This window comes from Callorhinchus milii, unplaced genomic scaffold (assembly GCF_018977255.1).
Source record: "Callorhinchus milii isolate IMCB2004 unplaced genomic scaffold, IMCB_Cmil_1.0 Scaffold3, whole genome shotgun sequence".
Taxonomy (NCBI): domain Eukaryota; kingdom Metazoa; phylum Chordata; class Chondrichthyes; order Chimaeriformes; family Callorhinchidae; genus Callorhinchus; species Callorhinchus milii.
The window spans coordinates 57,954,740-58,170,418 of record NW_024704744.1 but is presented as its reverse complement, the minus strand read 5'-3'; the positions used below and the strand labels follow the sequence as shown (position 1 = coordinate 58,170,418).

The 215,679-nt window shown below is 41.6% G+C and overlaps 4 protein-coding genes across 6 annotated transcripts; 1 reads left to right on the top strand and 3 right to left on the bottom strand.

The window, feature by feature from the left end:
• Positions 1–968: 968 nt before the first annotated feature.
• Positions 969–49,852, bottom strand: nid1a (nidogen 1a). The gene is made up of 20 exons (XM_007893846.2): positions 49,565–49,852; positions 48,287–48,586; positions 46,651–46,892; positions 43,734–44,152; positions 42,823–42,972; positions 41,398–41,649; positions 39,839–40,039; positions 37,312–37,545; positions 27,940–28,083; positions 25,005–25,133; positions 22,111–22,254; positions 18,796–18,912; positions 15,700–15,918; positions 13,431–13,603; positions 9,150–9,276; positions 8,473–8,644; positions 5,512–5,669; positions 4,635–4,758; positions 2,385–2,497; positions 969–1,424 (listed from the first exon to the last, which is right to left on the bottom strand). The coding sequence occupies exons 1-20, from the start codon at positions 49,787–49,789 to the stop codon at positions 1,303–1,305; spliced, it is 3,765 nt and encodes a 1,254-aa protein (XP_007892037.1). The 5' UTR covers positions 49,790–49,852; the 3' UTR covers positions 969–1,302.
• Positions 49,853–68,208: 18,356 nt separating this feature from the next.
• Positions 68,209–91,698, top strand: gpr137ba (G protein-coupled receptor 137Ba). Its single transcript, XM_007893847.2, has 7 exons — positions 68,209–68,608; positions 79,279–79,328; positions 80,287–80,509; positions 83,058–83,207; positions 85,557–85,685; positions 89,005–89,120; positions 89,676–91,698. The coding sequence occupies exons 1-7, from the start codon at positions 68,255–68,257 to the stop codon at positions 89,824–89,826; spliced, it is 1,173 nt and encodes a 390-aa protein (XP_007892038.1). The 5' UTR covers positions 68,209–68,254; the 3' UTR covers positions 89,827–91,698.
• Positions 91,699–98,569: 6,871 nt separating this feature from the next.
• On the bottom strand, positions 98,570–133,975 carry ero1b (endoplasmic reticulum oxidoreductase 1 beta). Of its 2 annotated transcripts, none has more exons than XM_007893849.2 (16): positions 133,666–133,975; positions 121,219–121,338; positions 119,015–119,098; positions 117,574–117,615; positions 117,188–117,270; positions 113,641–113,714; positions 113,189–113,309; positions 112,808–112,854; positions 111,349–111,360; positions 110,224–110,250; positions 108,389–108,481; positions 107,410–107,656; positions 105,895–105,964; positions 104,014–104,100; positions 100,708–100,841; positions 98,570–100,183 (listed from the first exon to the last, which is right to left on the bottom strand). In XM_007893849.2, exons 1-16 carry the CDS (start codon positions 133,816–133,818, stop codon positions 100,123–100,125), a joined length of 1,455 nt encoding a protein of 484 aa, XP_007892040.2. In that variant the 5' UTR covers positions 133,819–133,975; the 3' UTR covers positions 98,570–100,122. The 2 variants fall into 2 exon arrangements, with proteins under 2 accessions (XP_007892040.2, XP_007892042.1); XM_007893851.2 differs by lacking the exon at positions 133,666–133,975 and adding an exon at positions 127,091–127,469.
• Positions 133,976–150,938: 16,963 nt separating this feature from the next.
• egln1a (egl-9 family hypoxia-inducible factor 1a) lies at positions 150,939–199,337 on the bottom strand. Of its 2 annotated transcripts, XR_487907.2 has the most exons (6): positions 198,240–199,337; positions 167,516–167,635; positions 156,550–156,686; positions 154,927–154,994; positions 153,658–153,769; positions 152,033–152,090 (listed from the first exon to the last, which is right to left on the bottom strand). XR_487907.2 is itself a non-coding variant. In XM_007893853.2 (5 exons), the coding sequence occupies exons 1-5, from the start codon at positions 199,035–199,037 to the stop codon at positions 152,029–152,031; spliced, it is 1,185 nt and encodes a 394-aa protein (XP_007892044.2). In that variant the 5' UTR covers positions 199,038–199,337; the 3' UTR covers positions 150,939–152,028. The 2 variants fall into 2 exon arrangements, 1 of the variants encoding a protein (XP_007892044.2); XM_007893853.2 differs by lacking the exon at positions 153,658–153,769 and having other exon boundaries at positions 150,939–152,090.
• Positions 199,338–215,679: the final 16,342 nt, after the last annotated feature.

Here is a 215,679-nt window from a genome sequence, read left to right as displayed (position 1 = left end):
CGCCTTAGAGCAGGTGTAGTGTAGGATCACTAGGTTGGTTCCTGGGATGAGGGGTTGACCTATGAGGATAGGTTGAGTAAACTATGGCTATATTCTCTAGAATATAGAAGAATTAGAGGTGATCTTATAGAAACCTATAAGATTCTTAAGAGTCTTGACAGGGTAGATGCCGTGAGACTGTTTCCCCTGGTTGTAGAATCTAAAACTAGGGGTCATAGTCTCAAGATTAAGGGTCAGCCTTTTCAAACTGAGTTGAGGAAACATTTCTTTACTCAGAGGGTAGTGAATTTGTGGAATTCTCTAGCCCAGAAGGCTGTGAATGCTCAGTCCTTGAACATATTCAAGACTGAGGCTGATAAATTTCTAAAGGATAGAGGGATTAAGGGATATGGTGATAGGGCGGGTAAATGGAATTAGGTTAGAAGATCAGCCATGATCTAATTACATGGAAGAGCAGGCTTCAGGGGTTGAATGGCCTACTCCTGCATCTTATGGTGATGAAGGTGGAAAAAAGCGGTCCTGGTCATGGGAACGGATGTGGGGTAGTAAGGAAAGTTGGGGATTGAACCCGACGTCTAAATTGCTCAGTTAGCCTGATGGAGAGCCCGGGGAGGTTGAGGAGTTCAGACCCTCAAGAGAGAAGAAGCTGATGGCTTCCGCCTTGCCTACATTCAGCTGCAGGAAATTTGCACTCACCCTGGCCTTGATGTCCGTCAAACAACCTGACAGGACATCAGTGGATTGGGAGTCGCAGCTGTAGAAGTAGATTTGGGTATCACCGCATACCCATTTTGACAAGATAGCAGATGCAGTTCCAGAAAGTGGGGGCAGAAAAGCATCAAGGCTGAAAGCCCAACTGCTGTTGGTGAGGTAGCCAGGAAAGGAAGAGAGGATTTTGCAAAACAAAATACCAGTTTATGTTATTTCATGTAGGATTGCAACTTCCCAGACAGTATATATGAAGCCTGTACAAAAAAATTCTATTTTATTTGATATATTTTGAAGAGCTGTACAGAGCATAATACCTGGTGTGCTGGTTTTATTCACGATGAAGTACAGTACAGTTAAGCACCATTAAAATGTTAGAACTAAAACACCAATCGCAGTACAGTTTAGTGAACTGTAAGAAAACATATTTACAGTTTAACAATTATAAAAAGTGAATAAAACCATTAAAAAAACATTCTATACTGAAAATGGTATTTTTAAAATTAAAAGGCTGCTTCGTGACAGAATCCGCTGTGACGGAAGAGGTTTGACTTAGCAGAAGTTCCCTGAAATACTCGACTGGGGAATTGGCTCTTAGTTCCTTTCCACACAGTCCACGCCCACAGACGTATCCGGACAGCGACAGGACCGTCCAGTAGGTGTTGCTAAACATAGATGAGTGCAGCCTCCATTATTTACAGCACAATGGTTCCGTCCTATAAAAAGAGAAAAAATATTGAAGCTTTGGTGCTATAGCTCCACTCTGAGCATTGCCTCCGCTTGGCTGCCTCTAGCTTGTCCCTAATCCTCTCCACCATTGGTGGCCTCGCTTTCAGCCACTATGCCCTGAAGCTTTGAAACTCTCTCCCTCAATCCCTCGGCCTTGCTCCCTCCTTTCCCTCTTTTAGATCAAGACCGAAGATTTTCCTCTTTGACTGTGCTTATGGTCATCTCCTCCCTCCCCCTGGTTGTTGTTATATATGGACTTCCCAGTGAACCCTTCCTAACATGTGACCTATTAGACAATAAAAATTGCAGAATGTGCTTTTTCTAACCTTCATTTGGAAACAAAAAAACTTGTATTATATTAGAATGTGGGTTGATTTTCATTAAAACTTTAATCTTTACAGTACCTGATCACTTCAAAAGTGTCTCAAAGCATTTAATTTCATAAATACTATCAAGTCCACTGACAACTTGTAGGCAAATTCAGCAGTCAAGTTGCCAACAAGATCCCATAAACAATCCTGAGATGAATAATGATAATAATCAAAGTGCTTAACAGGATTTCAAATAGTGACTCTTTGTAAGCAAATAACCAATTACTCTGAAGGATTATTGGCAGACACTGGGATCTTGTCTCTTCAAACAGAGTCATAAGATGCTTAACATCTACCAGAAAACCAGGTGGGATATTGGTTTAATGTCTGACCCAAAAGATTGGGACGAAGGTGCATTATCTACGTAAATAATAGAATTTGACTTCCACAAGAATTGCCTATTTTAGAATCAAACAACACAACTTAACAGAGAACAGCAACTTCAGTCTAGCATACCAGGAACTAGCTGCTATGGAACAACCCAAAATAATATTTCCCATGGTCTCGTTGAGTCAGACATTTAAAAGGGATGCAATTTAACAAATACAAGCGGCCAGTTTGGCAGCAGTTTGTTACCTGGAGGGCACTGTGAATAGGCTACGGTTATTCCATACAGACGGGATCGCTTGCGTGGCTGTTGCTCATCACTTTCTCGTCCACTGATGCGATCCACTGCTATTACAGCATCCCTTCAACAATACAAAATTTGACATAACAGAGGGTTTGCAAACATAATTCAGTTAATGCCCCAAACAGCTGATTTACTGCTGGCAAACAAAACAATCTGCTGCAATTCTATTTTAGTCTAGTCATTTCTCTGAAACAGAAACTGTACTTAAGGGGATACACACAGTTCCTAAATGCAATTGAAACATGAAGCAAACAAAAGGATTTTCCCTCTTCCTCCATTTTTAAAGAGTAATGTTTTACAGGAGGTTACACAAGCTCAACACATCATGGGTGCAATTTTGATCCAAGCAGAGCATTGAGTGCATGCATTGTGTGCCACCAGCTGAGTCCAGCTTTGGTTAGGCTAATGAAACAAGCTAATCTTCCAACTGCAGTTGGCTTGCAGTACTAGGAGAAAAAGTTACTTTTTGGGCACAAATGCAAATTGGATTTAAAAGTTCAATGTTAAAGCTTCTCTCAATAGCTCAGTTTGTAAAATCTATTGCTCGTTTTGAAAATTAGAGGAAGGTCATGGCTCATTACTATTCTTTGCCATATTTTATCCAGGGCAACGAGGAAAGACAGGTGGGAGAAATTAAACAAAAAGACTTTAGCTCAGTGGTTGAGCACTTGCTTTGTAGCTAGAGACCTGAGTTCAATTCCAGGCAGGGCGAAACCTTGGACAAGTTTCCTTACTCCACACAGAGCCTAATAATAATCCCTCTAAAACCAAAAACAATAATAAATTGGTCATTTTCAATCCATGACTGTTTGTGGGACATTGCTGTGCGCAATTGGCTGCCGCGTTCGCCCACAAATATACAGTCAATTCACTTTACAGTGTGTTCTGTGAAGCGCTTTGGGACGTCCTCCTGACGTGAAAAGCGCTATATCAAATGCAAGGATTATTATTATTATTATTATTTGTCTCCATTTACAATCCAGTGACCTGTACTGCAAAGTGCGCATGTCTGGACATCAGATAAAGACAGGTTAAAGTTCAACTATGATCCTTAATCTACTGTCCATGACCTTGCTGACAGACAAGGGGTTTCGGAGTCACTGGGGTAAGCTTTCAAAGAATGCCCAGAACTCGTGAAGCTATATTAACATACTCCAGTGTGACAAGTACCATCACAGGAGAAGGGATTTGAAATCAAATAGTCAAAAAATATGGCTCACCAAATGGTACAGCGAACAAAAGCACTGAGCCAGAAAAATTCTATGTGTTATCCCTGATCCTTGTAGAGTAGGTTAATCTCAGTCAAGGAACATGACAATTGGCCTCAGTATTCCTCAGATCAAGACGAGGGGAATAGAGGCGAAACAAAATCAGGCATTGTTCCCACTCCTGATCGCTATCTAATGACATGCGTGTGTCGACATTGGGTCAGAACAGATTGGGCTCAGTTGTGGTGCTCTCACGGTCAAATAGCCCAGCAACACAAAGAATGCGCAAGGCCCTAGAGGGCTCCTGACACCAATGGAGCCATACCCAATGAATGTGTCAGTGCTCTCAGAAGAAGTGGGAACAAATTAATGGGAAAAAGAATAAAACACTTCAAATGATTTCAGGATTTAATAGTCAGCACTTCTGGCTACTGGCCCTAGTCAGTAAATCTATCAGAAGGGTGAAAGGTTAAGAGAGATTGCAGATTAAAACAGATGGCCCAAATCACAGGAATCCAGCAATAACATGACCTGTAAAAAGAAGTAAGGTTTTGCTGATCAGCCCCTAATCTCCTTTCCACCCCCCAACAGGATTTGGTCTCCTTTTGCAATTTTGAAAACAATGAAAATTGTTTACGCATATGTCCAAAATACCTTTAAAAACAAACTCGTTCACTGAATTAAATCTCCTGGTAATACAGACTAAGAAATAAATTAGAAAAAAAACTCCCTTGTTGAAATGAAGTTTCTAGGGGTAAAAAGGCCAATGTTAAGTTATTTTGTTGATCCTGGTGCAGTTTCGCAGCAGGCTGGGAATTCTGTGGTTAAGATAATGCTGGACATTTTACTCCAACAATAAATTTATTAATATTATGTCCCTTCTACACAAAATTATCTAAAACCACGACTTCAGGCTAAAACCAACAAAACACTCAACCCAACACAATCTTGGGAAATGTGCTGAAAACATAGAAACGGATGCAGTACCTCCTCCAGTCTGTGTAGTACAAATTCCTTCCATAGCTTGTAATGCCAAAGGGATATTGGATATCTTCAAGAACCTTCCTGCGACCAGTCTGATTGGGGCTCATACATTCCAGCCTCCTGGTCCCTGCAGACAGTAAACCTCTGCAGTTAGATATCTCAGTGCAGCAACACCCAGGCAGGGAAAAGAGTTTGCTTCCGAGCTAGTTGTAGGGAGGGCCCCTGTTGCTTTTGGAAAGTTCTTTATTAGAGGAGAGTAGCTCTGCACAGTTTTATTCTAACATTAGTTTCAAGCAAAAAAAGAGGCAGACGATAATTAAACGTACTTCCAAGCAAAGAGATTTACCAAAGTTAGGAATTGGAAATCTGCAAAAGGGCTTTGATGGTTTTAAATCTGATTTCCCACGACAAAAAATCATGGTGATGTTGCAATTACAGCTATAAATTTATAGTACAACATTAAGTTACACAGCTGCAAGCACAACTGTGCAGTTCAGTCTTGAGCATAGCAGCTGGTTGTATTCATCGCATTTGTAACTTAAGTGGTTTCAGGTTTAGAAACCAACTGGTCGTTGACGCTGATGCGAAAGGAGCTGCTGCTTAACCCAGATGAACAATCGACTAAGCCAAAAATGATAAAATATTGTAAATATTTAATGCGCAAGACAAAACCACACACACACACACACACAAACATAGGACCTAATTCAGCACTATTACATTACAATTCAATAAACACAAGAGTTGAGAAACCATACAAGGATTCGACAGTCTAGATGTTACTTTTTGTTTGTGAACATGTAACTTCCCACCATCCACATGTTGCAGCAGGCACCGCATAGCTAGTTACTGGTAGAACGGACACTTCGGTTCAACCTACCTGCATCAGCCCAACACAACAATGAAGTGAATGGGTCATAGGTCAGACCATTGGGCAGGCCAAGATCATCTTTCACGAGGACTCTTCTGTTAGTACCGTCCATGTAAGAGGTTTCAATTTTGGGAGCATCTCTGTTCCAGTCAGTCCAGTAGATATTTCTGTAAAGAAAACACGGTTGAGCAGTAGCTCTGGTAACTTAGTCTAGAAAAATATATGCCCAGTTAACTTTACTAGACTTGTATAGTGGTTTGATGAAACATCACTGCTTATAACCATCGTACAATTGGCCATTCACTTCATAACTCTTTGTGGGACCTTGCTGTGCACAAAATTGCTGCTGCGTTTGCCTACAAATACAAGTAACTAGACTTATCTGTGAAACACTTGGAGATGTTTGACGTAATCGGTGCTCTATCAAATGCAACCATGATACTATTGTATTGTTGTTTAGACCACCCCCCAATAGGGCCTAATCAGCACTGGCCTAATACAAGGTACACTTGGGATGGACTCATCCCTCTGCCAATTTGAATGACCCCTGGCAAAAGATGGTAGCAAGAAGAATGATGTACTCTCCCTTTGTCACTTTCGCGTACCCACCCCAGTACTGCCTCAGTACCTTGGATCTGTCAAAGTCTGCCCCTTTTTCCTGAGGTAAAATTAATCCTTGCATTTAATATTTTTAACAAGACCAAAGCAATTAGCTTCAACAGCTCACTCCCCCACTGTAAAGTAATACGTTTACTTCAGCAATTTTTTTTGCACACACAACAAAAGACCTTGAATATATGGAACTCCAATGCCTGCACTGGCCTCATTCCTAATGAGGGGAAGTACTTGTTAAGTACTGCCTTCAGCCTCTAACCAACACAACCCCTGTACACAGCATAAATCCATTCATTCCAATGCTATAAGGCTGACATCAGATACACTATATACACTGATACAGAATTCTGCAAGTTCAGAGGGCAATTTACTGGTCTTACTGGGTCACAGGAGAACACAGAACACTGCAAAGAACACAAACACCACCACCCTTTTCAGCCACAAACCATTGCCTTAGTCTGCAAAATCCTTGAAACTTCTAGCTGGGAAGTGATTAACCCCTTGCTATCCAAATCTCAGAAACTGTGGTACAGCCCAAATCCACACGAAAGCCTTTAGAAAAAGGGGGGAAACACACAGAACATAACTACTGTTAACTTCAGAATATTAAAAAGTTGCAGCAAAACGCAAGAATTACCATTTTGTACTTGAGTGATTCCAGTCACTCATCCAGAGTGGAGATGTAACCTCAAATTGTGGGACTGAGTTTTTTTTTGGGGGGTGGGTGGGGGGGAGAGGGGGAAAAAAAGCTATTCATTAAATGCAATGCAGGCTGCAGTAAGTCATTAGCTTCCACAGTGAGACTCCATTACATACAGTTCAGCTGTTTCTTTCTCTCTCATCCCCCCTCCCTCCCAAAACACACACACAATTGGATTAAAATTTCTTGCCATTTGGGGAGGTGGGAAGGGGTGCATGCTAAACGTTAACTGATTTAATTCTCTCTCCACAATAAAGTTTTTGTTACTGCATTCTTTCCACTTAAATAAAGACATCTGTTTAATTACGTGTAATGCGTCTGTATGGCTTGTACAAGATCTTGTTTAGACCATAGTTGGAGTATTGTGTACATATTTGGGCACTGTTACCAGAGACAAAGGGTTTCAGTTATTGAAAGAAAGAAGTGAATTTAGGTATTTTTTCACTAGAGCTGAGAAAGTTAAGACGGTGACCTCATAGAAATCTTTGGGATTATGAAGGGTCATAGATTATTTCCACTGAATGCAATCAGTAATGAGAGGATGCACATTTAAGGTGATCACAAAAATAATTAAAGGGGAAAAAAAATCTTTACAGAGGGTGATTTAAGTGCAGAATTCTCTGCCACAAAGCACACAAGTTCATAAAATCTTTTAATAGAGAATTAGACAGAAGCTTGAAAGCACTGCGGAATATTGAAAAGGTATGAGGTGAAACTGCAGAGCAAGATTAGATTAATTAGATGTATGTAGTTCATGGACACCAAATAAATAATAATACTTACCTTTGATATCACACCTATCACTTTGGGAGGATGCAGTAAAATGCTTCACAGGATTTACTGTGGTGACTATTTTGTGGGAAAACACAGTAACTAATTTGCACAGAACAATGTCCCACAAAGAGCCATGAAGTGAATGACTAATTGCTATACGGGGATTGGTGTGCAATACACAGGAAGAAACTCCCTTCTCTTTTTGAAGGGTTTCAAAGGATCTTTTAATGTCCACACAAACTGGCAGATTTGGTTCAGTCTTACCCAAAGGATGGCACCTCCAACAATTAAGCATTGCCCCAACACTGCATTAGAGTATCAGTCTGGATTTGAAGTCCTGACATGGGGCTTGAACCTACAATCTTCAGACATGGGGCGAGAGGGCTACCAACTGAGCCAGGCTGACATTATCTTTGAAGGCTGGCCTGCCCAGTTGCTGCTTTGTTTTAGGCCCAGCTTTGTGGAATACTGGGCTAAGACAATTGTCAACTGGTACAAATTAAGCCAGTTTTGATTGTAGTAGCCTTCCTACCTATGGTCCTATCAATTTGAATGCTTGTAAATAAAACTAACCGTCAAGTGAAAATATCTGGGCACTGTTACCGGGGCCAAGGGGTTTCAGTTATGAAAGAAATAATTGAAGTTAGGTCTTTTTCCAGTAGAGCTGAGAAAGTTATGGTAGTGATCTCAAGACACTATCCACAATTACAGCCTTTCTGCCTTTGAAGAATGTATCAAAATCTAAGATGATAGCTTTACTTCAGTTCCACAAGTTTCTGTATTCCAGTTTTTTTGTGGCACCGCTGTCCATGTTAAGCTTTTGCAAAACTAAAGACGCTAAAGACAGTGTGTGTAAAAGAGCTACATATATATGTATATACCCTCTGGCAGAATCTGTAACGATAGCTCTCGGATTCACCAGGCCACTGCTAAATAGCACCCGGCGCTGGCTTCCATCCATCTTAGCCACTTCGATCCTGTCCAGCCCAGAGTCTGTCCAAAAAATGTTGCGGCCCAGGTGATCAACAGCTATTCCTTCAGGGCTTTCCAGGCCTGTAGAGGCAATGGGTTATAATTAGATTCAGAAAGTAGCCACAAACACTCAATAATGCTGCAGTCACCAAAATTGACCTAACTTTCTAACATTCAAGAAGTACAATAGTTGCACACTGAAATATTTCAACACAAACCGTATCTGCATCAGGCAAATACTTTTTTATTTGAAACGGATTAGAAATTTAGAAATGTAAAGATAGGAGTTGGAATTTCAATCCTATGCTCTCAGCGTTCCCCAATGGCAAATGCTTTGAATAAACACTCTTCAGGTAGTTGCCATAAGCTCTCAAGAGCAGCAAAACAGTTTTTTTTTAAAAAAATAAGACTCACAGAATGTGAACACAAATTCAGTTATACAGTTTGTGTCAACTTGCTGCTGATTCATGTCATGCTCTCAGTGTCAGTTTTGAACTAACCTCAGGCTTACAAAACACACTGCAGCTAATGTGCAACAATGGAAAATCCGATAGGGCTTTAATTTATATTAGTCCGCTATACTGACCTGTTCTGATGACAGTAACAGGCTCCCCTCCTTGAAGACTGGCTCGATTGATGGTATGGCCTGCAATGTCAGTCCAGTAAACCATTTTTTCCAAACAGTCATGAGCAACACCAATGACTATCTTATCCTAAAAGCAGAACAACAAACAGACAGTTAAATAGGATGTTCAATTCTGGGCAAAACAAGCTTGGAGGATAAGTTATGAAGAATTTTTCAATTGACTGGGTGGTTCTTTATAGAGTTACAGCTTTGCTTGATGAATTACACTGATAAAGAAAGCCTGGAATGAACTGAATTCTCTCCAGTCAGGTTTACTCGAGAATTGTACTGTCCCAAATTCATTCAAATTATGAACTTTCCATCAGCAGCCTGGCTCAGTTGAAAACACTCTTGCCTTCGAGTTAGAAGGGACTTAGAACCCATACAGTCAAGCCTGACATTCCAGTGTAGTGGTGGAGTCGTGCTGCATATCATGGCTGTTTGTGGGACATTTCTGTGCGCAAACTAGCTGCTGCTTTTCCCCAACAAAACACAGTCACTCGATTTTATAGTACAGCCAGTGAAGCTCTTTGAGATTTTGAATGAAATTCAAGAGGATGCAAAACTGAGAAGATACTGCTGCCAGGGTAAATCTAGCACGGACATGAAACCTACCACTGCTGCTAGTGAGATCTGGTTTAAGGCCACATATTCTACACAAGTAAATTCAGCTAATGTAGTGTCAAGTAGAGAACTACCTTTTAGTCACTTTCAGATTTGCCTTACACCCATTTGACAGTGTAAGGTGCAAGATTTTGCTGTGATCGTCAAGCAATAAAACGTTTACAGTGATGGTACTCAGTCACCACTTACTGCATTTTTTGTCAACAATGAGTGTGGAAACTACAAGTCACACACATAGAGAGGGCGCGAGAGGCCCACCCGCGCAGAGAGCGGGCAGCGCCCGCAGAGAGCGGGCGACGCCCGCCCACAGATACAGAGAGAGACGCCCGCCCACAGATACAGAGAGAGACGCCCGCCCACAGATACAGAGAGAGACGCCCGCCCACAGATACAGAGAGAGACGCCCGCCCACAGATACAGAGAGAGACGCCCGCCCACAGATACAGAGAGAGACGCCCGCCCACAGATACAGAGAGAGACGCCCGCCCACAGGTACAGAGAGAGACGCCCGCCCACAGGTACAGAGAGAGACGCACGCCCACAGGTACAGAGAGAGACGCGCACACACAAATAGAGAGACGTGCACACACAAATAGAGAGACGTGCACACACAAATAGAGAGACGTGCACACACAAATAGAGAGACGTGCACACACAAATAGAGAGAAGCGCACACACAAATACAGAGAGAGAGACAGACGCACACAAATACAGAGACACATTCTCAGAGGGACACACACACACTCAGACACAAAGAGACATACACACACAAAGAAGACAGACACACTCACATAAAGACACACACACACACCATCACAACAGAAGGACCTCAGAGTGTAGCCCATTTGCTGCTTACACATCAGGTAACGATAGGTAAACAGCGCAAGCGGCCAGTGGGCCAGAAATTACATTTATGGCGGGTGTGTAGCGGGCGGAGGTTGTAGGGGAAAATGCGTGGCCGCACTTTTCTGTTGGCCCAGGTTAAAAGGAAGCATCAGAATGTAAAGATTTACATTAAGGAAATGTCATGTGTTGCTGCATCTGGGTGAAGAGGATAACTCACCCCTCAAATAAACTATTACAGTAATTCTTTTACAAAACATTGTGGGTGAAAGAAGAAACATTTGGACTAGTTTCTTTTGTTAGTTGTCTAGACAATTAATTGACGGTCACGATTAAGAAATCCAACTTTTCACGCACAGACTTAAATAAACAGGTTGTGGTTATTCCTCCAGCAGATACGCAAACCACAAGACTTTGTTTGCTTCAAATCCATTACATTTGAAAAATATTCTTTCCATTTCACTGCATTATACAATCTCAAGCTGTCATGCCATTATTTCTCAATGAGTTGGTTTATGAAACAAGTTTGCAGTTCAAAGATATTGGGCCACAAATACATTTTGGAAAAATAAATAAGGTTTCAGAGGACCAAATTGCATGAAATATTTCTGCAGCCATTACAGACACAAGCCTAAGTTCACTCTTTGCCGAACACTAAAAATTTAAGTTGGATACAGTCTGGAGTGAAGTATTTAATCTGGAGTGAAAGTATTTAGTCAAAGTTATTACAGCACTATAGGAAATATAGCCCTTGCAGCAGCGTTGTAGTATAATAGTTCTTCCATTTGGAATAATAACTTGCACCCGATCACATCAACGAGATGTCTCAAAGCACTTCATAGGATTCTACCGAGGGATCCTGACTTTGGGGTTCATTAATTTGATTTTTCGGGGTTTATTTATTTATTTATTTTTAGCAATTTTAGAACGTTTCTAAATTGTTTTCTTGAGGGGGGTTCGTTACTGTAAGTAGAAGGGGAGAGAGTGAGGCGCTGTCATGCATGCGCAGTGTTTCCCTCCTCTCATACACACACTTCACCAGATGTACCTGTACACACAGAGGTGAGGGAGAGGTGGAGAGAGGTTGGCACACCAGGATGCTGCCGAGAGCAAGAGAGAGAGAGCGAGAGAGAGAAAGAGAAACTTCACCTTGAAGTTGAATAACGATTTTCGGTGTTTATGGGATAAACACCAATATAATTTTTTCTGTATAGAGTGTTTTAAAAATTGGTTAAAAACGAAAATCAGAAGCTCTAAACTGTTTGGCGTATTGTAGATACATCTTCCAAATGGGTAAATCTTGAAGGATCACATGTGTTTAAAAAACTACTGTTTGCTGCAAACAGAATTAAAACAATGACTTAAGTTTAATCGTCAAATGTATCACTGGGTGGATTTAAGTTGTCGGCTGCTTCTACTATCAACAACAACTTGCATTTATTTAGCACCCTTCACGCAGGGTAGCGTCCCGGAGTGCTCGACAGTGGCGGAATTTGACTACAAACCAGGGAGGGAGGGAGGTGACCATAAGCACGATCAAAAAGGAAGGTCTTTAGGTGGGATTTGAAAGGGGTGGGGGGGGGGAGGGAGGGAGCAAGGTGGAGGGATTGAGGGAGAGAGTTCCATAGTTTTGGGGCGTAGTGGCTGAAGGCACGGTCACCGATGGTGGAGCGAAGGGGACGGGGGAACAAATAGGAGGCTGGAGCCAGCCGAATGGAGGCAGCGGGTGGGGGAGTGGGGAGGGGTGGGGGGAAGCAGATTAGATAGGTAGAGAGGTGCAAGGGCATGAAGGCATTTGAAAACGAGTGAGAGGATCTTGAAATCGATCCATTTGGTAATTGGGAACGGAGACTTGCAAGGACTGGTGTGATGGGGGTACAGAGTTTTGGGACAGAGCCTGAGGAGAGGGATTGGTTGATTGTGTCGGCCAGCAGTGGGCAGAGGAGAAGGAGTTGAGTGACCAGAAGCTGGGGGAGGGAGTCAAGGCAGCAGATGGTGGGCTTCATATGGGTGATAGTGGGGGAATAGGAGGAGGGAGAGAAGGGGCAAAGAAGTGTAGTGTGGTAGGAGGAAAGAGTGATGAAGGAAGCAGCCAGATGGATGTTATCTATCTTAGAGAAAAAGAAGTCCAGGACCTCTTCGCACTTGGCATCTGAAGTGAGGATCGAAGGTGCTTGAGAGGGCGTGGGAAGAAGTGGTGGGTTGTGGAGATCAGGATTTTGGGTTGATTTTGGCCTCGAGAATGACCTGCGAGTAGAAGGCAGTTTTGGCATGAGAGAGAGAGAGAGAGAGAGAGAGAGAGTGGGGGTAGGTGTGAAGATGCTCGAGCCACAGGTGGCGGTGAACTGTGAGGCCAGTTTTGTGCCATCTGCGCTTGAGCAACTGGGTTTCTGATTTGAGGGAGCAGAGATGATCGTTGTACCAGGGTGAGCGGGTAGGCTTGAAGATGGATCTGATTTTCAAGGGGCAAGGGAATTGAAGGTAGAGCAGCTTGACTGCTGTGTTTAGATCACTGCGGTGGAAGGCTAGAGGGAGAGAAGATCCGAGGATCAAAAAGTTTTGCCCTCGTCAAAAGGTGACACCTTTATGTCAGATGGGTTAACCCCCTTGCACACACATGCTTAATGTCACATCTTTCAGTGAATCAGGAGGGGAATAGGAGCAATGGTATGTCATAGGTGTTTACTGGAATTAGTAAAAGAGCTGTCTCGCTGTATCACCGTGCACAGTATGAAATGTCAACTTTTGTAATTGTTTGTGCTTAAGATTACTTACAGGAACATGCAGTAAAGTCATTGCTTCCCCTTTCTTCAGTCCACCAGCTTCCACGGGAACGTGTTCAATCTTTCCACTTTGTGCAAAAAGTAGATGTGTGCCTGGTGGGAGTGGAATGACATCTGGTCTGGTCGTGGGCCCAATTACGACAGGAGGAACTACTGTGGCAAGACCTGTCAGAACAGCCAAAGAAACCAGATGGTCCATTTGAAAAGACCATATCATGTCGAGTTTAAACAAAGTACAAGTTAACTACTTCAGTGTATTTTCCTTAGAAATACAGAGAAAGTTTGGATTAAGGAAAAACGTAACAAAGTTAACATGTGGAATGCAGAGGTTTTCCAGCAGGAATGTCATCGTGATCTGTAATCCATATGTAATTTCATCGAACACTAAAGACATGGAATAAATTGACAATTACTGCGAGCAACAAAGAAAAACTATCAAAAACATAAAATTGAACTAAGCCAGACCAAAAATGGTATTTATCTATTCTCTTGTACACAGCTAGAACACGGGATACAACTAGGCGGCAACTGCAAGATGACTGTTATCCAATCAGAGATTCTTGTACAGTTAATTACATTTGAACGTTTTTCCATGTTTTAGGACATGTACGCACCACAGACATCAGATTACACACAACAGACCACCGGGTAGGGGTTGACAAGGTTACAAGGCACTTAAGGGGTTCAAGGTTGGACATCGTCATACACTGAACATGGTCACAAACAACTTTTTCTTAAAATATAGTTTTGTTTCATTAACATTTTTGGCGCTTTTTCCCTGGAGGTCTGATAAAGTTCATACATTCCACAGCTGCCAAGCCTTTCCCCATGTGTCAGGAAGAAATAGAACTTGCACAGCAGGAACAGAACACAGGCTGCAAAGTATTGGCTTGTGGCATCCAGCTACAAATGGAACTCGGTTATTAAATCAAAAAACTTTTCATGACATAAATACTGTTGCAATTAAGCATTGATAAATGGTTTTGGTTTTTAAGGAAACCACTACCTACAAAAATGTGTTAATAAGTTGTTTTTGTCAAGTCAATTTACAATATTATCAAACTGGCAAGCGGTAAGCAATTTTCTTTATGCAAGTTGAAAGTTTGGAAATGCCAATTTAGCTACATTTACTTAAAATAGCTTTCAATATGCTGCCAAAACAGCACAGAGAATGCTGTGACATTCATTGCCTTATAAGTATTTTTAAAAATCAGATCGTGATGGCAACAGTGCTGTGAATAGCCCTCGTCCCTTTTTCAAAATGTTATTCCTCACATTTCAGAAATACTACTGGCTTTTGTAAACATAGCGGGATCTAAAGAGAAAAGATCAGACTGTTGGGCAGCACTTTGTTTTCAGGCACTCTTCCATGTGCCTTTTAGCTGTGGTAAGCTCCCAGCAATGTTAGAAATGTGAAGCCTGAAGTGAGTCTGTATACTTCCCACTCCTCATTTCTTGCAGGCTGGAAAAAAAATCCCAGAATGCTAAAATTGGGCAACATACAGGACTAGAAAAAGATCACTGCAATCTTTCTGGCTGTTCCCAAGGTTTGAAAAATAACCTCGCCATTCACTAATGTTAATATTACTGCGTTCAGTTTCTGGAATAGGCTTTGAATGTAGCCTTGGAAAAGTGAGCCAGGTGCAATTTGCACCATGGTGGGTATGAACCTCATTGCTCTTGAAACCACCTTGTCCAGTCCAGGATGCGAGTGTCATACCTATTGTCTGAGGGCTGTTTATGCATCACGTTTGGCTGATAAACGGTTGCCAAGAGGACATTATATACACAGCTTTAAGAGGACGGCTGTCTTGCCAGCTGTGGACCAAATACTGATTATGTAGTAAAGCTCCTGGCAGGAATTATAGGCTCAATCACTAAGTTCCAAGTGACAGATTTCGCAGATAGTGTTATTTGGAAGAAAGGAAAGTTGGCTTGGAGGAGACTAACAGGAAACATATGGGGAGAGGAGGAAGGGGACAGATCTCCCTTCAGAACCAACAACCAAAAATGTTGTTAACTATTAAACTTCTTACAAGGATATCTGGAAACGTATTTTGTGTTATAAATACTGTATCAAAATTATAATCCTTTGTTCAAAAATGCTTCCAACTACTATGGCATCAAATGCATACACAAAATAACCCCGGTAAATGAATGTATATGCATCTCCAGTTCTAAAGCCGTATGAATTGCTCATATTTATTTCATTAAATTTACAAACTTGGTAACTAATAGTCGATAGGATTTCTGGTACTTACATGGGGGCCGGATTCCAGGGTGAGTCCTGGTTCCTGGAATCTCTTCACCATTCTTGTCCACACACCAGCAGATGGTTGTACTTTGATGGCATTGGGTAGGTATATAGTTCCCATTCCCATCACACTGAGGGATGTAGCGGGTAGGTCTGGGTCCTCTTGGTTCCGGGATTTCCAGGACACTGTCCCTGTGACGCTCACATTGCGTTGCCCCCTCTGAACCTATTTTTTTTTGCAACAGTACAAACAAGCAAGTGCAGGGATTGTAAGAACTGTTTTCTTAAAACCAGCATATGATAATAATAATATGGTAAGCTGTGATGCCCAGACAATCTTGCAGAGGTTGATTGCAGCAAAATTAGGTGATATTGATATATAAACTGGTGGTCACACTGACCTACTGAGCTTCTCCATCAGGAGATATCCGGTTTCCTGGCTTTGTCAATGTAGCCTCTGTACTGTCATCAGAAAAGCATGCAAGAGGGACTACTGCCTGCTTGATGAGGCAACAAAATACATAGAATCATGCAAGAGAGATGACCAAAGGTTTAAAAATAACTTCGCCATTCACTAATGTTGATATTACTGTATTCAAAGTTTCTGGAATAGGTTTTGAATGAAACCGTGGAAATTTTGGGAAAGGTGACCAAAAGCACGGTTGAAAAGATAGGTCTTAAATTGAACAAACAGGATTATCAGGATGTGGAATCTCATGCCGGGTTGTGTGGTCAAGGCAGAATTTATATTGGCTTATAAGAAGAAAACAGATAGAGATCCAAAAATTAGTAATTTGCAGTGATATTGAGAAAAGGCAGACAAATGAGGCTGAATGGATTTCTTTTTCAAAGAGTCACCAGAATTGGGTTGAATGGCCTGTTCTGTGCTATAAAGTTCTATGATTCTATTATGGGTGCAGGTACAATCCCATGTCCTACCACTCTGTGCAGTATACTGGTTCACCAAATTACTGTCAGCTAGTGCCTTAACTTCCTCCCCATCAGTAACCAGATAAATCGAGTACCACAATCATTTCTAGGTCAAATACATGAACCTTTACACCCCTGCAGTGAGAACTGAGGGCAGATGGACATCCATTAATATACTGTGGCAAGAGGTTCATTTTGCTATTACTGCAAGTGCATTCTTTCTGTGGGAACAAGACTTGACTGTTTGAGTTTACCGATTGTTTAGTCTGTTAAGGAAGACAGCTTGAAAAAACTGAAACCTGTCACACGTGACCAAGAAGTGGAACTGGATGGGAGAGGTCAAATGAATCATTAGTAACTATGGGGCTATTCTTCCAAATGCATTAATTGTGGAAATGTGGAATTCACTACCTCAAAAGGTTGTAGATGCCTGATCAATCGAAATATTTAAGAGGTAAACTGATGAGGGTGGGTAGATATATCAAGGAATATGGAGAAAAGGCAGGGCAATGGTATTAAATTGTAGATTAGCCATAAGTTGCGCCAATAGAAAAGTGTGGCCGTACTTTTTCTACGGAATCAGCTACAAACACGCTACAAAATCCCCTCCACTACAACAATGGATTGCCCTCCACAATGGCCTCCATGCAGGGGAGCATTTCAGAGCGCACTACACACCTGTACACACATTGTGTTAAGCCACGGGCCTCTGCGCTCTGTTTGCTCGACGCTTCGACTGTGGGTGGAGCGGCTCCGGTCGCACAAGCACGGGGCAGGGAGGGTTAAAATCGCGGAAGCCTCGCGAGTGGGAAATCATCTCCGTCCGGCACCCACAGCCTAAACTGAGCTCCTGCAACCAATTCTTGGTAAGTGCTGCACTATACACTATACAAAATAGTATTTTAAACATAACTACATGTTCATGAAATATGCCTATAGCTTTAATCCGGGTTGTTTCACAAAATGCATCTCTCAACAGCATCAACTCATCCTCCGCAGTTTTCCGCAAAATTTATCAAATTTCTGCAAAATTTGTCAAATGCCCCACAATTTTTGGCAAATATTTCCACATTTTTCTATTGGCCCAGGCTATAACATAGTTGAACAGGCTGAATGGTCTACTCCTGTTCCTATCTCCTTATGTTCTCAGCAAACCTGTTTTTGATTGGAATGTAGGGGGAGGGGAAGAGGATGAGAAAAAGCATTAAAGGGAGATTAAAAATCCCTACTCTTTTTGGAAAGCTTACAAGTCATACTTAGCGATTCTGGAAAACAATACATTGGCGTTGAAGAAGTAGAGGTACACAACAAGATTAATTAATCGCAACTCCAGTGGAGATCTGTTCAATGACCAGCAGAACATCACAGCCAATTACTGTGAATCCCATCACCTCCAGCTGGAGTAGAGGTCCAGTCAAATGGCCAAGAGGTATAGCACCATCAGATATTAAGAACAGAAGGTCAACTGGCCCATCAAGCCTGCTCTGACACATACCATTCCATGGCACAAACAAAACCTCCTCATTATATCCCCTAACATTTTTACCCACTAACTATCTGTCCACCTCTTTTTTATATCCCACAACTGACTTCATTTATAGATTCCGGAGGAGTGCATTCCACAACCACTACTTGTTGTTTCCAAATGATCTAATTTGAAGTACAACACTGCCTGGAGTCTAGACATGACACTCAACTGTGGCTGTTTTCATCTTCAACCTCAGTCTATACCTCAACATCAATTCTTGCCTGATACAATTACACATTCATCAAGCACTGAAGTTACTTTCACCATCCATAATGTACTTCCATATTCCTTAATTAAGGCTCAGAGTTCAATGTCCTGGCACATCACCCTTTATCGGTCAATGATAAACAAGCACTCACTTCAACCTGCTCAAACAGTCAATGGACCAGCCAGAATGTTAGTAACTGGCTACAGGTCATGTCTGTCAACATTGGTGAGCTTTGTGCAAGAGACAACTCCTCAGTCCTATAAAGACAACAGCAGGAGCAGGAAAGAGAACAAAGGGAAGTGTGGCTCACAACAAAGCTCTCATATATACTAGAAATGGAGAAGGAAACCTAAACAAGATGTTGACAAACTGCAATTCTTTAGACGTCAGTTTGTATAATGTAATTCGTGCTTTGTGCACCCAAAATACATCCTTACCTGTGCACTGGAACCCATCGCCCTGATAACCAGGCCCACACTGACAACTGAAGGATCCAGGAGTGTTGTAGCATTGAGCATATGGGTGGCATCGGTTTGGCTGGCACTCATCAATATCTAGAGAAAGACAATAGGCATTTATTTTAAAAACAAAAACAGAAGTCGCTGGGAACACTCAGCAGGTATTCTTTTTTAGGCATTTATTTTAATTGGTTACTGTGCAAGGATTCCTTTGAGCACATTTTCCCAAAGCCTCCAGAGCCTACCAAATGAAATTGCCTCCTGGTTAAAAGAGCATTTCTCTCTCAAAACCTACACAATTCATTTTATGTACAGGGCGATTCCATTATAATAAGACTCTTTGGGTTCAAAAAATAAATTATAGACACGTCACCACTGAGGTCACTTTCAGCACAGCCTACCCATCTTCCTGCATAATTCAAGAAGCCAGCAGGTCAGCCAACACTGCTCTTGAGCGTTTCTAGTATTACAAACAATCACAAGAGCTGCTTCCTGTGTCCTGCATGCCGTGCAGGAAGCCGGCCAGAGCGTGCGGGAAGCTGGAAGTGTACCACAATTCCACTGATCACGGGTTCATAGAAGATCCATATTGTAACTCACATCATGCTCCATGCTCTACCTTCTAACAGTTTCACCTTGTAATCACTTTGTCACCTTATCACCCAGCAACATCAACTATTCAATACTGCAAAGCTGTCTGGAGTATCCACAATTGTGCCAGAAAATTCATAGCTGCTTGAAATATTTGATGAAGGAAGAAGGGAACATTTTGCTAATTGTAAAGTATCTCTCTTGGTTCTACTTGGGTTAATTTTCATCCACAAGCCTTTCACAGTTGCTGTCAGTGGAAATATTTCACTACTAATTGCAGGATGCCCCAGGCGGGATTATATAGTGCTTGGATTGCTGTTATCTTTCTGTGTATAGTAAAGCATCTTTCCAGCTCACCTCTCCACCCCCCCAGGGGCCTGGGGCCTTTTTTAAAACATTCACATACTGGGAAATTATAGTTTTGCAACACTATGGCCTCAGCCTGACCTACAATTTGAGCCTCACTTCCGCGCCCCCACCCCCAACCCAGACCCTCCCAACAAACAGAACCACAGACAATGAGTCACGTCACTGTGTTTATAGACTGAACAGTTCTTACAAATCAAGTCAAATGGCTAATTTGTGCACTACCATAAAAGGGGTTGAAATCTCACTCGATACAAAAATTTAGCGAAACTGTTACACACTCCTTCTCTATAATAATCAGAAGTTACTGACCCAGCACAGTTTAAGGATTCCAGTTTTTTTTATAATTTGACAGATAATAGATTATTATTTTACTTCTCCCCCTGGATTTGTAGCAACATTTGGCTCCAAAATTAGCCAACTGCTAACAAGCAGGAAGCCAATGTCCCTGCAAGGTGCCCATCGGGAAGTGACATCTATGACAACCTTCTGACCCGGAAGGTGAGGCTAAGTAGGACAAAACGGTAAAAAAAAAATTTTAAAAAAAAGTTTAATGATGGGAATTCACTTTATTTGATTTGGAAAACCCAAATACCAATTTTTACTGATTCAAATTGGATAAAGGCAAGCGTAGCGTACAGGAGAAGTACATGTTCTCTACCGACAAAAATACAGCTACAATGAATTGAATATTACCCAGAGTTTACAAGATGGCTGTGTATCAGAGAACATAGTTCACTGCTTGAGACAGTAGTATTCTGACTGTGCCTCTTGTGCATGAGACAATACAACCTAAACATATTGGAACCTTCCTGAAGGCAGTATAAATATATTTCAGTGAAATATGTAAGACATGTGGAATTTACACTACAAGGAGGCAAAGTCAACATGATTAGAGAGCAAACATTTTTATTGCTTCTTCGACAGTACATGATTAAAAAGTTTAGGACTTAGACAATTGACTGTACTGAGTTGCAAAATAAATGAGAAATTACAATAGAACTATTTCACTAGTTATGAAACATCCGGACACCTTTGTGGCATTTACATTGAATGTGAATTCTCACACAGCAGCTTGCTTGCATGTTCAGTTGTTTGAGTTGTGTGTGACTATTTCCTCCCACTCACCGCCCCAAGGATGAAGAAAGGTTTATACAGTACAGCCACCAGAAAACTGCACTACTGCCCATAGTGGGCAAGTCTATCACTAGTCCAGGAATATAGCAACCATCTCAAGGACTGCAGATTTTATATTACCATAGCTTTCATTTGGCTATTTCCAGCTGTGTCTCAGCACCTCAGGAGGCGTTTACCACCTCATTTACCTGAAGTCAAGGCTGACGTCAGCAGCAACGCAAACACACCAATGGAAAACAAATAGGTGTGATAGACCCTGTGGTAGCTCAATTCCCAATGACTTTGGGGTTTTTTTGTGTTGGGGAAGAAAAGAGGTACAAAAGAAAAATAACTAGCACCTGTTGGATACTAATTCATAAATAAGGACCAATTGACTAGGACCAATGAAAGGGGATCAGGAGGTAGATAAAGCAGAAAAAACTGTAAAAGGATTTTTTTTAGACTGTTTGAATTTTGTAACTGGTGAAAATAAGAGTGTTCTACACATTATTGAGAACATAACAGCACCTTCAGAAAAGCATAAATGCAAAACTAGCAGTACACATGCATGCATGGGTACTCACTCAAACAGTTACTGCAGCAGATCTTTAAGCTTTTCGTTCACTTCAAATTCAATTTGACTGATCTACAATGTGAGTCTTCGGCCTTGCTGTTGGAATGCTGCTTAGTGCACTCATGCATCTGTTTTTTCAATATCAACACCCTCCTCCCACCTGAATGTTTTGCAACATATGGCTAAAGACATCTCTCCAAAAGTACCTGCTGCAATAGTAATTACAGATGTCTGAAGCCATCTTGTTAAACCCATAGGAATCAAAATACCATCAATTAACTCTTTTTGAAAGTTACACAGGAAAATCGGAGCAGGAGGAGTCCATTCAGTCCATCGAGTATGTTCCACTAGTTTATTTTAACTTTTCATCCAAATGTTCCACTCTTTTGCCATACCCTTCAATATCTCAACTACTCAAATGTTTGTCCATCTCCATTTTAAACATTCCTATTGGTTCCAGCTCTCAAGCTTTCTGGGGCAGAGCAACCCTCATCTTCATAATCTCTCTCAGTGAAGACACTAGCAGAGCTCAGATCCCACACTGCAAGTCTTGTGGAACTTGCCAGACATTCAATAACACTTGAGTTGCACTCGTACATTTATGATCAGGATTACATTAAAATGGATATTAACTTAGAGCTACATACCTTCACAGGACTTGCCATCTCCAGTGAAACCAGGCAAACAGGTGCATATGTGGCCCGAGTCACCAGTGTAAATACAGCGAGCCCGTTCTGGTGAGTCACAGCTGTGGATACCGGTCTGACAGGGGTTCACAGGCCGTTGAATCACTAAAAACACAGAATCAATTTTATTTAAGGAAACATTTCAGAAGTGCTCATTTTAGTGGAATTTTTTTTAAAAATTCTCCAACTTTTCTTCTCTCCTCTTGTGAAGATATTTGACTGCATTTCTCCCCCTTTCCCACTGCACAACCAATCTCCCTTTGAACATTCTAAAATGTTACCATTTAGATATTGAAGTGCTAAAGGCCAGTCACCCACTTATTTCCACAAAGGCATCATCTTGATGCACATTTCCAAGAAGGTTCCCCAATGACCCAGTGTATAGCAGCAAGTCCTAGACAGGAATAATGGGAACAAAAGGCTTCATTGTGGTGCAGTCTTGTTCTACAGGCAAGGGGGCATTTCAAATTACTTTAAGTGTTATGCTGAATGGAAGTTTAAGTGGCAGGAAAAGAATCACTTTCAAAGAACAGAAACAGTTGGCAGTAAAATCAATGACAAAAGAGTGAATGTCTGAAGATAAGAATGCACTCCACAGCTAATAGATCTGTAAGGACCCAGCTTTGCTGTTATCATTTCATTTTTCAAATATAGATTTTCCTCTATATACAGGCACTAGCCATTTAGCAGCGTCTTTAACTTGTGCCGTTGGCAGGAGCAATGCAAAAGTGCAACATTGACACTAGGCACTGCTGGATCCCACCATTCATTCGTCTTACCTGCAGGCCAGTTCCCTATTTCACCTCAATCGTGGGAATGCAGGTGCACTGAAGATATCATACACAATGACAACACTCCCTTCCCCGTGAGCTGTGTATATTTGGCGGTTGGCAGCATCCTAACCCATTACACGACATGACACTGAAGTGCCCTGCATGACTCTACCTGTTAGATGTCATGTCTCACAAGATTAGCCGCTTTCAGTCAGATAACCCCTAGGTGAAAGAACACAGCCTGGACAAAGTTGTTAGCCACTATCCAGGATCTACTAACTGAACAACGTCATCACTATTTTGAGCTTGTCCTTTAGACTGAAGCTACTTTTAGGACCACCACTAGTCTCATGCCTCCCTCCCATCCTCAGGAGACCAAAGTTAGGGTAGAAACTGGAATTCTCCTTCTACGTGGGAATATTCTCAATTATCCAAGTACACAGGTTCTTGACCTCTAAGTCTAAATTCCTCTTTTAGGAACATTCTGCCCCAAAAGGAATATCACCCCCAAAATTACAAGTGGACCATGGGGAAAATATGAATAACTTGGACGGTCTCCTTTTGTCATAAGATCTGGAGCGAGGGCCCATAAAGTCGGCTTTTATTCCGTATTCCGTTAACTGGCCCAGCAGCTGGTAGGTTTCTAACCTCATCACTGACATTTTTTTCTTGTTTGGCAAATTCAGGTTTTAGAAATTATTCAGGTAAAAATTGTTTCATAATCGACTAACTGAAAAACCTGCACACTTAAAGGATGAAAATCAATATAACAACAAGATTACATTTGTATAGCGCCTTTCATGTCGGGAGGATGTCCCAAGGCACTGGACAGTATACAGCATTTAAGACCCGAGCTGAGGTCAGGAAGGGGAGGGACCAATGGCATGGTCGAAGAGGAGGGTTTTGAGGCGGGACTTGAGGGAGAGTCAGAGTGACTGGGGAATGGAATTCCAGAGGTTGGGGGCAGAGTGGCTGAAGGCTCTCCCGGCAATGGTAGGGCAGGTGGTTCGGGGAATGTGGAGCAGGTTGGAGCCGGCTGAGCGGAGGGAGCAGGCGGGTTGGTAGAGAGTTAGGAAGTCACAGAGGTAAGGTGGGGCGAGGCCATGGAGAGCTTTGTAGGTGAGGACCAGGATCTTGAACTGGATCCTCTGAAGGATAGAGAGTCAATGGAGTCGGGCGAGAATTGGGGAGATGGGGCCGCGGAATTTGGTGTGGGAGAGAACACAGGCTGCAGAGTTCTGGATTATCTGCAGCCTGTGGAGGGAGGAGTTGGGAAGGCCGACAAGCAGGGCATTTGCATAGTTGAGCCTGGAGGTGATGAAGGCATGAACAAGAGTTTCAGCGGCCTGAGGGGTGAGGTAGTGGAGGAGTCGGGCAATGTTACGGAGGTGAGGGAAGGCAGAGTGGGTCATGGCTTGGATGTGGGGAAGAAGACAGTTGAGGGTCGAATAAGACACCTAGACACCTGACTAGCTTGGTGAGTTGAAGTGTGCAACCATGGAGGTTGAATCTGCCAGAGCCTGAGGTGCAGAGGCGCTGGCACGAGCCAATCAGGAGGGCCTCAGTCTTGTTCACATTCAACTGTAAGAAAAATTTGTCGTCATCCAGGTATAAAAGATACCAAATGATCCTTATAGGAAACCATTTATTCCTGAGGCAATAGATCCTGCCCTTTGTTAGAAAAGAGGAGGGTAGAAGGAGATTCCCACTTAGCTAGCTGCTCTGGTCTCCCTGCCTGACAGGCCTTTATCTCCACATGAACAAGGAGAAACCCATGAACTTCACTTACGAGCAAGCAAGGTCCACACAAACTAAGCAACTCAACTGATGCCAATTAACAACAATTGCTTGAGGGACACTAAATAAATGTAAGTTGTTGCCACTCTCGGCTGGAGACTGACACTTGTTTCCCCAAGTTACCAGCATTGTAAAATAGGCAATTCTTCATTGTGTGACCAAAGAGGATATGTTAATTCTGATAGAGAAACCTTTCGTCTTTATGGGCTATTCAGTATGGAAGTCATGAAATTGCAGACATTTTTACGTGATCTTGGGAGAACAATGGAACAACAAACAACTTACGCACGCAAGTTCGCCCATCTGCTGCAAACTGATAACCTGAAAAACATTCACATCTGAAGGTGCCGGGCTGATTGTTGCATTCTGCATGGTTTCCACAGATTGTTGAATCGATTCTGCATTCGTCAACATCTGTGGGAAAACACAGCAAGAAAGGATCAGCAAAACTCCTCAAATGGGTTGGCTGGCAAAACCAGTGCACAGTATGAAACTGAATCATGCTCAGACCTAGAGGTCCCAGGTTCACACCACAGATTATCTGATTTACAGAACACAGTCTGATATAAAAAAATTTGCTTCAGTACCTTTGGATAGACAGAGAAAAAAGGAAGCCCTTACTCTGGAAAATGCACGTAAGTAGACTTCAGGGAGGGGGAGAAGAGGAGATTAGGGAAGGCGAGACTAGAGGTGGGGAGATGGGGAAGGAGAAAGTACAAGGTTTGGCTGTGGTTTCCCCCCACCACACCCACACCCAATACAGTTACATTTATGCATGTAAAATGGACCATTGTTTGTCCTAAGAGTGACTTATACCCATGGAACTGTAACCCGGCATGAATCAGGGATGGCATCATTGGAGACATTATTATTAAGTTCCTACATTCTCCAAACAAAGAACGTATAGAAATTCAATCATTTAGTGATCATTTTGATCAGTGCCAAAATAAATTAAAAAGAGCAACTCAATATGGACCAAACCAATGGTACAAGTGCAAGTAATATTGTACCATTCAGTCCTCTGCAGCAACCTCATCAAATTGTGAGGCCAAATAAAAGCCATTTGGGATGTTTCAGTCCTTGCTCCCTGATATAAAACAAATCACTTGGCTCACGCATTCTTGCTGGCTTCAATTCCTGTTGCACAAACAAACAAGGGGAACGGTTTGGTTGGTATCGGGATGGGGTGAGAGGGGAGCAGAGAATGGGAACTGGCCTCCAAACATTGCCTTTAGAAATTTCAAAAAAAACTGAAATAAGGTTACAGAACCACAATGCGACAGCTGTAAATCACAGCTCCACAGTATAAAACACTGGAATGCATGTAAAACTGAAGTACTGAGCGGTGGTCTGGAAATGTCTGTACAAGAAAACTTCTTGCCTGTGGAATTATGCAACAAGAACTTGTGAACACTGGGATCAAATTTTATTGCCACTGGGGGACTGCTCAACATACCAAATTCATCTCAAACACCATTAATTCCGAACTCTTGTTTATGCACAACGCAATCTGTTAGCTCAGTAGCACAAGGGGCTACACAGTTTCACAGTGTTTCACAGAACCTAACATTATATATTGGAAGTGTCAAGATTAGAAAATATTTTGATCATTTTTGTATTCTCTTTCCAGAAATTATCAGATTCCCAGCAATCTATGACATCATTCCTGCTTGAAACCAACAAACACATCAATTTCAACATCAGCAAAATTAAAAAATAAATCACATACGATTCAGTGTTTCAAATGTAAGAATCAAAACCTTTTGCTTGTATGCAATGCATCTCAAAATCCAGTACAACATTAACTATAAAGTACTCTTAGAGAAATTCCCTCCTGCGGTGCAAGAAAGAATTATCCTTTAGGGTCCATTTCCACCACACATACCGTAGCTGCCTGGCTACTCCCTCGCCTCTGGCAACACGACTCTGTAATAATCAACCAGTCAACTGTAATGACTCAACCTCATAGGACATTCATCATGAGTAATGAGCCCATCAAAACCTTACACCTGGTTTGGAAGCTGCAGGGTAAGTTTGCTTGTTACATGCCCATTATTTGGACTTCACTGATGCAAATGGGGATGCTGCACACATATTAACTGCAGTACAGCACCAAGATTTCCAGATCCAATCGTTTTCCAGCAGAAAAACTTTAGGTGAAAGTAGGATGAAGCTTGGTTGATAGATCCTACATCTCTCTCTTTCCCACACCCCAATCCTATCACTACCACAGGTAAAATAGATTGAAGACACTCAGCTATCAAGGCTAAAACGTAAATCATCATTTGGGTGACATACAATATAAGACAGTGACTTTAGAAAAGGGGAGGAAGTCTACAAACACACAGTCACTACATTCTACAGATTAGTTGAAACCTGGTTTGAGATGTTTCGATGATGTGATAAGACTATCAAATACAAGAATTATTATTATGGTGTCTGTTATCAGATCTGTGGTGGGTAGCAGTAGGGATGTTGCAATTGGACTCGAGTTCCTGAGCTGTGAACGGGTGGGATAAAATCAGTCAGAGTAACAAAAAAACAGGTGTATTCTCTCTATGTTGTGTTGCTTAGTAGTAAAAACAATTCTGGTGCCACTACTACACAGGCAAGAAAGAAGAACATACTAGAATAGCTATTCACTATAATGCAAGTCCGTACTCAACTCAATCCATCTAGTTTATTCCCAAATAAGAGTATCCACTTGTAGAACTGATTATTCCCAATTATAGCATTATACCAAGTTCAACTGTACTGTTACAAGTGAAAGTACCAAGCTTTACAAATGAATACTCAATGTAAATTTTAGAAGTGCTCCCATATAACATATGGTATGCATAGTATGAATTACATTATAACACAAATTGCAGTGTGGACGCCATTCATTGCATACACGCACAGTCCAAACACTTCTAGCACGCCAGAGTTCTCTCGCATTGAATAACCGACTTCTGGGTCATTATTTAACCTTCCTGCTTTGTGCATGCAGAATACTGAGGAAGTGATGCTGACAGAAACCCGAGGACCTGGAAGTGGGCCTCTTTTTTTAAAAAAAAGCATGAGAACTGTCTGGCATGCAGGGATCGGATTGGCTAGCTGCACATGTGCAGTGAATGTCTATCGCGCCTCAATATAGAATGGGATTTGTAGATCCTAACCACCATGCTATAACAGGGCTCCAATGTGTGTGTTTCATGTGTATTATATATTATTTTCTTACCATAGCAGCTTATCCCATCCCCATAGAAGCCAGCAGAACATTCACAAACAAAACGATTTCCTTCTTCAGGCCGACATGCTGCATTTGTGTCACATCTATGGGTCCCAGTATAACATGGGTTCTGATTCATGTCACTTGAGTCATCTGTCAAAAGAGAGTTAAGAACATACCATAACACATAAAGTAACATTTGTTTAGAGCCTTTCATGTTCATAGAGCTTCACCGATATCAGTCTGGTTTAGATACAGGTTTGGCAGACACGCGCTGACCCAAAATAAATCCATTAGCCTCAGTAAAGCATGTGGCTATCTAGTTCTTGTCTGCTTCTATTGGTAAATCTATTTCACTGGAGGGAAGGGGGCGGGGGGAAATAGAGGATCATAGAACCTTAGATCTTTATAGAACAGAAACATGAACCACTTAATCTAATACCACTCTATTGTTTGCTCTTCGCACCCTGTAATATTGCTCTTTTTCAAACACTGAGCTCAAGTCTCACTTTTTTTGTAAATAACAGAATAACATTTGCTCTCCTCCAGTCTTCAATGTTTACTCAGCTCCTGAAAATATTACCAGGGCCTCAGGTATTTCCTCAAGATCCTAGGATGTACCCTATCTGGTCTGGTTAATTCTCTACTCTGGCCTGGTTAAGATTCTACTCCTCCCCCACCTTTATCATACTGATACCCACTTGCACTAAACACATTCCTGAAACCCAAAAAGACTGGATCGAAGGAATACGAATTTCAATTTAAAATGAGCTGCTTGTTTCAACCTGCACGATCTACACCTGTTTTGAAAAAACACCTCACAGGCAGACCACAGAGTCTGTTACAAGAACCTAACGCAGAATAAGCCATTTTAGCATTTGACAGGGAGAGTTGCTCCTGCGAGGAAACAGAAAAGTCAGTTGTGGCATGCAGACTCATATCCGCAAGACCCTGCTCAGCATTTGAGAATATGCCAGCAGACAGCTGTTGCCAAGTTTACAGTTGTGGCCAAGGATTTGGTCCAACCTGCTAATTACATCCATCGCACACATTTACAAAGATAACAAGCGGGGGGCAAAATAATGTAAAGCCACATTAGTAAGGAAAAATTAACTCTGTGGTTCTCTGGGAAAAAAGCTTTGGTTGGTTGCCTTAACTAAATCTCTAGTACCATTACTATAATTATATTAATCAGAGCAAGTCCTATACACAGACACAACCAGATGATCAGCTCTCTTCACATTGTCTTCAGACTATTTGGGTATTGTCTATATTGCTGCCCGCTAGGCTGATCATACACTCAGTGTTTAGATTCTTGGCATGTCAAACATCAATGCAAATCATATACTATTGCATGAAATCAGCACTAAACTGGTCCATTCCTTTAAGGTTAGCACACTACCCATCAGCAGTGACAGCGAATGAAGAGGCGGTAGTTTGACATGTCAGTGCTATTTAGACAGCACATCTGGGTTACGTCTTTTCAGAGCTCACTTTAAATACAGCCTGTGGGATCACCTGATGGCTCAGCAAATTTAACCAGTGAGAGGCTGAGCTGTGCAGACGGAAGGTGCCATGCCTGCTCATACCCCACTCCTTTGACCGCCCCTTCGCTCAGCTGGCATGCACCTGCATTTCCCCGACTCCTCTTCTCCACCATCTGTGACCGAGCCTTCAGCCACTGCGATTCTATCTTCTGCAACTCCCTGCATCAATCCCTCAGTCTTTCCCCTCTTTATCCATCTTTAAATCCTACATTATGATCAATTTCTTCAACCATGTCTATGGTCACCTCCACCTCCCTCTTCTCCCAGCATCCAACCCGACCACTGTGCTACGCTGTGAGACCCCATACTGCGTGAAAGACACTATAACTGTAAGTTTTGGGGTTCAATCCTGTTCTGCAATGATCGTATTCCAAGTAGCATATGGGAAGCTATGGGAAGTTTATGCTGTGCAAGGAGGGCACTTTGTACTGACAAGATTGGATTTGGCTACTCCTCCCACCACACACACCCATCCATGGCCTTCGGAAGAAGTGAGTTTATTTAATAAATAAGTTTGCTATAAAACTCAAAAGTATATTTTCAGGAAATGTGGTTGGAGTCGCAGAAGCCAGCAGAAAAGATAAACATGATCCTACACCTAGCAAGGTCTGCTTTAAAAGAAGTGCGACAAGGTCCAAACTTGTGAGGAGAATGATTTCAGGCGATCTTCAGGTTACAACCCTCCCATTACTAACACCTGTGCTCAGCACACAGTGCCCTCCTCTCTGTATTGTCTTCACATCCCAACAATCAGATCTTCAACACATAACTGGTTTTATAGCAGATACATTTCCCCCGCAAGCATTCAATGCAAATTTCCTACCAGCAATTATGAGTTGCATTAACTAGGGGGCAATAAATGTACACCTGGTGCAGAGGCACCAATGACAAATTAAGCTGGAACTATTGCACAGGTGATAGTGAAACACATTGCTGGGCAGTACAGGAAGATAGAGGCCTCAGGCCACTGTGTGCAGTCCAGCAACGTGTTCCATTTCCCCCACCCACCCCCACTCCAGCCAGAATATACCCACAAAATAGTCAATTCACTTTACAGTATATTCTGTGAAGTGCTTTGAGACATCTCAAAATCTTGATAAGGAGCTATATCAAATGCAAGGATTATTATGCCACTAAAGTCAGTGTTTGCACATTGTTCTGCTTGAAGATGTGCTGAGAAACTGCCTTGAGGTAGGTTCTGGTGACTTTTGTAGACAGCAGCATTGCTTCAACTATCTTATTGCTCTGCTGATGGCAGAATATAGCCAGGACAGCATTAAAAGCAAGTCATCTAGTTCCAAATGATCTATTACAATTTTCAAAAGAATATCAGACTTCCTCTACATCTGCAGATGTTGAACTAAATGACAATTTGCCAATTCCTCATATCCAGGCTCAACAGCTTCTTATTTGGGAATACAACACCCCTTCCTTCATTAAAAAGGCTGCTATGTTTCTTTATCACAAGACGCGTCTCTGTAGCTTCCTTTCCCAGAGTCTCCCCAAATGGTACAGGATGCCATGCTGGAATCAGATTGAAGCCCAGACATAACTTAAGCCACATGTGCTGAATGAAGTTGAAGTTATTTAATTTGTGCTTCCCTACGGCCAGATGTGACCACCAAACCACCAAACCCAGCGGCTAAGTTTTCACAGACAAATATGAGTGGGATCAATTGCAAAGCATATCCACAGGCATATCCGAGGTTACATGATCTTCAATAGTCATGTTCAGAGCATCCTGGTGATCCAGAATGACGTGAGCACTAGTGCTCAGTGAGACACAGAATCCCGAATCACCACTCTGCTCAATTCCTGGTCTGTCTAGCAGAGAATGTGGTATCTCACAACAGGGGATGAAGAAGAGAGAGGAAATCAGATAGCCTGAGTCAGTCTGTGTTACGCTAACATTCCTCTTAACAGCTGGCCAAAGAGACATTGTCAGATGTGTGGGAACAGGCCACCCATCTGCTCTCTCAGCACAAGCCTGAGCAGACTGAAGAACAGGAGAGAGGTAACTTAGCAGTTACTGGTAACATTTTTAAAGTACAAAGGTTTTCTGCCCAAGTATTATTTGATCCTCAAAAGAGACTTTAATATGTTTTCTGTGTTGCTGATGTTACAGTGTGCTTTAATTATGTGGCGTGCCGACCCATCAAAAGCCTGTGGTTAGCAATTTGGCTGTAATCATAGATATGTGTGTGCGAGTGTGTGGAGGAGGGTGGGAAAGAGAGGTTAAAGTAAAACAGTGGGAAAGAAAAACTTTGTAGCACAATAACTCTATATCACAGCATCAAATTAACTAATAACCTCAATATTTTCCCATTTTACCAGAGGATTCTTTCTACAAATCGGGGACTTTGTAGTAAAGACATCATATTGGACAGGGTTGATTTTTTAATAGTTTGATGAGGTTCTCCCCCTTATTAGCGCTGAGACTACAGCTCAAGATTTGTATCTAATCCCCTTCGCTTTTGAGATCAGTCTTGTTGCTCTTTTCTGCACTTGTTCTAGTGAAGGTACCTTGCTCAAACCAGGAAATGTCAACCCTTAACAGCAGGACAACATTAAGAGTTCTCTGTAAATAACTGACAGGACACTCTCAGCACCGAATCAGAGGAAACTAAGAAACTTCTCCAAATCAAAAAACAGACCATTCGCCTTTCCCTTGTATCGCAGACTTTGCAGATAATTTCTAAGACAAAAGTAACCAGCCTCTGCGGAAAAACAATTACAAATCAGACCGTGGCTTATGTGTACAATATGGCCACAAAACATTCAAATGGTCAGATCGTCCACAAACATCCTGTGTGGTTTACTTAAACTGGCAATCTAAAACATAGGGGTTATTTGCATTACTAATAATAATCCTTGCATTTGATATAGCACCTTATCATTTGCAGAGGAATAACAGGAGTTTTAACTCAAAGATACCCTGCTTTAAACTGAAATTGCTTTCATGGTTCTCCCCTTCAATTGTTCCATTACAACACGATCCCTTGCTCCCTGGGAAACTTGCTTGGACATTTGCCCAACGAAGAACAGACAGAAGACATCATGCTGGGTTTGTAACGTGGACCCCATAAAAGGACTAGAGTCCAAGTAACAAGTCTCTATCAAGGCTTCCATGATTTGTGTGAAACATGAAATATCAAAGTCTATAAAGCTGGGTTCACCTTTTCTGATAAATTATTTCATTTTGACGAAGGAACATTCAACACAATTTTACCGTTATACAGCACCTTTCATGTTGGGAGGTCATCTCAAAGCACTTAACCCTGCTGTCTGAGCACCCGAACTGGGGATGGAAACTTATAATAATCTTTGCATATGATACAGCACCTTATCATGTCTTCTAGACGTCTCAAAGGGCTTCACAGAATATATTGTAAAGTGAATTGACTGTATGTTTTGTGGGCGAATCGCAGCAGTCAATTATGCACAGCAGTGTCCCACAAACAGTCGTGGATTAAGTGGCCATTATAAATTATTATTCTAAACATTTTTTTGAAGGTATTATTACCCCTGGAAAAGTCTATCGACTAACAACCGGGTTCCTACTTACTGCTAGGTGAACAGATGCATGAAATAAGGAAACTTGCCCGGGAATCGAACCCAGGTCTTCTTGTTTGTGAGGCGAGTGCTCTAACCACTAAGCTACAAAACTCCACAAACTGAAGGAGAAAGGGAGGGAAAGGATGACCTGAAACACAATCGAAGACGTACATCTCATTGAACAACGTGAGGTATTTTGGAAAAAACAGGTATTTTAACATGGGTATTTTGAAAACAATTAACTTGGTGAAAAATTTAAATAATTGTACAGTAAAACTCACACAAGTCATATCAATCAGGACCATAACATTTAATATAACTTAATCAAGTTTGCCTGTAACTCGTATTTCACTCAAGTCGCATAAAATTTGATTTAATCATTAATCTACACTGTACAGGCATACTTCAATGCAGCTGGTAAGTGTGCAAGCCGTGATGGGACAGAACCTAATTTCAATGCAGCCAGTGAATGTGGTAGTGGAGTTATGAGTGAGGAGATGATTTTTTGGTTAAACCCTAACAAGTTCCAGATTATCCAGAATTCCAAGCCCATATCCTCTCCTATACCAGGTTCTGTGAGCCCATCACCCACATCATCGCTAGGCTCCACTCTGATAACTCAGGCCCACCTGCCATAAATCCTTTGCCCTCTCTGCGCCACCATTGGCAGGCAATTTACAGCCACTTTACCTCCACCCACTGAAACTCTCCCTACAGCCTCACAAACCCCCTCTCTGCTTCTAAAATTCATCTAAGTGCAGGGATGGAAGCTGCAACCTTGCAGTCTCTTTCACCTAGTGCTGCACTAAGTGGTTCCTTTACCTTCTAGGTCACTAGTTTAGGTTTTAATGTCTTGCAAAGTGGCAGCGTTCATTTCTGCAACAAATCTGTCTCTGGTTAATGGGAATACTGATACAACAAGTATGAACAAGGGCAGTTATAAATCTGAGGTCAGCACGACAAGAGAGAATTAATTCAGAAAAAGACATTTCAATCCTGGAAATTTAATTCAGCAGATACAGGCATCCTTAATCCTATTCCAGTTGCTGAGACCCAGGTTACTAGTCACATATACAGCATTAATACTTTTCCAATATGTATTCAGTTTCTCTGACCAGATAAAATCATATCTACGTTGCAACTATTGGGATTGCCTGAATAAAGACAGTGACGGGGTTATTTTGCTTTGGGCAGATAAGGATTTTCACTGGATTGATCGATCGAAGCCAGAGACAGGAGGGAACAGTTCTCACAGCCAGGACATTGTCCGTGTGTAGCAATGCAGAAGACAAACTGTGTGTTGAGTTTCAGTGGATCTGCTAAACTATTGTTCTACCATCCATTCCACACTGATCCGCCTAATGCAGCTTCACAATTACATTATCGCGAACTGAAACACGGCCCATCCAGCCCAGATTCCCAAACAAGTGGATAACAGAAATTCTCAGGGAACCGTAATGTTCACCTGAACAGGCAGAAGGGATGATACTTCTGAAATTGCAGGGCACCTTTAGCACTGACTCGAGCATAAGCTAGACTGAGTTCAAAATCCTGACATGGGCTTGAACCCACAGCCTTCTGAGGATTGAGTGAACAATTTATTATTATTTTCTTGAAGGAATTATTACCCCCAGAAAAGCGATCCGCCAATCGACTAACAACCGGGTTCCTACATTCTGCTAGGTAAACAGAGGCGAGTGGCGTAAGCAACAAACCTGTCTCAGGTTAGTAGGAAGACTCCCGGGAATTGAACCACTTGCGAGGCGAGTGCTCTAACCACTAAGCTACAAGTCTCCACAATGAACTGCATACTTCAATCCTCATCTCCTGCTCGCTCCCCTTAACTCTATAATTTTTTTTCCACAACATCCATCTAGTTCCCTTTAAAATAAAATTTATCAACTCTGCTTTTGTTGGCGTTGTGACCAGAAGCGTGCTCCGCACACCCAAGTCCCAGAATTTATTGTCGTCAATTTGTCAGGTCGTGGAGAGGCTGGTTGCAGAACAACAGAGATGTTCAGTTTTTCAGGGTTTAATTAACTAAATATTTAGCATAGACTTTCTGGCTTAAATAACCTTACTGGCTTCAGTCCAGCCATCCATACAAGCTTTTTAAACACTGGCTATCACGAAGCCAGTGATATGTAGGGTCACAATTTAACACAGAATTTATTTGTTGAGCAACTTAAAATATATGAAACCCTGCTACCCTGTGTGAGGGGGCTATATAAATACAAGTTATTGTTGAAGAGTCACACTCATGCACTGGTTGATAATATGAAGATATTAACTGGCCACATTCTTCAGCGATTTACCAAGTAGAGCATCGCAGAGCATTGCAATTTTACCGTAAACATTTCACCTATTTCCAATACACCTTGTGGCACTTTGACCAATTCTGCAAGTTTAGGTCCAATTTTAGCCTGCTCTTCAAAAGCAAAATACATTTCCAGGGAAGGGCATCTTTCCAATTAGGAAAGCACATACATCTGGGAATTCCCTCCAACAAGCTGACAAGGAAGAGACGAGAGGAAACTCCCTTCCCAGATTTATGTAATGGGCCCCAGCAATTTCCTCTTTAGATGGTTTGGGGATTTAAGGATTCTGAGAAAATACTGTACTGTGGAAACATTTAATCATTAAGGTCTATGGGGAAAACTACTCAACAACAACAACAGGCATGCACACACACATCATTAACGTACAGCCTTAGACATAACAATCAAGAAAGACTGCACACAGGGCACACGAGGCTTAATTATGCATTTTGCTTATTGAGACACCTAGGTGAGGGGTTGGGGAACACTAAGGTTGAAAAGAAGATACTGAGACTTCAAAATGTAGTTAAGTGACACTAAGCTTGAGATTGAACTCTCAAGATCCTGGGAAAGATATCTTATTTGGAATCAGGTATCTGCAAAGTGGGGGTTGAGTGGAGGAAGGAAGTGAATCAATCATTCATCAGCACTGGCTCTCTGTATGGGAGATCGGGAGGGAAAGAAGAACATTTTCAGCATACTCACTGCCCCAATAGAAATTTGCAACAAACTTGTGGGTAGAAAGTACACAATTTTGGTGACCAAATGCACAGAAGATCCACCACTTAGTTCAAACATCATGTGCCAAGTTTAGCTAGAAACAGCTATTCACAGCTTGAGCTCTCTACAAAGGTGTCAGTTTGAGGAGTAAAAAAGTCCAGTAGCTATTGTGGAGTCCTGTAGCTCAGTGATAGACCTGAGTTCAATTCCAGGCAGGGCGAAACCTTGGGCAAGTTTCCTTACTCCACACGCCTAATAATAATCCCTCCGAAAACAATAATAAATTGGTCATTTTCAATCCCTGACTGTTTGTGGGACATTGCTGTGCGCAATTGGCTGCCGCATTCGCCCACAAATATAGTCAATTCACTTTACAGTGTGTTCTGTGAAGCGCTTTGGGACGTCCTCCCGACGTGAAAAGCGCTATATCAAATGCAAGGATTATTATTATTATATTATTATTAATAGTTATCAAAGTTTAATGGGTTGGATTAAAGAACTGTGGGGTTCTACTGTCAATATTTAGAAGGACAAACTTGTAAGTGACTTTCAACAACCAGCTAAGAATTTCAGTATTTTACAAGTGAGAAGCCATCACTGCAAAATTGTATCATATAGTTGTACACAAGTGTACACAGGTGTATACACAGGGCAATGCATAGCTCCAGACAGGGCAATGCATAGCTCCAGGCTGGGAAACGGCCCTAGGATGGGCCCTCAACACTGAGAAAATAGCTTTAAAAAGTGAACCCAAAAAAACCCAACCACTATTCACAAAAGATTGTAGAATCCTAGAATGTTATAGCACAGAAACAGGCCATTTGACCCATCAACTCTCTGCTGGTATATTTCTCTGCATGAGCCACCTGGTCTAACCGGTCTATAAATACACAAATCCATATTTCACAGTAGAATCTTGTGAAGGGTTTTAAGACATCTCGACAATATGATAAGGACTAAATCAAATGCAAGGATAATTTACACTCAATTATAATCCCACTCTTCATCTCACACCCCCATATCTTTTACTATTCCTCCTCTTCAAGCCACTAACCAATTCCCTTTTAAAAGAATTTATGAACCCTGCTTCAACTCCGGCCTGTGACAGAGCATTCCATCGTCCACCCACTCACTCACCCGCTGTGTAAAGAATTCATTTGATGACCCCTTCAATCTCAGCCACCCAGAACTGTAATGTGCAGTATTTCGAAAACAAGTATCATGGTCAAGACTGAAAGTACCTCGGACTGGCCCGATCTTGTTGCTCATCGCGTATCGGAGTATCTGCTCGTTCCGGTCGTATAGTACGAAGGTGCGATCTACAGTTAGCTGCTGGGTGGCCGGCATGACCCGCGTGGCATCATCATGGATACAGCTGTGGAAGCTGATGGTCTGCTTCAGCTGAAAGGAGCGTTCCTGAGTGGCTCCTCCAGGAGGCTCGATGGTGTACTGTACATTGGAGGACGTCATGATGGCTGAGAGAGAGGGGTTGGGGAGGAGAAAAACAATACGGTGAGGAATTTTGATTTGTGCAAAACTAAAACAACCCCAGGCCATGAGCAAGCGTGTGGTGCACTTATAGGTCAACGCTATTCCTGCCAATTTGTGGGCAGCCCTGGGAGCTGCCAGCCAGCCAGCCAAGCTGCCAGTAAAAGCCCCAAGTGGCAGAGGACCATTATGACTTTCACTTCAGGGTTGTTTTGGGCTTTCAGCCTTTCTGCCTCCATCCCACAGTTACTTTGCCTCGCTCCCTCCCTTGCCTCCTTCAAGGTCCATCTCAAGACCCTCCTCTTCGACCATGCCTTCGGTCACCCTCCTACCCCTACTGTGGAGTCCTGTAGCTCAGTGGTTAGAGCACTGGCTTTGCAAGCGATAGACCTGGAAGGCAAAATTGTGGGCAAGTTTCCTTTCTTCACACGCCTGATAATAATCCCTCAAGAAAAAAAACACAATAATAAATTGTCACTTCAATCCACGACTGTTTGTGGGACACTGCTGTGTGCAATTGGCTGTCGCGAAATATATTCTGTGAAGCGCCTTGAGATGTCTAGAAAACATGAAAAGTGCTATATCAAATGCAAGGATTATTATTATTACCCTTACCTGCCTGCCCTCCACCCTTCTGATCCTAACCCCCAGCTTGGTGCAAATCCGTGACTGTCCAGCACCTTGGAACTTCCTCCCAATGTGAAAAGTGCAATCAAATGTAATTAATTGTTGTTGTTTGTGGGGTGTTGGTGTGCGTAAAGTTGACTGCACATTGCAGCAGTTCCTGTGAAGCCCTTTGAGCTATCCTCCTGACCTGATAGGTTCTATATCAAGTGCAAAGATTATTATATTATGATGAATGGATTGCCACAATGCACAGTCTCAATGGTGGGCATTTATGGCAAGCCACATTATTAAAAAAAATCTCTGAACTTATTAATATCTTGCGGAACGTGATGCAGTGCAACTTTTTCAAAGCTCAGACTAAGTTACACACTTCACGTACTTTCCTTAGGGTTTTTTTTTAAAAAACTGCTGGGATAATTTTCAAAACTCAAGACGCATCAAGACATCTGCTGGCAATTATTTGCCAGCATTAAACAAACACAAGAGGTACATTAACCCTGCGAGTCCCATTTAAGGAGTGGAGATAGGGTTGCGAAGAGAAGTAAACAAACCCTTTACTATTACACAGGAAAAATGAACTTAATTATTTTCAAGATTCTCACTCTCTGCTGCTCCTCTTCTCCCCAACACCCCCACGCCACCCCGGCCCACCTGCTCACTGGGCAATGTGTAAAGTCTTGTGAACATGGAGGAGTGATATGGCATCTGTTAAGCAGAGTTTATTTAAAAAAATATGAATAGTTTTGCATTTTGTACTCGATTTCCAAACTGTCCCAACACAAAGGATAAAATCTCTTTGTGAATACTCCCATTGTGCACTGTTCAATAGCTGGAGATTGGACTGTGAGGTTGAATCCTAACCTTGACTCGGGGAGTACATTATAGCCAATGATAATCTACTGTTCAAATCCAGGCAACCTTTGTGGGGAGGGGCAGAGCGTAAGGGATGGAGAAAATGCATTGATACAATTTACTTTTTGAAATAGCATTTGTCACGTCTGGGAAGACATCTCAAAGAGCTTTGTACTGCTGACTGAAAACCCAGGGAGTTGTGTCTTAATGGGGTCAAAATGGCTGAGATCTCGCCGGTCAATGGCAATATCTTATTTAAACCAAAATTCTCCTTTTCTAGGTTTGTGATACTGCTGCAGAAATAATGTTTAGGTCAAAGTTGACAGTGGTGGAGTCTGACAACAAGCCAGGGGGAGAGGGAGTGGGGAGGTGAACATAAGCACGATCAAAAATTAAGGTCTTTAGTCGAGATTTTAAGCTGTGGATGGAGGCGGCAAGGCAGATGGATTGAGTTCCAGAGTTTTGGGGGATAATGGCTGAAGACACGGCCAATGATGGTGGAACGGAGGGCACAAGGAACAAATAGGAGTCCATAACCAGCCGAGCGGAGGCAGCCAATGGTGGAGCGGGGGATAAGCGGGTTGGATGGGTAGGGAGGTGCGAGGGAATTAAGTGATTTGAAAACGAGCGACAGAATGTTGAAATCGATCCGTTCAGTGATTAGGAGCCAATGGTGTGACTGGTGTGTTTGGGGTATGAAGATTCGTGCGGGTGAGTATCCGGGCAGCAGAGTTTTGAGTTTTATAAATACTGTGTTACTCAAGTTTTAACTGCTGCAACAAAACCACTGTGCTTGCTTACCAGAGCTGGAGTGATGGTACAGTTCATTATATGGCTCAATGTGCACGGTTGATTCAGCGGGAATATCAGGCACCCGCCCTTCCAGGGTAGTAGCAATGGTGAGGTGGTGGTGCTCATCAATCCCACTGAACTGTTGGGTGATAACAAGCTTCTCATTACCAGGAGAGAAGGTGACCTCTGCTCTACGCGTGAACTCGCCTCCTGTCAAAGACAATGCATCAGTCAGTCTGTGCCCACCCAATGGCATGCATCACATTTTCAAGGCAATTCCACTGTAAAACCACTAATTGACGAAAAAGTCTACGATGCAGTTTAAAATCACAAGGCTTCCTAAAAATGTTTGAACAATGGAAATAATGCTGGTTAGTTACCATGCTGGATCAAACACTATCTGGCAATCATCAGAATTTACACAACTTGGTCTATAGTTGGATGTTGATGAACACATTGAGGACTGCAGTCAAATTTCTACACAAACCACTTTCAAGTAATTGTTTGTTGGATGTCTACCCATATGTCAGAACAAAATATCATGAACACAAAATACTATGTACATATGATGTTCGGGAGGGAGGGAAGAGGGTGGTGGGTGGGGGTGGAAAGAGGAGCAGAAAGGAAAAGAGAAAACCAGTCTTAAATAATGCGCATCTCAATGTACCAGGTTAAATGTATACAACTTGCTAATTATAAAGCACCTTTCAGATAGTTATAACGGCTACATTGCACATTAGCTGACAAAATGTTAAATGGCAGAAAAACGTTGCCATCTGTAAGCTTTGCATATGCTGGACTTGAGGGTCAGCTCAGGAGCATTAATAGTGGAAGTTGGCATCCTTCAAAAAGAAAAAAACAGGAATAGTTCCAACCAACTTTCAACATTCAATTAAAACTTCTTCATAAAGATTCCCATTGGGATTGTAGAAATTACTGGTAAAGTAGCCTGTTCCAAGTGGAAAAATGAAGCCCATAGGTGCAAGCTCTTGGTATCCAGCATGTATATACTTTGTGAATAAATCTGTCTTCGGTTTGTCTCCAAGCGTCTATTTTTTCCTCTCTCACTTCCCGTCTCTGTGCCCCCTTTCTATCTCATCTCACTGTAGAGTGTGTGCGTGTGTATATGTGCGCGTGTTTATGCGTCTCAGTTAGTACAAGTGTCATGCTGCCCAGCTCTCTGTGGAAAGTGTTTGAGACACTCCCAGTTTGTGTCTTTTCAACATTCATCATCACATGCAAGAATCAGAAGGAAAATGAATTGAAGTGCGCAGATGGAAGTCGCCTTATAGTGCTCATGGTGGGAAGTGGCGATTGCTGATCAAGAATGACATGGTGCAATGATTGGTTCTTGCTCACCCCCTCCACTTCCCTTCTTCCAGCATTGCCTCAAACGTGCACCATCCACAACAGGAAACAAGACACGCTGAAGCTACACTGTGTGCCGGACAAGTGAGCAGCTGTGGGGATCCGGAACAAATGACTGCCCTCTGCAGTGAAATACTGTATAAATTCACCCCTCACAAGCACACTAACCATCCACACTTTGGGCAGATTAAAGTACTGACCAACGATACTGAATCCATTTTCATAGCCAGGCTGCTCCAGAGCGAACATCCAGCCAATGATGCTTCCCACTGACGAGAGAGGCAGCAGTGCCCAGCCCAGAGCCGTGGGGATTCTGCTGATAGCAGTGTATGACCGGCCATCATTCACCACCACGTATGAATGGAGATCAATATCCTCAATCTCCACGGGCACTGGGCTGTTACCTACAAAGATCTTGCCATTCACTTTGCCATTCACACGTTGTGGGGATCCTAGAAATGAATAAATGAAACCGTCACAGGGATGACAGAGTATCTTTCCTTACCCCTCCCTCCTCCGCCTCTCTTGAAGCCACTGACTCAAGCTGGAATCCAGTTGTAGGGTATATCTCACTCTCAGTATTTGGTTCAAACGGCCAGACAACATGTGTGAGCTCAGACAGTGAGTACCATTGCTCTGGGACGTTACCCTGCGAGAAGGATGCTGTATAAATGCAAGTTGTTGTTGCACCAACAGATTGTTCAGCCGTGAGAGTGAGGATGGACTGAGTGGGGGCATCTCAACCTAGCCTCACACATTCACAGGTGGGGGTGGGTGGGGGGAATCACTCTAATCTTCTATCTAAACACATTTGGGGATCAAAACTGAGATCCTTCTGTGATCTGTATGGCTGAGGTATCCATTGATAGTGGTTCTTCAAACTAGGCCATTGGATTCCTTCCTTTACCGGGAAGGCACATCTACATTTCAATTATTTTGACTAACGAATTCATGCAAAAACGATTTTAAAAGTTTTGAAGTGTAAAATTTCTTTTTGTCAGTGTATTAGAAAATGGCTCATGGCCAGATTTATCTGACAGCAAGCATTGTGATACAGAGCACAATAACTATACTAGTTAACGTACATTGCAACTGGACAAAGATCACACTGGTCATAAAGCTTGGCCTCAGGTCATCACTTTTACAGACCTCTTTGAATAGACAACTCAGTATACGCCCCGATTTTAGCAACACGTCTCCTTCATACTGTTTTTGCATCTTCTTCACCAAATCAAGAACAGAGTGGAAGAAAACATAAGTCCATTCATTGCTGTAAGGTTCAGCTTCTGACCCTTGTGCACTGAGCAAATGCCCCAGCACATAGTGGCAGGACTCAAGAAGCACAGCACTATGGTACAGATTGACATTGAGTGGGAGAACGAAGGAGAGTGTACAACATTTGCGGTGCTGTTCATTCAAACTACACAAGAAACATTTCTGCTCTAGTTTCTAACAATGCTCTTTAGTGTTGCTGAACTAGGAAAACTTTCTGAAGCATTAGTGGCTCATACTGTGCTAAAGATGAACTTTTTAAAACTTTGGTATAGTCATTAATTTTATGTTTGAGCTGACATTACATTTTTCTAAAGGAAGGATTGAAAAGTCAAAACCAAGATGAATTTTACCTTCTGCTACGCACTGTTTGCCATTCCCATAATAGCCAGGACTACAATGGCAACAGAAGCCCTTTGGATAGTCCTTACACTGGGCATGATTGGAGCACACGTCCCGGCTAGAAGCACACGTTTGTTGTCTCTCTGTATTATATGTAAATACTAGGGAGAAAAATAAAATATTATACAGTGAGACAGACCAAGGGGGAAAACCATAATAGCATCTTTGGCAGATGTCCGGTTGCATTAAACCCACCGCCCCCTCCCCAACGTACGAATAGTGTAACTGTAAAACGACGTGGACGTATTTTTGGGCGAAATCAGCATTTAATCAGAATTTGCACACAAAAAAAAACTTCAAAATGTGCAGTGTTGCAATTAGTTTTAATGCATCTGAAGATACCACTAAAAGGTCAAAATAACAAAGAATGGAGGAACTTGTGGTAAGTATAAAAAATGACCACACACCAAATCGGAAGTTGTTCACTTTGCATATATTCTGCTTATTTTACTTGAGAGAAATGAAGCCACTCATTTTGAAAAGAAAGTTTTAGAAACATTCAAGAGCAGAGTGGGATTAACACAGGATTCAAAAAAATAATTGGCACAATAGGTGGAACCTCAGGGTTTTTAAACAGGCATAATGGTTACTCAGTCTTGCCCCTCACCCAAACCATCAGTGGTGAGACAGTGGGAATTTCAAATCACAAATACACATCTTCTCACTCGCTACTGGGATTGGATCAAATTCTCAGATTAAATAATCGGCTTTAAAATAATTAGCAAAATCTCTGAAGAGCTAAGTTGTTCAAGACATTAAAGGGTAATTATGCCAGCATTTACTGTATTGCCAGCAGCTAGGATCTACTCAGAGACTTAAGATTAACATCCTCCAATTAATTATTGGCAGCAACTCATCTCACCATTTCCGGTCACATCAAATTCTGTATCCAAGAGTTCGACCCTCTGGTTGGGAAACTGTGGATGCTCGAACTGGACCTGTTGTGCTTCCACAGGGTTCGGAACTGGAACATGTTCCACGTAGTGAGGGTATTTGGGAGGCTGCTCTTTCACATCTAGCTGCGAGTCAATCTTATAAACCCCTGGCTCTAGAGGAGTTGCAAATTCTTCATTTAGTTCGATGTCTTCATTTTCTGGTCCATTCTCAACCACATCCAAGTAACGACTGCTTGGATGGTCAATGGTGGTGGCGGCAATGTTGAATGCATTGGGGATGGACTCGGCAGCAAGGTGCTCGCTTACCTCACCAGGAACAATGGTCGAGTTAGTTGAACTCCCAAGCTGGAAAACCCAAACTCCTCGGTTTCCAGAGTTGGTGTCTCTGAAAAAGTCAACATTGAATAAAGCTTTGTAAGAATGCCAGCAATACACTGAGCAAGAGACTTCATGAGATGGAATAGCAGTGAGTCACGGCAGAATACTTTCCACCCCCGTGATAGAAAAGTAAACAGCAAGAAGGATTTTCACAGAACAAATCTAAATTTAAAGCTGCTACATGCTACACCGTATTCCTTAAAATCAGGCTCCCCTCTCCCTCCTTACAGAGGAAGGGTTAACAGATGATTTCCTGAACTCTTGAGTTTTCTGAACTGTACAGGTTGATTTTCTCTGCAGTTCATCATGCTCTGGGAAGTGCAAAACCTCTTCTCAGCATCTTCTTGTGGACAGTCCAGCTAAGATCAGGAAATCCCCATTAGGACACCTGGTCACCTTTTGAAGCTTTTAAGTCAGAATGCATTGCTAACTCTACACTAATGTGTGTTTATGCTAACTATAGAGACAGTCAGTACAAATTAATCAGAAAACAGTGCATTAGAAGCCAAGTCATCTTTCAGGTTGGCACTCAAGACACATTGTTTAAAATAATTACTGTTGAATGATTACAAGGATTTACAACCCATCTTCAAAACAAAATCATAATCAGGAAGCCCAGAACTAGGAAAACATCTGTTATTTACAGGCTAATGTGAACTTTCCAAATACCTTAATGTAATCAGATCATAACCAAGATATGTTACTGCAGGAATCAGAACATAGACAGCTGGGTCATTGCACAAACTACCATGCATATTTAACACCATGCATGTTGAACACCATGCCTTGGGTTTGCAGAGTGAATAAGTGTTAAAGGCCACAGCTTCTCAGTTTTCTCCAAAGCTGAAAGACCATCCTGCGAACACAGGAGTTAACCAGTTCAGAATATGGCTTGATATCTGTGGTCTCACACACACAAGCTCAAACTCACCTGGGCTATCAAACTGCAGCTCTGGCAAGGCAATTCCCCCCATAAAGAGAAAAAAAGGAAAATAATGAAGACATTTTGATTTCACTCCTTAGTTTAAAAGTATGTTTCATCATTGATATTTCTAAAGGGACAACGAAGAAGGACACCTGGCCTGTGCCAGGCTGGCAATACAATGCAAAGCTACCAGCCACCTCATAGCCTTGCAATATTACAAACACATATTTGGTATAACAGGAATATTTTGGAAAAACTTCTCTCTCCCTTCAATTGCTCCCATCTTGTCTGAATTACAAGATGGACAGCTGTGAAGAACAGTGATGTTTTGTGCTTCACAGCTGCATAGATTTTCAACAACAGAATAAAATAACCAACTTACTAGTGTGAAACCCTTGAGCCAAGGTTCCATTCGAGAGAATGTGCCACATGTTAGAATACAAATGATCAGCACCCTCACCCTATTAAAAAAAATTAAAACACAGCAACGCGCGAAGTCTTGAAAATATATCAGAAAAGATTTAATTGTACTTTACTGAATGGAAGTGGCACCAAAGTAAAAGGCATCCAAATCAAGTAGTTCCTGTCCAGCATAGATCTGAACCAATGTTTCCAATGTTTGGTTGTCCTCTGCCCATTCTTCCTTGATAATACACAATCTGGAGTACAATATCACTGGTACCGGCCACCTTACAGTATTACCTCACCTGAGCAACCATTTATCATGCAAGAATTCAGAGCAGACTCTGGCAAGCTATTGAAGCACAGATCTGTCTAATAATTCTTTCTACACTCGTAAACTTTCCAACAAGCGAGCCCGAGATGGTGGTCAAGAGTATTCCCCTCTTCAGCCCAGGGGTATTCAGCCAACTGATGTACCTTACTGTCATCTATGTAGGAACTGGAGTGGCCCTTCAAGCCTGGTCCACTGTGCCTCAACCTGCAAAACCAATAATCGAACCTGGGATCTTCCTGACTTATATGACTGAGTTCTACATTGAGCCCCTCACTCTCCAACAGATTTATTGAGTAAGCTAGGATAGCAAATTGAGTGGTTATACCAGCACACTTTCACAGTCATCTCTGACCGAATAGAGTACCTTACTTTGGGAGATAGAAACAGTTTTTAAAAAAGTCTAGCACTGAAGCCTGGGCTGTTTGTTGAACCATGCAGCTGCCTGACCAAATGAATTGGGCAAGAGGCTGATCGCTACCTGGGCAGCAGTCAGGGCACTACAATCGGTCTCAACATTCCCTGAGCTGGAGAGGGCTAAAATACCAAAATTGGATTCTACATTCTATTCAATGATCCCTGTTGGATCAACCTTCCCTGTACAGTGGGTCTGCTAATACTCACTGTCTGCACTCAATCAGAATACAGCTACTTGGACAAGGTCTCAGAATAAAGCTGGAATTCATGGAACCGCACTCCAGCTCACGACAGTGTCTTTGAGAGGAACAGTTGGTGGGGGGGGGGGGGGGGGTGAGAGTGGGTGGGGTAGAAGAGAAAGAGAGAAAACCAAGAAAAAAAGTACAGACAAGAGAATTTTAAGTTAGTCAAAAAAATATAGGTTTCTTACTGATAAAGGTTCTTAACAGACTGCTCGCTGCTGGATGTAACTGCGTAAGAAGGTCCTTCGAGTGTAAACAGCACAAAGCTGCTCTCTCCTCTGCTGAAGCCAACTCTGGCAGGCAGTTCTAAGTCAATGTTATTTGCAGCTTTGGCATGGGTGCCATAAAACTGCAAGCCATCCTCAGGATACAGAAAGATAGCGTAGGAACTGGATTCATCTGAAGCTAGTACTGCTTGGAAAGTGTTTCTCTGATGGCAAATAAAACAATTAGGATTGTTAAAACAGTAACTGAAGTTACAGCAAATAAATAGTCTTAGCTTAGGAGGCCAGAGAGCCTGGAAACATACACAGAGAGAACATTAATCTGAAACAATTGGTCTGTAGCTGATCAGGCAACTGGGGTGGGCGGGTGGGGAGAAAGAATCACATTGAGACTTGACTCTTCTTGGTTCCAGGCGTAAGTGCAGTTGACGGTAGAAAGGCAAGCACACTGCCTCATTAAGGACTAATTTCATGTAGGAACTAAGCATTTTAGTTTCCCATATATCCAAACTCATGAATATAAAACACATATGCTTTATACCTATTTTTTTTTCTTTTGAGAAAGATTGCGAGACTGTACATGCTTCCCAATGCAAGTAATTCAGGGGGCCAGGGGACATTGGGAAGAAACAGAAACTTTACAGCAATCTGTTTTCAACCCCAATGCTCTGTGCAGCACTGATTGTAACCTCAAAGAGAAGCAGCAAAGATTGCAAAGAAAACTAGCTCAAGAGCTGCAGTGAAGCTGACCTCAAAGACAAAGACATTAACTCTTACCCCCCCACTTACTATTACTTTTACTTGGTCAATTTTTTAATCCTTCTTGCCTTGATCAATCCACGCATTAAAGCTTTCATTAGGAATTCTGTTTATATCTATCATCACTTAAAAACTTTTTTTTTAAAAAACAAACAAAAATGACTTTTTCCCCCCCAAAAAGTGCAGCTACAAGAACATCATCAATCAGCAGCCCTACACACCTCAGCCAGGTGGGCATTTTTCATGTCTGAGCTGAAGCAGTGAGTACTGGCGAGTTGGCTGATGGACAGTGGGATGAGGGTGGGTTGGGTGGGGGGCAGGGAGAAGAGGCTTGCACAGAAGATAAACATGGTCCTTTTCTTACCTAAAGTCCAGAAACGTGCAAATTCTATAAGACTTCACTAGGTAGTCACCAGGCATTACATATTGGGACATTGAATATAAGAGCAAGGATATAATGTTTAGATTTTCACAGCACTTTGGTTAGTCTAGTTAGTGTACTGTATCCAATACTGCATCCAGTTTTGGCCAATCTGCTGCTTTTAAGGCATTGAATTCCACCCATCCCTAGCCTGCAAGACCATTTTGCCTTAAAATTTAAAATTGTGCCAAATTCAATAAAATTCTTAAATTCACTTTCAGTTTGGATGCCAGTTCTTTGAGTTTTTGAAATAATCAATTTCCAAATTAAGAGTGAATTTAAGAAATATCCACAAAAGTGAGCACTCTGGATATACATCTTAAACTTGTTTTTGAGAATGAATCCTCCAAATCTAAGAATGTCCTCTTCAACCAATAACATGGCAAATCTTAATCCAAATGTGGGTTCTGGTCCAATTACCTTGCTTTGTGGTTGGTCCCCTTGTTGCAAATCCTTATAAGCACGCACGTCTTCCCAAGTGGCAATAAAAGCGTTCTCTGGAATGAAGCTCAACTGATGAAAGCCTTGGTTTACCATTAGTGCAATGCGCTGGAGGGTGTACGGAGTGGAGTCTTGCCTGTAGAAGATCTTACCCAGTGCATCCGAAGTGTCCAGATCTGCCAGAAATGGAGCAATGGCACCAAACCTTGGTGGAAACAAATCTACATAATCGACCTCCCGCGGAGGCTTATCGAGAGTGAGGATTCCATTTGTGCCGACCTAGAGTCAAAGGTAAACAATATGAAAAATGTGTTTGGAAAAAAAACAAAGCAATGTTTTATAAAATTCTAAACACTGGATTAGGTGCTGCCAAAAGATTAATAGCAAACATTTTGAAAACTTGATCAAATAGATAAAGCTGATTTCTTTCCCCACCTCTCAAAAATTTGCAGTTAATCCTCGCCCTCAATAGCGGAGACATTTTCCAGCAGGAAAAACATTCACGATTTTCCTAACTGGTAGATTGGTGGGTGTATTTTAATAATGCACAAGAGCCCCCCACCCCCACCCCCCCAACACACACACATTCAAACCTGGCCAAAGACCAATGAAATGGCAAAATGAAGCATTGGTTTACAGAACTAAACAGCACACCTACTGTATTCAGGAACCCAGTATTATAATAGGTACTGCAAAGATAGTCTAAATTGTGCAACAATTTCTGAAAAGAAAACTTCACGCGAACTATCCTATTTAAAGCGGTTTGAAGATGGTTTGTTGACCTTAACTTCAGACAAATCAGAGTTGGAAAAAGGGTGGGTGTGAGGGAGAAAGAAAGAGATCGCCTCTAAGTAAGACTGCATAACTGCAGTGATCTTATCTTAAATCCTCAGTATTAACCCTAACACTGAAGTCTCTGGTGGCAGCACCACATTCCTGTGAAATTCTCCTGATTCTTTGTTAGTTTTGCAGCCCCCACCGGACTGCATAACAAACAAAACCAGGTGTGTCAGTGGGGGGACCCAAAGCCTTTTAGGGTCCAGTCAGTGCCTTTCTCCCTCCTCCAGCTTCACCCCCCACCCCCCTCCCCACCACCACCAGCCCTTCCCACAGCTCAACAGGTCTCCAGCCACCCACAGCATCACTGAGGCTCATTTCATTTCCCTCCTGCTCAGCTGGAGAGAGTGATGGGGGGGGGGGGGGGGGAGCATAGTTACTCCTCAATGAGACCCAAGGGGTTACAGAGTGCATACTCACATACAGGCTGCTCACTGCTCTATCAAAGAAATGCAAGTGCTGGTTCAGCCTGACAGGCTGGGAGGTGGCATCGTCTCCCGGCTCCACCAGACTGTCCCCCACGCCCTCTCCGTGAGGGAATAACTCACTGCGGGACACAGAGCGCACAGTGACCGCCTGCAACAGCAGCAACAGCAGCAGCAGCAGCTCGAACTGCAACGTGCACCTTCTCCTCCGCACCAACATCGTTCACCCGGTGCACACAGACAGCCCTGGAGAGAGAGAGAGAGGGAGAGAGAGAGAGGGAGGGAGGGAGTGAGGAGTCAGTGCTGCTCTGTCCAGGCTCTGCTCTGCTCCTCTCTCCACCGCCTCTCCACTCAACTGCACCCGACAGCCGCCCCCTCGCCCGCTCTGACCAATCACGGTCCCCAGCACAGCCTGACTGACAGGCGGGGGCGGCTGCCCCACCGCAAGTCCTCCCTGAGCCAAGTTCAACCAGACCCCACCAGCACAAGTGCAATGTAAAACACTGCCCCCCCCACCCCCCACTCTCCCTCCCCCCCCCCCCCCCCCCCCCCACCCACCCACCCACCCACCCACCCATCTCCTCTGCTCGGGCATCTGTCCCCGCCACCGTACGGTCCTCCGAGACGTTACTTTACTCGAATAATAATAATGATCCTCGCATTTGATAATAGTGAGTTTCACGAACGTAGGACGTCTCGAGACACCGCACGGGGTTTGCTGTAACGCGTAGTGACTGTGTTGTGCAGGTTACCCACAGGAGGGTTAGAGCGTCACGTAAACCCATGTAGATGGTATTGTTGTAATAATGGGTGGTCCACATTTATTTTGTACAAAATGACCACTTTGTCTTTGAACTCTGTTTAAAATCCAAACCCCGGGCATCACTGGGCATGTGGCTCAAATCAGGCCTCGCTGCCAGATCTGTTTGGACTACACCAAAGCCTCTCGCTTTTCATGACCGAATCCTCCTACCCCAGGCTCATCCTAGTTGGCCCGAGCGGCCAGCTTCCGTGTTGTACATCCTGTGTAACCTTTTGTAAATACAGCAAAAGTAACTCCAGACTCCTCTTCACCATGAACCATCTCTTCCATCCACCCTCCCACGCTGCCTCTATTCTCACTCTCAAAGCCAAATGGAAGGAGGTTTTGGATTTTCTAGTTTTCAAAGTTGGCTCAACTGTCTCCACTTCCTTTTCCTCCTTGCCACATCCCTCACCTTTCAACCCGTCTCCTCTTCTCCCCTTCTCCTCTTTTCTCCCTCATCTCCCGCATGAAACCCACTGCTCCCTTGACCCATTCCTAAATGACTTCATGCTGTTTCTTGCCCCCCCCCCCACCCAAACCCCACTCCCACCCCTACTTGCCAGTGTCATCAACCTCTCCTATTTCCTAGAGCACAGTGCCCTGCCTTCAAAACCATTGTTATCACCCCTTTGGGGAAAAAAAACTCACCTAATACATCCAAACTCTTCAGTTTTCACTCCATCTACTACCTTCCCTTCTTCTCCAAGGTGCTGGAATGTAATGTTGCCTCTCAGCTTTATTCCTTCCTCTTTCGTAGCACCAAGACAGCCTTGGTTAAGGTTACCAATGTGCAACCAGGGCCTCTTTAACCCCCACAAACTCTTTGCTGCTTTCAACACCGTTGACCATTCTATCCTTTCCCATCATCTCTCCTCCCTGAACAACTCTATGGCTCTGCACTTTCCTGATTAAGCTTCTTATGGCCTCTATTAGCTGTAATAGGTTATCCTCAGGCCTCCTCATAGTCACTTGTATAGTTCCTCAGGGCTGTATCCTTGGTCCTCTCAATTTCCTCATCTATATGCTCCCTCTTGGTAACATTATCCACAAGCATGGGATTCAGTTCCATAAGTGCATGGATAACACCCAACTCTACCATTCTGCCTCTACCATCAACTCTAGAATAACTGGTGTCCGGACAGACAAAATTCTCACCAGCTTGAAACTGAGTTTATATTATCCCCTTCCTCTCTGGTAGCTCCTCTCTCCCACCAAGATTTCCCACTCGAGGTAAATGTCAAAGCAAGTCTCTCAAATTCTACATGTGTTCCCATCATTATTTCTCAACCCATGGTCAGATTTGATTCTAAGATGTTTGCACATAGTATAAGGACCTTTATAAAATTAAAGAATATCTGATAATCATTTTGGGGGGAATTGTCAGCAAAGCATGATTTACAACAGTAATAGTTTGAGACAGCAGTCGATCATTAGAACGTCTATCTGAAAGAAGTTCCAGGCATGAGTCCTATTTTCAAGATAAATAGCAATAATCATTTGATATAAGCTTGATATAATGTCAGCAATGTTTTATCAAGCATATCAAAGGATTAAAGCACTTCACAGGTGATTGCTTTAAAGTGTAGTGGCTGTGTGTAGGCAGGCAAATGTGGTAGCCAACTTTGCACAAAATAATGTCCTACAACTATGGATTCATGTAAAGGGTTCTTTAATATCTGCCTAAAAAGGCCGACAGAGTTTTGGCTTAACCTTTCAAATGAAGGACATCGCCTCAGACAATCCAGTGCTCCCCAAAAGTGGACTGGAGCATCAGCCTTCCCCGAAATTTGAACTCAAAACCCTGATGTTGATTTTGAACCCATTTACCCAAAGGCGGGAATTCCAGTAACTGAGCCAAGCGGACACTGAATGATAAGCTTACATAATAATTCCAACAGTAGATATTGTAACAATTTATATCATATTGTCATAATTCCATAGAAACGGAATGATACAGCAGGAGGCCATTTGACCCATTTTTCCATGTCAATGTTTGCTCCTCAAGAAGCCATCCACCGTAATCCCAATTCCCTGTTCTTTCTCCGTTCCCTGTCACGCCCTTCCTCTGTATTTGCATGTCCAATTAAATTTTAAATGCCCCCATTTTGCATCTAGTTTACAGTCCAATTTCCCACAAGATTCCTTTGATGTATCCATCTCTAAATCTAATAATCTTGATTATTTTTAATTGACAGGAAATAGTCTGGTTCCTTTGTAAAACCTTGGTGGTTTCTTGTTACTTCCTGGGCTGGAGGGTTGCTGCTAAAAAAAATGCATCCTGCACTGCCCGTAATTTTTAGTCTGTGTTTTGAATATATGACCCATTGTTTGCCAAACCTGTTCATCTTAAATGCCTTTGTTTGGTCTGTAGAAAACAAAGTGGAAACCAAGCTCTCAGAGGGTAATTCAGCAATGGAGTAGACATACAGGCTTAGAATGGTTAGAGGACTAGGAGTGAAGCATTCAAAGGTAAGAGTTGGCAGCTTTGTGGTAATTTGTGATACTTCTTAACACATGTCTTCATAATAAATGTGTAATTATCAAATTTCTAAAACGTTTGAATATTGTCAGCACATTCAATAGTGTAGAAATTCAATAACCTAGTAAAAATTCTGTTAAGAAACACTACAAATTAGACCCCATTGTTTGGCCTCACGCATAAAGAATGAGCACTTGTGTAATGTACTCATGGGTGGGACGTTTCCATGGAACTGTAACCCAGCAGGCGTAAGAGGAGAGTTATGGGAGAAAATTGGAGTTGGCTAATAACATACATATGTATGAATTTGAATATATATATCTCATTTCCCCAGTACTCTGATATCATCTTGTTCAAAACATATATTATGTGTGTGTGTGTACATACAAAATCCAACTGTTGCTATCAGGAGTTCATTCATGAGTACAATTTCATGTGAAAATGGCTATGCTGATTGATTTGACATAGTTCCAACGCAGGCTTAACACAAGCAACTGTTGACTTTGTCTTCATTCAATATGGCAAAGGCTGAAAGAGTAGTGCAAACTTGCAGAAGCTGAAAAAAACACATGTATAAGTGTACAGTATACACAACAGTTCTCCATATTAGTACAATGATGCCATTCTGTTCTGGGATGTGCACACCAGCACCTAGGAGTGCTATAATTGACTTCCATGACATGAGGTAAGGAGTTGCAGAAAGAAGCACATGCAGAGGAGCTTAAATAAGATAGTTTAAGAGAACAGTACAAGAGGATGTGCTTTGCACTGGCTTGAATGCTGATCCAGAGTTGCCCAAGTCAGAATACTGGTTAGTTGCACAGTTATATAGGATGGGAAAAAATCAAACAGATATCTCCAGGCACTCATTAGTTGCTGACATTGATGTCTGGATGGAGTCTGGGACTTACAGAACTGTCTCCCACAGACTCCCCCCAGCACATGCCAGTGCCTTTCAAAGAGGGAGGGGGAGGGAACGAATGTTAGCTCATGAAAATGTTTCAGGTAAGTTTCTCCCAAGCACTTTTGCTGTCTAATAAGGGGGATATTGTGAAGCACCTTGACACCATGACACTAAACCAACGTGGCCCAAGAATGAGTTTCAACATGATTTATATTATGTTGTGCATTTTGTAAACAATCAAAAAAAGAGATTTGCCAAACATATTGCCTTTTAACCTTTCGTTCTTGCATACTGAAGCTGATGGGAAGGGGAGAAAATAGAATAATACCAAAGGTCCATTTAACTCAATTCAAACTTTCCATTTTGATGTGGCTATACCATCTTCCCATCTTTGATCACAATGTTCCTATATAAGTGTTGAAAGCAACAAGAAAACATACAAGCTAATGTTGCAGTAACCCCTATTGAGCCTCAACCACAATCTCACAGGAAAAAGGAATCCTTATGTTGTCTGTCTATTTGTTGGTTCTGTTATTCATTCCATTCCCTGAGGAGATTGAGGATACTCTAAATTCTCAAAAAGAAAACATTGGCAGGAGTAATGTACATTGCATTCTCTATGAAGCATGACTAGTTTTTGTTTTGCCTTCTGGGAGTGATCAAGTGTCAGTGGGAGTATATGGATATTTGAAACAGTCCAGAGCTGGGGGCGATGAGTTGTTCTATACCTTAGAGCTCCAGAGTAGTTGTTTTTAACCTAGTATATGAACTTCAAAATGGTAAATATTTCATTTTAAAGTGTGCTCCAGAAATCCTTAGTATTTTACAAACTGAGCATGTATGACAAATTTCTCTAACTATGAACTACAAGCCAAGTTGAACTCAATACCTACAATATTCACGGTTTTTACATTTGCCTCTTTCCTTGTCCATGTAGCTGTTGTACTGTCACCACAAGCAGTTAAGGCCACAGATGTTTCAAAAGCTGATGTCAGTTCTGCTATACGACCAGCAGGAAGTTAGGCCTCTTCATACTTAGTGGAAAGGTGGGGTCAAGAAAATATCAACCTTTTCTTTGAACAGAAACACTTTGTTATCTTGAGTCACTCATATCGAGCATCCTCAGCCCAAACCTTCCAAGTTTAGCTTCCTGATGAAATAGTTGGTACCACAATTGCTCAATTCAGGTCTGAGCCCATAAGAAATACAAGGATTTGAAGTTACATCTTTGGTCTAGGTCAAGCTTGCTGGCCTCAGCCTGAGCAGCAATACAATCACTACTGGAAAGAGTAAAGTGTGCAAAAATTGGCTGCCATGTTGGCTTACAAGATACACAGTCACTCCACTTCACAGTAATTCCTGTGAAGTGCTTTGAGATGTCTTCCAGACGTGAAAGATGTTACATGAAATGCAAGGATTATTATAAGTATAAATTATTATTATAAGTCAGCATCCCACTTAGTAAGCAACACAAAGGACCATGAAAATAACTGTGAATTCTATGTGTAGTTTTTATAAAACATAAAACATGGCTGCACAGACACAAGCCAATAACTGAACCTTGTAATTTTTCACAATGTGGAGCTTTTTGCTGGTGGTTCTTATTTTGCCTCAGAGAGAGCTAATTCACTGACCTGAGTTTCCTCCATACCTTTCAATGGGGGAATGAAAATCTTTTATCCTTCAATTCCTAAAAGGCACAGTATCATCTTATCTCCTGCAAGACTAAACGATAACTACTACAATTACTCTGCACTTTATCCTTCACCTTTCTCTCCCTGGAGATAAATAATAATCGTTGCATTTGATATAGTGCTTTTCACTTTTTCTAGATGCCTCAAAGCGCTTCACAGAATATACTATAAAGTGAATTGACTGTATATTTGTGGGCAAAATGCAGCATTATATTATTATTTATAAATTGACAGGATTACCCCGCTATTTTGGCTCAATATTAACCTTTTAATACATCCCAATATTTGATTTGGTTTACTCATTGCCACCGAGCATTGTTGTGATGGCTTCAATTTATTGTCAATCAAGACCCCCAGTCTTTTTCATTTTCCATACCTATTATTTTCTTTCCATTAAATAATAGTCTCTTCCTAGATTTTTGTCCCCATGTGAAGCACTTTGCATTTCTCTACATTGAATTTCATCTGCCATTGTTCTGCTTAATTCCCAAGTTCAATCCTCCTTTAACCTATCCTGTTCAGCTTTGCAGTCTACCATCTTCATTAGCTTTGTATCGTCTGTAAACTTAGCCAAATGTGCTTGTGACCCCTAGCTCCAGATCATTTATGAAGATATGAAACAAAAGAGGTCCGAAAACAGACCCCTGTGCAACTCCACTAGTAACATTCTTCCAGCCTGATGACATTCCCTGTACCATCACTTTCTGGATTCTATCAGTCAGCCACTTACGTATCCATTAATAATAATAAACCTTGAGTTTGATAAAGTGTCTTATCACATCTTCGAGACACCTTAAAGCTTCTCGAAGATGTGATAAGACACTATATTAAATATACAGAATATACTGTAAAGTGAACTGACTGTATATTTTGTGGGCAAAACATGGTAGCCAATTGCACACAATGGTGTCCCACCAACAGTCATGGATCGAGTGATCAAATTTTTTGTTAAGGGATTGTTACCCCCAGAAAAGCGATCCGACAATCAACTAACAACCAGGTTCCTACTTACTGCTAGGTGAACAGAAGTGTGTGGGGTAAGGAAACTTGCCCAACATTTTGCCCTGCCTGGGAATCGAACCCACATCCTCTCGCTTGCGAGGCGAATGCTCTAACCACTAAGCTACAGGACTCAACATTGTAAAATACTTCCATTGATTCCCACTTTCTTTATTTTCAGTACAAGCTTTTCCAGAGGAACTGTATCAAAGGCCTTACTAAAATCCAGATATATAACATTCACTGCCTTACCCTTATCAAGCTCATCTGACACACCGTCAAAGAAAACAGTAAATTAGATTGGCAGGATCTCACCTTCAAAAACCCATATTAGCTATATTTCATAATTTTATTTCTGTACAGATGCTCCATGATCTTATCTTTAATAAGGGTCTCCATAACTTTACCCACAATGGATGTCAAACTCACTGCTCTGTAGTTTCCTGGGTCACTTTTGCTACATTTTTAAAAATAGAAATAACATCTGCTTTCCTCCAGGCACCCCTCCAGTATTTAGTGATTTTTGAAAGATTTGTGCCAAAGTTCCAGCAACTTCCTCTCTTAGTTCCTTTAGGATCCTCGGATGCAATTTATCCAACCCCTGAGGTTTATTTACCTTAAGTTTGCACAGCTGTTCGGCAACCATGCTAGTAGTGATGTGAATAGTATCTCAACTTATCTCTACAACACCCTTGATCAAGTAAATTACCTGTCTCTTCCTTAGCAAAAATTGAGGCAAAAAACTTAACTTTGAGGATTTATCTGGGAGGCCTTGAGAATGAGCATCAGCAGATTGTTCCACCAGGGGCAAAGGATTGTCGTAGCTGAATCCAATCCAATCCAATGCTTGTCTGGAACGTATTAACTAGATAATTACAATAATTGATAGAGTGCCTTATTGTGTTGTCAAGATGTTTTAAACTGCTTTACTGTATATACTGTAAAGTGTAGTGGCTGTGTAGCACATAAACATGACAGCCAATTTGTGCGTAGCAATGTCGAACAAATAACAATGAAGTGAATGATAATTTTATCTGGGGAACTGTTGTCCGGGCCACCGGGAGAAACTCCCCTCTCTTTTTGACTAGTGTCATGGGAGCTTTGTTGTCAGATGGTGCCTCTGGGTTAACGTCTCAGCCAAAGGACAGCAGCTCTGACAATGCAGCACATCCCTAGCCCTATATTGGAGTGTCAGCCTAGCCTGTGAACCTAAAGCCCTGATGTGGGAATTGAACCCACAATCTTCTGACTCAGAGATGAGAGTGTTACCACCTGAGCCAGGCTGACATCTTTACCAGGAATGGGAACTTTTTTGCAATTTTGCTGCTCCCGAACCCAGGTGTTGTAGTCAAATGTACTGATCGAGTACAGTTGAGCCTAAGATGAATCAACAAATTTAGCACAAACAAGGGATCGAACAAGGGAGCTCTCTTTAGGGTACATATGGCTCAGCTGCTCACTGAGTCACCACAAGGTGTCTTAATTGTTTTTCTCTCAACATTGTACGCCTTATTATTTCTTCTGATCTCAAATGGAGTTCTCACATTTCCCCCATTGCTATAGTTGGCTCTAAAAGGCTTGGCTTCTACTTTCATACCAAACATTACCTTTATTTGTGCAACTTTCAACTCCTATTTAAATCTTAAATCAATCCAACACTTTAATAGAACCGTCTATGAGTCGAAGGTTTCCAAGTCATACTCTTAAGCAGGATACAAGAATAGTTTGGGCACTTGCTAGTATCACACTTCACACCTCTGGCCCCTGACTTTTCTCCAAAGGTTAACTTTCTCATTCTGGCCTGCTAAAGGGTTCACTCTCGACTCTGAATCACAAGGCTGTGGGGTTGTGGGTCTGAGCCCCACATTGGGAATTTGAGCTCATAGTCTAGGCCTCCACTCCAATACAGTACTGGTGAGTGCATTAAGATATTAAACCAAGATTCCCTCTGCCTGTTCAGGTGGCCGTTAAAGATCCCATGGCACTATTCAAACAGAGTTTTTCCCGGTGTCCTGGCCAGCAATTTCCCAAATAAAATTGTTTTTTCACTTGATGGTTGTTTGTCGGATATAGCTGTGCGCAGATTGGCTGTTGCGCTTGTCTACAAAATACACACCTTACAGTTCCCTACACTCCACAGTAAATCTTGTGAAGCACTTTGAGACATTTCAACACTGTGATAAGGTGCCATAGCAAATATAAGGATTATTATATTATTTTTTAAAAACTACTTTTGTTATTGCTGTTCTGAACGTGATTCTTGATACTCCAAAGCTCCAAAATCATTCTCCTTCACATTATTTCCTCCTATTCATGTACTCTCACTGAATTGAAATCATCACAGTATCTCCTATGTTAATTCAGTCTTTCTCGGCATCTCAGCACTGTGAGGACTCATGACTGTCCTTACTTCCATTAGAGTTCCCTTCTCCCTCACATACACAAGCATTGATAATCCAACCTTAGCCCCACCTAACCATAAACCTTTTTTGTCTTCTTTTCTACTGTCTTCATCTTTGGTGGTGACCTGTGTTTACGGTGTTGTCCTACGTTTGTCAATACATAAAATGCCATATATCCTTCACAGCTACACACCCTTCACTAGATGTCATGATGTTAACAGCCGACAAAATTCCTTCCAAAAATAAATCCCATGTTATCATAAAATATGAATTGTACTTTTAATTGGCATTGATCGACGCTGCTTTGTTTTTAGCACCGTATTATGTGGTTGATAAAACAGATAGAATAGACAACTAATTTGTTTTCATATTCGCATGGTTAAAAAATAAGCTTAGTTTGACAGCATCTGAAAAAGCGTTTGATTAAATAACATCTGATTATTTTTTATTTATGCTCACCTTAGCATTATTTCATCAAATTATTTCTGCAAATGTAATTAATGGTGAGTACCAGCTATCAGAAATGCCAGTTCTCTTTCCAATTGTCAGAAACTGCTGCGCCCTCTCGTGGCAATATAAGGGGAACAAATGACAGAAACCACACCCGCAACTCTGCAATAAACCAAACTCCAACATATGCTGGAAATTATTTACTAAATTAACTGCACAGGGAAAAAAAAGTCAAACTAGCAAGCATGCAACTTATATCCTCCCTTCTCCAAGATTACCTGACCCAGAAATTTGTACAGAATGTTTGGCAGAGGGAGTTGGGAATTACAAGCCAAGGTAATAGGACATTATGTTTTGGGTTGACCAGGTGTCTTGACAAATGTGGAAACCCATCACCATGCTTAAGGATATCCAAACCAGAATGAAAGCTCCATGGGTGCAACCTACACATAAAGATTTACATTCGTTAACTAACTTGCCGAGCCACGGATGAGAATTTTTTTAAAAAATCCTTGCAACTGATATAATGTCTATCACATTGGGAGGACATCTTATAATAATAAATAATAATCCTTGCATTGATGATCCTTGCATCATTGAGATGTCTCAAAGCGCTTCACAGTGTATATCGTAAAGTGTGTATTGACTGACTGGGGAAACGCGGCAGCCAATTGCCCACAATAGTGTCCCACAGACAAATTGAGTGACCAATTTTTTTTTGAATGATTATTACCTCCGGAAAGCAATCCAACAATCGACTAACAACCGGGTTCCTACTTACTGCTCGATAAACAGAGGCAAATGGAATAAGGAAACTTGCCTAAGGTTTCGCTCCACACAGGAATCAACTCCAGGTCCTTGTGAGGCGAGCACACCGACTACTACACTACAGGATTCCAACGGGACTGATATCCAGATTAACAAATTCAAAAAGAAATGGTGATAAAATAAAATCTGAGCTGTTGAGTGCCACATACAATACAAATTTACATTTATATAGCATGATTATCACAGCTGAAGATTTGCAGCCAGCCTAACCTATCCCTAACAAACACTGTTGTTATGGAGGATGGTACGGCATTTAAGGGCAGCTTCATGGCACCAGTTTACCTCAATCTCCACAGGTGGCAACCATAGTGAGAGGGTTTGAAAGGGTGGTGTCACAACTATGGCCACTCAATCTGTCTTCAATGGAAGGATCTTTACAGGACGGCCACATGCCAGCCAACTTGATATTCTCGAGATTTAAATCCAATGTCAGGTTTATTTAACCCCAACTGCTAAGTCTAGGTATTTATGTAAGCGTGATCGCCGTGAAGCTGGCTCTAACTCCTGACTTTTGAGCAACAAATCAGCGTAGACTCCCTGCAACCACTTCACTTTTTTAAAATCATTCACTCCTCAAACCTGGACTTCGCAAATCCTTCCGCTGCGAGCCCAGGAGCTTGGAACCATGAAGTTGAAATGTTTGGACACACATCTCATACACTAATATTTAAGTTAATATTTAACATTGAGACTTTTCTATCACTGAAGAGAGATAAGAATAGCACAATGCACTTTGCCTCTTCTTAGCGCAGTCCTAAAGCTGAACATCCAAGCACAAGCCGGTGTCCAACACAACCCTCCAGATACTGATTCCAATGAACAATTTGGATGGTTGCCCCTTGTACCTTTCAATCTAATGTACTGTATCAGTTAATAGATAACTGATCAATGTTCAATGGCATTTTGCCTTTCATTCAGCAAAATATTACCAGCAAGGGATATGAACCATGTTCTTCGGAGAATAATTCCAACAAAGTGGCAGCATTAAAATTGATCTTATCATCAGTTAACATAGAGCAAGATTGTTTGAACAAGGTCTTGCTGTCATGGTTTATTTGATGCATGGCCGCTGCTGAGGTTTGTCCTGGGTCAAATACATTGTTCATTGTTCAGGGACGTGTGCTGATGTCTTCAAAAACAGGCATATGCTTCCTACAAACTAGAATATGTGCTGGATGGATTTACTCACAGTTCAAAGGTGAAGGAAAATCTGTATGACACAATAAACCCGATAGTAATTGTTAAATAGTGTTTCCTGCACTTCTAATGAGAGCCATTGTCCTGCTGTGGAATGACAGGATACAGAGCTTTCACAGTATGTTGGATACATTTAAAGCGTCTGTTCCAAGGCTGGTTCTTTGGTACAAGATGCTGACACTTCGAAAATTATTGTGCATTACAGGTCAAAATAGAGAAGATGCCAGCCTAGCTCAGTTGGTAGCATTCTCGCCTGTCAGAAAGTTGTAAGTTCAAGCCCCACGTTAGAACGTTCAACTCACATCGACTTGGCTGACACTTCAATGTGCTGGGGGTGTGCTGCAGTCTCAGAGCTGTTGTCCTTCAATGAAGTGTGAGTCAGTAGCTTCAGGTGGGAAGGGGTAAAGGTCCAAAATTGAAGGAGGAAACAGTTTAAAAGAATTCCTCCTCCCTTAACAGAAAAACATTATATCGTACTGCTAATAATTTAATACACTTTTAATAATACGCTTTTAATTCGGAGCTTTGGGATTTCCCTTTCTCCCATGATCAGCAGTAACCCCCATCCCAACAACAGCAACACACAGTAGGATAAAAATTGCAACGAACAACATGATACTTCTCACCAATGTTAATTATCATGTTATACACCAGGTGGCGGCACTGAACACCAACCTTCTGAAGGCTTTCTGTTTGATTTTGGTTTAAAAAGTATTTATCAGGGAAGGAAATCAATCTTGGATTTGAAGTTTGGGGTTAAATTCTTGTATTGTCCAGAATTTCCTTGATGGGCAGGGGTGGTGTTGTGACTCGCTAGCTTACGCACAGCATACTGTACCAGTGTTTACTTTGAAATTTCACCAAATGATGGCATAATAATAATCCTTGCATTTGATATAGCGCTTTTGACATCAGGAGGACGTCCCACAGCGCTGGACAGAGTACAGCATTTCAGACCCGAGCTGGGGTTGGGGAGGTAAGGGAGGGGAAGAGGGGTGGCCGATGGCATGGTCGAAGAGGAGGGTCTTGGGGCGGGACTTGAAAGAGGCTAAGGAGGGGGCGAGGGGGAGTGATTGGGGGATGGAATTCCAGAGGTTGGGGACAGAGTGGCTGAAGGCTCTCCTGCCAATGGTGGGGCGGGTGGGTCGGGGGACGTGGAGCAGGCCAGAGCCGGCTGAGCGGGCGGGTTGGTAAGGGGTTAGGAGATCGCAGAGGTAGGGTGGGGCGAGGCCATGGAGGGCTTATATGTGAGGACCAGGATCTTGAACTGGATTCTCTGAAGGATAGCGAGCCAGTGGAGTCGGGCAAGAGAATAGACTGTAAAGTGAATTGACTGTGGAGGAAATGCGGCAGCCAAGTGCACACAGCAGTGTCCCACAAATAGTCGTGGATTGAAATGACCAATTTATTATTTTTTTTCTTGAGGGATTATTATCAGGCATGTGGAGTAAGGAAACTTGCCCAAGATTTCACCCTGCCGGGCATAAGGGACAAATACAGTCTATGTCTGGACAAATCATTTAATAGTGATTGATGGGTTTCTGTCTGAAAATGAAACATTGATGGATTATGATCATCAAATTAGAAGGGTGATGACTTTTGTCATGTGGGCCTTCTGTAGAATAAGTTTGTAGCACCAGCATTTTGCATATGTATTGTGCAACAATTGCTTTAGTTTCTTTCCAGCTCATTTTTATTGGCATGTGTTTTTTCTCCATGTACAGTAACTGAGGTGCTATTTACCAGGGCATGCCTCAGACTCACTAATGGAAATACGACAAGGAACCAGTTTTAAGGTTAAAAATCTTTAATAGATTTTCTGGGTGCCAGAAAACGTGACCTGTTGTAAAAAAAAATCCTAAAGGACAGCAAAGTACCTCTTTTTTTCTCCCTCATTGGAGTAGCTGTTCCTATCCCAAGACATCTTCGAGACTTCTCAGATACTAATTTTATACCACATTTTATAGGGGTTAAAGTAGATTGTTGCAGTAACTGGCACGAGTGGATTATCCACAGAACTCTTCGCAATGTACATTTGATCCACATTGAATAAGATCGAGACAGAGCACCCAATGAGAACTAAGATATATAGACCAGAAAGTCGAAGGTTTGAATCCTATTCTGAGTTAATTGATCTCTGATGGAACAACAGCTGAGGCGCTACAATATGTCTTGCTGGCTCTCAGTTGAAGACGAGGAAAATAAACCAAGATTACTGTTATTTGATCGCTATGCAGAAACTCTATGTGCTGTGTGACATGTACCAGTATCCAGTTCAATTGATGATGCACCAGTGATTGAATAGTGTGTCAGCATTCATTGTCAGAGCACGAAGAATGACCGATGGCCCAAGGTACCTGCAAATCCAAGGAAAACTGAGTGATTTTTTTACAGGAGAAGAGGGGAGGGAAGAATACTGTATGAAGAGGAATTTTTTTTAAAAATGTTTAAAGTCCCAAAGTTATCCTACTCTTTTCTGAGTTCTGTGCAGTGCGCTAAGTGCTTGTTACATCATTAATTAAATATTTTGATTAAAATATACACTTTAGGGATCCCAGGGGTTAAATGCTAGAATTCAAGCCATTTTTTTGACGATCAGAGACCCCTGCCGGAAAGTGTGTGTGTATGTTTGCTATCATGTCACAAAGAACAGAAGATTGCAGATTTAAATCCATGTGCTGGGCTAACAAATCTCAGAATCTGTTTGGGGTGCTCCAATTAGCAGTAGCATCTCTGAACAACTCAGCGGAAAATCAGACAGGTTTCTGCTTCTGATTCGAGCCAGCAATCACTGCAGACATGAGGCAAGAACAGGGAATGGGCTCAGTTATGATGCCCCACTCAGTAAGCCTGCTGTTTATATCATATAATAATAATAATTCTTGTATTTGATATAGCGCTTCACAGAATATACTGTAAAGTGAATTGACTGTATATTTTGTGGGTGAAAATTATAACACTTAAGAGTTAACGTTATGTTTTCCTAACTCAGAAAACCTATTCAAAGTTAAAGGGCTTTTCTCTATTAAGTTATCAAGAGTGGTAGAACTACTGTGGAAGGTTGCCATTTTCGCATAGAAAATACACAGTTACTTCACTTTACAATAAATCCTGTGAAGCGCTTTGAAACATCTTTCTAAAGTGAAAGGAGCTATTCGAAGTGCAAGGATTATTAACTCAAAGAACCCAACACCTCTCTCAACCAGCAAACAAACATACGTCTTTCCAATTGCTAAGAGAGGGTATAATAATCTTGCTTTGTTACATGGTAAAGAAGAAATTTGCAAAGAGCTATTTAAGGGAATTTCCTGAATCTTGATGGTGGGGGTCAGACCAATCCTCTCAGCAACAGGAAATGTTATACTCCACTAAATCTGATGATGTCATTCCTTGGAACCATTGCAGGGCAGCAGAACCTCTGCGTGTACTGACTGGATGATAAACCTTAACACTTTAACAGTTATGTATGGAGTGGAAGGAAGCGTGCAGTCCTGTGAAGCCCAGCTCCTATTCATTCATGGTGGAAAAGGAAATGCTCCAGCAACCCAAAGGGATCTGATACGTTGCCAGTGAAAAGGTTCTGAATCTTTAACTCTTACAGTGTTCCTTTGTAAATTGCATTGGTCCTCCCATCGACTCAGCACAGGAAAGAATTAACCAGTATGATTCCACGGCATAATGCACTCTTAATTCCACAGAACTCCTTACGTAAACTGTTCTTCTCTCCATAAAGGTCATAACTAATGCAGACAATGGGTGCTTGAAAGTACATCCGGGAGCACAAAGCACCTCCATTTCCTTTCATAAATTAAAGACGTAACATGTTCTCACAGTTGGCAGAGCTGACACTTCATTAGGAGGTAACGTTTTTGGTTAAATATAATCTTCTAGTTATTATGATGAAGAGTTATTGAATGAGGAATGGGTCAGCATTGTTTGGCATTCTTGTATTTTAATTTTCCCTTTGCTCAGATGCTAGAGAACCTTCTTTGGGGGGAGGGTCTCCATGGAACTGAACTGGCTCCAAGGTGACGTATTTGGCAACTGAATGTCAGAGTTCAGTCAACCCTCTGTGGTGGTCTCAATGATCAAGTTTCTGAGCCACGTGGGTCCACAATTTTCCAAGGTACTGCTGATGACAGCACAGCCAGTCTGGCTCATTGGCAGGACTTGGAAGGGCAGACCAGTCACTGGGGGCAGGGAATCCTCCCATTCAGCTCCTGTTAATGCTTTGTCGAAGTCCTAACTGATAGGGTGATCCTAGCTGGACAAGCAGCAGGAAAGTTTGCCAGACAGTGCTATCATTGGCAAGCTATGGGGTTTTAGTTGGTTGGACTCCAGCAGTTATCCCAACACACACTCTGGGGTCCCCAAGCTTTGGCTCCTGCCAACCTGCACCTAATACTTTACGGAATTAGGTAAACAGGATGCAACCCTCCAGGGAGAGAGTGCGCATTACATTCCAACAATCTGTCTCTGGAACTCCATGCGTAGATGGGATGGCTTTCCACATGTTTCGACACCCAGCTGACCAAAAAAAGACAAGCACAAGTTTTAACCACAAAACACAGTCACCCACTTTACAGTATGTCCTGTGAAGCACTTTGAGATATTAGTCTCTTGTTCGTTCAATCTTTTGAAGATTATTACTTTTTTAAAGGATGTCACAGGTTTGCTGTTATTGGCTGTGATGTGATTTGAGGGCTGTGGTGCAAGTAGCATGAAGTGATTTGAGAATATCATGTGATCTGTAAGCTCCAAATGATGCAAAGAGGCAACCCAAGGGCCATACCCCCACCGCACCCACCCTAGGGGCACACTCCCCTCCCACCTCCACCCACCCCAGGGGCACACTCCCCTCCCGCCCCCACCCACCCCAGGGGAACACTCCCCTCCCCCCTCCACCCACCCCAGGGGCATACTCAACCCCCCCCCCCACCCACCCCAGGGACACTCCCCCCCCCCAACCCCCACCTACCCCAGGGCGCACTCCCCCGCCCACTCCAGGGGCGCACTCCCCCGCCCACTCCAGGGGCGCACTCCCCCGCCCACTCCAGGGGCACACTCCCCCACCCACTCCAGGGGCACACTCCCCTCCCCACCCACTTTAGTGGCACACTCCCCTCCCCCACCTACCCCAGGGGCGCACTCCCCTCCCCCACCCACTTCAGGGGCACACTCCCCTCCCCCACCTACCCCAGGGGCGCACTCCCCTCCCCCACCCACTCCAGGGACACACTCCCCTCCCCCACCCACTCCAGGGGCACACTCCCCTCCCCCACCTACTCCAGGGCGCACTCCCCTCCCCACCCACTTCAGGGGCAAACTCCCCTCCCCACCTACTCCAGGGGCGCACTCCCCTCCCTCACCCACTCCAGGGACACACTCCCCTCCCTCCCACCCACTCCAGGGGCACACTCCCCTCCCCCACCCACTCCAGAGGCACACTCCCCTCCCTCCCACCCACTTCAGGGGTAAACTCCCCTCCCCCACCCACCCCAGGGCACACTCTCCCCCACCCAGGCACACTCTCCCCCACCCCAGGGGCACACTCTCCCCACCCCAGGGGCACACTCTCCCCCACCCCAGGGGCACACTCTCCCCCACCCCAGGGGCACACTCCCCCACCCACCCCAGGGGCACACTCCCCACCCACCCAGGGGCACACTCCCCACCACCCCAGGGGCACACTCCCCTCCCCCCACCCACTCCAGGGGCACACTCCCCCCCCAACCCCAGGGGCACACTCCCCTCACTCCCACCCACTCCAGGGGCACACTCCGCCACCCACTCCAGGGGCACACTCTCCCTCACCCCAGGGGCACTCCCCCCCCACGCCAGGGGCACACCCCCCCCCCCCCACCCCAGAGGCACACTCTCCCCCCACCGCAGGGGCACACTCCCCCCCCCCACCCCAGGGGCACAAACTGGTATTGCATGGGTGCAGAGTGGATTGATTGCTGGCTGTGCTGAGTGCTGGAAGGCTGTGAGGGATCCCCGTCTCCTGGGCGGCGAGAATGCAAAGGGAAAGGATGATCAGCGCAGTCTCTGGGAGAAAAAATGCGTGAGAGGGGCCCTCGTTGACCTGCTGAGGTGTCAGCTCAGGGTGGGCACCAATGACCAGTGCAGTGAGGTGTCCTTCCAGTGAGGTCCGGGAGGGCACCACCACCATCACCATCACCACCACCACCAACACACACACACACACACACACATATACCATCGGAAGCTTTCGGGGCTGTCCAGAAACTGCAGGTTTCAGTTTCCTGCTTAAACTGCTGACAAAGCGTCACAGAAATGAATCATGTTGTGTGGTTTTTTTTTTGTTGCTTTGATCATGTGGCTCTCTCCCTCTGCTGCCAGAGGAGGAAGTTTGAGAGAGTTGTTGTTCGTCTGGGCTTCTCCTCCAGCTGGTGAGGAGAGGGATGGGGTGAGCAGCCCTGACTGAGCACAGGCAGGACAGGGCAGGGCAGGGCAGGGCAGGGGGGCAGGGCAGGGCAGAGGGGCAGCAGGACAGCAGGGCAGGGGAGCAGGGCAGGGCAGCAGGACAGCACGGCAGGGCAGCAGGGCAGCAGGGCAGGGCAGGACAGCAGGGCAGGGCAGGAGGGCAGGGCAGGGCAGGGGGGCAGGGCAGGACAGCAGGGCAGGGCAGGGCAGGGGGCAGGGCAGGACAGGACAGGACAGGGCAGGACAGGGCAGGGGGCAGGGCAGGGGGGCAGGGCAGGACAGCAGGGCAGGGCAGGGCAGCAGGGCAGGGCAGGGCAGGGCAGCAGGGCAGGGGGGCAGGGCAGGGCAGGGGGGCAGGGCAGGGCAGGACAGCAGGGCAGGGCAGGGCAGCAGGGCAGGGCAGCAGGGCAGCAGGGCAGGGCAGGACAGCAGGGCAGGGCAGGGCAGCAGGGCAGGGCAGGACAGGCAGCTTGTGGGGCAATGGATCTGCAGAGGAACGAGCCTTCAGCCCCGACCCTCTCTCCAGCCATCCCTCCCTTTGTGAAGTTGGGGCTGACCATCGCCTACACCGTCGCCTACTCGTTGCTTTTCCTCTTTGTGTACGTGCAGCTGTGGCTCATCCTCCACTACAGACACAAGCGGTTCAGCTACCAGGCCGTGTTCCTCTTCTTCTGCCTACTCTGGGCTGCCCTCAGGACTATTCTCTTCTCCTTCTACTTCAAGGACTTTGTCACAGCCAACTCGCTGGCACCCTTCACCTTCTGGCTGCTCTACTGCTTCCCAGTCTGTCTCCAGTTCTTCACCTTAAGCTTGATGAACCTGTACTTTGCCAAGGTGAGTAGCCGCGTGAACCATTCGGGTGTCTATTGGGATATTTTTGGGGTTTTAAGAGTAATAATAATGATAATAATCCTTGTATTTGATATAGCATCTTATTGCGTCGCTGAGATGTCTCGAAGCACTTCACCAGAAACACTAAAATGGATTGACTGTGTATTTTCGGGCGAAACCGTGTGTGCAGCAAATTGTACAATGCAGTTTTATAAACACTTTTGTTAACGGGGTCATTTTTCAGGAACAAGGGAGTCTGCGATAAAGCTAAGATTTCACAGGGACTCTCCGTTGAAACCAGTTCCCTGTTTTTCAGATTTTCGAAAGCAAACAACTTATGGGAGTGTTCAGTCTGTGGGATGGACTTATGACAGGTCAGGGCACTGAGAGAATGAGCAATGTTACTATGGTTACACCATGTGCAGCACTCAGGTTATAACTCAAAGTGACAGATAGGAACAGAGTCCAGTGCTGTGGTACACTAAAGGGACTTGGAGAAGTTCTGTATTTGAAGAGGAAAAATATGTTTGGGTGCAAAAATGCGTCATTAGAGTGGAAAGCTCTGGTGGAGGAGCTGGCACCACAGAATTGTACAATTTTTCAGCACAGAATTTCGGCCCATAGCATGTCCCCGCCCTTTCCCCGATTGTTTTATTGTCCTCTTAGGCTGGGGTGATTATACATCCCCGATTTCCGGAGACAGTCCCCGGGTGAGGTAATGTTGGGGCCAAATTTGCCCCGTCTTGAGTTCAGCAACAAACTGTGCAAGAACAATAACATTCTAAAACCGATATACTCATCAGAGAAACACAGCCATTAATCCAACAACAGCCTTCTCCGCTACTGCCAGCACCAGGAATTGTGGTGGGTTCAGATCTCTCTCTCTGTATATATATACATACATACATACATATATATATGTGTGTGTGTAACCCCAGATTTGGTTTACAAAATATGGCCACTCATTCATGGGTTGAATGGCCATGATTTCCACGATTCTAATGTGTGTATTTGTGCTTCATATTCCCCATGCAACTGCATCCCAAATATCAGCCAGACAACCCGGAGGAGATACCAAGTGAAAGTTTGGTGCTCCCACAGGGGGAGACAGCTAATAAGCTGCAGTTGCAGTAAAAAGCAGGATAATATTGTGCAAAGATTTGTTGTGTTCCGTGGGCTTTTACTATATGCATACAAAATTAATTTTGACAAATCGAGTCCCACTTTTAAGATTCAGGTGTAATGACGTGATTTGGTATGAGTCATTGAGCTCACGTTAATGTCTTTCATTTTTGACCCCAGTTTCACTCTGGGTAACGCTCTTGTCCCACACTCACACAAACAGGGTTTACAGGGCAAGTGTAGAATTTATACTGCAAATTCTTCTGATAATAATATCATACATTCTGTACACATATGGAGTCTTCCATGTTTTAAACTAACCAATTTGTATCCATGCCCATGATGGAAGTCAGTGCTTTTAGGAACGGAGGACGTGGAAGAGCAGGGAAGATAATTCAGGGGGATGGGGAGAAGAACTTCTGCTGGGTAGGATCACTGGAAGAGGCAATTCCATAATACAGACCAAAGCCCTCTGCCGTGATTATATGCCATTCGTACGGCCAGTGGATTCCATGCCACTGGAACAAAATGCAGCATTCATTTGCAAATCTGGGCACACGCAGATTTAAAGTCGCAACTGGCATTGATTTCCCACCACCAGAAAAGGTTAGAGAAGCTAGCGAGAAGGGGGCCAACGAGGAAAAACAGTCATCTCTGATCTGTATGACTGAGTTCAACCACTTAGTATACCAGTGGATAAAAGATATAAGTATCTGTACTTTGAGAAACACCAGTAAAAGCACCTTGTTAGGTTGGCCTTGGAAAACCTGGAGGCAGCAATGGTGCCTCAGTGATTAATAATAATAATGTTTCTATGGCACATTTCATGTTGGGAGGACGTCTCAAAGCAATTCACAGAATATAGTGTAAAGTGTAGTAGTTGTGAATTTTATAGATGAACATGGGAGCTAATTTGCACACATCAATGTTCCACAAAACAGCCATGAAGTGAATGGCCAATTTTAATGGGGATTATTGGGCAGGACATTAGGAGAAACTCCCTTCTGTTTTCAAATAGTGCCATGGGATCTTTAACTTCCACATAAAAAGGCAGACGGGAATCTCAATTTAACAACTCATCTGAAGGACAGCATCTCCAACAATAATAATAGTCCTTGCATTTGATATAGCGCTTTTCACATTGGGAGGACATCCCAAAGCGCTTCACAAACACACTGTAAAGTGAATTGACTGTATATCTGTGGGCGAACACGGCAGCCAATTGCGCACAGCAATGTCCCACAAACAGTCGTAGATTGAAAATGACCAATTTATTATTGCTTTTGGTTTTGGAGGGATTATTATTAGGCTCTGTGTGGAGTAAGGAAACTTGCCCAAGGTTTCGCCCTCTGCCTGGAATTGAACTCAGGTCTCTCACTTGCAAAGCCAGTGCTCTAACCACTGAGCTACAGGACTCCACGATGCAGCACACCCCCAGCACTGCCGTGGAATGTCAGCTTAGAGCATATGTGTTCAAAGTCCTGAAGTGGGACTTCAACTCACAATGTTCTGACTGAGAGCCGAGAATGCTACCAGGCTAACACAAAAACCTTTACCTTACAAGTTGCCTTGCAGTGTTGCTGCCAGTGGTGCATATAAAAGGTTAAAAAGGCAGACAAAGTATGCACAATGAGAAGGGCAAGCACTCAGTGACTACAAGAGATAAGTAGGAATGGCTTATCTCTCAGTCTGTTTCTTTGAAGAAAAATCCCTCTAATTATCATGATATATTCACTATCTTCCTGTTGTAAATAGGCCTGGCCTCGGGTGGTTTAATATACAAAGCAGATAAATACATCCCTTCCCCCACCGAAATACAAAATTAGAAAATTCAGTTCCTGTTTACAGCTTGGAATAGAGATTAAGATTCACTATTATAAAGAGTGTAAAGCACAGAAACAGGCCACTGAGACATCAACCAGTCCGAGCCAGTGTTTATACTCCACATGAGTTTTTTCACATTCCTTACTCCCTCCCAAACCCTAGGAATCCCATGTTTTTCACAGGTTGAAATGGCTTTGCCCCATCAGCAGTTCTGGGGCCTATATTTTTGAAGTGAAAGAAAAGCATCACTTTTCAAAGTGAATTTCAAAATAGAGATTTAAACATGTAAACTAGCAGGGCTCACAGTATCATCCTCATAAACCTACACTATAATCTTTTCATCACTGTTATATACTGTCCTGTAGCTCAGTGGTTAGAGCACTCGCCTTGCAAGCAGGAGACCTGGGTTTGATTCCCGGCAGTGGGAAATGTTGGGCAAGTTTTCTTACTCCACATAACCTCTGTTTACCCAGCAGTAATTAGGAGCCTGGTTGCTAGCGATCGCTTTTCCGAGGGTAATAATTCCTTTAAAAAAATAATAATAATAAATTGGTCACTTCAATGTACAACTGTTTGTGGTACACTCCTGTGCGCCAATGATTGCTGCGTTTCGCCCACAAAATATACAGTCAATTCACTTTACAGTATATTCAATGAAGCGCTTGAGATATCTCGAAAACGTGATAAGCCCTATATCAAATGCAAGGATTACTATTATTCTTCAATTTGATGGCGAAATCTCATAAGCACTGTATCAAATGCTAGGATAATGAATTTAATAGAGTGGACGTGCCTTGGACCAGCTGCCTGGACCTAAAGGAAATGGCCCCTACATCGCAAATCACAATGAAAATAGGCGGCTGTGTCAGTGACAAACCGACCATAACGATATTAATCCAAAACCATGTGCGAGCTAGTATCCCTGTTTCTCAATTACATTCTGAAGCAGTCAGAAAAGAAACTTACCCATTAGATCAAAATCGTATGATACAAATGAATTTGCATTTTTTTCATTGTAATACCACGTTTCCTTCCCCTTTGCCCAATATTCTCCTTAAGTCTTTTTTTAAATTCTGGATCTGGTTCAACTTTCAGTATTTCCCTGTGTATGAGCCTAATCTAGCCTGGATTACTGGGATGAAAGACTCTGGTCTACAAAGTTCCTGTAAGAACAATGGACATTTGGACAATTCCCACAAAGTGCCTGCTCAGTGGCCATGAGCATCCAGATCCACGAATGCTCAGAATAGAATATCACAGCACAGAAACAGGCCATTCAGTCCATCCAGTCTGCGCCAGTGGTTTTCACCTCCATGAGACCACTTAATCGAATCACACTTTCCTAGGTGCACTCCATCCCTTTCAATGTATTTTTTTTCAAACAGCTATTTCCATTTGATAATAAATTACAGTCACTGCTTCAAAATACCGTTCGTACCAGAGAATTCCACACTACGGACAACCTGCACTTGAAATGTGAACACGTTCAGTTTTCCAGAACTGTGGCTCACACCTTTATGATCAGAAAATTCACAAATTGTTTTGCTAGAATAAGAACATAAGAATTAGGAGCAGGAGTAGGCCATTCGGCTCCTCGAGCCTGCCCCGCCATTCGATAAGATCATGGCTGATCTTCTGACCTAACTATAATTACCTGCCCTATCCCCATATCCCCTAATCCCTCTGTTTTTTAAAAATCTATCAGTCTCAGCCTTAAAAATGTTCAAGGACTGAGCATCTAAAATTACACGATGTATACATGATGTACTTGGAATTTACCTTTGTTTCCAAGGTGCTTTCCAGCTCCATTCACACAGCCCAGAGGGCAAGAATGTTGTTTCTCCTTCTCTGTGCTAGAGGCAGGTCTATTAGAACTGCGTAGATTCTTAAAGCATCAGTCGTGTAATTTCAATAATAAACCCTTTGGCAAAAGTAATTTTTTTTAACCAGGATCAAGTTTAAAAGGTGTGAACAATATTTTAGGATGCAGCAAGACTGTAGAAGAGGCCTTAATGCTGTAATGGGGGCAGGGTAGGTTGGGTATTGTCGAGGGATGAGAGCAGATGAGTTGAAATACCCTTCTTCATCCAACTCAGTCTTAGGTGCTCCACTGCAGTATTCAGCTCACCATCACATGACCTTCCTCCCTTCCACTCCAGAATACAGAATGCATTGTACAAAAGGAAGATTGTAATCCGGGAAAAATTCAACATTCAACAAGTGCAACATTCCAGGTTTCGGAATGATAATGAGCAGGAATTGGGTATGGGGGGGAGGAGGGCAGCAAGAGAGGAGAGAGAGAGAAGGAAATGTGTTAGATGCTGCCCTTTTTCTTCTAAAACTCAGGTTCACTTCTTTATTACTTCTCACCTCGTTTTCTCAAATGCCCCTTTATCTTCTCCCTCACTCAGTGATCGAACTGAGTGAAACGCTAAAGCCATTGTTATATTTCACCAGGCAACATAATTATTTAGAGTTACAAATGCATGAGCACAAGTAATTTTCTGTCAGGATATAAACAATCTGCCAGGACCTGAACTGGCTTGGCTGTGCCTCGTTTTCCCTCAGGAATCCCATATTTTTCACAGATTGAAATGGCTTTGTCTCAGCAGCTCTTCTGGTACCTACTTTTTAAGTGAAAGAAAAACATCACTTTTTAAAGTGAATTTCAAAATAGAGAGTTAAACATGTAAACCATGCAGGGCTCTTGGGCCTGTACTTTGACTTTGCAGGACCTGTGGGTTGTGACGTAAAACAGAAGCTGAATAATTACTGCAATTTTTCCTTTCAAATCCATGATGGCTAACAGTGCGGCCAATGTTTTGGGGACAGTAGTATAATGGTAATGCTTCTGGACAAGCAACCCAAAGGCCGTGGTTTAAATCGCACCAGGCACTTGCATAATTTGAATTAAATAAAATTGGTAAAACAGACGCAAAGTTTGTTGTAAAAACAACTACGCAGCTGAAATCTTCATCTACACTTTTGTCATCTCGAGAGTCCTTCTGACACTCTGCTGCTCACTGTCATCCCCAGCTATACCCTTCACAAGATTGGGTAGAGGAGGGGATGGGAGTTGGGGAGAGGAGTTGTGGTTAAAGGGGGTGGTTAGAAGCGAGGGGTGGTTAAAGAGGGGGGAGAGTGGGGTTAGGGAGAGGGAGGTTGGGGGCAGAGGAGATCATGGAGAGGGGGAGAAGGACTTCCACACTCATTGGCCAAGTAACCCAGGGTTCAATCCAACCCCAATTATTGTTCATAAAAAACAACCTGCTGGTCAAGTGAGATTCTCGAGCAAGTGTAATATCTAATAGATGCCACACAGTTGAATAAATGTTTTGTGGATAACATCAGTTGAACAATAACAGAAATCTTTCATATCATATTGTGACATAGGATAATGATATCTTGCGATCAACAAATTAATTTTACATCAAAGTATTTTCAATGTTTACCCCTTCACGCACCTGTTGGACTGAATGGCCTGTTTCTGTGCTGTATCATTCTATGTATGTACTGTAGTTAGTTTCCTACTTTATTTCTTTTTCATCACATTTGCTTGCCAGCTAGAAAGAGGAAGGAAATTACAATACTTACATCAGACTGAAATGTCACAAAGTGAGTAATGGTGAATCTTGCCCGAGTGTAGCTCCTGTTGTTCTTGAAGCAATCTGGTGGCCATTTTACTCACAGCGAGGTCTCATAAGCAATTGTAAACAGGCTGAAGAGACGCTGTCCTCAAAGTATAATACCGATTCATATTGATATTTACAGCCTTTCATGTCAGTAGAATGTCCCAATGTTTGACAATCCTGGCTTGGCACCTGAGCTGAGAGTGGGAGCTGAGAGGGGTGGGGAGTGGAAAGATGACCGAAGGGTGGTCAAAGAGGAAGATCTTAAGACGGACCTTGAAAAGAGGTGAGGGAGGAGGCGAGTCGGAGGGACTCCAGGATGGAGTTACAGAGAATGGAGGCAGATAAGTTGAAAGCCAGACTATCGGTGGAGGGGTGGGTAGGCCAGGGAGATGAGGCAGGCCAGCAGGTCACAGAGGTAGGAAGGAGCAAGGGTTTAGAAGTGAGGACCATGATTTCAAACTTGATCCTCTGGGGGGATGGGGAGCCAGTGGAGCCGGGCGAGAGTGGGGATGATAGGGTCACAGAGCCTGGTACGAGAGAGGACACAAGCTGCAGAGTTCTGAATAATCTGCAGATTTTGGAGGGAAGAGTTGGGAAGACCAACAAGCAGGGAGGTAGTGTAGTTAATAATAATAATAATAATCCTTGCATTTGATATAGCGCTTTTCATGTCTTCTAGTGAATTGACTGTATATTTGTGGGCGAAACGCGGCAGCCAATTGTGCACAGCAGTGTCCCACAAACAGTCGTGGATTGAAAATGACTAATTTTATTATTGTTTTGTTTTGGAGGGATTATTATTAGGCATGTAGAGTAAGGAAACTTGCCCAAGTTTCGCCCTGCCTGGAATTGAACCCAGGTGTCTCGCTTGCAGGGCGAGTGCTCCAACCACTGAGCTACAGGACTCCACTGAGCCTGGATATGATGGATTTATGAATGAGGGTCTCGGCAGCCTGAGAGGAGAGGCAGTGGCGAAGGCGGGCAATGTTGCAGAGATGGGGGAAGGCAGAACAGATAATGGCACATATTAGCGGTTTAAAGTTTAGTTGAGTATCAAAGAGGACATCAAGTCTCCGGACTGGTTCAGTGAGGTGAAGAGTGCATCTGTGAATGGTGATGCTGTCAGCACACGAGGTTTGGAGGCGCTGACGGGAGCCAAGCAGGAGGGCTTCTGTCTTGTCCACATTCAACTGGAGAAAGTTGTTGTTGTTACACGAAAAATGAACTCGTGTTTCTGAAAAAAAAGTAAGGTGTTAACAAGTAAAGAGTACGTTTGCTTTTAATGTTTGGTTCCAACGATGTTGCTGCAGGAGATCAGGTGCGTTATCTGCAGACAGATTTACAAAGAATGTACAGCACGGAAGAAGGCCACTCGGCACAACCAGTCTATGCCAGTGTTTATATTCCATTTCTTACTCCCTCTCATATCCTTCCGTAAAGCTCTGCTTCTGATTGGTTTGTAAGTGTCAGATCACGTGTTTTGAGACATCCTCCCAGAGGGAAAAGTTCTGGAGAAATATAAATTGTAATGTTTCCCAGTTTAAATCAGTGCGTTGCACTCGATGCTCAGACTCACTGCCTTTACTGTGGTTAGTTCTGGGTCAGTCAGCAGCTGACCCTTGTTTCATCAGCATAAAATTGCCTCAATGCACAGCACAGGAAATGCTTTGTAAGTGAGCGTTTTGCATGAAGTAAGTTAAAAACCATGGCCACCTGAGCAACATTCATTCCTTTCTTTCATGTTATTGCTCTTGAACTCCCCCTCCCGTTGAAATTGCTGACTGATGTTGGTCGACAACCTTCACCTTCCTCAATGCAGCTTTCCTGTTACACGACTGGCTGTACTCTGAGTGACACTCGCGTTCATATATTTATGAATCCTGGGTATATTTTTTCCATGTACCCACAAACCCTACGTTGCCATCACCTATGAAATAGATCACACTGTGCACCTCACATGTTTTTTGGGGGAATTTGTCATTCAATTCACCACTACAATTTATATTTATATCATACATTGGGAGGATATCTCAAAAAACATTGAGCTGGGGAGAAGGTGGCTGAAAGCACAGATAAAAAGGATAGTCTTAAGGCGGGTTTTGAAGGTGGGGAGAGAAGGGGGCAAGGTACAGGGACTCCGGGATGGAATTCCAGAGAATGAGGGCAGAATGGCTGAAAACTTGCCCGCCAAAGGTGGGGAGGAGCAGGCTGAGGATTCAAAGCAGGCCAAGTGTTTGCTTAGTGAAGGGAGCGGCTGGGGCAGTAGCATTGCAAGAGGTCACAGAGTGGTGCTGGGGGGAGAGGTGAGACTATCGAAAGATTTGAAATTGAGAAATGAGGAGGTTGAATTTGATCCGCTGGGGAATGAGAACCAGCAGAGCTGAGCATCTGTGCTGGTCAATGCAATCAGCGCCTATTGTGAGAAGGTACTAACAATCAGGAGATGGTGCTTGTTCTTGTTAACATTCAATTGAAGAAAGGTAGATCACACTTATATAACAGTGGGGGAGGCTCGAGAGATACGGCTGAATATCAGGTAGTTTTGCTTTCGGCCTTTCTATCCGCAGTTTTATTATTTAGATGCCACCACATCGCTTATGCCATGACATCATGAGTAGAACCAGGAAGGGCCACGCAGATGAATGGCTCTTACAGTGAGGAGAACATGAGATCAGTGATAGCCATCAACAAGAGTGGAACTTGGCCACTTGTGGAGACACCTAATTTTGGCAGTGATGGTGCCAAGGTTAGCTGTGAGCTTCACCACATTTGCTCGCTCCAGCAAGTGCTACTGCCAACCAGAGGAGCGGTGGCAGCCGGTGGTGGCAAAGAGACGAACCGGCAGTAGAAAAGGAAATGCCCAGAGCACCCTAAGGCAATTGGCTATATTTTAGTTAATTTGTGCCACAATGGCTGGAGTGCAGCCGCAAACAAATGCAGCTTGAAATCACCAGAAGTGTCTGTTATTCGTGTGCGAGTCCACACAACTAGGGTTGACAACCTGTGTGGGGCATGGCGATTGCAGACAAGCACAATCCTGCCTTCACAAGATTGGTTCGGATGAAGAAGACCTTTCCAACACCCCGATCTTATCCCTCAAGAACACCCACCCAATCATCCTCCCATCATAGCATCAAGCTGCAGTATCCTGGCCTCAACTACCATTCCTGGCCACCTGTTCCAGTTATAACCTCACCTCTGAGTAAAGAAAAGTCTTCTTCATCTGATGTTTGTAATTGTGCACTTTACAGCAGGGGTCATTCATTAATCAGGAGTGAAAACCATGGTTGACTGATGAGTCTTCCCGGAGAGGCTTTGCTGGTTTGAAAATATACATCACCCGTAACTCTGCAATGGATGGTGCAGGTTTTTGAGATGGTAATTCAAAGGAGAGATGGGTGACTACACCTCCTTGAGCAAAATTACCTCTGGCGGCCATCAGTCTTTTTGTAAATTACTGAAAACAATGCTGTAGGGATGTAAATAAAAGAGATAATATGTTCAGTTTGGGAAGAGAACAATGGGCTGATGTGATCAATTCATCACTTTGATGCAGATCCGATTAAGGGTCAAAAAACAAGATGAATGACGTGATAAACTAATCATTTCGTAAAGATGTAATTCAGAGTCAACATTTACAAGTAGTGTGTGTAAAAGGCTGGAAAAGCTGTGGTTGAGCTGAGCTGCAGACCAGAATCAAAACAGTCTCTCTAGCTCCCAGGACAGGCTTGTATTTGGTCTTTTGTTCTGAACTATTAGCTAATGCACTTTATATGATTGTAAGACGTTTTTCCTGTATGTAGTCTATCAGGTTCAAATAAATCTATTGGACATAATGCCGTCCAGTCTTGTGATGTATTAAAGAACCCAACATTGCCGAACAAACAGCCTTCAGATCCATGCCCCAGAAACCAGTAAATCCTCGTAAACCTGGGCCAGCTGCTTAGTGATTGCTGAGCATTGTGACTGTTACACACTGCGTATGTGTTCACAAATAACATTGCTGTGAGCATTGCTGTACAATCAGTTCTTTGTTGTTAACTCTGTGCTGCGCAGTGTAAGTTGTTTAGCAACATGTTTTGCTTCATATTCCAGGTTATTTTCAAAGCCAAATCCAAGTACTATCCAGAGCTTCAAAAATACAGGTACAGTCTCATTATTAACTGGACAGGTTTTATTAAAATACTTATAGTTCTGGACACTAAAGTCCCTTTGTTATTGTTAGTGCCTGTAGTATAAAGTCATCCATAATGTTTTTTTCTGTATGGAGGGTAGCCCATTCTAAAATTTGGTCCCTGTTTAGGTTTCATAATTTTAATTTTACCTTTTTTCTACTCCATCTAACCTAATCCATCTTTTCAGTTAGATACTCATACTAAATACTTCCATCCTCCTCCTGGGTCTCGCACTCTATTTTGAATGTGGTTGAAACATTGGATTAGAGTTGATGAGAAACCGTGGCTTAAATCCATAAATCAAGATATTTAATCAAGAAAAAATTAAAAACATATTAGATCGAACATGGACTTATCTAGACTAGTATGAATATTACAAACCACTTCCCCACATCCCCATCAAGCCGCACTTTCATTATCTACTCTCTTGAAAGCTGGAAACAGACTCTGCCTCCACCAACCTACTCAGCAACTCTGGGTAAAAAATTCATCCTAAATTCTCTTCCCACTACTCTTGTGGCTGTCTTATAGCTATGTGTCCTATAGTGATTGACTCAGCTATCAATGGAAATAACTTAACTCTATTTACTCTGACAAAACCCCTCATAATTTTGTAGACCTCAATCAGGTCCCCCCTCAATCTTCTCTGCTGCAATGAAAACAGACCCAATCTCTCCTTATAACTGTAGTCCTTCATCCCTGGAATCATTCTCATAATCTCCTCTGCACCCCTAAGGACTTAACATTCTTCTTGAAATGAGATGCCCAGAACTGGACACAGTGTTCCAGTTGCAGCCTAACCAATGATTAATTCAAATTTAGCATTCTTTCCTCAACAACGTAAAATTTAGTGTCCTTATTCGTGTAAGGTTTATACATGCTGCATGTTATTAGACCATGCTAAAATGATCTTTCCTCCCAATTCCAGGTTGCCTCTTCACCTAGGATTCCTGCTGGTCAGTCTCCTGTTTCTTGTGGTGAACCTGACTTGTGCTTTGCTCGTGAAAATTACACACGCTGAAACTAAAACCATCGTGCTCGTGCGTGTGGCCATCAATGACAGCCTCTTTGTGCTGTGTGCAATCTCACTGTCATTCTGCCTCTGGAAGATTGCAAAAATGTCTCTAGCGAATATATACTTGGAATCCAAGGTTAGTTTCACTAAGCGAGTTATGTATTAGAATCGGATCTTTTTTTTTTGTAAGAACCTATTGATTGACGTTATACAGGTGCTGAGTATAGTGGCCACACTCTCCAGGAATCTTGTGGTGAGTTTCGTATCTCATCCAAGTAGCTAATATTCACGTATGAGCCTTGACATTGGGTGTCCGCATGTGATTCGACCGCAGAGGGCAGCATAGTCGAGCCTGTTCCTGCCTATCCAATTGCAGACATACACTCTCCAGCAAGAAGATGTTGTGTTATAGCCAGGACCCACTGCCTTGGAAAATCATTTCTCTGTTATATGTAGTGCCTTTTGATGATATGGGCTTAGAATGGGATTTCCCTATAATAACCCTATATTGTGTAAATCACTACATGAAGTCAAGAGGAGGTCACTCTTATATATTCTGAATATCATTCAGAAATGATTGCCAAGTAGCAAACAGTCATTCATTCTTGCAATTAACATATATACTTTACAGTGTATTCTGTGAAGCCCTTTGAGATGTCTACAAGATATGAAAAGTGCTATATTAAATGCAAGGATTATTATTATATTAAAGATTGGGACGACTATTCACCTTACTTTCCAACTTCTATAAACATAAAATATTTAGACTGAAGAGTTTGCATTTTTGTGCAATGCCTTTAGTGACGGGCCACACATTCCTGCTCTCACACAGATCCGCTTGCTCATTGGTTTTGCTGGTCCCACGTTGGATCTCGCTGTCAGGGTGGGTCTGTTTTCCTGTGCTCTCGGTGGGCCCGCTGGTCTCAATCCACTCAGCTCCCACACTGGCCTCGCGATGCTAACTGCAAGATCCAGGTGAACAGCTCCTCACTTGCCTCACCTGATGAGCCGCCACTGCTTGAAATAAGTTTAAAGTCCAGTTGAAATGCTGAGTTCCTGCTCTTTTTGTGAGAGCATAAGGTCAATGTTTCCCAATCACTACCAATTAGCAAATTAGAGTCTCTGTGAAATTCTTGCTGCATCTTGCCAGTCAGCATAGTGAATCCAAGTGCTCCGATACTGCATTGTTTGCTCTGTTTCCTGACAAGTTCATCCAAGCGACCAGGATTATCCCAGATGTCCTGGAAATTATTCTCTAGAAGATCACCAGCAATTTGCTGATGATGCGATTTACCAGTAACTTACCATTTTGATTGGATGAGAAATTCAGAGCATTCCTGTTGGGAATTGCCAATATAAACCTGACATTTTAAGCATTATCACTGAGGAATAAAAGTCACAATTCTGTATCACTTCTCTGTTCAAAAAGCTAGTTTTCAAAATATTATTTTTGCTGTAATGTAGAGAAAGGCTCAATTTCCCTTCTCCACTCATGCTAATTGCAAAAGCTCAGCCTGTTTTCTTAGTCAGTCCCATGTAGATCAGGTTGCATGCGACACCTGAGAGTTCAAAATCCAGTGGCTTCTTCTCTTTCATCTCTTTTCCAAATGCTTTTGGTTTGCTTTCCGTTTTGAGCTTCAAAACATTTATGCTATGAGCCCCTGCAGTATCTGTAAGTGATTTGTTCAAAGAGTTTCCCTAATGCTGAAATACCAGCCCCTCTTTCCTCAAACCCTTAACTCCTGCAATCTTAGCTTCTTCAAGTGGTGAGTTGTTGCTACAGCTGTTGGTTCTCTGAGCACTGCAGGCAGGAGTGTCACAATAACACTCGTATTTTAACCCTCGTGTAGCATGGATTGTGGCACAGGTGGTCTTGGGCCACGTTTTTATTCCCAGACATTGCAACCTCACTCTGGAAGATAGATAGGAAGGGGGTGGACACAGTGATATCAGATGCTTCATGCATGCCTATGCTAAGGGCATCTCATGCTAAGGGTGTCTTAAACAAGTGGTTTCCCTATCATCTGATGCCAAAATAATAGTAATTGGGAGCTGCCGGGGGATGTGGCTGACGTTTCTCCTGCTGCGTTCCTTACCAGCTTTGCTGCCATTATTTTTGGAACAGTGATGAGGATTGCTTGGTGAAAGGCATTGCTTGGTGCAGAATGTAAGATGTCATTGCACTGTTTCACTCAGCCTGTCTGAAGTCGCTGTTGCGGAGGCCAGCATTATAACAGCGACTGAAGACAGACTGAGGAAGAGGAAGCTGGAAGAGGAATACATTTTTTAGCTGGAGGAGGAAGACACAATTGGATCAGAGCCTCTGGATTTACAAGAGGAAGAATTAGTCAGGGTACCCACTCATCATTGCCATCTACTGACCCCTGCTGAAACTGTGGACATTAGAGGAGGACAGAATCAGGCTCGGCTCTGATGGTCAAATAGCCTTTTTACCCTCGACTCTGCTGCCCTTTTTTCGAGACTGATCGGGAATAACAATTTTTGCAACGTGTAAAATGTTATTTCACTACACACACTGCGTCATACGTATATAAATGCTGGTGATTTCACGACCGAGTAGATTGTACAAGCTCTGTGTGAGGAGCGGGCATTATTTGCCATGTGACATTTTTCCCATTCTTATTTCCTTGTGTAATGGTCGTATTGTGCTGTCTATTTTATAGGGCACGTCCGTCTGTCAGATTACAGCGGTGGGAGTGGTCATCATATTACTGTACACGTCGAGAGCTTGCTACAACCTGGTTGCTATTTCGCTCACCTCTTATAACCACATCAACACATTCGATTATGACTGGTACAACGTGTCTGATCAGGTCAGTTCACCCTCTGTCAGGAGGCTTCTAATAAAAATAATAATAATAATCCTTGCATTTGATATAGCGCCTTTCATATCATTCAGTCATCTCAAAATGCTTCACAGAATATATTGTAAAGTGGATTGACTGTGTATTTTGTGGGTGAAACGCTTCTATGCAATGCTTCTGATCAGCTCAGGTGATCCTTGGGTTGGGAGATTCAGCCTGGTGACCCCTTACACACTTTTAAGATGTCTTATTTGTGGGATTTCGTAACAGATTTCTAAATAAGAGACATGTCATTTTGAATTTCTAAACCCTTAATGTGTTGTAGACACATCAGATATTTCAGAAATTAACTAGACATTTCTTAATAAGAAATTGATCAAGATATATTGTAAATTTTATTCTATCGTGTGACTGGTTAGAGCCAGTCACTATTTTGGGTGTGGATGATTGTGTTTTTGTCAATCTCCTTCAATCCTCTTCTTCCAAAAAGGCCAAATTAATGCTGGGATACTCCATTGACCAGAAAAACAAACAGGTTTTATCTCTGCTCTATGCTAGGGTGGCAAGAGACTTGTATTGGTCTCAGAATCTAGGTTAGGGAGAGGAAAATACTATATCAGCCAGGCTTACTGCTCTATATCACCATCTAGTGACCTCTGCTAGTATGTGGACATTGGGTGAAGATACCAGCGTCAACTGTGATGTCCCTTTGAATTATTCACTGTCAAGATTCCCACATGAAGAATAGGCAGATAGGATGCGGGGAACTATACCAAGCACGAGTCTTCAACCTGCAGGAAAAAAAAAGAAAATGAGGAGGGGGTGAAAACATAATATTATTAATCCTTGCAGCTATATGTGGGGTCCTATAGCTTAGTGATTAGAGCATTCACCTCGCAAGCGAGAGACCTGGATTCAATTCCCGGGCAGAACGAAACGTTGGGTAAATTTTCTTACTCCACAAACACGTCTCTGTTTACCTAGCAATAAGTAGGAACCGAGTTGTCGATTGGCAGATCGCTTTTCTGGGTTAATAATTCCTTCAAATAAATTTAAATAATTTGGTCACTCAATCCACGACTGTTTGGGAGACAATGCTGTGCACAATTATTTGTCGTGTTTTGCCCACAAAATATACAGTCGATTCATTTTACATTTTATTCTGTGATGCGCTTTGAGATGTCTCAAAGATGTGATATGGCGCGATATCAAATGTAAGGAATATTATCATTATTATATAACACCTTATGTAGTTGATACGCAAAGCACTTCACAAGATTTTAGCCTTGTAGAACACTTGCCTCACAAGTGAGAGGACCCAGGTTTGATTCCCAGGCAGGGCGAAACCTTAGGCAAGTTTCCTTACTCCACATGCCTCTGTTTACCTAGTAGTAAGTAGGAACCCAGTTGTTAGTTGATTGGCGGATTGATTTTCAGGGGTAATAATCCCTTAAAAAAAATGTATATTTGATCACTCAATGCACAACTGTTTGTGTGCAATTGGCTACAGTATTTCGCCCAAAACATATACAATCAATTCACTTTACAGTCTCTCATGTAGAATAAACATCTCAAAGTACTCAGTTAATATGATAGGGAGCACTCAACAGGGAGGATAATATTGACCAAGCTGATGATGTAGCGAACACTTTGCACCTTACTAATAATATGAGGCAGAAAGAAGATCTGCAAAACTTGTCTTGATCCTGTGAATCATCAAATCATTTTATTGGGTAAAGTAGTCATATTAGGAAGCAAAAGATAACTATTTTCAGGAAAATCTGTTATATTTCATTAAATGGTGAACTCCTGACACCTGACTTTTGATGGAGCGATTAAAGGACATATTGCAATATTTTGTTCATCTACACGGTCACAACATATTACAGTAAATCACATGAAGCACTTTGAGATATCCTCCCAATGTGATAGGTTCTATGTCAAATGCGAGGATTATTATTATAATCTCTAAGTAGATGCTCTGGAAGGTGGGCAGTTTTATCTCCTGGTTGATGTGATACTGTTGTCAAGTCTGTAACGTCTTCAAACAGAACTGTCCCAGCTGCTCCCTTCATGTCCCGCACCCTACCCACTGCACCATCTGTGGCCGGGTTTTCAGCCTATCTGCCCCCAACCACTGCAACTCCATCCCAGAGACCCTACAACTTGCTACCACCCTCACCTCATTCAAAGATCTGTCCTAAATTACCTCTTTGAACTGACTTTCGGTCACCTTTCCTCTCCCCCCCACCCCTCTCGGCTCCCACCCCCACCTCAGCTACCAATCATTGGCATGTCCTACCAATGTGAAAGATATAAATAAATGTAAGTTTGTATTGTATTGTTGCTCTCACACAGGCAGATCTGCAGACTCAGTTGGGGGACAAAGGTTACCTAGTGTTCGGGGTGATTCTCTTCATATGGGAGCTGCTGCCCACCACTCTGGTCGTGCTGTTCTTCCGGGTGAGGAGACCGGTTCAAAGCCTGGTAAGTGAGTCAGTACAGAAGGAGAGCTCAGTTGGATTAATTTAGATAGCTTTCTTTAAACAGTAGCAAACTCAAAACAAGAGGTTGTTCAGCCTCAAGCTCACTCCTCCTCCAGATTTAGAGTTACTCTACCCCACAGTGGAGTCATCTCCAGGCACACATGGGGTCCTCCAGTGAGGAGGGACTCCAGAACTGCCAGCAGAGCTCGGCTTCTATGAGCTCTCAACTGCTAGAGCCAGTGGTCTTATGATGAGGAGTTTGCTCATGTGTCAGACCCACTGCTGATCACAGATACTCCCTGTGGGGAACCTGTGCATCCATGGTTTGCTCATGTGGAGCCCCCACTATGATCAGAAACACACCACTCTGCGACACATTGTCATGTCAACCCATTCTTCCTAGTCCACCCTCCTCACTAATATATACTGATATATGATCATCTTGATCTTCCAATTGCACAGTCACCAGCTTCCATCTGGTACCTTTATTATTTTATTGCATAATATTGCACTGTAACAAATGCAAGGATCATTATTATTATTATATTATTCGACGATGGTGGGCATCACAATCCATCCTGATCTAATTAAAAGCTTTCATTTTGATATGCGCCTTTCACATCAGGAGGACGTTCCAAGGTGCTTCACAGGATATACTATGCTGCAAAGTGCAGTGATTGTGTGCTCTGTGGATAAACGTCTGATTTGAACACTTTCCGGTACCGGATGGAACTGGGGCATTATATGGACAGTGATCAGAAGCGGGAACAGTGCCTGGTTTCCCCTCCTTTAGCCCAAGAGATGCTGAGGCCACTAACTCAGCTGAGCACAGCAGGACTCAGAGATTGAGCCTGGGACCGAGTGGCTGAGTTGCACATTGGGCAGGCAATTTACTAACCGAGACATTCCTTCCTACTATTTTCTCTTGGTTCTGAAGATCTTATTTGTAATATATTAAATACAATGTTGTATTTATTAATTAAACAAGAAGTAACTTGCTTTGTCTTATTCAGTGCTGCTGAGCTGGTGGGAATGGGTCCACGTCTCAGACTACTCACAGATCTTAGACCCCACCCAGTGGCATGTCCCAGTTAAGGAATGGCTCAGACTGCAGGGTAAACTGCTGACAGTTCCTTTTCCTAGCTCGGGTTGTGTGTGATACAGTCAGGCCATCATTTATTGTCTGGTTGCCTTCAGTTTCCCATTCCCACTCCTTATCACTATCCGTGATAACTTCTGGAAAGTGCAGGGCTGTGGGTATTAATAATAATAATAATCCTTGCATTTGATATAGTGCCTTATCACGTCGTTGAGACATCTCAAAGCGCTTCACAGAACAAACTGTAAAATGGATTGACTATGTATTTTGTGGATGAAACGTGGCAGCCAGTTGCACACAGCAGTGTCCCACAAACAATCGTGGATTGAGTGATCAAAATTATTATTTTTTTGGAGGGATTTTACCCCTGGAAAGCTATGCACCAATCGACTTACATTGGGTATTGGGTGAGGACAGGATTGAGCTAGGCTGTGATGCCCCCTACCCCGGGGTCAAATTGCCTGCTGATACCGATGATCTAAGCTCCCATATTAAGAAGGACTGCTTGAATAAAGTACTGGAGGGCAGACAGTACCATAGAACTATATTCTGGGATAGCATTTTCAGGAGAGGAGGCTGGTACACTGCAGCACAATGCACATTTTTAGGCAATTAGTCTACAGCATTTCAAGCAGCTCACTAAAAAAAACCTGCTGGCTGACATGTCAATGCCCTGGGATTGGGTCTTAGGCATCCCTTAGGGCAGGAATGATAGGTCACCTGAAAAGCAGATATTTGGGTGAAACCCAGCTCATGGCAACAACAAGTGTGGACAAGATGTCGGCGTAACAAACAATTCTTTTAAAGCAGCAAACAACTGGCAGATTTCCCAGCCTGGTCCAAATGAACAGGAAGTTATGAATCTTTTAATATTTTACAGGCTGTTAAAACATTTCTTTCTAGACTATTACTTTTGAGATACATGCACCAGGGAGAGAGAGGTCAGGGTGATTTGAGAAGGTTGGAGCCAGAAGTGAGGAGACATTGGTGAGAGCCAAGCAGGATGGAGTATTAAAGTTTAACAGCACAGAAACTCAGGGTCAAAGCAACTGTGCCTCACTAAATATACTGAGCTAGCTAGCGTGCATCTGCCTGTACGGTTAGACCCTTTTCCGATATTACAGAGCCTTTTGATAGTGTCTTTGTAACATTTTAATTGTGGTTACTCCTCAATGATTACCCAATGGTTGATGGTTGGGGAGCTCGCAATAGCAAAAGACTTTGAGGCCAAATCCTATTAATTCAAAGCTCCTAATAATTGCTTATTTATTTCTCTCTAGTCCAAATTTTCTTCCTTCCTCCTCTCCTAAAGGCACTTACTTTGGCTGAGATACATAGACACCAGTACATCATACAAATGTTCTTCTTTATGAGCCAGGACAGTGAGTGTCAGCAGGTTATTCAATCATTTATTTCCGAGCCAGGGGAACGGTAATAAAATTAAGATTATCACAAAATTTGGATAAAATTATAAAAGAATAATTCTCACTTTTGATAAAGCACCTGATCACATCATTGGAATGTTGCAAAGAGTTTCACAGGATTTACTGTAAAGTGTATCTATAGGCAAACACAACAACCAATTTACACACAGGAACAACAAATTTCATTTATATAGCGTCTATCCACAAATAACCATGACGTGAATGATTTTACTGGGGGATTGTTGGCTAGGCCATCATGAAAAACTTTTCACTTTTCACATAGTGCCATGGGATCATTAACATCCACCAAAACAAGACCTTGGTTTAACATCTCACATGAAGGATGCATCGCACCATCTGCCACTCATCACCTCTCTTACTGCATGGCTGAGATTGCCAACTTGTCCTGTTGGAAGTCAGATGACAAACTCCCATCCTGTCACTTCATGCCGTGATCTTACTGATGTTGCCAGTAATCAATGCAGAAGAATTGTACCCGAGTAATCAAAGTGCAAATCACTGAGCTGATAAGAACCTGTGAATATTTAATAATAATAATCCTTGCATTTGATCGCACATCATTTTAGAGAATAACACCAGGGATGATGCTGTGATCGCAGTTTTCCTTTGTCTTGAGCACTATTGACAATAACCTGGTCACCATCATTCTGAATGTTTAAAAACTACTATAAACATCTGATAGGACTTCAAACTTTTTCACCAACCGTTTGTTGATTCTGTTAGAAAATGTTGCTTTTTGCAATCTCACTGATTCGGGTTTCCTGTGCTTTTCCTAGACAGGGAATGGAATAAGCTCCATCAATACTCCCAGAGGTTTTTTCTTTGATAATCCTCGGCGTTATGACAGTGAGGATGACCTAACATGGAATGTTACAGCTCAAATTGCACACAGGTAATTACTAAACATGTTGTCTGATATTAGGGAAGTAACTTGCATCACCATCTAGAGTATGATAATATTCTCTACAACCTATTTACTATTGAAATCTGGACATTGTTTCCTTTGTTATTGGACAGATCTAGTCTCCCTGGAACAGGTATCTTTTCACTCTCAGCAGGTAGTACATTTTTAATAGTAAATAGTATCAGCGTCCTACTTAATATGAGCCTCACTGATGAATAGACCTTATTTACTTTCACAAAAGCATCAGATTTACTGACTCGTTGACAGTAACAATGAACTTTGTGATGAGATAGCTTTGGTTTTGAGGCCCAAAGCTCTTAGACTCTTGAATTTATTCTCAATGGTGGGTATGTCGAAACCATATGATTGTATAGTCCTTTATCTATATTTGGGAGGGGACAAGTGATAGAAGGGAAAACTAACATGGTTTTATTCTGGATGTAAGACTGTCATCAAATAAGGATGACTAAAGTAGCAGATTACTCTGTTATCGGGTGAATACATCAATTTCACATGTATTCACAGTAACTTTCCTTCTTACAGCCCTTCAAGCAACTCCCAAATTTCTGATTCCGATGGATTTCAGAACCAGAACAACATCTATGCAGAATTTGTTTCCTTTGCTTCAGACTCCCACATGGCAGTGGACGCGGAAATTCACCAGTACAACTCTTCTCCTTCACTCCTAATTTAAACAGGGAGCAATCATTCAACAAGACAATTACTCACACTTCCATACGTTGGTAACTCGAGGAAAAGCACCTTCAACAAGGACTGCTGGCAGCTTTGGGAATTACTTCAGAATTGGATCTTGGTGTTAAGTACTGTGAAGGTTGTATCGAAAACCCTTGTTGCTAACTATATAGGTTTTATCCAGATTACCCACTTATTGTAAAAGTCAGACTGAAGACCCTAGGTTTAATTGCCTTGCCTACTCTGATCTCCACTAGGATGGAGATAGGTGAATCTAACCAGGTTTTGTGGGGAGGGGAGAAATCAGCCAGTAATCTTGCTCCTGATCCTGATACAATGCTCCCTGCTGGAAGGTGCGCATGTGTTTGGCGATGGATGCTTTCTTGTCTCTTACTTTGGTGCCAGTACGTTCCTATCACAGCTGGAGAAAGTCTGCACAGACCAGCAGAACGAAAATTCACATTTCTGCAGTGGTGGTATTTATAGTTGAGTCAAACTGTGCAGTGCATTAAAGGGGTTGTTTAAACCATCCTATTTTTGCTCTAATGCAGTAGCATATAGCCTCTTGGTTTACATGGAGGGATTCCCATCTACAGCCAAGTGAACATACATCAGTGACTTTTTTTTTTCCAAAGGGATAAAAAAAACTGGTAATGATGGAATAAAACCAGAAAACACTGGAAATCCACACAGAAGGATATGAAAGAGGAGAATTAATATTTCAACAGATGATGGGTCATATCTGGAATATAATCCTATCAGATCCTTTATCTCTTTTCTATTCAGGTCCTTTTGGTGTGTGTTTCAAAGCACATATACTGTTTGTGCTGAAGCACTGAACTGAGCATTTAAAGCTGTTTGCGAAACATTAATGCTGCAGGGCTGTTACACAAACGATGGGTGATTATGGTTGATAACAGATGGACCTGCCGTGTTGCAGCTTCTCTGGCCTCCCTCCTTCTTGGCATTTTTAATGATACTTACTTTGTATCATGCTTCTCTGTTCACTGTGCTAAACTGCTGTTGAAAAAGTGGATTTTTTTTAAAAAAAGTGTATATATGTCAGAAAAGCAGCAGAGTAAATTGGTCCAAGTATCTAATACAGAAGAGAGCAGGATGACCCAGTTTCATGGGTGTAAGAGCCAAGCAGATTTGGTGGCAGACTGTATTTGGAAATTGCAGGCCAACATTCATACTGACAAAAGTACCAGCTTTAGATCCACTCAGGATAAATGATACCCACCAAAATGGTGGGGTTTATTTTTTTCTAAATTAGTTACATTGGAGGCTCAGCCCATATTCATTACTTAAGTATAAGGTGTAATTAGACAATTATTTCATCTTTTAAAATATGCTTTATCTTTAACAATAAATCATCTGCTGAAGAATCTTTTATTCAGGCCACTTGTTAATTTGGTTTTCTTGTAAGCTTTCAGGAACTCAAGAAACCTCGCTTACCACAGTTATATGTTTTTACACAAATCAGTCTCCTAGAAACCCAATACTGTACACAACAGCTTCTTGTTGAGGAAAAGGAAGAAATTGTTCCAACACATTACTGCTCTGTCAATGAAATCTGAAACCTGTCTTCCTCTGCACCTGGTTTGTTTCACCGTAACCTCCCTTAAGCTTTGTTGTGTATATCTGTGTAAGCTCCTATTCAGTCATCGTACAGCAAAAGCATCCACACCTTCAATCACCTTTTTAATGGATTTTGAACTTAAAGAAACCATTTTCTCTCACCTGGGGATGGGATGACTCGTCTGGAGTAATTTCACAAGTGACAATAGTCCTCGGATACCACACATGGCAGCCTGGTATTCAACCACCAAAGACATTAGAGTTGAGCCAGATACTGTCCTCATCAACATCACAAACAAGATAAGCTATCGGGTTTGTCACCTCAGCACCAACCAGGTTTCAAATCGGTATCTTTTTCATCTATAATGGTTTGGATACTCATTGCATGAATAGTTTAAGAACGGATCAAAACGTCAATGCATTGGAATTTTAATAACAATAATTTAATTAAATATTTACATCTAGTTAGCATCTACAGCAGACATACTGAGGCGATTTGGAACTTGTCAGATTCAATGAAGTAAAAATTGTACAAGGAAATTGCAGTGAAACTCAAAAAGCTATGGAAGAATATTTCAGTGACGTAAGGAACACAAGAAAATAAAACAACAAATTGCAATTATATAGTGCCTTTCACGTTGGGAGGACCTCCCTAGGAGCTAAACAATGAGGGGCTTCCATCCAAGCTATGGGTTGGGATATGAAGGGGAGGAGAACAAGGGGGGGTGGAGGAGGGAAGATGACCAAATGCATGGCCAAAAAGGAGTCTTGAGGCAGACCTTCAAGAAGGTGAGGTGGAAGAGCTTCGGAATGGAGTTCCAGAAGGTGGGGGCAGAAAGGCTTAAGGCCCAATCGCCAATAGTGGAGTAGGTAGGTCAGGGGATGTGGAGCAGCCCAGAGGAAGCGGACAGGTTGGTGAAGTTTTGATAGGTTGCAGAGGGAGAAGAAAGATCATGGAGGACTTTAAATAGGAACACGATGATGCCATTCAGCCCATCAAGTCTATTCTACTAGTTTATTAAATCTTGGCAGATCTATTAATTCCAATGCCCAGCCCTTTCACCATACCCTTAATACCTCTCTTGGACTCAATTATGGCAATGTATTAGTAGTTGTTACATGGTGCTTTATAAACTAGAAAGAATCACCCTCCAATCTGAGGCATCGTAAGAACCTAAGCCATGAGAGCCAGACAGGTAGTGGATGAAATGTTAAATAAATTAGACCCTGAGATGCTTAGCAAATTTTTCTTGCGCTGGAATACTTCAGCAGATACCTTGGGAAATTAGAAAATGCTATGTGCCTTGGACATTCCTGCCTACTGTTAAAGAAAAAATGTTCTTGTCCAAATGTAACTAAACCAAAGTTAGAAATTAATATCAAATCCTGATATTACCAATCTTACAGAAGGCTTTTTTGTTCCTGTACTGAACTGAAACCATGGGGTTCTTCAGATGCACCAAGTAATCCTACATGTGAGTGTAGGTAAGGTTCAGTGTGTTTCTCAATGTCGTGGATGTGTTTCGGTCAGTTTTGATATTTGACACATTCAGGAATTCTTTGCTGTGCCTAAAAATCTTTAACTCCGGGTAAGCTTCAGTTTCCCAGTTCTAAGTTCACAATCTCAAGAACAGTTTATAATTGTAGCACCTTTCACGGAGTTAATCCTCTTGAGCACTTAGAGATGGAGTGAGGTGCCTGAGGAGGATGTGAGACTGAGGTAGTATGAAGGAGATGACTGAATGAGCAGTCAGATACATTTTTTAAAGGGTTTTGAAAACTGAGAGGGAAGGTGAAAGGCAGATGGATTTAGGTTAAACCTCCACAGTACCCCAACAAGAACTCTCAGATGCCCAAGCCTGGGTTCTTGTCAACCTGCGCTCAATACTCTCCGGGAATAGATGAGCAAGCAGAGTCTTTCTGGGGAGAGAACCCATATTCCATTTCTGACGAAAAGATTCACTTTGCCAGTGTATGGGCGAAACTCTGGACATTTGTATAACGCCTTTCATGTCGGGAGGACGTCCCAAGGCGTTGGACAATCAGGGATTTGGACCCGAGCAGGGAGTTTGGATCAAGAGGGGTGCAGGTCAGGGAAGGTAGGGGTAGGAGGGTGACTGAAGGCACGATCTAAGAGGGTCTTGGGACGGGCCTTGAAGGAGGCAAAGGAGGGAGCGAGGCAAAGGGACTGTGGGATGGAGTTCCAAAGAATTGAGGCTGAAGGCCTGACAGCCAATGGTGGGGCGGGCCAGGCAGAGGACATGAAACAGGTCAGAGCCTGCTGAGCAGTAGGAGCGGATGGGTTGATGCAGTGTTAGCCGATCACAGAGGTAGGGAGGAGCAAGGCTGTAGAAGGCTTTGAAGGTGAAGTCAAGGATTTGTGGAGTCCTGTAGCGTATTGGTTAGAGGACTCGTCTTGCAACAGCAAAATTACATTTATAGAATGCCTTTCACATCGGGAGGACATCCCAAGGCTCTGGACAGTCAGGGGTCAGGACCTGGGTTAAGCAAGTTTCCTTACTCCACATTGCCTGTTTACCTAGCAGTAAGTAGGAACCCAGTTGTGAGTCAATTGCCAGATTGTGTTTCCTGGGGTAATAATTAATGCCTTCAAATTTTTTTAAAATAATAATTTTGTCACTCAATCCAGGTTTATGGGACACTGCTGTGCGCAAATGGCTGTTGCATTTCACCTACAAAATATACACTCAATTCACTTTACAGTATATTCTATGAAGCGCCTTGAAATTCAAAGACATGAGAAGGCACTGTATCAAATGTAAGTATTAATATTTTGAACTCTATCCTCTGGGGATGGGAATCCAGTGGAGCAAGGATGGGGTGATAGGGTCATGGAGCCTGGTGCGGGAGAGGACACAAATTACTCAAGCATTGCAACAAGCTTCCACATGTCAGGCACCTGTTAACTAAAATATAAGTAGTTCAACGCATAATTTCTCAATACTAAGCCATACAGACCAGAATCGCCTATTCTTCATTGCTTTTTCTACTCTTCATTGGTGATAAGTGGGTGGATCGTGGACAGAACAACACGAGGGGAGAACAGGATCATGCTCAGCTTTCATGCCTCTCACTAATATTTCATGCCCATTAGTCTGAGTCTGTTGACACTCATGATCTAGCTTGATAGAAGAAGAATAATCATAGGTGATAATCAGAGGGACCATGGAACTGCATACCAGTTTACATAAATGTAAATACACTGACCTGGAAATACTGCAAGTAAATGCATCTTCCCTTTAAACCATCAGATACAACCATTTAATGTGCGTGATATTTCTTTGAAGCTTTCCTTTGTTACACCAGTTAAGACTTCTGTAGCTCGAATTATTGTAAGTTTATATTGCTATGTGTGCAACAGTAAGTCTAAATAATTGTTAACGTAGCAGTCTGTAAAACCATTGTAGTAATCAGGTTGTAGCTCAGCCATTAAATATTTAAACTGCTGAGGACATTTACAAGATCAATAGTGTAAACCCAGTTTAGAATAGTATCTGGCTGTTTGCAGAATATGAATAACTCATTTCCCACTTCTAGTTTTTCCTTAGTCTGTTCTGCAATTTATTATCAATCTGCTATGAGTTGTTCCTTTACTGGTAGATTATTTGAGAGTGCTCTGGGTTGACTTCTTCCATTTCAGCTGTATGGGGAAGTATCACCACTTGACAGCTTGCCCAAAAGATCAATGTGAACAAACACTCACCATGTGATTGATTCCTCACAATTTAAAAAAAGTCCAATTAGATAGTTGGCTAGGACCAACTAATTGGAAATTAGGGAATGCAGAGAGGATTTTTAGTTCACTTAACACTGAAAGGAGTTTGATGATTTGAAGACATGCATGAAGGTGGGTGAAACTGATAAGATCATGCTATTTGAATTATAGATAAAAATAAAAAATTGAGAAACAAGCCTGTTGTTCCTATTTATTAAAACTCATAATTTCCAGTTATGGGGAATGAGAAAAATCCATGTTTTTGTGCACTTCACACATTACTGTGTTTTTTAAATAATGCTTTTGACAATGTTCAGACAGAGCAAAGAATGCATTTACAATTCCGTTGGTGATTTTTTTTTTCTTTTTGCACTTATCAGGCATTTGCTGTACACTCATATCAGGTACACTTACCACTTGGGGACCCAGATGACAGCATCACATTTTCTGAAGCAAATCAGGCATTCTGCCTCAATAACATGGTGGAAGTGAGGTTTAGTTCAACAAGAACAAATCACATTTGTATAGCGCCTTTCACATCAGGAGGAATGTCCCAAGGCCCTGGACAGGCAGGGATCAACACATTAAAGAAACATTTTAAGTTTCTGAAACCAAGGCAACTGAAACTAACTTTGGATCTGTGAGGTATAGAGCAACTGAAGATTTTAGATTCAATTCCTCCTTTTCCAGTTTATTGTTGCAAGTTAAAATACCACAAATAAATAAACAAATTAGCAAATAAAATCATATCATAAATTTCCAAGTTAATCAACACAATTAAACAACAAATAAGGCAGATATTCAAAGTGGATAGCCAGGAAAATTTATTACTCTTGAAATAAATATATTCATGGGTACAGTAAACACATTAGAAGTGCAATGCAACATTGTTCAATTGTTTCTTTTATATTTAGTAATAGATAAGGACAAGCATATAAAGATCAGAACTTAATTACGGAAGGTTCAGAACATTGGGGTGAATGAATTGAAGATTTATATAAAATAAAAATCATTTTTTTTTACAATCAGTTTTGTCACATGAGCAAGCAAGCAACTTTTTACTTAAGGCAGGGCACAGATGCACAGAAAATATTAGTGCTGATCATGCAAATAAAAGTGGTGTGAAATGTTACACAAAATACCAAGTTTTGTTATTTGCTTTAATATTTTAACAAAGCAGTGGAGCAAAGGGGAAAGAAAAAACTGGGTTTTTCATCTTAGGGTCTCAGTCAGCATTTGCAAAAAATGTGCTCAAAATGCATTTTCATACACTCATTCATTAAAATTACCTTTTTTAAGGAGTATTGACATTTTAATTGTTCTAGTGTACTGATTGCACTTTACAGTTTCAGATTATTTTAATACTATGGTGCACATTTAGAAATTATCCATTTTACCTATATAACCAATAATATACTTTCAGCTAAAACATGTTAAACTGCTAAAAAAATGCTTTATTAGATACTGTTTTCTGCTGTATTTGAAAGGAATGCTGCAAAATGGTCTGTGTAATAATCAGATAATCCAGCTTCTCTCCTAAAATTTTAACTAGTGGAGGAGGGTAAAGCAGCATTTGTAATAAACAACAGTGGTTATTACTTATGCAAAATACAAACTTAAAATTTACAACTTTCATTTGCTCGACTTAACCTTTGGGATGCCACAGATGTGTCCGTGTACAAGTGATATCTCCTTGTGGGAGCTGCTAATAAGCTTACTCATTTGCAGCCTCTCCACTTCCAGTGTCTGACAACTTTTATCAAAGACTATTTTTAATGGTTAGCATTTTTTGAGTGTAAAGCATATTTGACTTTTTTTAATATGACAAAACAAATACAATTGTTCTAGCTTCAAAAATATACCATGAGAACTAGAAAGTTACACATTTCAAAATAAAAAATAGGGATGTAAAATAATCAGAATAGGTTAAAAATGTAATGATACAAGCAAAACAGGATATAATGATTACAAGGCAAACATTAAACCTATATCAATTGTGTAATTTTATTTTAAATCTTTTAAACTTATTTTTTGTAATTCAAGGTCAAGTATTACTGAAGTAGTAATCTTGATTTCAGTAGCTTTCGCAATGTAATATTCTTTTTCCTCCAAGTGTTCTAGTGAGCTGCAAATAAACATGCTAGCCCATGGAGACTGGAGCTACCTGTGGCAGTCCAAGGGTTAACAAATAGGGCAAAATACTAATCACATACACATATCCTGTTTGTCTGTGGACTTCTTAGTACTAGAACATTAATTAAATATTTAAAAGCATGGTGGATCATTACAAAGAGGATGGCAATGGGATTATTACAAATTAAAAGGTCCATGATACTCCAGTAGTTGATATGGAATGTTTGCATTCCTAATTATAAACTTGCTCCAATTTTCCCCAACGTCAGACTTCTGAATATCATAAAAGGAAATCTCAGACCCACCTTAAATGGTGTAATTTAATATCAGATGCTATCAGAGCTAAAATAAGACCATTGCAACAGGTTTTTTTTAAAAATGCGTTGAGGTTTAGGGAACCAGCAAATGTCATTCACCCCATCAAAGCTCATCCTCTCATCTAAGATCACTATACCCTGTAAAATAAATTTGAGAGAAGTAAAACTAAAGGAACATTTTAATTATTTGTTCTTTTGGCTATGACCTGTATATGTATTATATATATTTTTTAATTTTAAAAAAGCAAACCCTCTTTTCCCAAACATCATTCACTTGCCAACAAGATAATCCAGTCCTAGGTCATCCATCTGTTTCTGGGAAAGTGTGAGGAGGAATTACACAAGTGATTTTCTGTCCTTCAGTGTGAGAAGTAATTATTTTCCAGCTGACAGCCCTTCCCTTCTTTCCTGAAGGCCTGACTGAGTTCAGGATAATGCGGTTTGACCGTGTCCTTGAGGTCAGATTATGGAAATACCCTCATCGGCCTTCCCAACTCTTTCTTCACAAGCTGTAGATCATCTAAAATTCTGCAGCTCGTGTACTCTCGCGCACCAGTCTCCATGACCCCATCACTCCCACCCTCGCCCGACTCCACTGGCTCCCCATCCCCCAGAGGATCGAATTCAGAATCCTCGTCCTCACTTTCAAGGCCATTCATGGCCTTGCCCCCTCCTATCTCTCTGACCTGTTGACTCCCTACCAACCTGCCGCTCCCTCTGTTGCAGGCTCCGGTCTGCTCCATGTCTCCCGCCCAACCATTGGTGGTCAAGCTTTCAGCTTCTCTGCCCCTACACTCTGGAACTCCATCTCACAGTCCCTTCACCTCGCTTCCTCCCTTGCCTCCTTCAAAGCCGGTCTCAAGACACTCCTCTTCGATGTTGCCTTCGGTCGCCCTCACACCTCTCAACCTTCCCTCACCCCTACCCCACCCATCCCCCATGCTCGGGTCCTGACCCCTGACTGTCCAGCGCCTTGAGACATCCTCCCAACGTGAAAGGCCTCTAAATGTAATTTTGTTGTTGTAAGTGCAAACTTGTATCTGCCATGGGTAAAAAGTCTCCACTTACAAATTTGAGTAAGGAGAAGGATACATACACATCAAGCATAGATCTTGACATTTTAGAGTAAATTCAACACAAATACTTTGACCATGTGAACCAGACATTTTCGCACCAAGAAACTTCCTCTTGTCAGCAACACAGGGATTAAAAATGTTTCATAACAATTAAACATGAAATGTTTCAACACAAGCTTAAAGCAATAAGTACAGTTTTGGAAAGGAATTATAATCACCTTGTTACTTGTGAAAGATTTTTATGAAAAAACTTGCTCTAACGTCTACTTGTATTATGCACACACATCACCATTTTCCTCAAGACATTGTCTATCACATACATTAACAGGTGAGGTCAGACCAGAGTTTCTGCTTGATTCAGAATATTTAAATATGAAATAAACAGTTATTGGAAGTGATTCACAAAACATAAGTAACAGGAAAAACATTCAGAAAAGCTAACTATTGCTCAAGAAAACAATATTATAAAATGTAGAATTTTGGTGTGTGAAATATAGTCTGAAGGATTTGCTTACACAGATTAAGTAAATTTGAAGAGGCAATTTCAAAGAACCTTTTTTTAACTCATTAATAGAGCTTTCCTGCAGTAGATTTACAACCCCTTTAAGTTAAACATTAAAAACTGCTTTATTTCCCCACAGGTTTCAAGTGTACAATTAAACACGAGTGAGATATACTATCAGCTCATTTTGCAGAAACTGCAATACATTTTCCAATAAATTGCTTTTATTCATTACAAAACTGTCATGTAATCAGGTGACTTGCAATGTAGAGATTATACAATTAGATTAAATGAATAGGTTGGGCTTTTGTTTTACATTGGAAAGGATTCAGAGTCTGCAAAATGCATGCACTCTGTTCATGCTGACAAGCTAATTATAATTTAATTCAGCCATTCAGATCAGAATCTTCAGTATGTAAAACTGATGATGGATGGTGTGTAACAGAAGCTCTGTGAAGCCACAGAAACCCCAAAGCCATAGGAGTTCGAAAAAAAAAACAATTAACAGAACATCAGTGCAGACAAATAATCACAAATGTATATACTTTTATATTTTTTCAACTGAGACATTTGGTTATCATTGAATTCAAACAAAACGTAAATAATCCAAAAAAAGGCAAACAACGAACACCACAATTTGGGTAGCAACAATAAGCCACTTTCAGAGCACTTCACTTAAATTAGGTTGCTGAACAAAATGTTAAAGAGAGTGAAGGAACAAGCGATTCAGAAATGTAAAATGTGTTCATCAACACCAGGAAACAGAACAGTGTAGATCACCTTTTGTTCGGATTATCAATATTTTGATGAATGAAGTTCAAGACAATTCTACACTGTAACATTTCTAACAGTTACGAATCCCTGAAGAGTCTGAAATTCTGGTGAATGCCAATATTTGGGGCAATCCTACAATCCTACAAGCACCTGCCATTGTAGCTCCCGACAGCATTTGTTACCTCTTGTTTTTCAACAGCATTTTGAAGGTTTGCAATTCTTGTATACTATTTGACAACCTGAAAGAACAGACATCAGTGTAAAGTTATTCAAGCATCCAAACTATATAGTATTTTAATGCCTGAAGCCATTTTTTTGTGACTGAAAACAAGTACTCTTAAAAGGGCTTAATTTCCAAGAGGCTTGTTACTCTAGAACAGAACATAAGCAGCTCTAAAATGCTCCAATACCATTAAGCACTTTGTCTTTTAAGAAACCCTCTGCTGAAATTCAAAAAAGGATATTTGAAGGATATTTCTTCTTTGAAAACAACAAAATATGTAATAAAACACAAAACTCTTCTCAACGGAGAATCTCAAGGGATTATTTAATATTTCTTATGAGAACAATACTGAAAACTCAAGTAACAAATTCATTTCATCCCCTCTCCAAATACATATTGATGTTTTAACGAAAGTTGCATATAAACCTATTAACCAGTCCTGTGTCTCATCATGGTTTTAACACAAATTTTTGAAAACTAAACTTGAACAATATATTCCTTTTGCAAATAAATCCAAAACTTTATGAAAGTATTTCTTACCTGCTAAATGCATTCAGAAGAGCAACAACTTCCTGACGAGTGAGCTGAAAGCCTGACGATGGACTGTTCTCGGGAAGACTCTGGATTTCCCGTTCTGAAAATAAAATCTTCAGAGCAGTGCCCAAACCTTGAGTCTGGACAGGAGATAAGAATGTAACACACATTTTACATATTGTCGTTATTACACATATAACGCACGCAGGCACACTTGAACTCTCAGGAAGAGGCAAACTAAAGATCTGTATGATCAAATAACACTTAATAGGCCAATCTCCCTGCGACTGCACAGGAGGCATGATGAAGCAAATTAGGCCCGACTGCAACAGGAGGTTGTTTTTAAAACAGTCGATCTATATGTCCTTAATAATGAACCAGACGGTGGCCCTGGGCAAATCCTAAAAAATCTATGGGATATTCAGAGATGTTGACTAGAGGTACTATTACTGATGAAGATAAATTCAGACTCCTCAGTTTAAAGCATTAACTTTCCTAACTTGTTAGGCAATTGTTCTGTGTGGTCTGGAAGAGTATCATTAATTCTTACTCTTGCCTATTGTGAAAGTCTCAAGAACTCCTCAGAGCTCATTCGGTCTTCAAAGACATATAGATAGGGCAGTATAAGAACCTTTGGTGGTTTAAGTGCAGAAATGCTGATAAGAAAGCTCATAGGTAGAAGTGAAAATGAGGGGACCTTAATAATCAAGCACTCTATGTAATTCCAAAGAGAGTTTGTGGTGTAGCAAGAGAAGACTTAGACTTGTAGATAGCAGAATAACAAAATTACATTTGTATAGCGTCTTTCACATTGGTAGAACTGGACAATCAGTGTTTTGGATCCGAGCTTCAGGATTGGGGTGAGGGGTGGGGAGAATGTGGAAGGCAGGGGGTTGGGGAAGGAGTGTGATCAAAGGCAGTTGAAGAGGAGGGTCTTGAGATGGGTCTTCAAGAAGGCAAGGCAGAGGGTCTGCGCGATAGAGTGCCAGAGGATGGGGGCAGAGTGGATGCAGGTCCGCCCACCATTGGTGGGGCAGGTGAGGCGGGGGATGTGAAGCAGACTGGAGCATATAGGTTGGTAGGGTGTTAGCAGGTCATGGAGATAGGGCGGAGCAAGGCCATGGAGGGCTTTGAAGGTGAGGACCCGGATCATGAACCTGTGTGATCAGAAGCCAGTCGGGCGAGGCTGGGGGTGATAAGGTCACGCAGCCTGAGAGGACATGTGCTGCAGAGCTCTGGATGATCTACAACCTATGGAGGGAGGAGTTGGGGAGGCCGACAAGCAGTGAGTTTGCAAGTCGAGCCTGGATATTATGAATGTGTGTATGAGGGTCTTGGGAGCCTGTGGTGCGAGACAGTGGTGGAGCCGGGCGATGTTGCGGAGGTGGGGGAAGGCAGAGCGGGTCATGGCATGGTTATGGGGTAGAAAGGATAGTTGAGGGCCAAACAAGGTGGAGTGTGCATCCTTGGATAGTGATGCTGTCAGCGCCTGAGGTGTGGAGGTGCTAACGGGAGCCAATCAGGAAAGCCTCAGTCTTACTGACATTCAACTGTAGAAAGTTAGCTCTCATAAGGATTTGATGTATGACATTCTGTCAGGACAACAGTGGTCCTAGAGTCGAGGGTGGAGGCAGAGAGATAAGAGTTGGGTGTCATCCGCATACATGTGGAAGTTGAGCCCATGTCTGTAGATAATGTCACCAAAACAGAGCATATAGATATTGAAGAGGAGGGGACCGAGTACAGAGCCCTGAGGAACGCTGCATGAAACAATGTGGGGGCTAGAGGAGAAACGGTTTGTGGAGATGAATTATAGACAGCGTGAGAGGTAGGATTGGAACCATTCAAGGACAGAACCATGAAGGTTGAGGAGAAACAGTGGAGGAGGACAGAGTGGTCAACAGCATTGAAGGCAGCAGAAAGGTCAAGGAGGAACAGGGGAGATCCTTTCACACAAACCAGCTCACCAGCAGACAAAGCTACTCTGTAAAGAGTTCACAGAGTAGCCATGGACCAAGTGAGACAAAACCTTGCCACTAAGGGAACCATTCACTATCTTTAGGCTAGCTGCTGACAGCAGTGGGCTTTTCCAGTCAGTTAGTACCTGAGGTTCTCCGATCAGTGTTAATTTAGAAGAAAGTGGCAGACTGGCAAAAGAATAAAGTCATCTTTTTCCAGTGTGCACTGACAGGAGATTCACCAGACATGTTTTGTACTACCAAATACTGAAACCCCAAGTTTGGTATTGAAGGTGTCAATCGTGTTTGGTAACCCCTTGAGGACTCTTGCCTAGCATGGTCAGTCACAGCATAACACAAAGTTTTTTCCTTGCATGGAATGTTTACCTATTCTGTAGCAGTGTGTGGAGCTATAGGGAAGGTATGTGGGAGTGTTGTGTAAGCCGATTTGGGTGAAGAAAGGCTGAGACCTGCAGAACTGGTTAGTACTGCTTGTGCAATTTGACTTCATTTGATTTTTTCCCTTAATAATGTCCCGTAGTTTATTCAATCTACCTGGGAGCTGGCAGAAATGTCTAAGCATACTTGACACGTTGAAGAAACACACTGAGGTATCAAAGGCACTGATCAGAACCATATGCCACATAAAGGCCTAGGAGTACTTTGGCCAAAGCTGGAGTCCAGACTTTTGTGATATCTTTTACAAAGTCAGGAATTTTGTTTTGAAACAAACCATGCATGGCAGTCTATTTCTCAACTGGAGAAAAGCAAACTGAAGGGCCATTAGGGAGGCCTCACCTTATATAAAGGGCACCTCCTGACAAGCAACTTGGAACCTCTTCCCAGATGCAAATTTGTAATGTTTTGCAACACAAGTAATGGCATAAAAGAGTCTTAAAGAGGAAACTACTCCTCTTGTGAATTCCTCAATGATTCTGTATTTAGATATGTGGAGGATGACGAGGATGAACTATTATTTTGTCCCTTGAAATAGGGTTTCCACAATACATTTTGCTTTTGAATCACACTCAACTAATAACCAAACAATATAATTTGAGAAAATTATAATTATACAGAAAAATTATTCTCTGAAATAAACAATAGTTTATTTTCAATGAGCAGCTTCCAAACCACTTGGACCAGAAACTGTATTGTTTGATTCCTATCCAATTGCAATTTAGTTAATAGATCAGTCTTCACCAACAAGAGAACATTCTCACATTAACTCTAAAGTTGGTGGCCATTTAAATGTTAACTCCATTTACAGTAACATACAAAATTGAATTCCAAAATGCAAAAAAAGTAGAGATTACCAAACATTTCTTGTTATACAGGATTATATAAATCTACAAACCTGCAGCTTTCCCCATAATCTGCACTTGTCACATCCAATACAATCCATTATACGAGAGATATTTTTGAAATGGAGCCTGAATTCCTCCTGTGAAAAGAAGTATGTGTTGAAGCTAAAAACATTGATCCTACCTAGAACCAAGTAAAACAATTTCTAAATAATTAGCTAGGTAAACAACAAAAATCACTCACTGTAATCTACACCAATTGTGGCCAACCCATGGGCTGGAAATGCCACGTGGAACATTAGCAATAATCTAGCTGAGTGTTTTAAATAAATTATGGCCTAAATCACGAAATATTCAATCAAGTAAATGTGATGTTTTGTTGTGATCTAAACTGTTGGAAATGCAGAAAAGCAATGAGAAAAGCCAATTAATTGTTGGCTCAATATCAAAGACTATATGGACATCATAATTACTACAATAACTTCCCTGCCTGGTTGACTTGGTCACATACTCTACATAGCCCACATTTCAGCATTTTCCTTTAGTACTATTTTTTGTTGCGACCTGTACCACCAGAATCCCAAGCTCTGCCCTTTTGTTATTTCAGCTAAGTGCTCAACAAATGCCCAAAGTACTTGTGTTCTGCAAAGTAAGCAGAGTTCCACAAAGTACTCTGAGCATGAACAGACTCTCCCGAATCAAAATTGATCCTCCAACTGTGCAGCAGGATCTTTGCTCACAATTCTTCAAAGATCACTCCACGAAGACTCACAGCCACTACTTTAATACATTGACTGGCACCTATTACTTTAAAATGAATAAAAAAGCTGCCAGCCAAAATCACATAACCACAGAAATATAGTAAATAATGCCAATATCTGTCAAGAACCTTGAACATACAGGAATTCCAGTGCAGATAAAAACCCTGCAACTTCATAGAATCATACAGTACAGAACGAGGCCACTCCCTGCTCTCTCCCTATATCCCTGCAAACTTAACCTTCCCCAAATAATTATCTACGTCTCTCTTAAAAGTTGTTATCAAATTGGCTTCCACTATCCTTTCAGGCAATGCATTCCAGATCCAAACAACAAACTGTGTGAAAACATTTCTCTTCACCTTTCCTCTGTTTCTTTTAACAACTATTTTAAATCGGTGTCCTTGGGTTACCAACCCACCCACCAGTGGAAATAGTTTCTCCTTGTTCACCCTATCAAATCCCCTCATAACTTCTATTAAGTTTCCTCTTAATCTTCTCTGCTCCAAGGAGAATAATCCTCGCATCTCTAGCCTCTGCTCATAACTGAAGTCCCTCATTCCTGGTACCATCCTAGTAAATCTCCTTTGCACCCTCTCCAATGCCTTGACATCCTTCCTAAAGTGTGGCGCCCAGAACTGAACACAGTATTCTAGCTGAGGCCTAACTAGTGTTTTATAAAGCTTCATCATAACTTCCTGACTTTTGTGTTTTATGCCCCTATTTATAAAGCCTAGTATCCTGAATCCTTTTTAACAGCTTTATCTACCTGTCCTACCACCTTCAAATATTTAGTTATATCTCTGTGAACCCCCAAGTCTCTTTGTTCGTTCACCCCCTTTAAGATTCTACCATCTCGCTTATATTGCCTCTCCTCATTCTTCCTCAAAAAATGCATCACTTTGCACTTCTTCACATTAAATTTAATCTGCCACGTGTCTGCTCATTTTACCTGTCTATCTATGTTCTCTTGCACTCTGCTATTATCGTCCTCACCATTCATTACTTTTCCTAGCTTAAGAAAAACTTGAGAAAAGTTTTGCCTACTTAATAGAACATGAAGTTTAAAATTGTATAAATCACATCTTTGGATTATGCTGAATATTTGGCTTTTTCTATAATTAATGATCAATAAGTTCTATAATTATATTTTTAAGCAAAATATTTTGTTTCTACCTTCAGTGTTTTAGCCTCTTTCTTGTCGCCCGCAAACATGGATTTCTCATCAAAGTGCATCGGGAATGATCTGTTGAAATAAAACGAGAAAAATAAATACCCAATTTCGCTTGAAATACTATTTTCCTCAATACATTATACATGACAAAATTATATATGACAAAAGAGATGCAATGCAGCTATGATGTCATCACATAGCATCAGAGAGTACAGTATATTTACAGATAAGTTGCCAGGGATGAGTAGATGTAGTTATCAAGAAGTATTGGACAAGTTAGAGCTTTTCTTCCTAGTGCTGAGGCAATTCATTGGGGACCTGATAAAGATGTTTATGATTATGAAAGGATTTGCTAAGGTGGATGCTAATAGGCTGTTTCCCCTTGTGGCGAGTAACACCATGAATATGATAACCAGTAGTAGATCTAATAGGGAACTTACAAGAAACTTCTTTACCCAGAGGGTGGTGAGAATATGGAACTTGCTACAGGAAACAAATGGCATCAATACTAAGAGGAAACGGGATGCATACATGAGAGAGAAGGGAGTATAGAAGAGGGAACAGGAAGGGTGGGGGCTTGCGTGGAGGATAAACCATGGGACAAATTAGTTGGGTCAAATTAATCCTTGCATTTCAATATAATCCTTGCATTTGATATAGCACCTTATCATGTTATCGAGACTTCTCAAAGTGCTTCTGTAAAGTGGTTTGACTGTATTGTGTGGGCAAAACGTAGCAATTGACAAAAGTGACCAATTTTATTTGGGAAATTTGTTGGCCAGGACTCCAGGAGAAACTCCCTTCTCTTTTCAAATAGTCCAATGGGATTTTTAAATTCCACCTGAACAGGCAGGTGGGACTTCAGTTTAATATTTCAACCAAACAAAAACTACATTCAACAAAGCAGCACAGCCCAGCACTATATTGGAGTGTCAGCTTACACCATAGCAGTTCAAGTCCTGATGTGGGGCTTGAACCCACAATTTTGACTCTGAGGAAAAAATGCTACTAGTGGAGCAAGGCTGACACATGAGTTTTGTGCATAACATACATTGGAAATGAGGAGTTTTCAGTTGCAACCAGACTGTGACCGTGTAATCTATATCTTCATGTCAGGAATTGTGCTCTTAACACTTTGTTTTGGTTAGAACTGGAGAACACCACTTCTATTTTGTTTCCAAGGTTTCTGGCTGGCAAATGACAATTTAGCAAGCAAGTTTGGATTTCCATGATTAGAGGGGAAAAACAAGCTACTCAAGTCTCTTGCCACTTCATTACCAATTACTTGGTGTATAGAAGTAACAAGTGATTGACAATCCTGGTTTCTTTTCTCTGATCCACAAAGTCTGTTTGAAACCGAAAACTTCTCATTTCCAACATTTTAATCATAAAATTTGAAATTGATAGGAGGAAAATCATAATATGCTATCTCTTTATAGACTGTAATTTTATTTAAGAAAATTAACATGGAGGAAAGCAAATGATTATTTGTGTGTACAGCTCAACATTTTTCTTACTTGGTCTCATTGAAAATCTCCAGCAACAGTTTCTTGGTAACAGTGTCTTCAGTCAGATTCCCAGTATAAAGATCCACGATCGAACGTTCAAAATATGTAGCTACTTTGGACAAGGCTCGCAACTGAATTAAGTACAAGAAATACAGGTTCTTCAACCTTCTGGGTCCTTCCCCTTTCGTATTGGTAGGATGAAACCGATTTTGGAATTCTTTTACATTTGGTCCCCATCTAGATCTTCCCCATACATCTGAAACAACACATTGCATAATACTTAAAACTACACAAAGAGAAACTAAGTAATAAGGCATTTAGTTAGATGGCCGAGTTCATTTTTAATGCCGGTGCCCTTTAGGAACCAGAAGGACAACACACTTCAGCCATCTGGCATAGATCATTCGGTTTCCCCCACTAAAAAATGACTGTCATCCAAGTCATCAGATTGCTCTCTCATTTCCTGTGCGGTAAGTGTAGGAAGTGCTGCTAATGTCACTTGCTTTACATGTGCACCATCGACAAGAACTGCTGCTGATGTCACTTCACAAAGGAACTGACATCAGCAGTGGTGCAACAGTAGAAACTGACACATTCTATGCATATGCAATAAGCAGTACGAGTTTGCTTCAGGAAGCTATATGTATTGCGGTTAAGCAGATATGAGATAGGCTAAAGTGATTAAACAGGACTGGGTGATTTGACATTTCAAATTGTGATTTGGAAAAAACATCAGGTGAAGTACAAGAATGAGTAATATTTTCTGATGTTAGTGGACTTTTAAAAAAATCCATCAAAAACAAAAGAGGAAGCACAAGGACGCAATAGGTAATGGGGAGGAAGAGACAGAAAAACAATGTTGATCAAGGCCATGAGCAATACCACCCACCCGCACAAGTTATTATAATGAACTACATATTTAACTTAACTATAAAAAAAAACAGTAAAACAGAAAAACATTCCTCAATTCGCAAACATTTGTACTTACCATCAAGGAGATATTCTGCAGAGAGATGCACATTAATGCTTGTATGCAGTCCAGAAATCAATCTATAAAACACCCTCTTTTCAAGACAAAGACCTAGAATACAAAAATTAATCAAAATCAGGCAGAACGTTTCAATTTCACAGCACATATCAACTTTGTAGTTGATATATGTGCTGACGAAGGGTCATTGACCCGAAATGTTGACTCACTTTCCTTTCTCCATAGATGCTGCCTGACCTGCTGAGTGTTCCCCGTGACTTCTGCTTTTGTATGTCATTCAGTATTTTGTGGTAGATTATAAATGCTTCACTACCATCTTATCACCAGTGTAAATTCAAATTTAATCAACTAGTTCATCTTTCACTGGAAACAAGAGATGTCTACACTTAATATTATTCCGCCAGCAAGTTAACACTGAAAGACTGGCTTCAGTTTGAAATACTTATCTGGTAAGTGAATATTTGTGTGTATGTTTATGGGAGGAAAAGAATACCCAGTCAGTGGAAAAAACTGTGCTTTAAATTCTATGTTTCACTGCTCACCGTCATTGAACATCTTGGAGCTCAGTCTACATTCTACACTCAAATGTATTGTTGGGGAAGTGATGCATTGTTCGAGGTGCCATCCCTCAGATGAAATATAAAACAGATGTCCCATCTATCTCTTCAGGAGGACGTTAAAAATCCCATGACACCATTTGAAAAACAGAAGGCAGTTTCACCCAGTTTCTTGGCCAGAATCCCTAGATAAAATTGGTCATTCATTTATGGCTGTTTCTGGTACATTGCTGTGAGCAACTTGGCTGCCATATCCATCTACAAATAAACAGTCACTACACTTCACCCTGTGATACACTGAGAAGTTCACCTAAAATAAAAGGCGCTATATCAAATGCAAGCATTTTATTTACATCATCAATAACATTTTAGATATTACAGGGGGAGGACTCAATCTTTGAACTATGACCACCTTTAAGATCTAACGTTTAAGAGCAAGCATCTTAAAATTAACATTTTAAAGTTCTAAATAAAATATCACAAGGAATTTCTTCAGTCTACTTTACCTCACTATTATAAATTTAAAAACTTTACAAGGGTACCCAAAACTCCATAAACTATTTTTATCAGAACTCAAACAAACGCCAAAACATGCAAACGTTAAATAGAAGGTAAAAAAAACTCACATTAATTATCCTTTCCTAAACACTTCCGTCATTACACTAAGGAATTAGGATCACAAAATAGTTATAAATTTTTTTAAAAATGCATTTGATATAGCATCTTGACATGCCAAAATGTTAAACTATTTCACACAATGGGTTACTTTGAAACAGTACTATGGCATTAACTGTGCCTTGGTTTCATGTTTCATTCAAAGGACAACATTTCCAATAATGTAGCAATATCTTACAGCCCTGGAGTATCATCCTGAAATACGTGTTCCAGCTCTTACTGGGGCCTGAATCCACAATCTTCTGACCCAGAGGCAAACATGCTACAAATGGAGCCTAGATCAGCACTCATGCCACTTAAGCAGCTACTGAACTCTGAAAGGTCAATGCCTAGAACTGATGCATACTTTGCCAAGAAACCAATCAAAAATTAAAATTACATCTGCAACATGCTGACTAAATAGCTCAATCCATACAACCATAGAAAAGTAGAACAATAAGAGGTTATCGAGCCCAATTTATCAGTGTTTGCTCATTTAAGAAGTCATCCATCCTAATTCCTTGCTCTTTACCCACACCATCTAAATACTCTTAATCCATTCAGTCTGAGCTTTTTCTTATTGAATTTTTCAAATATTTCATGTTTGATTTGTTCTTTTATTACCTTCCAACCAGTTGTAGAATGATTCACCTGTAGGCAGAAAAACAAATCATTGTATTAATAAAATAATGTGAAGCTCTAATTAATTAACAGCAAAAACCTTTTCTCCTAAAAATAGTGGCACCTCCAAGGTAAGGTATGGTAAATGGGCACAGGCAGTCTTGCATTAATCATTCTTCATGTGCAAGTTTAGAACTTATGTCTATGTAGGACATTATAGCTGAGAGATTCTATCCAATGAACATTTTCTAGCAGGGTTAACCGGATAGCAAAAAGGAGCAGTATTCCTGGTTGATTTTTCCATTCACCGGCACAGAGTTGCTAAAACTAATTGCAGAATCCCAACCGGTACTCAGAAAACTCAAATCAGCAGTGAAGCCTGTAAGTGTCTTACTTTCATTGCCTTACAATCACACCAGAATATTTTACCTACTTGAATCATATGTAAAACAAATTTGTACTATTCCCTTCAAAATTAATTACAGTAGAAAAAGTCTTGACCTGTCATTGCATATTCACTTACCAGCTGCAGTGAATTACGCATGCTCAGTGTAGATTGATTAAATAGGATTTTATACAACTTAGAGTGCCTGCAACTCAGACATTAAGCAAGCTACATTAAATATTATGGTCCCGAGTGATATCACTTATGTGAGTTTTACTGTATTCAAAAGGACATAAATAATAATCACAAAACTAATTTTAGATAGTTACTAAAGCCAAACATACAGCTATGAATATAATTCATCTAAAACTTCTTCACTGAAAATCTACAATTGCTAACATTTTACCTTTGATTACATTTTAAAGCAACTGTAGCAAATAGTTGTTATTTTCATAGAACGTCATGGAATTGCAAAATACTTTCACTTTCAAAACAATGCAATAAACAAGGACATTTAATTTTCACAAACTTTGAACAAACTATGGAAGATTTAGCGTTTGTGTTTCTTTATCATTTTTCACATTACTGACCAGTTTTGCAGGTTCAATCTAGCTTACCCATCATCAAGTCTTAAAAAAAAATTTGACATACAAATAATCTGAAAAACATAACCCAACTGGAGTTGAAGTACCATATGCAGTTTCAGTCATTTAGGTCATATATACACAAGTATCCAATCTTACCTTCATCATCACCTGAAAAGAGAAAATAAGTCATTACTGTTAACTGTGACAAAAAAAACTTAGTTTGTTTTATCTAACATTTTCAAATAAGAAACTTCACACATTCAAAGCTGTAATCTTACATAAACAGTTTGTACATTTGGGACTTTGAGTTTACATTGGTTAAGATTTTCCTTGAAATGCTTTCAAAGTTAGTGGAGCTCTGAGCGGTGAGGAAAACCTCATTTGAATATGGAATATGGAAATTTTGCTGGTTAGAATGAGAAGTGATACGCATAGAAAACAAAGGACTTGATAGAAATAATTTCACATGTGCAATTTTCCCACAAAAGGTAAACACTCTTGACTGGGAGCATGAATAAATCAAAAATCACCCATGTGATATTGAGTTTCAGTTTTTAAGTACACAGAAGTACCCAGTGAGTGGAAGCTCATAACACATAGGAGCTACACATTTTTAAAATGGGACAAAATAAGGAAATATATATTGTGGAGAGTAAAATCTCTTTCAGAACCCCTCCAAAACCGCAGGACCACACTTATGCCAATCTGCACCTAAAACAGTTTGTTTTATCTAACATTTTTAAACAAGAAACTTCACACATTCAAAGCTGTAATCTTACATAAACAGTCTGTACATTTGGGATCTTTCTTTGGGGAGTTTGCATCTGTAAACTTACAGCGCCTTGGAACATTCTCCTAACATGAAAAGCGCGACACAAATGTAATTTTGTTATTGTAGCAATATATTCCAAAATCAGGTAAGAAGGGTGCGTCCCTCCAGGGAGAGTACACTCACTTCATTCCAAACAAAGATATTTCCACGCTTAGGTGGCATGTAAATACAGAACCAAGAGCAAGTGCTTTCTCTATTACCCTCAACACATTTTTAAACCAGTAAGCAAAGCAACATCTACTCAAGTCTGATAGTCAATAACTTTCTCTCTTTTTTTAAGAACAGAAAACTTAATCTTTGATCTCCTTGTCTCCAGGCCAACCTGGGATGCAGTTCTACACACACAATGAGCCCAATCATACACTTGGAAAACACAAATTGAAGAACTAGATAATGAAGGATGTAAATAAAGCTTTAACTTTTGAGAACTCAAAAAAATTCAAAAGGTGTATATAATTTGTCACAAATATTCATAAATTTAAGTTAAACTTTTAAGTCCCCTAGATTTTTCTTTTATTAAAAAAAATAGTAGTTCCATTTAATCTTAATCCTACTTCAATCCACATAAAGCAGGAAATAATTTTGACAGATCATGTGTCAGATTTTAAACTAATGGTGACTCAAGTTCTTTTGAATACCCAGAGGTTTAAAATTTAAAACTAGATGTGAAAACAGACTGGCTTATTCAAACTTTAAGCAAAGTTATAGCACTATTGGCACATGAAGCACGTCAAACTAAAAGGGCTAAAATACAAAAATATATATAAATGTACAGAAGCTCACCTCTGATGGGTGCCAGGGGATTAAGAGGGCGATATACAGAACGAGGCCTGCAACAGTGATAATTACTTTTAGGACAAAGAAACTTCAATTTTAGCACTAAAGTAGCACTAAAGCATTGAGAAAATATACAGTGGATACGTAGCCACAATTTAATAAAGCCACAGTTAATACAGCAGGGAAAATACAAAAAACACATGATTTCAGCATAGTGAAAATAAATCTTCCAGATACCATTAAGGTGTGAAACACTCCATACATGCACACTTGCATCTCAAAATTATTGGCACATTGATAGTTACTAACTATTGGGCTTCTTTAAGGATGAGGAGGATAAAGGATCTTTAGGAACTATAGGATTGAGATTAAGAAAAAAAAACTGACTTGAAGCAATTCTCTTCATAGATACTGTTCCACACTCGCCAGGCTGATGATCCCTTGTATCCAGTGTAGCGTTCTGGATTCAGGAGGAGATCCACATATTCTGCATCAGGAGAAAATTCATCTGGAGGAAGAGATTAACTATTACAAAATACAGTCCAATTCACTTTAAAGTATATTCTGCAAAGCACTATGAGAGTTGCATCACCCAACAAGACTATAGTTTGAAGACTTATGGAGAGAAATCCCACCCGTGTCTAGATTTACTCAATTCATTTGAGGTTCAGAATTTGGAAAATTGGTGAATTTAGTCTTAATTTTGAAGTGAAGTCAATTTAATACTCCTCTGGTTTTCCTTCCCCTTTAATTTATCAATAATATCCACATGTCGCATAAGGCATCCAAGCGATTCGTATCTTGACATTTTAGCTGCAACTCAAGTAATTGATACTCACCGTCAAGTTCACAAAAGTGGTCCTGTGCATCATCATATCTTGCCCAATCAATGAAAGCCTCTTTGGTTTGATTACTAGAGTCAAAAACAAAAAGCAATTTGGTACTAAAATATAAAAAGTTATATACATCTACATTTGTGTGAAACTATAATAAAATTAATAATCCTTACATTTCATACAGTGCTTTTCATATCAGGACAACATCTCAAAGCACTTTACAGGATTTACTGTGAAATATAGTGGATGATTTTGTAGGTAAATGTAGTGAATGACCAATTTTATCTGTGGGAACGTCAGCCAGGATACAAAATCACTTCTCTTCTGTTTTTTAATAGTGCCATTGCATTTTTAATCTCCACCTGATCAGGCAAACTGGATCTAGGTTTAATGTCTCATCTGAAGGATGAATATTCAATCAATTTTCATAGAATGAGCATAATAGAATGAGAATGTATCAAGGTGACTATAGAAGGGGAAAAGCATTAGGCTTGATTTAAAAACAGTACAATATTAAACATGGTTTAAGTAACGGGGAAAAAAAAAGTTCCTCATCTGGAAACAGCTGACACTAGTAAATAGAAACCATTATGTCTCAAAGCTAAAATTCAAACCATGCAATAATGATAATTCTCACATAAAAACTTCATTTCTTTTTTACATATGTAACAATGTTAGAAAAGAAATGAAGTTTATTTTCATTGAATGTTATATTCAGTTTCCTAGATCTGTACAGTATTAGTCTACACTACAGCAATTCAATAACAAGACAACAAGTCTCCACAACAACTTGTGGAGTCCTGTAGCTCAGTGGTTAGAGCACTCGCTTTGCAAGTGAGAGACCTGAGTTCAATTCCAGACAGAGGGCGAAACCTTGGGCAAGTTTCCTTACTCCACACAGAGCCTAATAATAATCCCTCCAAAACCAAAAACAATAATAAATTGGTCATTTTCAATCTACGACTGTTTGTGGGACATTGCTGTGCGCAATTGGCTGCCGTGTTCGCCCACAGATATACAGTCAATTCACTTTACAGTGTGTTCTGTGAAGCGCTTTGGGACGTCCTCCCGACGTGAAAAGCGCTCTATCAAATGCAAGAATTATTATTATAACAACAAGATTACATTTGTATAGCGCCTTTCACATCGGGAGGACGTACCAAGGCGCTGGAATAATCCTTGCATTTGATACAGCGCTTTTCAGGTCTTCTAGCCATCTCAAGGCGCTTCACAGAATACGTTGTAAAGTGAATTGACTGTATATCTGTGGGCGAAACGCGGCAGCCAATTGCACACAACAGTGTCCCACAAACAGTCGTGGACTGAGAATGATCAATTTTATTACTGTTTTTTGTTTTGGAGGGATTATTATTAGGCTCTGTGTGGAATAAGGAAACTTGCCCAAGGTTTCGCCCTGCCTGGAATTGAACCCAGGTGTCTCGCTTGCAAGGCAAGTGCTCTAACCACTGAGCTACAGGACTCCAGGGATTTAATTTTCCAAAAATGACTCGTGTGAAACAGTATTTACTGCCAACTGTTTTGCAAGCCAGGATTATTCTTATTTAACCACTTTTTTAAAATAAAAATACAAAATTGTTTTTTAAAAAATAGAAGTTAGATTTTGTTCACCAGTTGCCTTCATTTGATTTTTAACCCAAATTCAGAAAAAAAAACTAAAAGTCACAAGGCTTGTTTATAATCCTTCCCTCAATGTGAACAAATTTCACCCATAAAAATACAGTCAATTCACTTTACAGCATATTCTGTGAAGCACTTGAGATGTCTCAAAGACGTAATAAGGCGCTATACCAAATGCAAAGATTAAGTTAAACTGAAAAAGTTTCCACAAAAATCATGGCCACACCAGTCCCAGTCCACTCCTGAAGAAATGTTGCAAACCATTGTAACAAATCTCTTTGTAGTTTCTCAGGATTGTTGTAAAAATAGGAGAGGCTGGCTCAATAGAGAAGTTCAAAAGCCAACTGGATAAATATCTGAGCATTAAGAACATTAGGGATATGGAGATACGGTGGGCCCAAATGCCCCCTTATGTACAGAAAGCGTCTACATTTTAGGTTGCCTCTGCATAAAAAAGGGCACATCAACCCAAGCATGACATTTTAATGTGAAGGCAAGGTTGTGCAGGCAATGTCAAAAAGGCCTTAGAGAGGTGGCCTCTTTTGAAATTTCCATTTATTTGCTGATGTGGATTTTCCAAATATGTACTGATCAAAAGTAAACATTAGCTCTTGTAAAATAACCTAGCTCACCACAATTAACTGGAAGCATCAGTTGATTTAGTTTTAAAGTGTAAAACTACTTTGCTACTTATGTAACGACATACAGTTCAAACCTAAAAATAACTGGGATACAAGTTCCAAAATTAGCTGCTTTCACAAAGTTGGGTGTTCATTATTAATTATTTTTAAAAATGTATTAGTTTACACAATGTAATAAAAAGTCCCTCTCTTACTCTCTTTTCAAACCCACCACCATCCATCCCAAATCTGGAAAACATTAAAAATACTGGAAGGGGAATTTCTGCAGTATTTATGATCTGTTTGATACCAAAAGCAATTTCTTCTCTCCCATTCCCATCAAGGGATAATAATAAACCTTGCATTTGATGTAGCGCCTTATGACATCTTTGAGATGTCTCAAAGCTCTTTACAGAATATACTGTAGTGAATTGACTGTATATTCTGTGGGCAAAATACTGCAGCCAATAGTTTAATCAATAATATTAAGAAAATAGCACTTAATTAAGAAAATAGGTTTGTGTGGAAGCAAATTATTGAAATGAGTATGTAAGAATGCATTTTTAAAAAGCATGCAACACAACCACCTCTACCATGTTCTTTTAATATGACCAAATTGCACAAACTCTGCTGAGTGTTTTACCCCATTCTCATAGTATAGTTTAGGGTTGTTTGAATATCCCAATACATTCAGAGTCTATCTGTAGACTTAGAATAATGGCACAACTCCACTATCATTAACGATGCAATTGACTTATTGAGAATCCTCAATATTGACAATGAAACTATCACAACCAGAAGCAGCACAGTAAATATAAAGACTGGAACATAGTTATATTCCACATCTTGAGTGTGTGATGTAGTGGAATCTGCCAAAGGTTCTTTTATGTACAGTTGTTTGAAATTCACACTTGCAACTTTGTTTATGTCATGCAACTGTCTTTGATCTTCAAGGAAGGTCCAAACAGATATTCAGAGAATAAACAACATAATAAGAGAACAATCAGTCCAAGTGAGTTTTCACAATTACGTTACAACACTGCATTCACAGGAGAGCTTCTGGGTGTAACACAAGATTAAAAAAGTAGCACAGAATATCCCGTTTAGAACACAACTTGGTTGAACCTGGATTTGCTTAGGGTCTACTAAGGATGCACATTATAATGCTTTGTTATACCACCTCAGATATCATACAGATAATTGTGTTATAATGGGGTTACTTGATTTGGTAAATGTAACAATTGCTTAAATAAAATCATAGCCAGATCAGTTTTGAAGAAGTCTATTCTCACCTCAGTGTGCTGTTGACTGCTCCAAGCTTATTTGCCTCTTCACAGTCTTTCAGCTCTTTTACTGTATTTGCTTCCTCAGAATACTAAATACACAAAACAATCAACAGATCAGCTATTCACCTGGAAAGATGATCAATCCCTTATAATCTACAATGCAATATATAATGTAATCTCTAATAAAGTAATGCTCAACTCAGTCTATTTGATGAAATTTGAAGAGAAAATGCATGCACTGTGTACAATTCTCCATTAACACACTCATGACTGATTATTTAAGTCGCTTCATATTTCATGTTTAATACGCAATACTAGGTTATCAGTGCAAGTGAAAAATACCAAATCAGTTCAAATAGTATCATAAAGCATTTTGATCAGCTAGCACTCACTTTGTTGAAATTGGCAGCTTTAATCCCGATGGGTATCTCACTCTAGAAACAAAAAATACAATTGTTAGAACTGTCTGTTCAAAATGAAACTTGTAAGAAAATATCTTAACCAGTATTTCAGTTCACCGAAACAATGTTTAACATTGTTTCACACACTATTATTAATGTTTAACATTCCTTAGTCCCGACAATTTCATCCTTTTGCATTGTTGACATAATTCCTATAAATTACTATTATATGCAATTACATAGTACAAATTATGCAGTGTTAATTTAATGATATCATACAAACTTATTTTGAGCCATTTAGCACTGCAAACTCAATTTCAAATACTTACTGTGAAACTCTTTGGATACAAAATTAAGTTTTCACAAAGAAGTGATAATTATTAAACCCCAATGTTGTTAAGTAACAAGAGATTGTTATTTAGTTACAACATATTCTCAAACATTCATACATTATTCTTATCCAATACAGGATGAACGTGCCAAAGGAGTTCAAAGATGGCGATTGAGCCAGAAGGAAATGAGGGAAATGCAGGGATGCTAAGTAAAGGAATAGCTACATTTTAAAAGGATTTTGAAAGTTGGGAGGGAAAGCAAAGGTGGAGGGGTTTGGGAAAAAAGCTTCAGAGTGGGGTTATATTCGCTGAAGGCTCGGCCACTGATGATGAGGAGGGAAAGTGAGGAACACACAGTAGACTTGAGAGAATGGAGAATAGGGCTAGAGAAATTTGCAGTGATAAGGGGGGGGAGATTATGATACAGCATACATGGCACAGTGTTTTTGATTAGTGTGGTAAAGTGTGAGCCTTATCGACTGCCTTGAAAACTGATGAGTAGCTCTAGTGGCTGATGCAAGGTGCTGCCACAGTTGTGTTAGATTAGTAACGTATGATTTTGTGACTAATCTGGTATATCCTTTTCTCACTTGTGAGTTCAACAAATTATATTTTAAAAACCCTCCCTGGCCAGGCTTACTGTGCTTGGAGGGGCTGTCCAAAATTGTGCCATACTTATTGCCTCAGACATCGAAATGTTCACCACAAAATGGTGCAATCGTACACATCTTGCCTCTGTTACTGTTACTCATTTTACTAAACTACTCTTGTTTATTAATCCCACATTTCATGTCTTTTCCCATATCTCTTAATATTTTTACTGTCCAGAGAATTATCAATTTCCTTTTGATTGATCCAAGCTGACAGCCCTTAGGCGAATAAAAAAATCTCTCCCCTAATTTTCTAACAATCCTAAGACTATTTCTTCTCGTCTCAAAATTCCCAACTAAGGAAATAGCTTTTCCCCTCTCTTTTTTTTTTAAAAACATAAACTTACCACCCTCCTGGGAATCTCACACTTTAAAAACAGACCACATTCACTCCCAAAATATTGAAAACCCTCCCAGACAGCTATATCAAAACACAAACATATACTTTACCTCAGAACAAGGCTCCACGTGGCAGTCCTTAATGGAGCAGTGTCCATCATCTGTCCAGAAAGGACACGGTCTTTTTAAATTTACCTGTTTTTTGTGAAAAAAAACAGTATTTCAACACCACCCATCTGAACACCAAAAGTAAATAAATGGATAGTACTGCTCACAGTTGCAAACATTTACTCCCAAGTCATATATGCAAAATATGCAGGGAAATATGTACCCTGATCTTTCCAGAAATTTTACATATTATGCATTGGATTATGAGATGAACAATGAATAGTCACTCTGATTTACGAAGAGACTCTTGTTTTCTATTGAGCATATGTACAGGAAAAGGGAGAGGAAAGACGTTGGAGGCGATGACTAGAAAGGCCTATTAATGAACTTTCTCCAAGAAACAAACCTAAAGGAAGGAAAGCATGAGTAAGAATTTTCTGAAAGAATGGATTCTTAGCACTTAATCAGATACTTTGTTTTTTTAAAAATAAAAGTAAGCATGTTGCTCTGTTGCCATTTTGAAACTGACTGTTTGGGGGTTCTAATCCTTAACCATACGTTTTGATTCTAATACAATCCCAAGGATGGGACACTCACAAAAAATTAGCGATTGCTTGACAATTTTAGACAGAACTACATAAAATCCTCATCAAAAAAGCAAGTTTTTGCACAGATGTAAAAGGATGTTTAAAATTGATTTGCATCTGCAGCAACCATGGTGATCTCCCTACATATAGCGCAGATGATAAAAAAAGTGCTTTGATCCAAAAAACGACCCAAGACATAGGGGAAATGGAGGTGTGGATAATATCCATGAGCATGGTTCTTGGATTTTTATACTTCTATGCATCTACATGAGCAACATATAATCATATTTATGGATATAAACGCTAGCAGGTAAATATACACCTCTATCACTTATTACCAAATGCATAGCACACACACAGAAATACAGTGCATGCTGATATCAGAACTTTGAAGCCTCTACCAAAAGGAACTTTATCAACATTTCTGTGTGAAAGCAGGAGGCCTGGAACTTATGCCAGGTTTTGCTATTATCTACACTCCTTGCTATCTGTAATTGTGAGTACCATCAGCAACAGCTGGAATCAGGTGCACATAATGCTGGCTGTAGAGATTAAAACATTGACAGTGAACATGTATACCAAATGTAGTAAACTACAATGCTTGATTCAGCAGAGCAAAGTACACAATAGTATAAAAACAAATGATTTTCCTAATGTAACCAAAGATAACTGAACCATGTTCTTGATCTTGTTCTGAAGATTTCAGAAAATTGCAGAAGAGGAGTCTGAATCATCTCCTAATCCACCTTCAGTAACCTCTTGTGATGCTTGTACTGGTTTTCAATCAGTGTTTTATTATCTGAACATGCACACATATCTTTGACACCAGCATTTCTGTTGATTATATATGATGGCTATTTTAACATAAGTGGAGAATTAATTTAGGGGCCTTCTGTCACCACCACCCAACCCCTACCACCACACATTTACTCTGGAGCTCTTAAATTTCTCTTCACTTCCTCTGTTTTCAAGTTTCAAAATTTTCTGTCTGACCATACCTTAAATTATCCATGCTCAACACTCCCATCATTTTTTAAAAAAACACTTTGAACTCTTAATCCTACTTGAAAGGCATTTTACATGTACTAATTGTTGCAGGTTTTTTTTAAAAAAACAATCTATACACTGCATTTTAATCTAGTTTCTTTACATTGGTGTCTGATACAATTATTTAACAAGATATCTACAAACCTTCACCAATGTTCCTATTTCCTATTCATCAATTTCTCTCCCAGTTTTGTGCTATTTGTTCTTGGATGTTAGTTGATGCACCTCAATCTCTATGCACATTATATCCAAGACGGTAAGAAAGCAAGCATCTTCAACTCTCTCCCATCAATCCAGGATTTTGTGCAGCGACTTGGTCATTTTGAGATATAAAATTATAGTAAATGTAAGGCATTGGTCATGGGTTGTCCAGTAATTGGGTTATTTTACAGAGAGAAGCGAGGAATGAAAGGTACTGTACTTTGGATGCAAATCCAGAACTGGATCACTATTATTGAGCCAAAGTCTTCCCAGCACCTCTCTGCTCCAATTCTAAAGCAAAATCAATGCAAATTTAGCCATATAAAGCCATCTTAAAGACAAGAAACTTTCAAGAGAAGTCAAAAGTCTTACCTTGTAATATCTGAAGTAGTCCCTTTCTTGCAGTTTTAGTAATTTAGGGAAGATCTTGTAGCTGTTAAAGACATCAATGCTTTCTATATCACAGAAGCAGTCATCCAAGACTCCCGTCAACTAAACCAGAAAAACATTTAATAAATTCCAGACATTTATGAAATGCGTCTTACAAAATTATTCCAGATTAGTTTAACTCTCAAATTTCCTTCACTCTTTGCTTCCAATTGGTTTGCAAAAAGCACACTTTAGACTTGCAGGAAATATTTTTCACTTTAGTTAAATAAAAACAAAAAGCCAATTTGCCCAGTTAAAAAATTCACTATTGTATTTCCTGAGACTCCATGAAAATGGCTTACACCAAAACATAAAAAAAGAAAGTGGTAATCTAAATATGGTTTAAAAGCAACATGTAAATGTTGTTGACTATAAACATAAGCAATTTGAGGTCAAAATGCGAATGAAACCACTTGTTATTCCATTATACAAAATTACAGGTCTATGCACAATGCGTACAACGTAAATCATTGATCCATGCCTAAAATGGTCACCAGCTACCCATTTATTAAGTACCTAATCCCCTGCCAATTCCACCTGGAAACGCGTGTCACAAGCGTTTTGTAGCTTTTGTTTAAATTGATTGATGGATTAGTAATTGACTAAATCAAATGGGCTGTGATACAAAAGATCTCAATCCCAAATGTGTATGCATGTGTGTGTGTATATATATAAAAAAAAATTAAAAATCTTACTCCTGATTTTCTGACAAACTAGTTACAATGTTTAATGAAAATTTAAGGGGTGAAGCTTGCTTGCACAGAAAAGTCAAGGCCAGAAAACTGCACATTAGCTCTCAATGTGTGCAAACCAATCCATCCCATCTTCCAACAGGAATAATGAACTGCCTACATGGTGAGGAAGACTGAAATGAAAAATCTGTCTACCCGTCCTTTGGGAGAGAGAGAGGCGCACGCACACTCACAAACACAGGGAGAGAGGCGCACGCACACTCACAGACACGGGGAGAGGCGCACGCACACTCACAGACACGGGGAGAGGCGCACGCACACTCACAGACACGGGGAGAGGCGCACGCACACTCACAAACACAGGGAGAGAGGCGCACGCACACTCACAAACACAGGGAGAGAGGCGCACGCACACTCACAAACACAGGGAGAGGCGCACGCACACTCACAGACACGGGGAGAGGCGCACGCACACTCACAGACACGGGGAGAGGCGCACGCACACTCAGACACAGGGAGAGAGACAGAGACACACACTCAGACACAGGGAGAGAGACAGAGACACACACTCAGACACAGGATATACAGAGAGAGAGGCAGACATTCACACAGATACACTCAAACACACACACACACACATATACAGAGGATAGACACACTCACGTAAACACACACACACAATTACAACAGTAGGGCTTTCAAGTGTAGTCCATTTGCGCTGCACTGTGCGTACATGTCCGGAGCCGGTCGGCCCACAGTGACGACTTTGTAGCGGAAAGTGTGGGAAAGGTGCAGCCGCACTTTTCTATTGGCCCAGGTTATTAGGAGCACTACCTAACCCCAGGGACAACATACAATCGGACCAAATAGATCTAATCTATTTCTAGGAGATCAATGTACTGATGGTGCGGTCAAAAGTTATTCCAGTTTGATACCATCATCGCATTAGTTTTGCTCTGTTAGAACTGTGTGGAATCCTGTGGTTGAGCTCAGTGGTTAGAGCACTCGCCTCGCAAGCGAGAGACCTGGGTTTGATCCCAGGTAGGCCGAAATGTTGGGCAAGTTTCCTTACTTCACACATCTCTGTTTACCAAGCAGTAAGTAGGAACCCGATTGTTAGTCAATTGATCTCCCTTTCCCGGAGATAATCCCTAAACAAAAACAATAATAATTTGGTCACTCAATCCACGACTGTCTGTGGGACATTGCTGTGCGCAATTGGCTGCCGCGTTTCGCCCACAAACACACAGTCAATTCACTTTACAATATATTCTACAAAACGCTTTGAGACGTCTAGAAAACGTGAAAAGCGCTATATCAAATGCAAGGATATATTCTTTATATATATATTAATTATTGCACATAACTTGCCTCGCAGGTATTCATAAAAATATTTTTCCTAGAATGACAACTATTTAAATAGCACCCTTCACATGAATAGCACCATAGAGCGCTCAACAGTGCTGTGACTTGACACCAAGCCAGAAAGCAGGTGGGGGTGGGGGAAGAGAGGGGAGGGAGGTGACAAGCACAGAAGAGGCAAGATGGCCGAATTGAGGTAAAGAGCTCGGGGGGCTCGGTGGCTGAGCACGGTCGCCAATTGTGGAGCAGAGGGGACGAGGAACAGCAGACCCACATCAGCTAAGCCACGTCAGCAGGTAGCGGGGTTTGGTGTGAGCAGAATAACTGGATTTATGAAACTTACAGTTTGAGTCATCTGTTCCAAAATACCTTGGACTTTGCATTTAACATTAGGCAATATTTAATTATGCAGGTACCGAACAAATGTATTCAAATAAATTCACTTGTTGGGCTTTTAAACAAAATATACAATGTATATTTTATGTGAACAATATTACTGGAATACATCAAGTTAAATGGCGTTGAGCCAATAATTCTACAAGGAATTTGTACACGTCAAAAACCTACCAAACACTTTTTTTTAAACAAAGCACCACATTTAATTCTGATATAGAGAACTTAGCATCTTGTTCTAAGTGGTCTTTCAACTAGCTCTTTAATAAAGTTGGTTTGCTTGACTGCTTAAGAACTTAGAGAGACCATGTGGGAGTGAGCTCGATAGCACTGTGAACAAAACTATTCCTCCTCGACTCTTCTCAGGAGCAATGGTGTAGCACAATTTGAGCTGGATCAATTCCAACAACGAAAATATAAATTAATTTGAAGAACTTTCATTTTTTAGAGCCATATCATTAAAATGGGGGAAACTTTTCTCTTTTTAAATAACGTCATGGGATTTTTTTAACATCCTTCTGACCTGGCAGAAAGGGCCTCCGTTAACATCTCATCCAATCGATAGGATCTCCATAATGAGTCTCTTAAAAGCGCTGACGTGGGTCTTGAACTCACACCATTCTAACCTAGAGACAATAATGCTACCAATTCAGCTAAACTGTATTAATAATTTTAAACACAGACAAAATTGACAATTTGACTGACAATTTGCTAGAAAACCCAGAGTTAATGTTTACTGTATGTGGTCACCTCAGAGGATTATTTTATATGATTTCAAGTAGCCTTGTGGGTTGACCTTTTGAGGATATGGACCAAATGTTTATTTTTCAATTTTCTCCTTTCTCGACAGCGCTAACTCTTGTTGAAAGATTCAATAAGAATCATTCAGGTATGTTACTAATAATCATGTATCTTGCGTTCAAGCAAGGCCAGTCAACGAGTGGCAGGAGGTTATTTCACAATGGAGGGCATTACAGAGGCACTCGATCCTATTTTAACCTGATATTTACAATATATGCAGAGATTCACTAGTCAACAAGCAGAAAGCAAAACTAGCTGATGTTTTGCCACCAAGAGGCACTAAGCCAATTTATAACACCCAAACTGTTGCCATGGTGTCATTAACTAATTGGGAATTGAACCTGGGCCCTTCAGATTTAGCGCAGTGCATTTGGGGGAAACTACGTAATGTACCAAGTTTAATAACAACCAAGTTACTCAGTGGTGCATTCATTCAAAATCACTCTGAAACACATCCAAGCAAAAGAGCCTTTGGCAGCAACCTGAAAGCAGGTCAGCTGCAAATGGTCTCTGCAAAAAAATCTTTCCTGAACATTCGGCTAAAACTTATGTTCATTGAAAAGTTAAAGGAAATATTATAATATAATAATAATCCTTGCATTTGATATAGCGCTTTTCACATCTTCCAGACTTCTCAAAGTGTTTCACAGAACATACTGTAAAGTGAATTGACTGTATTTGTAGGCAAAACTCGGCAGCCAATTGCACACAGCTACGTCCCACAAAACAGTCGTGGATTGAAGTGACCAATTTTATTTCTGTTTTGCTAAGAGTTAAAAATATGAAGAGCTTTTTGTTCTTAGTACATTATCAGTGCCACTTTATCTCTCCAAACACTGTATAGCATTGCTTTTACAAAAATACATTAATCATATAGCATCTCTACCAGTTTAATGCAAGACTTTTTTTTAAAATAAATCTTTGCTAAGCACTTATCATTAACTCCTGTGAAACAGCCATTTGTCTATTATTAATATTACTGCAAAGAGAAAAACAGTACAGATGGAGATGGTCTGAACAACAGTAAACTCTAGAACACTAAACAAAGCATATGTTTCCTCAAGGGATTAAGACAAAAATAAAAATAAGTTTCTGACGCTTTTGAAACCTATTTTATAATATGGCGATTCCAAAAAATGTTGAAAATTAGCAGATTCCTAAACCTTAATCTCTGATTCAAGTTGCGGGCAACAGTAAATTGAGAATACATTTTTTCCCCCAGAATCGATTAAAAAGTTAAAACAGTCACCTTTACACTACATTTTGTACACTGGATTTACATTTAACTCTGAAACATTTTCTCTTTTCATCTGCATCTGTTTTTCTCCTCTCAATACAGAAAAAAACAGCTTTGGTAAGCAATATAACAAGCTTTCAATAAGTCTGACGAGTATAAATGAGGGTGCTATCTTCTTAACCTATTTGGCAGAGTTGTTGCATATGGAAACAAATATTTAAGACTAAAAAAAGTAGCAGCTCTGTGAGTGCACTAGAAATGTACTCCAACCTGATGATCTGTCTAAACATTCCCACATGCATAACAAAAATGAACCTACAATATACTGAAATATGAAAAACGTGAATTGTGTGTGACCTGTACCTAAAATCAACCCACTGTTGGAATTTACTATAGCTCGGAGTCCTGTAGCTCAGTGGTTAGAGCACTCGCTTTGCAAGTGAGAGACCTGAGTTCAATTCAGGCAGAGGGCGAAACCTTGGGCAAGTTTCCTTACTCCACACAGAGCCTAATAATAATCCCTCCAAAACAAAAACAATAATAAATTGGTCATTTTCAATCTACGACTGTTTGTGGGACATTGCTGTGCGCAATTGGCTGCCGCGTTCGCCCACAAATATACAGTCCATTCACTTTACAGTGTGTTCTGTGAAGCGCTTTGGGACGTCCTCCCGACGTGAAAAGCGCTATATCAAGTGCAAGGATTATTATTATTATTACTGTTGATTTCAAACCAGTTAAAATTGCGCAACAACATATTCTGGGGTTGCATCAGAGGCAAAAAAAGATGAAATTAACGAGTTGCAGTGTCCGGTTTGAAATGAAGTCTCGACTTTCCCCTTTGACAAAACACGAACACTTCCAACTGTTGACTTCTTAAATGCGGGATTTGTTTCGACGAACAAAACTCGGGTCTCCCCTCCGAGAATGCCGGACCTTCAAAGGTAACACGTTAAACCGATTTAAAAAGGTACTTCTGGAAAATAATGCTCATTTCCTTCACTTATTTGATGGGCGGGAGGGGGGGGGAGGGGGGGAGGGGGGAGGGGAGAGTTAAGGAAACCAACACATTTTTTGAAAGACTTATTTGAAGCTGTTTTTGTCTGTCTGTCTGGTAATGTGAAGGGAATTAAAGCTAAAACAAATGACCGGAGGTGTTCTTACAGTACAGGATTACAGCACTGCGGTCCCGACTCTAAATCACTCTTAAATTCATCACATCCTCGACGCCGCATAACCACAGAAGTTGCTGAACCCGGTTTACCACCCGCTGTACCCGCACAGACTGCTCTTTGTACAAACAGCCCCACACGACAGTCACACGGTGTACCTGGACAGAAATGTCGCTGTGGGAAGCGGGGAGGCAGCACAGGCTGAAGGCGGCAGCGAGCGCCGCCGCGGCGGGGACGGTCCTCGTCGCCCTCATCTCGCGGCCCCCGAGCTGAGCGACCGTTATTTTCCGACTCCGCAGCCGCAGCCGGGACCGACCTCAGGGGCGGCTCGAGCGCAGCGATGGAGCAGGTGCTGCACTTGCCGCGCGTCCTCGGGAGGAGGAGGAGGAGGAGGAGGAGGCGTGTGTCGAGGTGTGTGACTGCACGTACTCCTGGTGCGGGCTCGCGGCACCTCCCCTCCCTTCCCCTCCCGACCCCACTCCTGTTACAGCACTGTCTCTCTCTCTCTCTCCCCCCTCTGCGATGGCTTTCTTTTTACGTTTAAAAAAAACACTCGGCGACACCGCCGCGCATGCGCTATCCGGGGCGCTCTGCACCACGGGGGTCGTAGTTCACTTCGCTTCCGTTCCACGGGAAGATCACGTGGCGCAAGCGGCCAGAACCGAACTACAAGTCCCGGCAACCACCACCACCAATCCCTCCCCCCCCCCCGCGACCCCACCAACGGAAGCGCTCCTGAGTGAGCCAATGACCACCGGCCACATGGACCACGCGCCGGCAACACAAGCCACAGACCCAAAACAAGGCGTGAGCACGTGGGTTACACACCTCCACACAACACCTCACGTGTTGCACCTTTTTCCCCACTGATTTCTGTACCGATTCCTACTGTGTTCTGCAGGGCCTGCGGATGTTCTATCAGCTTGTCTGGCGGACATCAAAAGCCTGGATGAGGGCAAACTTCCTGCCGCTGAACGTGGCGGACAAGATGGAAGCCGTCAACGTCTTCACTCCTGCAGATCTAAACTCCTCGAACCTCCCTGGGCTCTGCCTCACACTCACTGAATCAGTGTGCAATCTAAGCGTCCGGTTCGACCCCCAGCGGTCCTTCCTTCCCCCACATTCAGTCCCTGACCAGGACCGCCTTCTTCCACCTCCACCACATTGCCCGCCTCCAACTGTACCTTACCCCAAATGGAGCCGAAACCCTCCCGCCTGGATTACTCAAACACACTCCTCGCCAGTCTCCCCAGCTCCACTATTCAAAAGAAGGTCTTTTGCTTGCGAGGCAAGCACTCTAACCACTGAGCTTCAGGATTCCACTAGAATAATCCCAGCTTCTCTGGCCTCTCCTCATAACTGAAGTTCCTCATTCCTGGTACCATCCTGGTAAATCTCCTTTGCACCCTCTACAGACTGAACTGAACACGGTACTCTAACTGAGGCCTAACCAGTGTTTTATGAAGGTTCATCATAACTTCCTGACTTTTGTAATCTATGCCCCTATTTTAAAGCCTATTTATAAAGTTCTCCTGCGTGACTGGGAGCCACACTTTGGGAAGGATGTCAAGACCTTGGAGAGGGTGCAAAGGAGATTTACCAGGACGGTACTAGGAATAAGGAACTTCAGTTATTAGGAGAGGCTAGAGAAGCTAGGATTATTTTTAAGCAGAGAAGGTTTAAGAGGAGATTTAATAGAAGTTTTCAAAATTCTGAGGGGATCCAATAGGGTGTACAAGGAGAAACTATTTCCACTGGTGGGTGGGTAGGTAACCTGAGGACACTGATTTAAAATAGCTGTTAAAAAAAATCAGATGAGAGGTGAGGAGAAATTGTTTCACACTGCGAGTTGTTCGGATCTGGAATGCATCGCCTGAAAGGGCGTTGGAAGCCGATTCGATAACAACTTTTATGAGAGAAGTAGATAATTATTTGGGGAGGTCAAGTTTGCAGAGCAATGGGGGGAGAGCAGGGGAGTGGGATTGGTTTGGATAGCTCTTTTCAAAGAGCCGGCACAGACACGAATGGCTGAAGGAACTCCTGTGCTGTATATTTCTATGATTCTAAGTTTAATTCTTTTTTGAGAAGGAGAATGAGTGGCAGTTTTGAAAGAAGTCGCCCTCACCCCGGAAAGGAATAATAATAATAATAATAATCCTTGCATTTGATATAGCGCTTTTCACGTCAGGAGGATGTCCCAAAGCGCTTCACAGAACACACTGTAAAGTGAATTGACTGTATATTTGTGGGCGAACGCGGCAGCCAATTGCGCACAGCAATGTCCCACAAACAGTCATAGATTGAAAATGACCAATTTATTATTGTTTTTGGAGGGATTATTATTAGGCGTGTGGAGTAAGGAAACTTGCCCAAGGTTTCGCCCTGACCTGCCTGGAATTGAACTCAGGTCTCTCGCTTGCAAAGTGAGTGCTCTAACCATTGAGCTACAGGACTCCACAAAGGTTGAGGTTGAAGATATCATTTAGAAAGTTGCCTAAAAACATATTGATTTTATTTGGTCAGCCGGGGTATCTGACACACATCAAAACCCATTCCCCTGCTTAAGAATAAAACTAAACAACTGAGAGTTCTACACATTAGTGAAAATATCACTTTGTCTGGAATGGGGTGCATCTTGCTCACCTAATTCCAAATGTATTCGGTGGAGGTTGACAAGAACCAAGCACAACAGCATTTACATATCAGAGTAATCCTGGTGTTTAACCAGCTAAAACCCCACGTCCTGCCACTGAAAACCCCGTTTGGCAAATTCACTTGGCGATCAAGCACCACCTTACCAGTTAGTGAGTAAGTGAGTCCTGTAGCTCAGTGGTTAGAGCACTCGCTTTGCAAGCGAGAGACCCGAGTTCAATTCCAGGCAGAGGGCGAAACCTTGGGCAAGTTTCCTTACTCCACACAGAGCCTAATAATCCCTCCAAAAACCAAAAACAATAATAAATTGGTCATTTTTCAATCTATGACTGTTTGTGGGACATTGCTGTGCGCAATTGGCTGCCGAGTTCGCCCACAAATATACAGTCAATTCACTTTACAGTGTGTTCTGTGAAGCGCTTTGGGACATCCTCCTGACGTGAAAAGCGCTATATCAAATGCAAGGATTATTATTATAAGAAAAATCCTCCGCCAGTAATCAGCCAGTCTATCCTTGTCTTGCTGACAAGCTAGGGTGTTGACAAGCCTGTCAACAGATCTGCCTTGCTCAGGATCCAGAACAGAAAATTCATTCAATTCCTATGTTCCATTGCCAGACACTTTACCTTTGAGTCAGCTAAACATAATGCCCATTTCAACATTTTTTAAAAAAGTTTGAGAAATTCATGAAAATACTATAAACGGCAACACAACGGGATCCCTTGGTTAAGACATTCATCCAAACAAATGGACTGGATGCCATAAGTGGAAGCATACAGTAGCATTGGAGAGAGTGCAGGTAGATTTACTATGTTGTTATCAGAGATGAGAAAATTAGTTATCAGGAAAGACTGGATAAGTTAGAGTTTTTTCTTTCTGGAGATGATGCGATCTAATACAGGCATTTAAAATTCTGAAAGAGTTTGATAAATAGGCAGTTTCAACTTGCCAGCGAGTCCATAATAAGAGAGCATGAATATGAGATAGACACTAGCAGATCTAAAAGAGAGTTTGAGAGGAATGTCTTTACAGAGAGGGTAGCGAGAATATTGGACTCGTGATTGAAACAGAAAGTATCAATGTATTGAAGAAGATAGTCAGTGCATGTATGAGGGAGAAGGGATTAAAACAACAAATTGCATTTATATAGAATCTTTCATGTTGCGAGAATATCTCAAGACTTTGATTACTTGCTGGATTAGAGGTTTCTTTTCACTTTTTTGACCCTCAGTTTTTAAAAATTGTTCTACTGAAATCTGTAGATACTTAAGGATACAACACACCAATGTACAATTATGTGTCAGCCTGGCTCAGGTGGTAGCATTCAATCTGAATCAGAACATTTGGGTTCATGCATCATGTCGGGAATTGGAATTTATGTAGTCTTACGATGTCATTCCAGTGTAGAGGGTGTGCTGTATTGTTGGAGGTGCCATCTTTCAGATGAGATGTTAAATCAAGGTCCTGTCTGGCTGTTCAGGTGGACATTAAAGATCCTAAGGCACTATTCAAAAAAGAGATTTTCTCCAGGTGTGCTGGCCAACAATCCCCAAATACAAATTGGTCATTCACTTCATGGCAGTTTGTGGCTCTTTGCCAATTGGCTGCCACATTTGCCTACAAAAACAGTCACTGCACAACACTCTCACCATACTTGAATTTACTGCTTTTATGCCCATTTCAGCCTGAACCCAGTTCTTATTTATTATTTTTCACCAATAAATACGCAGTCACTCCACTTCACAGTTGCAGGGAAGTGCTTTGGGACGTTCTCCCAATGTGAAAGGCGCTATACCAAATACAAGGATTATTATTATTTTTTATCATTATCCTGTGAGATGAAATTATCTGATATAGGTGTTTAAATTTATGAAAGGGTTCAATAAAGGGGGCATAAATACTGTTCTGCTCTCCAAACAGAAGGGAACTTCAGAGGAAGTAATAAAATCAATGTGTATAAAACCAATCTAAAATTAGATTAACCAACAAAAAATGAATTTGTGCTAGAAAGAGGGGTTTAGAAGGGAGTGGAGTCCAGCGCCTTGGTGCGTCCTCCCGATGTGAAAAGCTCTATACAAATGTAATCTTCTTGTTGTTGAGTCTCATAAACTCCAGTATATGAGTATAAACATTGGCGTAGAAGCTAGTTGGGCTCAATAACCCATTTTGGTGCTGTAAAGACTATGTAATTTGATGAAGCTTTGTTACTCATGCATCATTGAGTTGAGTCTGCTCATTTCTCGACATTTAATCTGTGGAACTACACCAATGGCTTCTACTGGTCTATTGCCAGAGCAGTGAAGCATTCTGATAGGATCAGATAATCTCAAAGATAATTGGTAGCAGGCAAGTGGTTTCTTTGCAAATGAAAAGTTGCCAGAAAAATTGGTTATTTAGTACAACTTTAAAATTGTTGCCTAAAATCTAACTAGTATTAAACAGAGATGAAATGTCTCGCACTACAGAGGTTCAAATATCACAATCAGACAATGCATTTTACAGGCACTTTTTGTTTTATTAGTGCCTTATAGTTTAAATACCCCTCCTTGAAGAAATTTACAAATCAGCATTCAAAAAAGTAAACTTTTTCACTTAAAAACAATTTCTGTGAAAGAATCTCATGAATCATGTCACCCTTTGCCACAGTAGAATATCAATTATCCTTGCATTTATACTAAGCACCTTTCGCATTGGAAGGACATCTAAAAGTGCTTTACATGATTTACTGCAAAGTGTTAAATGACTGTATTTTGTAGGCAAATACTGCAGCCAATTTTCACACAATATCCCACAAACAGCCATAAAGTAAATAACTATTTTTTTCTGGGGGAATGTCATCAGGATACTGGAAAAAAATTCCCTTTACTTTTCGAGTAGTGCCATTGGGATCTTTAACATCCACGAGAATAGACAGACAGGTTTAACGTCTCATCCAAAAGATGGCACCTCCAACAACGCAGTGCACACCCAAACTACACTGGAGTTAGGTTCAATTATACGAGTTTCAAGTCCGGATCTGGAGCTTGAACCCACAACCTTATGACTCAGAGACCATTTGTTTTCTCTTGCCCACTCTCTGCATACATCCATGATTCTTTCAATGCCTTTTTTCCAAATCTAGTAACTGCTCCCTCGCTAAGATGGTCTCCAAACCCTCTTACCTTGAGAAGCATTCAATTCTTCTCCACCCGATACGCCCCATCTCTGCTTAGGTGAGGGTATCCTCGCATTCAATGGCTTATTTTAGCTCTAAAGATTCAATCCATATTCAAGATTCTCTCATGCCCTCTAATCTTTGTAAAATAGGGGGAAATGGTTTGTGTGTGTGGGGGGGAACTAGTGTACGTAGCATGTGAGAGGGAAATTATAGTGAGATGGGGGGGGGGTTGCTGTAGTGTATGTGGGGAAGGGGATTGTAGAGAGTTAGAAAGAGCAGGGGTTGCTGTCATCAATGCATGTAGTGGAGGAATTATAACAACTGCAGTTATATATACCGTCCTTCATGCGGTGGGGGGTGGAGAGGGGGGGCTGGACTGTATGTAGGACGTGTGGGATGGTAATGTGTGGGAGGGTAGTTCATGTGGAGTGTGTGCGGGGGGGGGATTCCAGAGAGAGATGGGGGGCTGTTGTCGTGAGTATATAGTGTGTGTGTGTGAGTGTAGAGGGTTAGAGTGTGTGTGTGTGTGTGGGGGGGTATAGAGTGGGTGTATGTGTGGGGGGGGGTATAGAGTGGGTGTATGTGTGGTGGGGACTGTAGAGTTAGAGTGGTGGGGGGGGGGGCTGTAGTGTATGTATCTGTGGTGTGTGTACCTGTGGTGTGTGTGTGTGTGGAGGTAATACATGTTACAGGAGCAGCGGCCGAGGAAAGTGCTACAGGTTGCAGTCAGTTGGGGGCAGCGGGTACCCGGGGGGGGGGGGCGGCCCTGCCCGGCCCGGCCCGGCCCTGCACTGCCCTCCGAGCCCCAGGCCTGGACCTGCCAGAGCGAGGAGTCAGGAGGAGGGGGCAGGCGCTGCCAACACCCCCACCAACACCCCCTCCCCACGCAGGTATGTGTGTGTGAGACGGGCGGCGGCCACTTACATGGCAGAAGCAGTTGTTGTCCGAGTCCGAGCCCGAGTCCGAGCCCGAGTCGCCGCTCGGCTCAGCCCGAAAGTGTTTGAACCAGACGGCGGCCGCCGCCTCGCAGCCCAGGAGCAGCAGCAGGAGGAGCCTCAGCGCCCCGCCGCTCCCCATCCTCGCCGCCCTCTTTGTTTTATATATTGTTTTGGTTTACGAACCCTCACTCGCACTCACTCACTCACTCACTCCACTCACTCACTCACAGGCCGCCCCGAGTGACATGAAACTCCCGGCCCCGCACGGCGAGCGCCGCCCCCCGACCAGCCGCGCGCACACCGCCAGCCCGCGGTGTCAACTCGGTTTGTAGCGCAAATACCAGCCCAAAGTAGCCCAATGGTATGTGTGTGTGTGTCCCCCCCCCCTCCCCCTGTGGGTGGGTAGCAGGGCGGCTCCATCTCGGTCAGGGCTTTCCAAACTGTGTAAGAAAAGGTCTTAATAATAATAATAATAATTCCTGTGTGGGGTCCTGTAGCTCAGTGGTTAGAGCACTCTCCTCGCTTCCCGTCAGGGTGAAATGTTGGGCAAGTTTCCTTACCCCGCGCGCCTCTGTTTACCGAGCAGTAAGTAAGGGACCCGGTTGTTAGATTGATTGGCGGATCGCTTTTCCGAGGGTAATAATTCCTTCAAATTTTTTTTTGAAAAATTGTTCACTGCAATCCACCACTGTTTGTGGGACACTGCTGTGCACAATTGGGCGTTTCAATGGCGTTTCACAGGAATTACTGTGAAGTGAAGTGACTGTGCATTTGTAGGCAAACACGGCAGTACAGTTTGACCAATTTCTATTGGGGAATGGTTGGCCAGGACAGCAGGAGAGACTTCCTTCTCTTTTCGAAGGGTGAGGTGGGGGGGGGGAAGAAACAAGTATATTGCTGGTTTAAATTTAAAAAAAATTAAATGAGGCATCTGCTCAAAGCTGTTTTTTCACTCAGCGTGCAACAAAAATTGGGTGTGAACCTGCACAATCTGGCATCATTGGGCACCGCAAGCCCAGACTTGAGGGGCTGCCCAACCCACATAGGCTCCTCTCACTTATCGCTGGCCAGTGAAGTGTAGATACTGACTATGCGTGTGTGTCACAGTACTATGTGTGAGTCAGATTGACAATGCAGTACAGAGAGGATGCAGAAAGAGGAAGTAAAGGAATGCTTACATTTTCTCTTCACCCATCCCACTGCACACCTGAGACGTCAATCAGTCCATTGCTGGAAACCAAAAACACAACCTGGGCAAAGTGTCAGAAGGGCACTTACCGAAGCCAAATAAAAGTTTTTTCAACACAAGTGAAGGCACACTGCCAAAGTGCTTAAATAAAAAGCAAGCTTGCGGATGTTGTATCAATTGAAATAAAAGCAGAAAATGCTGTTAAACCTACTTGGTTGGCATCACAAGGTTGATCTAGATGAAGAATACCCCTTCGACCCATCCAATCTCATCCCTCCAGAACACCCACCTACTGTCCCCTCATCACTACATCAAGCTGCTTTTTAAATGAAACTAAAACAGAAGTCGCTGGGACCTCAGCAGGTCAGCAGCATCTATGTAGAAAGGAAAGTGAGTCAACGTTTCGGGTCCACGTCCCTTCATCAGAACTGGGGTATGTTGGGAGGGAGAGGCTTTCAAGGGCTAACAGAGAGGGTGAGGCAGGGCTAGGAAGATCTATGTATAATAACAATAATAATCCTTGCATTTGATATAGCGCTTTTCACGTCGGGAGGATGTCCCAAAGCGCTTCACAGAACACACTGTAAAGGGAATTGACTGTATATTTGTGGGCGAACGCGGCAGCCAATTGCGCACAGCAATGTCCCACAAACAGTCTTAGATTGAAAATGACCAATTTATTATTGTTTTTGGTTTTTTGGAGGGATTATTATTAGACGTGTGGAGTAAGGAAACTTGCCCAAGGTTTCGCCCTGCCTGGAATATTCAGCGGACCTAAATTTGACAAGCAGAGGGGACAAGCAGGAGAGTTAAGCTGAAGAAGATTACTGAAGTAAGGAAGGGCAAGTTTTGTTGGAATGTTTAGGTAAGAGTGAGGATGTTAACGTTGATTCTGAGGGATAGTGGAATTTAGTGAGGACTGAGCTGAAGGGTATTGCAAAACTCAGTGCAGATAAGGATTCTTTGTGCCTTTCACATCAACAACAACAAAATTACATTTGTATAGCACCTTTCACGTCGGGAGGACGTCCCAAGGCGCTGGAACAGACAGAGTTACGGACCTGAGCTGGGGGTCAGGGTGGATGGCAGGGGGTGAAGCAGGGAGATTGAAAGCACGGTCGAAGAGGAGGGTCTTGAAGGTGGTGAGGGAAGTGGCAAATTATGTATTTTGGTGCTCAGCTAGTAATGCCAAATGATTTTTGACATCCTCGATCATGCAATTTATGCAATAATAATACTAATAATCCTTGCATTTAATATAGTGCCTTATCACGTCTTCAAGACGTTTCAAAGCGCTTCATTGCATGAAAGGTGCAATATAAAAGTAAATTGTAATGATGAAGGGTCACAATGTAAGGGATCCAGATGAGGCGTCCAAAGTGGTTATGAATCAATCAGTAAGTTTATTAAGCCAGAGAGTTCAAAGGTAATCTTCACAAAGACTAAAGCAGTAGTTACAGAGAAAACGGTATTACCTGTTTCCTCTGGAGAGTGGGTTGACCATGTAGCTTGGATGACTCTTAGCTTCTGCTTTCTCTGCAGTTTCCCCCACTGTGTCCTATCTGACTTTTGCCCTTATTTATATCCCGGTTTCAGCTAACCCCCAACCTTTCATTACAATTGCCTTGCTCCATCTTGTCCTTGTGCCTGCCTGCTGATGTTTATTTAAGTTGGTCACTTTATGCAAGCCAAATTAAATTGAGCGAATATAGTTTTCCCCTACCTTGCACTAATTCCGTATGTCTGCAAGCTGTCCGATTGTTTTTTGCTGTCTGCTTCCCCTCTGATAACACGGAATAGCTTATTGTTCTAATTTCTAAGCTTGTTAAGATATTTACAACATGCACAAGCTATATTTTTCTTATGGATGTTGATTGACCTGTTGTGGCCTCCAGAATATTTAGCATAATTTAGGCTAACACTGCAATGCAGTTTTGGGGATGCTTTGGAGGTGCCATTAATTTGAATGAGATGTTAAACCGAGGCCAAGTCCGCCTGTTCAGGGGATGTTAAAGATCCAATGACATTGTTTGAAAAAGTGAGGGAGTTTCTCCTGGTGTCCTGGCCAAGAATCCCCCAAATAAAATTAGTCATTTACTTGATGGCTGTTTGTGAGACATTGTTGTGTGCAAATTAGCTGCTGTATTTGCCAACAAAATACACAGTAAAACCTTTACAATATAACATGTGAAACAGTTTGAGACGTCCATTCAACGTGAAAGATGTATATCAAATATAATATTAATAAGCGCCTTATCACGTCTTTAAGATGTCTCAAAGTGCTTCACAGAATATACTGCAAACTGTACTGACTGTGTATTTCATGGGCGAAACACAGCAGCCAATTGCGCACAGCAGTATGCTACAAACAGTCGTGGACTAAGTGACCAAATTATTATTATTTTTATTTATTTAATTTGAAGGGATTACTTACACCCCAAAAAAGATGACTCCTGTTTTACAAGTTTTGTCACCATTCTCCATTTGCCACTATCCCCAATTAAGACGTCTATTAAGAGAGCTAGATTCACTGCATTAACTAAATCAAAGTTTTTAAATTAACCACATGATAATTGCCAAAAATTGATCTAAAGAGTTTGATCGAGACCCATAACATTGGTCATTAAGCCTTAAAACCCAAGCTTTCTCTATTGATTGCTTTGCGCTAATCCAGAGGCACATAAACTCTGACGAAAGGTCATCGACCTGTAAGTATTATTATTATTAACTGCATAGCTGCTGGCTTTGCCAGTTTTGACCCAACTGAGGCAGCTCAGCCCCTAGAAGACTCATTTATTAGCTCCTCCGCACTCCCACAAGAGTATTTTTAAGCACAGAATCATGGAAGGTTTCCGAAACAGGCCATTCAGCCCGTCAAATCTGCACTGGTGCTTTATATGAGCCACCTAACAAATCTCACTTCTATTTGTTCCCAATGTTTACATATATAGAATTACACAGATTGTACCACATGGAAATGGGTCATTCAGCCCAGTTATTCCATGTTAGTTTTTATATTTCATATGAGCCTCCACCACTTCTAATCAAAGTCTCCAATACTCCCCTATTCCTGTCGGCATTCTGACCCCAAATCTGATTCACCCGACAGAGCTACCTGGGATTTCTGGTTGCCTTTCACAAGTGCCACAAAATGTTGCAAACTCACTACTTTTCTAACAAAACATCCATCTCCCACATCCAACAAACTGTACATCAGCTAGAATCTGCCCAAGAGTTAGACTGTACCCCTTACTGGACATAGTAATGTCAAACCTTTTTTCCCACTGATATCTTCCAATTGAAGGAAGAAATCAGAACCTACTGAAGTAACCTTAGCTTAATTGAGCTCCAGGTTTTAGAAGTTTAGCTTACTGACTCTTGGGTAGCCTCCTGAAGTGCTTACTCTAAAACATTAGACCTAATGACTAGTTCAAAAACCAAAAAGCGGTTTGGTTATTGAACTACTCATTAGGTCTAATGTTTTAGATTAAGATCGCCCTCGGGGCTGAGTCCCGCATTTTGTAAATGTCGAACCCAAAGAGCTGGTGCTCAGGAAAGCAAAAAAATCTTTCAAAGAAAGTTCCATGTTGGATTAATAACTAAATTACCCAAAGTTTTGAATTGTTTGGAATTATTTCTGAAAATTCAGAAAACTATTGTACCTAGGTGTACAATGGTAATGTGTATTATATACCTTAGATGTCAGTTGGTAGCACTCTCACCACTGAGTCGGCAGGTTTCGGTTTCAAACCCCATTTTTCGACTTTGAACTCATGTCTCAGCTGACAAATCCAGGACCACTTGCTATTGAGCTGTCATGCCTATCAATTCCCCATCACCTCTTTTTCACTGAAAGTTTAAGTGGAATGCAATAGCATCTAACTCAGTGTGCATAGCAATGATATGAGCTGACTATGATTATGCAGTGTGGTTGTGTTCATCAAAAATTGTTTAGAAACGCCCTTATCTGGATAAGGGATAAGAACTGATAATTATCAGTGGAGTCCTGTAGCTCAGTGGTTAGAGCACTCGCTTTGCAAGCGAGAGACCTGAGTTCATTTCCAGGCAGAGGGCGAAACCTTAGGCAAGTTTCCTTACTCCACACAGAGCCTAATAATAATCCCTCCAAAACAAAACAATAATAAATTGGTCATTTTCAATCTACGACTGTTTGTGAGACATTGCTGTGCGCAATTGGCTGCCGCGTTCGCCTACAAATATACAGTCAATTCACTTTACAGTGAATTGTCAAATTATCAAATGCAAGGATTATTATTATTATTATTTGCACATTGTGCTGCATTACTTCTGCATAAAACTGACACAGTAAGGAACTTTTTATTTGGAATTGTTCATACTTAGAAATAATATTCCAGGAAATTCATTAAAGTGTATGAAAACTATATCTCAAAGCACTTCATGGGATTTGCTGTTCAATGTAATGACTGTACAGTAAACTCCTGATAACTTGTCACTCCAAGGGAAAAGGGCTTCATGACTAGTTACCTGGAGTGGCTAGTTAGGTGTAGGTCCACCTGGACCATGTGTGGAGCCTGGGGGCGCATGCTTAGATGCATCACAGAGGCCTTGCCATGGCCTCCCACAATATCTTGTCACAGAATAAGTTGGGAGGGGGAGTGGGAGGCCACAGCCCTGTAATAGACCAGAGGGCCTCTTTGATCATGAACATGCGCACCAAACCTCTGCCAAGCACCCACACCAGTCACTGGATAGGGACAAAGGCCTCTACGATGCAAAAAGCATCTTATGAGACTAGTTATCCGATCCATTCTACTTGAGCATTTACAAGTATTTCTAGAATACAACTAGTTATTTATTAAGTGACAAGTAAAGCTGAGTCCCTTATTAATATTTTGCATGGTAGAAGCTGGATATGGACCGCATGGTGACTTAAGCGGTGGTGGTGATTAGTTAAGCCAGTGTCTTGTTATAGGAGTTAAGTGTATTTTGCAAGCAAACACACCAACCAATTTGCACAGAGCAGTGAACCACAAACAACTATGAAATGATTGATCAATTTTATCTGGGGATTGTTGTCCAGAACATTAAAAGAACTCCACACTACTTTTTTCAAATAGAGTCATGCAATTTATAACATCGATCTGAACAGGCAGAGGGGGCCTCAGTTTAATGTCTCATCTGAAGGATGATATCTCTGACACTACAGCTTACTGCCAGCACTGTATTGAAATTTCAGAACAGACTATGAGTTCAAAGTTTTGATATGGGACTTCAATGCACAACCTTCTGACTTAGAAGGTCCCTAGGGAACTCTCTCACTTCAAGACTGAAGAGCCTTTTTTTGGTCAGCCGGGTGTCATGCGGAAACCCATCATCATGCATAAAAGTATCCAAGCTAAGCTGAGATCTCCATGCATCCCACCTGCTCATTGAAATTCCAGAGATAGATTGCTGGAACGGAATGTGTACTCTCTCCCTGGAGGGACACATCCTGCTTACCCAATTCTGGAAAGTATTAGGCGCAGGTTGGCAACAGCCAAGGCTTGGGGACCCCAGAGTGTGTGTTGAGGTACTGCTGGGGATCAAGATCGGGGACTGTGGCGGGCAGGAGTGGGGGAAGGAGGGTAATCAAAGGCATGGTTGAAGAGGAAGGCATTGAGATGGGTCTTGAAGGAGGCAAGAGAAAGAGCAAGGTGGAGGGACTGCAGGATGGAGTTCCAGAGAGTGGGGCAGAGTGGCCAAAGGCCTGCCTGGCAATGGTGGGGGGGGCAAGGCAGATGACGTGAAGCAGGCCGGACCCCGCTGAGTGGAGGGAGTGGGCAGGTTGGTAGGGGGTTAGAAGGTCGCAGAGATAGGGGGAGGAAGGACATGGAGGGGCTTTGAAGGTGAGGACCAGGATCTTGAACTGTATCCTCTGTGTGATGGAAAGCCAGTGGAGTTGGGCGAGGATGGGGGTGATAGGATCACAAAGCCTAGTGCAGGAGAGGACACGGGCTGCAGAGTTCTCAATGACCAACAGTCTATGGAGGGAGTAGTTGGGGAGGCCAACAAGCAGGGAGTTTGCATAGTCAAGCCTGGATGTTATAAATGCGTGCATGAGGGTCTCAGTGGCCTGTGGTGCGAGACAGTGGTGGAGTCGGGCGATGTTACGGAGGTGGGGAAAGGCGGAGCGGGTCATTGCATGGAGGTGGGGTAGAAAGCATAGTTGAGGGTCAACCAAGATCCCAAGATTCCGGACTGGCTCAGTGAGGTGGAGTGTGTATCCTTGGATGGTGATGCTGTCAGGTGTGGATGCGCTGATGGGAGCCAATCAGGAGGGCCTCGGTCTTGTTGATGTTCCGCTGTAGAAAGTTCGCTCTCATCCAGGACTTGATGTCTGACAGACATTCTGTCAGGATAGCAATAGTCCTGGGGTCGAGGGTGGAGGCAGAGGGATAGAGTTGGGTATCATCCACATACATGTGGAAGTTGACCCCATGTTTGCGGATAATTTCACCAAGAGGGAGCAGATAGATTTTGAAGAGGAGGGAACCAAGGACAGAATCCTGAGGAATACCGCAGTAGATGGTCCGGGGGCTGGAGGAGAAGCCGCTTGAGGAGATGAGGTGCAGGCGGTGTGAGAGGGCACTGCTGATGACAGCACAGGAGCTGAGTGGTATGATACCCTGCCCCCAGTGACTGGTCTGCCCTTCCTGGTCCTGCCGATGAGCCATGCTGTCATCAGCTGTGCCCTGGAATACTCCGGCTCAGGAACCGGACTAGAAACTGCCACAGAGGGCTGGCTCGATTCTGACATTCCATTGCCAGACATGTCAACTTGGAGCCAGTTCCGCTCCAATGTGTCACCTATTATCTCCCCCTCCCCCTCCGTGGGAAGATAGTCATGGGGAGGGGGGGTGGGGGTGGATCCTTAGCTTATGTAATCATTGTACCTAGCAATTGGCGGAATGGCTCCCTTACAGGGTTCGGGATTTTCAGGTAAAATGTGGGTGCCAATTCGTAGGGATGCTGATGGCAGGATCCGGGCAGTGATTGCCTATCGTAGCCATCAGTTATTGGGGAGGGCCCTCTCTGGGCGATGATTGGTTGGTCCAAGCGGTTACTCACCCAGAATTCAGGCTCTGGGGTAAAACGCTTCGAGATGTTTCAATGATGTGGTCAAATATCTTATCAAATCCTTATTGCTCTCCTCTGCACTACCTTGAGAGTTAGTCAGCCTTCAGTGACCACAACTGTATGTAATGCTCCAGGTGCTGGCTGACCAGAGCACTATATATCTTGAATATACATTGAGGGGATCGGAACTCAATTGTTGTGGAAATGTAACCCAGCAACCTGTTGTCTTGTTTACTGCTGCCTCAAACTGTTTTGACCCGGTGAATCAGGTTCGACTCCCAATTATCCTTCCTACCCCACATCCGGTCCCTCACCAGCACAGCCTTCTTCCACCTCCGACGCATCGCCCGTCTCCGCCAATACCTCTCTCCGAAAGCCGCCAAAACCATGGTCCATGTGTTTGTCACCTCTCGACTGGACTATTCTAACACCCTCCTCACCGGCCTCCCCTCCACTACCATCCATAAAATCCAGATTATTCAAAACTCTGCCGCCCGCATTCTCACCCACACCAAACGCCGTTCCCCAATTACCTCAGTCCTTGCCAGACTGCACTGGTTGCCTGTCCCAGAGAGGATCAACTTCAAGATCCTCACCCTTGTCTTAAAATCCCTCCACTCCTCTGCATCCCCCTACCTCTCTAACCTCCTCTCTCCTCAAAACAGTACCCGTTGCCTTCGTTCCTCTGCATTTGGCCTCCTCCTTGCCCCCCAGTCCTCCTCTCTACCTTCGGCGGCCGAGCCTTCAGCCACTATGCCCCGAGGCTCTGGAACTCCCTTCTTCACTCCCTTCGCCTTGCTCCTTCTCTTCCTATTTTCAGGTCTCTGCTGAAGACCTTTCTTTTCGACCGTGCCTTTGGTCACCCCCTGGCTCGGCCACGGAATCTGTTACTGTGAAGCGCTCTGAGATGCCGTCCGGCGTGGAGGGCACTAACTATCGCCCCATCTCTAACCTCCCTATCCTTTCCAAAATCCTTGAAAGAGTTTGCAAAATACTTGCATGTAGTCAGTCATCAGGGACGGCCAATAGAGTTCGCATGAACACCTCTGTTCTGTCCGAAAGCACAACCCCGAGCTTCCGGTTTCTTGCCACTTCACTCCCACTTGCACTCTGACTTCTCCATTCCTGGTATCCTATGCTGTTCCAATGAACCATGGCAGAAGCTCGAAGAACAGCCCTTCATTTATCTACTAGGGACCTCTGTCCTCAATATTGATTTCAATAAATAGCTCACCTTCCCCCTTTCCCCTCTTCTGTGACCATTACCACATCATCTGGGTCCCAGACACACCTTTTCTCTCTCTGGTCTGTCTATTTTGTTGCAATTTCCCCCCATTTGTTTTGCATTATTAATACCTCTTTTGTTTTGTTGCAATCTCCCCCTTTGATTCATTAACACCTCTTTAACCCATCATCCCCTGTCCTCTATCTCATTTTCTCCGTTATTTTCCTTGCCCTGCCTCCCCCTCTCTGTTAGTCCTTAAAAACCTCTCCCTCCCAACATGCCCCAGTTCTGATGAAGGATCATGGACCTGAAATGTTGACTCACTTTCCTTTCTCCATAGATGCTGCCTGACCTGCTGAGTGTTCCCAGCGACTTCTGTTTTTATTCCTTGAAAGAGTTGTTGCTTCCCGGCTTCACTTCTTCCTCTTCTGCCACTCCCTTTATGAACCCTTCCAAACGGATTTCCGTGCTGCCCTGGTCAATGTGACAAATGACATTCTGTCCATCTGTAAACAGGGCTCTCTCTGATTCCTCGACCTCTCTGCTGCCTTTGACCCTGTGGACCACTCTTTCCTCCTCCACAGCTTCTTCTTTCACCTTAACCTTCAAGGTTCTGTCCTTGAATGGTTCAGATCCTATCGCTCACACTGATTCCACTGTGTCTCCACAAATGGTTTCTCTTCCAGCCCCCACAACGTCTTGTGTGGTGTTCCTCAGGGCTCTGTCCTCAGTAGTGTCCTCTTCAACCTGTACATGCTCCCTATTGGCGACATCATCCGCAGACATGGGGTCAACTTTCACATGTACGCGGATGACACCCAACTCTATCTCTCTGCTTCCATTCCCGACCCCAGGACCACTGCTGTCCTGACAGAATGTCTGTCAGACATCAAGTCCAGCATGAGAGCCAAGTTTCTACAGCTGAACGTCAGCAAGACTGAGGCTCTCCCCAATGACTCGTGCCAGTGCCTCTGCACATCAGACACTGGCAGCATCAGCATTCAAGGATGCATACTCCATCTCACCAAGCCAGTCAGGAACCTAGACATTTTGTTTGACCCTCAACTGTCCTTTCTCCCCCATATCTGTGCCATGACACGCTCTGCCCTCCCCCACCTCCGCAACATTGCCCAATTCTACCACTGCCTCACCCCTCAGGCTGCCAAAAGCCTCATACATGCATGCCTTCATTAAAAACCAGGCGCAGCTTTGCCAATGCCCTGTTTGTCGGCTTTTCCAACTCTTCCCTCACAAGCTGAAGATCATCCAGAACTCTGCAGCTCGTGTCCTCCACTGCACCAGGCTCTGTGACCCCACCACACCCACCCTTGCCCAGCTCCACTGGCTCCCCATCCCTCAGAGATCAAGTTCAAAATTCTCATCCTCACCTTCAAGGCCCAGCATGGCCTTGCCCCCTCCTACCTCTCCGACCTGTTAACCCCTTATCAGCTTGTCTGCTCCCTCCTCTGAGCAGGCTCCGGTCTGCTCCTTGTCCCGCGCCCGACCGGCCCCACCATCGGAGGTTGGGCCTTCAGCCTCTCTGCCCCCACCCTCTGTAACTCCATTTCCTTCGCCTCGCTCCCTCCCTTGCCTCAAGTCATGCCTCAAGACCTTCCTCTTTGACCGTGCCTTCGGCCGCTCTCCTACACTCTCTGTCCTCTATCCTCCCTGATCCCAATCCCCGCTAACACCACCCACCTATCCACTCGGGTCCTAATCCTTGACTGACTGCCTTGGGACATCCTCCCGACGTGAAAGTCTCTTTACAAATGTAATTTTGTATTGTATCAGCTGATGGGTTTACATGATCAGGCTCTCGTTGTGTTGGCTTTGCTGCCTCTTCCGATTCCAGTCACCCCAACTTGGAACCATCTGCAAATGTAACTTTACATTGAGTCTGCAAATCCACATCATTAATGTAAGGATTCCAGTACAAACCTCTGAGGCACCTTGCTTAATACCTCCTCGTTTTGACCGAGATTCCCTAACAACTACCTCTGCTTGTCAGCCAAAAAGGCCTTTCTGCATCTGAACATGGAAGCCAACCTCCTTGGCTCCCGTGAACATCTTCTCACCTATGGGTCCAAATTCCTTAACCTCCCCAGTCTATCCCTTAGACTCACCAAACCTGTCCGCAATCTAGGCATCAGGTTCATTACTAGAGTCTTTGCTATCCCACATTTGGTCCCTGACCAGGACCGCTTTCTTCCATCTCTGCGATATCACACTCATCCATGCTTTTGTCACTTTTCACCTCGATTTCTCCAATGCACTGGTCGCCAGACTCTCAAGCTGCACCATTCACAAAGTCCAACTGATTCAAAACTTCACTGCCAGTACTCTGCCTCAATCCCTCCACCTTGCTCCATTTTTGCTCCATTGCCAGATCTCACCTGAAGACTTTCCTCTTCAACGATGCTTATGGTCACCTCCCCTTACACCCTGGATCACCTCCCCTTACACCCTGGATCAGCGCACTATTAAGTGCTCCGAGATGCCACCCCGTGTGAAGTGTGCAACATAATCGCAAGCTATTATGTTTATGATAATTTATTACAAGTAATTTACATGCATTCATGAATTGGCAAATTCCACATCACATGCATATGGTGGCAGAACGTCAACAGAAGTTCCAGAAACCCTTCAACAGCCACATCTCAGTTTGCTTGGAAGTCAAGTGGAACTTAATTTGGAAATGTGACAAGTATCATGGCCAAGAAAAAAAGACACAAGACAAAGAAGTGAAATCAGGCATTTTATTGCATCCACCCCTGGAAGTAAACAATGGGATAATATATCAGAATTGGAATGGATTAAAAAAAAATTCCATTTCCTTCTGTTAAAGCAAATAAACACAAATGCCTTTGTATGCAGTAAATTGTGTAAAGTGCTAAAGTATTGCAATAGCGTGGAGTCCTGTAGCTCAGTGGTTAGAGCACTCGCTTTGCAAGCGAGAGACCTGAGTTCAATTCCAGGCAGAGGGCGAAACCTTGGGCAAGTTTCCTTACTCCACACAGAGCCTAATAATAATCCCTCCAAAAACCAAAAACAATAATAAAAATTGGTCATTTTCAATCGACGACTGTTTGTGGGACATTGCTGTGCGCAATTGGCTGCCGCGTTCGCCCACAAATATACAGTCAATTCACTTTACAGTGTGTTCTGTGAAGCGCTTTGGGACATCCTCCCGACGTGAAAAGCGCTATATCAAATGCAAGGATTATTATTATTATTATTATTAATATCAGTAATGCCTTTTCACAGCGTTAAAATGATTACAAGTACAGATTTATACAGTAAATTTCTGAAGTAGATTCTATCAAATTGAAATGAAGTAGGTCTCTCATGTTTTCAAATCATAAGTTTCGGCAAACTTGAGTGAAGAAAAATCACATTCTAACTTGCTTTTTTTAAATTGATTCTGTTCCAAGACATTATAGGCCTTGCTTTGAAAACTGGAGAATAAACTAGTTTATTCTGCAGTCTAAAACACCAGAATTTCAAAAGGATTCCTTAATAAGAACGCTGTGTAAATTCTTATGGTAACTGGGAGTACATTGCACAGGAACTATTTCAATGCAATCTACTTTCAGAACGGAGTCTGTTGAATTGCTTCGGGTTACCAGAGAGATCCTCATTTATGTCATTTATGACTCTAGAGCAGAGGTTCTCAAACTATGGGCCATGTCTGCCCAGGGAGGTGCGGGCACGCACCAAGGGTGGCATTAGTTGCAAACCTCCAACTGTCTCAGATTTTGTGGGATTGGCCCTAGTCCCAGCAAAGCTGCACCCCTGACAACCAAATCCTGCAATGCTTCTCCTGACAACCAAATTCCACGTTTCCCATGAGAAACAAACCCCGCAATAATGCTTCCCACCACAACAATCTTCGTGATAACGGTGTGGTGGGGAAAAGACATCCAGACTGATTGACTGCTGCAATTTGTACTCTTTTTGAACAGAGACGTGAGATAACATGAAAGGTACTTTATGAAATAAAATTAGTACTTTTGACACTCATACTTTCATTATAACTATATTGATCAAAGCACTTGAACATTATTTTTCATATTCTTGTGAAGTGTAGGATTTTCAGTTCTTTGTGTTAATAAACTATGGGGTTGGGGAAGGCAATTGCTTTTTTTCTTAGCTTAGGGAGGCTCACAAAGTTTGAGAACCCCTGCTCTAGTGATCTTAAAAAATATTGCTTTACAACAACTTGCATTTATATCGTGCCCTCCAAGCATCTCAGAGCACTTAATAGTGGTGGAACCTCACTCCGGGGGGAGGGGGGGGGGTGTCTGTGGAAGGTGACCGTAAGTACAGTCAAAAAGGAAGGTTTTCAGGCAGGACTTGAAAAAAGGGACATGGGGCAAGGTGGAGAGATTGAGGGAGTGTTCCACAGTTTCAGAGGTAGTGGCTGGGTGGTGGATTGGGGAGTGAGGTCGGAGGGAAGTGAGGAGGTTGGAGATGTAGGGCGGTCCCAGAGAGTGAAAGGATTTGAACACGAGTGAGGATCTTGAAGTCGATCCATTCGATGATGGGGAGCCAGTGGAGCCTGGCCAGACCTGGTGAGATGTGGGTATGGAGTTTGGTCCGGGTCAGTATGTGGGCAGCAGAGTTCTGAATGAGCTGGATTTTTTGAATAGTGGAGCTGGGGAGATCGGCGAGGAGTGCATTTGAGTAATCCAGGCGGGAGGTGACAAACGCATGTACGAGGGTTTTGGCTGCAAGGTACGGTCAGAGGTGGGCAATGTGGCAGAGGTGGAGGAAGATGGTCCTGGTAAGTAACCGGATGTGGGGGAGGAAGGACAGCTGGGGGTCGAATTGGACGTCTCGATTGCACACTGCTTCGGTCAGTCTGAGGGAGAGACCAGGGAGGTTGAGGAGTTCAGATTCGTAGAAGTGAAGGCGTTGACGGGAGCCAAAGAGTAAGGCTTCTGTCTTGTCCACGTTCAGCTGCAGGAAGGTTGCGCTCATCCAGGCCCTGATATCTACCAGACAAGCCAATAGAACATCGGCAGACCGGGAGTCGATGCCGGAGGAGGCAAAGTAGATTTGGGTGTCAAGCCCTCAAATACCTAAGCAATCTAAAACTACAGTTTCAATAGTTATCCAGACATTCAAACCAATCGGATCAAAGAGTCGCAAAAACATATGCAAACATTACCTTTTGAAGAATGAAAAATCAGTCAGGCTTGCATCGTGTGATAAGAAATTCAATCCCAATTTGTGAATTTTAATTGCAGAAATGTTGCACATCTGAGAATGGACTATGTGATCATTCATTAATTAATTTCCAAAAGAACCAAATCCATATCTTCCATATTAGTCTGATTGCCCCATCCTTTCACAGATATACATCATATTAATGCCCTACTTAATAATAATCCTTGCATTTGATAAAGCACTTTACATCTTCTAGAAATCTGAGTGTTTTACAGAATATACTGTGAAGTGAATTGTCTGTATATTTTGTGGGCGAAACACGAGAGAGAATTGCACACAGCAGCGTCCCACAAAGAGACGTGGATTAAGTGACCAAATTATTATGTTTTTAAAAAGGGATTATTACCCCGGAAAAGTGATCCACCAATCGACTAACAACCGAGTTCCTACTTACTGCTAGGTAAATAGAGGTACGTGGAATAAGGAAACTTGTCTAATACCTGCTTGGGAATTGAACGTATTTCAGTAATTGCACACTTTTTAAAATAAAATTGAAAGTGTGGTGTGAATCAGATTTAAACAGCTCAGTTTAGGCTGATCTGCCTCAATATCGTAAGTCCTGTCTTTTGAGACATTAAACCAATCTCCATCTGCCTGTTCAAGTGGATGCAAATGAAATGCATGGACTTATTTATTTGGATACTCTTAAGCACGGTGATGGGTTTCTGCATATGTCAGACACCCGCCCAACAAAAAAAAGTCAAATGCATTACAACTAGGTCAATGGTGGGTTGGGGAAGAGGGGTCGCTAATTTCCTGTTTGAGAGCTGTACAATGTTAGCACCAAGGCCCTTAACATTGCTCATCGAATACAATCTGCTCTTTTACTTGCTGAATTGATTAACAGTGCCTGAAAAGGCATCTGAAGTGATCCTAAGGGATGATTCTTTTTAAATGAAGTATTTCACAAAATGTGTAAGAGAGCTACCTTGTGTTCGCTAAGCATTTTGAATCTGACAAGTCTGAATAATGATCTCTGTGGTACCGTAATACTCCAAGCCAAACTAAATACCCACAGAAACTTTCAGGAGTCTTCAGAAACCCATAACTATATGAGGCACTTTTTTGTATTTTTCAAGTTGTGTTTGGCGGGTAAATTAATGAACAATGTAAGATTACCTCCCACACGTATGATCTTTCTTTGGAAAAGTTCAATGTCCATATACCATCCTGTGCAACATACACATCCTGATGTTCCTCACCTTATTGTCATTTATAATTCCAGAGCGATTCATCGTTTGCAGTTTGGTAGGAAGGCTCAGAATGGAATTCAGGCATTTTAAATCCAGATTTATACTACACATTTAATATACCAAATTGACATCAAATGTGTAACATAAATAGGGCATTTGATTGTGTAAGTTAAATTATCTGCACTATATCCTTCAGCTCATAAAAAAATTATGTGGTTAAGATTTTAGACTTCACTACAGAAAGGTGGAGGGGTGGGGGGGGAAGAAAGATCACCCGACAAAACATAAATTTCTTAGGGACATTTTCTGTGACGGTTGTTTCTTCTCTTCCCCCTCCTATAGGACCCCTCCTCCCCCCCACCCCACCCCCGTTTGTATTTATTTTTAATAAGTAATAAATGACCTTATGGTAGGCTAATATACACTTGAAAGAGAAAACATCCACAGATTGAGGCCTTGGGAAATTAGATGCTTAACAGTTGTATCTAATGGTTAGACAGCTCTGCTACTTTATTATTAATGGCATAAATATTCTTAACTTTTCAGTATTGTTGTAACATATTAAATTTGCTATTATGTTTGAATATTAATACTAATAGCAAAGGTCAAGCCAAATTTTGGGAAACAAATAATCTGATTTTTAATGTTGTTGTAAATGTTAAAATCATTGTGGGATACAATGCTGAAAATGTCTGGGATATTTCAATTGCAAGTCTGGAAAACAATCTACACTATTCAGCTTCAGTAAAGCTGGAGGTTGTAATATCTCCAACAGTTCAATGAAACATAGGATTTTACTAACTCCAATATAACCATAGGACCAAAGAAAGTTCTGTTCAAAACAACTCGATTAAAACATTGCACTACAATTCACTAAGTACCATTGTCCTTTTGTTTGATTTTTTAATTCTGCCTTAGGGCCCTCATTCCAGTCATTAGTCCAAAATAAATAAAATAATAACAATTTGGTCACTTCAATCCATGACTGTTTGTGGGACACTGCTGTGCCCAATTGGCTGCCCCATTTCACCCACAAAATATACAGTGTATCCTGAGAAGCGCTTTGTGACATCTCAACAACATGATAAGGTGCTGTATCAAATGCAAGGATTATTATTATTTTACAAACAATGGATCCATGACATATTCTTAGGCTTCCAGTAAAATGAAGTGTTTCCCTCCCTTCTTCTGGGTTGAAATGATGACACCTTTGCACAAAATGCCATTTTGGATAAATGCCATTTTTAATATAGTCTCATCCCTCTTCCCCTTTAGTTACTGAAAAATATTCATAGTAGTCAAGGAATTCACACTTTGCACCAGTAAACAATACAGAGGATTTAATTCTTGCAACTTTTACAAGCCAGTTCATTCATGATTAATACTGTTTTATATTATAAGTGTTCAAACAATAGTAAATAGCAATTCTTCTATTCATCAGCATGCTGTAGAGGAACTCCTTGCCATGAGATTATGTCACAGGGAATATTAAAATGCAATTTTTTGTCAGAAAAAGCAACAGGCAGATGCTTACCATGTGGAAAAAATCATCAAAGCACTAATATATTGATTAACCTTTACATTCTGAAAACATGGGTCATAAAAATATCTATGTGTTTTATGAGGGAAGTAGAGAACCGAACACCAACAGAAAGAAATATTTTGAATTTCAATTGCAATGGTGTAGATTTTCATTGATTTATTATTTAACAAATCAGTAATTTTAAAATTGTTGAGAAAACCAGCAGTAGGTTACTGATAATGTTGTAGTGAAAACACCACTTCAAAGATTTAAAAAAATTCAATATAAAAACAAAGCAGCAAATTGGAGTGTTGATATTTTGAATTATAAATTATATTCAAAAATTGTGTTATTTAGCATTCGGGATACATTTGTTAACTCTAAAATTGCTTAACTTAAGTAAGGTGCCATGTTTGGTTGAAGAATTTTTCTTTAGGCAGAAAAATCAATGCGGTCCTCATGGATATCATCAATACTGCAGTTTTCCCATTCTAACCTCATTTTTATACTTGATTTTGTAAATCAAGTTATCCTAAATTCCAATCAGAGACAGATGAACTGTAGTTTTATTGGCAGATAAAACATCAGGCAAATAAAGAGTGTTTGAATAATCCAAGGCATCTTTTTACCACAACTCCATTCAATCTTGGGAATGCTCTTAAATTTCCATTATTGCTCCAATGATACTTTCTTCATTGAAAATTAGTTCAGCCCAGAGATTATAATTAATGCAGTGCAATGCCTCAACATTCAATGTTCGTTTTCTCATAAATTTTGTAGGTCAATTTTTAACTGTAATCATGAGCAGATGGAGTGCAAAGTGTGTTTTTCATCCATTTGTCAACATTCACAAGATAAACTTGTTTCTCATCAGAAAGGCACAGAAGGAATTATCAATCTTCTTTCAAACTGTGTTCTGAAGGTTTATTTAATTCAACTTTTACTCCCTTTTCACCTGTAGTCAAAAAAAAAGCAAATTACAGTAGAATATTGCAAAGTGCACATTCAAACAATAGAACTAGGTCAATTAAGTTGTTGACGCTCACCACACACCCACTCTTCCCTCAAGTCATAGATAATAGTTGGTCTTGCTTGCAGACACCTTTACAGTTGCCATTAACAATAATAATAATCTTTGCATTTGATATAGTGCTTTTCACGTCTTCTAGAAGTCTCAAAGCGCTTCACAGAATATACATAGAATTGACTGTATATTTGTGGGTGAAATGCGGCAGCCAATTGCGCACAGCAGTGTCCCACAAACAGTCGTGGATTGAAAATGACCAATTTATTACTGTGTTTTTTTTGAGGGATTATTATTAGGCATGTGGAGTAAGGAAACTTGTCCAAGGTTTTGCTCTGCCTGGAAATGAACCCAGGTGTCTCGCTTGCAAAGCGAGTGCTCTAACCACTGAGCTACAGGACTCCACTGAGTGGAGTGGGTGAGGGATGTGAGTCAGGTCGAAGCCTGCTGAGTGGAAGGAGCAGGCAGGATAGTAGGGCGTTAGGAGGTCACAGAGGTAGGGGGGAACATGGCCATGAAGGGCTTTGAAGGTGAGGACCAGGATCTTGAACTGTATCCTCTGTGTGATGGGAAACCAGTGGAGTTGGGCGAGGATGAGGGTGATAGGGTCATGGAGCCTGGTGTGGGAGAGGACACGGGCTGCAGAGTTCTGGATGATCTATAGCCTATGGTGGGAGGAGTTGGGAAGCCGACAAGCAAGAAGTTTGTATAATCAAGCCTCGATGTTATGAATGCGTGTATTAGGGTTTCGGCGGCCTGCGATGAGATAGTGGTGGAGCTGGGCGATGTTGCGGAGGTGGGGGAAGACAGAGCGGGTCATGGCATGGATGTGGGTTAGAAAGGATAATTGAGGGTCAAACAAGACCCCAAGGTTCCACAATGCTCTGGCAACTGATACTATTTTGTACCCACCCTTCCAACAGTTTGAAAAGACTCTCAAAATAACGCATACAAAGTAATGAAATACATAACAAGGAGGTTCAGGATTTGTTTTTGGCAGAGCCGGGTCTTACACATGCAGAATCACCATGCCTAGAGTATCCAAAACAAACAGAGTTCCAGAGTACACCATCTACACTTTGGAATTTCCAGGCGTCTGGAATAGAATGTGCCCTGTCTCCCCATCCTACATAATTTTGAAGAGTATAAGGAGAAGGTTGTCTTTACAAGGCTCGGGTACTCGAATGTGCATTGGGATACTGCTAGATTCAACCAGCTAAAAGTTGCCATTGAGAACGACTGTCAAGCTTACCGTTGCAGGTCCATCTAGAATCACTCTACCTGTTAAAGCTTTGGCTTGCACAGTCACAGGAATTGAGGGGGAAGAATCTCTGCTCCCAGTGTCCGATTTACCCCTCCAAGTCAACAGTGCTGACTCCCATAAGGATTGGATTTAAAGGCATAACCGTTTCTTGCATTTAACAAATTTTAGCCCAAAGATAAAAACACCCATGCCATTACAACAGGATTTGACAGAAAATATTATAGACTGGCTCACTTGATAGCACACTCGCCCATGAGTCAGAAGTTTATGGGTTCAAGCCCCTTGTTGGGAATTCCAGTTCATATTCCTTGCTGATGGTGCAGTGAAGAGAGTTTTTCCTGGTGTCCTGGCCAACAATCATCCAGATAAAATAGGTCATTCACTTCATGGCTATTTGCAGGACAATGCCAATTGTCTGCCATGTTCACATACACTACAGTAAGTCCTGTGAAGCACTTTTGAGATATTATTATTAAGTATTGGTCATTTGGACAAGTAATGCTGTAAATCTATGCAGTAAATCATGCGAAGAGTTTTGAGACATTGATGATGTGACAAGACACTATTTCAAGTTTTTTTTGTAAGCAGTCACTGCCTGGAGAAGACTGGAAATTGAAAAAAAATGCTTGAAAAGGGAACTTATTTTGCCATTTCTGATTATGTGTTTGATACCAAAGTTGATTCTTCTCTCAGGCACTTAACCTCACCAGCACAGAATAGAAAGTTTTTGAAATTCAAATTCTCCTTCAATTTTAAAGTGTCAGAAAACATTTATAGAAACAGGTTTAGGAGAGAATATGCCTAACAGTTCTCATAGAATAGGAAAGCTTCAAATAGTTCCAGTATATTTTCAATCCTTTATCTTCTGCTATTGTGTTTTATCAATCAGAGGAGGATCCCCCATCACTAAACTATTCAATGTGAATAATAACAACCCCAAATTCCATCCAAGGTTTCCACACCTTCAACTCAGTCTCTCCTGTATCCCTCTCCTCCCGTATGAAACCTACAACCTGTTCTCTTGACCTATCCCATTTCCTAACATGAACAAAACACAAAATACTGCAGATGCTGGAATCTGAAACAAAAACAGAGAGAGCTGGGAAAACTCAGCAGATCAGGCAGCATCTATGGAGAAAGGAAAGTGAGTAAACTTTCGGGTCCACGACCCTTCGTCTGTTCTGACGAAGAGTCGTGGACCCGAAACGTTGACTTGCTTTCCTTTCTCCATAGATGCTGCCTGACCTGCTGAGTTTTCTCAGCTCTCTCTGTTTTTGTTCCATTTCCTAACACCTAGTTTCACCCCTTTTCTCCCTTTTACGGACATCATAAACCTCTCACTCCTGACTGGCACTATTCTGTCATCATCTCCTTTTCAAGAAACCCTCCCTCGATCTCTCCATGCTCTCAAGTTGCCAACCCAGTTTCCTATGCCAGCATTCCCTGAATGGACCCCTCTAAACTGGTCCACAACACTGCGCCTGCCTGTTCAGAATACCTTACCTGTTAAATATTTGTCTTTAGCTCGTGTTCGTTCATCTGCATCAAAATACCAGACTGTTATGGCGTACCTAAAGAAATTGAATGTAAAACTATTAAATTCCTCCATGTTACCCCAACACTATCCAACAATAATTCATGACTGAATAAACTTGAGAATATTTACATAACACTTTTAATGTTGGAATGGCACTCCTACCAGATTAACTAGCCCTATCAATGGACCTATGACAATAATTGAAAATATCCAAATTTTGCATTTTGGTAATCTGAAGTACTGCAATTGCAACTAAAACAACATTTTACAGGTACAAAACAGGGATTGTGTTGCAGCCAGTGACATCATAAATATTAAATGAATGAGTGAAAAAATAACTTTTTAAAAATACATAAAAATAACTAATAAATAAAAACAAGAATATGTCTCATGGATGAGGGCCAGAACTGTATGCAATAGTCTAGATGTGGGAGGACCCATATACTGTAGTTTGAACATGACTTCTGAGGATCTAAAATCAAATGATAAACTCAAGTGGAGTCCTGTAGCTCAGTGGTTAGAGCACTCGCCTTGCAAGCGAGAGACCTGGGTTTGATTCCAGGCAGGGTGAAACGTTGGGCAAATTTCCTTACTCCACACACCTTTGTTTACCTAGCAGTAAGTTGTAACCTGGTCGTTACTTGATTGAGTACTTGCTCAAGAGTACTTGCTTTTCTGGGGGTAATAATTCCTTCAAAAATATAATAAAAAATTGGTCACTCAATCCACAGCTGTTTGTGGGACACTGCTGTGCTGTGTGCAATGGGTTGCCAAGTTCCGCGCACAAAATGTAGTCAATTCACTTTGCAGTATATTCTGTGAAGCGCTTTGATATGTCTCAGCAACGTGATATGACGCTATACCAAATGCAAGGACCATTGTTTTAAATAAAATTGGCTATTCGTTTCAGGTAGGGCAGGGGGGTGGTCAGGCAAGGTGTGGGGGAGGTCTAGGCAGGGCGGGGAGATGGGGGCCAGGCAGGGCGGGGGTGGGGGGGGGGCAGGCAGGGCGGGGGAGGGGGCAGGTGGGGCCACAGGGCCGGGGGGGGAGGGGGTGGAGGGGCAGGCAGCGTGGGCGGTGTGGAGGGTAGGCAGGGTGGGGGAGATGGAGCAGACTTATTGCAACATGTTCCATAGGTATTGATAACATTTGGTAAATGTGGAAGGTTAATCTATCATGCCTGCAGTTGCACTTGGAGAATGCACAGAGAAATACCAATCAATGACTATAATATTCTGCTTGCATTTTATTCAATGCATGAAACTAGTTGTAGGCAGACTGAAGCTGATAATGTAATTTAAGGAGCAGATGTTCTTACAAGATGCCAACAAAAGTCATGTGGGCAATTTTACTTCACCAGTATGCTGAGGTTACTCTCTCCTTGACAAATATATCTTATCCCTGCAGTCACCTTCCTTTTCTCTGCTGCTCAGTCAGGATTTGCACATACAATGCGATTGTTCAGCACTCTGAGATACATAACAAGTGTGAAGTGTACAAATACAAGTTGTTGTATCCAGCACACTCCAGCAGTATGTGGTATATGCAAAGACCATATCCAGCCCCACCCCCACTTTATCAAATCTTACCTTGTTGCAAATGATGGTTGTACTTCATGAGGGTTGCGTCGATCAGACCAAAAAAGCAGCAGCCTATCAAACTTTGGTTCAATATCAGCAAATTGTAGTTTACCTTCTGGGAAAATCCGAAGAACACCCCCCTGCACCTAACAAAGAAAAGAACAACTGTAACTATGACCCATTACTTACTCAATTTATTTAAGCTTCCAGATTCAAATCAAGTTTTCACTACACTATTAATCAATGAAGTTGGATGAAGATTGTTAATTATCAAACAGGTAAGGTATTACTAGACTCAACTAATACAATGTATTTTATATTTTGACTGTACCGACAAACACACAGTCACTCCATTTATCAGTAAATCAGGTGAATGCTTTGAGACGTCCTTCTGACATGATAAGGTGCTATACCAAATGTAAGGATTATTATTATTTGCACTGATCATTTGGTCTTTTAAGAGGTTTGTAAAAAAAAATCCTAACTTAATTGCATTCAAATTGTTCCAAATATATCAGAGGCAAAATATTGTTAGACCATTTGGGATTTCAATGGAAGTGGTCTAAATTTAATTTCCAACAAAACTTTCCTTCTTCAAATCCCCCACCCCGCTCTCAATTTAATTCTCCATTCCCGAGAACTCCTCCAAACTAACCTAAACACATTACTAAAATGGATTCTTGCCAAATCCCTCTTCCATGCAAAGATGCTAGAGAATGCTTTACAATTGCCACCTGTCAGCTATTTCTAACAGGTTACCATTCTTCACTTGTAAGGGCCATTATAGTTAGTTTTTACTGATTTTCACCAAAAAAATTCCAAAATATGATTGTTTTGCTAATAATAGATATTGAGTCCAAAATTTCCATATCGACAATGCACCTCAGGTGGCACAGATGTCTTGAAAAATTAAGTAACTTTAGTTTTACTTTTGAGGTCCATTGCAACTACATTATAAAGACACTTGACTGTTTACATTCATTCTGACCTTTTCTCTTAAAACTAGAAAAGGTGGTTAAAATTATTTTAAAAAATGTCTTGATCTTCAAGATTACTTTTCCATTTTCATAATAATTCTTATTAAGCAGTGAGCAGTATTATTCTTAGAGATTTATAGCTGCGAAAACACTTTTAAAAAATTAAACAGTTAAAACGGAAAGATTAATCTAATGATATCTACCTATCATTTGATACTGCAGAACACATTCAGGTAGTGTTGGCATTTGTCTACAAAATGGTAACCCCACTTTTACAGCAAATCCTATGAAGGACTTTGGGATATCCTCTGATGTCAAATGTATAGATTACATTATTATATTCAACAAGTGATGTACATGTGTGTGTGTTTGTGCTTTGCTTTTACGAGCACTGTGTAGCCTCCAGCAACTCGCTCAAACTCTCATTATTCATACGTGAGTTTTGACTCCAAGTGTTAGCAGATTAGACCCGTAGGGGGCATCACAGTCCAGCATGATCCTGTTTTCAACCGGCAAACACATAAGCAGATCCAGCAGAGATGCCAAGTTAGTCAACAAGAGTTTTTCTCCTCCCCAACCCGAAATCACCAAGTTCATCTAACTCATCATAGACTGCAATCAACCCAGAGACCTTCCTTAATTTTTCAAATAAAATTGCTGAAGACTTAATGGAATTTTAAAAATAAGCAATTTATACAGAAACCAGATCAATACAAAAATGAGCATATCTGGAGCTGACCTGATCTTGCAGTTCAGGATTCTTAAATTCAAGATAATAATTATAATATTCCTTGCATTTGATAAAACGCCTTTTACACATCAACAACAACAACAACAACAACAAGATTCCATTTATAGAGCGCCTTTCACGTCAGGAGGACGTCCCAAGGCGCTGCACAGTTGGGTCATGACCCGAGCAGGGGGGAAATGGTCAGGGTGAGGGGAGGGAAGGGAGGGAGAGAGGAGGGGGAAATGGTCAGGGTGAGGGGAGGGAAGGGAGGGAGCGAGGAGGAGGAAGAGAGTCGAGAGGGGAGCTGAAGGCTCGGTCAAAGAGAAAGGTTTTGAGACCGGCCTTGAAGGAGGAAAGGGAGGAAGCGGCGAAGGCACTGGGGGATGGAGTTCCAGAGCCTCGGGGCTGAGAGGCTGAAGGCCCGACCACCGATAGTAGGGCGGTTGGGGCGGGGGACGTGGAGCAGACCGGAGCCAGAGGAACGGAGGGTACGGGCAGGTAGGTAGGGGATAGTAGGTTGGAGAGGTAGAGGAGCAAGGCCGTGAATGGCCTTGTAGGTGAGGATGAGGATCTGGAAATCAATCCTCTGGGGGATGGGGAGCCAGTGGAGGTGAGCGAGGGTAGGAGTGATGTGGTCCCGAAGCCTGGTGCGGGACAGTACACGAGCTGCAGAGTTCTGAATGACCTGCAGCTTGTGGAGGGAGGTGGCGGGAAGGCCGGCGAGGAGAGAGTTCCCATAGTCCAGCCTTGAGGTGACAATCACATCGTTGATCTTGACCTAATCTTTATTCAGCTGTCGATCATTTGAAAATATGCTTCATACTAAAACTCTTGCAAAATTAGGATCAATAGCTAATATGCTTTTTAATCTATTATATAGATATATAATCTATTTATAATCTATTACATATAGAATAAAAAAAAATCATAAATATAAAATAAAACACAAGAATTTTCACCCGTGAGAAGTTAACACAGCAACAACAACTTGCATTTATACAGCGCCTGCACTTGGGGTAGCATCCCAGAGCGCTTGACAGTGGCGGAGTTTGATACCGAGTCAGAGGATGAGGGAGGTGACCGTAAGCATGATCAAAAAGGAAGTTCTTTAGGCGGGATTGGAAAGTTGGGAGGGGCAAAGCAGAGGGATTGAAGACCAGAGCTTCGGGGCGTAGTGGCTGAAGGCACGGCCACTGATGGTGGAACGGAGGGGGTGAGGGACAAACAGGAGGCTGGAGCCAGCCAAGAGGAGGCGGCGGGGTGGTGGAGAGGGGGGGTTAAGCAAATCGGATAGGTAAGTGAGAGGACCTTGAAGTCGATCTGTTCGGTAATTGGGAGCCAGTGCAGCCTGGCAAGGACTGGTGTGATGGTGTCTGGGAACCAGAGGAAATAAAATGCTTTCATTTCTTGTGGTTTGGAACTACAAAGGCTGGTGCCTCCAACTGTGTGTTGGCAGCCAAGAAAATATTAGAAGTAATTAAGAATTTCATTTTGTGTATGTTTTACTACAATTAGTTTTCCCCTCCTGATCAAGATGTTATTTACAGTCTAATATCATGGCGGAAACTATTATGGGTTTCCACACAGATTTGGTGGATACAATTTTTTTAAACAAAGCAGGTGGCACAACCTATATCACATCAGAAATAATGCTTCAGACCTACTGTGTAGCACCTTAGAAGTCACAAGAGGTCCCACCTACGAGACCACAAGATTGGTTATACTCCATGACCTTAATTTGCTGTTCAGCGCAAGTTCCCTTATTTGAAAACAAATCTTACTGTTCTCTTTTACCGACATCTCACAGACTCTGCATAAAACATTTTATCTCATGCTGACATAACTAACATTCATTTTCAATTAGTCAAGTATCATATTTTAGCAACCTCAGTTTGTTTTTGTTTAAGATGAATAAAAAAAAACCTTAGGTCAATTACATGTCTATGCTGACACTCCAGTGCAATGCTGGCGGTGCTATCCTTCGAATGAGACGTTAAACCAAGGTTCCACCTGTCCAGATAAACAGTAAAAATCCCATGGCACTATTTGAAAAGAGAGTTTCTACCAGAGTACTGGTCAACAATCCCCCTGAAATAAAAATTGATTCTTCACTTGATGGCTGTTTGCAGGCCACTGCTGTGCACAATTTGACTGCCACTTTCTCCTACAAAATAGTCATCACACTTTACCGTAAATCTTGCAAAACTTGAGATGTCCCAGTGTTGTGATAAGGTGCTGTATCAAATGCAAGGATCATTATTATAATGTATGGTGAGTAAATACATGTAAATCTTTTACTTCCACACATGATATTCAGTGTGAATTTATGCAATCATTAAAATTAAAAGTTTTATCTCCTTAATATATTACTCTTCCGGGGCGGGGGGGGGGAAGAGAAGAAAAGACATTTAAGGGTTTGGTGAGATTTTTTTAAAAAAACTCTCTTATTACAGAGAAAAAGGTAGGATTCTCATTTTAACAATACTAACCTCTTAACACATCCCCACCTTTGATCTTCTCCAGCCTCACTCTTCTGGTTACCCCCTCCGCTTAGCTTAAGCCACCAAAAAATATAAGGGTTCCCATTTCCTGTTTAGTATTCAGCACTTTCTGTGTAAAGGATTTGAGACATTCCTCTTCAAGAAGGATTTTAAATAAATACAAACTGTTGTTGTATTGGTATGGTGATGTCAGCTCTGTCAGGGTTAGGCGCTCTGAAGCGCTCCCCTTATACTTACTATATAAATGCAAATTGTTATTGACAACTTCTACTACATTACCAAACAAATTGAGAAATCTTTCACCAGTTTAAAATATTGGGTTTCAGAAATATGTTATTGTTTAAAATATTATTTTGATTCAGTTAGAAATGCTTATGTTTGTTAGCGAAACTGTGGAATGACAATTATGATAATAAACTGGTTGTTTGATCAGGTGAATGTTGTTTATAACATGATAGTCTATATTGAAATCATTTCTGACACTATGAGCCTAATCAGAATCAGCTAAATTGTAGAGTTTATGTCTAAGCTTGACGTATGTTAGGTAGTTAGCATAGCTTGAGATAAAATTTTATGCGAAAATGACAGTATGTGTGCCTTGAAGAGTTAAATTGGTTCAGAAGGAAGAAATTTGTTTATTACAGCTCTCTTGTTAGTTGTTGATATAACAGACCTACATTGTTTTAATCTGAATCAACTCATGGGTACTGTACCCAAGGATGGACCCAGCTTGTTTAAACCAGCCTGAAAACAACTAGCAGGTGGGTGAAGGCGTGCAGATTCACACGGACCATCCTGATATTTTTAAAAAAGAACAACTGTAAAAGAAGGTTCAGCTAAGCTATAATTTGTTCAGTCAGAATTGATCATCCTGGCATTCGACCGAGGTGGTGAGTGTTAGAATTTACACTTTTTGTATAATGTTAGAATCATAATAGATGTTGTGAACGGGTTAACTTTTAAGTTAAGTGTGGGGGGGGCAACTGGACTGAAACTCATGAGTTTACACCCAAGATCACGTGAGTGTCTCAAGGACAAGACGTGTACTACTGCCCTCACGTACACAAGATAACGGACTGTCTCAAGGACAGTGTGTCTGTGTGTGTGAGGCACGTACACCCCATGAGGTGTTCACGTGAACCCAGCATGATTTCGGCAGGTGATCTAATGTCCGCACCAGGATTGGACGAACATCGGTATAAGAGTTCCGTTAACTTTGTGAACGGGGCCGTCCCGGGTCACGGAGACAAGGATACGGGAGATGGGGCCGTCCCGGGTCACGGAGACAAGGGTACGGGAAATGGGGCCGTCCCGGGTCGCGGAGACAAGGGTACGGGAGATGGGGCCATCCCGGGCTGCGGAGGCAAGGGTACGGGAGATGGGGCCATCCCGGGCTGCGGAGGCAAGGGTACGGGAGATGGGGCCATCCCGGGCTGCGGAGGCAAGGGTACGGGAGATGGGGCCATCCCGGGCTGCGGAGGCAAGGGTACGGGAGATGGAAGACTGAGAGCTAGAAACACTAAGGCTAAGGATATCAGATGGAAGATTGTAAGCAAGAAGACTGAAAGCATGAAGAATCAAGCTTATGTGCTGTAAAGACACAGTGTTGAACTCGAGATATCTACGGTGGTATTATTCTGTTATAAGATCTGTTGATTGTACCGGCCTTTGGTCTGACCCATTGGGAAACTGGGGAATAACGAATAATAATAAAGGAATTATTATTATTATTATTATTAATAAAGGAAAGGTCTAATATCTGGTTGCAAACGGATGATGGCTGATTTTTTTTTCTAACAAGAGCTTTCTCTTCCCTCATTCTATAACTCAAGCCATTCGACCTTGACTGTTCCAGGTTTCCAACAAATTCCAGCAACATCGGAAAAAAAGTAGAACAGAAGGAATGCAATGATACAAGAATACAACTGAAACACAACTGCTAGAGAATCAACTTTGCTCCTCTGATACAACGCCGCATTTATCAACATTCCAGTTCCAGACACTGTTTTGTTTCAACATCTGCTATTATCAGCTCAAAAGAGTATTATTGCTAATACGGATCATAGCTCGTGGGCTCAACAGTCTTTAATTTTACTACTGGCTGTACCTTTGAACGAACTCTAAGAGATTTTGCCTACTGCTTATGAACTTGGTATTGACCTCAATATTATCATTACAGTAACATTGCTTTAGGTGAGCATAACAGCAAATATCATTTGTGGTAACCTAGCCTATTATAAGTAAGTTATTGAACTAATGCAACTTTTCTGCTTTATTAAGTAAGCAAGCTTTAAAATACAAAATACAAATGAAGTTGGTTCCTCTGATCACGGGTTCCTAACATAAAATTTCGGCTAACAGAATAAGTTGGTCTTTTCTGGTCACACCTTTGTCTAACTACTTTCAAACCCAACATTAAAAAAGGATAAACAAAACGCAAAATACTGCAGATGCTGGAAATCTGACACAAAAGCAGAAGTCACTGGGAACACTCAGCAGGTCAGGCAGCATCTAGAGAGAAAGGAAAGTGAGTCAACGTTTCAGGTCCAGGACCCTTCGTCAGAACTGAGGATAGCATTTTTCATGAGTTCCACATATGTGCAAACATTTATAATGGGCGCTACAACTACAATATAAAAAAAGCAATATAAAAAAGGGATTACCAGAAGGCATTATCAACTCTCATGAAGCAATTGCACCAAAACTGAGGAATAACCAGACCCTCCTACTGCACCTAGATGCAGAGTGGTCAATTTTTTCCCGTCACTATTCAGTGTTTTTTTTAATAAAACAGGAAGGTTTTGAAGTCCAAAATCCTCAAACTAAAGGCAGTAGAAAAACTGTCTGGAATTTCAGTCTCTGACTAGTTATTTTTTATTTTATAAATTGTTATTCTATCTTACAATTTTTATACCACAAATCGTAGCTAGTTCATTAAATAATAATGTGCCATTCAGGATCAGCTTTTCTGCAATAAACAGCTCAAACATACCGACATTATTGCTATTAAGCAGAATTGATGTGGGGAGCAAAATGCAACCTACAATAGAAGGAAATTAAGTTAAAATACTGGACAAAATAGCTGTTGTCTGTTTAGTAATCCCGTGAGTTATGACTTCTGATTCCATTAATGGCACTTAAAAGTAGAAAAGTCACCAACGACTGAACGGTGTGCTTTGCAGAACGTTCTATCTAAGGAGGTCAGGTTGGAGAGAGCAGATACTCCAGCCACAAGGTTTAGAACTTGAAATTATGAACAAAGACTTGTCAAACTCCTGTTCACAATGGGGGAAAAGGCATAAACTTGGAAATGTTAGGAGATTAGTATTACCTTAGTTGTATGTAAACATGTAGATAATAATAAAAGGATGAAATTTATAAACACCTACAAAGGCAGGGATTGAGCTATAAAGATTCAGTATTGATTTTGAAACAGCATATTAAATAATAATAATCGCATGATACAGCACCTCTCATGTCAGGATGACATCTCAAAGCACTTTCCATGATATACTGTAAAGAGTAGTGACAGTTTACTTTGTAGGCGATTTATGATTTAAAAAGTAGGTTGCTTTGTAGGTTGTGATTGACTAGTTTAGATAGAACATGCGTTATAGTATCGTGTGTCAAAATGTCTCAAAGCATTTAACAAGTAATTACTGTGACTGTTTCTGTAACTGAACAAGACAGCTATTTGGCAAGATTCTTCAAACAAGTCATGAAGTAAATGACCAATTAATATGAAGGATTGTTACAATAATCCATAATAATCCTTGCATTTGATTTAGTGCCATATCACGTCTTTGAGATGTCTCAATGCGCTTCACGGAATATACTGTAAAGTGAATTGACTGTATATTTTGTGGCAAAAAAACAGCAGTCAATTGCATACAGTAGGGTCCCACAAGTAGTCGTAGATTGAGTGAATAATTTTTTAAAAGGAATTATTACCCCCGGAAAAGCAATCCTCCAGTCAACTAACAACTGGCTTCCTACTTACTGCGAGACCAACAGAGATGTGTGGAGGAAGGAAACTTGCCCAACGTTTCACCGTGCCGGGAATGAAACTCAGGTCTCTCACTCGCTGAGGCAAGTGCTCTAACCACTTATCTACAGGACTCCACTGTTGGCTAGGAAACTTACATCTTTTCTCTTTTCAAGAGAAAGATACCTCATTAATGGAGTTCCAATGTACTGCACTGGAATGCCAGCCTAGATGAGGAATTCAAGCTTGTATGGGGCATCAACTACAACATCTGGTCCAGAGATGAGGGAGAAAACAAATGAGCCAAGCTAACTATTACTGAATTTTGCACAGAAGTCTTAATGTGTGTAGAGATGTGGACTTTCAGAAGACATTTAATTAAGTCCTTGATAATTGCATGGCTTCAATTCATGAATGGGCAAATTTGTATTTCTCTGATTATTATATTTAGTGGCATGGCTTAGGGGGTCTGGGACTTCTACCATTTTCATTTATACTAAAGATATGAAATTACACATAGGAAAAATAATTTCTGAATTTATCAATGGTATCAAATTTAGCAAGCTAAAGAAGCATGCCGGAAATCAGAGTTTAGCAAATTTGGCAGATAGGTATCAGTATAATTTTATGAAATTGAAGCAATACATTTTGAGAAAAAATATAAGGAAAGGCAATATGTCCTAATATAATAATAATAATCCTTGCATTTGATATAGCGCTTTTCAGGCCTTCTCGACGTCTCAAAGCGCTTCACAGAATAGACTGCAAAGTGAATTGACTGTATATTTGTGGGTGAAATGCGGGAGCGGTGTCCCACAAACAGTCGTGGATTGAAAATGACCAATTTATTATTGTTTTGGAGGGATTATTATTAGGCTCTGTGTGGAGTAAGGAAACTTGCCCAAGGTTTCGCCCTCTGCCTGGAATTGAACCCAGGTATCTCGTAGCTCTTAATCACTTAATCATGTTGTGGAGCAGAGGGATCCAGGGATGCACAGGTATAGATTTTAAAAATCAGCAATCAAATTAGAAGTAGAAAAGGACAGGGCTCTGGGTTTTATATATAGGGTCATTGAATACAAAAATGAAAATAATTTAAATTGATAAAAGATATAGTTTATAGTTCAGTTGGAATCCCACGTGCAATTCTGGGTCCCATTACAGAAATGATATCAGAAAACAGCTTACCCGATACAAACATAGAAATCATGAGGGATAGGCCTAGCGAGATTATCCACTTTAGATATGGTTTGCATTCTAAATTCATGCTCATCTCACAGTATACATTACTATGCATCCACCAGAGGAAATCGCTAGGGTTCTTTTCCTGTAACAAGTTTGTTTCCCTGGTGACCTTCACCTCTCCTAATATGACTTCATTTCTCATTTCAAAGGAAGCAGGGTGACACCCAAAATAAATGGCACAGAAATTGACTAATCAGTATTTAGGAAGTTCCAAGACTTAGCAGGTCAGCAGAATGAAAGATGGGCAGGTTGGGAAGGCCGTCTGAAATGGAAGTTGAAGTTCAGTTGAAGTCTGACCTGCTCATTTTTCTTCATCCGTGTACAGTAGCAGTATACCAATGTGGTGCATAACGTTGCTAGGTTTATGCTAATCAGCTTGGAACACCAAAAAACTGCTCTTATTTTGGGGTGCCAAGTTAAGTCGATAGTGCTCAGTTAATCCCACCAATTTTCACTTCCCCCTCTCATGGAAGCACTGAATCATCCATAGGTTACAGTTCTAAGAGCAGCAGCCAATACCTTATATCTAGCTATTGAGTTGTGGGGGCAATGCAGGTGAGACAATTGCTGTCGTCACACAATATTTACATGTTCCTGCAGGGGTCAGTATGAAATTCTCACATTTGAGATAATTAATTCCTAATTATAGTTGAATTTTTTTTCAAATACAACAAAATGTTCTGGTCTCGTGCATTCAGATCACCCATCATAGGCAAGTGTCCTACTCATTGCTCACTCCCAGAAAAGAAGCTTATCCACTAATAAGATTTTCATTCTTTGAAGCAATAACATCCACCAGACACAACAGGATTACGTTCAGTTAGACCCATTCTGCCGTCTGAATTGAAAGATACCCCCCTTTAAGAGATTCCTTTCCCCATATGTTGTTTTCACTCTTAATATATCTGCAGCTACCTGCACTTATCAATTTTCTGACCAATACGAGATAAAGGGGACATAATAGCCATATTCTTAACACATTCCATTGCATATTTAAGAATAACATTAAATGAATTTTGAAATTCTCCAGCTTCTAAATAACGATAGGAACCAAAACATACTGAAGAGCCCTGGCATTAACACCTGTACTCTGCAAAGATCATTTGAGCATCAAAACAGTCTGAATTTTGGCCCAACTCAATCTGCTTTAGGACTGTATCTGGTGAATAAGCCTGAAGTTTTCCCTTGGGCTAACATCTGCAGGAATAAATTTACTAGAGATCTTTTTGACCTTTTTATCCTGCACAATGATTTACTTAGGTAATGTACACTGGGTTCATAAGTACTTTTTGTTGCTGATTTTTGTAAAATAATCTTGGCCAGTAATTCGAGTTAGTGCATTGAATTTGATCGGTTCTGCATTTCATGAATCATAAGTCTTACTGACCTTGGTTAATCATCAATGCCAGTAATATTTCAATTTAGCAATCTAAGACCTTCAGAAATTATTTCCAAACTTGTACTTCGCTAAATTATTAACTCACAGAAAATAAAAACAGAAATATTTATGCAAACAATACCTGTGCTGGTTACATACCTGTGCATTCCAGCTTTTATTTAGATAATATATACAAGTGACACATCTTCCATCTCCATTAGGATTATCAACATGGCGCACGTATCCTGTTCCTTTCCCTGGGTAACATGCCACCATTGCCTGTAATCAGTGAACAAATATGTAAACAATAGTTACAACAGTTACATTCCAAACTAGAACTATTGTACAAGATGGCAGTAACCTCAGTGGTGTTTTCGGAAACTTATCTGTTCAAGGTTATTGTACATTCTGCATTAATCTAATTCAATTTATTTCAAACTTTGGTTAGCAAGGCCTGCCTTGCCTCTTTGTGAGCATGTTTCAATTTACTGTTTTCAGATTTCCCCTTCACCATAACAACTTGAATTATAATAAAAACAACATTTTAATGCAAGAAAATCAGTCAAAAAATTTACATTCTGAAATCATTGTAATTCTTTAGTAAAGTAAAATAAGAACCCCCACACACTGATTTAAACCAAACCATGAATTGAATAATCCAACACATACTTTATGACAAACTGAGATCATCCAGTGACCAAATTATTTTCCAACAAAGAAAAACTGTAACAAGCAATTTCAGGGTGACCAGCTTCTTCTGATTTTTAGTTTCCATGAAATGTGCATATGCAACAAAGAAACATTTTACAGAATCACCCTTTAAAAATACACTGGGCTCCCAAGAGATCACTACACTGCAGTTAACCAAGAAGGTGGTGTAACCTCAGTCCTGTGCAGTGAAATATTGCTAAATTTAATAATTTTACTGCCTGTATTTTTGCAAATTAAGCTCCATTCATGGAGAATAGGAGCTTCAATTTTTCCATTTCCACCGTTGCTATGTTCTGAAACAAAGTGAAAAATAGTTATAAACCGTACTCAAGCTGTAAAGTTATTAGGCCACACCAAGGATACTGTGCAAAGTTCTGGTCACCTTTGACATAAGAGGCTACCCAGGCTAGAGGTAGTGCAGAGTACAGCTATGAGGATGACCTATAGTGTTGCAGGAATGAGTTATGATATGAGCAATGATTAAAAGTTATCAGACCACACCTAGCACAATGCACAACGTTCTAGTTTCCTTTGACACAAAGAGGTTACCCATAAGATGGTTTTAGGGGGCCCAGGTTACACGAAACGGCAATTGGAACAAACCACCACGAAGGGCTTGAGCTTTTGCTCCCTTGAGACCAATCAGAGCCCTTGCTCCTTGTGGATCTTGTGGATTCCATCCTCACAGACCAATCACAGCCCTTGCTCCCTGCGGACCAATCACAACCCCCTTGGCTCTGGGACCCATTCGTTACTTGTGAAATCTGACCAATTGGGGTGAGGCCAATGGCGGGTGAGATCAGCCTTACTCATCAGGCATGCAGTACCCAGAGTTAGTGGAAATATTGTAAGCAGTACTTTTTATTTATTTTCTTTAATTATTTAAAGATGTCGTTTGTAATTAAAATAGGATACTCAATTTATATGGATTGACTGTGTGGGGGTTCCAAACAACAGCAAAGTGACATTTGTATAGTGCCTTTCAAGTCAGGAGTACGTCCCAAGGCGCTGGACAATCAGTGTTTCGGACCCAACATGGGGGTCAAGATAGGGGAGTTTGGAGAGCGGGGAGGGAAGGAGGGTGATCAAAGGCACGGTCGAAGAGGAGGGTCTTGAGACAGGTCTTGATGGAGGCAAGGAAGGGGGTGAGGCGGAGGGACTGCAGGATGGAGTTCCAGAGAGTGGGGACAGAGTGGCAGAAGGCCCGCCTGCCAATGGTGGGGCGGACGAGGTTGGGGACGTGAAGCAGGCTGGAGCCCGCTGAGTCAGGTTGCCTACTATCGGGGGGGGGGGGAAGATTTGAACCCAGACAATTTGGGAATCCTTGCCCTCCATCCTGCAGTGCAGAGAGCAATGGGGATGATCTCTAGTGTCAGAGCTAAGCAATGATTAGATGACCTATGGCTAGCCTTGAAAAGAGACTTCTCAGAGAGGGATGTAATAGAGATACACTAAAGTGAACACAGAATACTTTCAGATATGTCAAGGTAGGAGAACGAGTACACACAGGTTTAGGATTTCAAAAGGGAATTTCAAGGCAGACACCAGGACATTTTTACAGAGAGTGCAACTGACTGAAACAGATTACAGAAGAGTTGGGGTCAAGATGAGAAACTTGTACACTTGTTGGATGACCATCCAATGACTATCCTCCATATTGGAGGTGAGGGTAGCAAGTAGAGGTAAATGGGTCTCCTGGGGCTGGTCTAAATCCAAGGTTGCATGCTTGGCAATGGAATGCCTTGATAATTGGCAGTTCCTGAGTCAGACAAGAACGCAGTACTCCAAAGCTGCTTTGGTCTGTTGATAACAGACCAACTCGCCTGGCTTGTTGGCAGGACTTGAAGTGGAACACCAACAATAACAAATTACATTTGTATAGCACCTTTCACATCCGGAGGATGTCCCAAGATGCTGGACAGTCAGGGATCCGCACCCGAGCTGTTGGTTGAGATCAGGACGGGTGGAGGACGGCGAGGGTAGGAGTAGGAGGGTGATGGACTGCACAGTCGAAGAGGAGGGTGTTGTGATGGGTCTTGAAAGAAGCAAGGGAGGGGGCGCGAGGTCGAGGGACTATGGGATGGAGGTTCAGAGGGTTGGGACAGAAGCTGAAGGCCTGCCCACCAATGGTGAGGCTGGCAGGGTAGGGGAGGTGAAGCAGCCTGGAGCCCGCTGGGCAGAGGGACCGGACAGGTTGGTAGGGGGTTAGGAGGTCACAGAGATAGGAAAGAGCAAGGCCATGGAGGGCTTTCAAGTGGAGGACCAAAATCCTGAACTGAATCTTCTGATGGGGAGCCAGTGGAGTCGGTCGAGGACGGGGGGGATGATAGGGTCGCAGAGCCTGGTGTAGGAGAGGACACGGGCTGCAGACCAATTACTGGGGCTGAGATTCTTCACATTCAGCTCCTGTTAACTCTCTAGCCAAAGCCCTAATGGATAGGGTGATCCTAGGTGGGCAAGTAACTTGTCAGTCAGTATTTTCAATAGCAAGCTATGTGATTTTAGCTGGTTAACCTTAAGCAATGCTCCAATTCATACACTTGGATCCCAAGCCTTGGCTATTAACAACCTGTGCGTAATACTCTGCAGAATTACACAAGCATGGGGTGTCCCAAGAGAGGGAAAAAGAGAGTAAATACAATGCATTCCATTCCAGATAGAGAAATTTCTACGCGCAGCCCAGGTAGGTAAATATGTAAAAGTCTGGCCGGTTTAGATACTCTTAAACATAGTGATGGGTTTGTGCTTGTGTCAGACACATGGCTCATCAGAAATGAACTCTTGAACTTGTCATGTGATAAAGAAACAGGATCCCTAATAGATTAAGGCTAAGCAATTAAGATTATTACCGATTAAAGAAAAAACGCATTGATATAAATGGGTTGTCTTAAGTGTTGAGCAGATGTACTGCAAGACTGTTTTAACTACCTATACTCTTCTGCCAAATTTACAAAGCTCTTTGGCTTGTTAATCAAATCTAATCTACAATGAGGCAAACAAAATAAGAAAAGGAGAAATCAAGAAGGCTTAGCCCTCCTTACCAAAGCTTGCAGGGCGTTCCTATTACCTTCTACAACTTCTGTAAAGTGAAATCCGTCTAGTGATGGAACAAATCTCATTTACTTGTTCCATCACTAGATGGATATTCGCTTACACTAGATGGAATAAGTTTAGTTTTTTTAATCACACTATTTCAAGTTCAACAGTATTTACTGTCACATGATGCAACACAATAGTAGGACGTTGGTTAATGCCAGTGAGTGCTCAGATTTGGCTGTGTGCTTGAAGTGCTAAATAGAAAATTGGTGCTTCCAAAAGCAATGAAACTAGGTCAGAGGCTATTCTTTCTTTAAGCAGGTTAGAAGCTTTAGAACAATATGCATCTAGTCTTCAATGGAAACCAGGTACATGAATACATGAACTAAAAGGATCTAAAACAGGGAATTGTGTTTTTAAAAAAAGTATATAATAATCCTTAATTTGTTATAGCACCTTTCATATCAGGATGTCACGTACTGTAAAGTGTGTTTTCTAGGCGAAATATAGTCAATCTACTTTGCGTTACAGATCTTTGGGCGCTATATGCAGTAATAAGGTTTGTGAAGAGCATGCTTTTTAATACTATCAATTTTTTTTCACTCCACACATGAGAGAGTTTGAGTTTTTTTATGATGAGTAGATATAAGACTGTTTGGTATTAGGTATATTTAATGAATTCAGATCAAATCTGCCTAATAGATTGAATATCAAGAGATGAGTATAATTGAGACCATCTATGAATGGCTCATACAAAGACCTGCACCTCCAACAATGTAACACCATCCCTAGCACTGATGTGGAGTGTCGCCTTAGCCTATGTGAATTCAAGTCCCGATGTTGGGCTTGAATCCACAATCTTCTGACTCAAAGGCGAGAGTGCTACCACTGAGCCACCCTAGTTAAGCAAGTAATGGGTAAGCACTGCATATAAATTTCTGTTTACAAGGATTGAGCCACATATGGATGAGAAACCGTGTAAAGCTGAGAAACTGTACAGCCTTGACACTGGCATTCTATTCTGTCTGAACTTTCTGGATTGATGTAGGATGTTGAGATGCAGCTGCAGCAGCTCTTCTGCTTCTGGCATAAACTTAAAAGGCTGGTTTCCACGGGAAGGAAAAGCTAAAAAAAAAAGTATGTTCTGTTCAAAGTATACTACCAACAACAAGAAATAACTGTTGAAAAGTTTGCACAATTTATAAAATATATTTTTGAGGATTGCAGAGATCCATAGTTTCTGGTCATTTTTGCAAAGGAGAAAAAAATTGTGCGATTCCTGGAGCAACTCCATTTACTTCAATGAGGTCATCTATTTTGGACCTTCCTGTAAGCTAGTTTTAAACTGACAGAAGGAAAATACAAGGTGGTCAACCTATTAAAGTAAATATGGGCGCACAGACGGATCTCCCAAATTCCTGAAACGAATGTTAGGTACAAATGTTTTGCTTCTCGATAGTGAGGAGTGTAGGTACTTCAAATAATAGTATTCCTGACATTCTTTCCTGATTAAGTGGCAGTAATGCTTGTGCTGTTCTGGCCACAAACGTATGCAGCATTGTGAATTTTGAAGGTGAGAGCCTTTACATGAATAGACCGTGTTTTCGAGTTCTCTGGTTTGATTTTTTCTGTACTGAGTGCTTCATAGATTCAGGAACAATTCATTTGGTGTTTCATATGTATAGATGAAAAAATATTGCATGGTACGGGCTGACTCCTATGCTGATGGGACAGGAAGAAATGCAGTCTGCAGAGGGCAGCAGACTATATGGTTCATATGAGAATGGCCAGCACTATGAGGTTTGTTACACTGAAAACCCATGATAAGTGAGAGAAATATAGTGAATAGCTTGTCTTATAATAATAATAATAATCCTTGTATTTGATATAGCGCTTTTCACGTCGGGAGGACGTCCCAAAGCGCTTCACAGAACACACTGTAAAGTGAATTGACTGTATATTTGTGGGCGAACGCGGCAGCCAATTGCGCACAGCAATGTCCCACAAACAGTCGTAGATTGAAAATGACCAATTTTTTATTATTGTTTTTGGTTTTGGAGGAATTATTATTAGGCTCTGTGTGGAGTAAGGAAACTTGCCCAAGGTTTCGCCCTCAGCCTGGAATTGAACTCAGGTCTCTCACTTGCAAAGCGAGTGCTCTAACCACTGAGCTACAGGACTCCACTTGTTCTTGTTCTTGTCTTGTTCTGCAATTAGTGTTTTAAAGACAGTGGGACTCATTTCCAATTGACATTTACCTACAACTTCACAGTTCAGAATAAAATGAACTGTTTCTTGCACTATTTCCCTCAATCATTTGTTCTTTCCCAGATTTCTCTTCCCTCCTTCAGTCACTCGCACTCTGTAGATCTCCATCTAGTCACTGGATCTTCCTTGTACACCACAATCACTCTCTTCTGTCTTTTAGCTCTTTCACGATCACATGTACAATAGTCCTGTGCCGCTCTCTCTAATCACTTACTCAATGACTCTTACCCTCTATCTCTCTTTTACCTTTCATTCACTCACTCTCTCCCACAAGCAAGATTTCTGCTTTTGTCTTCTCCTCACATCCACACTGATCATCACTTACATGTCTCCATTCCCTCTCACAAACTATCCCTTCAACAATTTCCCACCAGCTGTGGATTCACAATATGCTGGTGCTTTGTGCTCAAAACTACATTCTACACAACGAAGAAGCTAGAGTCAGAGCAGCTGGGATTTGAGGTTCGCTGGAGCGGCTCGCATTACACTGCGGACAGTTGGTCACAATGAATCAGGAATGTTGAGCCGTTATGAGGAATGAGTGCAAATCTTGACAGAGTTAGTGTGAGCAACTAAACTGGATGAGGTCCGGAATTGAACTAGACAAGGATCGTTTTTTGAAGAGTGAACTTTTACTATACCAGAATAGGTGGAAGTCTCCCTTTCCAACTTCCCACAGTAAATCAGATTCTTAGCTTGACCTTTTCGCCCAGAAAATATAGTCACCCCACTTCACAGTATATCCTGTGAAATGCTTGGAGACATCTCAATGATTCAATAAAGTGCTGTATCAAATGCAAAGATTATTATAGATGCTACCCTGTATGAAAGGTGTTATATAAATGCAAGTAGTTGTAGTTGTTGATGACTTATCCCATGTAACTATTTCCAAGACAAATGCTTCTTTATGAAGTTATGTATTTTCATAGCTTTATGAAGTTGACTTTGGTTAAGTTGAAAATTTTATAGGTGTGACTTTACTTTAAAATGGCTGGAGTGGGGACCAGGGACATTATTCTTGTTCAACTGGATGTCTGATACACACCCATCACCAGCTAAGAGTATCCAAACCAGCTAGAGTTTGGTGCATGCCACTGACACATGGAATTTCTTGTGCATGGAATGGAATGTGCACTCTCTCCCCAAAGGGATGCACCCTGCTTTCCTAATTCCGGAGAGTATTACTACTAATAATAATAATCCTTGCATTTGATATAGCACATTATCACATCTTCGAGACGTCTCAAAGCGCTTCACAGAATATACTGTGAAGTGAATTGATTGTATATTATGTGGGTGAAACGCGGCGGCCAATAATTGCGCACAGCAGTGTTCCACAAACAGTTGTGGATTCAGTCACCAAATTATAATTTTTTAAAGGAATTATTAGCCCCAATAATTATTATTATAATTATAAGGCGCAGACTGGCAAGAACCTAGGCTTGGTGAGCCCAGTGTGTAGGTTGGAGTACTGCTTGAGTTTAATCAGCTAAAACTGCATAGCTTATCATTGCAAGTACTGTCTGGCAAGCTTTGCGGCTCCTTGTCCAGCGAGTACCACTCTACCTGTTAAGGCTTTGGCTTAATAGAGCTGAGTGGGAAGAATCCCTGCTCCTCCAAGTCCAGGAGGAGCAGATGAGTCAGGCTCGCTGGTATGTCATCAGCAATGGCCTGGAGTACTGCAGACCTGTCTGGCACAGGAAACGGATTACCAAGACCAGCACAGAGGATCCACTCAATTCCAACATTCACTTGGCCTTGGAGCCAGCTCAGCTCCAATGAGATACTTCTTACCTTTCTCCCACCACCACCAACACCAGGAGGATAGTCACTAATTGGCCAATTGACATCTGACAAGTGCAGCCTTGAGCTCTCACGAAATAGATGGCAGGTATAAGATGCTCCCTGTGAATTTCCAGCATCAAATGCATGAGAGCATTCCCATCAATGTACAAAAATGGCTGCCTTTGGCACTCAGACCAAAGCTTATAATTGGACAACAGGCTACTTGATATGATCATTGATATGAGATTTTTGATGAATGAGTGCTCTTTTCTCACAAAATTACTGAACAGAAATGTTTCTTGATTGGTTTAAGTCCTTATAAAATAGGCTATGTGTAATTTATAAGTTTTATCCGTACTTCTGCCCAAGACCAGAATTTTGAAAAGTAGGTGTGGTCTCTACCAAAATTATGTACAAAGATTTTTCAAGAAAATGTTAAACTGATTTTCACCAGTCTAATCTAGTTTCCATCATTCTTTTGGCTTCTTTCCTTATGTTAATCTTACAAATTTAAATTTTTATATTTTATTTTTGAGATTGCAAACCAGAATTACAAAAGATAATCTCATTGAAACCCAAAAGAGGAGTTGAAAATTATTGCTCAGATTTCTCTTTATTGGGAGGAGTGGGGAGGTGAAATTTAGTATGCTGATGGTAATGTATATTATCTCTTCATATGCAGAATGAATGTTAACACACTAAAAGCATAAATGTGCAAAACCAAAACAAACCCAAATTCCTTAACAATGCAACTTCTTTTCTCTATCCTTCAACTGCTTAAATCTCTCTCTGGGGAAAAAGGGGAGAGTTTGACCTTTACCCTGATGGTAAGCTTCTATTAGTTTCTCTGTATTTGAAAAACATGAATCTGAAGATGACTGGCTAAACAGGGACCATCTGTTGCCTGAAGTACTGTACACACTTCATCAGGTCTAAAACCTGAGAAAGATTGGCCTAAATGATCCTATAACAATTTAAAAAGAAAAGTAGGAGGGTCTAATTAAAAATCACAACCAGCAGGTACATGTGTTAAGCCAATGTAGTCCTTTATGACAACAAAAACGACATAATAGGACCTCTCCCCTGTCCCAAGCAAATGCAATTCATGCATTTATTTATCAAAGTAGATTATAAACTGCGTCAGCAGCATTCCTCATTTCAACAGTTTTCGCCTAAAGCTTCTCCACCAATGTGAGATCCTCCCCCATTTCCTCCCCAGAGAATATGGGGAAGTTGGACTTTTTTAAAAAAAAAATCAGAAAAATAGCCATTGGCTTCAGAGAAGTCACCCCAGCTGATAGATCCCATGAAACAGATTAAGCCGAAGTTGTCCAAGATTCGATGAGTTCCAGAGTTGACATCCTCTGATATAGTGCTGCAACTGCTTTAGTTACAGGAGAATATAGAGCAAAGCCAGTTATTTGTTGATAGAATAATTATAATATTTGCATTTGATACAGCGCCTGACCACATCTACTCATTCATGTGGGTGTTAAAAATCCCACAGCATTATTCGAAAAGCTAAAGTTACTCCAAATAATATTAATAAGCCTTGCAATTGATATAGCGCTTTTCACGTCTTTTAGACGTCTCAAAGCACTTCTCAGAATATACTGTAAAGTGAATTGACTGTATATTTGTGGGCGACACGCCCACAATTGAGGACAGTAGTGTCCCACAAACAGTCGTGGACCGAGTGACCAATTTTTTTTTATGGATTATTATCCCCAGAAAAGCGATGCGCCTATCGACTAAAACTGGGTTCCTACTTACTGGTAGGTAAACAGAGTTGGGTGGAGTAAGAAAACTTGCCCAACATTTTGCCCTGCCGGGAATAGAACCCAAGTCTCTCGCTTGCGAGGTGAGTGCACTAACCACTGAGCTACAGGACTCCAAATGGAGAATGAAGTGGGCAGGTTTCAGTTGGGGAGCATCTGGACAACAGTGATCATTAGGTTTAGAGTACTTATGGAAAGGGTCAATGGAAGGTCTTCTTCCACCTCTGCCACATTGTCCGCCCCCGATCGTATCTTACCCCAAATGTAGCCGAAACCCTTATGCATGCATTTGTCACCTCCCGCCTGGATTACTCAAACTCACTCCTCGCCGGTCTCCCCAGCTCATTCAGAACTCTGGCTCATGCATAATTACCCAGACCAAACTCCGTACCCACATCTCACAAGTTCTGGCCAGGCTCCACTAGCTCCCCATCAACGAACAGATCAATGTCAAGATCCTCACACTCGTGTTCAAATCCTTTCACTCTCTGGCACCTCCCTACATCTCCGACCTCCTCTCTCCCCAATCCACTACCCGGCGCCTCCACTTGACTGGCACTGGCCTCCTGCTCGTCCCTCGAACCCTCCGCCCGACCATCAGAGATCGCACTTTCACTACTATGCCCCGAACTTCTGGAACACTCTCAATTCCTCTGCCTTGCCCCTTCTCTCCCCCTTTTCAAGTCCAACTTGCAAACCTTTCTCTTTGACCATGCTTACGGTCACTTCCACCCCCGGTTCAGAGTCAGGTTCCGCCACTGTTAAGAGTTCTGAGGCACTACACTGCGTAAAAGATGCTGTATAGGTGCAAGTTGTTGTTGTTGACAAGGAACAGTTAAAGGTGAAGATACTCAACTGGAAAAGGGCTAATTTCAGTGAGTTAAATAGAGACCTAGCCAAGGTAGACTGGAAAGGAAGATTAGCAGGTAAAACAGCTAATGAATAATGGGAAGCCTTCAAGGAGGAGATAGTTCATGGACAGAACAAATACATTCCCACAAAGGGGAAAGGTAGGGCATCCAAACCTCCCTGGATGACTAAGGAAATTGTGATCAAAATAAAACAGATAAAGGAGGCTTATGATAAATGTCAGGTCCAAAATACAGAAAATAATCAAATAGAATATAGAAAGTACTGAGGAGAACTGAAAAGGGAAATAAGAGGGGCAAAGAGATTGTATGAGAAAAGATTAGTGGGTAATATAAAAGGAAACCTAAGGTATTTTATAAGCATATAAAGAATACAAGGTTAGTCAGAGGTAGGGACCAAATTAGGGACCAAAGAGGAAAGCATATCATGGCTGATATACTGAATGAGTACTTTGTATCTTAATTACTGAGGGAATTAAGGGTGGAAATAACAGAGGCTCTGGCCACAATCTTTCAATCCTCCTTGGACACTGGGGTAGTGCCAGAGGCCTGGAGGGTTGCAAACGTTACTCCATTGTACAAAAAGGGGCAGAAGGATAAACCTGGGAGCTACAGGCCAGTCAGCCTAATGTCAGTATTCGGGAAACTTCTACAGACTATAATCCGGGACAAAATAAATTTTTACTTAGAAAAATATGGGTTAATAAAGGACAGCCAACACAGATTTGTTGAAGGCAAATCATGTCTAACAAACCTGACAGAATTTTTTAATGAATAACGGAGAGGGTGGATGAAGGTAGTGCAGTTGATTCAGTTTATATGGATTTTCAAAAGGCGTTTGATAAAGTGCCACATAAGAGATTTGTAAGCAAAATAGAAGGCCACAGTATTAAAGGGATAGTGGCAGCATGGATACAGAACCGGCTGGGAGATAGAAAGCAGAGAGTGGTGGTGAATGGTTGTTTTTCTGACTGGAGGGAAGTGTGCAGTGGTGTCTCCCAGGGGTCGGTATTGGGACCACTACACCTTTTGATCAATATAAATGACCTGGATTTGTGTATAGGGAGTATAATTTTCAATTTTGCAGATGATACTAAGCTAGGAAAAGTAGTAAACAGTGAGGAGGATAGTAGCAGACTGCAAGAGGACATAGACAAACTGGTAAAAGGGGCAGACACATGGCAGATGAAGTTTAATGTGGAGAAATGTGAAGTGATGCATTTTAGGAGGAAGAATGAGGAGAGGCAATATAAGCTGATGGCACAATCTTAAAAGGAGTGAAGGAACAAAGATCTTAAAAGGAGTGGGGGTTCACATAAGTAAATCTTTGAAGGTTCACATAAGTAAATCTTAAATCAGGACAGGTAAATAAAGCTGTTAAAAAATAGGAGCATAGAATACAAAGGTCAGGATGTTATGATGAACCTTTGTAAAACACTGGTTAGGTTTCAGCTACAGTACTGTGTTCAGTTCAGGGCACCACACTTTAGGAAGGATGTCAAGGATTGGAGAGGGTGCATAGGAGATTTACCAGAATGGTACCAGGAATGAGGGACTTCAGTTATGAGGAGAGGCTAGAGAAGCTGGGATTATTCTCCTTGGAGCAGAAAAGGTATTCCTGGAGCAGAGAATAAAGATTATTCTCCTTGGAGCAGAGCAGAGGAGACTTATTAGAAGTTTTCAAAATTATGAGGGGATTCGATAGGGTGAACAAGGAGAAACTATTTCCACTGGCGGGTGGGTCAATAACCCGAGGACACTAATTTAAAATAGTTGTTAAAAGAAACAGAGACGAGGTGAGGAGACATTTTTTCACATAACGAGTTGTTCAGATCTGGAATGCATTGCCTGAAAGGGTGGTGGAAGCCGAATCAAAATGGATTGATCCAGGGCTTCAGATATTAGCAAAAAATATAGAATCACCCACGCTCCAGTCATGTGACAAAAGCCAGCACTGCACTAGTAACTGAAGTTGAAGGTTGAGGAGATGAACTATGTTGAGGATATGATCCCAAAAAGGACATTGCGTTCCCACGAGTTACACAAGTCAATGCAGAATGCAACTTGGCTTGTGCTTAGTTTCTGGAAACATGCTCTGCAAACTCTCAAATCCACGCTGAACAAAAAAATATTTCTTCACATGAAGAAGGAATTCAATTTTAATACAATACAAAATTACATTTGTATAACACCTTTCACATCGGGAACAAGTCCCAAGGTACTGGACAGTTAGGGATTTGGACATACTGTTGCCAGTATAGCTTTCCAGTCAATGGTGTCACTCTAAAGTTTGAGCTCTATCCCTCTTCCAAACATTCTGTAACAAGACACCGAAAACAGGAGTTACTGTTACCCAACAGAGGGAGGGGTAACATTACTGTGGAATGCTTTTAGCAACTTTGCAGAAGAAAACTTCATTTGNAAAAAAACTTAATGCGAATGTCACCATGCAATACAGATCTAAAATGAACAAAAATAGAACCAAAATAAGTTGTCTGGTGCTGTGGTTGAAGTAGGATTGCATATTCCCTCTCAAGAAGGAATTAGATAGATATGTAAAAGTATTTTGCAGGGATATGTAGAAAAGGCAAATATTGGGAATGAATGGATTGCTCTTTCAAAAAGGCAGAACAGATAAAATCGACCAAATGTTCTCCTTGCACGCAGCAAATTTCTATGCTTCTATTTGTAGAGAATATTTTGACGGCTAAGGCTGTTGCATGTTAGGAAGTAATCCTTTGAATGGCACCAAACTTATTATAATAATAATCCTTGCATTTGATATAGTGCCTTATCACGTCTTTGAGGAGTCTCAAAGCACTCACAGAATATTCTGTAAACTGAATTGACTGTATATTTTGTGGGCGAAACGTGGCAGTCAATTCTGCACAGCAGTGTCCCACAAACAGTCATGGATTGAGTAACCACTTTTTTTTGAAGGAATTATTATCCCTAGCAAATTGATCCCCCAATCAACTAACCGGGTTCCTACTTACTGCTAGGTAAACAGAGGCCTGTGGAGTAAGGAAATTTGCCCAACGTTTTGCCCTGCCGTGAATTGAACGCAGGTCTCATGCTTGCAAGGCAAACGCTCTAACCACTGAGTTACAGGACTCCAACTTATTCTGATATGGGAGTGAAAATTCTGCTCCTGATAAGAGAAAATAAAACAAGGCCACAGTTCAGACCAAAGCTTTATATGTAACAGAGCAAAGAAAAATCAACTGACACACACGTGAAGTTATTAAAAGAACAATGTCCTTCGCGATGTTGTTTCTCCCATATGATGTGTTAAACAATAATACTTTTTCAGGACAATTCTCTGTTGGCTGACTCATTTATTATGAATTTCTGGGCTAAAAACCAATATGGTAGCTACCTGGTGACATTTCTAATAGAACCTATAGTAATCCTGTAGCTTAGCGGTTTGAACATTCACCTGGGTTTGATTCCCGGACAGGGCAAAACGTTCGGAAAGTTTCCTTACTCCATACACCCCTGTTTACCTAGCAGTAAGTAGGAACCCAGTTGTTGATCGATTGGCGGATCGCTTTTCTGGGAATAATAATCCCTCATGAAAACAATAATAATTTGGACACTCAATCCACGATTGTTCCGAAACATCGTCAGACTACGGCACTACCTCACCCCTCACGCTCCTGAAACTCTGGTTCACGCCTTTATCACCTCAAGGCTGGACTATGGGAACTCTCTCCTCGCCGGCCTTCCCGCCACCTCCCTCCACAAGCTGCAGGTCATTCAGAACTCTGCAGCTCGTGTACTGTCCCGCACCAGGCTTCGGGACCACATCACTCCCACCCTCGCTCGCCTCCACTGGCTCCCCATCCCCCAGAGGATTGAATTCAAGATCCTCATCCTCACCTACAAGGCCATTCACGGCCTTGCTCCCTCCTACCTCTCCAACCTACTATCCCCCTACCTACCTGCCCGTACCCTCCGTTCCTCCGGCTCCGGTCTGCTCCACGTCCCCCGCCCCAACCGCCCTACCATCGGTGGTCGGGCCTTCAGCCTCTCAGCCCTGAGGCTCTGGAACTCTATCCCCCAGTGCCTTCGCCGCCTCCTCCCTTTCCTCCTTCAAGGCCGTTCTCAAGATCTTTCTCTTTGACCGTGCCTTCAGCTCCCCTCTCGACTGTCTACCCCCTCCTCGCCCCCTCCCTTCCCTCCCCTCACCCTGACCATTTCCCCCCTGCTCGGGTCCTGCCCAATCTGTCCAGCGCCTTGGGACGTCCTCCAGACGTGAAAGGCGCTCTATAAATGGAATGTTGTTGTTGTTTGTGGGGAAACTGCTGTGCGCAATTGGCTGCTGGGTTTCGTCCACAAAATGCAGTATATTCTGTGAAGCGCTTTGAGGTGTCTCAAAGATGTGATAAGGTGCTATATCAAATGCAAGGATTATTATTTTACAACTCGAATAGAAAAGCTGAAGAGGAAAACTCTTGCCTGTTACAAACAAATGCATCAGCAAGTAATAATAGTAATCCTTGCAATTGATATAGTGCCTTATCTATCCTGCATAACTTGTCAGGTAATCTTGCTGCAGGTGTGCAGTAAAATTCCACCGTTGGTGAGGGTTTTAGATTCTGATAGAGTAATATAAATTTACTTGCCAATCTAAAGTGGCTTTCCTTCTGTGAGAAATAAATATATAATTGATCTAAGAAAACGTTTCAATATTCGCATGTCAGTATCCACAATAACATTTAATACTCAACACTTAAAACCTGGATATAATCACATATTTTACTAAAATAAATGTTTTTTTGTACTGAAATAGCTCGTTTTCACAAACTCTTAATCCCCATTGAAAACAAAACAACATGTGTGAGAAACAAATCTGCACTTTATTACAAATTATAAATGTTTAGGCACAGAAGTGACCAAGACTAGCAGAGTTCTGCATCACATAATAAACCTTTCCTACAGCCTACCATCTCCATATCAGTGAACAACTGCGAGAGTCAACAAATGCAGATAAGATTTTGGTGGGGGGAGGGTTAAAGAAAGAGGGGAAAGGGAAAGAGGAAAGATAAGTAAAGCAAATGACATCTGCAATGAACTGCCCTCACCCTCATATTTCGTTTGGTGCAATCTTAACCTTTTCACACAAAGAAAATGCATCTAAATGAATCATGCTTTTTTGTAACAGTTGGTCTGTTTTTCCCTCTTTACACAAACTATTGTATGCGATTGTAGCCGCCACCCCAGAGTAAAATGAACTCATGTGAACTTCCTGGTATTGGACTCGTGCCAGACAGGCACTGTTTTTAATGATCTTGCTACGTGCGGTGCGTGAGGCAGCCTGATGTTGATGTACAACCATGCCAGGCACCGAGAGGAAAGCTCAAGGATGACAAAACACATCAGTCAATGTCAGGAAGGCAAGTGGGCTGTACTAAGCAAGGTATGTGCTATTGGTTGGGATTCCATGAAACAGCAAATCTTTGATAAACCAAGAAATGTAAAATCTATAAACATTAGTAGCTTAAAATGTATACTGCAAAAGGAGACATATTTTTATTTGTAAGAAAAATTAGATCAGTATACAAATGCCAATTTTCATCAACAGTCAGATCTGTGACTTCATACAGATACTATTCTGCGTCAAAACAAACCAATGCAATGGCATTCATCGCTATGGAAGTGGGTCTCAAAAATCTCATCAGTATATTTAATTTTTAGCTTCTATAAATTAACCCAATGCAGATTTTTTTACATGTTATAGATGTATTTTAATGATTTATAACTTCAATTAAAAAAGATTCCTGAAATGACTCCATAGAAGTCTTAACAAGACATCATAGTCTAATCCAAAGAACATAAGTCTAATTTTCCAATTAATACTATACAAATTTTGTTTTTTTCTGCAAATGATTACAAAGACTTCTATACATTTCTCTTCCATATAAATATACACAGAGTAATTAATATTAGGCTTTTCTTCTAAACATTTCTCAAATTAAAATGCAACAATAACTCTGAAATCATTGGTAGTTTTCAAAAGGAGGATAACTGTACATTAAAGTGGGCTGCAAAAAATAGATAAAAGCATAAATGCAACAAAGTACATTATGCTTTATTTGCTATACCTGGCTACTCATACTACATCATAATAGTCTTGAATTTGATCTTCTGTTATTTTGTCTTCTACGGTTCCCAGAAAAAGACCTCTCCTGTCTCAAGCAGTTCTGTACAGAGATGAAGAAAAGCAGCCAAAGAAAGGGCTAGGAGTGTTTTCCTGTATCACAAGTAGTTAGTAACAGGTCAACCATGGAAGAGCATTTTATTCATTGAAATGTACTCAAGCCAGACCAAACCCATCTTCGCCTTCAGAGTAGTGTTGATGGAGGGGAAAGAGAAGGAAGCAGTTTGTAGACCATATTTTACTCTTTAGGAATATTATGCAAGGGACAGAATCCGAAAGGTGCGAAGTGAGGGAAGAGAAGGCTGCACATTCCATGACGGTCCACAATAACAAAAAGACAGAAAAGTATAACAAAAAAAAGTTGATACAGTACCTTTTTTTTTAAAAAAAGGTCCATGTCATTCTGATAGATGTTTTCACAGGCTTACAATTTCTGGAAGAAGTTTCCAGTAATAAAATTATTTAAATAATAATAATAATAATAATCCTTGCATTTGATATAGCGCTTTTCACATCGGGAGGACGTCCCAAAGCGCTTCACAGAACACACTGTAAAGTGAATTGACTGTATATTTGTGGGCGAACGCGGCAGCCAATTGCGCACAGCAATGTCCCACAAACAGTCGTGGATTGAAAATGACCAATTTATTATTGTTTTTTGTTTTGGAGGGATTATTATTAGGCTCTGTGGGGAGTAAGGAAACTTGCCCAAGGTTTCGCCCTCTGCCTGGAATTGAACTCAGGTCTCTCGCTTGCAAAGCGAGTGCTCTAACCACTGAGCTACAGGACTCCACAAAGGTAAATGATTCTTTCTGAAAATAGCTGACTATTATTGCAGCATAATCATCAGTCTGGCGCATTTCACTGAATTGTTACCACAGCAATTATATTTCTAAATATTTTATACATCACTGTTGTGCAACACATAAGAATCATCTCCTATAATTACCTTTTTGCAGTAAGGAATATACATCCTCCTTCCCAGAGAAAGAATTTATCAGCAGCCTCAGGATTTTTTTGATAACTTTAAATAATTCTACTGCAATCACTAAAGCTCCCTTTTTATTATTGACCATTAAGGCAATGGAACACCCACAAGACAGCTAAGAAACATTTTGGCCAAGGAGCTGAGAATCAGCTAAGAAATGGAAATTATGAAAAAGTATATTAAAGATAGAACCGACAACAACAACTTGCATGTATATTGCACCCTTCACGCTGGGTAGCGTCCCAGAGCGCTTGACAGTGGCGGAGCACGAGCCAAGCCAGGGGGTGGGGAGGTGACTGGCCAATAGTTTCAATTCACTCTTGGAATAAAACTAGAAAAATATTAGAAATGGAGTAATGTTGTGTTAGCCTGGCTTAACTGGTAGCACTCTCGCCTCCGAGTCAAAGGTTTCTCCCAGTGTCCTGGCCAACAGTCCCTTAACAAAATTGGTCATTCACTTTATGTCTGTTTGTGGGACATTGCTGTGCTCAAATTGGTTGCAGTGTTTGCCCATAAAACACAGACTGACTATAAAACACGGACTGACTACACTTTATAGTATACCATATGAAGTGCTCTGATAGGGCCTCCTCATGTGAAAGATACTGTACCAAACGTAGCAATTATTATTTTTATTATTATTTTAGTGCTGCAATTCCAAACAGATTAAATGTGCTATTTAATAATAATTATTATTAAATAATTTAATAATAATTAAATTATTTAATAAATTATTAACATTTGATATAGCCCTTTTCATGTCTTCTAGACATCTCAAAGTGCTTCACAGAATATACTGTAAAGTGAACTGACTGTATATTTGTGGGTGAAACACAGCAGCCAATTGCACACAGCAGTGTCCTACAAGCAGTCGTGGATTCAGCTTTTGAAGATTATTATGCCCGGAAAAGCGATCCGCCAATTGACTAACAACCTGGTTCCTACTTACTGCTAGGTAAACAGAGGCGCGTGGAGTAAGGAAACTGGCCCACATTTCACCCTGCCGGGAACAGAACCCAGGTCTCTGGTCTATTCGTTAATTCCAATATTTAAATTGGAGGTGAGTGCTCTAACCATTGAGCTACAAGACTCCAATATAAATATTTAAAAATGTAAAGTAGCAGAATTTTGGCACAGTATATTTTAAAAGTAATTAGCACTGAAATTATCCTTGACAAAAATGTTCTTATTTAACAAAGAGAACATTAAAGAATGTTAAAATCAATGATATTCTCCATTAGATATATTGAATTAATTGTTCATAATATTTTCTATTTCATATTTTCTTTTTGCCATCCAATATAATCAAATAAAACTTAAGATGCTGAGAAACAGAATTTCAATTATGAAACCTTTGTTACTAGAAAAATTGTGCAATTAATAATGTTGAAGAGACAAGTGGCATGACAACATCTTCCTTCAATCATGCACAACTCTTGTTAGGGGTTGTGAAACCATCAGAAAGACAAACTAGATCTTAAATTATTGAGCACACTGCACAGTATAGTATGTACATTATAACGTAGCAGAAGCCTTTTCTGGAATCAATTTTAAAAATGTACTGCGAAGATTGCTAAACCTCATTAGATTTTCATGTCACACCTTTCAGCCCTCAATTGCATTATAACAAATAGCATAGTTCCAGAAGTTTTTTTGAGCAGGGTATGAATGAGCATCCAAATGCCACAGAAATTTCTAAATTTGAAAAAGACCTGATGAGATAGTCTTCTATTACAATTTTTTTCAAATTTAAAGTAAAAATGAAAGTTTAGATGAAACGATTTTTATTTCAATTTTTTGAAAAAAAAGGAATAAAGCGCTTTGAGACGTCTTAAAGACGTGATAACGCACTATATCAAATGCAAGGATTATGATTATTATTATGTTAGCTAATTTGTTTGGAAGGTTCAGGCAAAATTGATTTCATTACCTGGATGGAAATGCTCAAGGCACATCTCCCTTTGTGACAGGCATCTCCAATGATGCAACGGATACAGCAACGTACCAGGGGCTTTATAATAGCAAGAGTGCTACTTTAAACAAGTTTAAGATTCACCCCATACCTGTGGGACACTATATTAGCCAGGTACAATACTATGTGTCTAGGGTCAACAGCAACTTTTTTTGGGATCACATTTCGCCCACAAAATATACAGTCAATTCAATGTGGAAGATTGTTGGTTAGGACACTGGGAGAAATGCTCTTTTCAAGTAGTGTCATGGAATCTTTAACGTCCACCTGAACTCTGAAGTGCTGGACAGTCAAGGCTTTGTTTGCACCGTAGCTGGGCATTGGATTCAGGAGGGGTAGGAGTCAAAGGGTTGGGAAGATAACGAAAGGCACAGTCAAAGAGGCAGATCTTGAGACAGACCTTGAAGAAAGCGAGGCAGGGGGTGAGGCAAAGAGATTCTGGGACGGAATGCAAGAGTGGGGCAGAAAGGCAGAAGGCCCAACCGCTGATGGTGGGGTAGGCAGGGCGGGGGATATGAAACAAGCCAGTGTCTGCCGAGGAGCAGGGAGTGGGTGGGTTCGTAGGGTTTAAGAAAGTCACAGAGGAGGGTGGGACAAGACAGTGGAGGCATTTACAAGTGAGTACGAGAATAATAATAATAATAATAATAGGAGAATCTTAAACTCAATGCTCCGGGGGATGGGGAGCCAGTGGAGCTGGGCGTGGATGGGGCTGACAGGCTCGTGAAGCTGGTGCAGGAGAAGACAAGAGCTGCAGACTTCTGAATAATCTGCAGTTGGTGGAGGGAAACGTTGATAATATTTGAAAGCTCAAAGCACAGCAGTTTAAAGGACTGCAAAAAGATAGGGAACACAGTAGTTTCAGATACAGATATTTGCTCTGCATTTCAAAAGTATGCCTCTACAAAATAATTTTTTCAGTCCAGTCCACGCCAAACTGAGAAGAGAGAAAAAATACAATACACAAAATTTCAATTCTTCAGCAAAACTGTAAATTGCCAATCGTGACAAATGATAAAACATACAAGACCCTTCCTTTTTGAAAAAGACATCAGAGTAAGTTATGGTTAATTCGTGAGTGATAAACTTTAGGGTGTGGGTAAAAAAGAAGAGAAGCCCTCCTTCCCCTTTAGAGAGCAGTAAAAATGTAGTATGCACAATGTGTAGTGTTTTTTTCTCATTTTTTCCCAACTGAGAAATCTAGTGCATATTACACATATTTAGATTAACAAAATTCAAGAGATGTAATGTACTTTCTGCAATGAGATAGGAAGAAGATGGAAACATTACAGTATTACTCATTGTTGTGTCAAGTTCTGGGAACCCAACTTTAAGAAAATCAAGGTTGTAAGAAGGATATAAAAGAGATTCACTAGCATGTTACCAGGAATGAGAAGTTGTACTCATTAGAAGTGTCCAGAGAAAAAGGGCCCGTTTTTCTCTGGAGCAAAGAAAGTCAAAAGAAAGCCTGACAGATGTTTTCAAAATTTAGAGTATTCTTTTAAAAAAGGTACTTAGGGGGAAATCTATATTCACTGGTCAATGGGTTAGCAACTAGAAGGCAATTGTTTTTAAAATAACAAAGGGAGTAGTTTTGGGGGAAAATAAAGCGTTATTGGGACATGGAATGCTCTTCCAAAGTAGCTTTCATCATAGATTTTCAAAGGGAATTAGATAAATATTGAAAAGGGAAAATATAAAAGTGTATGGGGAAAAGTCAGGGGAATGGGGGAAGGGTAATCAAGGGATTGAGACTAAGCAGGTAGCTCTTTCAGAGAGCCTGGAGAGGCAAAATGGACAAATGCCCTTCATCTGAACTAAAAAATTCTTACGATTCTGAATACCAGTGAAGTCAACTAGTGGTTCGCTTTACTAAATCATTAATAGTTCCAAGCAACAGAAGCACATTCACAAGACATATCGTTGTATTTGCTTGCCTCAACAGCACCATTGATTTACTGCAACATAAATTTGCATCATACAACAGGATTTTATGATTAGATTCTGCGAATCATGCTAGAATTCTTCTCAGAAAGAAAAAAAGTAAAATGTTTGGAGAGAGTGGAAAGGAGAGAAAAGAATGTGCACCAGCTACCATGGAAGATCAGATGAAGGGTGTGGCATGGGTGTTACCCACCCATTAATGCTGTGTAGAGGTACGATACTGCAGTACTTGACAAAATTGCACATTAAGAACAGAACAAACAACAACTGTTGTTCTAACAATATGGCGTCTGCTTATACCTAATTATTTCTGCTCCATCTAGAGCTGAACAACTGTTGAGGGGGTGGGGCTCAACAATTGCAGAGCAATACCCTGAAGCAAATAAAAGACTTAATCTGTGTTTTTCAGAAGAAAAAATGTCTCCATAGATTTTTGTTTTGCTGAAAGTCAGCAAAAGGCTATTTTAGTTAAAAAGGCAAAACAATTCTGTTTGAATCTGTGAAAACTCAAGTTTTGATGTTAAGATGAGGTTCCATAGGCTGCTCAGGTGGCACTAAACATCCCGTGACATTATTCAACAACATATGTTCAAAAAAGAGAAAGGAGTTTCTCCCACTGTTCTGGCAAAAATCCTTCAGAAAAATTAAAAATGCTCCAAGTCATGGCTTTTTGTGGGGCATTGCTGTGCACAAAATATCTGATGAATTTGCCTACATAGTCACTATACATGATAGCAATTACCTGTGACGTTCAATGCTACATCAGATTCAAAGATTAATTAATTATCTTCAATGAAACAATGCAACAGAGAACTCATACTCATTTGTGGAGTCCTGTAGCTCAGTGGTTAGAGCACTCACTTTACAAGCGAGAGACCTGAGTTCAATTCCAGGCAGAGGGCGAAACCTTGGGCAAGTTTCCTTACTCCACACAGAGCCTAATAATAATCCCCTCCCCAAAAAATAAACAATAATAAAATTGGTCATTTTCAATCTACGACTGTTTGTGGGACATTGCTGTGCGCAATTGGCTGCCGCGTTCGCCCACAAATATACAATCAATTCACTTTACAGTGTGTTCTGTGAAGCGCTTTGGGACGTCCTCCCGACGTGAAAAGCGCTATATCAAATGCAAGGATTATTATTATTATATACCATACAGACGACCCACAACTTCCTTTCACACGACTGCAATTATCTGTACCAGCTCAGTAGATTTTTTTCTTATTAAACGAAATCTGTAAAAGCAGAAATTGTGGTCTGCCTGTACCAAGTGAGTACCATCCCACAGCACTCCCAGTTTAGGGCTTGTAAAGAAACTACCTGTAATTTGCATTCATGTAAATTGTGGAGTCCTGTAGCTCAGTGGTTGAGCACTCGCTTTGCAAGCTCGAGACCTGAGTTCAATTCCAGGCAGAGGGCGAAACCTTGGGCAAGTTTCCTTACTCCACACAGAGCCTAATAATAATCCCTCCAAAACCAAAAAACAATAATAAATTGGTCATTTTCAATCCACGACTGTTTGTGGGACATTGCTGTGCGCAATTGGCTGCCGCGTTCGCCCACAAATATACAGTCAATTCACTTTACAGTGTGTTCTGTGAAGCGCTTTGGGACGTCCTCCCGACGTGAAAAGCGCTATATCAAATGCAAGGATTATTATTATTATTATTATTATGTACGTTGAGTTTCAAGGTCAAACAGTCAAAGCCTGTGTATCGGCTGAAAAATGAATCAGAAACAGCACTTTCTGGCCTGAGAAACATTTTATGCCTCCTATAAGCACAGGCAGTTTGTAAACATTTGATGAAATAATTGCCAAATGCCAAAATTCATGTGTGTGGATCAAGTTAAGTTTTGCTCTTCAACATTACGATTCAAATTAGAGGATGGGTTGGTGGAACCCCTGAAGATTAAGGAGTCAAAAGATCTACATTTTCAATACAAATCTGCTAGCAACTGAGGATATATTCTGTCCCTATCTCTCAGAGTCTTCCATGATCTACGATCATGAATATCCAGGAGGAGGATGTCAGTCCAGCACAGACTTTGCCCATGGAACTTACAAAGAGATAGAAAAACTGCAAATAAAATAAACTCTAGACGTATATAGAGTACAAAGTATGAAGGCAATTAACCAGCGAGTGCCATGATGTATTCTATATTTATCCCTCGCCTGAAACTATTTTTGTGAAGCTCCACCTTTCAAAAATTATTATGTACTCCATTGGTGTACTGTGATGTGGTTCCTTTGTGGGGACATCGTAGAACAGTCCAAAATAGCTATTATAATAGCCCAGTCCAAAAGCCATCAGTTATTCTTGAAGGCTTTCAAAAGTTTACTCCATTTTCACTGAATCAATAGGGAAACAATATTTTATTAAAATACTACAATATTTTAAAACTTTACTGAATATAATTATTATTCAGTTTACCTATGCAGCAAGTTTGCCTCAGAGTCAGAAGGTTGTGAGTTCAACTTCCACGTGAGCATTTGAACTCAATAGGCTGTTGAATATTCAGTTACTGGACGCTCCAGTGCAGTAGTAGAGAAGAACTGCCTTGTCAGGGTTGTTGTCTTTCAGATGAGACATTAAACTGAGATGTCATCTACCTGTCCTCAGGTGGATGCTAAATGGCCCCATGACACTGGTCAAAATAAGACAGGAGTTTCCAGTGTCCAAGGTCAGCAATCCTTCAGAATAAATCATTCACATGATGGTTGTTTGGGAGAAAAACAATGGTTCCCATGTTTGCCCACAAAACAAACATTACACATGACATTATTGAAGTGCATGGAGACCCTGCAGCATCATAATAAAATATATTCTGAAAAATGCTGCTTATGTATTTCACTTAGACTACTCCTTTACAATGAAGATGCAATGAGTTCGCTCTTTGGGCAGCACAGGAAATGCCTTATGGTGAGAGAAATGATTCTGAATGGAGGAATTATATTAATAATAATCCTAATAATCCTTGCATTTGATATAGCGCTTTTCACTTCTAGATGTCTCAAAACGCTTCACAGAATACACTGTAAAGTGAATTAACTGTATATATTGTGAGCAAAACGCGGAAGCCAGTTGCATATAGCAGTGTCCCACAAACAGTCGTAGATTGAGTGACCAAATTATTATTGTTTTTTTTGAGGGATTAATATCAGGGTGTGGAGTAAGGAAACTTGCTCAAGGTTTTGGCCTGCCAGGAATCAAACCCAGTTCTATTGCTTGCGAGGTGAGTGCTCTAGCCACTGAGCTACAGGACTCCGATTGAAAATATTGAAAGGTATGCACAACCATTTATAATCATGCACATTGGATGTGCGCATTAATACAATTTCTAAATGTATGTACCAATTACCATCATTAATTACATCTTGTGCAATTACCAATGAGACTGTGCATTTATCCAGTAGAGGCAATGCAGATGCAATTGGAAAGCAGACAATCCAAATACCCTTCTTATTATTTCCTTTCCAGATCCTTCAAAATTCTGAGAGCCAACCAGTAGACATTCATTCACATGAATGAATGTCATTCAAACCCTGTTATGCATTACACTTCTTGCAATGTGATAATAAGAATATCATTTTAATCTTCAACTCATATTGATAAAGCCGTTGATTTTGGATGAACATCAGCAGATCATTCATCGTTTTAGCAAATCATTGTGTAAAAAAATCTATGCAATTAACTGAGTAATTCTATCTCTTTTAATTAAACATTTAAGTGCTTGGTTGACCATGGAAAAACCTGCAAGCTGTGCCACAGTAGAGCATATAATTAACTCAAACCTGGATTCAACAGATTCAAGTTGCTCTTTTTTTTAAAAAAAGGACTGAGGCAACACTTTGCCACAAAAATATTTGATTGCTCAGAGTAATGTAAAAATTGTTTTCATAATTTTGTACTTTCTCATATTTTAGCGCTAACTATTTACAGTGGATTATACGAATAGTTAGATCAAACTTCCATAGTGTTTAAAAATGCAAGATACCAAATGCTAAACATTTTTTTTAGATTGAAAATGTTCATACAGTTGACATTTTCCCCAGATTTTTACAGCTCCTGTATCATAAGTTACCATGTTTTTCATTTGTTTTTTGCTTCCCCACTTACTTTTTGTAGATCTCGTATGAGAAATGTAAATGTTGTGTTCATGTGAATGGTATAGTTGATGAGTACTGTAAATACTAATTTCTCATGAGATTCCAAGTCAATCTCATGAGTCAAGATAACACTTATATTGAGACCAAATATCCTGTACTCTAGCAATAGAACTCCAATGAATTAAACATTTAATTAAAAGCAATAGAATTACTCAGTTAATTGTTTTACACAATGATCTGCTAAGACGGTGAATGTACTTCTGCTGTTCATCCAAAATCAACTGCTTTACTGATATGAGTTGAAGATTAAAATAATATTCTTATCATCACATTGCAACAAGTGCAATGCATAACAGGATTTGAATGACCCAAATATCTACAGGTTGGCTCACAGACAAATCAGTAAATCATTTAGATGCCCCAAAAGAACTTTACAAAAGAACATGTTGTACTGGAAGGACGCCAGTTTAGAGTTCTTTCAAAATATGTTAAATTTTGAACATGAAATTCACTTGTACAGAGTTCATTTGATGGCCTTTTAAATAATTAAAACACACCCCATCAGGAGGGCTGGGGTGTGTTGTATGAGCTTCAGTCCAACTTGGGGCTTGAATTCACAAACCTTTCGACAATAAAATAATCAAGATATAGATGGAAATACAGCTGTGAATGTTCTATTGAAAAGCTTTTAGAAATCTAAGTATTTTGGTCTTAGTACAAAAACACACATCTTTGTTATGCTTGTAAAATATATTTTATATATCTGGAGCAGTGACAAGTCAAATTACATGCTAATCATATAAAAGATTGATGTGATTTACATAGTTGGAAGGGTCATAGCCCATAATGCCATCAGTGTAATATATATACAGCACAAGTTTCCTAAGGGTGTAAACTCCACTTAAAAAGGTAAAGCAAAGTGTTTCAGTGAGTTTAAAAAAGTTTCAATCAAACATCTCACCCGTCCAAACATGTCTCTGAATAGGTAAATTAGCTGTCATTTGATATTTATTCATTTTGTGATAATAAGTTGCAGTTGGACATGGGAAGTTAGTTGGTCTGCGCCAGGGTACTGATTTTTAGTCACCAGCAGTCCACAAGAGACCCTAACAAGATGCTTAGTAATGGTTGGCCTGCTGTAATTCGACATGCTATAAGGCACCTGTACACTTGCTTCATTCAATTTCATTACCCTCTTACAAAATCAGTAATTAGAGCTGATGGTGCAGAAAAATGGAGATTGGCTTCCAGTTTTAGATTTCAGGCATCTGCAGGTTCTGTTCTAAAATGGGTATGAACCCATAACCTTGTGACTCAGAGAGGCTGAGTTAGAAGGTTATGGGAGTGTTACCAACTGAGCCAGTATGATAGTTTTTCAGCTAAATGGACCACAACGGTCCTAATAAGACGTTAGATTTTATATGACACTATCATAATGTCAGCCTGGCTCAGTGGTAACACTCTTGCCTCGGAGTCAGAAGGTTGTGATGGTTCACTTAGGGACTTGGAATCACATAATCTAAGCTGACACAGCCTGTTTTGGTGGACATTAAAGATCCCATGGTACTATTCAAAAAGAGAAGGGAGTTTTTCCCAGTGTCCTGTTGAACAGATCCCCCAAATAAAACTGGTCACTCACTCCATGGCTATTTGTGGGACAATGCTGTGCTGGCTGTGCGTTTCACCCACAAAATACTCAGTCATTAAAGAATATTCTGTGAAGTGCTTTGAGACATTGTCTAGACAAGATGAGGTGCTTAAATCAAATGCAAAGATCAATATTTATTATAGATTGAGAAGAAGAGTAAGTATTATAATGATAATAATCCTTACATTTGGTACAGCTCCTTATCCCTTTCGGAAGGACATCTCAAAGCACTTCACAAGAATTACTGTGAAATGAAGTGATTGTGTATTTCTAGGCAAACATGGCAGCACAATTGTGCATTGCAATGTCCCACAAACAGCCATGAAACAAATGACCAATTTTATTTGGGGATTATTGGCTGGGACAGCAGGACAGTTGGCTGCGACCTTTTCGAATAGTGTAAAATTCACATAATTCATATCAGTCGAGACCCATAACATTTAATAGCACGTACACGAAGTCCGAGTTGCAGGCAAACTGTATAAATCTGATTTGATCAATAATCTACACTGCGCAAGCGTGATTTGATGCAGCCTGTAAATGCACCGTCACTTTAGCCATTGAGTGCGCATGCGTTGATGGGTCAAGACTATGTTTCCCGTTTCTATGCATCTTGATCCACGTGCCACGTTGCCAAGTGCGAACTTACTGTCAAGTTTTGGAATGGAGTTCTTCTGCACGTGTCGACGGATCAAACAGACTATGTTTCCTGCGATTCAACGCAGCCGGCCGGTAAGTGCACATGAGGAGACGGGTCAGGATGTAATTTCCCGCGATTCAAGGTGGCTGGAAAATGGGGGAGTAATGGATGGTAAGAGAGTAGCAATACGAGGTGATTAACATGAGTAGTGCAAAGAAATCTAAGTGGTTTTGGTAGTAAATTGAATAGGATTCGGTGAAGGCACGACTTAGGTGATTATGTGATTCAGAAAGACTTATCAGAGCTTTACTGTTGTGCCATGGGATCTTTAACGTCCACCTGAACAGTCAGATGGGAACTTGGTTTAATGTCTCATCCAAAAGACAGCGCTTCCGACAATGCAACACTCCCTTATCCCTCATCACTGCATTGGAGTGTCACTTTAGATTACACAAGTTCAAGGCCTGACCGGGATTTGAACCCACAACCTTCTGACTCAGAGGCGAGTACTACTCCTAAATCAAGCTGACACACTTATATACAATACAATATAAAATTAAATTTGTATAGAGGCTTTCACTTCGGGAGGATATCCCAAGGTACTGGACAGTCAGGGATTTGGAACACCGATGATGGAGTGGGCCAGGCAGACAGGTTGATATGGGGTTAGCAGGTCATAGAGGTAGGAAGAAGCAAGTCCGCGGAGGGCCTTGAAGGTGGTGCTGAGCCAGTGGAGCTGGGTGGGGGTGACGTGTCACGGAGCCTCGTGTGGGAGAAGACACGACCTGCAGTGTTCTGAATGATCTGCAGCTCGTGGAGGGAAGACTTGGGAAAGCCGACAAGCAGAGAGTTGGTGTAGTCGAGCCTAGATACGATGAATGCGTGGGTGAGGGTTTCGGCAACCTGAGGGATGAGGCAGTGGCAAAGCCAGGAGATGTTGCAGAGATGGGGGAAAGCATGGATGTGGGATAGAAAGGATAATTGTGGGTCAAACAAGATGCCAAGTTTCCGGACTGGCTCAGTGAGGTGGAGTGTGCATCCTTAGATGGTGATGCTGTCAGTGCCTGAGGTGAGGAGGCGCTGACGGGAGCCAATCAGGAGAGCCTCGGTCTTGTTGATGTTCAACTATGGAAAGTTAGCTCTCATCCAGGACTTGATGACTGACAGACATTCTGTCAGGATTACAGTGGTCCCAGAGTCGAGGGTGGAGGTAGAGATAGAGTTGCGTGTTATCTGCATACATGTGGAAGTTGACCTGATGTCTGCGGATGATGTCACCAAGAGGGAGCATTTACATGTTGAAGAGGAGAGGACCAAGGGTAGAGGCCTGAGGAACGCTGCACGAGAGTGGAGGGGGCTGGAGGAGAAGTTTTTTGTGGAGACAAAGTGGAGACGGTGTGAGAGATAAGATATGAACCACTCAAGGACAAAACCATGAAGGTTGAGGTGAGAGGAGCGGCAGTGGAGGAGGATAGAGTGGTCAATAGTATTAAGGGCAGCAGACAAATCAAGGAAGACGAGGAGATGAGGGATAGGGGTGATAACAGCTGATTTTAACGGGGTGGGAATGGTGCCAGTGGACAGGAGAGGCTGATGATGTCTGTGAGTAGAAGGGAAAGCAGATGGAGCTGGGAGGTAAGGAGAGGGGAATAGATGGGGGTCAAGGGAGCAGATGGTGAGTTTCATGTGGGTTATAATGGCGGTGAGAGAGGAGGGGGAGACAGGTTTGAAGGTGTGTAGTGAGAGATGGGTAGGGCCGGGAGTGTGAGGGGGTAGCAGTTGGAAGGGCAGATCCCCTCGATTTGTATAATGCCAAGCACGAAAACTGTACCCATCAACTCCGTGGGACATTACATATTATGAGAAATGGGCTTAGATTGCACAGAATAGAAATGAAAACAATCCTACCTCTGTACATATAAAAACCTGGTGATGCAGAAGATTTATTTTCCCCCAAAAAAAGTAAGGGCATGACCAACACTAATGTATTTTTGAAACCATTATTTGACCATCTGGTTGGTTTCTGGGCATTTTGACTGGCCAAATATAATAATATTCCTCCCATACACAGTCAATTCACAGTACGGTATATTCTGTGAAGCGTTTTGAGACATTTGGAAGACGTGGTAAGACACTATATCAAATGCAAGGATTATTATTATTATTGTAAAATAGCAACCGTCAAGAATATGGCAGTAGATCTATTTTTATTCCACACGAATCTGAATGGACAAAACCAGAAGGTGCACGTTCTTGGTACTCCGAAATCAAGGAATAAGGTTAAAAATCCATTCAGAATTTTGCATATTCCATTCATGGAAATTCTGCTTTCAGTATCCGATGCTGAACAGCTTTGCGAGACGACTAACTTTTAACCTCAAAAAAAAAACTTGCTGCTAGAGAAACGGATGCATCGTTTGAGGCCGATTTTAACGCATTAAAGCCGCGATGTTCAAAAAGCTTAACATGCTTTTGCGACACGTGTGCAGCGACCGAAGAGAAGCCAGACTGCCCTAACGTGGTTTTAGCGGACGGCTGCACCAACCAACATTACAAAATTCAGCCATTGAAACCCAACACCTAAGCACATACACAAGACGTACGCGCGTACATCGACGTAAGCGGGAATATTTACGGCGGCGTTAAACACGCGTGAGTCATTTCAGACTGACGTTTCACCGAAAACCTGGAGAAAAACAACGCATCAGCGAAACCAGAGGAATCGCTGTGGTGCGTGAAACGCAAGAGAAGTTTTCTCAGAATCTATCTATCCATTGCAACTGCATTCAGTTGCAATAGATTGTTTTTTTTAAAAAAAAAGAAGTCAAGACGAAGCAAAAAAGCCAGCAAACCGGGGCACCATGCCCCGGCTTTTAAAGGGTTAGCGTAACACATGGCTAAAGTGCCAAGTTTCGAAAATGCGACGTTGCGGGAAACAACGAACGAACGAACCCAGGTCGGGATACTCACTTTCGTTCTCCCGTTGATGTTGTAAGTGCCGAGTTTCCCGTTGCAATGTCTGATCAGATCATCCATATTGCTCATTAAAAGTCCGATCTGCGCGCAGCCCGGCTCCTTGCCGTCCACCCAGGTGATCTGATCCCCTCGGATGTCCTTGGACGAGTCTCCCTTCTGGTTCACCAGCTGGCCGTCCGTGAAGCGGCCGCTCAGGTGCAGCTCCTTCACCTCCCGCAGGATGCTGTCGCCCTTCTCCTCCCCGAGGAAGTTGTCCACCACGCAGATGCCGTGCTTGTTGATGCAGGGCACGATGTACTCCAGCACCAGCTTCTGGGAGCCGCTGCCGCTCTGGCCGTGCGGGCCCGGCTCGACCTGGCTGCTGAGCATGGTGTCGGGCAGCGGACCTGCCGCTGGCTCCTCGCCCTTGTCCACCTCTCCCCTGACCCTCTGCCCGCTGGGGTTGGGGGGACCGGGCGTCTGGCACGTCCGCTGTCCGTTGACGGCCTCCGGAGCCTGCGGCCGGGAATGCCCGCCCCCGGTTGCCGCACTCGCCTTGTCCTCTGCCGGGCGGTCCCGCTGCTGAGGCGTCTCCTTGCAGACCTGCTTGTGCTTCTTCCAGTGCTGTTTCTGGTGCTCTTTGCTGCAGTAGAAAGAGCTCTTGCAGCGGCCGCACAGCAGCAGGTTCTCCATTTTGCCGCACAGCCCGCAGCTCTGGCTCTGCAGTGCGGGCTCGTCGGGCGGCGGCGGCGGCGGCGGCGGCGGGGTGTCGGCAGGGGGCTCGCCGGGAGTTACGCCAGGCTTGCTGGCCATGGAGGAGAGCGGTGGGGGGGGGGGGGGGAAGAAACGGTGCGGATCCGGGTCAGGTAGAAAAACATACACAAAGGAGCCGGACAGGGAGTGAAAGGGGTAAAGGGCAGGAAGGGAAGGGAAGGGGAAGGGAAAGGAGGCTCAACCTGCTCCTCCGATACAGCAACGGGCGGCGCTGCTCTCCGCGCTGCGACGCGCGCGCGAGCCACCGCTCGCTCTGCGCCTCGCGGGAGAGTTAACGGTCGCCCGAGACCCAACTGCCGCTCGTCACAGACATCTTTCAAATCGTAACCGCCGCCGCCGCCGCCGCCTCGCGCGGTGCTGTGCGAGGGGGAGGAGAGGGGAGGGGAGGAGAGGGGAGGGAGGGGGTGGGGCGGGAGGGGAGAAGCGACCCCACCTCCTCGCTGTTTTAAAATTGTTCGTTCTTCGGTAAGTATTCGAGTAAAGACGCCCCCGACGCCCTTGTCATTTCTGGAGCCCGAATCGGGCGAAGTTCCCGAGCGACGGTGATCGAGAGAAAGAGCGAGAGAGAGAGAGAGAGAGCGAAGTGTCAGAGGACCGGCGGCGGCGGCGGCGTGGTTCGTTTTTCCTTCATCCGCTCCGGCTCCGCCCGAATCAGGTACTGACAGCCCCGGGGAGGCGGGGCCGACATTAGTAGCCCCAAATCCATCGGATACCAGCCCGAAAGAAGCCCAACGCTACAAGTCGCCCACACCATAGAGGGTGACCGATTTAGGTGGGCGCTTTTCAACACCGTAAGGGGGGAAAAAAAAAAGGTCTTCAAAAGGGAAAGAAAATATTTTACAGTTTTAATTTTTTTTTAAACAAAACCCCCCCCCCCCCCCCGAAAAACCGGGCACCAACCGGCCCCAGAGTTGCTTTCTCGCGCGCAAGACAACAAAAATCGCCCAATCGGGCGTGAACTCGCCCAACCTGCCGAATGTGCTCCCCGGAGCGCGGGTCACGTAAGTAGCAGCAGCGCCATCCAGCGACCGAGTGGTTTAACGTCTCATCTGAAGGGACCGCACCTCCCGACAATGCAACACGTCCCTCTCGCAGCTGAGACGGTGTGAGTTCAAGTCCCCAAATGTGGGATTTGAGCCCACAACCTTCTGACTCAGAAGGTGGGAGTGCTACCACTGAGCCAAGCTGACACACTAAAACTGAATAGTCAGTATTTAATAATAATAATAATAATCCTTGCATTTGATATAGCGCTTTTCACGTCGGGAGGACGTCCCAAAGCGCTTCACAGAACACACTGTAAAGTGAATTGACTGTATATTTGTGGGCGAACGCGGCAGCCAATTGTGCACAGCAATGTCCCACAAACAGTCTTAGATTGAAAATGACCAATTTATTATTGTTTTGGGGGTTTTTTTTGGAGGGATTATTATTAAGCTCTGTGTGGAGTAAGGAAACTTGCCCAAGGTTTCACCCTCTGCCTGGAATTGAACTCTGGTCTCTCACTTGAAAGCGAGGCTCTAACCACTGAGCTACAGGACTCCACTATTTCTAGTTTTAGTTCACATTTTCAATATTCCTAATTTTTCTCCTTTTCCTTTTTTTGTTCTATATTTATAAAATAAGCAAGAAAAATGTTTACTAAACTAGTGTCATAACTAGTGTCAATTAACACACAGTTCGTCTGTAATTTCATTTCAACATAGAAATTGATATAAATCAAAAATGTATAAAATCAAAAATCACGAATCTCATTTAAAGGACATGAGAATGCTGAAATTCTGTATTTTAATAAAACAAAAGCCATGCTTTCAAAACAACATAATGACAGTGTTGTAGTTTATTACAGACACATCAGTATATATGTGCAACAAATCTACAAGTATTGCATATCGTTAAAAGTAAAGAAATACCAAAATAAAAAAGGAAACCATGTACACAATATATTCCATGTACACTATAGGAATTATTTTGCAATATAGCAATTTTTAAAATCTAAAGAAATACTGTACTAGTAAGTTTCAAACAGTTGTGAGGAGGACAAGTTTAAGGTATAGATTAAATGCATCAAAACAATAATTCACTGGAGGCATTATTAGTTAACTATTTATATTGTGTATTTGCAGTACTGATCTGTAAACAAGCAAAAGGTACAAAAAAGGCAGAGACTGAATAGTTCACATATAAAATATACAGTCACGACACTTTATCATAAATCCTGTGGGGTGCTTTGAGACCTCCTAACACAAAGGCACTATTGTTTATCAAAAGCAGTGATTATTACTATAATTCTTATTATTGCCCAGGAAATGTAAATACATCTATATTTCAATGGCTTATTTCTAAATAGCTTTGATTCCTTTTATAGAGTTATTTTATCAAACCAGATGTTTCATCAGTTCATGTATACAAAACTTACATCATAATCCTACAGATTTTATTCGTAAATTATTTTTGTATTATGAAAGCTATTAGCTGATTTATAAATGTTTGTAAATACTGTGTCTGCTGACAATGCTTCTCCTTGTATCAATAACCAAGTAATTGTTTGTTGATTTTTAAAAATCACTACTTAATACTGTTTTTTTAATCTCTTGTCACCATGTTCTCTGAGACCACTATTAAATAGCAAGATTTCTATCCTCAGCTTATAATAATAATATATTATTTTTTCAGCTACATCTTGACTATGCTGCTTTATAAACCTTAAGGAGTGATGGTTGTCAAATTTGAACTTTTCTGCCCGTTTCTTTATCTTATAATAATAATAATCCTTGCATTTGATATAGTGCTTTTCGCATCTTCTAGATGTCTCAAAACATTTCACAGAATAGACTGAAAAGTGAACTGACTGTATATTTGTGGGTGAAACACGGGAGCCAATTGCGCACAGTAATGTCCCACAGACAGTCGTGGATTGAAAATAACCAATTTATTATTGTTTTTTTTGGAGGGATTATTATTAGGCTCTGTGTGGAGTAAGGAAACTTGCCCAAGGTTTCGCCCTCTGCCTGGAATTGAACCCAGGTATCTCGTAGCTCTTAATCACTTAATCATGTTGTGGAGCAGAGGGATCCAGTGATGCACAGGTATAGATTCAGTTCATGCTCATCTCAGTGCTCTAACCACTGAGCTACAGAACCCCATTGTTCCTCCATAAATTGATTCTAATTCAGTGATATACTTAAATATGTTTAGATAGTTTGAAATGATTGCGTCCCCAAACCATACTTTACAGGAAAAAATATTTCTCATTTGTCTGCTGGCTGGTCAAAGTGACTTGTTTTCTGTGAACCATTTTATTCATGGATGCACAATCACGTAAGAGGCTGGAGTATTACAAGTTAGCCAATGCAACTATTTAATCCATAACTTCATCCAATAAAGAATTCTGAATAGATTCTTACATTTGACATAGTGCCTTATCACATTGTCAAAATGCTTCACAGGATTTTACCGTCAACTTGACACAGTATTGTCATGCTATTTGTGACCAGATTATCTTTGAAAGGCTAACCAATTGTCTCCAGAGTAAAGAGAATATTTGAGGCTGGCGCGATCACTCTTAATTTTTTTTGTTAAAGTTCAAAATTTCACAGAACCAGATAAACATTTTGTTACATCCTAAGGGAAGGAATTAAGGGTTATGAGTTTATAACCCTTACTGATAAAATACAGCGATTGCATACTAAAAGATACAAATTGGAAGGAATTACAGATAGGTAGCCAAGATAAACTTGAAAACAGAGTTTTTGCTGTATCCGTATTCCTATCAATTTCAAAACAGTTGAAAAAATCTAGGTGTATATCATTTCACTAATTGTATTTTGCAATTAGAATTACTAATCAAACTCCTCACCTCCCAGCTCCACCTCCTTGCCCCTCTACTCACTGACATCGTTAACCTCTCCCTGTCCTCTGGTACTGTTCCCACCCCTTTAAAAATGGCTGTCATCATTCCAATCCTTAAAAATCCCTCCCTGGACCCTTCTCTACTCTGTAACTATCGCCCCATCTCCAACCTCCCCTTCCTCTCCAAAGTTCTGTTGCTTCTCAGCTTCGCTCCTTCCTCTCCCGCCATTCCCTTCTCAAACCCCTCCAATTGGGCTTCCGTGCCGCCCACAGCACAGAAACAGCCCTGGTCAAAGTGACAAATGACATTCTGTCCATCTGAGACCAGGGCTTCCTCTGCCTTCCTTGTCCCCTTGAACTTTCTGCTGCTTTCGACATCGTTGACCACTCAATCCTCATCTCTTCTCCAGCACCGTGACTCTTATCACCTCCATCCTTGCCCAACTCCACTGGCTTCCCATCACACAGAGGATACAGTTCAAGATCCTTGTCCTCACCTTCAAAGCCCTCCATGGTCTTGCTCTCCCCTACCTCTCCGACCTCCTAACCCCCTACCTTCCTGTTCACTCCCTCCGCTCATCGGGCTCTGACCTGCTTCATGTACCCCACCTTGCTCACCCCAGTATTGGTGGGCGGGCCTTCCGCCACTCTGCACCCACCCTCTGGAACTCCATCCTGCAGTCTCTCCATCTCGCCCCCTCGCTCGCCATCTTCAAGACCCACCTCAAGACCCTCCTCTTCGATCATGCTTTCCATCTCCCTGCTTCCTCCCCTGCCCTCCCCTTTCCCCCATCCCGACCCTCAGTGCCTTGGGACGTCCTCTCGATGAGAAAGGTGTTATATAAATGTCATTTTGTTGTTGTTTTTGGGCGGAGGTGGGGATTTTCACTGTTTCTTTTTCATGTTTCTGGCCATTTTGTGGGGGTAATAGCAATGACCTGTAATTTTCTTGTTTACAATCATGATATTTAAAAATATATATTTTATCCTTTCAAAACTTTTTCTATCATGGAAAATTACTGAACATCTTTACTGCTGTATCTTTAAGTGAAATTTTACTGATGATTTTGTAATGTTGCCAGATGCTGTCTTTTCCTCTCTTACATCCTTGCTTTTGTACTGGTATAGCTTGTTTGCCTATCAGATTTGAGTAGTGTCTATACTTCCTTTATCTAATGTCCTTGGTCAGTCTGGTATAGTTATGTGGGAAAAAGTTACAGCACGTGAAAGATGGTCTGTGTATGTGAAAGATGGTCTGTGTCAGGTGAAGAAGTTGTGCATGTATGTGTATCAAGGACTTATAGTCCTTAACTAACGTCAGTCATTTAGAGAAAGGAGAAGCGATGTTTTAATAAGATGGTCTTTGCGGGGTTAGAAATAAAAAGAAGGAAATGGTATCTGTAAGATAAGCAAAATGATCTTGAAGATCGTGAAAACTTGCTTGTTCATGTATATAAAGATTGGGCACTAACCAGTCTGAAGTTGGAACAGACCTGGGAAAGAAGAAGATAAAGAAGAAAGAAGTGCAACTATGAAACTACTAAGAAAATTCCTATATCTGTATATTCTGTTCTCCGAATTAGTAGCTATATCTTTCTGTATCATGCACACTGATATGTAAATGTTTTAAAATTAATTTCAAATGTCTGTGTGAGCTTGATTTTCTTGAGGTCCTGAACCACACAAAGCCTCACAAATTTCCAAGTCAACAATTGATTTAAGTGTTACCTGCCCATAGCCTCCGTTCCTCTGCCTCCGGTCTCCTCCACATCCCCCGCCCCAACCGCCCTACCATCGGTGGCCGGGCCTTCAGCCTCTCAGCCCCGAGGCTCTGGAACTCTATCCCCCAGTGCCTTCGCCGCCTCCTCCCTTTCCTCCTTCAAGGCCGGTCTCAAGACCTTTCTCTTTGACCGCGCCTTCAGCTCCCCTCTCGACTCTCTAACCCTCCTCGCCCCCTCCCTTCCCTCCCCTCCCCTCACTCTGACCATTTCCCCCCTGCTCAGGTCCTGACCCAACTGTACAGCGCCTTGGGACGTCCTCCTGACGTGAAAGGCGCTCTATAAATGGAATCTTGTTGTTGTTGTGTAAATTAAATACAATTAAATACAAAATTGACCCAACAATTCTTAGATACTGTATGTACCTTGTGCATTACCAATGATGTTTGCCTCCAAAAGCAAACAATTTCCCACCAAGTCCTTCTCAAAGTGCTAGAATATTTTCTGGTCAATGGGGGTGCTTTTCTATTCCAGGATATATGGGATATATATAAGGGATGTAATAGACCAGATGAACTACTCAACCATCCAGAGATATATCCATCTATAAATTTGAGACTGAAAAGGAATATATCTCTCATTTATTTTGAGGCTTTTTAATTTTCTACTATGTGCTCCACTTTCAAGTGTATTTGTTTAACATCTTATGTAAGCTGTCACTTTTATATATAGCGGTGGATGAATGCATTGAGATTGAAAGAATGCTGAATATTTTTAACATCTAACATTCTTATGAATTTGATAGAGGTATTGTCACTATCAAAGAGATGAGAAATAACAAATTTGCTTAGAACAAAGGAATTTACAGCATAGTGATTGTGGAACTCACTGCCTGAAGTGATGTTTGAATCAGATATATAGATGCATTCCAAGGAGAAGCTGGACCTTCATGTGGGGGAGAGAGGAATGGAGAGTATGGAATTTATGTGCTTAATAAAAAGTTTCCTTGATCGGTCGATACTTTAAAATGTTAGGTTTTATTTTTAATCAGTGATCATTGCACATACAGTAATATTCACATACATTGGACATTCAGTAATATTGCACATACATTGCACATTCAGTAATATTCTCTATTAAATTTGCAAAATAGTTTTACATATTTTATTCTAATTTCAAGGGAAAACTCCTACTTTTGTTCTACAACAAGCCCCAGGAAAGAGATAGAACATTTTCCTTTAAAATAAAATTAGGATTGTTTCAGTCTTTCACTCTGACAGTTGCTTGTGTTGTAAATTCACGTCAATTGCATAATTCGTACACAAGTGTAAATTAATTTTTGAACCATTAAGAATTTATAGATTTAGATTCTGTTCCACAGTTTGTTCTTTGATGGCATTAGGCAAAATAATTTAATCTAACACGGATTTTCTCACTGTTAGGAAAGACTGTTCATTCTATGCAGCTACAAAAATCTTGCACTATTATTTTTCGAGATGAATTTTTTTATGTTCAGGTGAGAGAACATTTATTGCTTCTGAGCCATTTCACTTTATATCTTTCCAAGGCAGATTTATATTTTAATATTAGAATATTACAAAAGTGCTGTCTTCCAAGTCATTTAGTGATTGTTAGTGCCAAATTATGGGAAGTTTTTGCTGTGGATTGTGTAAACTACCCAAACTCTTTTGGGTATGTGTAAACTACCCAAACTCTTTTGAGTTAGGACTGCAGTAGCCAGCACAAAGAAGTGCTGTTCATTTTATCAATCTGGGCTAGACTCAGATCCAAGCTCCCAAAGTGAAAGGACAGTGTGCTTCTTTCATTCTCTCACTCATTTTCCCAGCTGGATATATTACCGAATGTAGCAGAGTGTGCTTACAGTAAAATTTTCCATTACAACTGAACGCGAGTACAGTAATCATTCCATCATGAGAAAATAGCCCCCATACTTTAGAATGGGTCACAAACTATGTGATATTTTACATATTTTTTTCTTGTATTTAGGTAAGATAGGCACAGTTCCAAAATGCATAAATGAAATCTTTATGTCATAAAGATTTTATTTATGCATTATTATTATGCAAGGATTATGATTATTATTATAAGACTTTCTTCTCCCTTTCTTAGTTAATTTTATATAATATAATAATCCCTGTATTTGATATAGCACCTTATCACATCTTCGAGATGTCTCAAAGCGATTCACAGAATATACTATAAAACATAGTGACTGTGCAATGGAATACAGTGATCCTTTCTTGGGACTACACAGTTCTTCTCTTCATGTGTGTTAAGGATATTCTTTTCTATGTTTGTTTCTGGGTTTTCTGATTCAATAAAGTATGTATTTAGCCTTCATACTAGTTGTTAATATTTAATCTCTTGCATGTTGACATTGGTTGATCTGGGACCTTCCAAGTATGCATTAATCAGTTTTGCTTCCATCTGTGTTTTTATGAGCCATCGAGGATGTCAACCTTCTATTACATGTATAATTATCTAAATATTTAAGATATTGCCCCTCCTTCTGCACTATTCCACTCATAGTTTGACTAGATTCAATCTCTGTGTTGTACTTCAACATTTGAATTACTTAATGTTTACAGAACTATCAAAGTATATTGAATCTTTCATTGTGCTTGTTGAACGAAAATTTTCACTGTACGCACACACAAAGGATTTGCTAATCAACTAATGTAACTTAATAGATCTTGTATAGCACGAAACTCTCACCATACTTGAATTTAATGCTTATATCAGTCTGAATCCAGTTCTTATTTATTATTTTTCACCACAAATACAATCACTCCACTTCACAGTACACCATGTGAAGAGCTTGGAGACTCCGCTGAGCGTGAAACAAATACCAAATGCAAGGATTATTATTATTCACATGATGATGTTAATTTCACCTCTGTTAATGTTTCATTCTAATGTTATTCTAATTAATAGTTTTGCAATAATACTTATATGGGCTTCATCCTCTAACTGATTGCATTTTGATTTATTCTGCAATGTTTTTAAGTGCTAAAATTTAAATCATAAAAAGGGGAGAAAACAATGCATTTAGGACAATAGTTATCTTGATCTGCATATTAAGTCAAGTCCTTGACATTCTTATGTATCAATGATATTGCTGCGTCTGGGAAGGTGTCCAACTCTATTATGTGGTGCAGCAGTTCCAAGAGTCGTGGACGTGAATTCAGGCCAAGGTTTAGTAAATGTCTGGAGGCTACTGATTTGCCTGATTGTACTAATTTAATAGCTCGATCTACCTTATTTGTTATCAATGACATACCAAGCGTATTCTTGTGTGAATTGTTCATTGATACCAGTGCTGTGTTTTCAAGGGTGGACGTCATGTTTTGTTGGAACCAGTTGGTTATTCTGCCTCTTCCTTTGTGAACACACAACCAAATAAACTTAAATTAAGACACAGCTGAAAAGTTCTGTGAATTTAGTTTGCAAGGGTAACATTCTTTAAATAACTCCTATTATTACTGCACAGCTTGCATTAACTCAGTGCAAGTTGTAGGTTGCTTTGGTGCAAACTACTGTATTTTCGGAGCTGGTATTTGACTCAGGGCAGTGGTATGAGACCAGAAAGATAGTTTCATATAGATTAGGTTTGCATCAGTATACATTATACAGTAGTATATATCCGGTCTGACTGTAGTCAATAGTTAAGCCATTCTAACGATAAATACCTATTATAGCATTTTCTAATAAATAATAATTTATTAATTTTTGTTAATAACCTACCAACAATATTCACATTCAAGGCTCACATGTGAGGAGAGAAAGAAGCAAATTAGAGAAGAAATGTTGTCAGAAACCCTCCTATTTTAAAATATTATATATATGTGTGTGTTACTACTTTGACAAAACAGTACTCCCTCTATACTTTGTTCCACTTTATCCAACAATTACTATCAGCTGTCAGTTATTTTCATGGACAAATCCTAAACCAGTGATTCAAGCTGAGAATATAACAGTGATTTGCAGTCTCCAAATTGCTCTACATAAGGCATGTCACTGATCTATTTTACAGCCTGCATATGACTGCACAAAAAAATTGTAGGTTGTTTTTTTTAAATTTGCTCTTTTCCTCTTTTGTGAGTTATTCATGTCACACATACCACTGAGAGTATGGGAAGCTTCCTGCTCGCAGACCTCTGCACATGTTGATCTGTGCGTGACAGGCTCCTAGAATATATTCTCATCTTTCTTAGCATGTAATTAAATGGCCTCCAACTTTATTTTACCCAATTCTGTTATAAAACATCCCCATCACATCCCCATGTACATTTCCCTCAGCCAATTGCTTTTAAAAGGCACTATTTCTGTTGCTTAAGGGGACGAAGAATCGGAACAACTATATGCCATATTTGTTACAAGCTGTCGCACTCACATACAAATGATACATATATATTTCAACATAAATTTTTTCAATGAATCTGTACTTCTCAAATAAATAAGAATATTCCCCAAGCAATTCTTCACGAAGATTCTGGGCCTTTAATTGTTTGTATCTGTGCTTCGTCTAGATTATGAATGCTCATACATGATTAGAATATTAATTTATTTTCAAAATACAGTATATAATCACTTATTAATTGAGTCAGATCTGATTTTTTGCAGTGGTTAGAGCACTCGCCTCGCCTCGCAAGCGAGAGACTGGGTTCAATTCTCGGCAAGGCAAAACCTTGGGTAAGTTTCCTTACTGATCTACACGCCTGATAATAATTTCTCAAGAAAAAAAGGATAATAAATTCGTCACTTCAATCCACAACTGTTTGTGGGACACTGCTGTGCGCAATTGGCTGCCACATTTCACCCACAAATATACAGTGTGTTCTGTGAAGCGCTTTGAGACGTCTAGAAGATATGAAAAGCACTATATCAAATGCAAAGATTTATTTTTATTATTACATGGTTACAGAGTTTAATAAATAACACCACCTAAATGTCTCTTCTCCATTCTTATTCTTCGAACCCATTTCCCCACCCTCTGTCACCAAACTCATCCTATTCCTGAAACCCACCACCTGCTCCCTTGACCCCATCCCCACTCCACTCCTTATCTCTCAGCTCCACCTCCTTGCCCCACATATCACAGACATCGTCAACCTGTCCCTCTCCTCTGGCTCTGTTCCCATTCCCTTAAAAACTGCCACCATCACTCCCACCTTGAAAAAACCCTCCCTTGATGGGTCGCAGCTATCAAGCTACCGGCCCATCTCCAACCTCCCCTTCCTGTCCAAGGTCCTTGAAAGAGTTGTCGCCTCCCAGCTGCACTCTTTCCTCTCCACCCATTCATTATTCGAACCCATTCAGTCGGGTTTCTGTGCTGCCCATAGCACAGAAACTGCCCTGGTCAAGGTCACCAATGATATCCTGACCATCTGTGACCAGGGCTCCCTCTGCCTCCTCGTCCTCCTCGACCTATCGGCAGCATTCGATACTGTCGACCACGCTATCCTCCTCCACCGCTTGTCCTCCCACCTCAACCTTCAAGACCCTGTCCTTGAGTGGTTTAGGTCGTACCTCTCCCACCATCTTCACTTTGTTTCCACGAACGGCTTTTCCTCCATCCCCCACACTGTCTTGTGGGGTGTCCCTCAGGGCTCTGTCCTCGGTCCCCTCCTCTTCACCCTCTATATGCTCCCCCTTGGTGACATCATCCACAGACATGGGGTTAACTTCCACATGTATGCGGATGACACCCAACTCTACCTTTCCTCCTCTACCCTCAACTCCACGACCACTGATGTGGACGTCCCAAGGCACTGGACAGTTGGGTCAGGACCCGAGCAGGGGGGAAATGGTCAGGGTGAGGGAAGGGAGGGAGCGAGGAGGGGGTAGAGAGTCGAGAGGGGAGCTGAAGGCACGGTCAAAGAGAAACGGCTTGAGACCAGCCTTGAAGGAGGAAAGGGAGGAAGCAAGGCGAAGGCACTGGGGGATGGAGTTCCAGAGCCAGGGATAGGCAGCCAGTGCAGTCTGGCAAGGACTGAGGTGATCGGGGAGCGGAGTTTAGTGTGGGTGAGAATGCGGGCGGCAGAGTTTTGAATGATTTGGATTTCATGGATGGTAGTGAATGGGAGACCGGAGAGGAGGGCGTTAGAGTAGTCCAGTTGAGAGGTGACAAAGGCATGGACCAGGGTTTCAGCAGCTTTTGGGGAGACTATACTATATCCGTTACTATAAAACGCTCCGAGACGCCGTCCGGTGTGGAGGGCGCTACATAAATCCTTGGCGTACCCCGCAGATGATCAGGTGAGAACGGGAGCAGAAGCCGTTTGTGCAGATGTACTGCTGTTAGTTTGTAAGGTAGGATTTGAACCAGGCGAGTGCTGTCCCACTGAGGTGGATGACGGAGGAAAGGTGGTGGAGGAGGATGGCGTGATCGACTGTGTCGAATGCGGCGGAGAGGTCCAGGAGGACAAGGAGGCAGAGGGAGCCCTGGTCACAGATAGAGAGGATGTCATTTGTGACTTTCACAAGCTCAGTCTCTGTACTGTGGGCGGAAACCAGACTGGAGGAGTTCGAAGAGGGAGTGGGAGGAGAGGTGTGCTTGAAGTTGATTGGCAACAACGCGTTCTAGGACTTTTGCGAGGAAGAGCAGGTTAGAAATAGGGCGGTAGTGGCTGGGGTTTGAGGGATCTAGGGAAGGTTTTTTCAGGAGGGGGGTGATGACAGCAGGTTTGAGGGGGGCAGGGACTGATCCGGAGGAGAGGGACTGGTTGATGACGTCAGCCAGTAGTGGGCAGAGGAGGGGGAGCTGGGTGACCAGCAAGTTGGTGGGGAGGGGGTTGAGGCAGCAGGTGGTGGGTTTCATGGAGGTGATGGTGGGTGAGAGGGAGGAGAGAGAGATGGCGGATGTTAAGTATTTTAGATGAAAAGGTCCATGACCTCCTCGCACTTGGCATTTGATACAAAGATTGAGGAGGCCTGAGGGAGGGCACGGAGGAGGTAGTGGATGGTGGAAAAAAGGATTTAAACTCTGGTTGAGGAATTGGAATCCGAGCACATGGATGTTCTGTATCACACAAATGTAAAATGGCTTAGTTTAGGAAAGATCTTGAAAAGAGTGTGGGAACTGAGAACAGAGATTGATTGATTTTTGGACATGAAACAAAAAGATTCGGATTTCCCACAGCTGAATGATGTGAATTGTCTCTCTGATTTCGCATTTGCTGTTGATATCTTGGGCCACATGAATGAACTGAATTCACAACTGCAACGGAAGGGGGCCTGTGTGCACGATTTGTATTGCAGTGTCAAGTCATTTATGACAAAATTATTTATTTTATCGCGTCAGATAGGAAACAGGCTGTTCGCCCACTTTCCAACTTTGCAGCAGATTACTGTTTGCGATCAAAGCCTTAAAAAGTATACTTTGTCACTACTTGACTTACATGCTGAATTTTCTCGCTGATTCCAGGATTTCAATTTGATCGAAAATGACCTGTCTTTGGTCTCTTCACCTTTCTCCTTTGATGTTGACAAAGCCTCATTTGACCTCCAACTCGAGCTTATTGACCTGCAATGTGATCCATGGCTTGCGGAGCAATTCAAATCAGTGCTGCTTCTCAGGTTTTACGCCTCTCTTAATGAATATACCTTTCCAAAAATAAAGGCTCAAGCCCGCAGAATGCTTGTGCTGTTTGAATCAACATATAATAATAATAATAATAATCCTTGCATTTGATATAACATACATATGCGAGGAGACATTTTCTGTGATTCTGTGAATAAATTAAAACATAGATCTGCGATGACTGATGACTACCTTGCAGTAGTACTCCGCATTGCAACAATGGAGACGATGCCTGACTTCAATTGTTTGGTTAACACACATCAGCTCTTTCATTCTTTCCATGGAGTGAGCTTCTCACATTCTCATCAACATGTGAATAAATGAATAAATATTGAATAAATGTCTGCTCAATGAGTTGTTTTTATTTAACCTAATTTTAATGAATGTCAATTATATAGACTTTATTTTATGCATGTATAAGTGTAAGACTTGATTTTGAGCTATTATTAAGCATTTGCATCTATATTAAGTGTGTGACCCGCAAAGCTTACCAAAACTCGTGAAATGGCCCGCCAGCTAAAATAATTGCCCACCCCTACTTTACAGTATATCCAATTAAGTACTTTGAAACGTCTTCTCGATGTGAAAGGCACTATGTCAAAGATAAGTATTATTAACCACCATTAAAATCACTTTCTTCAAATTTTGTAAAATTCTTAAATTCAGTCTAAATTTGAAAATCATTTTAAAAAGAAAAACAACATCAAAATTAAGACAGTATTCTGCATGATCTTAAACTTTAAGCCTTAGTGCTAAGACCATATGAGATTTTGGATCTCTTGGTTCTGAACCTGGCCAGTGGAAGGTGCACAAAGGTGTCCCAGGATGATGACACATTGTGTGAAAGAAGTTGGCCATCCTTATAACAGCTTAGGTGAGATCAGTAATTCGATATGATGGAATTGTACTCCATCAACCAGTTTCTACAACTCATGCGACAGTTCGCTTTTGCTGCAGGTCATTGCCGCACTACACCTCCAAATTTTTTGTTAAGAAATGCACAAACAGAGTATACTTATCACAATGTTGGTTGTTTATGGAGCTCATTTTGTGTCTGCTAAACATCGACAGGATGTGCATTGCTGAAAGGATAATAGATGTCTGGTGAGATAAAAAGGAATCAATGATTCCAGAAGTTTGGATTGTATCATAAAACAAAGAACAAAGGTTGAGGAGATTAGAAATATCAGGCAAACTGTAACTCTGTTGCAGACGTCTTTCTATGAACTATGTAACATCCATTATTTAAAGATACTGTAGTTAAAGATGGTTCCGATATGTGCTGCTGTCTTAGGTTCACATTACTTGCCAATGCTATGCTGGTGCTGCGGTGGAAATGAAGGTATTTCAAATAACATAAGTCATAGAGTTATAAAGATAAACGTGATTCATATCTGAAGGTACATAGCATAACCTGTCTGATAAAACAGTGATGGTATTTGGAAGCAGTAAACAGGAAACCATAACACCAGTCATTACACAGGATATGGGTATGGGATATGCCAAAGGCCTCTGGTCAATGAAGCGGCCCTGGAATCCCTTTTAAAAATAAACTTATGGAAGATTCTGGTTCCCTCCTGAAAGGCCAGTTCATCATTCTTTAAGCTTGCTCAATACTTTTAACTGCAAAGTCACTCAGATCTTCAATGTGGCAGACCTGAAGATCCCTGCATGAAGCAACCCTACACAGAAGCTCTGTATCAGTGAGGATTTGTGAATAATGTTCCATCTTTCAAAGGAAAAATCCCAGGGAAACATGGGAGGATCTGCATAAGCATGAAAAGATGGGGCCAAGGATGGGGTTGATAGGGTCCCGGAGCCTGGTGTCAGAGAGGACATGGGTTGCAGAGTTCTGGACGTTAAAGGTCCCATGGTATTATTCAAAAAGTGAAAGGATGTCACTTTTGTTGGGCTTTACATCAATATTAAAGTGTTTACAGATTGTTCAGTGTATATATTTAACTACATTATTATGTGTAATCAGATACTTTGTGCTAGGGCTGGACATGATGACAATATGTGGTTTGCTGTTTCTGGTGGTTGATGACATATTGGGCATTTGGATCAATTTAAGATCCTATTTTCATAATATCAGGTATTATGAAAATAAGATTATTATTACAGAACTTCTCTTATTTGAATTTAACGGTGCAATTTAGGGTTGTTTTTATTAAGATAGTTTATTATGTTGAGGAAAGGCCACATCTAATAAAAGTAAACTTTTAAAGACCCTATTAACTATTAACTAGAGAATTAATTTGGTCATTCTCTTCACGGGCTGTTTGAGGGATGTGCTGCACAAATCCGCTGCTATGATCCACAAAATACACAGTCTACACTTTACAGTAAATCTGTGAAGTGCTTTGAGATGTTTTAAGGATGTGGTAAAGTGTTATATGAAATGCAATAATCATTTATTATTGTAATTATAGAATGAAATGTAGAGATCCTGTTATCTGAGGAAAGGCTGATAGAAGGAAATCACCACCAATTTTCATGTAAGAACCTCGCAGGTAGTGGAATTAGACTCATGTCATAATATTGCATGATTGTATCTTCTTTCATTCACTTCAGCAACAAGAAGATTTTCGTTGTGCACCACATGGGTTGTATTCCTGAACAGAGCCATGTCATTAGTTTGGTACATACAGAAAAAGTATGAATTTTAAAAGTAAACCTGGAGCTGCATAAAGAGCATCCTCAAGTGTTAGATTCTCCTTGTGTTGTCCTCTGAGCACTGTTAAGCACTCTGATACTGTACCCTGGTGGAGGGCGCAATATAAGTGCAAGTTGTTGTTGTGCCATGACTCGCTCTGCCGTCCCCCACCTCCGCAACATCGCCTCGGCTCCACCGTTGTCTGACACCCCAGGTCGCTGAAACCCTCATACACGCATTTATAACATCCAGGCTTGACTGTGCAAACTCCCTGCTTGTCGGCCTCACCAACTCCTCCCTCCATAGGTACCAGATCATCCAGAACTCTGCAGCCCGTGTTCTCTCCCACACCAGGCTCCGTGACCCCATCACCCCCATCCTCGCCTGACTCCATTGGCTTCCCATTGCACAGAGGATACAGTTCAAGATCCTGGTCCGCACCTTCAAAGCCCTCCACTCCCCCCGACCTCTGCGACCCCCTAGCCCCCTACCAACCTGCCCACTCCATCCACTCAGCAGGCTCTGTCCTGCTTGACATCTCCTGCCTCACCCCACCATTGTCGGGCGGGCTTCAGCCACTCTGCCCCCACCCCCTGGAACCCCAACCTGCAGTCCCTCCACTTCGCCCCCTCCCTTGCCTCCTTCAAGACCCTCCCCTTCGACTGCTTTCCATCACCCTCCTTCCCCACCTGCCCTCCACCCTCCTCAATCCCGACCCCGCGCTCGGGTCCGAAACACTGACTGTCCAGCGCCTTGGCACGTCCTCCCGACGTGAAAGGCGCTATACAAATGTTGTTGTTGTTGTTGTTGCTGTTGCTCATAAATTCAGCATTGGCGAACATTCATCACGTG

What these genes read in the sequence shown, in the direction of transcription:
- nid1a (XM_007893846.2), bottom strand. Translation starts at nt 49,789, where the DNA reads ATGTTGGTGCGGAGGAGAAGGTGCACGTTGCAGTTCGAGCTGCTGCTG. An exon ending in GGGACCAACCACAAAGCAAG is followed by an intron (nt 46,893 to 48,286) that starts GTAATTGGACCA and finishes ATTTGCCATCAG; the next exon opens with AGAAACACTTTCCAAGCAGT. An exon ending in GTTACAGATTCTGCCAGAGG is followed by an intron (nt 5,670 to 8,472) that starts GTATATACATAT and finishes TTTTCTTTACAG; the next exon opens with AAATATCTACTGGACTGACT.
- gpr137ba (XM_007893847.2), top strand. Translation starts at nt 68,255, where the DNA reads ATGGATCTGCAGAGGAACGAGCCTTCAGCCCCGACCCTCTCTCCAGCC. An exon ending in ATATATACTTGGAATCCAAG is followed by an intron (nt 80,510 to 83,057) that starts GTTAGTTTCACT and finishes TCTATTTTATAG; the next exon opens with GGCACGTCCGTCTGTCAGAT. An exon ending in GGTACAACGTGTCTGATCAG is followed by an intron (nt 83,208 to 85,556) that starts GTCAGTTCACCC and finishes GCTCTCACACAG; the next exon opens with GCAGATCTGCAGACTCAGTT.
- ero1b (XM_007893849.2), bottom strand. Translation starts at nt 133,818, where the DNA reads ATGGGGAGCGGCGGGGCGCTGAGGCTCCTCCTGCTGCTGCTCCTGGGC. An exon ending in GCAGTCAACAGCACACTGAG is followed by an intron (nt 113,715 to 117,187) that starts GTGAGAATAGAC and finishes TTTTGACTCTAG; the next exon opens with TAATCAAACCAAAGAGGCTT. An exon ending in ATTCTACAACTGGTTGGAAG is followed by an intron (nt 108,482 to 110,223) that starts GTAATAAAAGAA and finishes TTTGTATTCTAG; the next exon opens with GTCTTTGTCTTGAAAAGAGG.
- egln1a (XM_007893853.2), bottom strand. Translation starts at nt 199,037, where the DNA reads ATGGCCAGCAAGCCTGGCGTAACTCCCGGCGAGCCCCCTGCCGACACC. An exon ending in ACATCAACGGGAGAACGAAA is followed by an intron (nt 167,636 to 198,239) that starts GTGAGTATCCCG and finishes CACTGATTACAG; the next exon opens with GCAATGGTGGCATGTTACCC. An exon ending in ATAAAAGCTGGAATGCACAG is followed by an intron (nt 156,687 to 167,515) that starts GTATGTAACCAG and finishes TTTCTTTGTTAG; the next exon opens with GTGCAGGGGGGTGTTCTTCG.